This window comes from Crocodylus siamensis, chromosome 10, assembly GCF_052110815.1.
Source record: "Crocodylus siamensis isolate JL-2025a chromosome 10, ASM5211081v1, whole genome shotgun sequence".
NCBI classification, from domain to species: Eukaryota; Metazoa; Chordata; order Crocodylia; family Crocodylidae; genus Crocodylus; species Crocodylus siamensis.
Genome location: NC_143404.1, coordinates 50,873,544 through 51,160,952, shown reverse-complemented (window position 1 = coordinate 51,160,952; position 287,409 = coordinate 50,873,544). Strand labels below are relative to the sequence as shown.

General features: G+C 48.4%; 2 protein-coding genes across 9 annotated transcripts; both read left to right on the top strand.

Annotated features, from left to right (window-relative positions):
• The first annotated feature begins 84,038 nt into the window (after window positions 1-84,038).
• EPB41L1 (erythrocyte membrane protein band 4.1 like 1) lies at window positions 84,039-267,520 on the top strand. 8 transcript variants are annotated; one of them, XM_090020530.1, is made up of 27 exons: window positions 122,632-122,839; window positions 135,815-135,869; window positions 137,274-137,362; window positions 210,828-211,030; window positions 215,058-215,222; window positions 224,244-224,348; window positions 224,467-224,509; window positions 226,022-226,097; window positions 227,645-227,863; window positions 228,090-228,177; window positions 230,523-230,675; window positions 231,729-231,826; window positions 233,180-233,355; window positions 235,761-235,909; window positions 237,217-237,252; window positions 239,776-239,967; window positions 241,979-242,077; window positions 250,058-254,119; window positions 254,680-254,787; window positions 256,117-256,515; window positions 258,358-258,468; window positions 259,679-259,759; window positions 260,041-260,103; window positions 261,967-262,062; window positions 263,062-263,142; window positions 263,430-263,546; window positions 264,054-267,520. In XM_090020530.1, the coding sequence occupies exons 4-27, from the start codon at window positions 210,842-210,844 to the stop codon at window positions 264,060-264,062; spliced, it is 6,915 nt and encodes a 2,304-aa protein (XP_089876656.1). In that variant the 5' UTR covers window positions 122,632-122,839; window positions 135,815-135,869; window positions 137,274-137,362; window positions 210,828-210,841; the 3' UTR covers window positions 264,063-267,520. The 8 variants fall into 8 exon arrangements, with proteins under 8 accessions (XP_089876661.1, XP_089876656.1, XP_089876655.1 ...); XM_090020529.1 differs by lacking the exon at window positions 137,274-137,362; XM_090020535.1 differs by lacking the exons at window positions 122,632-122,839; window positions 135,815-135,869; window positions 137,274-137,362 and adding an exon at window positions 84,039-84,293.
• A 1,104-nt stretch (window positions 267,521-268,624) lies between these two features.
• On the top strand, window positions 268,625-279,189 carry AAR2 (AAR2 splicing factor). Its single transcript, XM_090020538.1, has 3 exons — window positions 268,625-269,428; window positions 271,887-272,116; window positions 277,824-279,189. Exons 1-3 carry the CDS (start codon window positions 268,687-268,689, stop codon window positions 277,989-277,991), a joined length of 1,140 nt encoding a protein of 379 aa, XP_089876664.1. The 5' UTR covers window positions 268,625-268,686; the 3' UTR covers window positions 277,992-279,189.
• The last annotated feature ends 8,220 nt before the right edge of the window (window positions 279,190-287,409 follow it).

The window sequence follows — 287,409 nt, the reverse complement described above, 5'->3', positions numbered from 1 at the left end:
CATAGTGGTAAAATGCTCTGGGAATCAGTGTTGCATGAGGTGGACTCAGAAGAAACACAGGTGCAAATCCCTCTTCCATCTGTTCAGTCTGCCTTTGTGAACTGGGTTATATTCAGTGGTTTAGTCGACATGTTCAAAAGCAATTGATCATCCCACTTGTGTCTGTAAGTGAAGGGCTAGACTTAAAAGGATAGGAACGTGGGACTGGAAGGGGCCTGATGAGTCTCTGAGTCCCATTCCCTGCACTCACAGGCTATCAGTCAAAGGAGCTTTCAAAGCACCGCTTCAAACACTCACTCACCCCAGCTATGAGGAATAATATCTGCAATGTCAAGAAAATGCTACAGGTAGAAGCCAGGGAAACAAGGACCCTGTCACTGGATTAACAGGGTAGTAGTTAATCAATATGCTGAAAGAATCTGAGGAAAAGGACCAGGTTCCGTGCTACAGAGGAAGATAACCTCCACCCCCCACCCGCCATGGTCCATATCAATCAGATCCAAGGGAAGATTCCCCCAAATCTGTCAACTGGCGTGACTCCGACTGTCAGAGGTTTGCAGACCCACACCACACATGCAGGTGCTATCTGCATGTGAAACTTGGATGGTTGCACGCATGCTACTTAGGCAGTTATTTGAATGTCCATGTGCAGTAACAGCATGGTTTTGTGATGGGGATCACAGATCTCCCTTTTAAAGAGATAGATCTACTCCTTTTAAGTCAACTGACTCCCATTGACTTCAATGGAGATGAATCTGGTCTTAAAATATCCTCTGGTGCTTTGCCTAAGAGGATAAGTTTGTAGTATTGCTGATGAACACGTTCCTTTTGCCTCACAGCTGTAGGACTTGTGTGTGCTATATGGTGGCATCTACATGCAGATTCCTTTGTATATACAATATGCACAGCATTACAGACAGAGAGGTAGGGTGAGGAGAGGGGGAAGTCATTCCAGAGACGCAGAATATTATTAACTTATCAGGGCTGCAAAGAATTGCTGCAAAATGCAATTACTTCCAAAGCTAGCTATTATTATGTAAGCAAATGGCAATTCCAAAGCTGAACTGCAAAGGAGGAAATGCAGTCCTGGCATTCAGAAAAATACATTGACCAACCCTCTGTGTTGTAATTAAAGGCTGAGAAACTAGCTGCTGTGCCTGCTATAGAAAAACTGCTCTAAGTGAAGGATTAATTTCACAATGAGAAATGGAATCAGAGAGCTCCACTACCACTGACATTATATAGACTACACTGATAAACTTGCAGGGAAAGTAATTACTCCAGCCAGCCAGCAGGCTCAGGCATCAAAGCCTCTGCTTCACTGCTGTGCTGAGACTAACCTATTTTCCATGTCTCTGCTGAATACATAGGTTTATACCAAATGTGATACACAAGTGCATGAGACACACGGCAGGTTGTCCCAGCCCCTGAGTGGATCAGTTTGTAAGGCAAAGCAACAGGTTACTGGAATACATACCTTTGAAGTAAAATATGTGCAGTCTTTTAAAACTGACCTTACTCAAATGCTTTGTCCTCATGCAGTACATCTGGAGATGCTGATGACGCAGGGTGAGGAGCCTGAATTTAAAACCTCAATCACCTTTGCATTCAGGACAGTTGGAGGTGGGGGGGGCTGGATGGTCCAAGATGGGGACCAGGTTTTGCCTTCACCTTTAGGATGTAGATCCAAAGCTGTATTTCCTGTGGAGGGCTGTCTGTACACCTCTGTGAAACCACAACTTCTGGTCTTGGTCTAGTAAGCAGGTGTTTGCATTGCATTAAACACCATCCTAACTGGGCTCATAGTTAGCACTTTCAGTAAACAGGCCACGGTTCTAACAGACTAGGTACAACGAGCTGCTGGCTTGCCTCTAGAAGTGATCTCCCTAAGCCAGGGCTCAGGTACAGAAGGGCTGTGGGGGATGCTTGTACTAATACTGCCCACTGTAGCTACTAAGACCAAGGCCAGCCATTAGCTCCAGAAGCCCTGTACAACAGTAGTAGGCAAGATTTCGGAGCAGCAGGTCAAATCAACCCAGCAGACTGAATGCTCTGACCCAGGCCACTGCCACTACCGCTGTTTGTTCCACCATCAACCACAACCCAGACAAAGCCCTTGCCCTGAGTCCACAGAGTAGATCCAATGGCTCTGCACTGGCTGCAGGGAAATGAAAATGCAGGGAAATCTCTCTGCCTTGCATGGCATGTACAGGTATGGAGGGTTTGTCAGTAAAATGAGAAACCAGACTGTTCGTTAAAGGGTTCTGGTAATTGGGAGGGGAATGTGGGGCACATGAGAATCACAAAGGTTTGGAGAAGGCAGGACAATCTGGGCAACTGGGATGAGTTTGGGCCCCACAGTCAATTCTGCAAAGCCAGGATGTGGGGAAGGGTCATGTCAGAGAGTTGCATGAAAGGCTTGTTGTCTAAATAGGCACTGTGTGTCCATAAAGTTCGTATCAGGGCTGAGAACAGACAGAGTTCAGTTTCAGGCACAATTTCACAATATTGTACAGCCCTTTCAAGGGTGGGGTCTCTGGATTCCACCTCCCAATCACCCAGGACTCCTGGATGCATCTAACCAACCTGTAAAACTGTGTGCCCATCCCGCTCCCTGCCCCAATTCAATTCACAACTATTTAGCCTGTTCTGAACTGCCATTTTTTGTTAATATATTTTATCTCAGCTACACAGAGGCAATGAGTAGTCTATAGCTCTCACTGTGACTTGCCCATGTTTTTATATTTTGCCCCCTGTAATCAATTAAATGTGGGGTTCTGCAGTCCCTCTTCTTCTCAGGGGACATGTCTTTTGTTACTATGGTCAGCTGTGTCCCTCTCCCTGGCTTTATGCAGCCTAGTCACTAGTACCTTTCCTTCCCCTTCATTCCCTGTCCCCTCCACCCGTCTCTCACCCATTGACTGCCTCAATTTACATTTTCACTGACTGGCTTTCTTGCATGCATACCGGCCTCTGGCTTCTATTCCATCCAGGAAGAGCACAGACCAACTGCAGATTCTTCCTCAGCCTGACAAAGGGTGTTTGTACCCAAAAGCTTGCAAAGAATTTTTCCAACTATTTTAGTTGGTCTAATAAAAGGTATCAGATTTACCCAAAGAACCTTTCCTTAGCATTGAAGTTACTTCAAAGACTAAAAAAAAAACCCCAAACAGATGAGTAGTTCTCTGGTCCTGTTTCTCCATCAGTAAAATGAGGGTAACCCTGCTCTCTGGAGTGTTGGAATAATATGCTCCAGCTGCTCTTTGAAGATGAAGGGCACCAGATATAAGTGTGAGGTATTATGGCATAGCCATATCTATGAGCACAGGCATTCTGGTCAGCAGTGTAGAGCTATATAGAGCTGGCCTCCTTGCCCCAGTGATTCAAAGCTTTAGATATGGTAAGTCATTTGATTTCCTGAAGTGTTTTCGTTTCTAATCTTTCCTTTGGAGTACAGGGATAATAGAGGTCAGTGTCACAGGCAGCCTTCCTGGCATTAGGTGCCTACACATAAGGGGCCTCATTCTGATCCCTATTTATACCACTGGCTTTGTGATTATTGCCTTAAATAATAACTAAAACCTTTCTTTTCAGTTATGAGAATGAGGCTGAGAAGTGGGAGCTCAGCAGGTGCGCTGGATCAAAGTGTCACCAGTGGATCCTCTCAGCCAGAGAGTTGGGGAGAGGAACACACCTCAGCTTCCAGTATCTAAAGGCAAGTCCTAATTTTTGTTGCAGCCCTTCTGTCATGTCTGATACTCACTGACAGACCTGTCCGGCACAAATTGATCTAATCCGTGGCTATATTATTGGCCTCTACTACTACATCCTGTGGCAGTGAGCACCCCAGCTGGTGAATAGACATGCCCCCAGATCCTGATTCGCACCACTTATGAATTTATAGGCAGCCACCAGGACCCCCTGAGCCTGCGCTTTTTCTAGGCTGAAGAGTCCCATGGCTCTCAGCCTCTCATTATAAGGCCTTTTCTCTTGCCCTCTGATCATGTGCGTGGCTCTCCTCTGGACTCTCTCAAGCTTCTCCACATCCTTCTTCAATTGTGGAGCCCAAAACTGGATGCAGTTCTCCAGCTGCGGCCTCACCCAGGCTGAGTACAGCGGGAAGATGACATCCTGAGATTTACTTGAGAAGCATCTATGGATGCAAGCCAGAGTTTTGTTTTCTTTACCAGCTGCAACAGTGCATTGGTGGCTCATGTTCATCTTGTGGCCAATCATGACCCCCAAGTCTCTTTCAGCTGTGCAGCTAGTTAGTGTAGCACTGCCGAGCCTATAAGCATGCTGCAGGGGTTTTTTCCCCAAGGTGGAGAACCTGGCATTTTTTGGTACTGAACATTGTGAAGAGCCAGAGGCTACTTACTCAGGGTGGCCCCCTGCCCATGTGCATGAGTCCAGCAGGAACAGCATGACCACGCTACAGTGGGAGCTCCCAATCCACCCAGGCTCAGCTTTACCACCTCGCCAGGTATATATATGGAGATATATCCAGGACAGAGCGGGAAACCAGAGCAGAGAAGAATGTAAGACGGGTGAGTAAGGCGTTAGCCATACTCTGCCTGAGACTGAAGTCCCCAGGAATGGGGCAAGAGACCGATCTGGTTTTGTGAGCTTGGTGGAGCTCTCACCAAAAGAAAAAAAAAAGAGAGAAAACAGGAGAGAGAAGAAAGTACCACGCTCTTTCTCTGCTTGTTTTTTTGGTTGATTGGCTGCCGAGGGCGGTTAATTAAGCTGGTGCAGCAGCAATTAGGTGCAGAAGTGGGAAACCCCTCCATGTGCTCCCAACCCCAGCAGCACAGTCCCCGGGGAAGCTGAGTCCAGGAAAGGAAGTTCTCCGAGCCCTGTTAGGAAGTAGGGTGCTCGATGTGGGGAAGGAAGAGGGAAATGTTTCCCCTTGCCTATTTCATGGTCCTGACCGGCTGCCACAGGTGGTCAATTAATCCAGTGCGGTGGCAATTACAAAAAGAGGAAAAAACCCCGTTTGCCTGCAACACCGGCATCCAAACACCCAGGGTGAAGATGGGCAGAGACCAAAGGGATGGCTTTGAGTCCTGATAGCCAGGAAGGGAGCTCAGTGTTGACAACAAGTTTTTTCCATTTTTTTTCTTTTTCTTTTGCTGGAACAGAACCTGGTGGCATGAGTCAGCTGTTAGTCATGGTTGGGTCGGGGAAGTCATCACCCCTCCTTTTTTTGTATTTTTTTAAATATCAAAGTTGTTGCAGGCAGAACAGAGAGAGAGAGAAGCTCACCCAGCTAGACTGGCAGAGGTCAAGACACGCAGGAAGAGGACCGGTGAATGTCAACCAGGTGCAGAGGCACGTGCCCATATCTGGTGATCACCTGACAAATGTCATCAGGTTTATATCCACTCACTTACTAAGCTTATATCCAAGTCAGTCTAGGTCACTAGCCTATTCTTAGGTGTGGATGCTATGCCCCAAAGTTTAGTGTCATTGGCAAACTTGGCCAGTGCGCTTCTGACACCGATGTCCACATTGTTGATAAAGATGTTAAAGGGAACAGGTCCAAGGACAGAGCCTTGGGGGACACCACTGGTCACATAGTGCCAAAATGATTCACTTCCATTGACTACTACTCTCTGGGTCTGACCTTGGAGCCAGTTTCCCAGCCATCAGACTGTGGTGTAGCTGAGGCCACAGTTGGCCAATTTTTCCATGAAGAGATCTTGGGACACGTTTTAAAGCCTAGATATATGATGTCAATCTCTTCTCCCTTGTCCAGGTGATATGTCACCTGGTCATAGAAGGAGATGAGATTTGTCAGACAAGACCTACCCACGACAAACCCATGCTGGCTGTCCATCAGGATGTTGCCATCAGCCAGCTTATCAAGAAGGGTCTCTTTGATAATTTTCTGCAGAATCTTACCAGGGATTGAGGTTGAGCTGATGGGCTTGTAATTCCTGGGATCCACCCTTTCTTGAAGATGGGTACCACATTGACCTTCTTGCAGTCTTCAGGTACTTCACCTGAGCGTCACAAGTTTTCAAATATTTTTGCCAATGGTTGGGCTATGAAACCTGCCAGTTCCTAGATTACTCTAGAATGTAATCTTTCAGGACTAGCTGACTTGATGTTCAGCCTCTCAAGGTATTCCTTTACAAGATCTACACTGATGCTGTGTATAAAGATACCCTCATCCTGGCCATCCCACATCATGCTAGGCAGGGTGGTCCCTTTGGGCTGATGAAAGACCAACGCAAAGTACCCATTAAACAGATTGGCTTTTTCCTGGGTGTCAACTATCAGTTGTCCCATTTGGCTCAGCAGGGGTCCAATGTTACCCTTGCTTTTTTTCCGACTCCCTACATATCTAAAAAAGGACTTTTTTATCCTTGATATGTGAAGCCAGATGGAGTTTGGTTGCAGCCTTGGCTTTCCTGATCTGTTCCCTGCAGGCATGGATCAGTGCTGAGTACTCCTCCTTGGTGGTGATTCCAGCTTTCCATCCTTTATAAGTCTCTCTTTTTAGGCAAAGGAGGTCCTCAAGTTCCCTGCTGAGCCAAGGGGGTTGCTGTGCCCTTTTATTACCCTTCCTCCGAGATGGGATGGACAACCTCTGTTGGGATCGCTCCCTTGAGAAGTAACCGCTCCTCTTGGACTCCTCTTCCTGTCGAGTCATGGTCCTCTAGGGCCTCGACAAGGAGCCTCCTGAGCTTGTCAAAGTCAGCTTTCCTAAAGTTGAGGACTTCTGTATTACTGACTGACTTGCCAGCTTTGCAATGGATAGTAAAGGTGATCACTATCACCCAGCTTTCCACTGACTCTTAGGTCACTGACTAGATCATCCCCTTTGGCCAGTACCAGGTCCAGCAACGCTTTACCTCTTGTTGGCCTATAGACTTCTTGAGTCAGATACAGCTCATCCACACACATGAGTTCCAGTATTGTGAGAGCTAATAAACAGTAAATCCCTATTGACTTTCTTTCCCCATTCATTAACTGAAAGACCACTATGGAACACATCTGGAACCTTTAAAAGGGGAATTGTTTCAAAGGGGCAGCACTTAGTACATTCTAATAGTTATGTGTGAACAAGCTGAGAATGATTCAAATATAGCAAACTCCATGTAGCTTTAACCCATGTAGCTTTAACCCTGGATGAAACAGTGTTTAAGTTAAAGCACTTGTGCCACCTTTGAAACATTCTTGGCTTATTCACACATAACTATTAGAAGTTGCAGCTGCTGTCCTTTCGAAATGATTCCAAATGTGCAAGTGTTCACACCCTAAAATATCCCCCCCAAGTTGTCTTTTCTCTAAGCTGAAAAATCCTTGCCTCCTACAGATGACGCTCTATGTCTCTGATCATCCTTGTTGCCTTCTTTGCATCTTTTCTAGTCCTACCAGATCCTTTTGGAGGTGGGGAGACCAGTACTACATGCAGAATTCAAGGTGTGGGCACACCATTGATTTATACAGCACAGTGGCATAGCAACATTTTCTGCTTTGTTTTCAATCAGCTTCTTGGTAATTCTCATCCTTTTTGCCAGCTACTCAGCGCTGGGCCTTTGTTTCAGAAAATCATTGAAGATAATGCCAAGAACTCCATCTTGAACAGTAACAGCTAATGTAGAGCCCATTATGGTCTATGTGCATCTTGAGCTATTCTTTCCCAAGTGTATCACTTTGCCTGAGATACTGAATTTCATCTGCAGTTTCATTACTCGTTTATTTGATTCACTCCACGATCATTTTGAGCATATTTCTAATTTTGACAAGTTGTGGGGACAGGATTGTGTTAACAGCCTTGAAAACCACTGCTCCAACTGCAGATTTTCCAATCATAATTGATCATCCACAGATTCCCAAGGTGTTCCGTTTCTACAGCAATACACTTCAGAGTCATTGTTAAGTCTCTTGCTGGGTATTCTCCTGTCCAGTGTTGGGGCAAGCTCCTCATACAGCTCCTTAAATATCTCTTCATGTGAAACCTGGGGGGTCACTGGTCAGTTGGTCCCATCACAACATGGTCCCATAAACCTGGGCTCATGTTCAGCAGTGGTAATCTTCATATGGATTCTGCATGTCCACCTGGTCTTGGTCATTTTGTGTTCTTGGGCTACTCCTAACCGCTGCCTCCCGCCTCTATGTTCTCCTTCCCCAAAACAAACTTTGAGACCACTGCCAGCCTCTCCTGGCCACAGTCATGAGCCTCTATAGGTGCAGACAGAAATGACACTTGTTGCATAATCAGTCCCTTGAAATCACTCTGAAGCCATGCCCAAACAGAAGAGCAGGGCTGCAGAGCCCTCCAATCACCCAACAAATTAACCTTCATTGTATGAGGATTCAAATGAAGTCACTTCTAAGTGGATCAACTTAATTCATTTCTGTCTGCTTGTGTTACAGCACGGAGCTGCAGCTGATGTCTCTGGATGGCAGGGGAAGAAGGCAGGGGAGTAAAGTCCCTTCTGGGGTTTCTCAGCCCACTGGAGTGGGGGGGAGGGTGGATTGAAACCCCTCACCTTGGGGGGATCCAATCTACCCCTCCACTCCAGTGGGGCTGAGAAAACCTCAGAAGACCTCCCTCCCCTGCCTTTTCACCCCTCCCAGCCAGAGACAACAACAGGGCTGGGAGGGTGGGGGCAGGGCCAGGGAAAGAGGTAGCTTCTCTCCCCAAGTCAGTTCCAAATTAGAGCTGATCCTCCACCCAAGAGGCAGCACCAGCCTCTTCCTTGGGGGGGACTGAGGTGGGCTAGACAGAAGACTGGGGGGGGGTGCTGTGCTATTTTTTGCCAAACATACTTGTTTTTTTAACAATACCCATTTAATGTGCTGCGCCTCTGCAGGCTGTGGGTGGGAGTGGGGTGGGCTCAGCTACACAGAGCAGGAGGCCTGTGGGGAAGCAGGGTGTTTTGGCGGCACTGGGAGGGGTGGCTACGGGCAGGGCTAAGCCAAATTCTGGGATGGCTATAGCCTCCCCCAAGCCCTCCCCCTACTCCACCTTCTGGATCCAACAGCTAAAGTCTGTTGGATCTGAGGGATCAGTCTACTCATGGTGCTTTCTATGAATCGCCATGCATTAGACCCAGGAGCTGCACTCATTGTCCATAAAGGATGCAGACAGAAGTAACAATTTTCACCTGATCTGGCCACAGCAAGCTGTCTATAGCCGTGACCAAACACAAGCACATAGCTGCAGACCACTTCAAAAATGGCCAACTGGGCAAAAATCTGAACCCTCATTGCATGAGGCTTCAGATGAAGATGTCTCAAAACAGAGCCTCTTCTATAAATTGTGTCTGCACTGACTGCCAACCTCGAGCTGTTTTCAGAATGGGAGGGAGGAAAGGGAGAGGAGGGAGTTTGATCTGGGGGTTTTCAGCCCCCACTGGAGAGTGGGACAGGAGTATTGGAGCGCTCCCCCAAGGTTGGCCAGCTGGGGAACCCCTAGAATGAGCTCCTGCTGCTCCCTTTCCCCCTCCCATTCTAAAACAGGGTAGACTAGCAGGGAAGAGGGGCTGTTGCTAGAGGAAATGCTGCAGGCTGCAGCTAGCAGATAGATTTCCTTACCCCCTGGAACCAACAGTGAACTTCTGTTTGATCAGGGGCATCACTGTACCTCAAAATGCTTCCTCAAATCATTCTCAGTTACAGTGGGGAGATGCACTTCTGTCTGCACCCAAACAGCCACATCTCTTGGGTCTGGTAATTAGCAATAGTAGAATTCAGACTTTTGGCATTTAGCAGCATACTATTATTACATCACTAGGGTGAATGCCAGGGAACAGTTTTGCAGGATGAGACCATTTCCTACCACAGTCCCAATGTGTGAACAGGCAAGCTGCCCTGATGGCTTGTGAATGCAAGCACAGAACAGTGCAGCAAATTATGGTACTCAACCTCAGGATATGACCTGCCTCGCTCTGTTGCTTGTCAGAGCCAGCCAGAATGCCAGTACAGACACAGGGTATGACTGAAGCGTGCTAACACCAACAATAACACTGCGCAGTGGCAAAGTAGGCTACCATTCACTGACAAGCACACAGTTACTTAATCTGTGGTATAACATGTAAACAAGGCTGTTGGACTTTTAATCTGTATTAGCAGGTTGAGTCTATTTTAGTAGACCAAGGTATAGCCAAGGTATAATTTGACCTGCTAAAATCCAGCCAAAGGTGCTAAACTGTGTTTCTGTTTGTAGTAGTGTCTAGTTAAAGTAGCTTGACTGATTTATTTTAGAGCTGTCTACATGGACACACCAGGGAAAGTTAACAGGTGTAAAGTTAATGGGTGTGATGCTCTTGTTCAGAAGTAAAGTGGGCCGAAAAGAGATGGCTGTATTTGTTATCCAGTACCACAAGGCTCCTTTGATCTCCTGCTTAAGGTCACCGTGAAACTGTGATTTAATCTCAAAGGTCTGATAAGACCGCAGCCCCCCATAGCCTGCAAACCCCATCTAGACACAACTCTGCTTACAAGGGCACTTGTACACATGATGACAATTTAGTCCTCACGAAACTAAACAGGTTCGTTCTATGCCCCCAAAATTGACCCGGTGTCTTTTAATTTGTTCCATCACTGTATAGAAGTGACAGCTCTAACAGATCTCAGTGCACCTTTCACAGTAAATTACTGTGGGGGCGCTGCATAGCAATCCACCCCCTTGATCTCTCTGGTAATCAGTTACAGGAGGGGGCACTGCCAAACCGTTTATCCCCGCTACAGACTGGTCAGTAATGTGTAGCTCACTGGTCGCTGACATATACAGTTCACCGAAACTGCTGTGATTTCATTAATTTAATAAATTTAATTGTGTCACTTCATTAATTTCATTACTTTTTAACACATATTTTTAAATTGCCACTGTGTGGGGTAAGGACCTGCCCCCGCCCTACAGCTGTCTGGCCTTCTGGCAGCTGGCCCCTCAGCCAGAGGCAGTGGTGGTCAGGCTCTGCCAAAAGAAGGATCGGGCCCCTTGCTGCATCTGCCTGGATGCCCCAGGGGTCCTACCTGTGCCCCTCACTCCTGAGCTATGCTGGGGTCTCAGGAAGTGGCCGCTGCCTGCACAGACACCCCCCAGCCCCGCAACATGGCCCTGCCCAGGCTACCCACCTGGCCCATGCTGCCCTGGGCTCCCAAAGGGGTGCCTTGATTGCCAGGGCACTGTTGCCCCATACTCTCCCTGCTTCATGCAAGAAATATAAAACCAATTGCCCGATTTACACTGGCTGGGAGTAGTTTCATTTCCCAGTAAAAAAAGAAATTGCAGCTGCCCGGTCCCAGCACTGCAGAGAGTGCTTCTGTTGACTTAATTTCCATTGTTTAGGGAGATGACATAGTGAAGCTGGCAGAAAAAAACTCTTCTGCTACCATTTGCCTTGTCACTAGGGGATTGTGCTGCCATTGCTCTCCTGGCATGGCTCTGGCAGCAGCAGCCCTGTAATGCAGACAAGGCTTGTGATGTTTCTTTTCAGTGTACTAGACCCCTATCAAAATAATAAACATCCCTAGCCCTTGCATATCGCTCTTCATCTGCAGTTCTCCAAGTGTTTTGCAAAGGTCAGCAGCAGTAAGCCCATTATACAGACAGATAAGAACTCTGTGCGTAGATACAGATGCCATCCCAGATTTTCTGTAGTGCGTTAGAAAGGACACATACACAGGTTCTCTCCAGGATACCTCCATTTCATCTTCACTTCTGTTTTATCTCAAATAAAAGATGGAAGCACAGACTGCTATAACCCTACTGTATGTTTTTTATTCCAAGTTCAATTTTTTCTCTGTGACACAGTCAGGAAAGAGGAGCTATTGTGTCTCTCAGAATCAATACAATTGTCCTACTAATTTAAAATCCCTTGTTGGCAAGTTGGATTAGTCAAATATTTCCCCTTAAGGGATGCTGTCAAAGCTGTTAGGCAAGCCTAAAAATAGGAGATGTCATGCATATATTGATTTGTTTACTGCATGCTGCATGCTAAGTCAGGCGCTTCATAGGCTGGTTAAGTTTGGAGATGCAAAATAATGACATGTTTAGCATCCTTTAAGAAAAGCTTTAACATGAGACAGCTGTCAAGGTGGGTAGAAATACGGGCCAAACAACCACAGCTATACCCCTTTAATCACTAGCTTGGGATATGAATCTGACAAGCTCTGAATACAGTACAAGGTGCAGCCTGCCTAGAATTACTCCCCCTGGCTTGTCAATGGGTGTCTCGTTTGATACTCCATCTTACACAGCATTAGAAAACTGACATAGTTTCATAGCCCTGCAGGGCCAGAAGCAGGTTACAGACAAGTCATGTCAGGAATTTTTTCAAGACAGCTCTTCATTTTGCTTTCCATGAATATTCTTTTACTTCTTACATTTGGACAGAATTATATGATGAATAACAGATTTGATACATTAATGGCCTGCATGATGAGATGGAGATTATCCAAGCAGCCATAGAGCAGGCAAAATCATGCAAGGGCTCATTTGTGAAATTAGCCTTTTGGAGAATAATGGCATTATTCACAGAAGAAGCCATTCACCCTTGTGCAGAGAGCCAAGGCACATATTCAGGTGTTATCTGTAAACTCCTGCAAGCCATCATATGGTGTTTAGGTAGGACTTAGGTAGTGCCTAGGGTCTGTGCCAGTCCTCTCTGCACCGGGCAAAAGGGCATTTTGGGTACATTATTCAGTAAACAAGATCTGTCCAGCTCCTTGCACCAGATAAAGGCAAAAAACAGCCATACAAATGAAGTATTTTGGAAAGTTAATTAATCTTCCCTTGAAAAAAACTACCACCCCACTATTGCCAACAGCAAGCAGTGAAAAATCATAAACCAGACTTCAGAAAAAACCATGAGCTTACATTAAAGAACATGAGATTTAAATACAAACACACACATATATATACAAATATACACACATAAACAAATACTTATATATACACACATATAATTTTGGGACTCATTTGAGGCTTAAGGTCATACCTGTCTCATGATTTCAAGCTGTTCCTTGTAACTAGGAGGGCTAAAACTTTCCACAAGGATTAGAGATTATCACTTAATCACCTGATTCCAGGAGTTGGGGCTTTAAACAATCAATCAGCTCAGAAAGACTTATAAAATTGTATGAACTGCCAACAACAGTGGCCCATAATCCCCTCCTTCCCCGGTTTCTATTTTTTTTAAATGTTAACAACTCTCCATATGAATTAGGCATGCTCATCATCATCATCATCAAACTCGAAATGAAGAGAAATGAAAATTAAATCGACCATAATTCTCCTGTTTCACTGATACTTGCATTTCTACAATGGGCACAGAGCAATCTGTGCGTGGAGAGGGTTTTCTACTCTATTTTTCCTTGCTAACCAGTTCATTAGAGAATAAGCATGAAGCTGTCTGTTCTGACTTGTCTCCAGGTCCATCAGCATTTCTATAGCATCTATTATCATAGCATCTCTGCTCAGTTATGTCACCCACAATTAAGCATATGTGTTTGCCCTGAGGGTGACATTCACCCCTCTACACCAGGGCATTTTTCTCCTGACTGACTGGTGGTCCAACTCAGCCTGCTCTGGGTCCATTTCCTTTCAAGACAGACTGTGGCTCAATAGGCTCAAGTCTGTCCTTTGCTTCACTGCATAACTGTAAAAACAACCTTGGTTTCAGACATAAATTGAAAAATCCAGCTGCTAGCAGAACTCCTAAGGTGTGCAACTGTGTTATGAACGGAAGTTGTGCCTGTTAGAGGTGCTGCTGCTTCCAGTGGCTCCCTCCTGTCTCTGACTCATCTAGATTAAGTCATGACCAGTGAGCAGTCATACATACAGTTCAGCCGGATATTCATTGCTTTGCCCACACTGGGTCAGACAGGAGGATCAGGATGCAGAGCTGGGTGCCATTAGAAGGTTGATGGCATGGGGTTGAGGCCTTGACATTTTTTTAAGGGGGAGAAAGGGATGGTATGGGCCAGGCACATTTTTGCTCTTGCACTCTTGTGTCCCTGAACACAGCACAAACAAACATCAACAAGTCATTTCCTTCCTGCCCAGAAATCCCCACCTCTGGGCCTAAGAGGTGTTGCCTCTCTGATTCCTCTCGGGATCATAATCGCAACTCCTTCTCCTGGATTCTTTATTCACCTGGATTCTTTATCCTAACCCTTGTGTCTGCACCCAAAGAAACCCCGCAGGCTACTTAGCTTAGCTCTGACCAGCCATGCTGCCTAGTGCCTCAAGTAGCAGTCCCATAAACTCCAGCTCCTTCTAGTGAGCCTTGAAGGGGGGTGCTTGGCATCCACTGGTTTAACAAGGTCTGCAATTGTCTTCGAATTTCGATACTTCTTTTCATAGCCGTTAACACCTTTCACCATAACTCTGCTGAGAACATAGCCTAGGGCTCCTCACAATCCCTATCAAGGGGCTCATATAGCAATAGCCACATCAAGCCAAAACATGAGCTCCACCAGTGGTTTCCAGTTCATGGTCTCTCTTGCCCATAGCACTGCAGGTTGCTGAAGAGAATACTGCTTCCAGCTGCCCATCTCTGCACCCTGCATTGACAGATACATTTCAGGTACACTAAGCTGGTGGACAAGGGAAATTGCTACTGCCTGGAGTGGTCAGAGGTGTGTTTTGTGGTAGATCCTAGTGTAAAAGGGACAGGGGCATGGGGTTACCATATAACTGGGTTTTCCTGGACATGTCCTCTTTTTTGGTCCCCTGTGCTGCATCTGGGAGGTTTTTTAAATGCAGGCAAAATGTCCAGGATTTCCTCCCTGGTCCATTTTCAAGATGACTGCTACAGTTCCCAGAATACCTAGCATGCATGCAATTGGGAGCTGAGTTCTCAATCAAGATCTGAGTGTTTAGTTTATCATGGAAAAACACGGAAAACGTGATACCACTTCAGCCAATGGGGACAGGGACGGGGCAGCGGCAGGGGGCGGGAGTCACCGTGATTCTCTGTGTGTGCGTGCAGATGCGGACAGCCAGGCAGGGTATGGGAGCTGCCCCGGCCAAGCACCTGGATACAAGTAGGCTGGAAGGTGTTTGGGGGACGCTGCCCAGGGTGGAGGGTGCACAGGCCTCCCCTCCCCCATCGTTCAGGCTGCGCAGTGATTGGATTTGCTCCACCACCACCTGCAGGAACCGGAGCTGCTGATGCAGCCACTGCACTCCCTCCAGCCAGGACAGGATGGGGCGGCTGGGGGGGAAGGACACCAGCAGAGCCCACAGGAGAGTGGGGAATTCGTTCTGGGACTGAGGGGCACCACCATGGGCAAGGGCAGGGGCAGGGGCAGGGCACTGGTATATCACTCAGAGCTGCTTGGTGGCACAAAGCAGTGAGGGGGGAGGAGAGGGACACAGCCACAGCTGGACCCACATCGTGTTGAGTAAAGGGGGTGGGGGAGCTTTGATTTTGTGTTAAAAATAAAAAAAGTAAAAAAATAGGTATTTCAGATTTATTTTATTACAATTGAGGCACTTGTAGGCTTCCAAATTTCTTTAAAATTGTAAATAACTCAATAAAGCATTGTGTTAAATTGACAACAATAATTCTAATATTATAAAAGCCTTAATTTGTCTGTCTGTCTGTCCACAGCACTTTATTTGCGCTGTTGTCAGCCAATCAGAGTGTGAAGATGCGTTCGAAGAGGAGGTGGTAGCATGGCAGAGCACCCCCATGATGGTGGAGACACAGGGGACGGAGTGGGGGGAGGGGTTGAGGCCCCACTGGAGGCAATGGCAGTGGAGTGGAAGGCACATTTGTTATTTACTGTAACGGTTAGAAACGCCTCCCCCACCCCCCACAATTACTTCCCAGCCCCTCCCTGCACAGGCGTCCTTTTTTTTGGAACTGGAAATATGGTAACCCCAGACAAGACTAAGATCATGCTGCAAGGGGAGGTCCTAAGGGTTGGCACTGGTGGGACTTGGAGGTGAGTGGGAAGGAATCTGAGTAGAAAAATGCTTCTATTTAACTTGAATCCCAAGAGAAACTGTAAGGGCTGGGCAGTGTGTTCCATTCAAGCCAAGGAAAGGTAAAACTGGGCTGCAACTAGGGTGACCAGCCATCCCTAATTGGGCAGAACAGTTTCCAAATGGGAACATTGAGTCCTGGAGCCCCAAGCCCACAATGGGCATCCTCCCCTGCCCACCATGAGCTCTACTCAGCTCTGCTCTGGCTGGACTTCCGGGAGGAGAGGGGGAGGGGAGGGTTTGTGTCCCGCCTTTCAATTTTGAAAAGGTGGCCACCCTAGCTACAACTAGCACTGTACGTGTAACATCAAGTAAAAAGGCCTCCAGAGAGGCCTGTGAGCTCCCCCACCTAGAAAGCTTGGTAGAGGCAGGAATTTAGAGCACCTGCTGCAGGTCCCTGGAACACAATTCATTCTGACACGAAGAGGAGAAAGCCTCATTCCAGCTCCTGGCCTCCCCCTCCCTTACTGAACAGGGGAAGCAACCTAGTGACAGAGGATGCAGAAAAGGCAGAAGTACTCAATGTCTTTTTCACCTCAGTCTTCACAGGCAAGGTCAGTTCCCAAACGACTGCACTGGGAACACAGTTTGGGTAGGAGGTGAGCAGCCAACTGTGGTGAAAGAACAGGTTAAGGATTATATAGAAAAGCTGGACATGTACAAGTCCATGAGGCCAGAAGGGATGCACCCCAGGGTGCTAAGGGAGTTGGCTGATGTTATTGCAGAGCCACTGGTCATCATTTTTGAAAACTCATGGCAATTAGGAGCGGTCTCGGATGATTGGAAAAGGGCAAACTGTGCCCATATTTACGAAAGGGAAAAGGGAAGATCCAGGGAATACAGACCAGACAGCCTCACCTCAGTGCCCAGCAAAATCATGGAGCAGATCCTCAAGGAATCCACTTCTAGGCACTTGGAGGAGGAGAAGGTGATTAGGAACAGTCAGCATGGATTCACCAAGGGAAGTCATACTTGACCAACCTGATTGCCATGTATGATGAGATGACTGGCTCTGTGGAGAAAGCAGTGGATGCAATATACCTTGACTTTAGTAAGGCTTTTGATACAGTCTCTCATAGCATTCTTGCAAGCAAGCTGAGGAAGTATGGGTTGGATGAATGGACTGTAAGGTGGATAGAAAACAGACTAGAGCATCAGGCTCAGAGGACAGTAATCAATGGCTCAATGTCTAGTTGGTAACAAGTATCAAGTGGAGAACTCCAGGGCTTGGTCCCAGGGCCAGTTTTGTTCAATGTCTTCATCAATGACATGGAAGATGGCATAGAGCGCACCCTCAGTAAGTCTGCAAATGACACTAAGCTGGGGGCAGCAATAGATATATATGCTGGAGGGTAGGGCTAAGTTTCTGAGTGACCTAGGTAAATTGGAGGACCGGGCCAAAAGAAATCTCATGAGGTTCAACAAGGACAAATGCAAAGTCCTGCACTTAGGATAGAACAATCCCATGCACTAGTATAGCCTGGGGACTGACTTGCCGGGCAGCAGCTCTGTAGAAAGGGACCTGGGCATTACAGTGGACAATAAGCTGAACATAAGCCAACAGTGTGCCCTTGTTGCCAAGAAGGCTAACAACATATTGGGCTGCATTGGTAGGTGTGTTGCCAGCCTCTATTCAGCACTGGTGAGGCTACATCTGGAGTCCTGTGTTCAGTTTTGGGCCCCCCCCCACTACAGAAGGTGTGATCAGAGGCAGCAGGGCAGGCCCTACGAGGAGAAGCTACGGGACCTGAAACTGTTCAGCCTCCACAAAAGAAGGCTGAGGGGGGATCTAGTGGCCTGTTACAAACTAGTCAGAGGGGACCAGCAGGCACTGGGGAAGTCCCTGTTCCCCCGAGCACTGCCAGGAGTGACCAGGAATAACGGTCACAAGCTGGCAGAGGGTAGATTTAGGCTAGACATCAGGAGGAGCGACTTCATGGTCAGGGTGGCTAGGATCTGGAACCAACTTCCAAGCAAAGTGGTGCTGGCCCCTACCCTGGGGGTCTTTAAAAGGAGGCTGGATGAACATCTTGCTGGGGTCGTTTGACCCCAGTACTCTTTCCTGCCATGGCAGGGTGTCAGACTCGATGATCTGCTCAGGTCCCCTCCGACCCTACAAACTATGAAACTATGAAAGGATTTGGATAAATTGGAGAGAGTCCAGTGGAGGACAATGAAAATGGTTCAGGGGCTGGGGGACATGACTTGTGAGGAGAAGCTGAGGGAAGTGGGCTTATTTAGTCTAGAGAAGAGAAGACTGAGGGGATTTAATAGCAGCCTTCAACTATCTGAAGTGGGATTCAAAAAAGGATGGAGCTACACTATGGGAGGGCAATTATTTCAGGCTGATGGCTGCTTAATGAGTTTTAGCAAGCTGTCAAGGGCTGCATAGTCCCACCCCTCCACAGGTGTCCTGTGCCCTGGTCGCTATCTTGGGATCAGAAGTCCCACCCCCTAACTCCTAACCTTTGCCACCAGAAGTCCCTCCTTTTGCCCATGGAAGTACTCCTTTCAGCAAGGGGTTTTGTCATGTTGGAACCAGAAAAATACCAAATTATATTCTAAAAACTGAACATCTACAACATTAATTAATTTGATTTAAAAAAATATTTTTGTCCTGTTTTACATGCATTTGTGTAGTGTACATAGAGGTCATTGCACAATAGCTTAAAATGAAGTCTTAGTCTTGTATATTGTGGGGCGTGGGGAGAATGGAGGGAATGAGGGGGTGGGTATAGGCTTGTGGGAGGCTGCGGGTATGTGGGTATGTGGGATGTGGGTGTGCTTGTGCGGGTGGATAGGTGTGGGGGGTGAGGGAAGGTTTGTGTGTGGATATGTGGGTCATGGGTGGGTATGGGGTTTGTGCATGGCTGTATGAGGGGGGAGGGAGGCTGGGGTGTGTGAGGTGGTGTGCTTGTGGGGGTCTGCATGTATGGCAGTGTGGGGGGCGTGGGTGCATGTGTATGGTGGGGTGTGCATATGGGATTCACCTTATGAACACACACACACATACACACAGTCTCTCTCTCTCCCTCCCTCATTGCACACACACACTCTCTCTCTGTGCCTCCCTCACTGCATACACACGCACTCACACACGCTCGCTCTCTCTTTTTCTCTCTGCCTCCCTCATTATACACACACACTCTCTCTCTCCCTCCCTCATCACTCTCTCTCTCTCCCCCACTCCCTCATTGCACCAACACATACACACACATTCTCCCACCCACCCCTGCCTTCTGCTCCTGGTCCTGGGGTACTGGGGTGGTCCAGTGATGCAGCTGGGGGCCACATGGTGCTGGAGTGGCCAGTGGGCTTCAAGGAAGCAGTGAAAGTAGTGGCAGGCAAAGGCTTCTGGTTGGAGGGTGGGGGGAGCAGGGGTGGGGCAGGGCAGGGCCAGCCTTACTCCTGGGTCCTGCCGGCTTCCCCTGGGTCCTACTGCCCCTGGATCTGGTCGTCTTTTACAGGCAGCCAGGAGCAGATAAATATTTATTTTCTAAATTTTTAGGGGCTCTGCAGGCCAGACAGAATGGCCTGATGGGCCAGATCTGGTCCATGGGCTGTATTTTGCCTGCCCCTGAGCTAGACTGTTCTCAGTGGTGGCAGATGACAGAACAATGAGCAGTGGTCTCAAGTTGCAGCAAAGGAAGTTTAGGTTAGATATTAGGAAGAAATTTCTCACTAGGAGGGTAGTAAAGCACAGGAAGAGGTTACCCAGAGAGGTGGTGGAATCTCTATCCTAGGAGGTTTTTAAGACCTGGCTAGACAAAGCTTTGGCTGGGATGAGCTAGCTGGGGGTGGTTCTACTTTGAGCAGGGGGTTGGACTAGGTGATCCTGAGGTCCCTTCCAACCCTAATTTTCTATGATTCTAACTCTTCCCCACACCTCCTTCAGTGTCACCCTGGCCCTGCTTGTCAGCTCCTCCCAAATGTCTCTGCTTTCCTCCATGCTGCTCTATCCATACAGGGTACTTGCTCTGAACTGGTGTACTTGGCCATGCCCTTTACCTCCAAATCCTTGCAAAAGCTCTCTGCAAAGCTCTCTGGAATACAGGTGTACAGGCATATCCTAATCTGTCACAACCACTATACTTATCCCTAAATGGGAACACTGACACACTGGCATCCATACTAAGGCATATACCAGGATAATTCTATTGGTAAAAATGCATCACATGCTTAATTGACAGCTCAGTAAAACTTTTCATTACAGCTCGGACTGAAATGTGGCCTAAGGAGATGTAGCATCATACCCAGCAAAGAAGGGTTTGTTTCTGCCTACATAGTTAAATCACCTCAGTGCTGTGCTTGTAAGTTCAGATACAAATGGGCTAGAGAAAGCTATTCTGATTTGCACCCTGAAGAAAATCCAACCCAGATAAGTCAGGAACTATGCATTCATTAACCTCACTTCATGGCCATGGAAAATCATGATATGCTCAGAAGCAGGTCTATACCCTTTACCCTTTCATGCCATATAATAAGGTATGGAATTATAATCAATGGGGCTTATGTTTTATAGAAAGAAATAAGCTTCCATTCCAACCAGTCCTTGTTTTCATCTCATAGGGCATGTCTACATGTTCATTAATGTGCAGTGCCTACTGCACATTAAATTTAGGACTTGCAAAAGGAAATATGAAATAAACATGCAGTAGGCTGCCTTACTGCACATTAGTGCAATTGCATGCCTTTTTGTGATGATTAATTCACAGTAGACTGTGTATTAGCCTAATAGCATAGTTTTTACCGTGAAACTGTAATGAGCAGGCAATCAGTCTACTGTGCATTCAGCATCTCATGTAGATATGCCCATTAGACCAATACCATTCTTTGCATTCAGGTATAATGCAAACTATAATGTCAAAATCCTTTTCAGTGGCAGGTTTGCTAAACTTACTATTAACTTAGAATCTACTGTAAGACAGTCACTCAGCCTGTTTCTACACAGCTGTAATAGCAAAGCCAAGCATGCTATTTATAAGGCATAATGCCATTTGATCAGTTCCAGAAGCAGCAGATAGAATCACATCTGGCTCCATTTGCAAATGATAAGTCATGTTGAGGTATGAGGTTTTTTTATATTCCTTAAAAAATGAAAGAAAAGATGATGTGATTTAAAATGTCAGGCTTTGCATAGTGTGGGCGGGATGCCTGTAATTTCTCAACCAGAGTAAAACTGTGTTATTGAGGAGATCTATTGCAGCAGACAAGCTGAAAACATGGTTTTTTAAACAACACAAGAGACGTTTACAATCTGTCACATGCATCTAATTGGCTTTTATTACATGTGCATGTTGATATGCTCCAAATATCTTTCTCATCACTCACCCTTACTGTCATAATGCTGAACTTGCAGTTCCCTGCTACTGTCCCAGTTAGAATCATAGAAAATTAGGGTTGGAAGGGACTTTAGGAAGTCAACTAGTCCAACCTAGCTGCTCAAAGAAGGAACATGCTGAACTAGATCATCCCAGCCAAAGCTTTGTCAGGCTGGGTCTTAAAAACTTCCAAGAATGGAGATTCCACCACCTCTCTGGGTAATCTGTTCTAGTGTTTTATTACCCCCCAGTGAGAAAATTTTTCGTAGTATCTAACCTAAACTTCCTTTGCTGCAACTTGAGACTATCTGCCCCCACTAAGTACAGTCTAGCTCCATCCTCTTTCGAACCCTGCTTCAGGTAGTTGAAGGCTGCTATTAAGTCCTCTCTCAGTCTTCTCTTCTCTAGACTAAATAAGCCCACTTTCCTTAGCATCTCCTCAGAAATCATGTGCCTCAGCCCCCTAACCATTTTCACTGGCCTCTTCTGGACTCTCTCCAGTTTGTCCACATCCTTTTGTAGTGTGGGGCCCCAAACTGGACACAACTCCAGATGTAGCCTTAGCAGTGCTGAATACAGGGGAATAATCATAGATGTCATAGACATCATAGACATCAGGGCTGGAAGGGACCTCGGGAGATCATCGAGTCCAGCCCCCTGCCCAAAGGGCAGGAAGTCAGCTGGGGTCATAGGATCCCAGCAAGATAAGCATCCAATTTACTCTTGAAGGAATCACTTCCCTCAATCTGCTGGCAATGCTCTTACAAATGCAGCCCAGTATGCTACTAGCCTTCTGGCAATGAGGGCACACTGTTGGCTCATATTCAGTTTATTGTCCACTGTAACCCCTTTTCTGCAGAGCTGCTGCTCAGCCAGTTGGCCCCCAGCCTGTACTGGTTCATGGGGTTGTTCCATCCTAAGTGCAGGACTTTGCACTTCTCTTTATTGAACCTCATGATATTTCAGTTTGTCCAGTCCTCCAATTTTTCAAGGTTTCTCTGAATCCTAGCCCTACCCTTCAGTGTATCTACTACTCCCCCCAGCTTCGTGTTACCTGCCAACTTGCCTAGGGTGCACTCCATTCTCATTTCCAGGTCATTTATGAAAATATTGAACAAAACTGGCCCCAGGATCAACCCCTGGGGCGCTTCATTTGATACCAGCTGCCAACTAGGTATCAACCCACTAACTACTACCCTCTGAGTCTGATGATCCAGCTGGTTTTCTATCCACACGTATTCTTAAACCACTGTTAGTACCATGCTGATTATGATTCCATGACCACCTGCCCATGTAGCAGCACTCCTGGAAACTTGCACAATGTCCAGTCTCAACAAGGAACACAAAGAGAAAGCACAGTCTTGGACTGGGACTCAGACCTGCTCTACACTACAAAGGTTTGCTAGCACAGCTGTATCACGTATGTCATTTGGCAAACATAGCTATGAAGGCAAACCCTGAACTCAGTTATGCTGACAGAAGAAGGCCTGTGTCCTTCAGGGTAGTGATATGTCTATGCCAGCAGAAAAATCCCTTTGGCCACTGTGACAGGACCACCCCCATACTGCCAACTCACCAAGATGCAGGTGGTCGGCATGGATCCAGGGGCTGGAGGGAGCCCATGCCCCTGCCAGAGGGCCACGCATAAACATGGCCAATCAGCCTGAGCCAAGGTGGCCAAGCCATAATCTGGCCAATCATTGCTGTGCTGGCTGAAATAGAAGCACTGCTTGGCTCAGGACTTGGCAGACATAACCTAGAGCCTGGGCCAGAAGGAAGAGGCAGGGAGCATGCCGGAAGTCAGGAAGTGGAGCTGCGCATCTTCCCCAATGTCAGAGCGCTTGGAAAGGAGCTGGATGTTCTCCCCACTGTAGGAGCCAAGATGGACCCAAAACTGGGGACCATAGGAACTCTTGCCCCAAGGGTACGGTGACTGAACAGGTCACATGGGAAAGGGAGAAGAGAGCTCAAAGGACCTGGCCAGAACAGCCAGAGGAGCTGCAGTGAGGCAGCTCCCCAAAGCAGTGGGACTGAAGGGAAAACCTGCAGGCTAGCAGGGGCGAGCCAGAGACCAAGCCCCATTCAAAATCCAAATGGGATGACCCAGGGCTGCAACATACCCTCCTGGGAACATAAGCAGGAGAAGCCCATGAGGGGAGCATAGAAGGCATAGGAACCCTGATCCGGAGGGTCAGAAGTGGTGCCCCAGGCACCAAACTAAATCCACACCCCAGGAAAGGAGCAGCGCTACAGGTCAAGGCATCATTGCCCCACCAGTCTGACAGGTGTGAGCTATTTCTGTTATGTCACCTGTTTTGTTTTAATTCATAGATTCACAGAAGTTTAGGGCTGGAAGGGACCTTGTAAGATCATTGGGTCCAGCCCCCCTGGTCTGGGCAGGTAAGACTGCTGGGGTCAAATAACCTCAACAAGGTGTGCATCCAGACTCCTTCTGAAGATCTCCAGGGTAGGGACCTGCACCACCCCTGGTGGAAGTCTATTCCAGAGTCTGATCATATAAACCACGAAGAAGTTTTTCCTTACATCCAGTCTGAAACTTTTTTCTAGGAGTTTATGACTGTTGCTCCTGCTTTTCCTCTGGGGCGCTTTAGTGAATAGTTGTTTGCCTAGCCCCTGATGCTCACCCCTGATATATTTGTAAGCTGACACCAAATCCCCTTGAAGTCTTCTCCTGCTCTACTCACCGATGTTGAGTAGAGCGTGAGTATAACTTCTTTAGTTTTGCTTGCAGTGCATTGGTTGATGCATGCCAGTGTATTATTTGTTCTGCTAATGGTAGCATCACACTGGTAAGTCATATTCACTTTATGGTCAGTTATGAGCCCCAGATCCCTTTTGGACATGGTGCTAGCTATCATAGCACCACTGAGCCTGTAAGTTTGTTGCCAATTTTTTCCTCCCCAGATGGAGCACTTTATACTTCTAAGTGTTGAACGGCATCTGGCTCTGGTCCGCCCATCTAACTAATCTGTTTAGGTCCTCCTGGATTGTCAGACTGCCCTGATGCATGGCCACACTTTGCCACAGCTTAGTGTCATTGGTGAATTTTGCCAGTGTGCTTTTCACCCGTACATCCAGATAACTGATAAAGATATTGAAAAGCACTGGTCCAAGTACCAAACCCTGGGGGACTCCACTAGCTACCTGCTGCCAGGTGGGAGTACAAATCTGCCTATTAGTACTCCCTGGGTCTGACGCCACAGCCAGTTTCCTACCCATTTGACCGTTGAATTGTTGAGCCCATAGTCCCCTAGTTTTACCTCGAGAGCCTCATGAGACACCAAGTCAAAGGCTTTCCGAATTATCCAAGAAAATGATGTCGACCCCATCTTCCTTATCCAGGTGGTGAGTAACCTAGTCGTAGATGGAGATGAAGTTAGTCAGACATGACCTATCTGTGACAAAACCGTGCTGGCTGTCATTCAGAATTTTACCTTCTACTAGCTTATCACATACGGACTCCTTGAGAATTTTTTTGAGGATTTTTCCTGGGATTGAGGTCAGGCTGATCAATCTATAGTTTCCTGGGTCCTCACTCTTTCCCTTCTTGAAGATGGGCACAACATTGGCCCTCTTCCAGTCTTCTGGGACCTCTCCTGAGTGCCACGTATTCTCAAAGAGGTTCACCAGTGGTCCTGCAATGACTTTGGCTAGTTCATTCAGCACTCTCAGATGGAGTTCATCCGGTCGTGCTGCCTTATAGATATCCAGCCTCTCTAGCTGTTCTTTCACCAGCTCTATATTGACTGTTGGTCGGTGATCATCCCTACTGTGACTATTCTGTGTCATATTTGCATTCAGCAGGCTATCATTCTTAGACTGGTGGAATACAGATGCGAATTACTTGTTCAGGAGTTCAGTTTTCTTCTTGGTGTCAGTGATTATATATCCAGATGTGTTGAGCAGTGGTCCCACAATTCCACTGGTTTTCCTCCTGTTACCTACATACCTATAGAAGGACTTCTTATTGTCCTTGATTTCGGTTGCTAACCTGAATTCGGTCACTGTCTTTACTTTTCTAATCTGCCCCCTACACATATGGGCCAATCTTATGTAGTTCTCCTTGGGGCCTCTTCCTAGCTTCCATCATTGGTAAGCCTCCTTTTTCTGTTTCAGAAGATCTGCGACACTTGCCTGCCTGTACACAAGAGCCATGAGCTTGGGGAATAAGCAGGAGGAACCAGTCCTCCTACTTAAAACAAATAATTATGATGTCATAGGGATAACAGAAACCTGGTAGGACTCCACCCATGACTGGACCATGGGTATAGACATCTATACCTTGTACAGGAGAGATGGAGTAGATAAAAGGGGTGGGGGTGTAGCTCTCTATGTTAAGGAAAGCTACATGTCCCTGCAAGCTGATCTTGGTGACCAAGGTGGGCAACTGGAGACCCTCTGGGTTAAAATCCATGGGGAACACAGCACAGGGGACACAATGGTAGGAATCTACTACAGACCTCCCATCCAAAGCCAAGAGCTTGACCAGGAGTTCGCCCAGGAACTGGCTGAGGCTGCATGCTCCAGAACCATGGTTGTCATGGGTGACTTCAACTACCCAGACATCTCATGGGAGGATCACTCAACAAAAGCCAAGCAGTTGCAAAGCTTCCTATCTTGTGTGGATGACCTCTACCTGACTCAAGAAGTCTATGGGCCAAGAAGAAGTAAAGTGCTGCTTGACCTGGTACTGGCTACTGGAACTGACCTAATCAGCCACCTAGCGATCAGTGGGAACCTGGGTGACAGCAACCATGAGCTGATCACCTTCACCATCTGCCATAAAGCTGGCAAGTCAGTCAGCAACACTGACTGATACTCCCAGGGGGAGGGGAATTCAGGAAGAGTGCTTGCTCCTCAAAGGAGTGATCCTCAGTGCACAAGCTAAGTCTATTCCATCTCGAAGGAAAGACAGCAAGAGGGCACAGCAGCCCCCCTGGCTCTCCAGGGATCTAGCAGACCTCCTGAGGATAAAAAGAAAGGCCTACAAAGGATGGAGAGCAGGATTCACCTCCAAGAAGGATTATTCTGTACTGGTCCAGTCCTGCAGGGAGCAAACCAGGAAAGCCAAGGCTGCAACTGAATTCCAACTAGCTTTGAGTATCAAGGACAATAAAAAGTTCTTTTTCAGATATGTGGGGAGCCAGAGGAAAAGCAAAGGCAACATTGGACCCCTGCTAAACCAGATGGGACATCTTACAACTGACGCCCAGGAAAAAGCCAACCTATTAAATGGGTACTTTGTGTCAGTTTTTTATCAGTCCCACAGGACGCCCATGCCCATTATGGGACAGGGAGATCCAGGTCAGAGAGATCCCCTGCCCTCCATCAATGCTGACCTCATGAAGGAACACCTTGAGAGGCTGGATAGCTTCAGGTCAGCTGGTCCTGACAATCTGCACCCCAGGGTACTCAAAGAGCTGGTAAGCATCATAGCCCAGCCCCTGGTATGGATCTTGGACAACTCCTGGCACTCTGGTGAAGTGCCCAAAGACTGGAAGGCCAATGTGGTGCCTATCTTCAAGAAAGGGAGGAAAGTGGATCTGGCAAACTACAGGCCCATCAGCCTGACTTCTATCTTGGGGAAGGTCTTAAAAAAGCTCATTAAAGAGGCCATCCTTAATGGTCTGGCTGACGCCAACATCCTGAGGGATAGCCAGCATGGGTTTGTTGAGGGTAGGTCTTGCTTGACCAGTCTCATTTCCTTTTACGACCAGGTGACCTGTCACCTGGACAAGGGAGAAGAGATTGATGTCATATATCCTGAATTCAAAAAAGCCTTCAGTCTGGTATCCCATGATCACCTCTTGGCAAAACTGGCCAACCGTGGCCTTGGGTCCACCACAATCTTCTGGCTGGGAAATAGGCTCTGTGGTTGGACCCAGAGGGTAGAAATAGACAGAAGTCAATAGTCATGGTGCCCTGTGACCAGCAGGGTCCCCAAAGGCTCTGTCCTTGGACCTATATTGTTCAACATCTTCATTAGTGATGTGGACACTGGAGTCAAAAGCAGACTGGCCAAGTTCACCAATGACACCAAACTCTAGGGCAAAGCATCCACATCCAAAGACTGGCCGGTGATCCAGGCTGACCTGGACAGGCTCAGCAAATGTGCGGATGAGAACCTGATGGTGTTTAACACCGAAAAATGCAAGGTTCTCCACCTTGGGAGGAAAAATCTGCAGCATCTTTATAGGCTCAGCAGTGCTACACTGGCTAGCACTATGGAAGAAAGAGACTTGGGGGTCATCATTGACCACAAGATGAACATGAGCCTGCAATGCGATGCTGTGGCTAGTAAAGCAAGCAAAACACTGCTGGCTTGCATCCATACATGCTTCTCAAGCAAATCCTGGGACGTCATTCTCCCCTTGTACTCAGTCTTGGTGAGGCTGCAGCTGGAGTAATGCATCCAATCTTGGGCCCCACAATTCAAAAAGGATGTGGAGAAGCTTGAGAGAGTCCAGAGGAGAGCCACGTGCGTGATCAGAGGTCAGGAAAACAGACTTTATGATGACAGGCTGAGAGCTATGGGTCTCTTTAGCCTGGGAAAGCACAGGCTCAGGGGTGATCTGATGGCCACCTACAAGTTTATCAGGGGTTGCTAACAGTATCTGGGAGAACGTTTGTTCACCAGAGTGCCCCAAGGGATGACGAGGTCGAACGGTTATAAACTACTGCAAGACCATTTCAGGCTGGATATAATGAAGAATTTTTTACTGTCTGAGCCCCCAAGGTCTGGAACAGTCTGCCAGCAGAGGTGGTTCAAACACCTACATTGAAAACCTTCAAGAGAAATTTGGATGCTTATCTTGCTGGAATCCTATAACCCCAGCTGACTTCCTGCCCCTTGGGCAGGGGGCTGCACTCGATGATCTTTTGAGGTCCCTTCCAGCCCTAATGTCTATGAAATCTATGAAATCACCCTTCCTTAGTACCAATTTCAGCTTCCAAGGTGGTGTACTGCTCCTTTACACATACAGCTATACCTCCACCCGTTTTCCCTATGTGATCCCTCCTCTGCAATAGAGACACACGCACGGCACATGTAGAGCTGACCCTCTCAACGTACCTAGAGAGGAAGAAAGGACCTCGTAGCCACCCAATTCATTACCCAGATGTGGCAATAACATCTGAGTGGAAAGGGGTGGAGTGAATGGGAGGAGGAGCCCCACAGAAGCTGCACTGACACAACTGCACCAAGAGAACCACTGACACAACCGCCACTGGAGAACCATTGATGCCACCTCTTTACAAGAGAAGATTTAGTCGGAAGAAACAACAAAGTCATGGAGGGAAAGAAAGGCAAGGCAAGGTGTGACTAGATGAGCAGGGCACGCTTACAAGCCATTGATGGCTGCATCATGTGTGGGCCTGTCACAGCCACCATTCACTTTGTCTCTAGTAGGGGGCTGTGCCAACACAGCTATGTCAATAGCAGTTCCATAGTACAGACAAGCCCTCAGGAAAATGAATGTTAATGCTAGGTTTACCTACAGGCATCAGGTCAGTAACCCTCTCAGGTCTCCATTTCTTCACCTACAACATGGGGAGAATAATCCTTGTTTGTCTTACAGAGTGTTATGAGGATGAATCTGTTAGCTCTGAAAGTGTCCAGACTCTTCAGGAACAGAAGCCCTTGAAGTACCTGAATTCAGAGAATTCCAGGGCTGGCCTGGAAAATGCAGGACAATCGGCTATTTCAATTTCGTGGAAGAATTCATCTGTCCTTCCTGGGGTGTACTTGGTAGCCATGTTGGTCTGAGACAAGAAGACATACAAAAAAACTAGAACTCTTGGTTCCAAAATGATACCTTTTATTAGACCAACTGGGAAATCTCAAGAAAAGTGATTTCCCAGTTGGTCTAATAAAAAGTATCATTTTGGAACCAAGAGTTCTAGTTTTTTATATGTCTTCCATCCTTCCTGGGCTCCTACCTCAAAGGTTTCCTTGCCACCAAGTCTATAAGTGCAAGCACATGTGTGTTGGCAGGCTCCTCACTTCTGTCTGAAGTTTCCATTCAAGCTGCTGCCAAGGCATGAATTCAGCTCAGGTCTATCGTCTGTTGCAGCTGTTGACATTACTGCAATGCCCCTGTCAGCACCTAGAGGCAGATGAAGTGTATGGGACAAACCCCTGCTCACAAAGGATGTGCCTTTTTTATTCCCACACCACATAATGCTGCACTGAGAGACTTTTAACAAGTTCGGCACTGAAAGCTGTCACAGGTCACAGAGCAGGACTTACAACCTAGCCTTGGACAAGGCTTTAGTGCTGGTGGTTAAAAGCGAAGTGCAGTCTGCATCTCAGTATGCCTGTCTGTACTGCAGGTGTCTGCATGTCTGCAGGCTTTGTGTAGACCACAGAGTAGGCTACACTTAGTCTCTATCTGCATGTTTCAATTTTTCCTCACTCCCCTTGGAATCCAGGATTACACATACTGTGGAGGCAGTAGGGGAGGTTGGTGGTATGAACCCAACACTGTCTCCCCATCTATATCAAAGATGGTGACAGCCTCTTAAGAATACACGACTGCAAAGGACCTTGTTTAGCTCCATCTTAAAGCCATTCAGGCCCCCACTCCTCATACTACTGGGAGACTGTTCCAGGACTTCAGTCCTCAGATGGTCAGGCACATTTCTAATACTGAGATTGATTTTATTTATGACCATTTTATCCCTGTTGGTCATGTGCCAAAATTGTCCTTTTCCTTAAGCAGTTATTTTGCCCTCCATAGTGTAAACCTCTGTGATGTATTTATGGAAAGCAATCACATCCCATCTCGGTCTTTATGGGCAATTATACACATGTTCTGGGAGGGGGGTGGGGGCACTTTAATTAAAATGGGTCTGAGAGCTGCTTTAATTAAAGCACTTGGAGCATCTCATGTATCAGCATCCCCACACTTAAAAATGGAAGCAGGGTTGCTTTAACTAGAGCTCATCAAATGAGTTTTCATTAAAGTACTCCCACCACCATTTTTCAGCATGGGAACACTGATATACAAGACGCTGGAGTCTACTGGAACACAGTAACTACCATGCTCTGGGAGACTTTGTTAATCAAGTCTGCTCTGACACGCTGTAATTACAGCACGTTGGAGCAATCTCGCTGCTCATGTATAGGCACCCTATGTTTCAAAAGCTTTTGAGATGCCTAGTTAAGGGCGTTAGCTGAATGCCGAGTGTTACTGACAGCAATCAGTTTGGCTCAGCTGATTCCTTTTGCTGTACAGGAGAGCTGTTTTTCTCAGTGCCAGGGAGTGGGGTTCATCTCCTAGGAGGGGAGGTCCTGGCCAAGGCACCTAGGATCCTACAGGACTAGGAACTTGAATGGAGTCATGAAATGAAGCCTTGACTATAGGTGCTGGAGCCAACTGAATGCCTGGAGGTTCACTTTAAAACTCATGGTCAGCCATGGGGAGGCCTTGGACCTTGGATATTTTGGGGATGGGAGGCTTGAATATGAACAAGAAGGAGCAGGCTCTTGTTCTGCATAAAGGGAGGGTGCCTAATACAAGCATTCCCAGCTTCTTGTCCTTGTCACCTAACCTAGCTGATTTTGCCACCGTATCTTTCAGAGGCTGATGTTCATGGAGACGCTGATCCCTGAACCTAGTGAGGATATTTCTGTAGCTCAAGAACAAATGCTGGCATCCAGGCCGAATTTGTGGGCAAGTGTGTTCTTCCAGTCTCCTGCTATTTTTTCAAAAATAGGTGCTATTTGATATCATAAATAATAAGATAATACAACGTGTTATAAGTCAAGATCAAAATAAAGTATTTTCCCTTGTAATGAAAAGAAGTAAATGTGTGCAGTGCGGCTTGCTGTTAGACAGCTGGCATGTTCCAGGGGTTGATTAAGTGATCCCTGTGCATGGATTGTATATCTGCATATTCTTCCTCTTGGGATCATGAGATCATTGTCATTATTATTACGTTGCCCTTGCATTGGGTATTTCCTCTGAAGATACCAAGGCTCTATGTCCATTATTTTAGGGTCTACAACACTGCAAGGTAGGCAAACATTTCTCTTTCTCTTGGTAAAGATGGGGAACTGATGCACTGAGGATCTGAGACCTTGAGTGACCTCTCTCAGATCACTCAAGGGACCAGACAGTACATGTGGGAAAAGAACCTGACAGGCTGGAGTTGCAGACCCCTGCTTCAACCACTATATATTACTGCTTTCTTTTTGTTAAAGGGAACATACAGAGGGACATGATATATGTCTGTAGAGGAAGGTGGCTGGCTCCAGTCCTTCCCAACAATGAGCAGACCTCCTTCCCTCTGTCATTGTTTCTCTTGTTTGTCTTCTAGGTTCTCTCTGTGTCCCAATTTTTCTTCTCAGCCCCTTTGACACAGAGTTTGCATCTTACATCAAGGAGGAAATTTTCATATCAAAGAGGATCCCAAGCTCCCTTGAAATGTATGACTCTGCCTAACCCTTTAAAAAGAGCTGGTAATTATAGCTTGCTTCTCCCCTGCTAGACATGTTGATTAATTCCTTCATTAAGTATTTTCCAGTCTCTGAGACAGGAAGGTGATTCTCCTTTTGATTGGAGTCATGCATAGGTTTTAACACCAAGAACCATGCCTTTGCCTCAAGACCGCTGCTCATCTGTGTCACAGGGGGAGAACCCACATCAATGGCCTGAAGAGCCCTATTGCAAGGACTGTACACAGGCTCCTCTCCGCTGGATTCTGTAGGGCAAACACCACTATTGATGTCTGTCCTTGTCCAGAGCACAGATCAACCCTCAAGGCACGGAAACATTTAACATTCTAGGAGCATCCTGGCCATCACACAAACAGGGTCAAGCCAAGTGACACACACGTGGACCTTTGCTCATTGTCCATAGTGCTCTGTTTCACTCTATAGCCCTACTGACATGTAATGAAGGATTCATTTAAGTAGTTCCCCTTTTGGTCCTGCTTCATAAAGGAAACCAGAATTTTCCCCAATCCAGCCCTAGGACCAAGCAGCTGTTGCCAGGAATTTTACTCCAATAACAGGACAGTCAGGGTATAATCCGCTGTAAATAAGGCTCTCAGTGAATATGTCTTCATGTGCAGTTGAGCAGCCCTCAAGAAAAGGATGCATTCTGTCTTGCCTTCAAGCCATCTGATCAGAAGCTGTACAGACAAGGGGCACCCTCACACCGCCCCAGTACAAGCTGGAACTGAATCACAGATCCACATGATAGGGCCACAGCAACAATATTACATTTGACTGCATACAAGTCTAGCAATATATAGCTGCTTTTGCAAGGACTCACGTGTCTTTCCCCACAATGAGTTGCTTTTTAAAATGATAATCTAACTGTTTATTTCTTGTCGGCATTAGAGCTTGTCCCCGTGATTGAATGTGTCCTTTTGACAGTCTGTTTATTGACAGCCATCCTCTCTTAATGCCTGCCTGCCTTGTTGTGATCTCTGCTTTGCTTTGCTTTGTTCGGCTAAAATTCCACTTCGTCAGGCAAGCTGTGTGTGTGTCAATTATTTTTTTTTTGACAGAGCTACTAACTGGTAAAAAAAAGGGAGTTGCTACTACATTATTGCTGCTTTCATCTAAGCTACTGTCAGCCTTTCTGTCTCTCAGTGGGCAGAATTTCCAAAGGGGAGCACCTCATAAGGCCAGGTATACTTGGGTGCTCTTATTTGGGAACATACTTGGGTACTATCATATGGCAGAATACTTACGTGTGCTCAAATCCACGTGCAGACTTTGTGACTGAGGCTGGCTGGGACTCAAGGGTACTGCAGTGCAGGGGCTGCCTGCCAGCTAGCCCTGCGCTGTAACACCCTCAGACTCCAGCCAGTCCCTCCACTGCCTGTTGCTGCCAGCAAGAACCTGGGGCTGACCCAAGTCAGCTGCTTCCAGGTGCAGCATCTTCATGTGCGCCCAGGGCAGCCCTGGCTTGAATTGCTGAGGTCCTTGGCATATGTGAAGACATTGCACGTGGCAGCAGCTGACTCTGGTGAGAGCTGTGCTGGGGTTTATTCAGGCACATTAATATCACATGCCTGTTTTACAGTGGAGGAAACTGAGGCATTGAGATGGGAGGTCACTAGTTACAAGTCACACAGAAGGGAGTCTGCGACGGCTGAGATTAGATCTAGAGCTACTAGAGCAAGGCAAAAAAAATCAGCTGTTTTTTTTTTTCATTGCAACAACTCTGTGTTGTACCCCAGTTCTGTTTGTGTTTCTTACATTCCCAATGGAAACACTAAACATGAGCGCTTGGCCTGCTGGTGGCTGTGCAGAATGTATTCTTGTTTTTCACTCCCTTTCTCTCCTCCCTGCTGGCTGACTTTCCGGATGGTTTCCTTAGTTGCAGGGTGGGGGTTTTACAAAAATGGAACATCACAGGTTGCAGAAATTCTCTCATTTCAGAAAAGGAAAATGTCTATTCTGAACAAAATTCCAAACAAATAAAGCAGCCTATGGCAGAGCAGAGGGGATCACTGGCTTCCCCACCCCAGCAGGCAAGTTATGTAGTTTTCCATGTCCTATCCCTCAACAGGAGGGTTGACCACAAGCAGAAGTGTGTTCTGTGCAAATCTACATGCATGCAAATGGGCCGGTTACACACTTTCCATAGGATGTCACACATGGAGCTGAACAAACCTTGGCAGCCCTACCTAAATCTGTCTGTCCATCTGTCTTGTCACTGTGTCTGTCTCTCCATGTGTTTGTCCTTTGTCTCTCTCTCTCTCTCTCTTGCCCCTCCCACATCCCACCTCCGTGCTGCAGTCTCTCCTTTAAAACCTGGGCTGATGGGAGCTGGCAGGACAACATTAAAAAGGGGGAGGGGGGGAAAGGAAAGAATGATTTTGTGGCCTGAAGCCAATAAACTATGTCCTAAGGCACAGCTAGCCCCAGGGTCTCGGGCAGGAACTGCCAGATTCTCTGCATGCTGCTTTTGCGAAGCTTCCTTCCTTGCTGCTCCCTGGAGAAGGCGCGTTGAAGCCTGCCCCCAGCTTTCACTCTAGTTTTGTTCTATAACACTCCTCTTCTCCCTGCATTTCACACCAGGAAGGGTAGGGGAGTGGGCGGGATTCTGTCCTAGATTTTTAAAGACTAAATCCTGGAGTTGGGGATACGGAGACACCTCTAGAAATCTGGTTCTTAATCTGGTGCATGAAGCAGTGAGAGCCAGAATTAGAGCGGATGAAATTGTTGACAATCCCCTCAGCCCCCCACCCATTTTTTGATGAAAAAAAACAATAGTTTGTGGAAGGCAAGTGTGTTTCAGTTTCAGGACTAACAAATCCCTGAAAGCCTTCATGACCGGCAACCATATGGCACAGTTGAAATGCAGTCCTTTCTGGGTTGGAAAGTGGCAAAATCCAAATGGAACACAATGTGCTCCCCGGTAGGAAACATGGGATGGATTCAGGCCAAGGCCATTTGGGCAAGCGTCTGCTCTTTTGAAAAGAGCCCTGGTCCCATTAATGTCTTCCCTGGGGTGCTAGTCCAGCAGCTCTTTTCTACTGTGTGTGTCATTATTATTATTTTATTAAAATAATAAGTACCTTTGAACTCACCAGAATAACATAAAAGCTAATATCCATCTGCAGATCTGGGGATGAAGTGCTTCTGCGAATCAGGTGCCAAAGTCCAACACTTACATTATGATGTTATCTAAGCCATGGCATTTACACACCAGAAAGAACCTCCCCAGCATTCAGAAATATTATGAGCCAAAGCTTTATTATAGCCCAGCAGTTCCCAAACTCTGACAGATTGCACAGCATCAATTTAAAACCAAACAACCTTAAGTACCACCAGCAAATTTTTCAGTTCAACCTTAAGTACCACCAGCAAATTTTTGTCATGTAATATAATTATAAAAATCCGTTAACATGTACCACTGACAGGTTGTCTGCATACCACTGGTGGTACGCATACCACAGATTGGGAACCGCTGCCTTTTACAGAGATGCAGCCGGCTCTGCAGTGTGCTTGGGACCAACTCTCAGACCTCTCTGGAGGATGTGGGTCCCTCCATAATTTGGATGCAAGCAGAATAAATCTCTCAGCCACAGTCCTGCTCTCAGATCTGTTCAGAAAGTCTGGGATCCAGATACCTATGGAGAGCACAGAGTGAGCATGGGGTTGGACTAGATGACTTCCTGAGGCCTCTTCTAGCCCTATTTTCCTATGATTCTGTGTCTGACTAAACTTCAGTGCTGCAGCTGACCTTGTTGATGGACAAGGGGAGTCTGACACACACAGTCAAGCTGAAGCATCACAAGCCTGCTCAGCGCTTGGACACACACGCTCCTAACCTGCTGAGCAGAATGAGGCCACTGTGTCCTGCAGAAACTGAGAGCAGGATTCCTCTGAAGTGGAAGATTCTCCCCTTCTGAAATCCACCCAGCTGCCTCAGGGGAAGATTGAGGTAGCTGAGCCGGAACTCACATTGAGTTGACATGATGGTTGTTGACAGGATGTGTGATAAAGGCAGATGCATCTAAACAGACTCCTGTCTAGCTGTAATATGTCTCTGTCCAGCAGCAGCAGAAAAGCGGAACCCTCTGATTAATGGCCATTCCAGATACAAGCCAATGCACAGGCAGCACAACACACATCAGCCTCAACAACCAGCTACAACCCCCCGCACTGGCACCCCGCAAAGACCCCTACTGCCTCCAGAGTTAAGGCAAGAGGAACCCTCACTGGCTTTCAGCCTGTGAAAGAGTAGAGGCCATTTGTCTTCATAAGTAACGCAGTCATGCTACAACTAACAACCTGAGCTTCCCCCATTCTTCCTGATACATCCTGGCACAGGGACCTGGGAAAGTGGCATGCTGCTCTGGCGCTGCCACAAATTGGAAGGCCTGTGGCTATGGTGCCATAGAGGGATTGGGAGGTTTGGGAGCCTGCCACCAGCTCCCTGCATACGATTTTGAGTCAGATTTCCCACAGCAACCATGAGTTCTGGGTGCCTGGGATACTGGGGACCCAGCTTGAAGTACTCTGGGGTTCGCTGTTCAGAGTTACCGAGCACCCAAATGATTATACGTGGAAGTGTGGGATGCCAAGGGGCCAGATTTTCAAAGGCATCTCTGCACTTACAGTTTCTTGAGTTCAAAGGCATTTAAACACCTTAGGCTCTTTCAAAATCACGCTAGGAATCTATCTGCATTTTGAGACACTTGATACCTTTGTAAATTTGACATTACATAGGTCACTTTGGCCACCCAAAAATAGAGACGGCCAATATCTTTGGCCTCATTTGAAAATCTGGGCCTTGGCCTCAAGTTTCTTTCTCTGCAAACTAGGGACAGTAATACCTACCTTCCGTTTTTGGAGTTGAGACTAAGATCTGGGAGCAGAATTTTCCTCCCACCAAAACTGCAAGTGCTGTGCAGTTTTGGGGTGGAAGGTGCTAGAGAAGCAGGGGAAGCTCTGTTATCATTCCCTGTCACACTGGTGTTATTCTGAGTTGGGTTGTTGTGATTTAAATGGATTGTGCCTTAATTGGAAATTTTACACAGCTGCTTCATGGCAGTATGTGCTGAGAATGCTACTATGCCCCTGAATGTAAAGAAAACTGGGAGTCTATCTGCCTGGGCTCGCAGAGCAATGCCGAGCGGCTAACCCTGCTCCATGGGCTAGCAGGGAGGGAGAGGGAAGAATTCCCTGCGTGGTCCCAGAGTCAGGCGATGAAAGGAGGCTGTGGTGGCAGCAGCTCCTACCTGTGATGGGTCAGTAGATCTCTGCCCGTCTAAGTGTAAGAGAAGGCAGCATTTGCACTCTGTACCACCACACAACAACACCACACCATGGTGCCTAAACTCCCTAAACTCTTCCTCCTGTTAGGATATATTTTAACCTCCATCTCACTGATGGTTGTGCCCTGCAGACACCTGGAAAACACCAGTGAATCCATCCAGTTTCACAGGAGACTGGACATGGGGATCTGTCACCAGTGGAGGCCTGAAGGATGGCTTGCATCTGAGCAGTTGGACTGACCCGCACTTTCGCACGGTGGCGTTAGCTGTGTTCCATGCTGGTTCCATTGCACGTCAGGTGGGAACTGGCTTACACTGGCAAGGCTTTGAATTTCTATGGCTCCCACTACCTCTGATGTGGGCACCTCCAACTGCAGCTGAGGAAATCAAGAGACTGAGGTGACACACACATGGAGCAAAAACCCAGATCTGAACCTAAGCCCTGTGCCACAAGGCTGCAAAGCTAGGGTTACCATACATCCAGGCACATCCTCTTTTGGGGTCCTCCAATCTCTGTTTGGGCAATTTTTTGAAATCTGAACAAATGTCTGGGATTGGAGGCAAGAGACATCATGTGCATCTGTGTATACACACACATGGCCGGCACGCAGCCAGGCAGGTGGTGGCAGCAGCCTTGGGAGCTGGATGCAGGTAAGTATATGGACAGTGTGGGGGTGGAGGGCCAGGGCTTGGGGACTATTGGGAGGTGGAGGGGATGAGTGTTTGTGTGTGTGGGGGGGTGCCTGCCAGCTCTGGGGAATGGTGTCTAGGCACAAGGACTGCAGCAGAGCACAGGGGCAGGGGGGAGGCACCTGACCCTCCAGCAGGGGAAGGGGGAGGATGGGCCCTTTGGGGGCAGCGGGGAGCTGCGTGGTCAGGCTAGTGACACCAGGGGCTGCTGCCTGTGCTTGTAGAAGCAGAGCACCTAGGAGACACTGCCCGTGGGGAAGGCATAGCCAGGCCACCTGGCACAGTGCAGGAGCCCCAGCTTGGGATGTGGAGTGCTGCAGACATCCCTCCTCCTCCCTACAGCTTGTGCTGGGGCTGGACTGGCTCTGCCACCACCCACACAAGTCAAAGCCGATGTAGATTTCATATATTTCATAGATTTCATAGACATTAGGGCTGGAAGGGACCTCGGGAGATCTAGTCCAGCCCCCTGCCCAAAGGGCAGGAAGTCAGCTGGGGTCATAGGATCCCAGCAAGATAAGCATCCAATTTACTCTTGAAGGTGTTCAATGTAGGCGCTTGAACCACCTCCGATGGCAGGCTGTTCCAGACCTTGGGGGCTCGGGCAGTAAAGAAATTCTTCCTTATGTCCAGCCTGAAACAGTCTTGCAGGAGTTTGTGACTGTTCAACCTAGTCATCCCTTGGGGCACTCTGGTGAACAGACGTTCCCCCAGATCCTGGTGGTCACCCCTGATAAACTTGTAGGTGGCCATCAGATCACCCCTGAGCCTGCGCTTTTCCAGGCTAAAGAGTCCCATGGCTCTCAGCCTGTCATCGTAAGATCTGTTTTCCTGACCTCTGATCATGTGCGTGGCTCTCCTCTGGACTCTCTCAAGCTTCTCCACGTCCTTTTTGAATTGTGGAGCCCAAAACTGGACGCAGTACTCCAGCTGCGGCCTCACCAAGGCCGAGTACAAGGGGAGGATGATGTCCCGGGATTTGCTCGAGAAGCATCTATGGATGCACGCCAGCATTTTGGTCGCTTTACTAGCCGCAGCATCACATTGCAGGCTCATGTTCATCTTGTGGTCAATGATGACCCCCAAGTCTCTTTCTTCTGTAGTGCTATCCAACGTAGCACTGCCGAGCCTATAAGGGTGCTGCAGGTTTTTCCTCCCAAGGTGGAGAAACTTGCATTTATCGGTGTTAAACACCATCAGGTTCTCGTCTGCCCATTTGCTGAGCTTGTCCAGGTCAGCCTGGATCACCCGCCTATCTTCTGGCGTGGATGCTTTGCCCCAAAGTTTGGTATCATCGGCGAACTTGGCCAGTCCACTCCTGACTCCAATGTCCACATCATTAATGAAGATGTTTAACAGTATGGGTCCAAGGACAGAGCCTTGAGGGACCCCACTGGTCACAGGGCACCACGATGAGTGACTGCCATCAATTACAACCCTCTGGGTCCGACCACGGAGCCAGTTTCCCAGCCAGCGGATCGTGGTGGAGCCAAGGCCACAACTGGCCAGTTTGGCCAAGAGGTGATCATGGCTTCAAAAGCTTTTTTGAAGTCAAGATATATGACATCAATCTCTTCTCCCTCCTCCAGGTGATAGGTCACCTGGTCGTAGAAGGAAATGAGATTGGTCAAACAAGACCTACCCGCAACAAACCCATGCTGGCTGTCCCTTAGAATGTTAGCCTGGGCCAGTCCCTCAAGGATGGCCTCCTTAATAAACTTTTCTAAGATCTTCCCCAGGATAGAAGTCAGGCTAATGGGCCTGTAGTTAGCCGGATCCACTCTCCTCCCTTTCTTGAATATCGGCACCACATTGGCCTTCTTCCAGTCTTCAGGCACTACACCGGAGCGCCAGGAGTTTTCAAAGATCCGTTCCAGGGGCTGGGCTATGACGCTCGCCAGCTCCTTGAGTACCCTGGGGTGCAGGTTGTCAGGGCCGGCTGACTTGAAGATATCCAGCTTCTCAAGGTGTTCCTTCACGAGGTCAGCATTTATGGAGGGTAGGGGATCCCCATCACCCGGATCTCCCTATCCCATCACGTTCTAGCCCAATTGAGAAGGGGCGGCTAGGGGTCCCCTTCAGCAGGGCTGGGGGTATCAGAGGGCTGTGGGCCAGAAGTGAGGGGCACCAGCAGGGTTGGGGGGGCTTTGGGTAGGCAATGAGGGGCACTCAGGGGGTGGGGGGCTGTGGGCTGGGAGTGCAGGCCACCGGAAGTTGTCAGGAGTGAGGGGCAGCAGCAGAAATGAGGGGCTGCAGGTTAGGACTGAGGCGCACCAGCATAGCCCAGGAGTTGTGGGACTGTGGGCATAGCCCAGGGGTTGAGGGACTGTGGGTCAGGAGTGAGGGTCGGGAGTGAGGGGCACCGGCAGGGCCAGGGATGTGGGCTGGGAGTGAGGTGTCCCCCCACCAGGTGTCCTCTTTTTTGGAACTGGAAATACAGTAACCCTATGCAAAGCCTCTCTCTTCACCCACTCTCCCCCTCCTTCAGGCTGGGTATTCAGGCTGTTGAAACTGTTCTGTTCTGCCTCACCCTTTGCTGCAGCTTGTCCTGAGCAATTAGCTGCTGCAATCCCACCAGAAGGCTTGCAGATCTCAGCATCTCATCAAAGGCCATATTGATGTTCTTCAAAGCAGCTGTCAGAAGACGAAGGAGTAAAAAAGCAAGGGTCTAACCCACGTGTCTGACAAGGCAAAAGTAAAAAATAAAATGCTAGCAATCCTTTGCAGCTCCTCACATGTGATGACACCAGGCTCCTGTTAATTGGCACAGACGCTGGTGGGCTCAGAGCCTTCCTGGTTTTCAGAGGCAGACAGATCCTTTGCACCATGGCAGCCACTTTAATCCCTGTAAACTCTTTAACAATCAGCTTTATGCAGAAGAAGTATGGAACCAATTAGGGCACTTTCCTGGGGGAGGGGGAGGCTCCAATGAGCTCAGACATTTGGGACTGAGCTCTGCAGATGCACTTTTTCCTGGCTCACCCAGCAATCTGCAAGGGGTAGAGCATTAACCCATCTTTGCTGAGTGGGTCATGTTTGCATGCCTGACTGAACACATAGGTCAGGCCAAGACCTTTCCTTGTGGCAGCTGGCTCTTGACATCTCTGTGCTTCCATTTCCCTGCTGTACACTGGAGATACCATTTCCTTCCCATCTTGCCTGCACAGCTTTCTTTGGGGCAGAACCATTCTCTGTTCTTTCACTCCCTACATAATTTGTAAAGCACCTAGCACTAGGGGGCTTGGATCTGGTTTGGGGCCTTTCAGGACTGCCGTTATATGAAGAATGAATGATTCCTGGGTTCTAGTACAGGCCCAAACCCAATACTCTTACTTCTCAACCCCAAATGGGCTCAGGTAACATGCCCTTCCTTAGCCATTCCCTAGTAGAAATGGTTCAGAACATCCACAATTCCCTCTTGTTTGTGCAGCCTGAATCCTTCCTGAAAGTCGGCAGGTGGGTGTCAGGCACACAAGGGGTTGGGTTATTTATTACTGAGCTGTGACCAACTCTGACCATTTTCTCATGAGCGTCGTGATACCTGAAATCCTTAGCTGACAGGATTGTTAAATCATCTCCTGGAGTCATGCACCCCAAACAAATCTCAGCTACCATTAAATATGCATGTGCCCAACTCCACCTTTGTGCATATAAAAGCATGATGCATGGCCCAAGCCTGCCCTGAAGGCTCAGAGACCAGAAAACAAAGGACAAGAAACCAAATGTTATCAGTCTAAGAAACAGATTCAAGCCAACCTCATGAGCTTTCAAGCCCTGAATCCTAATGTCAAATCTTGGCATTCTCAATGCTCTGATTATCCTGAGTCATTATGCACTCTGACAGCCTCATTCAAGCCCTTCCTGAACACCCCAGTACCCAAGGGACTTTAAAACCAGAAGCCATGGGCCCTCAGGCTGATCCAGACATAACGAAGTAAACAGCATACGCCATCTTCCTCCCACAGCCCTATGTGTCTGGTCCCTTCCACAGCTGTAGCATGCTGAATGCCAGGGTGGGGACTCTTTGGGGCAAGGATCATGCTGGGTCTTTATATGCTCTGCAATGTGCTTGGCACAGTTTCTGAGTACTGTATAATAACAATCCCCTGGCAGTGCTCCCAGGTAAAATGGGGACACCATTTGGCAGGGCCAGGGAGTCTGTGGTACAGACTTAGTCAGATGCATTGGGGAAGGAAGGCCATTCTTTGCACATTGAATAATCCTGGCCCAGCAGCTCCCTTTCATTCTTCTCCTTAAGCTTTTTATTCTGAGGCACTGCAGAGAGCTGTCCAGCTTTTCAGAAAGCTGCCTGGCTGGAAGTTAAAAGAAGGCCAGTCAGAGCAAGGCTGCTGGAAGTTCCCTGGCAGCTCTGTTATCTGCCTTGTGCTAATCCCTCCCAGATTCAAGAAGATAGAATGAAAATGAAGCGAGCCCCACATCTAAATGACCAGGATTTGCTTATCGCACTTTCTCCTTTCCCGGGGCTTTCATTGATTTGTTCTCTCCTCACCTGTCAAGAAAGATAGAGATAAAGCAGTGCCAGAGTGGGCAGAATGGTGTTCATCACTGCCAGCCTCATACTGCTACATAGGGACTGTTTCTGGAGATTAGATTAGGGGGCTGGGTTTCAAGAGACCCTGGCTCAGAGAGGAAGGCCAGTCTTGTGACTAAAGCGGGATTGAGCTTCAGAAATTCCAGCTCTTCCACAAACTCCTGGATGACTATAGACCAGTGGCTGTCAACCCTTTTAGGCTTGAGCCAACTTTGAATAGACTCAAGATTCCCCTCAGAAAATACCAGCTCTTAGTCTTCACTCTTGTTTTGGCTATAAAAAAATAATAGAGCAGTTTTTCAATGGCAAAGAATTCAAAAAGACCATAAATTTCTATGGATTTCTGTTGGAAATCTCTGGGTTTATCTTCTGAACCACATTTGCAAACCTAACCATGCTAACGTGTTGTGGCACCCTGGTTGAAAATCACTGCTGTAGACAAATCCCTTAACTTCCCTGTGGGTGTGTCTACATGAGATGCACAGTAAAGCATCACCATGTAACCAGTTAGATAGTACCTGTAATTACAGGTACTAGATTAACTCATGTAGATGCTGACCAGGAGCCAATTTGCTCCTGGTCAGCCACACCAGCAGGAGGCCCAGTCCTGGCACTGCTCAGCTTCCAGCTCCCCGCAGGTGTTGAGAGCCGATCAGTACAGAGACTGGGTCCCTCTCTGCCGTGCCATCCTAGCACTGCGGGACTCTCGGCTACCCACAGGACCAAGGAGCTGAGCAGAGCTGGGACTGGGGAGCTCTTGCTTTCCCACTCAGCCAGGGACTGGGTGGGAGCTGTCCCACTGGTGGAGCAGCTGGCAGCCAGGGGCAGGGATTCCTTGCCCAGCTAGAGGTTCACTGTCAGCTGCCCCACCTGGCTGGGGTCTCGCTGCCAGCTGACATACCAGCCAATCAGGGCAGGAGGCTGGAAAACAGGTGCAAGGGAGGGGGCACTTTTCCAGCTCTACAGCACAGCTACCCCCTGTTCTCCTGAGCCCAGGCCTGACCCCATTGTCTCCGCCAGCCTCGGGCTGGCACCCGGGGGAGCTAGCGCTCTCCCTGGCTGCTGTAGTGGGGCAGAGGAGGGCACAAGTGGCCCTGCTCTAAATTGCCGTTGGAAGCAAATTGGCTCCTGACAGGCAGGCGCACACTAGATGCACTCTCAAGGGAAGTGCACAGTAAAAGACTGCACAGTAAGCTTATAGCACATTAATATCATGTGTGGACACTCCCTGTGCCTTGGTTTCCTTGCTGTACACTGTGGATACTATTTCCTTTCCATTTTGCCTGCCCAGATTGTCTTTGCAGCAAAACTATTCTCTCTGCTCTCTCATTCCGTGTATGTTTATAAAAGGCCTAGCACTAGGGGGCTGCAAACTTGTTTAGAGTCTTTCAGGATTGTGGTTATATGATGAATGAATGAGTCATGGGTTATATTATCAGCTCAACCAAAGAGTATTAAAGCAGCATCATAAGCTCCCATGTTTACTTGTGGCTCAGTAATTTCATATCAAGTGTGCTCCACTGGAAACTCCAGGCTTTTATTTCCTGCAATCCCTCCTCCCCAGGTTCTACAATCCTCCCAAGTTCTCAGAATCATTTAGGTTCTTCCCTCCTTGCACATCCTGCACCAGAAGCGAAGGCTCTGTAGCATAAATTCTGCCTTTGCAGACACCTGTAAAATGGCTTTGCCTTTGGAGGGTGTGCAACAAGTGCAACTGATTGGAATTTAGTGGGTGCATCTACATGAGACACTTTACTATGAAGCAGCATAGTTTACTGCACAGTAAGCATGTGTATCTACATGCAGATGCACTCCCAGGGCTGGCGCTGGCCCTGGGAGCTCCCTGCTGGCAGGGCTGGGGAGTCTGTTCCCAACTCAGCTCCATGATTGCAGAGCTGGGTAGGTTACAGGCTGGGGAGCTTGTTCCCCACTCAGCCCCATGAGCACGAGCTGAGTGGGGAACAGGCCTCCCTGCCCCCCCAGTCTTGGAGTTGGGGCTGGAAACTGTCCCAGCCAGGGGCAGGTTTCAGCCCCATGTCTCAATCAGGCGATTGAGGCACAGAACTTGGAAAGAGTTGCAAGGGTGGGGCAGGTCCCAGTTGCTAGTTGTCCCATGGGTAGATCAGAGCTGTGACTTTCCCCTCCCCTGCAGCTCTTTCCAAGTCACCTGCCCCAATCAGGGAGCTGAGGTTTGCAGCTCCCTGCTGCCAGGGCAGAGGGACATTGTCCCTATCCCAGCAGCAGGCAGCCCTCCAGAGGCAGGGAGCAATGTCCCAGCCTTAGCCAGGGGACAGCTGTCTCCTGGCACTGTAGTCCCTGACAGCCCCTGGGTTAACCCCCCAGGGGGGGTCTCAAGCTCACTCTGCTGGCAGCAGGGAACCATTCCAGGGTTGCAGGAAGTGACAGCAGTTTGCTGCTAGGAGCAGTAAATCTGCTCCCAGTGCCTGCATGTGTAGATACCTTCCCAGGAGCATTTACTCACAAGTAGTTTGCTCAAGTCCAATGTGTATTTTGGCTGATGCAACAGAAGAAGAAGCAGAAATCAGCCAATTCTCCAAGGATGCATCTACATAAGACACTTACTGCAGAGTTGTCTAATTATCTCCACAGTAAACATCTAAGAATCTACACATGTTATTAGGAGAGATTAACTCTGCCGTAGGTTAGTACTTGTAAACACAAGTACTATCCTATGGCAGAGTTTTTTTACTCTGCAGCAGCACACTTGTAGATGCTGACAGGGCTAGCTGGGGCACGAAGGTGCTTCGGTGAGAGCACTGCCTGGTGACTAACCCCACACTGAAGCACCCTCATGCCCCAGCCAGCATCCCCTCCACCAGGAAGCTAAGCTAAATAGGAGCAGCCCTGGGCTGGCAGACTGAACCCTCCAGGCCCGTGCCAGCCAGAGCTGCCCTGACCCAGCTCAATGTGCTGCGGTTCTGGGTGCATGTTTAAATGTGGAGTCCAGGAGCAATAAACTCAGGTACAACATGCACTGGAGTTTATTGTTGCACAGTAATTGCACATGTAGATGCACCCCAAGTGGTGCTGCCTGTGTAGAGATATCAGGAGCAAACAGGAGATAAAACAAGCATGGAAGTTTGCAGATTTAGCCATAGTCCATTGGTGTAGAATGCTCCATAACAAGAAGTTGCCACTTTTCAGGACTGAACTGCATAACAACTTTCCTTGCATTGTCCTGTGCTCAGTTCATTGACATCTATGGGAGTGACTGCACTTAGTGTGGCATTTTGTTCTGAAAGTTAGCTGGATCCCTTTGCTACAATTATCCTGGCAAATCAGTTCCTCCAAACTCATCTAATCAGGTGGAACTGAACCAGGGTTACAAGGTTTTAATAGCTCTGTAGCAAGCAACACTTGCTGCCCACTTCAGCATCTGCCTAAAGAACAGAGCTGTTAAAAAATATATATCTCTATGCAACGGGTTGTGTGCTTGGCCCTCTTCCCTGAACCACTATTAGGCAAGTGAAGAATGAGTCTAGAATCCAGTGCAAATGAGACCTGTGAAACTCACGGCCTGCCACCCACTGCACTAATTATAGTCCCACGGTGGAAGCATCAGAGATTACAGCTTCTGTCTGAGGCTGGAATCCAGTGGCTGATGAATGTGGCAGTGCTTAGGTCACTCCCTGTTCTTTTTTAGGCTGTTGTTCTCTGTGAAGTGCCAGTAGCTCCATGTAGCAATAGCAGCCAGCTGCAGATTAATGCATCTGTGCTGAAAATTGCCTGCCAGTCGCCCAGGCGGAAGGTACAAAAACGTACTGTGGAGCAGCCTGGGGTCATGAAAGCAAAGAGTTGTTTTAACCCTATTGCCTTTTGCAGAAGGCTTCTTTCAAGTGGGAAAGTGTTGTCTTTGTGTCTGTATCCATCACCTCCAGCTAGAAGCACATCTCCCTTCTCACGGGGGTAGGAAACAACCACAGCATCATGTCAGAACAGAGGTGTGTGCCCAGTCTTTGCTCTATAGCCTGTAGCACTGGGTGAAAAATGCACCGTGGGAACCCAGCACCCCAGGGCACTTCCCAGACATTTGGTATAAGCTTTACTGTAAAACAAGGAAATACTGAAGCTCCTCCCCTTTCAGGTCAAAGCATCCCTACAACAGGGCTCTACCCAGCCAAAGCAAAGCCCAAACCCAGGTCTTTGCCTAAGTTCCCAAGAATAAATTCTCTGCTCAATTCCTGATCCCACCCCCACTCCTCATTCCCTAATGCACGTCCCTCTTAGAAGGCAGAGAGGAAAGTCATTTCCTCCCAGCAGCAGCAGGGCAAAGCAGCATCCCTGCAAATTGCTGAGCACACAGCTATACTCCCTCCACAAGCTGGAGGGAATGGGTCGTAGATTTAGAGCCTGGTGAGGCCACAGCGATCACCTAATCTGAACCTCCCCATAGCACAGGCCAGGAGCCTTTCCTGCGATTCCCATATCAGAACCAAGATAACTTGAGCTATTGCATATTTTAAGAATTGTTGGACTGGATTGGACCAACAGCCACTGAGTCCAGAGTTCTGCCTCTGACCGTGGCCAGAAGCAGATGCTTCAGAGAAAGGCATAGGGACACCAGAGTAGAGAGATATAGGATGACATGCTCCCTTCCCTTGGTCTCATTCCAATCCCCGGCTGTCATCAGCCCTGAACAACAGGAACCGTAATACTCATATTCTTGTCCTCACTAATTACATTTTAGCAAGTACTTGCATCAGACTGCCCAGGACCACCACACCTACACACACGGTGTTCACCATTCCTGTGAAAGATTTGTACCTTGTTTTCACTCTGAATGAGTCCAGGTTTAGCTCCCACCTGTTATAACTCAACATGGCTATTTCTGCTGGATTAAAGAGGTATCAGCCCTTCCCCAGATAGGTACTTGTGTAGACCACAACTGGGAGAAGGTTAACCGCTTCTCTGCTACTTCTCTACGCCATGTCCTGCTGCTTCATCATCTCATATCCATTCTTTAGTTTCTTCATAAGAAGTCAGGCATTTGCTGCTGAGGACACAGTTTGAGGGATTGTGAATAGGATTAAGAGCCTGAGCCAGTTAGGTTCAACTCCTCCTGATGCCACTAGTGACTGAAACTCAGTATTGTCTGACGGCTGGGTGGATGACCAACATAGGCATCCCAGCTCAACTACTAGTGGGAAGGAATTCATCATCCAACAATCGTAACTATAATGGGTAACCTTGTCATAACTTGTGGAGCTAGAAGCAGATGTGGGAAGTGGGCCTTCTTTTTGGATCTTGGCTAAAGCAGGCTGCAAAGCAGAAGGAGCAAGAATGAGTGTCATTTAGCTATTAAGAACAATTGCACTTCAATAGTTTTTCAGGAACACCGCTTAACTATGACTCACAATCCCCCTGGGAAGTAGCTGGTGGGGCCTGTATCACCTTACATGCTAATGTGGGCAGCCATGTATAGTGGGCAAATAGTGCTACCACCTATTTGCAGTTTACATAGATGCCAATAATAAAGGCCATTTGTGCCAGTCGGGGGCCAACAATTTTGGCAGGCATGGCACAAGTTAGGCCCACACCCTCCCAGAGTGCCACTCTGATCCCCTTCTCCTACCAAATCTGCTCCTGTTTTCTGCTCCCTTCCTTACCTAGTCTTGTTCTGCCACACACCACACACTGAGGCTGCCCAGGCTACTTGTGGCACAGGTGCTGGAGGTGATTTATATTATATTAACCATACTAACTGCTTTGGAGTGCCTCAGCTGTTTGCCCCTTGTTAGAGGCCAACATATTAAAGAGCAGTTTATTTAGGCACTGTAACTGCCTTGAGCGAGCCTGCCACAGCATTTATCTCTGGGTTTAACTGCTGTAAAAGGCAGGTACAAAATAGCACAATGCAGATCAGGAGTAAGCAACTTAAAGATGATTAAAGCATATACAATTCTGAGATGTACTACGTGGTGTTACTATACTCCATTGACAGTATTAACCCAACCTGCTCCCAATAGGTGATGAGGAGTGCACTAAAGAAGGGCAAAGAGGCATAGAAAAGGTAGGGTGTTCCTACAGGGTCAGTGACTCAGTCAAGATTAGGAAGAGAGTTCCTAGCTCCCAATCCTATGCTCCGGTTACAATACTTCATGTGTACTGAGCTTCACGGTCATATGTTGAACTATCTCCTTTAGCTCAGAGATAAGACACTCTATGAACTCTGAGACTAAGAAAGCAAACTTCTGGATATCTGTTGAGTTTCTTAGCACCCACACTGCTCTTGACAAAGGGGCAGTTTCCCCCTACACGTATATGTGCACCTGCGTGCACGTACACACACACCTAAACTGCATTTTGATTGGCCTAGTAATTCACAGTCATCCTTAATGGAAGTAATTAGGGAGCAAATTGTGATCTGTTATTTAGATTGATGAGACATTGTCAAAAGAAGTTAGTCTTAAATGCTGACCTACCTAGTTACCTTGACAGCCTGCCCCATATCTCAGTGCTTATCAGCAGAACTTTCTGAACATGTAGAGTCATGCTCCTGCCCTTGCTTAGAATAAATGGATTAAACTGCAGCTCACTCAAAATTTGGGCTGGGTAATGTGGCTCAAATAATGTAGGTGGGTGAAATTCTCTGGCCTGAGTGATGCAAGAGCAGCATTGCCAATTTATAAAACACGGATTCTGGTTTTTTTCTTCTTAAAGTCCAACTGCTGCATCCCTTGCAGTGTCACAATGGGAAAGGAGCAAGTTATAAAGACTCCAAATCCAAAAGGAAACTAAAAAACACCTCTGAAAATGTTCCATGATTTTAAAGCCAAGTCTGAAACTGACACATGCCAAATGGCTGGGGCCAGGTCTACACAGGAAGTCAGAGTAGATAACCACCATGCTCCCTTCCTGGCCTTAAAAATCTTAGAAACTGTGTAAGTACAAGCTGGAAGGTTCAAGGAAATTTAAGTTGAATGAACTCCCTGTAATTTCTCAGACTGCAAAACAGGTGGTTGTTTTGCACACCTAAGCCAGAGCTTACTGACCTTTAAATACCTCCCCATACCCCCTCTCCCTAGCATCTTTTGCTTGATGTCCTATACAAGATGGAAGGCATGGGTTAAAAGAAACTTGTGAAACAGAAGCCAATGGATTACCATCTGCCTGTGCTGGGACTTCCAGGCCATGAAAAACTGGGACGCACTGTCACTTTGGAAGAGTAGTAAGGGGTAGGAATTGATACATTTCTGTGAAAGAGCAACAGGGCCCACTGCAGCAAATAACTCCATAGGAAGTTTCTGGATTGGTGCTGAGAAGGCTGCTAGTTCAAATGGCTCTACTGATGCTGAAAAGGAGGGCACGTTTTCAATGCTGTGCTGTTGCCTCATGCACAGTTTCCAAATGCCATTCAAAACCAGCCTGTGCTGTCTTTGTGGTTTGGTAGGAGTCCATTTTGAACATGAGAAGCAGTGTATGCACCCTGATAACACTATGAAACTCAATAGGATTGTGCCATTTAAGAGTTAAAGCCGATACTTAGTTATATACTACTTTCTATATGAGGACAGCACAGTTAAAATGCTCTATTGCATATTCAAAGATGCGTGTCTGAGCTTCCCTCTGAACTTGCGTCAAAGGCTGTCCTCAGTTGGTCCAGCTATGAAAGTTTAACTGGGCCTCAGGCTGAGAAACCAATGGCAGATGGATGCAACTCTAGTCATATCACACTCTTATAGGCTGTAAGTCACAAACACTGGCCTATCACACTGCCCTGCTGAGCCATCTAGGTTTGGGCCAGACTTCAGACCTGGGCCTTCCATGGAGGACAAAAGAGATGTGCAGTAGCTTGTTAGTATAGATACGTGTGGTTAGAGGTGCAAATTCCAGGCAAGCCTTCAGTATGTGGGCAAATTTAAATGTTGATACCTTCTTATCTTCTCTAAGAGCTAGGTGTTGCAATGATCTTAACATGTTTGGGGCTAGAGAAACCACACGTGCTGGCACTAACTCTCATTTTCTTTCCAGCTCTAGTTGCAGTGCTCTCACAAATGCCACACACAGTCATCTTCTCTTACTGATGGTCCTGTGGCATTAGATATCTCAAAACTAGTGGTTGCTTTAGGCTCTGCATCTCACAACTGGGGGAAGGGAAGGGGACCACAGACCCTACCAAAGGGCCACCTTCCTTACACAAAATCCGGAAGATGCTGGCTTTTTTGTACCAAAAAAGGCACAGAGGCTCCAGAGGAGCTGGTTTTACAAACAGCAGTCACCCTAAATCCTGAAGAATGAGGTTGGATGTTATCCCTCCACCATCACTGAAGATTAGACTAATTGGTCTGTGATAGGTGATTGTGGTGCTCTATTCACTCTGCTGCCCTCTGCTAAGGTGAGATGCTGTCAGCACTTCTCAAAATGTCAGCTAATAACATCTTCATTAACCAGGAAGGTAGTTAGCTTGGCAAGACAGAGAAGGCTAAACATTTATGCTATTACTGCTAGTTAACCTTAGAGACCAGAGCCCGGCATTCAGGCTCATTAGTCAGGATTTACCTGCAAGAGAGACAAAGGTCCATATTCATTCCTGTGCAGTAGCAAAGCCCAGTTAGCATTTTTCTTTGTGACTCAGTTTCCCCTGTGAAGCAGGAACAATGGCTTTTTCCCTCTGTAGTAATGTGCTTTGAGATCTATGGAAGAATGGAGCCAAGGAGAAGCTTACCATTACAGGCTTACACTAGTGGAACTAAGATCCAAATCAGGCCCTCCCTTTAGCCTTCTCATTACAATTCCAGTTAATAACCACAAGATTACCCCCCTTTTCTTTTTCACTTAATATAGAGCTGGGCATTAGGTTGTTCTTTTACGGGCCTTAATTATCTGCAGATTTCCTGTTTCCCTAGCCTTGAATGTTGGAATATCTGAGAAGCATTTGACTCTTTTCCATCATTCTTAACATGTATCCCAAGTGTCGCTACTGTCAACCAAAATTTACTTTCTCAACCTGTCTCCCCATGGACTCGCTATCATCCATTGCCAATATCCTTCCATTGAAGTGCAAAGCAAGGTTCCCAGCACCTGACCTTTGCTTTAGTGTGACAGTTTCTAGACTTCAGTGAAGTCTGTCTCTTGGGATGGAGGTAAAGAGAAGCAACCAAGTCAATTTCTTTCTACACTGACACCTCCCTCTGTACCTCTCTCCTTTCCTGAGCTAGTCTGTCTTTCTGCAAGCTTACCCGTCATGAATCCCTCTCTTTGCCATACCCAGCTATTTCCTCTGTTGCCCCTAACTCAAGTCCCTGAACCCTGAATTTAAATGTGGTGGTACTTTAGCTGAGGTTGGTTGACTTGGAGGTGGTGTAAGCTCAAGCTTGAGTGAGCAGATCACAATCCCTCTGCAGTGTGGACCCAAGCCAGGACACAAAGGGCACGGCCAGATAAGAGCGTACGTGCAGGGTCTGCAGTGCCACAAACCTTGCTGCTAATTTGCAGCAATATAGGCATTCACCTTGCTGCTAATTTGCAGCACAGCAGGGTTTTTTGATGCCAAGAGATCCCATTGTCAAAAAAACCTGCACATGAAAAAAGTAGGGTGGTGCACATAGCAGCGATGTGTGCCACCTGAAGCTGGAACCTGGCCAGCCGGGACCACACTTTGGCTGCTGGCCAGGTTCCACACACTGGATCATTGCTGCTGGAGCCCCAGGAAGCCCCCAGGACCCCAGGTAAGGTTGCTGGGGCCCGTTCAGGTGCTGGCTCATGTGGACACACCCCAAAGGCCTACCAGCCCTCCAATGTCTTTCTATAATTCTATGTCTGTTTTTTATTGATACAAGTTCCCCCCACAGGTTGCTGAGAAAGAATTCATAAAGCAGCTCAGCTTGAGAACCATAGAATATGGTTCTCATAGAAGTCTTAATACTGAAATCAGCAAGTTCTGCACCAGCTTGGCCAAAGGAACTGAACATCCCAGAGTGGCTGCTCTTACTCAGTTAGTTGAACCTGAGAGGAGAAATTTGAATTAACTCTGAAATTTATCTCTGTAAAGCAAAGGGAGCAACCTCTGCTGGAGGTCTCTCCAGCAGACTTTGAATCTTCACTCTTAAACACAGCAGCATAGATCTCTAAGAACTGAGCTATAGGAAGCTAGTGGCAGTAGTAGACTCTTATCCTCCAGTAAATCACCCTCTAAAGGACAATAGCACACATCTGCACTTGCACATACACATTCCTTTCAGTACATTAGGACTGTACAAAATGGCATTGTTCCATTTCGCCTTGAGTTTCGAGGTTTCGATGGAACAGCATTTTGTATCGAATTGGATTTCGATTTGAAACAGCTGTTCAGTTTTGCTTCATTGAAACAATGAGGCTGTTTTGACTCTGTTTTGATGTTTCACTAGATCGGCCAGGAACAGGAGGTCAGCTCAGTTGGGCTGACTTCCCATCCCCAGTGCTAGATCGGGCAGGGGACGGGAAATCAGCCCAGCTGGGATGACTTCCCATCCCCAGCGCTGGATTGGGTGGGGGACACATAGTCAGCCCACCCATTCCCAGTACTAGATTGGGCTGGGGGTGGGAAGTCAGCCCAGCTGGGCTGATTCCCAGGTCCCCACCAGATCTAGTGCCAGGGATGAGAAGTCAGCCCAGCTGGACTGGCTTCCATCCCCAGCGCCATGGTTGAAACGTTTCAACTTTTGAAATGTTTCGACTAGCCTCGTTTTGTTTCGAGGCTGTTTTGAAGCCCTTTGTTTCATTTCGATTTTGCTTTTTCAACCTTGAAATGAGTTGAAAAAGTGTTGAAATGAAATGGCTGGCAAAATTTCACACAGCCCTACAGTACATTACACCCAAATTAGCCTTTTGCGTCCTCAAATTTCCTATCAGCAAACAATGATGGGAAACCTACTGTAGAAGAAGCTCTGGTAGCAGTCTATGTCTTATCCAGGTATCCTCAAACACCCCTCTGAGCCAGGTTAGAGAAGAATATGGTTAAAATACCAGTGACTATTCTATACCTTTGCTTCTACTGTTGTTTACTAGTGAAGCTACACCAGTGGTGGCAAAAGTGAAGAACTTGAGAGGAAGGGGGTTTCAGTGGCGAGAGTGCTAATCAGTAACTCAGACAACCCAGATAGAGTCCCCTTCACAACTTCAATAAGACTTCTTAGACAGCTTGACTTTGGGACAGTCAGTTAGGCCCAGACCACAAAGGTATTTTAGGTGCCTGAGTCCCATTAGACATAATGAGAGTTTGGTGTTTAAATACCTTTGTGGTATCACAAGGCCCAGTTTGTTTTGTTTGAACAGCACCCAGCACCACAAGGGCCTGGTTATATAAATAAATCCTGTAATAGAAGTAAAAATGGGTGAGACTTCAGATCATGACAGTGTGGTAGAAGTGAAAGTACTCCACCTATATATACTGCAGAGGCATAGCATGTAACATGAAACCATGTAGGCATGTAATAGGTCTGATGTCCGATCCTTGGTGACACTGAATAATCTCATTGGTATCAATGGCACTACATATACCACTGCAACAGAGATCAGAACCTGCTACTACAAAAGGTCATTCCGTGGCCCTTTCAAACACAATCCCGCACTAGTACTTGGGCATATTAATTTCTACTCCCAGGTGTCTTGTAGAAGGAAAAATGCCATCTAAATGCTAACTAACGTTTTACTTTGGGAATGCCAGCCAGCTCTATCCCAGTCCCCCATCCTTGCTTCAGCACTCAAACTGTGTCATCTCCAGGAGATTCAGTGGCAGGCTTTGTTTTTGATTAACAGTATGCTGCTCAGACAGCCCACTGTCTCTAGACAAGTTACAGTGGATTAACACTTTTGGGGATATCATACTTGAACGGGTGGTTAGAGAAGGTGAGGAGTTTGCAATATGGTATTGCTGATGGAGCACTGTATGTGTGCAAGTGAGGGGCAAAGTTATGGTGGTGTTGCAGAAGCATGCTGTGTTTTTAGCCAACAGGATAAGTACCTGGAGTGAAAGAAAATCCATCTACAGACAAATAGCTGAGATCAAAAGATAGTCTTCTTCCTATCCCACTATGCACCATTACCTCCAGAGAAATATTAGCTTTGTATGCACGTGGGCATGAGGTGCATTCTAGATATGCTCGTGGATCTAGAGCTGATAAGCAACCTCACTCACTAGTGAAGGTGATGGATAGGCAAGTTGGGTCCTGTAATTTTTCACTGTTTGAGTGAAATGCACTGAAACCTGACTTGGGTACCAATTTTCTGTGTCACTTTGTACCAGTATTCCTGGAACCATCCACATCCTTCTCCTTTCCACAAATCCTGGCACCAGACTAACTTACACCTTTACCCCTACCATTTCAAGTTAGAAGTAAACAAGCATAACTTGCTTTGACTACCCATAGGGACAGGAAAAGTGTAATACAGAGGCAGCTAATGCCTGCTATTCTGCTTTTCATAAAAATCTAATAAGTTTTGATAGGCTTCAAAATGTGTAGATAATAAGTTTCTTCATCAGCTATTTTGCCCAATTAACCTGTGCTTTTTAAAAACTGCTGTCTATTTACAAGTGTAGTAAAACATGTGTCACAGTCCAGATTAGCTCCCCACTTACCAAGTACATAGCTGGCCCCTACAAATAATTTAAAATCCAGATTCAAGACAAATCCAGAAAAGTACACAAATGCAACACATTGCTAAAGTGATCTTGCAAGGTCTCCCTGGTGGGCCCTTGCAAATGTCCTTGTGTTGGGCTATTCAAGAAAAAAAATCAGCTGGCAGTCTTCCACTTCACCTTTTCACTATGCCAATAATAGATTCTCCCTTTGATCCACAAATACCCTGTAACACACACACCATGAGGCAGCAATGGGAATAGCTGCCTGAGATCCAGCCTCAGTGTGAGGCATCACCAGCATCCTCTTTGTATACTAAATGCACACACAGCAAAACTGCATCTGCATAGTACATCACACATGCCCTGCTGTTGTCCAGGGCTAGGGATAGAAGTTACACATAAACCAGTTTAAGAGATCAGAAACTGGTTTAAACCTGTAACAGAACAGAAGCTCGGTGCACATAAACCAGTTTCAAAATGGCTGAAACTGGTTTAAGATATACCTGGTTGAATGTAGTATCAGAGTGAGTGTTGCCAGCTCTCATGATTTTTGGCATTGTTCTTAAAGTCTATGGTTCAGGAATGTGAAAAACGTAGCTCTTTCATATACAGATGGGGGCAGGACTATATATGAAAGCAGTGAGGGCTGGCTGACAAGGGGGTATGGGGAGCAAGCCCAGCTGGGGATGCAACCCAGTATGGGGGGGAGGGAGAAGGGGACTGCCCCCCCCTGCCCCAGCAAACCCCAGCTGCAGTTTGGGTCCAGGGAAGGGTGCTAAACTTACTCCTGCTGGGGTCAAGGTGGGGAGGCTAAACTTTACCCCTGGTCAAGCTTACTGCTGGCTGCAACTGTGGACTACAAATCCCAGAGGCACCTGGAAGCAGGAAGAGGACATGATGACTAACCCTGCAGAGTCCTGTTGATGTGACCCTGGACTGCAAATCCTAGAGACCTTGGGGGCAATAGGAAGAGGAAGTGAACGTACAGCCAGAGAGCTGTGCTCTTGTGCCCCCTGGTTCTGGCCTGAACCACTACAGGCATACGGCTGCATTCCCTGAATCAAAGGCAAATGTCTGTTCACTTCTGTTTCAATTTCATCTGTGGAAAACATCCCTGCTCACATCTTTACCAAGAGTCCTGAAGTTCTAAAGGTGCTGGAGTATCATGCACCTTCCCTGACCAACCAATGTTGGCAGTAACTACCTTTTCTAGACTCCATCCGGTTGCAGAACCATGGAAGTTTCCCTTTCTGTCTGTATACTTAGAGGCAATATGTGGAATATGCACCTTACCTATTGCCTCGCAGTGTATGGACTATGCACCTTACCGATTGCCTCATTACAGTTTTGGGATCCCACTACCTTGGATCCCTCTATTATGGCCAGCATAGCATGATGCACTGAGTGGCTTTGCACACCTTTATGACAACTACCTTCACTGGAAGTTACCCAACAAGAACTCGGTTGTCACAGACCACTAGCAGCTCAAGTTTGCAAGCTTCCAAAATACAATCACCAGCTACTCTTCTGTCAAGCAGCTTTCAGGTCAGCATCTCTGTGCTCAAGAGCTGATTGTCCCAGAATGCAATCCCAGCGCTTGGTGCTGAATTGCAAAGGTACTATGACTCTCCAGACAGGCTTTTCATTCTTCCTCTGCAACCCTTGAGACACATTCTTCCTTACATAGTCCCCCCTATAGCAACATCAGCCCTTTACTCTCATAGTAGTGGGGAACAGGCACAAGAAGAAGGGGTATGATGAGAAGGCAGGAGGGGACATTTCCTGTCATAAGACCCAGGTTCTGGTTGCTTTTTATTTAGCCACATTTCAACCACTTGGGATGAAATTTCCTGTGGTGGGTGTTTGCCTCAGGCTTATTTGTTTTTTTGTCTCCAGTCAAAATGATTACAGGATGAAGCAAGTGAGAGGGACAAACATCATTGTTTTACCTGTATTAAAATGCCCAGTGGCCTTTACTCTGAATTGCTCCTATATTGCCCCAGACAGTCACTGCACAGTCCTGCACCTTATGCTCTACATACTTTTCAAGGATTTGGTTTCCAGCATTTCTCCAGAACCAGGCTGCCTGCTTTGGATCTTTGCCCATACTATTTGCATTGCTTTTTACTCCCCCTCTGATTATGACAGCCAGCAGCAGACGGGGCATGCTGGAGCTCAGCTCAGGCTGGGCAGGCTCCTTGCTTTTCAAGGGAAAAAGAAAAGAGTGAATATTGTGACCCTTGCTCCTTTTGCATGCATGGCTACCAGCTGTATGCACACAGACCTAGGCTTGGGGGCACAAATTGTTTGCATTTGAACTGTAAAGGACAGAGATGGTTAATTGTGCTAAATTACTTTGGGTCTCATGAGGTCTGGAAGTAGATGGCCATGCAATAGAGCATATATCTATCATCTGTAACCCACATGCTATCAGAACCTAGTCATTAGGGGGCAAGAACTTAAGCCTTGTGAGAGTCACAGTAAGTTTGCTAATGGTTGCTAATGGCTTTACACCCCTGTGGGTGTTAATACATTCATCTTATTACAATGGGTCAAAGGGATAGGTGCTCCATCTTTGTAAAGTAGTTCTAATGGTGTATACATGATAGATAATCTGACCTCAGGCTTTGGAAAAGGAACCAATGGTGCTAAATTATAAACTCAGTGCATTAACATTCAGGTGCTCCTGGATCACTCATCTTTGCTTAAAGGGGCACTCCTAGGAGATTATGGATGTGTGGAAGTAGCATGGGCTAGTAGGTATAGGCCTAGGAGTCACAGAATCGTAGAAAAGTAGGGCTGGAAGGGACCTCCATACATCATCTACTCCACAACCCTTTGCCTGAGGCAGGATCATCCTTTATTCAAACTAGCCTATATAAATCCATAATCTAACCTCTTAGTGGAACCACTGTCAGCCCTGATACAACATCCTAATCTGCCACAAGTAAAGTAGTCAGAAGGCCAGGTTTCTAATCCTGGCTCTCCCACAGCAAGAGACAAATTATTTGGTATCTGCCTTGCCTCTTCTAGCCATGAACTCTTGGAGCAGGAATTACATTTGTACAGCACCCCAGCATATTGAAATCTACAGACACTATCAGACTAGAGGGGAAAAGGGTCAAATTCTGCTTGTTTGCACCAAATCAGTGAGAGGGGAGCTGGGCCTTGGGGGTGTAAGGGGTGATGAAATCCGATTAGAAGAAAAAAAAATTTCTGTCACTTCAAAGTCTAGCTCTGGGGGGTGAAGGAGGAACGCCAGAGCTAGGGGTAGCAGAAAAGTTCATGCAGGTTCCCAGAGCTGATATTTTCCTGATACCTCACACTGATATTACCTCATAGTCAGAGGTAACAGGGCTGTAGTTCAAGTCCTTTATTAATTAATAACCTCTAGAGTGAGAGATCATCCCCACAACCATACATCCACCTGCTGCTCTCCTGCAGCAGCACACAAGGGACCTCCTGTTACCAGTTCCTTAATGATATTAGCTCTTGGTTAGAGCCAGGCATCAGGACAGCTTGGTTCTACTTGCTGCTCTGCGATCAACATACTGCCTGACCATGGCCACATTGTGTTTGATTTCCCCTTGCTTTGATTTCCACAATAACAACACCCTACCTCACAAAAAAGTTGTGTGCATTACTTGATCAATATTCAGTCATCTCTTTGCAATCCTTAGGCTGTGCGAAACAGCACCATTCCGTTCCGCCTCGAGTTTCGACAGTTCGACAGAACAGTGTTTCGTCTCCGATTTCATTTTGAGTCGAAACAGCTGTTCTGTTCTGTTGAAACAGAAAAGCTGTTTCAACCCTGTTTCGAGTTTTGCCGGGGATGGGGAGTCAGCCCAGCTGATGTAGGGCCCCCACAATGTAGCACGGGGGACCGGGAAGCAGCCCAGTTGGGCTGCCCCCGGCACAATCTAGCACAGGGGATGGGAAGTCAGGCCAGCTCGACTGACTTCCCACCCCAGCCTATGGTCAAAACGTTTCAACTTTTGAAACGTTTTGACCAGCCTTGTTTTGTTTTGAGGCTATTTCAAGGGCCTTTGTTTTGTTCTGATTTTGCTGTTTTGACCTCAAAATTGGTCGAAACGGTGTTGGAACGAAATGGCTGGCAAAATTTTGCACAACCCTATTAGACAGGCATTACTCCACGCACCTGAAGTACAATCACCAGGGCAGAATGACCAGGTTGAGAAATGCACTGCGCTGTGTTTAAGTGGAGGAAGCTTCTACTACATCTGGCCTGCTCTTTCAGCACACAAGATGAATGGAGCTGTGCTCAGATGACATTTGTCACAGCAACAACTGCAGATGACAAGGTCTTAAGTGGGGTCCTAATCCTTCCCCTGAGCCAGGACTTAAATCCTTCTTCCCTCACAAGTCTCCCTGCTCTTACTGGGGCAAGATAAGCTTCCCCTCCTATCAGAAGGTTTGAAACTGCTCAGCCTCTTTCCCCAACCCACTCCTGCCCACACATTCAGTCACCTGCTGTAAAGAGGCAGTGACTAAAGCCACAATCTCAAATTAAACACCAAATTAAGCAGCCTCCACTTCAGCCAAACCTAGTGCTCAGCTCTGCAGAGGTCACTCACCCAACCCCTCCCTTGGCTGAAGACTCACAGCCATCACATCCCCTCGTATGAGCCACACCTGCCAGAGCTTGGACAGCAGACCCCAGATAAACCAACCCAGACATCAGCAGAACTTCCTACCACTGCAGTTGACTGACTAGGCAGATCCTGACTCCAGCCAAGCTTCTTTCTTCCCCTTCCATGGCAACAACTAACCTATATCCCCTTCCAACCAGGCATCCTTCAGCTGCACTTGCTCCTTTTTAGCCTCTCTCTGACAGCCACGGCAGGTGCAGCCACCAGGGTTCATTGTACTCCCCATAGTCATTACTCATTTGAGTCCTCATTAACCCTTTTCTCCCTGCATGGGATTTCAGCCCTATTTATATAAGACTCATAGTGAGGGACACCAGTTCTCTCACAGTTGCAGTTGCAACTAGCTTCCTATTACAACCCTGATGTTTTATTATTTTATGTACTAGAATCATAGAATCATAGAAAATTAGGGTTGGAAGGCACCTTAAGAGGTTACCTAGTCCAACCCCCTGCTCAAAGCAGGACCATCCCCAACTAGACTATTCCAGCCAGGACTTTGTCAAGCCAGGCCTTAAAAACCTCAAAGGATGAAGATTTCACCACCTCTCTAGGCAACCCATTCCAGTGCTTCACCACCCTCCTAGTTTTTCCTAATATCCATCTTTAACCTCCCTTGCTGCAACTTGAGACCATTGCTCCTTGTTCTGCTATCCATCACCAGTGAGAACAGTTTAGCTCCATCCTCTTTTGAACCAGTCTTCTGATAGTTAAAGGCTAGTGTTAAATCCCACCTAAGTTCCTCTTCCACAGACAAGTCAGCTAGCAATACAATAGTTCTTGGCTTTATGAAAGCTGACTTTCATAAGCTCAGGAGGCTTGTTCCTGAGGCCCTGAGAGGCCATGATTTCACAGGGAGGGATGTTCATGATGAGTGGTTGCTCCTTAAGAACACAATCCTAGAAGCACAAGGGGAGTCCATCCCAACCCATAGGAAAGGTGGTAAAAGGGCTCAACAACCCCCTTGGGTCAACAGGGAACTCATGGACCTCCTACGTCTAAAAAGAGAGGCTTATAAAGGATAGAAGATAGGAAACACCACTAAGGAAGAGTATTCTGCACTGGTCCACATCTGCAGGGAGCAAACTAGGAAAGCCAAGGCTGCAACTGAACTCCAACTGGCTACACAAATCAAGGACAATAAAAAGTCCTTCAGATATGTGAGGGAGTAGAAAGAAAAACAAGGGCAACCTTGGACCCCTGCTAAACCAGGTGGGGCAGCTGACTACCAACACCCAGGAAAAAGGCAATCTGCTTAATGATTATTTTGTGTTGGTGTGACAGGGTTCCTGAAGCACCCTGCTACTAGAATGAGAGAGAGAAACAAAAGAGAAAAAACTTACCTTGAGCAGCATAAGCCACAGATACAGAAAGTGCCACACTCGAAACTACTGGAGGAGTCAGCTGGGGCTGTGGCAAATCAAAGGCTGCCGCGGCAAACCCATCTGCCAGTGTTCAAACCCAGGCAAAGAAAAATGGTGTGGGAAAAGAAAAGAGAGGAAAAAAAAGAGACCATTCCAGAGAGCGAAAGGAGGAACACCTGGGTCAGACAGGCAGCGAATAGGAGTCTGCCACAACTGACACAGCTGGGGAAAGGAAGATTTAAGGGATGCTGAGAAAGCATCCGGGGGCTGGTGGAAACAAAGGAGCTGAGAAGAGGACATGAAGAGATTCAAGAGCAGAAGAGGGGAGAGGACCAACCCTGGAGCCAAAGGGAGAGGTCCAGCCTCGCAACTTACCTGGCAAGACCCAGAGAGGAATTTGATCTGGCAGAAAGACTAGATCGGCTGGTGAGTACAGGACTCGGGGGATGAAGACAACTGCTCTGGTGATCTAGGAAAAGAAGAAGACATAGACAGAATTACTCCTTGAAGAAGGGGAGAAGAAGAGAGAGCTGGCCCCAGATACAGGAGGGTAACCGAGGAACCAGAAGAGAGAGAGTGAGCTGTCTCAGGACCCATGCAGGGAAGAACAGGGCAAGCAGCCACATAGCCAAGGGTGCTTCGAACAAGGGCAGGAATATTGGTCTCCAAGGCACATAACAATACCAGCAACATCAGGTGTGGTGAGGGCAGGGGAAGGGGATGGTGGAGCCCTGCAAAGAGCCGCCAGCATCCTGAGCTGATGACCATTCTCAGTTGTCTCCCAGGAGTGTCTAGACCTATCACCCATAACATCGAAGGTGTGGCAGGTGATCTTTCCAACGACAAGACACTTTTATTTCAGTCAGGAGGTGCTGTGGCTCTGGGCAGCATGACATTGACCTCTTACAATCAGTTTTTCACCAGCCCAAAGGGACCGCCCTGCCTAACTTGATGTGGAATAACCAGGGTGAATATATGCTCACCATTGGCATGGATCTTGTGAGGGAGCATCTTGAGAGGCTGAACCCCTACAAATCAGCTGGTCTGGATAGACTGCACCCAAGCATGCTAAAGGAACTGGCAGACATCATAGCGTGGCCACTGGCAAGAATTTTTGAGAACTTGGGGCGCTCAGGCAAAGTACCTGAAGATTGGTACAATGCCAATGTGGTTCCCATCTTCAAGAAAGGGAGGAAAGAAGAACCAGGAAACTACAGGCCAATCAGTTTGACCTCAATCCCTGGGAAGATTTTGGAAAAAATTATCAAAGGAACCATTCTTGACAGGCTAACAGCAGGCAACATCCTGAGGGATAGCCAGCATGGGTTTGTTGTGGGTAGGTTTTTTTTGAACAATCTCATTTCCTTCTATGACCAGGTGACCTATCACCTGGACAAAAGGGAAGAAGTTGATGTCATATATTTGGACTTTTAAAAAGCTTTTGACCTGGTGTCCCATGCTGTCCTCATGGAAAAATTGGGCAACTGCGGCCTCAACTACTCTACAGTCCGATGGCTGGGGAACTGGCTCCAAGGTTGGACCCAGCGTGTGGTAGTTGATGGTACCAAATCAAAATGGCACTCGGTGACTAGCAGCATCCCCCAAGGCTCTGTTCTCAAACCGGTACTCTTTAATGTCTTCATAAATGATCTCGACTCTGGTGTCAGAAGTGGACTGGCCAAGGTCACTGACAACACCAAACTTTGAGGAAGAGTATCCACATTTGGGGACAGGCTGGTGATCCAGGCCGACCTCAGTCTGCTTGCAAGATGAACGGATGGAGCACGAGCTAGAGCTGAAGTGGATGGAGCTGGAGATGGTGAAGAAGGAGGCACAGAGCGAGCATAAGGCTAGAGAGGCCCAGCGCAGGAAGAGAGGGAGGCCCAGCACAAAGTAGAGGCCCAAGAGGCAAGGCTCAAGCATTAGCGTGTGTTTGAATTACTTCTAAAGCAGCATGAAACCAGAAGCTGAATTGATTCACCTCAGCTAGTGCCAGTGGCAGCACCCAAACTGAAAACCCCAACCTTTCCCCAGTTCAAAGATGGAGATGATCCAGAACTGTTTCTGGGTGATTTTGAAAAACAAGCACATCGATGGAACTTGGAAGAAGAGCAGAACGTGAGGTGCATTGCAGGGCAGGTAACTGGCACCATGTCTGCCATCCTGAACAGCCTCCCTTTGAGTCAGTAAATGACTATAATGCCTTTAAGAGGGAGTGTTTGAAAGGTATAGGTTGGGGCCAGATCATTTCTGAAAAAAGTTCCATAATAATGACCCACTGCCGGGACAATCATTAAAGGAGTTTGCAGCCCAGTTGGAGGATTTATATCTGAAATGGAAGAAGACAGCCAAAGCTTACACCATGGAGGAGGTGGATGTGGTCCCCTAGAACAATTCTACTTCAAGAGTCCCAGAGACATTAAACACCTGGTCAAAGACAGGAATCCCAAAACTGTCAGGGAGGCTGCTAGATTCAATACAGAGAGATCCAAGGTGCTCCACATCGGGGGGGAAAAACCCTCATCACACTTACAGGCTCAGCAGTGCTACACTCACTAGCACCATGACCAAAAGAGATTTGGGGATCATTACTGACCACAAGATGAACATGAGCCACCGATGCCATATTGCAACTTGCAAAGTGAACAAAACTCTGGCTTGCATCTACTGATGCATCTCTAGCAAGGCTGAGGATGTCATCCTCCCACTGTACTCTGCCTCGGTGAGGCTGCAGCTGGAGTACTGCATCCAATTCTGGGCTCCACAATTTAGGAAGGATGTGCAGAAGCTTGAAAGAGTCCAGAGGAGAGCCATGCGCGTGATCAGAGGGCAAGAGAACAGGCCTTATGAAGAAAGGATACGAGCTATGGGACTCTTCAGTCTGGAGAAGTGCAGGCTCAGGGATGACACGGTGGCAACCTATAAGTATATAAGCCGTGTGGCAGCGCACCTTTGGGTGCTTGCCACTTTAAGGAATGAGGCAGGCAGCTGGCAGGTGCTTGATTAGGGTGGCCTGGAACAGACTCCCCCCAGAGGTGGTGCAAGCACCTACTCCGGACACTTTTAAGAAACATTTGGATGCTTATCTTGCTGGGATCCTTTGATCCTAGTCAACTTCCTGCCTCTTGGGCAGGGGGCTGGATCTGATGATCTTATGAGGTTCCTTCCAGCCCTAATGTCTGAAATCTATGAAACAAAATAAACCCAGTTCCCTCAGCCTCATATGCCCCAGTCCCCATACCATTTTCATTGTCCTCTGCTGGACTCTCTCCAACTTGTCCACATCTTTTCTATAGTGCAGGTCCCAAAACTAGACATAGTACTCCAGATGTGTCCTCATCAGTGCAGAATAGAGCAAAATAATTACTTTCCTCAATCTGCTAGCAATGCTTATACTAATGCAGGCCAGTACACTGTTAGCCTTCTTGGCAACAGGGGCACACTGCTGACTCATATCCATCTTATTGTCCACTGTAACCCCCAGGTCCTTTTCTTCAGAGCTCCTGCTTAGCCAGTCAGTCCCAAGGGTGTAACGGTGCATGGGATTCTTCCGTCCTACGTGCAGGACTTTGCACTTGTCCTTGTTGAACTGCATGAGATTTCTTCTGGCCCAATCTTCCAATTTGCCTAGGTTACTCACCCACCAGTTTGGTGTCTCCCACAAACTTGCTGAGGGTGCACTCCATTCCATCTTCCAGATCGTTGATGAAGATATTGAACAAAACCAGCATCAGGAGCAACTCCTGGGGCACTCCACTTGATACTCGCTGTCAGATAGACATTGAGCCATTGATCACTACCCATTGAACCCAGCTTTCTATCCACCTCACAGTCCATTCATCCAGCCCATACTTCTTCAGCTTGCTTGCAAGAATGGTGTGGGAGATGGTATCAAAAGCCTTGCTAAGGTCAAGGTATATTACATCCACTGCTTTCCCCACATCCACGTAGCCAGTTATCTCATCACAGAAGGTAATTGGGTTGGTCAGGCATGACTTGCCTTTGGTGAGTCCATGCTGACTGTTCTCAATCACCTTCTTCTCTTCTAAGTGCTTAGAAATGGATTATTTAAGGACCTGCTCCATGTTTTTTCCAGGGGCTGAGGTAAGGCTGACTAGTCTGTAGTTCCCTAGATCCTCCTTCTTCCCTTTCTTAAAGATGGGCACTATATTTGCCCTTTTCCAATTGCCTGGGGCCTCCATGATTACCATGAGTTTTCAAAGATAATGGCCAGCGGCTCTGCAATCACATCAGCCAACTCCCTCAGCACCCTCGAATGCATTGCATCCTGTCGCATGGATTATACATGTCCAGCTCAGGGCTAAATAGTCCCTCATCTGTTCTTTCACCACTGTTCACCTCCTCCCCAAACTGTGCTGTCCAGTGCAGGAGTCTGGGAGCTGACCTTGCCTGTGAAGATGGAGGTAAAAAAGGCATTGAGTACTTCAGCCTTTTCCTTATCACTGTCACTAGGATGCCTTCGCTATTCAGTAAGGGACCCACATCTGACCTTCCTCTTGTTGCTAACATACTTGTAGAAACCCTTCTTGCTATCCTTCATGTCCCTTGCTATCTGTAACTCTAACTGCAGTTTAGCCTTGACTTCATCCCTGCATGCCCCAGCAATATTTTTATACTCCTCTCAAGTTGTTTGTCCAAGCTTGCACTTCTTGTAAGCTTCCTTTTTCATGCTTAAGCTTACAGAAGCTGGTCACCTGCCACATTACTATTCATCCTACACAATGGGATGGTTTCCTCCTGTGCCCTTAGTGAGATTTCTTTAAATTACAACCAGCTGTCCTGGACCCTTTCCCCCTCAGACTGGCTTCCCAGGGGATCCTGTCCATCAGTTCCCTGGGGGAGTCAAAGTCTGTTTTTCTGAAGTATTACAGTGATTCCCACAGGCCACACTTGAGACAAGGGCCCTTGATGTCCTGGGTATGGTACAAACATACAAGAAGAGACAATCCATGCCTCCAGCAGTTCATGAGGCAGAGGTGAAGTGACTCACCCAACAGTCACACAGCAGAGCAGTGGCGTTGCAGTGGCAGGGCCAAAACTAGATCTCTCAGCCCTATGAGCCTTTTTGCTGAATGAAAGAGATGGATGGGTGCCATCCAAAGGCAGAACTGTTCTCCTCAATTGCATTGCATTCACAGATAGGAATTCATTTCATATGTTTAGTCAAAATAGGGGAAAGAATGTTAAACAAGATGATTTGAAATGTTCCTAATCTGTCACCAAACCAATATTTTTTTTTTTTTGCTCTTCAGTATCTCACAAACAGCGTCACTTAAATGTGCCAGAGAAATCACATCTTGGAGAATGCTACTTATGAACACACTTGAAGTTACTCATCAGAGCAGAAAGGTACACTTTGTCTTTGCATAACTGTGGTCATTTGCATGGGACACACAGATCTTGCACACAGACAAAGTGAACATGAACTACTTACTTGCTCATGGGCTTGGAAGAACACTGAGAAAAACAGACTCATCTTGTGCTAATTTCAGGTTGTGCTGGCACAGCACCTGGGAGGAGCCAAAAATGTGTGGGGCAAGAGACAGAGCTTCTCATGACTCAATGCTCCCTGGTAAAGTGGATTTGATTGCTGAGTCAGGAAGCTGCCTGCTTTTGCTTATTTTTGTAGAGAAAGCAGATTTGGATACAAAGGATATGTGGAAAGAACCTGATTCATATAATCTTCTAATGGAAACAAGCTGACAAGATCATAGATACTGCCTACAAACTCACACCAAAAGGTGCAACTGTCTTTTACAAATAAAGCCAGGGCAGAGAGGTGGAACACTTGGGACAGGGCTGGGGCAGAAAAATAGGAAATGTGGAAGGAAATGCAGGAGGCTGTTAGGGGCTGGAGCTCATTTTGGAGACCCCTTCAGAGCTATCAAATGCCCAGCTCAGTCTGACTATCACAGACTGTTTGAGGGTTTCTTTTAAACTTGATAACGTCCCACAAAACTGTTGGTTACCTTACACTTAAATCTGCTGAGTGCAACTCAAACCACGACCTACCATCTTGCACATACTTAGAAATGCCCAAACATTAAACCAAGAGAAATCACAACCTAATGGTGCATAGATAATCCCAAGCCCAGCCTCCACAATCATTTTGCAAAGAAACACTGCCTGACCACTACCCAGACAACTTGGCTATGACACTATATATTGAGGTATTTTGATACAGGATGTCTTTCTATGTTTTTCAGGGAGAGAACTGAAAATGCGGAGAACTGCTTTCATACCATTTGTTCCACATACTAAGTGATAGTTTGGTATGACACTGACAACTGCTGTTTTAATGTAAAGGACACTGTTTTATGATCTTGGGTGGCAAGTGTTAGGATGCAGATATGTTTATACACTAGCCACGTGCCACAGACTTATTTTGTACACTGAGGAAACATAGCTGTGGGCAGGAGATCCAGGCAATCCTGAGTTGGCAGGACTCTCAGGATAGCAACAGGTTCAAAAGGCATTGGGATCATGGCCAGGAATATTCAGAAGGGCTCAAATGCCACAACTGCAGCCTCACCTTCTGGCATGCTCAGCATACCAAGTGATTTCATAGATTTCATAGATATTTGGGCTGGAAGGGACCCCAAAGGATCATTGAGTCTAGCCCCTTGCCCCAGGGGCAGCAAGTCAGCAGGGATCATAGGATCCCAGCAAGATAAGCATCCAAATGTGTCTTGAAGGCATTCAAAGTGGGTGCTTGAACCGCCTCTGGTGGCAGTCTATTCCAAAACTTGGGGGCTCAGACAGTGAAAAAGTTCTTCCTTATGTCCAGCCTGAATCGGTCGCGGTGGAGTCTGTGACCGTTTCATCTTGTCATCCTTAGGGATTCTTATTTTTTAATAAGTATAAAAAAGAAAACCCTAATAAACATGGTCTGGCACACAAGTGCATTGTGTAGGGCACTGAGTGCTCTGGGAAACTTGGCCCCAACTGTGGTAGCTGAGGTCTTGAAAGTCTTCGGAGATCCTTGCCTTCAGGGTTTCAAACTGGGCACCCACACAAGCCACACAACCCACACTGCTTGAAACAGACAAGCATAGGACAGATTCTGCTCCCCTTCTCCTCAAAGGGATCTGTTTATTTAAGTGATGTGTTTTATTCAACTTAATTTTGACTACGGGGAGGGTGGGGGGCAGAATCTCACTTTCGGTTAACACTGAAAATCTGTCTTCATGGCGCACGCTCAAGCCCACTGCACCCCACTGAAATGCCAGGAGCAAAACCCAGGCATCCCAATGCCCAGTCCCCTCCCACTAATCACCAGACATCACTCGCTTCCGTTTACTGGAAAGCTGCTTATAGCAGGGCTCAGTGACAGGAACCTACGAAGAGGAATGACTCATCAGATATTGTACCAAAGAGCTAATCTCTTCTGTGTGTGACTCATACTACGAGGAGGTGGGCCTGAGCTGAGGAGTTTGAGGTCTCATTCAGATCCAGATCAGAGTGCTCCAAAGCTCCAAGGGGCTCCCGCTTGGGTGTCTGGATCAGGTGTTATTGATGAGTAATAGGGTTAAAACCCTTGCTGCCAAGGTCACCTATCTGGGGAAGCCCCTATAACATGCTTAAAGATAGCCATTCCTTCCTCCTGCTCTCCTAACCTTTTTGCAGGCGTTTCCCTTTGCCTGGCGAGGGACTTCTCCCTCTCTGGAATCTGCCACTTCTTCCCTGGGCTCTCCCTCTCCATGCAGCCTCTTTACCCCTCTCCTATTCCTAGCGTACCTCCCATTCCTAGCATCCACTGCTACCATGGAAACCATTTACCCAGTCAGGAAGGGCCTGTGTGTAGCCAAGGCAGAGGCTGCCATCCAAGCTTCTCCAAAGAGCAGCAAGGAGGGGGACAGCTTCTCTCCACCCAGATGGACCCCTGGGACTGCACTCCCCACAGCCCAGCACCATACCTGCTCTTTTACAGAAAGGAGCAGGGGGGGGAAGGAAACATTTACCATTGTATTTAGGCTGCTTTACACCACTGTGAGGGTGCAGAGCAGTGGGAAATCAAGTCCTAAATATTGCTTCTGTGAGCAAATACCAAAAGTAGATAATCCATCACCAGGCTTACAATATAAATAGCCATCTCCCTGCAATTTCCTGTGCAGATGCCAACAGATGTGAGAGTGCTGTGCTTTCCTGGGTCCTTTAATCATACTTTCACCAGAGTTGCTGGAACGCATGTGTGTTGTTGTCATTAATGAATTCCTCACTCGCCGCACTGGCAGTGGGAGGACATTCGCTGTAGGTATCTATTGGGCAGGGTATAACACAGCCCAGTAAACTTCTCTTTGCCCACCGATGTCCCAAGCATAGCTAATCTTGGGTAATACTGTCTAGAAAAAAGTCCTGAAAAGATGAGCTCAACTCCAGTGCTAGGTGTGGGCAGTCCCAGCCATCACAGGGGACTACATCCACTGCGGATCTGGGAATGAGACCAGTCACAAGGGAGAAGAGTACAGTATAGGGGTAGCAGCCAGCAGGCCCTGGACTAAGAAGGGAGAGATAGCAGGATCCTCTGGAGCAGGGGTGTCCAACATCTAAGCAACGGAGAACATGCTCCCTGGGCACACACAATGCCATAAGAGCCACATGCCATGTGGCGTGCCTTCCCCCCCATCCAACAGGGGTCTCTCCACTGCACTAAACCATGCTGCCCAACCATGCCCACCCTGCATGGGGGCCCTGTCTCCACAAGCCTTGGGCTCCCAGGGGCAGGCATCAGAAACTGGGGCGGGGGGGGAGAACCCATAGACCCTGGTAGCAGCAGCAAGACAGTGATGTGGGGGGTGGTGCCAAACTAAGAGCCCAGAGACTGTCTTGCAGGCCAGATGTAGCCCTGCTGCAGAAGATGAGGCAAGAGTATCTCTGGGATGGGAGAGACGTGGAAAAGAAGCTGAAGAGATTGCACCTACTTCAGGAGGTCCTTGCAGAGCGTGTGAAGGGCAGCATCAGGCCCAGCCAACAAGGTGGGTAGGGAAAGCACAGTCCCCTTAGGGGCCCAGGAGCAAGTCCCCAGGCTTGCAGTGTTGTACCAGGGAAGAGAAATGCAGCGTTGTTGGGGGTTCCTCCTGAGCCTTCAGCTCCGAGCCCTGCAGCTTAAACCCATCTGCGATGAGGGGGTGGAGAGCATTGAGTGCTAGCAGCAAGGGCTGTCAAAAAAGCATCTTGAGTGCTGTGATGCAAGTGCAGTAGCATCAGAAAACAAAAGGGTATCGCCATCTCAAAAAGAGCAAGCGCTTGCTCCACCAGACCCATGGGGATTTCCCTCCTACACCCTGCTCCTCATAGGCATGTCCTGGCCTCCTTCCCTGAGAATGACCACCTCAGTGGGGGACGAGTGGGCAGTGAGCGCACCAGAAATGACGCAGAGCCATTCTGCTACCTAGGAGGCCCCAGAAAGGCTCCAAAGGGACCATCTTGCCTCTTGATGTCAACAGAGCAGCACAAAGGGGCTAGAATCCAGGCCTGTGCTCTTGCACAAACCCTTCCCAGGGTGCTGTTGTGGCGGCTGATTCTTTATACCAGGCTGAGACATTTCCAACAAATGGTTGCCTGCAAACACAGGAGACTAAACTCAGTGACCTGGGAGCCTTTTCCAGTTCTATGTTCCTGTTTTGTGCCTCCTGTTCCTCCCTGCCTTCTCATGGTTGGCTTGTAATTCCCCTCAGGTTTTCCTTTTGGGGTCCTCACAGGAACGCAGGGAAGTGGGCAGCCATTGTGAGGAGCATCTCTTCAGCTATCCTAGAGCTGGAGAAAAGCTCTCACCTGAGTGTGTGCATCCAGTCGACTATGTGCCACTGTTAATTGTCCCCGGGGAACCCCCCTGCATGCATGCTCTGGCGCAAGCAAATTGCCCTGGGTGGGGTAGGGGAGGCAGTGGGCAGCACCTGGGCTGGCCCTAGCAGCCTTACCTGGATCTCTGGAGCCTCCTGGGGCTGCAGCGGTGGAGATCCAGGTGCACAAAACCTAGCCAGCAGCCAGAGTGTAGCTTTGGCCCTCCAGGCTCTGGTTTCAGGTGGTGCACACGCTCCGCTTTTTTCCCCATGTTTTTTTTTCATTTTTCCAGTATCTGATTTTGCAACTGCACTGCAAACATGCAGCATGGTAAACAGATCCATATGCACCACATACATTTTGTGACGCCTTGAAAGGGTTTGAGGCACCACAAACTGCACATTCCTGCTGCTTATGTGAACACAGCCAGTGAGGGCAACTCCGCTTCCTTGAGGCAATTCTTTTACTAACCTGCAGTGTTGTCACATGCAAGTTTTAGTCAGATTGCTGGATGTGTGGGAGTTGCAGGATCAGAGCTGGGAACAGTACTTCGCCCTCCTACAACACCCTGTGTTTAAGGCTTCCCTTCTGAGCTGGAGTCACAGCCCTGGGTCCTAGCACCCCCCTTTTCACCATGAGGAACAGTCTCCTCTGCTCCTCCCAGGAAGCACATGGGGAAGGTAAAAAAAGAGCTAGGCTGCCTATGTGTGCTACATATGAAAACTGTGAAAGCTTGGACAGTGTCTCTTGCACAAAAATACAAGACAATGGGTGCGGCAAGACTAGATTGTGGTAACAAGACTGCCACAAGAAAATCAAATGCCACTGATGGCTTGCAACCCATTAGGCATCAAGACAGTGGAGCTTGCGATACCTAATAGCAGACCCATGCCATAAAATAATAAAAGTGATGGCTAAAATTTTTGGCAGAGACCTGACCTGCTCATCACGTGTGTACCTAAGAAAAGGGTAAGCCAGTAAAGGCAAGGTAACTATATGTACTTCAATTGACTTAGTAGCTAAAGAGAACAAAAGATTAAATATTCATCTCAAGAGAAAAGGTACAGGAAGGATGCCCTGTATGTGACAAATGCACCCTACCCACATAACAGGCATCCAGGTGCTACAAATGTCTCAATCATTCAATGTATGTCTGGAGTTTGGTAAACAGACCGACACCGGTACAAACTATTGCAGACTTGCCCCATTGATAAATAAACAGCCAAAAACAGGTCCTGTAACCAGTGCTTCTGTGCATCCTGTTTGTTCACTCAAGGCCCATCACATGGAATTGACCTATAATTGCAGCGGCTGCAGAGAAACACAAGTCTTCACACCTAGACAAATCCAAAAACAGGAGCATTAACAATTGTAATATGATGGTCACACTTTTGCTCCCTGTTTGTTTGGACTCTACTCAGCCAACCATCAAGGAAAAATGCTTTGAAGCTATACAGTTAAACAGTATAAAAACTAAGCAGATTTGCCATCAAGGTGTGAGCAATCCATGGAAGACCAAGAAGCCATCCTGCCACCCAGCCAACAAGTGAAGGACCTATGCTTTGAGGCTGTACAAAAAGTGCTTCCTGCCTGCACTGGGTGAAGGTCTCTTTGCAGCTAAGATAATGCAATGGAATAATAGCTTGTTTTATACTGGAAAAGAGTCTTTTTCTGTTATTTAGTTTTGTAACTTGTTAGTAGTTATTAAACCAAGCCTTTCTGCTATTCATCAGTCCTGGGTTGTGTCAATCCTCAGAGCACTAGCACTCCGCTTTCTAAGTGCAACATTGTGCTGCCTGAATTCTACACCAACTGGGTGCTGATGCAACTTGCTGTAAATTTTAAGGCACTGGACATTGCTTCTGTGTATGACTCCTCTGCTTGGGATGCCCTGTGGGTTTAGTAGCTCATGTAATGGACCTGTCTTTTGCCCATCTCCACTTCCTTTAACTACCTGGAACTTGCAAAGGTCGTGGAGGTCACAAATAGTTGATTGCACTGAGCTTACCCAGCCCCTGTACCAAGGGAAATCTTCCCTAGCCTCTGGCAGTCTCCACCTACTCAGTGCCACATAGTCTTACAGCTAAAATTAATCTGGCTGCCCAAATCACAGTGCATTCCAGATCTGGACTGGGATCCAGCTCGTGCTGCGTGGTTCATCTTGATTAGTTAGTTACTTCCCCCAGCACCTCTAGGACTAGAGATAATCCCCATCCTGGTAAGGAGGAAACCGAGGCACAGAGAGGGGCAAAGACTTGCCTAAATCATTAAAAAAAAAAAAAAGGAATCCTGCCTACCCCTCCTGCTCCAAGCAGGAGCACCAGTTACACATCATCTCTGCAAAAGCATGCTATTACATGCCTCTTAGCTTCTGTGCCACCCACATGGAGGGGATAGCAGCATAATTGTCTCAGACACATAATTGTGCCCAGTCAAGAAATCTACCTCATTCTAGTGCAGAATTAGCTTAGCAGAAGCTGAAGAGGTACTTGAAGGCACCATGCTTCCTTTCTTATGCAGAGGCATACCACTTGGGGCTCAGTCTTGCTCCCTTTGATGGCAGTTAGAGCAGGAGCTGTTCAAGGTACAAAGCAAAGGCGATAATAATCCTGACATGCAAAGCCTTGGTGACAGCTGGCTTGGTCCACAGGAGTAATGCCTGCCAAGTACTCTTCCTGCCACAGAGAAGCTTTTTACTGGTGTTTTCTTTCCTGTCAAGCCTTGTTGCTTGCTGCCAGTGGCTGGACAGCAAGCTGCCCACTAAACTGATCTATTAATGCTTCCCCTCCCCTCTTGCATCAGGAGTTTGCCAGCCCCCTGCTTGCGGTAGGCACTACCTCTTGAATGCTTCCCATAGGTATGTGCCTTCTTGACAGTCACACTTCATATATGGTGAAGGGGTTATTGAGATTTTCCCACTAAAGTGATATTTCTCCATGGAAAAGTGTTTCTGCACAGATTTGCACTGAGACAAGTTTCATTTTGTCAAACATTTCAAACTTCTGTTTGGAAAATCAACATTTTATTTGAGTCAGCTCAGCACTGAGCTGCATTTCTCTGTGGTGGTGCATTGTTTCATTGGAAGTATAATTCAGGTCTTTGTTCTCCTCTATGGGCTGGTCAGCCTGGGTGGCGACTGTGATTGATGTGGTACCTCAGGGCAGACGTAGTCTAGCCAGGAATGGGATTGATGAAGGAAGTAAATATGTTTTTAAAATATTTGTTTAACCTCCTGTATGGATAACCCATAACTCAGCAGCTTTGATTGGGGTGGGGGGGGGGGGGGGCTACCTGGGATGTCTTGTATGTATATAACAACTTCTTACAGAAGCAGGAGGACATTGGCTGCTGTGGTCCCCTTGCTTTACCTGTGGCAGGTTAGGGTGTAATGTCTTGTGCTGTGTCAGGGTTGATGGTAATTTTACTAAGAGGTTAGATTATGGATTTGTATATGGTTTGGAAGGGATGATTCTGCCTCAGACAGGGGTTTGGACTGGATGACCTATGGAGGTCCCATCCAGCCCTACTTCTCTTTGAATCTATGATTCTTTTTCATCAGATAGACATCACTGCTGAACCAGCTTCCTCTGTCAAACACCATTAAGGAAGCCAAAGCCCTCATATCAATCCTATTCCTGGCTAGACTATGTCTGCCCTGAGGCATCGCATCAGTCAGTCTGGGGTGAACACTGCTGCTGTCCAACCTTCCCCCTCCCCCTCAATTCAACAGCAGGGGAGGGGATAGGATGAGCAGCAGTGGCAATGCTCACCCAGTGGGCTCCAGAGCTGTGAGAAAACAAGGGCTCTGGGCAGACCCCATGCCAAGAGCTCACTCACAACTCAGCTAAAGGGGGTGGGGTAGGGGTGCCCCGACAGAGATTTTTTGGGCCAATACTGATAGGCGATTTTTAAGGAGGCATATCAGCCTATACAGATCCTATTTCTGCTAGGCAGACTGGTAATTTGAAGAGGAATGTCTGGCTGGTAAGTCTGTTGTGGTGGAAGGGAAGGGGGAAGGAAGGGGCATGGGGTGGGGGGCAGATTGAGGCCCCTGTAGTGAGGGAGGGACTGGGGCAGGGGCTGGGGCGGGTGCTGCCCAGCTGGGGTAGGACACAGGACAGAACTGCAGCTCATCCAGGGGACACGGGGGAGGGGTGGGGAGAGGGGGGCAACACAGCCCTGGCTCCAGTCTGCAGTGGTAGCTTCCCCACCCCACATAGATCTGGGGGCACATGCCCCCCATGCCCTCCCGGGGTGCACACAGCAGAGGGAGCTGCCCCCTTACCCCTCATGCCCCTTACCCCCTGGACAAGCTGCCCCCTTACCCCTCATTACCCCTTACCCCCTGGATGAGCTGTGGCTCCGTCCCATGCGCCACTCCACCCTGGCTGGGCAGCACCTGCCTGGCCCCAGCTCCACTCCTTCCCTCACCACAGGGGCCTCGATCTGCATGCATGGGGCTTTTATTGGCCCCATTATCGGTCTCATCAGGCAAAAAAAGCTGATTTCTGATATAGTCAATTTTCTTTTTATCAGTGCCGACCCAATATCGGATCAATGTATTGGTGCACCTCTAGGGTGGGGGATGGAACTCTGCCACTGATCCCCCTCTGGATCTGCCCCAGGAACAGCCACTTTACATTTGATTCTGACTGAGAGGAAGGACTTGGCTGAGAATCTGAAGGAAGAAAGCAATTTGGGTGAAAGGGATCATGAAATGATAGGTTTTGTGATGCTAAGGAAAGGAAGGAGCAGTAGAATAAAGACCATGAACTTCAAAAAAAAAGCAAACTTCAAACAAATTCAGGATATTGGTAAGTAAGTTCCCAGGGGAAGAACTTTAAAGGAAAAAAAGAACTGGAAGCTTTTAAAAGAATATTAAAAGCACAAAGAGTCACCTGGAGGATGAATGAGGTCCACGAGGACTAGCAAAGGGCAAATACAGCACCTATCTTTAAAAAAAAGCAAAAAGAAAGAGCTAGAGAATTATAGACCACTCAGCCTATCTTCAGTGCAACGAAAATCCTAGCATAAATTATTAAACAATCAATTTGTAAGTACCTGGAGGGTAACAAGTTAATAAGAAGGAGCCAACATGGATTCACCAAGAATAAAATATGTCAGATCAATCTAATTTCCTTCTTTAACAGGCCTAGTGGATAGTGAAAGCAATAACTATGATATCTTGCCCTTAGTAAGGCTTTTGACATGACGTTCTTGTAAGCAAACTAGGGAAATATGATCTAGATGAAATTTCTCGGGTGGAACACAACTGGTTGGAAAACTGTATTTAGATAGTAGGTATCAATAGTTTGCTGTCAGACTCAGAGGACTTATCAAGGTGGGTCTCTCAAAGCTCTGTCTTGGGTCCATTACTATTCAATATATTCATCAACAACTTGGAGGATGGAGCACAGAGTACTCTTAAAGCGTGTAGATGATACCAAGCTGAGAGAGGCTGTAAGCACTTCAGAGGATAGGACTAGAATTCAAAATGGTTGTGATAAATTGCAGAAATGGCCTTCCTTTCCTTTTTTGTGTCTTTGTGACAAGATACTTGGCAGAACTTGCAGATTTGTTTAAATCTGACAGGGCCATACTGCAAGCTCTTCCACTGCTGTGTCAAGCTTGCGACCTCTGGGCTGTCAACCATGCACCTTCTTAGCACCCATACCACCTCAGCCCCCTGGAGACGTGACCTGAAATCAATGAGATAAAATTCAGTAAAGACAACTGCCAGGTACTAATGAAGGAAAAATCAACTGCACAAATACAAAATGGGAAACAACAGTCCAGGCAGCAAGTACAAGAGAAAAAGATCAGTGGTTCTAGTGAGTCACAAACTGGAAGAGTCAAAATGAGGGGCTGCTGGGAAAACCAGTGCCACTTTGGATGGATTGATAGGAATGGCATTTATGAGACACGGGAGGAAATTGCTCTTCTCTGATTTGGGCTGGTGAGGACTCAGCTGAGCTCACATGTCTAACTTTTGTTGGGCAGTTTGAAAAGGTATAGATGTAAGGCAGTTCCTTGCCACTGTCTGCCCAGTCCAGAGCTGCTCACTGATTCAGTCATCAGCACTACAGGTCAGGGTGCTCTGCAGTGGTACAATGTGACTTTGGTAGCTGGCCTGCCATCTGAATGGCAGGAGCATGTTTGGATGCATAGTGGCACAAATCCCATAATCCCAAGCACTGTGAATTAGGGCATATGCAATGCATAATGTACAAGGAAGATGAGACAAACTCTGCAGATGAGAGGTGTGGAGACAGCACCACTCTGTATGGGGTGGAGGGGACTCTAAGGGATGAGACATACAGAGAGCTTGGGGAATGAAAATCGTTCAGACAGCCACTCCCTGTGTGGGCATGGGGTCAGGGACAAGAGGGGCAGAAAAAGCCCTCTCCAGGGATGGAAGCAACTGTGCTATGATGGCAGCCCCTTTCAATACAAAGCCCACAATACAGTGCCCATGCACCATCCCAGGCCCACTCCTGAGAAGGATTTGCTTCCCCTGTTTGCCATGAGAAGGTTTTGCCCAATGACTAATGGGCAAGTCCTCTTTAAGGGACAAAGCCAACTGCACTGTCAACCAAACCAAACAGCTCTCCAGACCTTCCAGTCTTCCCCAGCCACCCAACCTCACCATCAGCCTCTTTTCTTTGTTCTCTCATTGCCTTTTCCTTCCTCACCTATCTCTCTGTCCCCCTTCTTCACATCTTCTCTATCTTTATCTCTCCCCTTCCCTACCCTCCCATTCCCTCTCTTCTATCCCTTATCCTTTCTCTACTGTACAATCACTGACTCTTTTCCTCAGTCCCTTCCCCCATTTGTGCAGCAGTGAGACATTTCCATTTGAATTGCTTTTCTGACTCCCATTAGGAAACAAGTCCAACAGGCCACTGTGTCCTCAACCTGGCCCTGCATTCATTAGCATCCGATGAGCTGAGCGGCACTGGCTGTTCCCATAAACCCACTCAGTATGCATGATGGCACAGGCCCCCAGGGGCCCCTCACTGCCACTGGCTGGCATTTGTTGTAATGACAGTGCACCGCTCCTGAGTTCCGTCCTCAGAGAGGAAGCGAGAGCTGCTCTGGGCTTGGAGACAGAGATTGGAGGCTTCCTGTTTGGGAACATTGTGCCCCGTAGTTCCTGGTTTCTCAGTAATGCACTTTAAAGGGTATTAAGCACTGGTGCTTGGTGCCAGGTCACAGCCCTGCAGACTGACACCCCTTTTTCATTCTCCACACTGGCAGTATTCAGGCAAACTGTGCCACCTCCTTCTCCCCACACCCTATCTTGCTTCACATGCTGCTCTGCCAATATATTTCAACTTGGGCAGGCAGGGGCTTCTCAGAGGAAGGATTGCCCAGTGGTTAGGCCCAGGACTCACCCCAGGACTGAAAAGACCAGGCTTCAATTCCCTTCTCTGTCACTTGCTTTCCCTGTGACCTTGCTCACTCTGTTTCTCTGTGCCACAATTACTTTTCTGCTCAGAGGAGAGCCTTGTAAGGAAAAAAGTCTTAAACCAGGAGTGTCAAGCTTGATTCCTGTGGGCCAGATCTAGCCTGTGGGGGGCTCCCACAGGAGCCAGGGGTGAAGCAAGCAAGGTATTCCTGAATTCCTAGGTAGGAAGTACCAACAGAGATGCATGTTAGTGGTAGGGGCTGAGTAATAGCTACCTTAACCCCTGTGCTGCCTGTCACCCTGTCATCACATCCAGAACACAAGGAGTGGTGAGTTCAACACCCCTGCCTTAAATAGTGTGAGATGTTTCCTCAGTTTCCATGCTATATATAATAAATACATTATACATATTTTAGTCCTCTAAAGTATTCAGTCTCCTTGGTCCATCCAGTTCTTGAGCTCCATGCTGAGCCTGAGTCCAAGGTCCCAGGTTGGCCTGTGGTCTGTGCTGCTGATGACTGCCCACCCTTCAGATCAGTTTTTGGCTGTACTGACATTTACCTCCTGATGATTGAGGTTAGATGGTCTTTCAGCAGATTCTATGATTGCATATTAGTGTAAGTCTCCTGCCCTGCAGCCTGGATCAGCTCTGTAAAACATAAGTAGGCTCCTGCCCTGCAACCCCTGTTCACTGTGCCTGACCCAATTACAACTAATCAAGGCCAGCTGACCCTCAGCTCCTTTCTTCTGGTTCTGGGCAGGGGCAATACGTAGGGGGTGCACACAGGTGCACGTGCACCTCCTGTGCGTGGCAGTGCACCCCTGGCAGAAAGGCACTGCTGGCACCGTCTACGGGTGGTCTATGATCACTCCTGGCCACCACTGGTGGCAGCGCCCATAGGTGGTTGCTGACCCATGTTCGGGCTTGCCATCCCCACCCTCACCCTCACCCCACCACTGCTGACAGTGCTACTGGCATCTGCAGGAGCTCCCCACTCACTGCCGCCAGGCTCCTGCGCCTGCCACCACCGGCGCAGTCGTGCACCCCCAGCTGCCAGGGGCATGCGCCATTCATGGTTCTGGGGCTGCTTTCAAGGAACTCCTCCAGCACTTGAACTTTGTTGCTCAGTCTACTAGTCTCTAGTTGTCAAGATGTTCTAGCAACATCTCTCGCTTTCCTGGTTCCTGACCTTGCTTTTGGCTTGTTCCTCGCTTTTGGCTTTGGATTTCCCTGCAGATCTGTTTCCTGGCTCCTGACCCTGGTTTGGCTTTGTTCTTGGACCTCACCCCATGGATTGTCCCTTGGATTTGGTAACCAGCTTCTGATTCCTGGATCCTGACCTTGGCTTGGCATTCGGCTCCAGACTTGTGGTTTCTGACCCCTGTAATCCCCAGTCCCACACCTGGCCCTATCCATTAGGGCAGGTGGCCTGATAGACCATAACAATTAGAGGGCTAGAAGCAAGCCCTAAGTTTATTTCCTATGACAGAAACTCAGCTGATGCCAGCTGCCTGCCTGAATGTACCAAGCTGTTACTGAGAGAAGACCCCAGCACGGCATATTCTTGATGTGGAGATCCAGCTCCAGAATTCCCATCCCACAGCAGTCTAGCAAAACTCCAGCTCCTTTGCCCAAGGCTCACTTCTTCTCCCAAGCTTTCCCTCATGGCTGGTGGCTCAGTGGGGGGAGTTTCGTTTGCAACATACAGGAAGGGATTTTGCTGGCTTTTGCTCACTTGTGAATGTAGTAATGAATCATGTGATGGCTGGATGCAAGCCTGCCCATGGGCAGTGTCCAAACTAACACATACACAATCCTCCTGTTCCACTGGATGGTTAGTCAGTCACTTAGAAGTGGGCTCTGTACCCAGGTGGCATAAGTAAGGTGGAGCAATCAGGGCAGCTGCCTCAGGCATTGACTTGTGGGCTTGATGGTAGGGAGGGGCAGGAAAAAACCAGCTGCTTCCACAGTTCTGCCAGCAGTGGCAACAGCAACAGGAAGTCACTCATGCCTCTGTCTGTGGCAGCTGCCCCGGGTGCCTAGCCATGTTATTATGTGTGTCGGCTAGGGACAGACATTCAAAAAGCCTGAGCCTGAATTGATCCAATTTTTGCAGGTTAGTCTAACCTGGCTAGGCTGAATCACTTTGTAACTGTACAGATATCCCAGACATGCAGGCACATACCTGCAGTGGCTCAGGCTAGAAGCCGGGGATGCGCTACAGCAGCTCTCCCTTCACTTTAACAGCACTGAGTTGAGGGGGATGTGAGGGGATCCCCTGCTCCTTGAATGATAACATTTATCAGTTCTGTTATCAGCATTTATCACCCCATCAGAAAACAAACAGCCTCTCTCATTAGTTCAAACTCTTCTTAAAGAAAGAGGGACATTACCAGCTGAGCTTTGATTAGCTCCAAAAAGCCCTAACCTGACACTGTCGTCTGCCACAGCAGGGACCCTAGCCCGCATGTGGTCTGCTAGCTAATGCTGCATGTCTGTGTAAGGCAGAGGGGACCAGGGGTCCCTGCTCTGCAGGGAGTGGGGAGGGGAAGGGGAAAGCAGGCAGACTTGCTGTGTCTGCAAGTCTCTACTGAAACTTTAGCCAGCGAGCAGAGGGGAGGGGCCAGCCCTGCAGTGCAGGTAAGAGCCCCACCCAGCCCAGAGAGCATGCTGGGATGCTGGGGGAGTCTGATTTAGCTTAAACCAGCAAGGGGTCTGGGACAGACATTGCATAAACTGCTTTGACCCAAATCAGTTAAATCTGATACTGCATTCAACCAGGTTTATCTCAAACCAGTTTCAGCTATTTTCAAACTGGTTTATGTGCACTGAACATCTGTTCTGTTACAGGTTTAAACCAGTTTCTGATCACTTAAACTGGTTTATGTGTAATGTCTCTCCCTAGCCTGTACCCAACCACTAACTCCAGTTCCCTACCCTTCCTAGAGCTTTTTGACACCCAGTCCCATCCCCACATAAAGGGATGAAAAAGACTTAGAGGGCTAATATGAATAAGAAATCCATTTGTAATGAGTTTCCTTATCAACTGTAGGATCCTAGCGGATCTTGAGACCAATACATCTGGAAGGGTTGAAGAACTCCAGCTTGACTAGCCTAACCAGTTCAAGTGGATTGCCTCAGCATTTGACTTAGTTTATGAGCACCCCACTGAAGTTTTTCAGGCCCCTTCCATATTTATGCATATGTTTTTATACTGTCCTCTATCCCTTGTAGGGGGTGATTCTTCCCTGCACTAGTGCAGAGCTTGTTCTTTGCACAGTTCTAAACCAAGAGCAGCCCTATTTGGTTCTTGTTCGGCTGGGAGAAGTAGACTTTATACATCCTTTAGAAATACACAGAATTACAGATTTTGACAGTGACTAGGGTCAAAAAGAGATAACTGTGTGTTCTTTTCTGTGCACATCATCTTCCACTGGAACATCGTGTTGAGGCTCTTTTGCTTGTTCTGAAACAAAATATTTTAGAGTATTTCATTCAATCAAAAAAATCAAGTTTCATCTTGGTTCAGGGCAATGACGTTTCAAAATGTCAGAATTTTCTCTGGCATGGAGGTCATCTCTACTGACTACTAACAACCCTTAATGGATACTAACAAACCTGGACATAGTAAAGTAGCCGAAGTGGAAATGGCCAATGTAGACTAGAACAGCCCAACTCTCTAGGTACATGCCATGGGCCATAGAGCCTGTACTGATATATTTACATTGGTCTTTGTACCTCCTGTAGCCACACACACCTATGCCCATACCCTGGAGGTCAGAGACACTGCTGAACTCAGAACCCTAGTTGTACATCCCTGTGTGAATAGTTGAGTCATATCAGCTCACAAGTCTTCATGAAACAATGAAAACACCTCATCCCTTCTGACACACTCAAAATCCTCCCTAACACTGAGCCTGTCAAAGCACCTTCCATATATCCCTCCTGGTTGTGACTTTCAGGGCTGTACCTAGTTAACCTCCATCTGCGACAGACTACCAGGGCAGTATACCCACAGGAGCACTCTCAGCCAGAGGAGAGGCGCTGATGGATTTGCAAACATCTGGCTTGCATTAAAAACAGGGAGGCTGCCAAAGCTGCCAGTCTGCTCAGGCAGCTTGGAGTCTGTATGGAGGAGTTTCCATTCAGTCTGTCTGCAGTACTTCTCCTTCTGAAATCCTTCCCTCCCAGCCTTCTTCTAGGGGGCTGTGAAGACATAAGCTGCCTTCTAGGAATTTTTATCTGTAATATTATTATGTGTCTTGATCAGTGCCTCAGTCCTAGGCTGGAATCCCATTGTACCAGGTGCTGCACAAATAGAGAGTAGAAGTGTGATGATAAGGCATCCCTTGTAGTACTCCTGCCATAACTGCTGGCCCTGCCTTGGCCCCTCCTAGCCAAGCTAATGTCTCTAGGGATGCCCACCTGCTCCCCTTATATCACCTCTTCCTGCTATGCAGATGACAACAGGCATTTGCTGCTCTTATTCAGAAATATTAACAATCCAGGCAGTGCTGATGGAGCTTCATAAATAAGCATAATTCCCCTGCCTTCTATCCCACACTCCCTGGTGGAAGAAAATTTTGAGTGTTTTATCTCAGAATTTCCCTCACCCTCATTCCTCAGTTGCATCTGAATGATCCAATACCCAGCCCTAGCACAGTCCTTTCCTCTTTTTCAGAGCATCTCCGAAGACACTGCCCTTCCTCCGCAAGCCGCTGACCTGGGAACTGCTATAGGAACACATGTTGCTTGACAGGTCTATTTCCAATTCCTCTGCCCTTTGGTGCTGCTCCAGTGTTTGTTCTTTCCAGCAGGCATTCATTTAACTACCTAGTGAAAGAGTCTGCCTATCTCAACAGTCTTGTTTCAATGTGGGATTTCTTGAATCAGCATCACTACCCCACCACAGTTGCATTAGAAGAAAGAAGCCAGTACATAGGTGTGAAGTCTTGTACTCTAGACAAGCCATAATATGCAACATGTTTTTTCTGCCTGCAACAGCCTCAGTGCAGTGAGCACAGGAGCCTGCCAAGCCAAACATCCCAGTGGCCCAGCACACGAGGCAATTAGGACCACTTCTTCTAATGAGGCTCCTCTCCATGCTTGTGACTCCCCATGGGGAATAGCCCTGTGTATTATAAATGGATTTGCCTGCACCAGTTAAAGCAACCCAGCTGTGAGTATGTTTATTGGAAGCTGTGGGGTTTGATTGCTGAAGACAAATAGATTATCCAAGGATGGCAGAGCTGCTTTTTCTCTTCCTCTTGATATAGGTCTCAGCCCTAAATTGTTGCAAGGCTCAGTGCTAAATCCTAGCCCAACAGGAAGAGCAGCTGCCCTGGGGGGGTCAGTGTATCCTGTCTGGATTTTTCTGTATGCCCTGCATCCCTGGGGAAGGAGACATTCCAGTTCCCGGACGAAGCCTAAATCCCTTGGTTACTTTTCTAATGCTGCTGCCATGACTGGGCTGCGTCATCACTCTGTGACCACAAGGCCCAGGAGCCTGGCTCTGACATCATTCCAGGAGAGACTGGGAAGGTTGTATAAAAGCAATAGGAGTCACAAGGCCTTTGTGTGCATATTGGGGGTGGCGACAGTGTAGGTGAACACAGCTGCTAGCTTCTCCCCGCACCCACTGCTGTCTCCTCGCTCAGCTCATTTGGGTGCTCAGCCTTGCATGGCTCTGAAGCTCACCCTTATAATCTATCGGTCCTCCCTGCCTAATTAAGATTTATTATCTCCCCAGCATGACACACACACACACACACACACAAATAGCTTCCAGTCTCACAGTACTCTTTCCTCCCTACTCATGTATATTAATCATTAACTTTCAGGAGTTTTCTCCTGGTAAACAGGGTGTCATGTGACTTTTCCTTTACCTTCTCAATGCCTTGTTAGGCCCACCTGTTTTCAATCGACTTTTCCTGGCAACAGTGTGGAAACTGTGTCAACTTTGCAGATGTGTTCGGGCAGTTGGAGGCTGAGTAGAAGCCAGATAACACTATGCTGAGAGTGTCAGAGTTCATGTCGTAAGTCTGAACAAGGACTGTGTGCTCCACCGTTACAGAGAGAAGCCTGTGCAGATGCAGATGGTTGTCTCTTCTTCACACCCTATGATTGCCAATCTACTGCTGTGGTTCTTTTCCTGTGGTACAAGTCTTAAATACAGAAGCAATGTGGGTAAGTGGCTAATGCATTGTACTGGAGCTCAGGAAAACTGGGTTGTATCCCTAGATGTCACTGCCCTGCTGAGCAAGTTGCTTCATAATAAAAGAGAGCTGTAGTGGGTGCCCTAACCTCAGTATGTAGGTGTATACAGAAGTATCCTTGCAGCCCTGTTAAGAGTCTTTTTAAGAATGTGTAACTGGTTCACATCCAGTTCTGCCCCTGGGTTTATAAAGGTAGTAAGCCAGTTCAGGCATGGCTGTCAGAGTAAAGAGCTCCCTGGTCTGGCCTGGTGAAGAAAACTGGGAGTGATGGGGGTAGTACTGGACAGTACACAGTGGGAGATGAGGAAAGGCTGGTGAAGGCAACTGCTGACTGGAGACTGTGGCTGGGCGGTCTAAAGATGTTGGTATGATGTGGCTGTGAGTCCCAAGATAGGGACAGAGCTGGAGATGCACTTACAAAGTGTTTGGGGTAGCGCAGTGCTCAGCTGTGAGAGGATCATGACTTAGATGACAATCTTCACAGCTATTGAAGTTTCTGGACTGGGACATGGTGGTGTGAGGTGGGCCTGATCTGAAATGGTGGACACTGATGTTGCTAACTAATGGGCTGTATGAGGTGAAGTAGTGCGTGCCCCAGTAACATCCACTACAAGAGGAGAATTGAGGGTTATGTCCAGGGAAAGGGGATGGGCACATGAGAGCACCCCACTCCTGTCCTGACAAGGTGTCCATCTCCTTTGTAAAGTGCTTTGAGCTCTGCTGACTAGAAGAGCTAGAAATGGTTATTATTACTGATTCCTCCTCAGTGCAGGACACTGAGGCTGTGAGCAAAAATCTTTCTCTGGCAACATGGAGTGGGTCTACCTCACAAGTGATCTTTAAGGGTTTCAAATAGTGACTGATGCCCTAAGCTCCTGCACTCTATGCGTCACCTCCCGGTTGGCCCTAGTGCATTACTGTTGCCCATTTTCCATTCATGAATGGAAAGTCTAACTGTCGACACTGTGAGGACTGCATAGAAGTCAAGGCAGCTTCATATGGTTTCCAGGATGTGCTGGTAAGGGGTGGCTTTGTGGTCCAGGGGGCAGCGTGCATCCTTGCGAGACTTGGGTTCTTGTTCAGGCTTTCCTGTGTGATATTGAAAACTCTCCCCCTGTGCTTTTTTTCCTGTCTGCAAAATGAGGATGATATCTCCTTGTATTGAAAACCTTAAATGTCTGAAATGAGTTCTACAAATCCATGTGAGCATGTGGGACCCTGGAAAATTACAGCTGGGTAGTTCCCTTTTCTTTTCTGACTTCTAAATTTGTGTGTGTGTGTGAGATAAACCTGAGCCCCATGCTCTTTCCAGATGCCACTAGAAGAGCATCTCTTCCATCTGCATCTCTTAAGGTATCTAAAGAGATAAATCCCTTAGCTGTGTCATGAATGGTGCATTAATTTATCAAAAGAGAGAGTTTTGGCAGCATTGTTTGCTTTTCACTATATGCTGTTAAAACACCCTTGGTATTTATTGCCACTTGTACTACTATATAAATAGACCAATAATCATTTTCCCTTTGTTCAAGAGCTCCTCATCCATTCAGCCAAGGAGGTGAATAATTTTTTTTGACAGGTATGTTAAAATATCAATAGATTTCCATTCTCCTCACCATTAAGAGAAAGCAAGCTGGTGAAAAGGTTTTGCGCTTGGGTTGGTAAATTTTCATGGCAATTTAGCAAGGCTGGTTTAAAGCCATTTTCTAGACCAATTTCCGTTCCTTTGCACTGACATGAAGCTGCAGTGTTTGGTTGTAGGGAGATATTTACTTGTTAGACAAAGCTTTGCAAAGTAATAAAATCAAACAAAGAAACACCACTGTTGGGTTTTGTTGTTTTTAAAAAAACAAAAACAAACCTTAATTTTGGGCCTAACTTCTTTCTGTAATAGAAATAGTCTCGTATGACTTGGAAACATCCCACAAGCTACAGATTTAGCCTTGGTAGACGCACAAGATTGCATAGCTATATGGCTAACAACAGCAACAGAAGGGTTAATAAAAACATACATTTTGGCAGACATATTAAATCTCATACTTCAGGTCTTAAATTGATATGGGGCAGATTATCCCACAACTGCCTGACACAGAATATCTTGCCTCTTCTAAGGCATCAGATTCTGGTCATTGTAGAAGCCAAGACACTGGGCTAGATGGACCTGCCAGACCAGATCAGCTCTACAGCTCAAGTTCCAGAAGGACTGTTTTCTGTGTTTCTTATTTTGATAAGTATTTATGGATTAAGCCAGCTCCCAAGTTCTAAACTTAGCACTTGATCCCAAAGATCATTTGCTACAGTGGGATCAACTAGGCCATAATAACACTCACGTCCAAGCACGGTTATTACATGCAGATTTGGACCGCCTTACCATGTATAGCACAGTATATAAACAGTAATAGCATAAATTGTACAAAGTAACAGTATGTGTGGTACAGTGACAGTGTAATTGTAGCTGTTGTACATGAGTTTGCATTTCAGAGGGACGGAGAGAGATTCTGCCTGCTTATTTTTGTGCAGTTTTTCCTGTGCATTCCCCAGAGAAGTGGTGAGAGCTTTCTAGTATGCTGACAGCACAGTCCTTGACATTAACATGGCTTGCAGGCTGTTTTCCATATCACCCACCATTAACCTTTCTTCTCTGCCCAAATAAATTAACATTTGTAGTTGGCTTGTGGAGCCTGTGAATGCACCCCATCTGCACTGACTGATGGCCCCCAAAGTAGGGGAACCAGGTGACACAGTTGAGGAGTGGGCATTTGCCTGGTTTGTTTTTTGTTTCACCTAAAAACTGGTGATTTGTCAAGGATTGCTCCATGTTACAAGTCTGAGGAGACCTTGGATTCAAACCCTAGTGCTCACAAAGATGTCTCTGGCTCTGGGCAACTGTGACTAGATTTCAGAAGCCCTTTCAGGTGACACTTCCTCCTGTGCGGTTCACACTCAGGTGAGCAGCCTGGCCATCGACGTGACTGTGTGGTAAACTGAGCTTGTTCATTGTACAGTCAGTCCTCGACTTACAATGTTTCAAGTTACAATGTTTTGCACTTACAATGTTTATAAATTGACACCCTGTTTCAACTTTATGATGTCAGTTTCGACTTTACGACGCTTGTTCCAATGTGATGCCATGCTAGCGAACAAGTTTGCTGCATCACTCATCTCCCTGGAGAACATCTGCCCAAACTTCTTTGGACGCTTTCTTTAAGAAGGTAGACAGAACTCCAGAAAACCCTGCAGCCAGGACTCCTGAGAAGACTCCAGCCAAGAGCCCTTCAAAAAGTCCAGAAAAGTCACATCAAAGAAGTCCTTCCAAATCAATATGATTGCTATTTACAGTATAAATACATTAATCTAGCTATATTACTCATCTATACTTGATCAAGTACAAAATTCTGGGGTATTTTTTAGTGAAAACAGGATATTGGGCCTTGGTTCAGGAACGAATCCCACATTTATAACATTGTTTCTGATGAGAAAACTGGTTCTGAGTTACAGTGTTTCGACTTATGACACAATTGGTTCCTGAAAACCATGTCTTAAGTCAGAGGACTGCTTGTACTCAGGTAAACTCTAATTGGTGATTTTGATTGGTGCTTATGGATTCACTTGAGCAAAGCTAGCTATGGGGTTTCTGCTGCTAGAGGCAAACAGGAAATTGCTTCCTTGACAGAAGCAGGTTTTTGAGCAAGGGACCTGGACGACGACCTGCCTGCCAGGAAATCCATGCAGCAGGTCCCTGAGGGTAGAGTCCCTTACTAGTTATTTAAAACCAAAAATAATAGAAATTATTTGTGTGCTACCAGTGGTGGGTCATTGACATAATGGTCTTGATTGTCTTTGATACAATAGATCAGGGTGTTCAGCTGGCCAGAAACCATGCCCTCCTTTCCCTCCCCCGCCTCATTGGTGATCTGGTGTCCCTCCAGATGGGGGAGGCACCAGTCACTCATGAGCTTTCATGAACCCAAGTTCACTTCATCAGATGCTGTCAGGTTTGCCAAACTATTCTGAGAGGGGGCTGTGGAACCTCTGGTAATGATGCCCTATAGGGATAGAGGAGGCCCGCTTCAAGAGTGAGGCTGCTAACCTGTAACTTAGGAACTGGCCTTAAAGGAGTTGCCCAGGTCTCACTGGAAGCATCCCATCTCACCTTAAATCAGCTTGGGCATCCAAGTGTGATCCCATTCTACTTTGAATCCTTAAATAAACATTATCACAAAAGTGGATGGTTGGGTCTTAGCCTGTGACTCCATTTTAAGGCTGGAGTTACAGAAGTAAACTTATAGAAGGCTTGTCAGGGACTCCAGAAGGATGGAATAGGATTGCACTTATGCATGTAAGTCCATTTAAACACCTAGTAAGAAGAATAAGACCTTGTCTTAACTCCTTCTGTGCTGTGGTGCCTATCTTCAAGAAAAGAAGGAAAGTAGAACCAGCTAACTACAGGCCCATCAGCCTGACTTCTATCCCAGGGAAGGTCTTAGAAAAGTTTATTAAAGAGGCCACCCTTAATGGACTGGCTGACGCCAACATCCTAAGCCAGCATGGGTTTGTTGTGGGTAGGTCTTGCTTGATCAATCTCATCTCCTTCTACGACCAGGTGACCTATCACCTGGACAAGGGAGAAGAGATTGATGTCCTATATCTTGACTTCAAAAAAGCCTTCGATCTGGTATCCCATGATCACCTCTTGGCGAAACTGGCCAATTGTGGCCTTGGGTCCACCATGATCCACTGGCTGGGAAATTGGCTCCGTGGTCAAACCCAGAGGGTAGTAATCGATGGCAGTCACTCATCATGGTGTCCTGTGACCAGTGGGGTCCCCCAAGGCTCTGTCCTTGGACCCATATTGTTCAACATCTTCATTAATGATATGGACATTGGAGTCAGGAGCAGACTGGTCAAGTTCGCTGATGACACCAAACTTTGGGGCAAAGCATCCACGCCAGAAGACAGGCCGGTGATCCAGGCTGACCTGGACAGGATCAGCAAATGGGTGGATGAGAACCTGATGGTGTTTAACACCAAAAAATGCAAGGTCTCCACCTTGGGGGGGGGGGGCAGGGGGGGGAAGCTGCAGCATCCTTATAGGCTCGGCAGTGCTACACTGGCTAGTACTATGGAAGAAAGAGACTTGGGGATCATCATTGACCACAAGATGAACATGAGCCTGCAATATGATGCTGCAGCTAATAAAGCAACCAAAATGCTGGCTTGCATCCATAGATGCTTCTCAAGCAAATCCCAGGATGTCCTTTTCCCCCTGTACTCAGCCTTGGTGAGGCCACAGCTGAAGTACCGCATCCAGTTTTGGGCTCCACAATTCAAAAAGGATGTGGAGAAGCTTGAGAGAGTCCAGAGAACAGCCACACATGTGATCAGAGGTCAGGAAAGCAGACTTTATGACGACAGGCTGACAGCCATGGGGCTCTTTAGCCTGGAAAAGCACAAGCTCAGGGATGATCTGATGGCCACCTATAAGTTTATCAGGGGTGACCACCAGGATCTGGGGGCACATTTGTTCACCAGAGTGCCCCAAGGGATTTCATAGATATCAGGGCTGGAAGGGACCTCGAGAGATCATCGAGTCCAGCCCCCTGCCCAAAGGGCAGGAAGTCAGCTGGGGTCATAGGATCCCAGCAAGATAAGCATCCAATTTACTCTTGAAGGTGTTCAATGTAGGTGCTTGAACCACCTCCGCTGGCAGACTGTTCCAGACCTTGGGGGCTCGGACAGTAAAGAAATTCTTCCTTATGTTCAGCCTGAAGCGGTCTTGCAGGAGTTTGTGACCGTTCGACCTAGTCATCCCTTGGGGCGCTCTGGTGAACAAACGTTCCCCCAGATCCTGATGACGAGGTTGAACAGTCATAAACTACTACAAGACCATTTCAGGCTGGACATAAGGAAGAATTTCTTTACTGTCCAAGCCCCCAAGGTCTGGAACAGCCTGCCACTGGAGGTGGTTCAAGTACCTACATTGAATACCTTCAAGAGCAAATTGGATGCTTATCTTCCTGGGATCCTATGACCCCAACTGACTTCCTGCCCTTCAGGTGGGGGGCTGGACTCAATGATCTTCCAAGGTCTCTTCCAGCCCTAATGTCTATGAAATCTATGAAACTGTTAAAAGGGAATGGGGATAATTGTGCTGCCATTCCTGTTGTGGGGAGGAGGATAAATAAGTGCTCAGATGAAATAAGGTACCCAAGGTACACAAGAGTAGCCAAGGACCAGAGGCAGTGTCTCCTGTGGGGAGTGTCTTGAGGTTCCTCTGAATGAAACTGCCTGAGCAAAAAAACTCACAAAAGCCTCACTAATCAACAAACACCAAGTGGTACATAACCCTGCTTTAAGAATAGATGCAAAACCTGTCAACATATCTCCTCTGCAACCACAATCAACACTACACTCCCCACAATGAAATCATCAGAATCTTTGCATCCCACACATGCCTATCATAGCATGTAGTACTCCTCACTAAGTGCCCTCATGGAAATCCTTTGGGAAAAACTAAATAATCACTGCACTCCAGCATGAACAATCACAGAAAAAAAGATAAAAGCCAGATACCCAACCACCTGTGGGAGATTTTCCCACTTTTCACAGAACAGTCACTCTATCACTGACTTCACAGTTCTTGTATTCAAGGAAAATCTGAAAAACACCTTCAGAAGACTGGTCTGGGAGCAAAAATCTGTTAACTTTACTGGACACTAAACACCATGGACTAAACATAGAGGACAATTTAATGACTTGTTATAATCTAACTCAGATGTGGGCAAAATATGGCCCGCGGGCCATATCCGGCCCACATGGCCATTCTATCCAGCCTGCGGGGCCCCTAAAAAAATTTTAAGAATTAAAATTGGTTCCTGTAAAAAATTACCGGAACCATGGGCAGTAGGACCCAGGGGAATCCTTAGCAGGCTCCTGCAACAGCAGGGTCAGCCCTGCCCTGCCCCCAGCAGGGGCTTCTGGCCTGGGACCACATGGCTGCCTGGCACAGGAAGCTCAGGTAAGGCAGGGAAGGGCAGGGCAGGAACTGGTGCAGAGCATGGGGAAAAGTGGCCTCTCCCCCACCCTGTGGCCTGCACTCCCTGCTGCAGTGGCTCACAGCTTGCTCAGGACTGTCCTGAGCAGGCACAGGCATTCCCACATGGGCTGCAAGCGGCTGCAGCACAGGGTGCTGGTCATGGGGCAGGCAAGGGACCGCTTTTCCCCTGCACTCAGCACCAGTTTTTAACCCGGCCCCACGCTGGTTCCGGGTTCGCCTGTTGGGGCTGTGCCACGGCTGCAGCAGCTGCAGCCCCCCTGCTTGCCACACTGGGCAGTGGTTTCTGCTGCTGCCCATCTGGAGCTTGCGCCATGGTAGGCTGCGTTGAGGCTGCCACCGCCGCCTCTGTGCTGCCCAGCATGTGAGCTCCAGGCAGGCAGCAGCAGCAAACACTGTCTGGCACAGGAAGCAGGGGGACCACAGCTGCTGCTGGTGCAGCACAGCCCCAACGGGTGAGCCCAGAGCCGGTGCAGGGCCCAGGCTGGCAGTGGGGGCAGGTTACAAGCTGGTGTTGAGCATCGGGGTGGGGGAAGCGGCCCCACCCCGTGCCTGGCACCCCATGCTGCAGCTGCTTGCAGCCCACATGGGGCTGCCTGTGCCTGCTCAGAACAGCCCTGCACAGGCTGCAAATGGCTGCAGCAGGGAGCATGGGCCACGGGGCAGGCGAGGAGCCACTTTTCCCTGTGCTCCACACCAGCTCCTTCCCTGCTGGCGAGCAGGGGGTCAGGACTGTGCACTGCCCCCAGCCTGTACCATGGGGCTGAGGGGCACTGGAAGTGAGTGGGGACGGGAGCAAGGGACCCGCACCGGTGTCCCAGGGCCAGCACCAGCAGGGCCAGTGCAGGGCAGCAGGCATACAGGGTCCCAGCCAGCAGGGGCTCCATGGAGCCAGGCCAGCTCCCCCCGTCGCTGCTGGTGCAGCCCAGCTTGGCTCCGCAGACCCCTGCCAGCCTGCGTCCTGCTCTGAGCCCACTGGTGCTGGCCCTGAGTCATTGTTCCCAAAACATTGGGACATTGTTCCCAAGATGGTGACCAGGGGGCGGGGCACGGCACCTGTCAAGGCCCCGCGGGCCGCCACCCATGCGGCCCTCGACAGCTAGCCAAAACTGGGTAAGCGGCCCTCCGCCCAAAATAATTGCCTGCCCCTGATCTAACTGGTGTCACTTCTAACCCCTAAGTACTCCACAGGTAATAAAGATCCTTTCCCCCCTTCTGAATAGTCTTGTTCTTTCACATAGTTTGAATAGCTATTCAGTTAAACTTCTCTTGCTTTGAAGCTACTTCTGATAACTTCTTTGCTCCTGTTTTACAGCCCTTTTCTACTCACTGCCTGTTTTATTTTGCCTAATGGCTTGTGTTAACTCCATGTCTTATCTGATATCTAGCTTAGGCTGTACTTACTCAGACCTGAAAAAAGGCACTTGTGCTTGAAAGCTTGTCTAACAGTTCTCCCAACTATGCAGTTGGTCCAATAGAAGATACTAAAAAAACCCTTGCTTCTGAGCAAAAGAACATACAGTTTTTTTTAACTCACGGGCTGTAATGGACTTGTATGGCTGGTACAGGCCCCTACAGGGGGTGAAGGGTCCTTTTGTATAAGTAATAGGAACTGCTAGGACTTCTGGTCCATGAGGGGACATTTTTATGAAGGCTTTCATTGTGGGTAGCTCAGTACCAAGTTCATGACTGAGCCCTGAATCCTTACAATGTGCAATAAAGAGTTCATCATGCTGGGCACGGAGTTCCTTTGACAACAATTCTCCACTACTCTGAGTTGGCTCTGCCAAAAACACAAACCTCTCACAAGGTTATGCCTATTAATCCTAATGAAAAACTGACCCCTCCTCATAGTCCCAACCTTCCACTCCAACCTCTTCCTGAGTCCAGCTCCCAGTCCAGCTGCCCTTCTAGTCTCTTGTCCTTGCCTCCATTCCAAACCTGCTTCCTTTCGCCCCTGGTTTTTGGCCCCATCACCTTGACTATCCCTTTCTAAAATAAGTTAAGTATGCTCTCTTCACTCTGTGAGCAAGGTGGTGGTCTCCCTTACCACTCTTTTGCTCTGCTCAGGTATATGTGCGGAGATCCTGCTTACATGTGTCCTCCAGAACTCTCGACATTTGTATGTACTTTTAGGGCATTTGTTCCTGGGGCCTGATCCTGACTATTTGGGAGCAACACTAATTGATACCCAATACAGCTGGCCTGAAGCCTGCTTTTGATCCCTCCTGAGTGAGCTCCCAGCTTCTGTGTTTCCATTAGAGGAAGAGAGCATGCAGGGGACACAGGGAGGAGGACTGCAGCAGTGGCACCTGACTAAAGAGCAGACAGAATTAAATGTCTTTGCCTGCTTTTCATTTCTGGCTCAGAACATTCATGGTGCAATTGCATTAAAGCCTTCTCCTCTTCCACGAGTGAGCTCTGGAGGGAGGGCTTTGTGTGACAGCAGGAAGCCTATTCAACCTCACGACCTTCTGTCACCTCCTTCCTTGCCTTTATTAACACCCTGCTGGGAATGAGTTTCCAGAGCACATCTGCACATGGCTGCAAGTCTGCGCTCTTAATGACTAGACCTATTTCTAGCCAGGGAGAAAGGGTACTTTAATGAGGGGCTGAAAGTTACAGGAGACAAAGAGTTACTCAAATGCTGCTGATAGGCAGCAATTTTTTTGGAAAATTAATCCCAGATTGCAAGTGGGCTCTTTCTCCAAGGGCAGGGATCAGAAACATCACAGAGCTAGGAGCCAAGTCCTGCACCAGCTGACAATTGGGTTTCTTCTGTGACCAACCCCCTTCTTTCCCTCATTGCCCTCCACCTACCTCTGTAAGCCCCTCTGAGAATATGGCAAAAATATGCAGAGCTGTTGCTTCAGCCTTATTAGTCTTCCCAGCCCAATACAAAAGATGCCTGGAATATTTATAAGGAAAGAAACTGGGCCTGGCTTGGTGCCCAGAGCACTGGCTGGCACTGCTTCATGTCTGCCCCACTGTATGCTATCTATCTTGTTACTAGCATGGCTTCTGGTGCTCTAGCTTCCTCCAACGTCATTGATCTCTCAGCAGGTGCCTATGCCACATCCATACCCATGTGTGTAAGTAATTAATTAATTTAACTTCACAGAATACCCGTGTGGTGTGGCAGTATCATCCTCATTTTGCAGGTAATGATTGACATACCAGAACTAGGGCTAGATTTCAAAACAGATCAGAATCCAAAATTAGGACTAGATTCTCAAGATCACATCTTCCAATTAGGTACCAATGCAAGAGAGGCAGGAGAAAATGTTTGGATGCTGGGGGCTGAGCTGCTGGGAAAATCTAGTCCCATGTAAGTCATAGAGGCATCTGAGGTAAAGCTGGGAACTGAACCACTTAGGGGCTTGGGTGCAATAACATTCAATTCCAGTGCCTTGGAAAAGCCTTGCCTGTCATCCTGCCCAGGCTTGGAGCTAGAAGTCAACTGCAGGGATAGGGCACAGTGTGACTCTTCATTAGCTTGCTGTCAAGGAGGTGCATTTCCAGTATCCTGGCAACCCCAGCAGGGCAGCAACATTACAGAATATCTCATTTTAAGCAAAACACCTGGGCTAGATCCTGTGCCTCTCCATGAGCTTCCTGTTCAGTATTGCACATCCCAGCTCTTACAGGCATTGACAGGAGTAGAGGGTGCACACCACTTGGCCAGATCAGGTCTTTTATTTTCCAAATGCAATTCACAGTTCTGTGTGTGATGAGACATAATGATGAGGGATCCTCCTTCCAGGAGCTGCCAAGACCCCTGGGCTGAGCAAATTGGCTGCTGAATTCTTTTAAGTTCTCTGTGTTGATAATAAACCCATCCAGCAGCCCCTCCTTCACAAAGATCAGGACAGTGCTGCGCTGTCTGCCTTTCTTGCGGCCTTGGCTGTCCGCCTTGGGGAGATGTCATATGAGATGCTGCTTTGATGGGCGTAATGAGTCCAGGGAGAAAGGAGTAGGAGGAGGAAGTTAAGAACAAAAAAGGATTTGTTTCTGCAGCTCCAACATCTTCAGTGAATGTTTATGCTGACTTGGCACCCCAGGTCTCAGACTAGTGTTCCAGAGGAGAAAGACCCTCCTCTGAGTGCTCCTAGTGCATAAGGGAAGGGGTGTACAGACCCTGCATATCAGGGAGGAGACCCTGCATATCAGCTTGCTGTCCTTGAGCAGAGAACCTGATCTCCCTCTGGTGACTCCCCTTTGCAGAGATTGAGAAGGAATCCAGTTTGACAAGTGAAGCTCTGGACATTGATAATAAGGGAACACTGTGGAATTACTTCCTCCTGGAGCTTTGGATAAATCAGGGACCCTGACCCCTTTTCCTTCCTGAACTCTGCCCAGTTCAGTCCAGTTCTCTGATAGCTTCTTGTAATGCCTTAGAAGTGGCAGTGACTGCTGCCATGCTGTGCTGCTGCTGTCCTGGGAAAATGGTGACGGTCAAATCTCAGCCTGCTTACAACCAGAACCTTGGACTGGATCCAGATCCCATGGAGTTTGGCTGGCCCCTGCCCCTCCAGAGGGGAGCTGGCTGCTGTGCATAGGTTGAGCCCTAGATTCCTATAATGTTGGGTAGGGGTAAATCCCAGACCAGCCTTCCCCGATAGACCTGCAAGACAAAGGCAAGTCTCTTGATGGAGCAGAATGGCAAAGCACTCTCTGCTGTATGTCTGAGCTCAAATAGAAGTGGTTCTGAGCTCAAATAAGAGGGGAGAGGGATTGCTCATGGATGATTCTTGTGGCCCAGGGAGATAATTCCTGACTGGATTTCTGTGGCAGTTTCAAATTAATTCAGTCTGGCTTCTGGCTTGCTCCCCAAGCTGCTCCTTCAAGATCCTGCATAGCTATAATCGGCAGTTAAGACGGCAGGCCTATCACTAGGGGTTTAGCAGCTAATCCCCTTGGGCCCGGCAGAAGAGCCCACTTTAATCTAGCTATATTGGCTCAGGCTTTTCTTATTAACTTCCCTTGTGCTGCTTGCTAGCATCTGCCAACAGCCAAACCAATGGCAAAGGGCTCTCCTTTCCAAGGAGAGTGCAGTCACAGACTGGGGAAGGGGAAGAGACCTGGCCCAGGGTATCCATGAGGTTCTGGGCCAGCAGGGCCTCCTCCAAGTCCAAGGACAGCATTTGGGGCAGTCTTAAGAGGCCGAGTCCTTGGCTGTGTTCAGTTTTGGTAGGATCTTTCCAGATGCAGGCCCCATGTTGTACAGCTAAAATAACCGGTCATGGTTGGGCTGAGATGCATCAGCTGTGGGGGAGTGCAAGAACTTAGGCGTGGAAAAAGGGGACTTTTATAACTAAGGACCTACTGAGATTGTGATTTTGTGAACTCCACAAAATCCATCAGGAAAAAAGAAGAAACCTCACTGAAAATAAAGTGCCAGCTGTCCTCAGGGTGCTGCGACAGCCCACCAGGGCAGAGAAGGGGACTGCTGGCTTGAAGGGCTGCTGGCAAGGTGGCGGCCACCCCCACATCTCACTGCTGATTGGCTGTCATTTGGCCCCACCCTTCTCCAATTGGCAGTGAGGGGTGGGGCCACATGATGGCCAACCCTTACAGCCAATCAGCAGTGAGGAATGGGGCCCGCCAGGACCTCTTGGCCAATCAGAGGCATGAGGTAGCGTGCTATATTCTGCCCATGAAATGGCTGTAGGGCCTGTGATTTTTGCGGGCAGCCATAGCAAATTCAGTGGGTCCCTATTTATAACTGGAAGGAGAGCTGATCCTGATGGGTGATGTTTTAGAGGCAGATAATTTAGCTTGCATTCCCTCTGCCCTTTCTGCATGTGGTGGGCCAGGACTTGGGCTCTTGGTGCAGTAATTACTACCCTATGGAAGAGGCAATGTATGGTGAAACAGGAGAGCGTGAGAGCACAAGAACGACCCCCAAGTCAAAGTCTTTTGACACAAAATCTCCAAACAAAGAGGTCAGATCAGATTTGAATGATATGTGCCAGCACCTACTTGCATTTGAGGAAGTCAAGTGGATTTCTGGCTGAAGCATGGGATGTAATAGCAGTACAATCTCCAGCTGTCAAGATAAGGATAGATGCATCTGTGCATGGATAGATAGCATCTCCCTGCTGAGGAAGACTATACCAAGGGTGAGCAAAATATGGGCTACAGGCCAGATCCAGCCCACTAGGCCATTCTATTCAGCCCATAGAGCCCCTAAAAATTTAGAAAATATTTATCTGCTCCTGGCTGCCTGTCAGAGATGACAGAAGTCAGGGGCAGTAGGACCCAGGGGGAGTCAGCAGCAGGATGCAGCAGGCCAGCCCCAGCCCACCCCACCCCCAGCCACTTCCCTGCCTTCCTGTTCCCTCACCATGTGGTTCCCAGTTGCATTGCCAAACTGTGGGAACACAGCGCCCACGCCAGTACTCGAGTGTGTGTGTGTGTGTGTGTGTGTGTGTGTGTGTGTGTGTGTGTGTGTGTGTGTGTGTGTGTGTGGGGCGAGTCCCACACCCCACCATACACATGCACCCACATCCCTCCCTCACACTGCCATACATGCAGACCCCCACACCCACAACCCAGGCACCCTCCACCCATGCACAAACCCCGTTCCCACACAACTTGCCCCACACCCCCCATACCTACAGCCCCCCCACAAACCTATACCCACCTACCCCCACAATATACAAGAGTGAGACTTCATTTTAAGCTGTTATATACAATCACCTCTATGTACACTACACAAACATGTAAACAAAAATATTTTTTAAATCAAATTAATGAATGTTTTAGATGTTTGCTTTTTAGAATATAATTTGGTACTTTTCTGGTTCCAAGATGGCAAAAACCCCTTGCTGAAAGGAGTACCTTCAGGGGGCAAGGGAAGGACTTCTGGTAACAAAGGTCAGGGGTTGGGAGGCAGGACTTCCAAGCACAGGATGGTGACCAGGGGGTGGGGCACCTGTCAAGAGGTAGAGATACCCATGTGGCCTTCAACAGCTTGCCAAAACTCAGCGAGTAGCCCTGAGTAGCCCTTCACCTGAAATAACTGCCCCACCCTGGTCTACGCCTTCCCTTGGGGCATGTAGTGCTGCCCATCATTGGAGACAGGAAACTACATTAGATGGGCCTTGGGTTTGACCCAGGTTCGTAATGTCTTCCTTTTTAAATTGGTATTTGCATGTTTTTCTACCTAGTGTAGTGCAATGAGGTGTAGAGAAAATTAAGGTAGCTCTGCAGGAGCTATGACAGGTACCAGAAGGAGTGCAGTCATGCTAGTGCAGAGCTCCATGCTGTGAAGTTTCTGATACCAGAGCCAGTTTCTGTTGTGCTACCTATGCATCTGCTCTGTTGCCATCTGCTGAGTAGAGTATGGAATCCTGTGATGCCATCTCCCTGGAGGGGATTAACTTGCCTTTCTGCTTTTCCTCAATCCTTGTTGCCTCCCACATCCCACACTGTACTATCTTTAATTGGAGTGAGGAGGGGCTCCTTCTATCTGACACCAGGCAGCTGCCAATCAAGTGTGCGATCTAATCAACAGCTTTCTCCCAGCACACCTCCATACCCTGTCTCATCCGGCAACTCCTGAGCCCCTTGTTGTTTTCTAGGCAGAGATGCTGACCTGCCCCGATAACTCTAATACCACCTGTTCACCCTTGTCATCAGTGGCAACATGTAGGGGGTATGTGTGCATCCCTTGAGAGTGCTGGTGCACCCCCTGACTGGCTGTGCTCACCACTTCGACGATGGGCACGGGGCACTGGCGGGAGTGCTGGTGGCCCTCCTGCAAGTGCCAGCTGATCTCTGCAGCCGCTTCTGGGAGCGGCTGCAAAGAGATGGGCCCTCCAGGCAGCAAGACACCCCTCCCCACCCCCACCAGTGAGATTGGCCATGGGGGACCCCGCCCAAGTCAATGGGATTGGTCACAGGGGGAGCCTAAGGTGGCACCAGTCACCCATGGTTGTCATGGACTAATATTCCAGCAGAGTTGAGATGAGCTTCGCATAAACAGTCTTTCCCCTTCCCTGGCTATCAAAGGGCACCTCCCTTGGACAGTGTAACAAGCTGCTAATGAAAGGCACTGTATCTTATTGTGACAAGAGGCCTTCCTCCCTGGGTCAAAGACAGGTGGACTTCACCTTCTTTTTATGCTTTTTCTTTCTCCTTTAGAACAGGATGCAACACAGTAGCACCTGGACATCATAACACTGAAACATGTGGAGCATGGCTTAGTGGCCGCTGGAATAGGATGATGGAGACCTGGGTTCTTTTCCTACTTCTGCCACAGGTCTATTAGGAGACCTGTGCCCTTCTATTCCCCAATCTGTAAAGTGGGGATGGTGATAGCAACCTCCTTGTGAAATGCATTGAAATCTACAGATTAAAGTGGCTTGCTATGATTTATCTTCAAAACACGTGCAGCATGGATACCAGAAGGGTAAGCTTCCTCAGGCCACACTGACCGTACCCCTCAGTCCTGACATGAGAGAGACCCTAATCTGGGTATAGAGGTCTCCAAACTTTCCTCAAATCAACAGTTCCTTTCATGGCAGATTATTTTAGGTTAGAATTTAAGCCTACCCTGTATGGTGACAAGGGAAGATGAGAACTAGAGAATCCCACCACTTATCTAGATCCAAGCGTCTCAATAAAAAACTGTTGCAATACCATTGTGTTTCTTCTGGGCTATGAAAGCCTTAACAAGTCTTTCCTGTAACAACCAGAACAGGCTGTTTCTACTACCACAGAAATGGTCTGAAACTCCTCAGCTCATTGCAAAGTGATCACTGAGCCACTACTAGTGGATCAGTTCAGTCCTGTTTTCTCCTCACCAGCAGAGCTGGCTGTTAGCCAAGGCCTAGAGTCACATTCAGATATGTCACAGTCATCACATGGAGGCTGGGTGCCCTTATCACAAACATCAATCACAGCTTAGTTTGTTCCTATCAAATGTGCTGGTCATTACCAGACAAGTCAGATCTAATATGTGAAACTGCTTCAAGAAGAGTCCTTCCAAGGTGAATGGAAAGAATGAGCCTTTCATGACTGCCAGTTACCATCTCTCTGTGCTGCCTTTGTCCACTGAAATCAGTAGAATGCACTAGCCACAGAAGCAAAGATGGCAGTGAGCACTGTGTCAGTCCTAGTGCTGTTAGGGGCCCTAGCAGGCAGCCCAGCCAGGACTGATTGCACTGTTGTCTAAATCTGCCACAGGCTCTGCCTGGCAGCCTCACACTAGCTGATAAGCCAGCTGGCCATTTGTAATGCCTCCTGATTGGCTGCTGGAGAGCAGCGTCCCTATTTAAATCTGCCTGTGGCAGCAGACTGCAGGTCAGCCAGCGATTGTGTTTGAAGGTGTGTTGTTGTAGCAGAGCACCAGCGTGCTGCTTGCTACTTAAGGGCTGTTGCAGGCTCTGAGAGGGCCTGAGGTATGAGCACTAGGGAACCATTTTAAGGGGGAAGGTGGGTGGCAGAGCACCTTTGGTGTCTGCCACTTTAAGGAGAAGAGCAGGCAGCAGACAGGTGCAGGCCAGCTCTGATGAGGTGGCCATTTTAAGATCCTGCCTCTGCTGAGGCAGCAGTTCACTGCCAGCAGCCAAGGGAGCAATAGCACCCGGCTGCACTGCTGCCCAAGGAATATCTTGGAGGTAAGGGCAGGAGCTATGAGACTGGCAGGAGGCTCCTGGTCCTCGGCATGACCTAAAACTGCACCTTGCTGGGGAAGGTTGGCCTAGTGGGACTCCCTGTGGTAAGGGAGTCCCGCAAGAAGTGCCAGGCCAGTTACTTTCCTGGTGAAAAGCCGGTAGGGTGCCTTAACCCCATCCCCACCATTCTGGTGGGTTATAACATCAGAAAGGAGTAGGGCCAGGCACACCCATGGGAGGGACACCTGTGCCCAGAGTGAGTAGTGGGGCCAGGCATTTTGTGACAAAAGGAGACAACTCCCTGACCTGGTCACATGTCCGACCCACTCCTTTGTCATTGGGCAACCACCCACCTCTTACTCCTGCCGCACCTTGTTGTTCAACAAGTGGGAGGCTGCCTTTCATACACCCTGGTGTCTAGAGCTATAAAACACACTCCTACCTCCCCTTTACATGTTCCCATGCCTTGCAGATGACATGCACATAAGTGATATTCCCTCACGCCACAACTGGTGCTCCCAGCTCTCACAGGGGCTTTCCCTCCCTCCCTGGAACAGTAGGTCATTGTGCTTTCCTCAATATAGTTTTTGACCTACACTCAGTCCCCCCTCAGCAGAGGACTTACCTGGGTCAGGATTCACCCCTAGTTTCTTGATTGAGGCCCCTATTTGGCCTCAGGCCCAACTATAGTCTTAAGTATCCTAAAACATACCTTGGCCTACTCCCCTCTCCTGGGGTCTCATCATCCTCTCTACAACTGATTACACAGGGGGGCTGGCCCTTGAGCTGTCTTTCAGGCCTACTCAAGTCAGCCCTACTCAACACACCCCTGGACTGTCCTTCAGGCCTACTCAGCCCCATCATGCACAGTACTTAGGCCAGCTCTCCTGTTCAACCCTACTCTGTGCAGGCCCCACAATTCTGCCCCCTCCCAGGGCAACAATATTCTGCCAGGCACAGGATCAAACACACCCTTTTAGACTCAGGTGCTGCCTTGGAGTTCATGGCCCTATTCCACCCTCCTCCCAGGGCTGGGGTCTCACACCACCTGGGACTCAGGTGCTGCTCCTTCAGCATGCCTGGCCCCCAGTCTCCTCCCTCTCTCTCTCCCAGTAACCCACCCAAAGGTGGGGGCAGGGGTTTAGGTGCCCCAACCCACCTTCCACCAGGGTGGTAACTGGCCTGGCATTTCCTGGGGGCCACCACAACACCAGGAGCCATCACAGACCACCCATCAGGTGCAGGGTGCAGTTTTAGGTCATCCCCAGGACCAACCACCTCCTACCCTTACCTTCTGACGTTCCTGCTGCAGCTCAGGCAGGTGATGTTTCCATTTCAGCTGGCAGTAGCAAACTGAAGCGTTTATATACCTAGTTCTCAAAATAGCTGCCTCCATCAGGCACCTGCTGGCTGCCTGACTCAGCCCTTAAAGTGACAGACACCCTAAAAGGTGTGCTGTCACACATGCCCATGCGTGGCACCTGAGCCTGTATGGGTGTAAGACCCCGGAGCATAGTGGGTCCAGGCACACTCATGGGTGACACATGAGCCCATAAGGGTGTAAGGCCCTGGAGCACTAGTGAGAGAGAGAGAGGTAAGCGTATGGAGCCCCAGTGAGCAAGGGGCAGTGAGATCCAGGTAAGCCTTCAGGCACTGAGGCTGCAAATGGGCCTGAGGCTGAGTGAGGCAGCTCAGAGGGAGCTGCAAAGAGAAGGGGCAAGTCACTGGCCCAGTTACGAAGCCGTGGGTTGTGTTACCCGGTGAGGGGCCAGGGATGGAGTTAGCTCGCTGTTGGACAAATTCCCTGGCCGCCATGCAGATGAGGGTCACAGGAGAGGCCCAAAAGGCTGTGCCAGGGCTCAATCTGTTAATCAGTCAGTCAATCTTCTAACAGGTCCACAATTCCAGTTCTATATCCAGCTGTTATCAGGATCCTGCACCTTTAAGAACACATGGCCCCTGAATTCTCATCTCTTCCTCAGCCTCCTGAAGCTCACTTGGATGCTCTGACCCAAGTGAGGGAATAGACTTCTGCTTCCACCCAGGTGTGCTCCACCAGCCTCTCACAGTTTCATAGTTAGTAGGGTCAGAAGGGACCTGAGCAGATCATCAAGTCTGACCCCCTGCCATGGCAGAAAAGAGTACTGGGGTCAAACGACCCCAGCAAGGTGTTCATCTAACCTCCTCTTAAAGACCCCCCAGGGTAGGAGCCAGCACCACTTCTCTTGGAAGTTGGTTCCAGATCCTAGTCTCCCTGACACTGAAGTAGCGCCTCCTGATGTCTAGTCTGAATCTACCCTCTGCCAGCTTGTGACCGTTATTTCTTGTCACTCCTGGGAGTGCTCGGGGGAACAGGGACTCCCCCAATGCCTGCTGGTCCCCTCTGACTAGTTTATAATGGCCACTAGATCCCCCCTCAGCCTTCTCTTGTGGATTCAGATTCAGGTCCCATAGCCTCTCCTCGTAGGGCCTGCCCTGCTGCCCCCAGGCATGTGAGTGGCCCTCCTCTGGACCCTCTCCATGTTGTCCACATCCCTCTTGAAGTGCGGCGCCCAGAACTGGACGCAGTACTCCAACTGCGGCCTGACCAGTGCCACACAGAGGGGGAGGATCACCTCCTTGGACCTGCTTGAGATGCATCTGTGGATGCATAACAAGGTGCAGTTGGCCTTCCTGACTGTATCCCCACGCTCTCAGGCCATGTTCATTTTGGCATCAATAATGACTCTGAGATCCTTTTTTGCCTCTGCACTGACAAGGGAGTTCCCCAGCCTGTGGGTATGGTGCTGGTTCTTCCTCCCCAGGTGCAGTACCTTGCACTTGTCAGTGTTGAAACCCAGCCTGTTCTCATCTGCCCACCCCTGTAACCTGTCTAGTCCGATTGCAGCCTATTTCTCCCATCTAGCGTGCCCACTTCCCCTCCACATCTTAGTGTCGTCTGCAAATCTGAACAAGGTGCTTTTTACCCCCTTGTCCAAGTCGCTAATGAAGATGTTGAACAGTGTGAGCCCGAGGACCGAGCCCTGGGGTACCCCACTGCCCGCATCCCTCCAGGTCGAATAAGACCTGTCCACCACCACTCTCTGGGTGCAGCCCTCCAGCCAGCTAGCGACCCATCTGACTGTGTAAGTGTCGACGCCACAGTCTCCTGGTTTTTTAATGAGAATGGGATGAGAGACAGTGTCGAAGGCCTTCCTAAAGTCCAGAAAGACTAGGTCCACTGCTACGTCTGTGTGTAAGGATTTTGTGACCTGGTCATAGAAGGCCACCAGGTTGGTCTGACAGGACCTGCCGCTAATGATCCCGTGTTGGCTGCCCCGAAGCATAATCTCCCCTGCTGGCCCCTTGTGAACACGCACCAGGATAATTCTCTCAAAAAGCTTACCCAGGATTGAGGTAACACTAACTGGCCTATAGTTTCCTGGGTCCTCCTTCCTCCTTTTTTTGAAAATGGGAACCCATTGGCCCTCTTCCAGTCCTCTGGCACCACACCAGAGCACCATGAGTGCTCGTAAACCCATGCCAGGGGTCCCGCAATGACCTCTGCTAGTTCCCTCAGCACTCTGGGGTGGAGATCGTCCGGACCAGCTGATTTAAATATGTCCAGTCCCTCCAGAAGTTCCCTCACTGACCCTAGGCCTGGGTGTGCCTCCCCTGGGGCCTCTCCAACACCCCCAGGTCCCTAAACACCCCAGATTCCCAGATCAGGACCTCCTCCAACCCCTAGACCTAATGTCTAATCCTCTGAAATTAAAGGCCTCCATTGAAACATGTATGCCCTCTGGCCACAACAAACTCTGAGCCTGTCAGCTCCCTGCCATGCCTCTTCTTGCCTGGAGGCCTATTCTTTTTGCTGGCCAGGTTTCAACAGCTCTTGGGTCTCCCAGCTTGCCCATAGCCAGGCACCCTGCACCAGCAGTCCCATGGCAGCACTCCTTCCCCTTTAGCCAGTTTGTTGTGGCCAGAGGGCATACATGTTTCATTGCCAGACTGAGTGACCTAGCTCAGGTCCTGGCTTATATCTCATCCCAGCCTTGCCCCCTTCTGATCAGGTAACTGGTTGGCCCTGGTCCTGGCCCTGCCCCTGGCCCTGGCCCTGCCGGTCTCCCTGGCAACTCACACCTGTGATTGCAGCAGAGCCCTTATTGCTCTTCTGCAGCACAACCTAGGCCCTGCTAGCCAGGGCTTCCCTGCATCTACTTCCCACCCTGATGTAACTGGGTAGTCCAGCCCCTGTTTCACCAGTGAATATTAAATACAGGGTACAACACACCACTTCTGGGAGAAGGGCTGGAAAGCACATTAGACAGTGTCTAGGTCAGGGGTAAGCAATTATTTGGGCTGGAGGGCAACTGTGGCAGTTTTGGTGAGGCACCCCTGCACTCCCCCCGGCAACTAAAACTGCCACAGTGGCTCTCCAACTCTTAACGGCACTTACGTACAGAGCTTCTTAAAAACTGTGTTTATGTACCAAGCTTCTTAAAAAGTGTTAATGTGCATATCTAAGGCTCCCTGAGATGAGACAAAATGTAATAGCAATGTACTGAAAAATGCCCATTATTTAATGGCTGTGCTGCTGGTTCTGCTGTGTTATCATAGAAGCCTAAGAATAAAATGGACCAACCTGTCCCCTAGGCAGCTAAATGCTCAGCTAAGCCCTGTTAGCAGACTCTGAAGCTCTCAACTAAATGAACTGATGAAGGCTGTTGCCCATGGGATCCTGAATGAACTTGTACTGTGGACATCGTCTCAGGGTGTGAGCCCTGAACCTGCAACATTGTGGGTGTAGATTTCTGTGATAGAGACAGATACTCTGTCTTCTGTGGACAAGGCTGGGCCAATTTCTGTTCAAAGGCCTCCTGTAGGAAGGCCCTGTCAGTGTGCATCAAGCAGAGGGACCGCTTCTAAGAAGAGAGAGAGCCCTTAACAGCCGATGCACCCTTTGGCCCTCTCTAAATGGGAGTCTGTTCAGGTTGTGTGATGGTGGCCTTCACAAGGATGGAGAAGTTCATTAGGAGCTAGATGTGAAACAGTGAGCCCGTTTTTCACTGACTGCTCAATAGCCAGCAGTGGGTAACATTTTTTAGTCCCTATTAGTGTGAGTTGGAACAGATACAGAGTAGCCAGAGTAGGCACTGTTATATAATCCTAGTTTTCTGTGAGGCTGGCAGTTCCTTGCTCTTGCTGGGCTATCCCAGCATAAACTGAGCTGATGATGCTGGTGAAGTCTGGCTCAGTTTCCCAACCAGTGTGCCATCAGAAATGATCAGGTGTGCCGCGGAATTTTGCCATGGCGATGAGCTACAATGAGCTCATAAGTATGAGGTGTGGGGAATACCTTAACAGGTATGCCGCAGAAAAATGTTATTAATGTAAGTGTGCCTTGGGCTGGAAAAGGTTGGGAAACACTGGCCTGGCTGATGGGAGACAAGGAAGGTATAATTCATACTATGGGTATTGCACCTAAGTGCTCAGCAGGGCCAGGGGGTGATTTACAGGGCTGGAGGTGGCTGTGTGTCACAGCTTGGCCAATTTTCCCTCTTGCTGGTATTTCTCCTGATTCTGCCCACCCTCCTCACCTGGACCTGCCAGAAGCATGGAATGCTACTGCCAACCTCTCCTCTGCCTCCAGCTCACCCTCTGCATCTAATCTTCCCAGGCTGACTAGCAGCTGTGAGCACTGTGGGCCAAGCTGGGCTCTGTTATGGAGCTAGATGCTAAACATTCCTTGGTGTTCTGCTCCCCTCTCTGCCCAGGCACCCTCAGTGGAGAGGGCAGTCATTGAAACATAGAGAATTAGGATTGGAAGGGACCTTAGGAGGTCATCTAGTCCAACCCTCTGCTCAAAGCAGGACCATCCCCAACTAGATCATTCCAGCCAGGCCTTAAAAACTTCCAAGGATGGAGATTCCACCACCTCTCTAGGTAACCTGTTCCAGTGCTTCACCGCCCTCCTAGTGAGAGAGGGTTTTTTTCTTAATATCCACCTTAAACCTCCCTTGCTGCAACTTGAGACCATTGCTGCTTGTTCTGTCATCTGTCACCACTGAAAACAGTCTAGCTCCAACCTCTCTGGAACCACTGTTCAGGTAATTAAAAGTTGCTATCCTCTCCGTCTTCTCTTCTGCAGACTAAATAAACCCACTTTCCTCAGCCTCTCCTCAAAAGTTATATGTCCCAGGCTCCCAGCCCCTGAACAATGTTCATTGTCCTTCAGTGGACTCTCTCCATCTTGTCCACATCCTTTCTATAGTGGGGGGGCCCAAAACTAGACACAGTACTCCAGATGCAGCCTCATCAGTGCAGAATAGAGGGGAATGATTACTTTCCTCAACTGCTAGCAGGGCTCCTACAAATGAAGGCCAGTACACTGTTAGCCTTCTTGGCAACAAGGGCACACTGCAGACTCATATCCATCTTATTGTCCACTGTAACCCCCAAGTCCTTTTCTGCAGAGCTGCTGCTTAGCCAGACAGTCCCCAGGCTGTAGCGGTTTAAGGGATTCTTCCCTCCTACGTGCAGACCTTTGCACTTGTCCTTACTGAACCTCACAAGATTTCTTTTGGCCCTATCCTCCAATTTGTCTAGGTCACTCTGAATCCCAGCCCTTCCCTCCAGCATATCTACTACAACTACACACACCAGCTTGGTGTAATCTGTGAACTTGCAGAGGGTGCAATCCATCCCATCTTCCAGATTGTTAATGAAGATACTGAACAAAACTGGACAAAACTGGCCCCAGGACCGACCCCTGGGGAACTCCACTTGATACCAGCTGGCAGCTAGACATTGAGCTATTATTACTACCCATTGACCCTGACAATCCAGCTAGCTTTCTATCCACCTTACAGTCCATTCATCTAGCCCATACTTCCTCTGCTTGCTTGTAAGAATGGTGTGGGAGATGGTATCAAAAGCCTTGATAAAGTAAAGGTATATTATGTCCACTGCTTTCCCTGCATTCACAGAGCCAGTTATCTCATTATAGAAGGCAATCAGGTTGGTCAGGCATGACTTGCCCTTGGTGAATCCATGCTGACTGTTCCTAATCACCTTTTCCCCCAAGTGCTTAGAAATAGATTCCTTGAGGATCTGCTCCATGATTTTTTCAGGGACTGAAGTGGGGCTGACTGTAGTTCCCTGGATCCTCCTTCTTCCCTTTCTTAAGGATGGGCACTATATTTTCCCTTTTCTAATCATCCTGGACCTCCTCCGATCACCACAAGTTTTCAAAGATAATGGCCAGCAGTTCTGCAATCATATCAACCAACTCCCTCCCTCGGCACCCGCAGATGTACTGCATCTGGCCCCATGGACTTGTACATGTCCGGCTTTTCTAAATAGTCCCTAACCTATTCTTTTGCCTATGTCTACTGTTCACCTCGTCCCCAGACTGTGCTACCCGGTGCAGCAGTCTGGGAGCTGACCTTGCCTGTGAAGACTGAGGTAAAAAAGGCATTAAGTATTTCAGTCTTTTCTTCATCATCTGTCACTAGGTTGGCTCCCCCATTCAGTAAGGGACCCATACTGTCCCTGACCTTCCTCTTGTTCATAGAATCATAGAATCAATGAGTCAGAAGGTACCTAGACAGATCACCAAGTCCGACCCCTTGCCATGGGCAGGAAGGAGCACTGGGGGAGGCAGGGGTCATAAGACCCCAGCCAGGTGCCTATCCAGTCTCCTCTTGAAGATCTCCAGGGAAGGTGAGAGCACCACCTCTCTGGGAAGCCTATTCCAGGCTCTGGCCACCCTTACAGTGAAGTAATTCTTAATATCTAACCTAAACCTATTCTCCCTCAGCTTGTGGCCATTGTTCCTGGTGACCCCAAGGGGGCCCTGGTGAACAGACTTTCCCTGAGTCCCTGCTGGTGGCCCCTGATAAGGTTGTAGGCAGCCACAAGATCCCCACCTCAGTCTCCTCTTGTGGAGATTGAACAGATTCAGGTCCCTCAGCCTCTCCTCATAGGGCTGGCCACGGAGGCCCCCAACAATACGAGTGGCCTCCTCTGGACCCTCTCCAAGTTCTCCACGTCCCTCTTGAAGTGCAGCGCCCAGACCTGGACACAGTACTCCAGCTGCGGCCTGACCAGCGCCGCATAGAGGGGGAGCAAGACCTCTCTGGACCTGTTAGTGATGCCCCTGTTGATGTATGATGGGTGCCGTTGGCTCTGCCTATTGCTTCATCGCATTGGCGACTCATATTCATCCTGGAGTCAATCCTGACTCCAAGATCCCTCTCTGCCTCTGTGCTGCCGAGAGGGTCAGCCCCTAACCTATACCCATAATGCTCGTTCCCTCTCCCCAGGTGCAGCACCCTGCACTTGTCCTTGTTGAACCGCATCCTGTTCAGCTCTGCCCACTTCTCCAACCTATCCAGGTCTGCCTGGATGTGATCCCTGCCTGCCGGTGTATTCACTTTACCCCACAGTTTGGTATCATCAGCGAACTTGAGCAGGGTTCTCTCCACACCCTCATCCAGGTCGCTAATGAAGATGTTGAACAGCACCAGCCCAAGGACCAAGCCCTGGGGGACTCCACTGCCCACACCCTTCCAGGTTGACATTGACCCATCCACCACCACCCTCTGGGTGCGCCCCTGGAGCCAGTTTGCCACCCATGTGACCGTGCATTCATCGATGCCGCAGTCCCTCAGCTTGCCCACCAGAATTGGGTGGGACACTGTGTCGAAGGCCTTCTGGAAGTCCAAGAAGACGACATTGACTTCCTGCTTCACATCTAAGCTCTTTGTTACCTCGTCATAGAAAGAGACCAGGTTAGGCAGGAAGGATCGGCCTGGCACGAACCCATGCTGGTTACCCCTCAACATCACTTCCCCTGCAGGGCTCTCACAAATGTGGCCCTTGATAATTTTTTCAAAGACCTTCCCCAGGATAGAAGTGAGGCTGACTGGCCTGTAGTTGCCAGGCTCATCCTTCCTCCCCTTCTTGAAAATAGAGACCACATTGGCCCTTTTCCAGTCCTCAGGGACTTGGCCCGAGCACCAGGAGTCCTCAAACAGCTGTGCCAATGGCTCCGCAATGACACCAGCCAGTTCCCTCAGCACCCGCGGATGAAGGTCACCCGGGCCCGCCAACTTGGACACATCTAAGCCCCCCAGGTAATCCTTAACTAGGCCTGAACTAACAGTCGGGGAACTCGCATCCTTCCTGGGCCTCTCTACGCTATCACCCGAGAGCACGCCATTGTCAGCAGACAGGAACACGGAGGCAAAGAACTTGTTGAAGAGTTCTGCCTTCTCTTGCGCGCCTGTCGCCAACTGCCCTGCCCTGCCCTGCCCTGCCCTGCCCTGCCCCATAGGGGTCCAGTGTTACCCCGAGACCTCTTCTTGCTACCTGTATACTTGAAGAAGGACTTTTGTTATCCTTAATCCAGAAGCTAATCTAAGACCCAGTGCTGCTTTAGCCTCCCTTACCAAATCCCTAAAAGCTCGGGTCAGGGATGTGTACTCCTCCTTTGTCCCTGCCCCCTGCTTCCACCACCAGTACGCCTTTTTCTTTGCCCTCAGGCCAGCCTGGATATCCACGCTCAGCCATGAAGGCTTCTTGAACCCTTTTCCCGCCTTCCTGCACAGAGAAATTGCATCCTGCTGTGCCCCAACGATAGCATCCTTGAGGAAGGGACCACCTTTCCTGGACCCCCACATTAGCTACCCCCTGGGCTCTGAGTGCCTCCCTGACTACTACCCCTGAGCACATCCAAGTTGGCTTTCCTAAAGTCAAGCATTTGCGCTGTGCTAGTTACCCTCCCCACCTTTCTCTGAATAGCAAACTGGATCATTTCATGATCACTGTCCCCTAGCCTCCCTTGTACTAGCACCTCCCCCACCAGGTCGTCCCCAGAGGCTAACACCAGATCCACTATGGTGTTACCCCTAGTGGGGATGAGTACCTCCTGCACGAGGTGTAGGTCCTGTACGCACATCAGGAACCTCCGTGAGTGGCTAGACCTGGCCGACTGCTCCTCCCAGTTGATGTCAGGGTCATTCATATCCCCCATGACCACAACATCCTTTGCACACACGGCCTCCCCCAGCTGCCTGGAGAATCCTAGATCCAGCTCTTCCTCCTGATGTGGTGGCCTGTAGTAAACCCCTACCACCAGATCCCTCTCCCCCCACCCTCCTTGAAGTTTGACCCACAGGGTCTCAGTTAAGCCTTCCTCTGGTCCCATTTGGAAGGTAGAACTGGTATACTGTTCCCTACCATAGAGCACAACCCGCCCACCTTTTTTCCCCTTCCTATCTCTTCTAAACAACCTATAGCCCTCTATGTCTAATGCCCAGTCAAATGTTTCATCCCACCATGTCTCCACTAGGACAACCAGGTCAATTTTACTACTTGCAACATACTTGTAGAAACTCTTCATATTACCCTTCACATCCCTTGCTAGCTGTAATTCCAATTGTGCTTTGGCCTTCCTGACTTCAACCCTGCATGCCCAAGCAATATTTTTATACTCCTCACAAGTTGTCTGCCCAAGCTTCCACTTCTTGTAACCTTCCTTTTTGTGTTTAAGAGTGACTGATGGAGGATGTGCAGGTCTCCTGTGCTGTTGGCAAGGTTAGTTAGAGGGCAGTGCCTCTAGGAACAAAGACAAGGCAGGAGGATGGCAGGGTCCTGGGGCCCTGTGCAACCAGGTTGTGTGCTGGGGGAACTGGATGTATCCTGTTCACACTCAGGCAGCCCTTCCTGTTTCTTTCCTCTTTACAGATGAAAGCAACACACCTTTTCCCCAGTCATCTGGCTTTTTGTGATTCTGCATCTGCTTCTCCCCAGCTCTCACCAGGGCTGTAGACATCAAAGCAACAGTAGCCATCTTGCCTACACTGCCCTCCTGTGTGTAGGTCCATGAAGGTGAAGCATTTCACTGCTGGAGTGACTGGGGCAGGCTAAACTAGCTCAAAATAAATCCTCACCCCATCCCTAGTATCCCTCCCCACAAAAGAAAACTTCCAGCTGTGTCAGATGTAATCCTATCTAGATAATCTGCCTACCTTATACTTACACCTCTGACCTCTTCAACACTAAGGATGTAATTGACTTAGCATCTATCCCGTAAGAGATGATGATTCTCTGTGTTCCTCTTTTGAGAACTAAGTGGCTCTGCTGAAAAGTGTGCTGGTGAGGTTTATTTGACTGTCCAGCTGCTGGCAGCAGATGTGGATCACCTCCATATACAGTAGCCCATTGTCCAGCTGCTAGGAACAGTGCCTGGAAAGAGCCCTTCTCAAGGTTATTTAATTCTTCCGCTTTCAAGGTTACAAGAGTTGCCTCATGTAGAGGTACAGATAAATCCTAAGACTCCTGTCCCAGTGTGAGTATTCCTGGTTTGACTTAAAATAAATGGAGTTAAGCTCAGTTGGAGTGTCTTTGTCTCAGCACCCCCCTGCTCAACACTGTTTCCTTCTGAGTGGACTGAGGCCCTGACCTGGGATAGAGGCTCAGACAAGATACACAGGCCTGTGCAATCAAGACTTCATTCTGAGTATCACCAACTGCCAGCCTTCAAAACTACTGAGTCAAGCCCCAAATAACCATGAGGTTGACTTAAAATCATGCAGTTTGTTACCAGCAGTGCACATTGGGTTCGAAAGGATTCACTTTCCTAGTAATGGAGCTACAAGAAAACCTGCCTCATAGGGAGACTAAGGAAGTTCAATGTGCTTATTTTATCCTAGAGACTGTTTTATAAATCCCAGCATAGGGAGATGATTTCTGAGAGCAGAGGACTCTATAAACTAACCAACAAATGTATAACAAGGTGTGGGGGCTGGCCACTGATGCTAGACAAATTCAGGTTGGAAATCATGCACAGCTCTCTTACAGTGTAGGTAATTACTTTAATATAAGGATGTAGTGGATTCTTCATCACTCACTGTCTTTAAATCAAGATTGACTCTTTCTGAAAGCTGTTTTAATTTCAGGAGAACTTATTGAGCATGATGTAGGAACCACTTAGTGGGAGTCTCTGACCTATGTTATGCAGGAGGTCAGATAAGTTGATCATTGTGGTCTCATGTGGCCTTAATCTATTCTGTTTACTGGAGATTCCTACACCATGCTTGAATCTACAAGTTCTTTTTATTTGCTTCCATATTTTGGAGACCTGAGGTTTTCCAGCTTTTCTCTGCACTCAGGAAGGTTAGGAAAATCTTTTTTTTTTAATGAAAATTGAGTTTCTCATATATTGAATCCAGGAGCTGGGGCTTCAGAAAAAATAGCCAAGGTTCCTGAGATCTGGGAAAGATGGTGGTGGAGTTGCATCCAAAACCCCATTTTCACTGTCCTCTCCCCCTCCATCATTCCAAATAGGAAAATTCTTACCAATTCCAACCTATATGCTCTGGTAAGTTATAGCTCTGGAAGCAACAGGCAACAAAACAGTACAAGGTCAATTTCTCAAGCAAAAAATACCCTTTTCTGTCACCACAGTTTCATAAATCAGCATTCTTGCCAGCACCCTCCTCTGCTATCTCCCAAGGCAAAGCCTCTTAGGACAAAGTTCAACTTGACTGTATGCAAAAAAAAAAAAAAATAGCATCCCTGGTAAGTGGGGCAGCTGAAGATGATAGCCATTTCAAAGGAGGCTTCCTGGGCAGGCACTAGTGTAGTGGTCTGAACAGATTAACCTTTTCTGGCCTAAAGCATGTTTGCTGACCTTAACTCCATGGTGCTTTCATTTCAATGAGGAAAGTGGGAAAGTTTCTGTTCCCTATTTATTCATTAGAGCTTAGCTCTCTCACTTTCTTCCTCTCTAGTGCCAGAGACTGACGTTGGGTGGATCGCGGCTGTCACTAACTGTGAACCACTGCTGATGTCAGACCCTTGTTTCACTTGGTCCATGGTATTCCCAAATTGGTCTTTAATTAAACTGTCAGAATCTTACCTGTAGTGACCATGAGTTAGAAGCACTCAAGGCTGCCTCTCCTGACACTCAAGAAATGCCTTCCCTAGCATGGTAAAAATGGGAAGATAAGTAAGCTAAGGCAATGCTGCTACTCTGTGCCCGATGCCCACTGTTACAGTTTGGAAAAGAACTAAGGTTCAGGTACGGAAAGGTAACTCCAATGGGAATTAGGTACCTTTGAGGATTTCATAGATTTCATAGATTTCATAGACATTAGGGCTGGAAGGGACCTCGGGAGATCATCGAGTCCAGCCCCCTGCCCAAAGGGCAGGAAGTCAGCTGGGGTCATAGGATCCCAACAAGATAAGCATCCAATTTCCTCTTGAAGGTGTTCAATGTAGGTGCTTGAACCACCTCCGCTGGCAGACTGTTCCAGACCTTGGGGGCTCGGACAGTAAAGAAATTCTTCCTTATGTCCAGCCTGAAACGGTCTTGCAGGAGTTTGTGACCGTTCAACCTCGTCATCCCTTGGGGCGCTCTGGTGAACAAATGTTCCCCCAGATCCTGGTGGTCACTCCTGATAAACTTATAGGTGGCCATCAGATCACCCCTGAGCCTGCGCTTTTCCAGGCTGAAGAGTCCCATGGCTCTCAGCCTGTCATCGTAAGATCTGTTTTCCTGACCTCTGATCATGCGCGTGGCTCTCCTCTGGACTCTCTCAAGCTTCTCCACATCCTTTTTGAATTGTGGAGCCCAAAACTGGACGCAGTACTCCAGCTGAGGCCTCACCAAGGCCGAGTACAAGGGGAGAATGACATCCCGGGATTTGCTCGAGAAGCATCTATGGATGCACGCCAGCATTTTGGTCGCTTTACTAGCCGCAGCATCGCATTGCAGGCTCATGTTCATCTTGTGGTCAATGATGACCCCCAAGTCTTTTTCTTCTGTGGTGCTAACCAACGTAGCACTGCCGAGCCTATAAGGGTGCTGCAGGTTTTTCCTCCCAAGGTGGAGAACCTTGCATTTTTCGGGGTTAAACACCATGAGGTTCTCGTCTGCCCATTTGCTGAGCTTGTCCAGGTCAGCCTGGATCACCCGCCTATCTTCTGGCATGGATGCTTTGCCCCAAAGTTTGGTGTCATCGGTGAACTTGGCCAGTCCACTCCTAACTCCAATGTCCACATCGTTAATGAAGATGTTGAACAGTATGGGTCCTAGGACAGAGCCTTGAGGGACCCCACTGGTCACAGGGCACCATGATGAGTGACTGCCATCAATCACAACCCTCTGGGTCTGACCACGAAGCCAATTTCCCAGCCAGCGGATAGTGGTGGAGCCAAGGCCACAACCGGCCAGTTTGGCCAAGAGGTGATCATGGGATACCAGCTGAAAAGCTTTTTTGAAGTCAAGATATATGACATCAACCTCTTCTCCCTTGTCCAGGTGATAGGTCACCTGGTCATAGAAGGAAATGAGATTGGTCAAACAAGACCTACCTGCAACAAAGCCGTGCTGGCTATCCCTTAGAATGTTAGCCTGGGCCAGTCCCTCAAGGATGGCCTCCTTAATAAACTTTTCTAAGATCTTCCCCAGGATAGAAGTCAGGCTAATGGGATCTGAGACTCAGCTTCCAAGAATATTCAGTCCCAGTGTTGGGTTTGGTCTTTTAGCTTTAGGAGCAAGATTGGTGACCCCAGCAACCCCACCCCTCTCCCAAGCTTTGAATCATGCCACTGACACTCCATGTTGTGTTGTCTTGTGAATCACTGGAGAAGGAAACAACTGTTTCCTTTGGCAGCTGTTTTGTTTATAATTCTCATGCAGGGCATTGAGCCCATGTCCCCAGCTAGTCACCAACTGAAACCTCCTACATCTCAGAGAGATTTCCTAAATCAAAGCAACTCCCAGTTTAGGAACATGGGACTTGAAAGGGCCCTCTGTGCCAGCGAGTCCAATCCCCAGCACTCCCAGACAATCCTTAACTGACAGAATCTCCAAATTCACCACTTCAAATTTTCATCCATAAATACAAGGAACAGTGTCTGGACACCAAGAATGCACCACAGATGAAACTAGAGGAGACATGGGCACTGCCAACACCCTGCCACTGCAACAACAGGGATGTTGTTACTGGTAACAAAGTCCCCAAGACAGATCCTGTTTTACCTGGACTCTGTCTCAAAGGGTTGGTCTGAGTAGCTTTCTTGCTCAGTTATAATCTCATTGCTAATTTGATAGGTTACTGGAAGCAACTCAGTTCTCTGCCTTGTTTCTCAGGTTCTCCTTCTGTAAAATGAGCTGATAATATTCCACTTCCTTGCACAGGGGCTCTGAGCCTGCAGCACTGAGGAAGGATTTGGAAGAGGAATGTGCTGCTGAGTGTTATCAATTCACTTTTCACTTCCTGCTGGACTTGACATTCCTTTGCCTGAGCAGGCTGACACCTTCTTTTCCCTACCATACCCCATGCTGGGACATGCTTGACCTTGAGAGGACCCCCTAGGGAATAGGCCTGTAACTGTAAGTACAGTGATACAGATCATTCATGCTAACGGTTAATTTAAAAAACTCCAAATAGAGCCTCAGTGTCCCCAATTTTTCATGTGTGATAGAGATAAGTGACACAAGTGAGATCCCATCAGAGTTGTACATGGGGAGGGGCTGGGAGCATTTGGATTCTTGAATTAAGGACATGACGCATTGGGGAGCACAAATGAGAGTTGATGCTGGAATGAGGAAAGCAACTGCTGCCTCCCTCCATCCCCAGAGTGACTAAAAGTACAAGATACTAGGGTGAAGTGAAAGGCTTGATCCACAGCCCACAAAAATTAAACTCCCACTGACTCTAGCAGGCTTGGCTCAGACTCCAAATGCCCACAGGGAGACTCTCTCTTGTTGCTCTTAAGCACCAGATTTAGCTTTTGTGACAGTAAGGCTCTGAAAAGCCCATGAGCAACAGAAATGCAGTTCTGAGTGGTTTAAAATTCCCCTTGGAGCAGGCTTGTGCCCAGACATAAATGTTTCCCTCCCTATTTGTATCCCAGACAATGAGAGCAGGGAGGTGAAATCAACTTTACCAACACCTGATGGGTCTGTGGCATTGCCCAGAGGGAGCCAAATATAGAGAGCAAATGAAAAGAAATTAGGGAAAGGAGAAATTTGTCATCTTCTTCCCTAGGTCTTGACCCTCTGGTTACAGAGTCCAGCACTCTGCTACATACAGTGGAGTTCATCCCATGCCAAGGGTGATGGGGAATCAGAGCCATGCAGTGAGTGCCTCGCTGCTCCCAGCTGGCAGCAGGCTCACTGAGTTACACAAAGGGGCTTTTCATGCCCTGCATAAACAAGCAAGAGGCATGAAAGGCTGTTATCACAAAGCATCAACTCTCCCAACAGCTAAGGCCAGGGTTCCCAAAATAACTGCCTGCTATAAACCTACAGAGTGAAATGTCAAAGGCCACGCTTTATCTATCCCCTGTATGGGCTGAGATGTAGTAACGAGATGGAGAGCAGCTGTCTGAGAAAGCATGGTTTGCTGGCTAGCTGATGTTCACGATTAAAGGCTTTTGGGTGCTCTGAAATATTTTGCTAATTTCTGTGAGCCATTGTCCTGCAGCCAGCATTAGTACAGTATGTTTTTGGAGCACCCCCCGCAGCTGCGTGAAGCTGAAGCTGAAGCTGTATTGGCTATAAGCACCTCACCTCTGCATTGTCACCTACTGGAAGAGGCTGAGAGCTCTCCTACTGCTCCATGCTCTGCCAGCTGTATAATAGGAGCAATGCAACTTCTCCCTTCCCCAGTGTGTCCTGAGGATAACCGTGGTGCTCGATAACTGCGCTAATGTGTGGTAGTGTTACAAACTTCTAGCTAGAAGGGAAGCCACTTGCCAAAGGCTCAAGTCTAGCTGGGGACTGAACACCTCCAACTTCCCCTGAGATAAGTAGGGGCAGCTGGGATTCAGCCAAGTGGATTGTGAATTCTTTTCATCTTCACCTGTACAAGTCATTTGAGATATGTGGAACAGGATTCTCAGTGAGTGTAAATCAGCAGCAGACTGCAGTGGAGGAAATTTGTAGCAGAAACACTGGGGAGGTGGCACGTTGTTTAAGTGTTCATCAGACTAACATGACTGAGGCATGCCAGTGGCCTATAATCAACGGTACACCAGGCAGTGATGAGGATAGCATTATACCCAGCTGCCTTGGACTCCCCAGCCAAAATGAGTAGGTACCTGTTTACAGCTGGGTCACCCAGGCAAGACATTTGGCAAGGGTCTAGAGCAGTCTTGTACTTACACTTGGGGATCAATAGCAACTACACCCCACTGACCTGCTGACTTAAATGAAATCATGACAGCTCTGATTTATGCCACCTGAGACCTGCATGCCTGATGTGTGTGCTCACACTGGAACTCAGCAGAATGAAACCACGGGTCAAATTTACTCCATCCTTGGGTTTTGTCAGATTTGGTTAAATAACTTCTTATAATAATAACTAATCAGTAGGGCTGTGTCTGCCTAATGGGAGTATTATAAGGACTAATTAGTGAAGGTTTGCATAGTGATAGGAAGCTAGTAAGTGCTAGGGGTTATTGTTTTTAGCGGGGAAATTAGTGATGATAATAAGACAGGAAGAAGTGAATGAAAGTCAGTGCACTATGAGGGGAAGCAGTTATCTTTGATCTCTGCTAAACCGCGGCTCTGATCCATGCCCAGGGACTGCACAAGCTTAATGAGAAAAGGGAAAATAATTACAGTAACATGAGCCTCAAGAAAACAAGGACATTAATGGAACCCACAACTCGATTCCCCGCCTACGCTGGCATAAATCAGGACTAATTCCACTGGTGTCAAAGACATTGTGTTGGTCTAAGGGAGAGAAACAGCAGTGCTACAGAGCTTAGTTTTAAATACTTAACTGCAGATTTGCCTGTTCATGTGTCAGGCGCCCGTGCTGGTATGGATGACCCAGGACAAGTCCACAGACTCCTTTCCTGTGTACAAGGCAGGGCAAGACAATGGAGCAGACAGACTTCCACTCTGACAGATAAGTTAGAGTAGGTGCTTCAGGGACTGCTGCTTTCCTGGCTCTATCCACCTCTGCTCTGCTTCAATGTGGTTGGGGCTCTGGTGCTTTAACGATGCAGCAGAGGAAGGGGGCAGCTAGTCAAAGAGTATAAGCAGAACCTCTTGGAACTTACAGACCCTGGTGCCCACCAAAGGCAAGGGGCAAGATCTCAGTGACCAGATCTGCCTTGTTCCAGACAGCATACAGGGAGGGGGTAGAGGATGCATTTGCATTTCTCTCTGGTGCTGTTCTCCTGGTCAGTTAGGAAAACCAAACTCCCAGGAGGGGTTTAGTTGGGGTTTCTTTTTGTGCTTCTACCAGTGGTGCGAACATCTGGCCTGTCAGCTGCTGTTGTGAGACCTTCATGTGCCATCCCAGCAAAGGTCTCCCAATCCAACTGCACTGGCTGTTAGTTGAATTACTCTCCCCTGTGGCTTGGGTGATGATAAAGTACCACTAGGGAGCCAAGAAAGAGTGGCTAGGAACAGAGGAGATTCATGGCTACATGCTGGTCCCTGGTTTTGGTCACATCTATTTTGATGACAAGTCAAGTTTTATGTCTTTTCAAAATTGTATATATTTTTGATGAATAAGTGAAACCCACCAAATTCCAGTGGACTTGGATTTCAGGTTTTAATTTAAAAAAATAGAAAATTTTAGAGTTTTTAAAACATTTTTTTGCAGAACTGGATCATTTCCCCACCATTTCTGTGACATTTCATATGACTGCCCTATTCTGACTAGCTTCATAGCTGGCTGTCTCAATTGCTTTCCTTGGTAAGGATGCTTGAAAGCTGTCTTGATTTTTATGGAATAACTAGCTGAGGTTTCATCATATGATGAAGTATAATCAATAAATCATGTGCCAGCTGGAGTTATTTTTAAAGTTTTCCCCAGATTTCAGACTACTAGAGCTAAGTGTGTGAGTGGTTGGACCTTTCCATAAGTTAAGAGCTTTTCTTCTCAACTCCATGTTTAACTACAGAAAATACAACTTCTTCTGTCCCCAGTGAAAGAAAAAAAAGGGATTGAAAGGAACAATGGAGAAACTCCATTTGCTCAGTTCTACACACTGCTGCCTATCGCTTTAGTAGAGATCCACATTTGGGTCCGTTCTAGGAAGCCATAAGCAAGAAATCTGCATTCATCATTGAGATGGGTCATCCAAAGATTGATCTAAAGAGAGAGAGAGGTAGTTAGCCCTGTTAGTCTGAAGTAAGGCAGAAAGAAGCCAGGGTAGATTTGCACCTTATCGGCTAACTAAATCAGAGAGGCATCTACTTTTCTAGTGGCAGCTTGCTTCATCCCTTCATAGCATCTGATGAAGCCATCCACTGCTTATGAAAGTGCATGCGTCTCTGATTTAGTTAGTCTATAGGGTGTAAATCTACCCTGCCTTCTGCTTGATCTGAAAACCCCAAACCACCTCTACCATGTACAATTTCTAAGCTGCTCTTTGGTGTGTGAAACATCCCAATCAGTTCAGTAGAAAAAACATACTTTTTCTATTAGACAGCCTAAAAGAGAGGAATGCAATTGTAGGGGTAATGTTCCTTTTGAGAACTTATGTGTGAATGCAGCTATGATATTGTGTGTTTACAGCATGAAGACATTCTTTACAAGGTCAGCAGAGTGTGGCATACAAATGACTTCACTCATCATTGAATTGCAGCCTTCCCTGGGGTGAAACACAGGAACTATTTAACAGTGTGCACTACACTACACAACCACTCCGGACTGGAAGCAAAGAATCTATCCATCTGTGACTGCAGAGGGAATCGGAGTAGCAAGCTGCAATGTCTTTTATTTGTAAATGAAGGTCCTCTGTCCAGCTTGGCTCCAGTGCAGAGTCTGACTTTCTGCTGTTAAAGAGGCAGGGCTCGACTAAGTTTGTACAGCTCGGCAGGAGATTAGAGCCCTCAATCCTTTTGGCTTCTGCTCCCTGGATCTATCCACTAGACTGCACAGCTTTTGTTTTGCTCCTAGAACTGCCTTGTTTGTAAAGAAAAAGCTTCAATGTGACTAAGACAGGGAAGCATTTGTACAGCAGTAAGTAAATGCAGTTTGGTTGAACATGTACTGGGGACTCCACAGTGGTGAAGACAGATGCAGTTTTCTACCTTTGGCTAAATGGAAGATTTCCTAAGGTTTGCACATGTGAAGCCCCTGGGGGAAGCTGAGCAGTGCTGTGTGGAAATCTTAGGCCCAGTTTGTAGCACCAAAAATTGTAAGACCCAACCAGGGCTTAGCCTAGTCATGATGGTGCATGCTCCAGTAATGCACCCAGGTGCTACTGGCAGGGGGTGCAGCCTGTAAAAAAGATGTGTAGAGGTGACTCTTCTGATTTGATGGCATTCAGTGCCATGGTAGCAACTTGTCAAAAGCCTAAGACCAACCCCTGATTTACATATACATGGACAGATATTTGAACTGCAGTACAATCTGGCAACATTTTTTGTTCTTTCTTCTTTGAGTTCACCAGCAATAAAATGCTGCAACTGATCACTTTTTTCCTTACTTGAAAGATATATAGGAAGGGCAGCTTATTAGGCTGACCCCTCCTGAAACTCACTTTACCAGTTCCTTTATTTTTAAATCTTCTAAAGATCATTATGGTAACCAATGACAGATACAATGCCCGATAATAGAACAACACAGCTGAACCATATAAGGAAATCCAGTAACTTAACAGGCTCTGCCTAGTCCTGCATTCAGCTAGAACTGACTGCATTAAGGGAACAATAGGCCCTTAAGATCAGCCCTTGGTACAAAAGCAAGACTAACCCCAAGCTCTCAATGATTATTGACAGAAACAAGGGAAAAGGCATAACCTCATGGCATGGGAGATCTTGTGTTTCTCTCAGGCGTCTGCTGGGTGAAGCTAGCTACATTTGTTCTGTGCTTTGTCTTCAAAGAGCTTAGCCCTTTCTTGCCTGTCTATGAATACAGCAGTTTCCCTACTTGCATTATCTTTGCTGCTGCAGGTTTTTTGCACTGTGGCAGCACCTTAGGGACCTGGTCCATGACTAGGGAGGGCTGCTTTGTGCTGCACAACCACCGAGCAAAATGACAGCCCCTTACCCCAAAAGAGCATTCATGAGACAGCTGCTTTCTGCCAGTGTACCGGAACCTCTGGCCTGTCCTGCGGGACGCTGCCATGCAGGCTGGGGATTGGGTTACCTGACTCTCACGGAAAGTGCAAGACCGCTCCCGCACTGGCGAATGCGAGCCGCCTCCTCTCCACACTTCTCCCAGGCCCCCGTGAAACGGAGCTAAGTTAAACCCTTGGGTCAACTGGGCTTGGCGCGGCCTGACGCCCTCCTGGGCAGGAGGATGGACGTGGAGCGGCGCTCGGGGAAGGCTGGCAAGAAGCGGGGACATGGGTGTCGCGTGGGGGCAAAGGTGCCCTACAGCAGCCCGTGTCGCTGCTGCTGGCTCTGGCGCCCGGCGCCCCGCTCCTGCAAACCCGCAGCCGTGGGGGCGCAGCTCGGCTCTGCTGCCTGCCAGCCCGGGGGCTGCTCCCCCTCCGGCCTCCCAGCCCGACACGCGGGTGAGCGGCGGCTCCGCCGGGGCCGGGGCCGGGCCCCGATGCGCGGCAGTGGCGGCGCCGGACTGCGGAGGACGCGGCAGACGCCCCCTGCCGCCCGCGCCGGGGGAGGGAGGGGGGAGGGGCGGCCGGGCCGGGGGAGGCGCCGGCGGGCAGGGGCGGCGGCACTAGGCGGCGATCGCGGCGCCGCTCTGCGGAGGCTGCTCCCGCGCCCGCCGCTCATTCCGCCCCCGGCTCCGCGGCTGCAGCTGCCTCGCGCGTCCCGTCCCGTCCCGTCCCGTCCCGTCCCCGGTTCCTCCTCGCCGGCTGCCGGGCGGGGACGCGGCTCTGCGCCTGCCTGCCCGGCCCCATCGCCCGCAGGTGAGCGCCGGCCCGGGGAGCTCGGTTGTCACGCCCGGGAGTGGGGGGCTCGCGCCCAGGTGCTCCGGGGTGGCCGCCCCGCCCCGCCGCTGCTCGGTCCCCGCGGCGCGGAGGACAGGCTTTGTGCGAGGCGGAGGGTGCCCCAGCTCGCTGCAGCCGGGAGGAGCCGGGCAGGGGAGCGGCAGAGGCCGGAGCCGCGGGAAAGTTTCCGGGAAGGGCCAGATGGGCTCTACCTGCTTTGGGCAGAGCAGGGCGCAGGGAGCTGCCGGGAGCGCGGCGCGGCGCCGTGCCGGGCACCCCCAGGGCAGGAGCCCGGGACCTGTTGCCTGTCAGGGAGCCGGGGGGGCACCGCCACGCCCAGCTGGATCTCGGGTGCCTGTCTCGGACCCCCTGGGATCCTTCCGGCACCTCCCCAGTTAGTTTCCTGTAACCTCTCCCTGTAAACAGCGGTTTATTTACCTAAAGCTTTGGGCGGGGCGTGTGCGTGCCAGCAGGTGGGTGTGGATCCGTGCCCAGCAAACCGCGCTCTCCCTCTTCCCTTGTGTTGGCAGTGGGCACACCTGCGTGCTCCCGTAGGCGTTCCTGACTCCAGCAGGGGCAGACTTGGGCCTGAGGTGATCCAGGCTTTGTTATGGCTTTGTTATGATGTGCTGCGCCCACCCTGGTTGTTTTCCACCCGGTGCTGGGGATCTGGTGCGTGTTAAGACGTGGGTGTCCACAGCGGTGCTCAAAAGCGGGTCAGGACTCTGTTGCCTCGCCCCTGGCAGCTGAGGAGTTAAACGGGCAACGGGAAATGGGGGTGAAAATCCCTATGATCCCAGGTCCCTCTGCCACAAGCGATCCTGGTCACCTAAAGGGTTCAGGATGCAAAGCAGAATAAGGAATTCCAGGGGGAAAATCCAGCCACAGGAATTCCCCTTAATTCGAAGCTGCTGTTGTGCCCTTAATAGCAGTTAATCACAGGTCCGTTGATTTTGGGAGGATAATTTACATTAGCAGAGAGCGTGCAGGGAGCCAGGAACAACTTGGAATGGGTCCCCGCATATTTCTGTGATTATTTTTGGAATCTCATCATATGGTAGGAGGTAGGCTTTGGTGGTATAATGAAGCTCAGCATTTGCTTAATTGGCCAATTCCACGGGAGGCTGTGCAAAGGTATGGGACCCCCTTCCTTGAACTTAAGTGTGATTGCAAAACGGATTATTTCCCTTCGGGGCTCCGCCATGGCATTATTCGCCTCTTGCATTGCTACTGATCTCCCTCGCATATCACATCCTGGGCTCTTCTCCGAACAAAGAAAAGACGGAATGTGGTGTTCGACAGGTCCACTAAATCTGGGAAGGGGGAGAGATGGCAAGGTCCTAGTCTGAAATGTCCTCAGAGGCGTGGCTTCCCTTGCTTCCCTGGGGATGTCTTTTCAAGTTCCAATTGATTTTGCTGTCATGAAGTTTTCCCTGGCCTGTGGTATAAACGGTCCTTTCCTTTTTTCTTCGCGCTCTCCCATTGGGCTTGTTTGATATTTTTCTTTTTCTGAGCTATACAGATAAAGTAACCATATTACTGCTCCCAGTTATGTCCCGCTGGGCCATCCAGAATGATTCCTCTTCCAGGTAGTCCTTTACCTTCTGTAAGGAAGCTCTGAGAGAGGGTGTTTCCCAGCCTGCTCTCTATCCACAAGCCTCATCCCCTCCCCCCACTGGTGATGATGCTTATAGGCTGGATTGAACACAGACCTGTTTCTTTGTGCTTTACCTTGCTGCAGCCCACTGGAGACCTCTGTACCCATCAGACCACATTTGCTCTTGCAATATGGACTGCCTACAGCCCAGGCTACAACTGTGCCAGCAGGGAGTTGCTTTCGCAGCTTTGTTTGCTGCTCCTTTGTCTCCTTCAAACAAGTTAAGGTTTAGCAATGTGATCTGGGGAGAGGCTGCAAGACAGCCAGCATGGGGTAATTCCTCTATACTCGGAAGGCATTTTTGCAGCTTCAGTCTCTTGGGTTGCTGGACTGGAGCCTATTGTTTGTTTATGTAGGCAACTCCTTGGTATTGGAGCCCATACTTTTGAATTGGACCCATGCTTTGCAGACTCCACTGAATGCTGCCTTCAGCCCTGGCAGGAGGAACAGGGATTGCACTGAGCTGTTGGTGCCAGCTATTGATTGTCAGGGCGTACGCCAGATCTACAACTGACATTCCTATGCCCAGACCCGCCACCACTCCCTCTCTCCCCTGCGTACGCACACGCACTTACACCTGCATGCATGGGACTGCCACATGCTGAGTATCACAGGATCTTGTGCATGGCCTGGCTCTGATTCTAGTCCCGATGGGCATACAGGCTGCATGCAACATTACAAACACCTCCTCCCTTATCTCCCCCTCAACTAGGCCACTTATCTTTGTGCCTAGCACAGGCTTCCCCTGTGTCCTTTTGCCACTGGAGTCCTCAATGGTTGTGAAGTATTTATGTCTCTTCTATTTACAATCAATGCGTTGTGTTTATTGCTTTAACAGCAACTTCAGGTGGTAATGGAGGCATTAAATCAGACATTCCTATAAACAGTGAAGCTCTGCTTGTGATCATTAGGAGTGTGCTGGGAGCACATACATCTCGGGAAGCTAGTCTGACATGGCTCCTCTGCAGGCTCTGTGTGCTGTCAGGCTTGTTGGGGTGAATGGATGGCACGCTTGGCCTTGGTGGAGGTCCAAGTGATGCTGTCTCTTGGCATGTCATTTGGATGATGATGATGATGATACTATAGTTGGAGCCAGCCAGAAAGTTTTGGTCAAACCTTTCTATTACTGGTTGGAAAAATGCTGATTTGGCCACGCAACACATTTTGGGTGAATGATCTGGGGTGTGAGGACGCTTCTAGGAAAGGTTTCACAGAGCCAGGAAGGCATTTTTGGTTCAGATGGGCAAGAGAGAGTGACCCAGTAGCTTGGTGGCCACAGTAGTGACCTGGCTGGTGGAGGATGAAGGTTCCAATCCCTCTTCCACCTGATTGAGACAAATGCCTTGTATATTGGACTCCCCCATCCTGACGCTGCTGCCTGACCACAAGAATAGGGGCCAACTTGAGGATGAGTGTCATTTCACTGTTTGCTTTTTTTTTTCCTTTTTATTTTTTTTTTTTGGCGGGGGGATATTTAAGTGGTCTTGTCCTGAGGTAGAAAGGGAAAACCTGAGATCATGAAAACTTTCACAGGGCTGGAAGGCTGTGTCCCCTCTGATGGCCTGAGTGCCCAGTTAAGGGAAAATCTGTTTCTTTCTGTGGTAATAGCCTTTATATCCTGGGGTTGAGACATTAGCAACAATAAGGATTATCTAGTCCCCTGGAAATTGAAATGCTACTCTTGTCTTCCCAAACACTCTTTATCTTGCTGTACTGCTGCCAAAAGGTTTTGTCCTATCAGAGGGAGATTTTTCAAGGTACACAGGACTGTTAAGTTCCTGACTGTTGGTTGCATCTTTGAAAATCTTCCTCTGCAAACGAATTATTGGGAAGATAGTGAGGATGGCCTTTGTGTTAGAGTTCTCAGAAGAGGGGAGATTGTTCAATTTCCAGTTCTGCTACAGCCTTCCTGTGAGAGCCAAGGCAAATCATTTAATCATTGTATGAATTGGTTTCTGCATTTGTAAAATCATGTAATGTTTCCCCATCTCCCAGAGGTGTTGTGAAGACAGTCTCCTTGTCTGAGGGTCTCGGATGGTAGCAAAGCAGGACACGAAGAGTTTGGATGGAAATAATGTAATTTTAAATGGGGGTTTCAGTTTTAAGGCAAGAACTTAGCAAGGATGGCATCTACCACAGCACATTAAATTCTGACACAGTGCCTGTCATGTTGAGCTCCACGCCTGCTCCAAAGTCAGCTGCATTGTTCTGAGAGCAGCAGCGAAAGCACAGAGACGTGAAGCCCCGCTGTATCAGAGGCACCCGCGTGAGTACACACATACATGCAATTATAAATACACTGTTCTAACACAGCGTCTAAAAATGCGCTCGCATTGATAGTGTGACAGCTTTGGCTGAACAGCCCATTGTTCTCATTAAAGCAGTCAGATGCCTTTCTGAGTCAGCGGGTTTTCATTGTAGTCATGGTGGAAAAAAGAAGCATCAGATTTTTTGTTGGAGTGGGGGGGAATCCTACATGTCTGCAGTGCTAGGAAGCAGTGGCAAGGCATGTCATCCTATGAACGTGCTGGCACTTAGGGAGGGGTTGGTGAAAGTCGCCCCAGTGGGAATAGGAGGGGAGAGCAGGGGATTCCACCTCTGTAATGAAGCCCTAGTGTTCTACAGTCCTGATCCACAGCACCAGTCACTGCTGCTTTAATTTTGAGTTAGAAGCTGCTGTGTTGCCGGAGACCTGAATGCAGGAGTAAAATGGTAAAAGGGTGGCTAAAGAGCTGGCTCAGCCTGGGTCGCCACAGGGTTGGTCTCATCAGTGGAATATCTGTTTGGGCATGGAGTGTGCTACCAGGGGCTCTTCTCCAGAGGGTTGGCAATGGATACCTTGTCTGAGAGGTAGATGCACCCAACTTTCACTCGTCCAATGGGAGCTAAACACTCCGAGACCACAAAAATGCCATGGAAGAGGAACGTTTGGGCCAGGCTGTTGTCCCACTGGGCCCAGAGCCAAGTCATAGGGGCCTTATGCTAATCACGGAGTGTGGTGACCAGTGAGGTGAGTACATGCCTGAGAGCCAGTAATGCTGGGGTGCTGAGGATGAGTCAGGAGTTCTGTGCCTCAGTTTTCTACTGTATAAAATGGGGATAAGTATAGAGTGACCATAAGGAAATCTGGGACATTTGGGACAATGTCTCTCCCTTCCCCCTGCCCACTCGTCTCTGAAGTCAGCAGTGCTGCTGTAGGCAGAGGTGGAGTCTGAGTGGCATGGTTCACTAGGCAGGCAGCAGTGGTGCCTGCCTACCCATCTTCCTGGTGCACTGCATACCTCTGCTTATCTGCTGGACAGCCCTGCACCTGGGACACACTCGTTTTAATATTCATCAACTGGCCAAGAACTGCTGGTGAAATCCAGGACTGTCCTGAGCAAATTGGGACTTATGTTTACCCTAGGTAAGTAGGATTAACTTATCCATGGAAAATGTTGTGTTTGTACTCAAGGTTAGTGCCAGAGCAGTTAGAGTCAATCAGCCTGAGCCTTGAAACAGGAGCAGAACATGTGTAGTAGCGACCAGAGAGGAGTTCACTCTTATTTTGCTATGTTATTCTGCTGATGTTTTCAGTCTTACCACTTGCTCTGTATAACCCTCACCTTGGAGCCTCCTGTCCTTCTGGCCATTGGATTTACTCTGGGAAGTGTCCATGCTGATGACTGGTTCTGCAGCTGGCTTGGTCCCTATATCTGCTTGAGGGTCCTGGGTTGGAAATGGACTCCAGATTCCTTGCATGGCAGTACAGAGCACTGGATAAAGGGATCAGGTTGACCCTGCTATGTTAAAAGTGCAAGACCTATTACTACAAAACTTCAACTTAGCAAATTCTGGCAGGTTGGCGGTTTTACTAGGGCACTTGGCCTTTGGCTAAGATGATGTGTGGTATCAGTTTAACGTCTGATCCTTCCTTTCATAAATGCTGCATGCACCTGGAAGCTGGGGGGGGGGCAAAGCGAGCTCCCGCAGGCGGCCATGGCATTGTTGGGGGTAGGGGGGGTGGCAACAACCAGCAACCGCCCTTTTGCAGGGGGTGCACTGCCATGTTCGAGGTGCACGTGCACCCACATACACCCCCTACACATTGCCCAATGCTTCTTTTCATGGCCCAGGCTCCTGCTGTGGGATGTACAAGGGCTGTCTCATGATTTAGTAGGTCATTGTCATCTCTTAGTGCCCTTTACAGTGTGTTCCCTTAGATCCATGGTTCTCAACCTTTTTAGACCCCAGGCACCCCTTGTTAGGTTCAAGGCTCCCCTCAGAAAATGCTAACTTTTAGTTTGCACTGTTTCTTTGCCTACAGAAAAATACTGGAGCAATTCTTCTATTGCAGAGGGCTCAGACATACACATTCTGCCCAGCTGTGGGCTAACACTATGGATTCCTAGCTGACACCTTTGGGTTTGTCTTGTGAATAGTTTTTGCATGCCTAACAGTGCTAACATTGCATAGTTCCCCACAGCACCCTTGAAAGGATCTCAAGGCACCCCAGGGTACTGCAGCACCCTGGTTGAGAATCAATGCACTGGACACATGGGAGACTGAAAGCAGCTGCATGTGGGATTGGAGGCCAGGTCAAAGCTGGGACCAAAAGCTACACAAAAGTGGGTCCCAGATTGGGTCTCTGAGGAAGTGTACCCAAGTCTGATTTTTCCCCCTATATCTCCTCTCCTTCTGCCCTGATACTGGTTAGCAGAAGCATCTGGGAGGTGTGTACTTTTAGTGAGTATCAGAAGAAAAATGCACAGGGTGGAGTCGTCATTTCTTGCTGCACAAAGGGAATGCTGTGGGCTCCCCCCTTTCTTTTAGAATTTTATACAAATAGGGAGCAATCAAACAGGATCTGAAGGTTTGTTAGGCATTGACCACACGCTTGACCCCCTCCCCCTTCTCCCTTCCCACCCCATTTTGCTGTGTGTGTCTGTCGCTGCCATGGCACTTATCAGAGGATATTTTTAGATTTGATTCTTTTTTGCATTCAGGGTCTGGAAGGGAAAGCGCGCCTCGATGGGGTGAACGAGCCATTTCATAAAGCGTTTCATTACAGGAAGAAAAGCCAGCAACCTGATTGTACATTTTTAATGACGTTGCCCTTTGTAATTGCCTAATCTTGTTTGTTGCTGTTAGTGCCAGCCGAAAGCATTATTGGCTTAGACAGAGGCAGCCAGGTGTGCACCTGTCAGGGCTGCCATTGGTAGGGATGTATCTAAAGCAGAAATGATGGGGCAGTGGAGAGAAGCCAGGGCTGGGGAGGGGGAGGACAGGCTGTCTGTATTAGTCTTGCTTTTCTTTCACATATCAGAGAGGATTGTGGTGCCATTATCTAGATGGGGGTGAGCAGGAAAGGGCTAGAATACCGAAAGCCTCTTGCCGATTATTCTAATGATTTGGTTGGGGAAGCAGCACCCGAATGAACAATGGAAGCAATTAAATGTTCTAATTAGATGCACTATTGATCTGGCACCATTTTTGTTGGCAGAAGCTTCTGTTGATATTGGATAGCATGGCACATGATCAGCAGTTGGGTCTCTTAGTTTCCCAGCAGGTGGCACCCTGCCAGTGACTAGGGGATGGGGGATGGAGGTCTTGGAGTGGGAGGGTTGTACTTGCAGCATACTAGTATAACTGGGTGCACAACTGGCAGCAAGGGGATGGAGTTAAGAACAGCAAGTTTGGGGCTGAATGTCGTGGCTGGGGAGATCCCAGATTGGAAGGTGCATTGGGCTGTGGAATCACCTATTGTGGAAAGTTGGGAAGACTCATCTCTGGACCTTTTAAAAAAGTAGACTGAACAGGGCAATTGTAAACACACCGTAGGGCTCAGTTCTGCTCTAGCTGTTGGTTGCAAGTGTGTCTGGGAGAGAGAATCTGTTGCTTCTCTCCTATTTCCAACTTATGTTGGGCCATTAGTCCCAAAGAATCAAAAAGCTCTTTCAGATACTTTGGCCCAAGTTCAACCCTGTTGTAATACATCTGGAGCTGGATATGAATCTGGCAGTTTATAATACATCTGTACAGGTAACCCCCACTTAACGCTGTTTCACTTAGTGCTATTTCACTATAACACTCATTTGAAATTGGTACCTGATTTCACTTAGCACTCAAGTGAGTTTCGTTATACTGCTCACAGTTGCCATCTTGGGTCATTAAAAACAATTGACTTGGTGGTGGAGTGCAGTGTTTTTCAGCAGAGTCATGTAGCAGGAGTGGTGAGGAACAGTGTGTCCAGTTGAACCTGCTGGGAGAGTTTTAGGTTGGCAGCATGTTGCTGGCTGGGACTGTAGCTAACAACATTACTTTGGTGGCAGCTGCCACAGCCTTCTGAGAGCCCACCGGGAGGTCTGGACTGCAGTTCCACCTTTCATCTGGACAATGCTGCCTCTAGCAACAGCTCACACAAGCACCTAACCAGGGTACTGGCTCCCCCCTGGCCTTGAGAGCTGCCTACTGGAGTGCCAGCACTGCCTGTGGCACCTTCCCTTGCCCTGGCGCTGTCCCATGTGAGCACAGATGGGGGCTGTTCCATCCCAGCATACCGGAGCTGACATGTCTGCAGCCTTGGTGGTGTGGCAGTAGTGCTGTAGACCTCTCTCGAGGCATGGCTTGTGCTCAGGTGAGCTGGCCCCAGGGCTGCCCTCCTGCTTAGCCTTGGCCCAGCCAATAAGCATCAACCCCTCTGTGATGTGCTGGCTTTGTTCAGTCAGGAAGGGGCTTTTTCTCAACCTCAGTGGCTGCCTGCAGCAGGCTGGTTGTTTACTAAGATGCTGTGGCTCTATGTGAGTGCTGAGGTAAGTAGCCCTCTGCTGAGGGAGGGCGGTGCTCTGTAGGTTTGTAGGCCCTTGTCTCGGGCTGAGGCCCCAGCATGGTGCAGAGAAAGAGCTGAATGGGAAGGAGGCTGCTGCTGCTAAACCAATCTCTCTAGCAACGCTGCCTCTGCTTGCTAGCAGCGGTCTTCCAGGAAGTTGCTTGGCAGCAGTGATAGCAGACAGGGAACCTGCAAGGTTTGGGGGGGGGGGGGGGGGGTTGGTCTCCAGATGGCTAAATTCCCAGGCCAGGTAATTCAGTATGACCTTAATTGATACAGCGACTCCTTCCAGAGGATCTCAGAGTGCTTCCCCAACTCTTTATGCACAGGGATTGCTGAAATGGAGCCAGCCCCAGCAGCACAGACAGGAAGGGAAAGCAATTTCTGTGTCTAATTGAAAGCATGGAGGAGCTTTGGTTGGCAGAATGGAGTTACCCATATTGCAACCTAGGCAGGGCACCCTGTGAGCACCCTGTCTTGCGTGGGGAAAGAAGCCATATGCCCTGCCTGACATGCCTTAATGCAGGGGCAGACAAAGTCCAGCCCATCAGCTGGATTGGGCTTGAGGTGAACTCTGTTTCCCAACCACCCATGCCTGTGTTGCTGCTGCTGGTTTCCATGGAAACTCCAGTGGGAGTGGCACCCTGACAGCAGGGCCAGGGTTTCCATGGAGACTAGCCCCAGCAGTGCTGGCAGGGCATGCAGCTGGGTGGGGAGCTGCTCTGGGCCTGGGATCTCGTGGCAGTGACAGCGTGGTCCAGAAAGGGGGCACAGCTTTGATCTGCTGCCTGCATACTCTGGGTAGAGGCACGCAGGCAGCAGATCGTGGCTCTGCCCTGCCTTCAGATCATACTCTCACCGTTGCAAGATCCCAGCTCCAGCCCCCAACCACTTACACCGGCCATTCTCCATGGAAACCCTGGCCCTACACCGTCATGGCGCCACCAATGCTGCAGTCTCCATGGAAACTGGCCTCAGCAATGCAGGCAGGGGCTGCTGGGAAATGGAGTCTGGCCACTGGCCAGATCTGCCATTTTGCGGACCCCTGTTTTAATGTGTGTGCAGTCCCAGAGAGTCAGTGCTGCCCCTTGGACCTGGCCACATCCAAGCCACCGTCTGCCCAATGTGTGTCCCTGCCTGTGGTATCTAAGTGTGGTGACACCCTTTGTTTTGGGTCTGCTAAGCCTGAGCAATCTCAGTGCCTTGGTGAGGCTGAGTTTTGGGAGGCTGCCTCCCATGCGGGAGGGCTCTGTTCCTTGCAGGCGAGGCTGTCCTGCTCCTTGAAGGATGAATGAAAAACCCCTCTGTGTGCTTTGCTTGTCCACTGGTGAGCCACTGATATTGCAGGTTGTGAGTGCTGGGATCCTGTGTGCTTATGTCTTGTTGCATGCACAAGGGAGCAGAGCGAGGGAAGGCAGCACACTGAAACGCATGCTTATTAGGTCAGCTTAGCTGCTGGCAGTTGGAGGCAGCAAAGAAAGTTGGCCCCTTAGGACTGGGCTCAGCATGTGCTCTGGTCCCTGGGGTTTGCAGGAGGGAATGAGCTGTTGTGCTGGGGTGTTTTTGCTTGGAGGTGAAGGGGGTACTTTAGCAGGTTTGTTGTCTTCAGTCCAGGCACTTATGCTGAGAGAGAGCAGAGCCATCTTTCTGGGCTGCATGGAGGGTTTCCAGAGGTTGAGTGGGCTGGTATGAGGAAGAGTGGGATCTGCAAGTGCCAGCCTGGTACTGGAGCAGGGGAGCAGAGAGGTAGTGAAGCTCTTGCGACATTCTGGCACAAGTGCTGCTGGGGCAGCCCACTTGGTACCTCATTTATATCAGTGGGTATTGTCTATGCACAGCAGCAGAGAAGCAGTCAGGGTCGTCTTATTCAGAAACATCACAGTGAGGGGAGAGGAAGTGCCTGGTGGCTCAGGGGACTAGCACGTTGATCTTTCCATGGGAGCCCTGAGTTCAAATTCTATGCAGATGCTAAGCACAAATGAGCTGGAGCTCTTGGCCTGATCTGTTAGACGTGATCACAGCTGGCAGGTTGTGCTCACAGAGGCAGCTTGGTTTGCATGCTGGATAAAGTCAATGTTGTTAGTCCCACAACTTTATAAGCAGTAATTTACAGATTATCACTGGCTCTTACAAATCATCATTGGCACTTAGAAAATGATAGGTGGGCTCTGGATGGTTGCAGAGGGAGTAACTGCATGGCAATCCTGGCGAGTTGTTACTCGTAGGGAGCAAACAGTCTGGAATCATGCATGTGCTTGGGCTTCTGAAGGCATGTAGGTCCTGTGGTAGTGCGTGTCTCTGAATCTGTACCAAGCCTTTTTGGATACTTAACTCTCAAGTTGCAGCTGCATTGGTGATGCCTGTAATATAGGTAGGACTTAAGTACATTTAACACCTTGTTGCCCACCTGTGCTCTAGACTAGCACAGCTAGATGGCACAGCAGTAACAACTCCCAAGCCTTGTCTACTTTGACTACCCCTCAGTCCCCAGACTTTAGATCCACAGCAGTGTGGTTCCTCTGGGATCGTGATTTCACTGGAGTTTCAACAGCAAAGAACTGAAGAAAGATGATAATCAAACCCCAGGTTTAGAGTTCTTGTTTGTGTTCCCTTCCTGCTCAGATCTTTCTCCAGTAAATTCTTATGGGGCTGGTGCTTTCCCTCCTTTGTCCTTTCCTAAAGGTTAGTGGCTTTCTCTGAAATGTTGCATAAAAGTGGCTGAGATTTTTTACAGCTCCTTTTATTTCTAGAGCTTCTTCCATGCAAACCCCATGCTCTTTCCTAGCGCATGGAAGGAAACAGGCCCTACTTTGTGTGGCTTAGACAAAACAGAATCTGCTGGTTTGCAGCTCTGTGACAATAGGAGTACCTCAGCCCAGCTCTTTATTTGGCTTTGGTATTTGATTATGATCGTAATCTTTGCCTTCTGGCTGGGGGACTCTTAACACATGCAAAGGACTGTGATGATCTGGCACCATGAAGGTCACCTATGTTTGTGTTGCAGAACTGGTTGCACTCCATTTGCTGGTGGTGATGGCATGTAATCGTGACGTATGGATGAGAGAGTGAGGCTAATCTCTGTTACTTAGTATGCAGTTTGTAGAGAGGAAAAGATCCAGGCCTTGCATAGCCTACTGGATTAGAAACATACTCATAGCACAGCAACCTAATTATTGCACATGGATGTTGGCATGTAGATATTGCGGGGACTCTGCAGTAACTGCACATCTTGTCACTGGGTTACTGCCTACTCAGCCTGTATTGCAATGGAAGAAAGACCGCATGTGGTGTTCTACTTTGCTGCTTCCTGAATAAGACCACTATTTTGAGCCAAACTCTGCTCTCAGTTACTCTGTACCGTGAATGTTAAACTGTTTTAATTCTGACTTGGAATGTGGATGAATGGCTTTGTCAAATCTAGTTAAACCCTGGAGTTAGGGAGATTTAGATTCTTAAAGGGACCGCCATTTTTGCCTGCACTCTTGCTCTTGGGCTCTGTGTGTGTTACTGGCACTTTGCATGGGCAGCTCATCCTACCTGATTTGCATCATCAGTCGTAAATGGACCAGCCCACAGATTTTGCCTGTGTGCATTTTGGAGGTCTGTCTGAAAATTAACTCGTGAGGTAAAAGGTATTTTTCTGCGGCAGAATTGGGAGTTCTCCCTGCTGTCCTGTGGCCTTCTCAGGAGGAATCCGATATTTTGTTTATTTTGCTATACATGTATAAACAACATGTGGAACAAATGCAATCAGTGAAATGGATGCAGCTCTTCCTCAGGTCTTGTGGGCTTTTCTTTCCTCCAGTAAATGGTAATTTCTGTTTCAAAAGGTGGCCGTGCATAAAATCAAATGTTGTATCTGCTAGTTCTTTGTCTTGGCGCATTTTACACCTAACCTGCTCCATTTACAAGTAACAAGCCAACCCTACCGGATTCCTCCAAAATCTGAGAATCAAGCTTGGTTCATGCCTCATCACTTGAAACAAACTTTCTGAAGACAAAATGTTGCCCTCAGTGATACCCGGGCAACTAACTCTATTGTCTTCAGCAGCATAGTACAGGTGAAGTAGGGGGGATTTAGACAATGGCGTAGCACAGATGGCCACGAAATTAGAACTTGGTTAGCAGGTGACTGTGTAAGCCTCAAGGGTATCCATTTCATTCCCTCTGAGCTGTGTTGGTTCTGCAGGGCTGCTGGCAGTAAATACTTTTTATCGTTCAAATTAGCAGATCTGGCTTAGAATTTATACAGAGCCTGCTGACTTGGAAGGTACTGTTCTCTCCTAGGCCTGTTCCAGGTTAGGGTTGTGTGTCAGGTAATCTGTTATATACATTTTTAAGAGCAAATTCTTATGGAACTAAATACAATATTAGGAGTCTGGCCATCCTGGGTTGAAATGAGTGATGCTTGCGTACTGTCATGCCCTGTAGTTGTGATCATTTTGTGGGGGGAAGACATTGAAAAAGTCATTCAATCTTTGTCTTACAGGTTTTGAACAGTACCTGAACAGAAGTAAGAGTCAAGAACTGTCTTTGGAGACAGGGTGAGTCTCTCCTTTGAATTAGCAAGCTTTTATTTCTGGTTAGAAAGCAGAGTAATGTAGATGTTTGTGTTTTTGGACACAAGTGGTTTCTCTGCAGTATAAAGGGGCCCAATTTTGACTGGGACCTTTAGGTGTTACCAGATAAGGACTTTACCCCAGAAAGATCTGCTGGAAGGCTTGGAAATGAATGCTCCTATTAACATGCAGAACTACTCAACTAGTGCTTGTGTTTTTATATGGTGGCTTTTATATTTATTTAGGCACTTGGAAAGTGGCTGAGTCAATGGAAAGACTTCCGACAACTGTCTGAACCTTTGCATGCTGATGAAGCTGTTCTTGAATCCATGCATTTAGAAACTGTCAGCAATTCACACAACTCAGTGCAAAACTTTGTATGAAGTAAAATTTGGGGAAGACCAAATATTTGCAAAATAGCAAAAACATGGCCTTAAATTCTGTGAAATGAAGCATGTTTTGACATTTTAGCTGCTTGGGATATGTGTTCCCTGATTTTAGAATCGAGTTATGCATGGTTGGTTTACATTTCAGAGTGACTTAGGAAAACTAAAGGACTGGGCCAAAAGAAATCTCATGCAGTTCAACAAGGACAAGTGCAAAGTCCTGCACTTAGGGTGGAACAATCCCATGCACCAGAACAGGCTGGGGGCTGACTGGCTGGGCAGCAGCTCTGCAGAAAAGGACCCAGGGGTTACAGTGGACAATAAGCTGAACATGAGCCAACAGTGTGCCCTTGTTGTAAAGAAGGCTAACGACAAATAGGGTTTCATCAGTAGGAGTGTGCCAGCAGGTCAAGGGAAGTGATTATTCCCCTCTATTCAGCACTGGTGAAACCACATCTGGAGTACTGTGTTCAGTTTTGGGCCCCCCACTTCAGAAGGGATATGGACAAATTGGAGAGAGTCCAATGGAGGGCAACAAAAATGGGTTGGGGGCTGGGGAACATGACTTACATGGAACGACTGAGGGAAATAGGCTTGTTTAGTCTAGAGAAGAGAAGACAGAGAGGATTTAATAGCAGCTTTCAGTTATCTGAAGGGTTAGAAAGAGGAGTGAACTAGCCTGTTCTCAGTGGTGGCAGATGACAGAACAAGGAGCAATGGTCTCAAGTTGCAGCAAGGGAAGTTTAGGTTGGATATTAGGAAAAAAAACTTCTCACTAGGAGGGTAGTAAACACTGGAACAGGTTACTCAGAGAGGTTGTGGAATCTCCATGCTTGGAAGTTTTTTAAGACCTGGAAAGCGTGGCTGGGATGATCTATTTGGGACTTCGGACTAGATGACTTCCTGAGGTCGCTTCCAACCCTAATTTTCTATGATTCTCTGATTTATTCATCACTGGATTGGGAAAAGATATTAACCAGAAATCCTTTTTATTAAATCTCAGGGTTGCCCAAGGTATTCAAGTGTCTGACCTCCCAGAGCTTTCTTTAGGTGGCTGGCAGTTGATGGGGTTTGTGTGTCGCTGTTGGATGGGTGAGCAGTTGTTTATTCTGTTTAAGTGCAATGAATCTGTTGTTCTGTGCACACACACCGATATAACAAAGGGACTTGATGAGTATTTCTATCAGCCACCATTTTTGCCAACACCAAGCTGAGTGGAACTCTGCAGATGCTTTGCAGGATAGCATAAGGATTCAGAAGGATCCTGACAGCCTAGAAAAATGATTAAAAATTAATTGAATGAAAATCAGTAAAGACAGATGCAAATACCTGCACTTAGGTTGGAACAATTGTATGCACAAATGCATATTGTGGCATTACTGGCTAGGCTGCAGTACTTCAGAAAAGGACTTTGGGGTTATAGTGAACTACAGGCTGAATATGAGTCCACAGCGTGTTGTTGCAGGTTTAAAAAAACAGAAAAGCTAATATTAGGCTGGGTAACATTGACAGGAGTATTGCCTGCAAGTAAAGTGAAGTGATTCTTCCACTCTATTCATCACTTGTGAGCTCTCACCTGTAGTAGTGTGTCCAGTTTTGGGTAAGAAGGACATAGATGAACTAGAAAGAGTGTAGCAGAGAGCAGTAAACATTATTAGCAGTCTGAGAAACATGATTTGCAAGGAGTGTTTAGAAGAACTAGGATTAGGCTGGAGAAGAGAAGACTGAGGGGGGGGGTTTGATAAGACTTGAAATAATTTAAGGGGGCAGTATAGGTGATGGTATAAACTATTCTTTGTGACTGCAGGGGACAGGACAAAGAGTAAGGGCCTTACATTGCAAGAAGGGAGATTTAGGCTGGATATTAGGAAGAAATTTTTACCTGTGAGGGTGGTTAAGTCTTGGAGCAGATTACTGTGAGCTGCTGTGGAATCTCTGTTTCTTGGAAGTTTTTAAGAGCAAGTTAGATCAAACTTGGATGAGATGGTTTAAGCAGGGATGATCCTGCCTTGTGGGGGGAGCTGGACTAAATCTCCAGAAGTCCTGTTCTGCCCTTCTCTCCTATGATTCTCTGACTGTGGCAGTATTACCTGTGAGGTACAGCCTTGACTAAGACTTGGAGACCTGAGTTATAGTTTCACCTAAGCTTGCTGGGTAACCATGAGGCAGCCATTCATCTTGCTGTAAGAATAGTAAAAATGATGCAGACCTCCCTTTATGAAGGCGATGTGTGATCTGCTGATTGTTAATCTGGGGCTCACTGTACTTGTTACAATCCTACAAATGGCACTGTAGTTTGGGCTGTGCAGGGAGATGAGCAGGAGAGGGCACGTACCACACCAGCTACCACTCCCAGCCTATGATGACTTACCTATCCCCCAGAGAAGAAAGCTCTTCAGAATGCTTCTTGGTTCCAACTTGCTCTATAGCAGCATTTCTCAACCTGTGGGTCACAACCCCAAAATAGGTTACAAGAATATATGAAAGGATTGCAAACAAACTTTTAAAATGGATTCTCCTTTAAAGAAAAAAAACATGGGAAACTGTGGTTTTCCCTTGCAGGCTGACAGAGTTCCTGCGAGGGGCTGCTTGGGGGCCCCCCCCGCCCCACACACTGGAGCCTGGGGTTGGGGGGCAGTGGGTCAGGAGTGAAGGGCACTGGGTTGGACTGGCCTTCAGTGTTTACAAATGGGTCCTGGTACATAAAAGGTTGAGAACCACTGCTTTATTGCACATCATGATGTTAGCATTTTTTTCCCACCATGCTGCTAGACCTCTTCATCCTATTCCTGCACCTCCCCTACCATGATAGTCCTGGGCCTATTGTATGTGCTCCATGGGTCACAATCCTGCTCTGCTGCTCCCCTGGCTATTCAGTTTTCAGCCTGTCTTGAGCTGAGCTGCATGCTACAGAATCATGCCACAGCTGCTATGTACTAAGTGATGCTTTCCTAGCTCACCTTCCCTGGGGCCTCGAGGCAAAGTTTGAACTCTGCTCTCCTGAGAGAAAGGACCAGTTCCCTACACATGGGGCCAATGATGCAGTGTTGTCAGACTGGATGATTTCTGTAATGATGACAAAGGCGGAAAATCCTTGTGTTTGAGAGGGGCTGTAAAATTGGCCACTGTCATTGATTAAAAATAAAATGCAGGCGTGTGCCTCAGGGTTGTGGATTTTCTATCTCTGACTGGGGCAGCTTGTAAATTTTTATGAGCAGTTTCTAATGGATAATTCCAAGGGCCTGCCCTATTGGAGGGCTCTGGCTAGGTCTCCCTTGTTTCCATAGAGGTTTACAATGCTGTTTGTATGCAGACTGGCTGACTTAGGTAGTAGTAGTTTGCTCTGGGGGCCAACCAAAAGGCAGGAGGAAGGGATGAATGGGAAATGAAAGGAAGGGCCACAATGAGTCTGCCTTCCAGTATACTAGGTGGGTAGCCTGGCTTACTGGGGACAGGGCTAGGAGTCTAGGCCCAAGCTTCTGTTCCCGGTTTTCCTACTGACTCACCTTGTGCCCTTGAGTCCCTGCCCTGTGTGCTGCATTTAGCCTCTCTGTTAGTGTCTGTACACCTCTGGATTAAAAGTGTTATGCTGAAAGGCCCCACTTTGAACTTGAACAGGTTATAGCTGATGGGATCAATGGACGCTGTGTTTTTTTACCCAGGAATAGGTGATGTGCCATGATCAAGGCTTTGTGGAAAGCTGTCACCCCCCTCAAAGTGGGATCAGGCGTTTGCAAGCCTTTGAAAATTTTCACCTGCTTTCTTTAATGAACTTTTGAAATTCTCTTTTATGTTTCTTTCTCTTCTGTCCCCTCCATCCTTATTTAACCAAGGGGGACTCTCTGAAAAGGTACTTGTACTTTGCACTGGCAGAGGAAAGGAGGAACCCAGAAAGATACAATGCAGAGAGAGAACAGACACACTCAGGGATCAGAGCCCCTCTCCCTCTCTCTGCTAGTCTGGCTCAGCTCCACCAGTGTTTGCAAGATTGGGATAGATATGCTGCCTGCTACCACCTTCATGGAAGTCGCACCTGCTCTGAGCAGGATTAGATCATGTGTAATTCCCAACCCCAAAGGCCAGTCCACGCTGGAATCTCTATGCTACTTAATATTGGTAAAATGAGCCACAGCTGAGACTAGTGGGGCTTTCCCTCACACTGTAGGTGAGGCATGTGTGTCTCCTTACCTGGTCCTCTCCTCTTTCTGCCTTTTTTGGTTCCTATCTCTCCCCAGGATGAGCCAGAGGGGGTTTGTGGTGTCCTGTAGAGAGTACTGTCTTCCCTCAGCCGTCTCCTTCTCAGGGTGAGTGCTTCTTTACCTCCCTGGTGCATGCGCCCCACTCCCTCCCTCCGCATGTCTCATACCTGTTCGGCACAGTGCATATTTACATATCTTGCTGACAAGTTCCAGAGTGCCCTGCTGCCTCCTCTTCCCTGATTTCATTGTATTTCTAAGCCGGACTGTGCTTTAGGAAGGCTACAAGGGAAGCTACTCTGGGTGGAATAGTAAATATCAGCCGGAACGAGGAGAGACTTTGATCAGCTCTCGGGTGTCTGAGCAGAGCACTGAGACCCTCTGATCCTTAACTCCTCTCGCAGCAGACTGAGGAAGCTATCAAGGGTGGAATATGGGCAGCTTAGTAGTGCTTATGTATGTGTGTCTGCACACCCACGCGTGCACTCGGAGGATGTACTAGGAATGGAAGTGTACGTGTTGTTATGCATTGCAGGGGTCCAAATCCTGTACTCGGGATGACCCACCCTGAGCACACTTGAATCCCATGTTTACAAATTCATGGGCAAACCATCGTGTGGACAAGGAGATGATGGAGGGACAGGTGACAGACAGCTTCCTCTTCCTGTGAGGGGCACAAACAGCTCCGAGAGTTAGAGTCTTGGTCGCCCTATAAGAGGAGGGTGTTGGAGTATGGAGAACAGCCCGATTTCCGAGTGGGTTGGGAGGAGGTCTGGGATGTAGAGAATGGCAGTAGCTTGTGGGTGTTAGGTTCTGTCTGTGCTGGCTTTGCCCCTACATCTAAAACCATAATAGAGCACAGAACAGGCCTGTGTAAAGTATAGTTCCCCTCACCTAAAGTCTGACTTGTTCCAGCAGGCTGAAGCATGCAGTCTTTTCTCTTCCCATCTCAGATTCCCCACTTTGGAAGTTAGTTACAGCATGCTGCTTTGTGGAAGGTGAAACTATTCCATGGGTAAATCTGGGCTCCTTGGATGAAAACCATGGTATGTATTCGTGATCCAAAGCTGGATTTGGCCTACTGGTGCCCCATGGGCAGAAGGGCACTTAAACTAAAGATACCCGTGGCCCAGTGTTTTCCTTTTTATGGAACACTAATATTAAAATAATAATCGAGCAGTACTCTGTAGTTGTAGAGAGACTGAGCAGATACCTTTTTCCTGATATGTAATGTTTCGTTGCTGCATGATTTCAGCATGAAAGCTAGACGTTATTTATAGATGCAAGCAAATAAATGTTAAATCAACCTGGTCACATCTGTTCATCCCTTGTGTCCAGCCTTGGCTTCTGTCTGCCTCTTCAGCATTGGGTGCTAGCAGGGAATATTCTAAAGCCAAATTGCCTCTTCTCTCCCCTGGAGCAAGTGAATAAGAGCCAGAAGGGAGCGGAGCCATTGCATTGAGGGACATGTTGCAGAGTGTGCTGCGCTGGAGCTACTCTCCTTTGTGTCTGACTGAGAGATGCTTCTCCAAGGCACTCTGGTACCTGGTGTTCTTGCCTTCACAGTCTGCCAGTCGAAACCTTCCATGTGGAGGGGAGAGATGCCAGGGAGGGTGAGCTTGCTGTATTGGTGTGGCTGGACCAAAAGTTTGTGTTGTGATTCCCCAACCGCCCTGCATCTCTGTCTGCAGGCAGGATGTGACCCATAGCTATCATTCTTCATTATCACATGCTTTAGCCTTCCAGGGCTTTGGCTGGAAATACATAAACAAAAGACTTCTGCCTCATGGAGCATGTGCTTCAGAGGCCTGTTCTACAAAGCCTTAAACAGCTTAGGGCCGGGGTGTCCAACCTTTTGAATGTGGGACCGGATCATGAACTTCTTATCACTCAGTGGGCTGGCAAGCCATATTCATATTTTATCACCCTGCCATATGTTGGACAAGCCTGAAATAAGGCAAAGCTGTCATAAACACCCATCTGTGCTCAGCTAGTGACAAACTACAGCAAATGATGTCCTGGACCAGCCATCCCAACAGCTGGGCCCCCCTTCTGCCTACTACGACCACCATTTGAAGGTGGGCCCAGAAGATATTTGACAGCCATGTTAAAATATATGACCAAACCGATGTAGCCAGTGCTCTCACACAGGCCAAGGGGCTGCCTGTGCTACTGCTTCCCCAGGCCTTGTCCACACCAGCAACACCGCTGCCCAAAGTCTTGGCAGTGCTCGGGCAGACGTGGCTGGGGCCCAGCCAACGCATGAGACGGGGGACGGCAGAACTGCGGGAGTGAAGCTGGTTCCCAGGGCAGGGTCTCAGGCCTGGTCTGCCCAGGGCAGCTCCTTGCAGGGGAAGGCCTTGGGGGAACACGAGCCGGTCCGCTCCTCCACGCTTCCCCACGGCGAAGGTAAATAGCCTCCGGGAGGGCGCAGGCAGCCATCGCGGCAGGAGAGCAGCTCCTGGCCCAGCCATAGGGAGCAACAATCCCCCCTCCCTGCCCGGGCCACCCCGAGCAGCACAGCCCCATGAGCCAGCGCTGCCCGAGGGGGGCCGGAGCGAGGTGGCCTCAGCGATGTGAGTGTGGGGCCCAACAGACAGTGGCTCCTGCCGTCTTGCCCTGTGGAGGTCACACCAGGACCCTGCGTGCCAAGGCCCACCCCCCCGGGGCTGCGCTGCCGACTGCCTGTGCCAGGCACTGCGCCCCGTTCCCACCCCACAGCCGCTGAGCCTGGCGGGTCCTGGGAGGCAGGCGGGACACCGAAGGCAAGGGGCCAAGCCAGAGACAACTAAAAGCGGGCGCTGTCTTCAGCTCGTCCCATCAGGCGCAGCTGGGGCAGTGGTGGGATCTGGCTCATGTGACATGGGAGGTCATGCGAGCCCAGCCCCGCGGGGGTGAGCAGCTCCTCTCCCCTCCTCCACCTGTCTGTCCCGAGCGAGGGACCTCGGGCCGCAGAAAATGGTTTGGCGGACCGCATGGCAGCCTGCGGGCCATATGTTGGACAAACCTGGCTTAGGGAGTCACTATGCCACATTTAGTAGGGCAACTTATATTAGTGCAGTAGGGAGAAGTGCTGTTGGCAGGATCACGCCACAGCTTAGCAGTCACATGTATAGTAAACCCAGTGCATTTTAACCCTTGTGTTATTTATAGCCAGTTTTTCCATTGCTCAGCACCTGATGGCACCACAGTAGCTGGGGGGAGGTTTCTCATACGATTCAGTGGCTCAGAATTAGCCCCTCACACCGTGCTCTCTAGCTGATGAGGCTGGTGGCCCTTACAACTGGGGCAAGCAGGCTGTTCCCAAGTAGGGCATCCATTTTGTTTTCCACTCAATAAGCTGCTTTCTTATGGCCAGTTCCAAGTGTCAATGGGATGACGACTTAAACACAGGTATGTTAAAAGGAACTCGCTCATCATTGTGTCTGCTTGTGGCACAGAGCCCCAGGGGCCAGACTCGAGTCTGGGCAGGTTCAAGGCCTTTCTGTTTATCTGTTGTCAGGGTCCCTTACTGTGGGGAAGCGTGTGTGTATACATATGGGGGGGGGGGGACATGTGTGCGCACGTGCGTGCATGCATGCACATGCACCTGGGTGTTACTGATTGGGGCAGATGCAGATTTGTGTGTTTAGAAAGCACCTCAGTTCTTCTGTAAGGAGCAGAATGGTGCGTCTATCTTGGCATGTTTATCATAGTGCGGACAAGCCTGTTATCACTCTCTGGGTTTGTTCTACAGTTCTGTGCAACCGATAGATTATTCTATCTCATGAACATTGTGTAGGGCATGCTGTTGCTTACCTATGTATCAAACGGCAGAGAGATAAAGGGAAGGACTGAGTCTCCTTGGGAGAATCTCTCTAAGGAGATGGCTGCGCTCAGGATGCTGCCTTGAGGGTTACCCCAGACAGGATTTTAACCTCGGAAGACGGTGCTTATGCTTGTAGGCTGCCAGGTCTCTGCATGGGGTATTGGCTGGCTGTGGTCTGTGGGATGTTTTGGGTCTGTCCGACACGGACTAGCTGTGACACGTGGCTGTCTTCAGTGCAGAGCCAAATCCCTTTAAGATGTGCTCCCTGCTCCCCCTGCTTCCTCCCCAGAAGGAACTGGGCACCTCCCACACTTCCAAACTGGGTTCCCTTCCTGCGCTTTTCTTGCTGCAGCACCCATTAGTCTTCCCTCCTGTATAACCTGCCTTGGCTTACATTCCCAAATTGCTTTGTCCTTAAAGGCATTTTTTCACACTGGTGGTCTGTGGAGTGGTAAATGGTCACAGTGCTGACTTCCTTCTCTCCAGATGCTTCATTGCTTCATCCCTTGTAAGACAGCTAAACCCACATTACATATTTTCCCAATCTTAACTTTTTCCATGCTAGCTGTTCTGTGGTTGCCACAGAGGCATCATCTGACTCCAGATGGGGGAGAGGAGTCGGCCTAGGCAGTTGCCAAGAGGGAGAGAGAACATTTTCCACCTATGCATGGCCCAGACCATAAAAGAGTTGCAGTTCTTTGTTCCCTGTTCTGACAAGCAGCCCTGACATCCTGCCTGTCACATGTTCTACAGTGAGCCTTGCTCCCAACCAGCTGCCATATTCCCTGCCCTGAGGCTTTGTTTGCCACTGTGGGACCTTGCTTCAAGCCTCCTGGAATGCTCTCAGCAGAAAAAATAGCTAGCTGTGATAGAAGCAGAAGGATAAGGATGATCCAGGGGTGAGGGCATCTGCCTGGGACTTGGGAGACATGTCTTCAGTTTCCTGCTCCTTCTTAGACTAGGTTTGCCTTGGGTAAGTCCTATCTTTTCTGTGCCTCACTTTTTTCATTTGTAAAATGGGGGTAGAAGGGCTTCCTTACCTCAGAGGGGCGTTGTGAGGTTAAGTACACTGAAGACTGTGAGGCACTCAATCCTGTGGTACTGGAGGCCAAATCGGTACCTAGTAAATGCTCATGTTTCTTGCTATGCTTTAGTTAGTCCCAAGAAAGCTCTCTCTGCTGAAGTTTGGCTTTTTGTGGTCTTTTGATACAATGGGAGGAGGGTGCTACTCCAGTGTCATGGCCCAATTTCAGGTCATGTGATTGGTCTCTACATCCTTCTTTGGTTTTGGTGCTCGTCACTTTTGCCCACCTACCTTACTGTATGTCAGTGGCTGGACAGCTGCTCTTCTCTACCACAAACGTGTCTGCATATAATTGGGGTTTGCAGTGATTCCTGTCTGTAGTTCATAAAATGCTTGGAAGTGATGAGTATTGTTTAACAAATAATGAAAAAGTATTACTAGCTCCTCTCCCTGAAACCCTTGGTCTAACACTGGGTTGCTCACCAGCTCCTTCCTTCCCCTATCAGTGATAGCCAGTGGTGTACTGATGGGGTGGGGGGGAGCATGGCCCCCAGGCGCTGGAATGTCTCTTCCTCCAGCAGTTGTTGTTAGTTTGGTTCTTGCCCAAACACTGGCCAGAAATGCTAGCCACATCACTCCCTTGTGTGCTGTTGACATCAGAAACGAACTGTGGCCAAATGCAGGCTAACTAGATTTCAGTCTTTGCTTGTATAAACATCGGCCCTTGTCCAGTCGGGCATATGACCGCAGCCTAGTGTACTCCATACAGGCCCTATCCTATTGCTCTCTTCCTAGAAATGCTGCCTTGCTCTCCAGGGAAGAACAGCTCACAGCCACACCTACCGTACCAGACTAGGAGGGAGATATTGAAGCTGCTTACTCTTTCTACCTGCAGCAGAATGAGGAGCCCAAAGCAGATGACTGGTGTGGTGGTGCAGTAGGCACAGCGGAGGTCTCTGACCCATCCTGGCAGGCTTGTGGGGTTAGAGCGTTGGCTACAAAGGACCAGCTCATGGGATCATAATGAATTCTAATTTATTGTATGGGATGTGAAGTGGCCAATAAAATCTTAAATGCAAACTTTGAGTTGTGAGGGGTGATGGTCAACTTAGCATGCATGCACATACTCATTCAAACCCATGTCATTTAAACCCATGTAGTATAGTGTGATGGGCGTGCAATTATTTTTGACGGAGGATGGCTTACTGAGTTTTGGCAAGCCATTGAGGGCCTCATGACAGCTGCCCAGGGGCAGATATATATTAATTTTCTAAATTTTGTAGGGGCCCTGTGGGCCAGATGGAAGAGGCCTGCCAGGCCATTCTAGCCTGTGGGCTGCATTTTGCCCACTCCTGGTATGGTAGCTGCTGTAATGATTGCGAGAGTACTGGTGTCAGTATATCTACCAATCCGAGGCCCTGGGGTCTGCTGTTGATGATCAGCTTCCTTCAAGGCGATGTCATCTCCAGAAAAGTGCTGCCTGTGTGTCCTCCTGTCTCGGTAGGTCAGGTGCTGGATGAGAGGGTACCACTGAGGGTCATGCTTCACTTCCTTTTATCCCTTTCTGGCAGACTTATGTGATTTCCCCCAGCATTATCTTTGCTGCCCAGTCTGGAAGTCGCAGTCCCATGTGGATCTTGAGTAGTGCTTAACATCTGTTGGTCACAGGGGTCTTGGCTATCTGGTAGTGCAGTTTCAAGAGTCAGTTTTTGATTTTTGATTGATTAACAATGGTATTGTTAAGGGTTGCAGGAATTTTCAATAGGGTGGGTGCTCAGTCCCAGGAATCAGTTCCTTGGCTTGATTAGCCTAAAATGGCTTGTAGAATAGAGTTTTGTAATGGAAAGTTCCTTTTGCTGGGCTATTGTCATTTAATTACCTACTCGTCACCATGCATACTTGCATTCACTCAGGGACCAGCCCATTATAGCATATTTTATCACTTTACAATTACGATTTCATTGCGGTTTTTAACAATGTAACAATTTGACAGGGAGTACATTCTTAAGGGTTTAAAAGTATAAAATCTAAAATACAAAATGCAATGTTAAAGATGAGACAGATAAAATATAAAAATGCACTTGGAAAAATATATAAAAATGCAATGCAAGGTAGTGAGGATCAAAGGCTACTGGGGACAGTGAGTTAGGTTAGCAACAGGATATATTTACAGTCTTTGAAGTGGATATTTCAGTTCATTTGTTTTCTTTACTGACACTGAGCTTAATTGATACGTAGATGTAGTTTATAGGTTTCTCCTACAGAAAGCCACTTCAGCTTTCTGGATTGCTCTGAGCCTTGCCACACCCATGCAATGAGTGTGCTAGGTCTCTGCCTATACTTGGATGGAAAAAGAAATGCACAAAAAGGGGATGGGGGTGCAAGCAAGAAGGGGCTTCTGTTATATCAACATCCAGAAGGGAAATGTATAAAGGGAGCTTTCTGCTACAAGAGCTGTCTGCTTCCCTGCTGCCTCTCTGGGGAATGGCTGGCTGAGCCCTCCACAAGGAGGACATACCATCCTGGCATCCCATTCGCAGCTGCCTAAAACAAAACTGCTTCAGCTGACCAAACAAAAAAACCTCTTTGGGTTTATTGAAAACATTCACTTGCCTGCTAAACAGGCAGCGGCTGGCTTCTGAATGAGGCATTTTTTTCTCAGGAAAAAAAAAATGAAAAATTCAGAGCAGCTATAATGATCATAGCCTATAGCTAGCTATGTGTACTGCCATGACTGGAGGGGGTAAGCAGGGATCCTCTGTAAGATGTGGTGTTGAGAATGTTTCTAATGGCACTCTAATTATGAACATAGCACCTTCCCTATTTGATTATTTATGTTTTCCCTCAGCCATCTCTTTTGGTCTGTTTATTTTCGTATCTTAATGTGTAAGCTTTTAGGTTAGGGGCTTGTTCAGCACCTGACCTGTCCAGGTGCTCCAGGAAAAAAGAACCCAGATCTCCTGGGTCCCAGTCTAGTGCCTCATCAGTGGGACCATCCCAAAACAGATTAAAAATCCCCCAAACCCCAGCAACTGTTTGAGGGTCAAGGTCTGTGATTTCTGTTCCCCTTCTCCCCCTAGTCTTTGAGTTATGATCCCCATTCCAGGCAGAGTCTCTCTGTGGTAAGTGAATTTCTGTGGGACTTGCAGCCCCATTTGAAAGTGCTCTACACCCTAAATGGCTTGCAACCCTAGTTTGGGAACCAGCCATAGAGACAAAATATGTACTGTCATGTACCTGCATATTTCCTCCGCTAAGATTTTTCACTGACATACCTAGTGCCTGGTTCTTATCTACCTCACTAGAAAACACTTGCAGGAGAGCCATTGCCCTGCCCAGTCCTTGATCCTCTCCTGGTGGAGTTGGCCCAGGGCACTGTGCTAATCAGACTTGTTTGTAAGGTGCACTGAGCTCTTCAGTGACCATCTTCTTGTATCAGCTGAAAGGTAGCAGAGCAGTCCCCTCACTGCAGCCGAGCCCAGCACTACACTGAGGTGTTAGGTCAGAGCTGAGTCATCACACTGTGTTACCAATCACATAGCGCCACTGCTGCTCCTTGTGATACTGATGTTGTCTTACAGTTAGGGACTAACTCAGCCCTGTCCTGCTTAGCTTGTAAGGTCTGGCAGAACTGCAGTATGAGTGGTGATGTGGTGACTGACTTAGAATGGAGGTAATTGCATTTGACTTTTTATTGCAAGCAAATCAAATGAGACTGATAGCTTTGCTTGGGACCAGATGCCGTGTTTGCTTCCATCCTGGCCTGGCCTTAGAATTGTCAGTGTCCCTCTGTCCTGACCCAGAGCCCCTCCTGCAGCTCTAGCCTGGAGCAACTTGCTTTTTATTTGCAGCTCCCTCTGCTGCTTTTGGCTCTCATGAGCAAATTGTGATCTGGCTATTTATTGTCTAAGGTCTAGGAGAAGGAACCACCCAGTTCCATCAGGTACTGCATGCCCCCATTCAGGAAATGGGGCAAGTGTGCCCAACTTACTATTCCATTTATCTTGATGCTTTTAATGCCTTTAGCACCCTAGTACAGGGGCAGGCAATTATTTTGTGTAGAGGGCTGCTTACTGAGTTTTGGCAAGCCATTGAGGGCTGCATGACAGGCAGCCCAGGGCCGATTAATATTAATTTTCTAAATTTTTTAGGAGCCCCACAGGCCAGATAGAATGGCCTGGTGGGCCGCATCCAGCCCCTGGGCCGCATTTTGCCCACCCCTGCCCTAGAGACACCTGGGTTAAATTGATCTCTTCTGGATGTTTGCACTTGGAAAGATTTGGGTCTGCAATGTATTTCCATTTCTGCCCCTTCGCATGTAAGTTTTATGCACTGTTGTGTATGCAACAAGTACTACTGCTGTCTCCAACCCTATCTTGTGTGCTGGCATCCTAAGAGTGCAAGGAATTGCTGTGTTCCTTTTGAAGATGTAATGTCTATTAAGAACCTTTCCACTTTCATGGCTGGGCAGCTGCTTGTGTGAAATGAGTTTGTGTGGTCTCAGCCTCGTAGAGAGGTGCCATGCCAGCTTGATTGGCAGCCTTCACAGAGAGGCAAGTACCGGAACAGACTCCAGGGGTAGATCCCTTCCTCTCAGCGCTAGGTAGTTTTGCAGGCACACACTCAACGGAAAAGCTATGGCCTTTGATGTGTATGATTTGGAGTCCATGTGCCCTCTGTCCCCTTAGAGCAAGAGTTGCAGTGGCTGGGCAGGTATAGCAGCCCTCATGGGTGGTAAATGGAACTGAAAATCAAGATGAATGAGGCTGAGGTGGAAATCTGGGCAGCTACGGGAACCCCATCATTTGTGCCCAGCCCCTGCAAAGCTCTGGAGGCTGCCTGCATTGCCCTTGAAACAGGACCTCGTATGGGAGCATGGGATTGATCGTTACAGGTCGACTGAATTCTGTGGCACTGAGACAGTTTACACCAACAGGGAGCCAGGCTGTGAGGATCCTCTCTGGCCCCCCCTGAGTCTCTCATTCTCCTTCATATCTCTGCTGCTTTGCTTTTCTGACCTGCAGGCTTCTGCTTTCCCTTTTTTCTCCCTCTTCCCTTTTTTTGGCTGCTGAGGTTAACTTGGGCATTTTCCCGTCCTCAACAGATGAAAGGCCCGGCTGATAAAAGCGTCACAGCAAGAAATGAGCAGGCTTCAATGGGGTTTGTGCTCTTCATCAGCCAGCAGTGCTTGTTCCAATGCTTTCGGCCCGTCTGCCTCTCAGTGAAGATGTGTGCCAGAGAGAACAAGCAGGGGATGATACCATGAGGCTGAGGCCTTGTCATCTGCATCATCCACAGGAGCACTGGCACCTGGCAGAGGGGTGCTGAGAGTTCCTCTGGCTGTATTCATACAGGTGGCTTCTACCTGCCTGTTCCCCCTCTGATGCACAAAATGGGGGTTTTACTGTGAGTGAGAGCAAAATTGGGTTAGGTCTAGGCATCCTGTGCCAGTGCCTGAGCACATGCAGTGAAATCCCAGTCCAGGAAGTGAAATGCCTCTTCATCACTGATGTTGTTCTGCGTATTGTGGCAGCACCAGCAGCCCAGACCTTGGACCAAGACGTAATTATGCCAGTGCTGTACTGTTGCCCATATCAGCTGCTTGTTCTATGTCCTTTAGCCTCTGAAATTAAGCAGTAACGCTGGGGCACAGCAATCCTGGCCTGTCACATTTAGTACCATGGGGCATGCTGCTTCACTGGGAGGAGTTGTCAGAGCCCTGTGGAAGGATCCCATAAGCAAGGGGTGGCATACAGAGAGAGTAGCTTGAGACCGTCTGTCAGAGATGCCCGTGTCAGAGAAGAAGCAAAGAACTGCTCAGCCAGTGTACTCTGCTGGGCACACTTGTGTTACTTCCACCAACCAGTGCAGGCTGATGGGAGACTTCCTGAGGCAGCCAGAGACAGTGCAGTGCTCAGCTTGACCCAGAGCTACTCCTGTTGTCCTTCCCTGTTAAAACCTCAGAGGGCTCATACCCTTCTCTGGCTTTCAGGTACGCCCTTCTTCCCAGTCTCAATCTCCTCAGCCCTTTTGCTGAGTGGAGGAAACCCCTTCCTCTAATTCTCCCCAGGCCTGGGATGGGGGACTGCAGCTTCTCTCCAAAAGCAGAGACATGACCATTCTTCTTTCTTGCCAGGGGATTGTGTATTAATCATGAGCTTCAAATGAAAAGGGTATGAAAGAAGGGACTGTCATAATCCTGTTTTAGATTCTGTGGTTTATTTTGCACAAGACCTCCTGACTGTTAGTAAGAAGGTACCGTTATCTGTTACCTAGGTAACCAAGACTTTCTGTCGATTAGGGAAGACTTGATTGGCTTTGCAGCTGTTCTTTTTATGAATTAAAGTCCCACCCCTTTGCTTTTGCCAGTGTGATGTCAAGAAATACAATGTCCTGGGCTATTGTTGGCAAAAGACAGCGCCAGGCATGCAAGGGCACAAACATACTTGACAGGTTTGTCATCTTCTAGCCAAGGATCTCAACACAGTTGCATGTGTGTTAATGATTGACACACATGTCAGATAGATCTTGTTCATGCTAGCTAGTCCACAAGCTTCAGCAAGAGTTTCCGCTACTTCTATATCAGCCAGCAAGACTGATGGGAGGCTAAATGCATACAAACATGTTCAGAAAGGCTGATCTCTGCATCAGTGCTGCAGAATTCGTTCAGAGGCCCCAAGCCATAGGGTTTCAAAACCAGCTTTAGCCCCAGGGTCTGTGTGCTTCAGACAGCTGCATTCTTTGGTGGCAGGTAAGGCAGGAAGGACAGCCATGTGACTACAGGACAGGATGGAGCATCCCTCTCTCCTGGTGCCTCAGTTTCTCCATCTGTAAAATAAACATAGTGCAAAATTGCTCTTCTGAAAAATTTGGGCCTGCATTCACTTAGATCCTGGAAGATACCTACTTTAAGGCTGGCAAGGTTCTTCGGGTAGATATGATATCTTTTATTAGACCAACTGGGTAGTTGGGAAAAAGTTCTTAGCAAGCTTTCGGGTGCATTCTGCTTTCGTCAGGCATAGGGAGTCTCTGCTCGCTGTATTTTTAGTCTGCGAGTTCTGATGACAGCTGTAAAACACTCCAGCTATGATTTCTCAGCTCTTTTGCTTGCCAAAGCCTCTTTCATGTCAGTAAGCAAGGCTTAGTTTTCTCGCACTGTATTGGGCCACAGTAAAGGCTGCATAGATACATGGCTTCCTTAATGGGCCCTATTTCTGTCTTATTAGGTTATGGCTGAGATCTCCATTCTGAATACTACTGCTGTTGCTCTTTTTCATTTGAGTGCAGCTTTCTCACAATTGATGTGCTTCGTAATGCTTTCCAGAGGTTTGTTTTGTCAACACATTGTTCTTTGGCCACCCCTCAGTGATCACTGTCATTTATAAGAGGTGGCTGGCTGGTGTGCTCCGCCATTGCTCTGAGCATCTTGGCACCCTGCTGAGAGCACTCAGGCGTTGCTCTCATGCTTTCCATAATGGCTTCCTTGCTCACTATGTGGGTGAGTGCAGCTACCTGCCTGGAATCCTTTCTTCACTTCCTCTGGCCTGGTGTATGTGAGTGTAGCCGCTCTGTTAGCCAAACTGGTTTTCCGTGGGGCTTAAAACCAGTTCAGACTAATTTAGTTCAGTCAACAGAGAATCAAGGCATGAAACTATGTAAACCTTAAGCTCTCCTACAGCCTTCAACTCCACCTACTTACTCACGTGGCAGTGCAGAACTGCCTCATCTTCACTTGGATTTCACCTCGTCTTAGAGATTAATGCCCAGTTTGAAGATGCTGCTGGGGATCTGGCTGGGCTAGGGCTGCGGCTGTAGCTGCAGCAGCAGAGCAGGTAAAAGTGCCTTTCTACAGATCCGCAGGCATGCTGAATTCCTGGCAAAGGCTGCCCCTGTTAACAGGTACCTGCTCATTTGGGCTGAGGAATTAAAGGTATTTGGATATGAGAGCAACATGGGATAGTGTCTCATGTGCTGTTGGCTACAGAAACTGGTGTGCCTTAACTGTGCTAGCCTGATGAGCCAAGTAGGCTGTGGTGGACCTTTGAACCTTTTCCTTTTTGATTGGTACCAGATGGTCTCCTTCAGGTTGGATTCAGCCTTGGTTTGGTGCTAGCCCAGAATTTGAATCCCTCTCAGCCAAGCTGTTGAGATCCAATTAGCATGAAGTGGACAATGTGCACAGTGGAGCCTCTCTGCTCCTATCTACACTAGAGAAAAATCTGTAACTGATTGTAGTTAGCATACATTGTTGGCTGTGGGTGAGTAAGGGGAGGAAGGCAGTAATCTCTTCTGTTCTGGGACTGGGTTTCCCTGATATTTCTACCTCTGGAGTAAGTGATGGGGAAGGAAGGAGGTGGCATTTAAACACATGGTTGCTTCTAGTTTTTTTTTTGGGGTGCGGTGGCATGCTTCCCTTTTCTTTTTGTATTCTCCTGAGTCTTTGGAATTCCTCTCCACTGCCCCTGGAGGAGAATTTGGAGAAGCAACAAAAAAGATTGCAGGCTTGATTTTTTTTTTTTTTTTTTGAAAGAGCAAAATGCATACATATCCTTTGGGAACTTGATGGGCTTCAGGTGCACAGGAAAGAAGTCATTAAGATGGTCTGAAGGGGTATCGTGGAATGAGGGAAGGAGAGTGAGTAATGTAATCTGCATGTTAGAAAATAAACCACACAGGAAGGTCGTATTGCGGTGAGACATAGCGTCTTAAGGAAAATGAGGTGGGCACCGTGATTTGGGACCTTTGAAATTAGAACAATGCCCTGGAGAATATCTCTCATCTGGAGCATCTCATTTCTGCATTGTGATCTAGCCTGCCTCACTGACTATTGTGCAGGGTTCTGAGAAGTTAGGCTCTGGCTCTGGTTCTTTATGCTGTCATTACAGCTCCTTTTTGGCATTTGGTACGTAAAGAAAATGCTCTTTACATCCTAAATGTTTTTGCTGATGATAACAGTCTCAGCACCTTCCTCAGAATAATAAAGGGATAAAAGTTGCTCTTAAGACCAAGGGAACCCTGGCAATGATGATTCATTCTCAAGTGATGCTGAAAAGGAAGCCTGTGCACTATCGCTACTCCATGCTTCCGATTCTCTTCCTACTTACAGTTCTTACTCCCATACAAAGCCACTGACTTAAGTGGAGTTGCATGTGATGGTCACATGCTTTAGTGAGGTCAGAGTCTCCACTGGCATATAGGAGGCACATGGAGATGGGAATAGGAAGGGTTAACCGTTATGCCACTCACCATGGCTTGGCAGCCTTCAGAGGCATCAGATATGTTTCAGGGATCTCTAGACGCATGTTGTGGATCAGGATACAAATTGCTTCCTTCCTATGTTGCTGAGTATTCAAGTAGCTAGTTCCTGTGCAGGATAAGGTGGTGATGGTGGTTGAAGGCATCACAGTAGGGTACTGGGAGGCTCCTGGGGTGTCAGTTGCTGGTGCCTTTTTACTTTTAAGGTTCCAGTTCAGCCCTAGTAGGTAGTGATTTGTGGTACCATTCTAAATCTGCTAAGTGGCCTGTCTGTAGAAATACCTGAAATCTCAGCTTTCATTTAAAAACACTTTAAAATCCTCATGCACAAGGGGAAAGTATGTAAAAATGAATGGAATGTAAACCAACGTGGAGATGTTTTTGCTAAGACTCTGTCAACCTGAAAGCAGAGCTGAGAGAGCTGTGAACTGCACAATTTGCAATGGAGTAGTACTATTACCTCTGAAACTTATTAATGATCCTAAAAATGTCTGGCTGTCTTGCTACTGACTGATAAATAAGAAGAACCAGCCCCATCCTGTGGCTTTCTTGGAGCCTTCTTTCTTCCCAGCTGCCAGAAGCCACCAGCTTCTGTACAAGTTGTATAGGAGAAGTTATCCAAACAAAACTTCCCTGGACTAATAGAGGTGCTGTTGAACATGATTGCACATTCATAAGACTGTGATAGCACCATGGCATTTTATTAAATCTTATTAGATCAGAAAATGTAGCTTCAAAATAAACTTAATGGTTCTGCTTTGCAAATGAAACTTTCTTCTTTTCTTTGGCCAAACACAGTTTTAGTATTTTAATATCCTTTAAAAAATTAAGTTTCCATTCACAATTTAGACAAAAATGAACTTTCCTCCTCTTTAGAAAATAATGATGGAAAGAAAATCAAATCCATTTTTCAGCCAACTTTAGACAGAAGCCCTGGATCTGGGGGATTCGGATTGTATGTTGATAGACATGTTAGTCCAATGATAGTTATGAGTTGGGGTTAGTGGCTGAGCTGTATGTGAGAAGCTTGCACAGCACATGCCAACTCAGGTTCCTGTTAGCATCACTGGGGCCTTGCTTTCTTTAGCACTGAAATCCATTCCGATGATAAAATACTGACTGCAAAATATTTGCAATTTTATACCTAGAAATTGCTAAAAACACTGGATTCTATTTAACAAGGGCCCATCACAAAATATTATTTCACTGATTTCTTAAAAAAGAAACATTTTTAACACTAATCAAATGAAAAAGATTTGCTCTGCCCTTTTCTAACTTTTGGAGAGCTGTCTGTGCAAATGACAGGCGGCCCCTCTAGTTTTCCTGTCAGTGGTGAGGACAGTTTGGGGAATGCAAGCAGGTTTAATTTCCAGGCTAGATTTGCCACGATTACCATAGCAATTTGCTTTTCCCTTTCCAGCTAGCTAATTGGTCTTCTTCCTGAGGTGGGCTGAAATACAACACAAATTGCTGCCACCGGAAAAAAAAAAGAAAAAAAGAAAAAGAAAAATGCTTAAATCACTTTTGCTAACCTAATTCAATCTCTGGCTTATTTAACTTATTGATCTTTTGCTTTTCTCTGCTGTTGCCATGATTCATTTTAATACTGTCCCTTCCCCGTCACTAAGGAATTTTGAGTAGGTTGGAGGAATTGCCCCAAGACATAGATCCTTTATCAACTGGAAAATAACAAGGCAGAGACCTATAATTTGCTCTTTAAGAAAAAATGCCCAGATCTTTTCCATGAAAAGGGCAGAGAATGATTGTGGAAAGAATTTCCATGGAAAATGTAGACTTTTTGCCACTGCTGAGATCACTGCCAGTTAACACTTCACTGGGACTATAGAATATAGGGTAGCAAATGGTTGATTTTTTTTTTTTTTTTTAAGAACAATAAAGAAAGCAGAAAGCATGACTGTGGCATGGTGGAGAAATAAGAAAATACAGCAGGTGAGAGGAGAGAAGTGATAAATCTCAGAGTGTAATGGGGGATATGTGGACTTGACAGCTGCTGGATAAAGAATAGTTTTGCTCTTCAAGGTGGAAACCACTTGCACTTGCAGTCAGCTGGATTTGTTGGGGTTCATCAAGCTGTGCTGTTTGCCTGTAAGAGAAGGGCTTTCTAGGGAGCTTTGTAGAAAGGGAGAGAGGTTTCGGACACAAGCAACTTGCCTTGCATCTGGAGTGGCCTGGTGCCTACATTTGCGTATGGTGAAAGCAGATTAGATCCTGTGGTGACAAGGGGGTGCTTTCAGGACACTGATCTATGGGCTGGTAAGTTTTTATTGGCAGCCACAGATGCAAATGGTCCAAGATGTGCTAAGACTGGATTCATTCTTCTTCAGGCCAGCAGCCTTCTGTGCCATTGTTTCATTGAGGTGACATGAAAGGCTAAGAGCAGCTTGAAGCTAACCAGAGACTCGTGCGGCTTCAGCCCTTGGTTTAAGCTCCCCTGATGAGTGCTGGCCCTTTAAATTCATGTTCTGCTCATGGGCTGGGGGTGCGGCTGTTTGGAGGCATGGAGAAGCAGAGCCGGGCAGCACTGTGGCAAGAGAGGATGTGGCTCCCATCGGAGATAAAAGCCAGGGAAGGTGCAGAGGCCGAGGTAAATATCCTTTGGGAAGGCTGGTTGCTAAGCAACTGGCGAAGGTAGAGATTGCTTGTTGTGGAAGGCAGTAGCCTCTCAAATGCTGTTTAGATACCCTGAGCAGTGCCTCTTTCTGCTAAGTAAATTCCCTGAATTCTGTTGATATTTTTTTGCTGGGGCCTGTGGGTGCAGCTGCTTTTGTTTGCTGGTGGAAGGGCAAAATGCACCACAGCTCAATCCTAGAGGGTCCCGGCCGCAGGACGGAAATCGGCTCCCCCCTCTCCCATATGCTGAGCAAATCCTGAGTGGCACTCCTGTTGCCAGCTCGTTCCCAGGACAGCGGGCTGCCTTTCCCACAGGGCTCTAGATGCCCCATTTGAGGGCAAAGAGCAGGATGGGGGGGCCCATCTGGGGACTGCTGAGAGATTGGTGAAAAAGCTTGTTGAAACCAGTTTGAGTGTCCTCCCCCTGAATAGCCATATCGTGGCATATAGATCTTTGGCATCTCCTACCCCCTTGGCAGGAAGAGAGCTGGGGTTCCCCTCGCATGGCAATCCCACCCCCCTCCCTCCTCCCAAACAGGCTGCCTGCTGCAGGGGTTCTTTGGCCAACATCCAGATCTGTAATGCAGTTCAGGCAGTCCCATCTGTACAAGGCAGCCTAGCCCGAGGTGCGGTCAGGGACGGTCTGCATTCCAGCTCAGTCTCCTGACGTGACCATTTTCCTAGAGTAGCTGCAGAACTTCTGTTTCTCTTTTTGCCCATCTTGCATCTCGGTGAAATGTGTGTTGCAAGATGGCTTCTGGAAGATTAATTCCAAAGAACCAGAGGGACAAAGGCAGGTGAATATTGGGGGAAAGTGGGATGATCATAAGGGGCCCTCTTTGGAAGTACAGAACCTCCAAACGTTCTCGTCTCTTTCCTGGGGAGAGCAGCAGGAGCACTTGGGATGTTTGAGAGGAACTATGAGGGACCTTAAGCTCGTTCTTACGCATCTGCTGCGGTGTACTGTAGTGTATGGTCATGGGAAGAGGTGGGATTTTTAGAGGCTGTGTGAATTCCCAAGGTGGGTGGGAAGAGGTCATGGTTGTGAGCCATGAGGCTTTTCCAGCATCTTCACTTGGCTCAGACAGCTTGCTGCTCCTTCAGCTAGTGGCTGGGCTGCAGCTGCAAGGGGTGCTCTTGAGTTATGATGAGCAGAAACTAGAAAAAAAGGGGTGGGGATAAGATATGGGAAACCCCCCAATGGTGATGATAATGGGGCGTACCGTGGGGGTGGTTTTGGTCCCAGCTACATAGGCAGGGGTTGGAGAGCAGAAGTGGGTCCTAGTAAAGGGAAGTTTGGGAATCTCTGAGCTAGGGGATGTGAAGGGATGAAATGGATTGCCCTGTCATTGCTGCATGGCAGGTGTCGGGGGTCGCTCTCAATACTGAAGGCAATGTGCTATATGATAACACTTACCTTCTTTGTGTCTCCCTTTCCCTATAATCACCTTCCCCGTTCCTTGATTCCCATCTGGTATTTTGCCAGGTTGGTGTTTGTAAAGAGCTTTGAGAGAGTCTGGTGAGAGAAGCAGAAAACGTTGTGTGGAGTTACTCTGTTCTGTTCTTAGAAATTCCAAGGTTCAAGCTTGCAAGTGTCTGCTCTGGGGTGGCAGCACCAGCAGCATTAGCTGTACCCTTGAGTGCGACACATCTATGCAGTGAACAGTTCCAGTGAACTGTGACTCCTAACATAGCTGCATGCTGAATGCTAAGCAGCCTCTCCTCCTGTTCCTGAGGTCACTGCCTGGAACCAGCCCTGCTCCCTTGGTTACATGCATTGATTTTTTTGTTGGAAATATTGGAGGCGCTGCCTGTACTGTCCAGTGGCATAAGAACTCCTGTCCCTTGGCTTCTAGCTGTCTTTGAATTCCGCTGACAGCAATGAAAACATCGCTTTTAAAAAGTATGTGCTTGCCTGCAACAGGCACACTCCTGGCTGCTCAGGGCTGCCTGACATGACAGAGGTGGTGAGCTGTACAACATTTCTCTTTGCAAGAAGAAGCCTTAGTAAACTTTCAAGCACTGTGTGTTCAGAAAGTGTAGAGGGAGGGATGCAGGCAACCAGAGGAGAAAATCCTATTAAAGGTTTGTTTATGAGGCAGTTAAAGCACAGGACCAAAGAGGGAAGAGCCCAGACTCTCATTTTGTCTCTGCCCCAGGCTGAGGGCAGATTGCGTCCCCTCTCATTCTACGATTAGCTACTCAAATGTTTTACTGGTAGGTGTCAGTCTTTTTGCTGGCACCTTAGTATAAAAGTCCTAATGTAGCAGCAGTTTTGCCAGCACATATGCCTTTTACTGTTACAGCTATAGCTGCTCTTGTACAGGAGGGGGAATAGTGCCATAAAGCCCATTTATACTATGTAGCTGCATTCCAGCTACACAGGATTTGTACTGCTTCCACTATGCTGGTACATGGTAGATAGGCCCTGAGTCTCTTCTGTTCCCAGAGACACTGACTTGCCAGATGAAAAGGGCAATCATCACTAGTGCATCCTCGGATCCTAGTGTGGGCAGGCTGCTGGGAAAGGTTCGAAAGCTCTGGAATATTTTTTGTAGTGGTAGATTTCTATGGGCCAGCATGGAGCAGGGCTGCTGAAAGTGCTCTTTGTTGAAAGTGTCAGTGCATTTGAGAGGGCAGCGGTGCCTGTGCCTTTAAGCGGTTGCTTCTCCGTAGTCCCATGACAGAGAGGCATTTCTACTTGTGATAACAAGCTGCTGTCAGCTGGGGTCAGAGGGGATGAAGGAGCCGAAGCATGAAGAAGTCAGGTTTAAATTAGAATGCCTTTGAATAATGACTAGCCTCTTGCTAGAAGCTGCTAGTAGCTGCACTGTGGATTGTATAGGTGCTTCTTAGGTAATGCATTGGAAATAGATTGACACCACTCAACTCTTAGCTAAATCTTTACATCACTAGCTCTCAAAATGTTTTGCTAAAGAAATTGTTAGCAGTGCTCTTACAGATGGGGAAATTGAGGTAAAGGCCAGGAGGCCCATGTATGGGTTTAAACCCAGGTACGTGGAATAGGTGTTTTTGGAAGCCTGCAGAGAATTTGGACTTGGTGATTCACTTTCCCCTGCTCTGCTAGACAGTTTGGTCATTATGGGATGGAGACTTCCATGGCTGGTACTGATGGGAAAGCTGCTTGGGACTTGTCACCAAGAGAAAGCTGAGCTGCCTTTTGTGCCCCTTCATGGCGAGTCTCACCTATTAAGGCTGAGGCATGTGGGGACCTGAATCGGAAGCAGGAGCTGCCATTGTTTTTGCTGGGCCTGTTCTGTAGACAGACCTTTAATCTTCATGGCTACAAAGCTGCACGGAAGCTGCACAAACGTTGTAATAAGAAAACAGCATGACGCAGTGAATTTTGTGCTGGCAGAAAGGACCAGATGGACCAACAGCCCTAGCGAGTGCAGTCCTGTAGCTAACAATAGAACAGGCAAAGCGCAGTCTATGCAGTTCACACTCCCCCTTTGCTGGCTCAGCAATATTATGGTTATTGCCATTGTACCTAGAAGCCTCTGAAGAACTTGTGGCCCCATTGTGCAAGCCACAAGCCAAATACAGACCATCGCTGCCTGGAGTGGGAGGGGGAGCAGAGGTCCAACAAAGTGGATTGATTTTTGCCTGAGGTGTTGCAGTTGGCTGGCGGCAATGCCCCGAACCTGTGTAACCTGCTTTTCCATTTTCCTGTTTAAATTCTCTCCTGCTCTCTAATCTTAAGAACCATACATCTGCTACACAGTTGAATTGTGCTCTGTACCTATGACCTACCAGTCGAGGGACTCTTCATTTACATGTTAATGAAGTTCTGTGGAAGGTATTACTTAGTCTCTCTAGACTTACCAGGAAAAGTAACTGCAATTTATTCATGAAGGTTTATTTATTCATCTGGAAGATGTCACCCGGCAGGATAAAAGTGTTGGTAGCTAAACAGCCTGTTTAAAATGGCCCTAAGCTGCTGGGGTCTTGGGGGATGACTGATTGCTATAATCATATGTCACTCTCTATGAAATGCCAGGAAGGAGGAGATATTATTTTTGCATATTGACTAACTAGGAAGAGAGGAAGATTGTTGTCAGATGCTCATCACCAGGGTTTTTAAAAATCAGTGCTGAAAGTTTGGCTCTTTATTCAGGCGAAGTTCATATTTAGATGATCAAATAAGTGGCCTCTTTCTCCCCCCCCCCCCCCAAAGAAAAAAAAAATAATGTGCAGAGCATGCAGCAGAGATCCTGGGTTTTTGTACTTGTCTTGCTGATGTTAGACGATTTTTCGTTTTAGTGGGGTAAGAGTGTAACTGACTACATAGGACAAACAGTAGAATTGTACAAAACATAAAATACTATCAGTTCTACCAAGGAAGCAAACCAATACAGTGAATACATTTTCCTTTCTAATTTTTTCTCCCCTGAATGACCAGAGAGGGTCAACTCTTATCTAAAATGGGGCAGATATTTTTTAGGCACAAATGCAATTTTAAATGGACTGTTTCTCTCAAAATTATTCTAGTGTGAGGTGACATGCTCATATCCCCCATCTCAGTTGTTTATACTCAACAACCTTTTGCTTTCCTCTTTTGCCATTAAGGTAATCGTTACAATCCTTGGACCAAATATTCTTTGCCACAATTCCATTGACTTTGGTAGAATCACATCAGAGATGAATTTTTATTTAATCTCAGTGGAATGGGCACTGATTCCTTTATTTCTTTATATCAGTGGTGCAGGCTGGCACCATCTGAAGGATTTGTCTTTGCCTTTCCTAGAGAGGCAGAGAAAGAGGAATGAGGTAGCTGATGTGTAGAAGAGAAAGATGTGAGAGAGGATACCATCTGCTTCTGGAACAGATCCACAGATAGACCAGAGGGTGCTACTGCTGGACATAGGAAGGCCAGATGTCCTAGAGTCACCCAGCCCCACAAATCAGAGTACCCAACAGGTTTGGAATTGTGTGCAAGCGCATATAGTATGTTGAGGAGGGGGGTTTCCTTCCTTTCAGTCAGGTGTGTTCATGCTTCAGGGTCAGATGTCTGCTAGCAGTATGGCTCTCACATGATGAGTAAGCAGATGTCCAGGCTCTCGGCAACTTCTGACCTAATATAAATACATAATTGCCTAGACACCAGTGCATCATGTGTCAAGGAATTCTGATCTTATTACATCAGAGCAGCCCTGCCCAGTTATGCAGAAAGGTTAAAACACTGTGGTCCTAACATGTGCTTTCTGACCCCTCTCAGTCCCAGGGATGGTGGGACTGTTCAGCATTTTCTCCCTGACAACCTCCAATCAGGAGCAGGTAGATCATGCCCACAAGGCCACGTGATAAATTCATGGCATTGATCTTGTAGCTTGTGGCACTTGTGGGATGAGTCTGGGCTGAAGATCTTGGCCCACTGTCTTTCCCCAGCATCTCCCCCCTCCTGTTTGCCTTTAGGCTCCTTTTATTTTGTTGTTCATTTTTCAAGATGAGGGTCACAACTGACCCATCTGTGCTTCCTGCATAGTTCCCCTGCCACCACTCTGGGACCACCCCTCTGTCACATATCAAATGGTGCCCTCTGGGGTTCGTTGATGGGACAGCAGTCTCCAGTCCAAAAACCCTGTGACAGCCTTCTTGTTCATGACAACCACTGACTTCCTTTTCGGAAGGAAGAAGGAACCTCAGGAATGGACACTGCTCTCAACAACAGCGCCGTTCTCTAAGCAGGGCAAGTTCTCTGCTCTACGGGGAGCTGTGTGCATGTCCCCAGTGCCTAATTATCTAGTTAATGCTCTTGAAACTCTTACTTGGGTCACACCTCTCTGTCCCCTTCAGGGTGAGAACCGACCTTTGGCCGCACTTACTGATGCTCTGCAAGCCAATGGAGGACTGAGTTCTTCTAGCTGTTACCTGAACCATCCATCCCCACTGCTGCTGACTTAGTCAGGACTTCCTGGCTCAGCTTGGTGGGATTAAGCTTCTTTGAAATAGCTCCCAGCTCAACCTAGGTGGTCTTTCATTGAAACTTGTCCCCTAAAGCTTTTGGCTCCATCCTGCCATTAATGCCCTTTCTCCACCCCAAACCAAGCTCCTTGTGGCAGCGTCTTCTCTGTTGCTTTTCACAGAGCCAACTGGTTGGCTAAGTCATCCTGGTGACCTCCAGCCAAACTGTCCTTCTGGAGTGACAGCTGCCTTTACAATCAAAGTCAAGTCCACATAGCAGTCAGCCTCATGTCTTTAATTGGATGTGTTTCTTGTTGGCCCTGGTGAAGGTCTGGTGATTTGTTACTCAGTCTCCTGTGGGCTCTCAATAAGAGGTAGCATTTAGTTGCCTTAGAGCAGTGTGGGGGTTGGAAAGACTCTCTCTCCCCAGGGACTGAGCAATGTTGCATCTTTGATGCTCTTCACCTCTCTGTTGGCACAAGAGCAGGGGACTGATCTCCAATTCCCAGTTCCCAGTTATGGCGGGAGACTGTGCTGACATTCTCATGTTCTTGCTTATCTTCTTATGTTCCTGAGCTGAGTTAATGAGTCCCACTTCCTCTGTGTCCATATCCAGAATCCATATTGCCTCCTATGGCTTTACACTTCCTTCTAAGCTGCTGGGATAAAGGGAGAGCAGGTCATTCTTGGTGACATGCCATATCTGTGTCTTGATCTATGTTGTTCACACTGTCTTAATGCCAGCATCTTCACAAATGTTTCCTCTAAGCCCCCTCAAAGTAAGCAAGGGAAAATGGACTTGGAAGTATGTTCAGAAATGGATGGGAAGCCGGCTGCTGTGAATAGACAGGTGCAGGAAGAGATATTGGGCAGTAAGATGGATAGGTAGTTAGATGGTTGGAGCTGATGCAAGGGGCTCAGTCAGGGGACAGATGGTGAGATGGTTATACTGTTCTCTGGTAGTTCTCAAATGTTTAGACAGAGGTGCACTGAAGGATGGATAGTTCCTATAGAAGAATGGATAGATGATTGATAAATACATTGCTGGTCCTGAATCCCAGCTGCTCCACACCTTGTGTCATTGTTCTTGCTGTGCAAAATAGAGGTTACACGATCTGATGTTATGGTCCAGAGATGTTTTACCCAGCACATGCCAGGCATAAACAGGCACCACGAGAATTATAGGGCCTCAGGGTACTTAAGGGATGAAAAGAAAAGACTGAAAGGAAACCGCTTTACAGGAGATAGCTGGAGTTCTGGACTGAGACAGACAGTGGCCGTCTGGGTGAATAGACGGAGAGATCTGTAGCTGTTGAATCAACCATGGACTTGAAAGATGGCAACTGATGAAGATGTAGACAGAAGGAAATGGGAGATGGTTGGAGAGACGGTTAAGGGCACAGATTGTTCCACAGAGGGATTGAGGCATAGCTGTGACAAGCCATAGCCACTTCTGAGACTGACTGTGCAGTAAACAGTGTTGCCTAGCAGAGAAGCTAGGCAGTGCTGCACTACAGACTAACAGATGCATTACAGGGTGAACAACCTGATGGCCTGGTCTGTTTCACGGGTACTGGACCTATGGTTTCTACTCACACGCATCACTGTGGGACCTCATGAAAGGCTCTTGTGAAAACAACATATCTGACAACTGCACTCCCTTGGCTGAGGTCAGGCAGTGTGGGATGCTAGGCAAAGTGCAAGGGGTCTGGGATCCAGCTGCCCCTTAGTAAGCCTGGTGCTCAAGAACAGGGTCCTCTTTGCGGGGAGGCGTTCTTACCTAGAGAAGTCATGTCATACTTTTGCAGTCTCTGTCAGTCCTGAGCTGTAGCTATACAGGTGCTGGTGCAAAGCTGGCCAACCACATATGACACCTGCTGGTGCCTCTGATGAAGGGGCTCTTCCAACCCTTCAAAGCTGAATTTCCCTGGTCCCTGCAAATAAATCAGTTGGGTACTGATTGCTAGATGGATACAGTAACCTTACATCTTGGGTGCAAAGGCTGGCAGCATAGAACAAAGACATACTATGAAAGCCATGAGATGCTGGCTGAAGAAGCTGTGGGAATCATTGATTTAGCACCAACAGCATCGTCTATAACCTAACTTCTGTGACTCAGCATTTTGGACATTAATGATTCACAGCAATGCCAATGAGACAGCACGGGATTGGTGTGGGACTGAAATTAACCTCTCAGAGAGGGACAATCTGTCTTCTCCTTATCCTGCTCCTTCAGCAGATCAAAGCATTGCAGAGATGTACGGCAACAGTTGGGCAATGAATTGAGGGGGGGCAGGGGATCAGAAATAGGTATGCTCTGCCCACAAAATGAGTTTGACCCATCCTAAACTCCACCTACAGAGGATGATAATATATGCTCTGTCGCGCTCCTGGGATTTAGTTCCTTGGTGTGGATGTCACCTGAAGGCAGAGTGTTTGGGGCCCCAAATTGGTATGCTGGCCTGGGACCAGGGAAACCACCACTTTGTGCTCACCTGCTTTGCCATAGACTTCCTCTTTCTGTGTGAATTTGGGCAGGTGATTCAGTGTCTCAATTCATTATCTATTTTCTGGGGATAATAGCATTTTCCTGCTTCACTGGGGTGTGGCTTAGATAAGTGCATTGGAGATTAAGTGCTCAGATACCAGATGAATGGAGCTGGGTAAGGGCATAAGGATTTCTTTTCTGTTTTTTTTCCCTTTTTCTTTCTTTTTTTTTTTTTTTAAATGAAAGCTGAGACTTGGCAGCAAAAGACAGTTGGGAATGTGGGGGACACCTTTCGTTGCCATCTACCACGTAGTCCAAGTTCTGGCGGTGTTGGATGCAGTAGTTTGGACAAATCTGGGTGGAAGGATAACAGGCTGAATTAATTCCTGGAGGAGTTAGTGTCATTTGCTACGATGGCTGAGCTGTTTGCATTCCAATCTCGTGTTTTCAGACACTCTGAACTTTATGAAGAAATACCTCTTTATACAGAAATTTCCCATGCTTATCTTCAGCACAGAGGTGAACTTTGCATGTGCCTGAAAGTTGACATAAATCCACTCGGCTGTTTTCCAGTTACACAAGCGTGCAGAAAAGGTGAGTGTTTTATACTTCAAGAAAATTAGTTGGGCAGTTTTCTGCTGCTTTCTCCCGGCTTAGTCAGCTCTGAGCCAGCTGGGATTTCAGTTGTCAGAAATGCCACATACTGGATCCTCAGCAGTGGGTTGTGCCTTGGACCATCTGAAAGAACTGATTAACTCAGCCATTGAAATTTCAAAGTGACGTGTATATGACAGCCGCTATCTTGGCCAGTGCATTGAGAATTGATCGAGAGCTCAAAGCACGCACTGCTGCAGTTTGTCCAGGATAAACATGCAGTAGTTATGGCCATGACAGACCCTGAGGCCTGTCATATCCTCTGAGGAATGGACACTTATGGGGACCTGTAATGCATACACCAGTGGGACTCGCTGTTTCAAAGGTCAGGAGCTCCAGAGCATATGATCTCTCTGACAGTTTAAGCAGTTAGGATGAAATTCATTACTTGTGCCTAGGATAAGGATGGTTCAGCCCTGCCAGAGCCCCTGCACTAGCCTTCTTCAGTGGGGCAGAGTTGATACCTGACAAGGAACAGAGTGGCCCCTTGCCCAAGCATGTGCTGGTGTTTGGGAGCATGGAGCTCTGTGCTGTGAAACAAACACAAGGATGCCCATTATCTATTTCTACAGCCCCCTCAGCACAATATTGGCATATTCTTTGAAGCCAGCAGGAGGCCTCCCATTGGCTCTGATGGCAGGCGTGCAACTCTCTGATAAGGAGGTGTCCATTGCATGTGAAAGCCTGTTTGATTGAGGTTTGTAAAGTGCTGTGTTATTGTAATGCCAGGTTTGGCAACCTGTAGCCCATAGATAAGTTCTGGGCTACCAAAGCAGTTTGGTGACCCAGAAACATTGGGGGCAGACAGACAGTGCTGGGTTGGAAGTGGGCAGTCCACCATCAGACCTACCTCCCATAATTTGTCCAGCGACTCTTAAAAGCCTACCAACACCTATAAAGCGTTAGTTACCATGCAACATTGTTTGTATAAACCTGGTCTTTCCATTTTCATATTGGTATTGGGTCTAGTTCTGTCCTCTGTTTATGCACTAGGGTTGCATGAAGTGAAGGGCAAATTTTGACCTGGTGTGTTTATTTCAACAAGCGGTCTTTCTTTGTTGCTCAATGGCTGCAACAGGGTACCAGGGACAGGACTCCTGTGTTTTATGCCTGTCTCTCTTGCTAATTGGTGCTGGGCCTTCATCATCTTTCTGGTCCCAGCTTTCCTGTCTGTTCAAACACTTCAGAGCATGGAAATTTCCAAATTATATTTCTTCTCCGTACCAGATGTAACTTGGCCACACAGCACATACATATTAGAGCAACAATTTAATTTATCACAATCCAAGTCACTGCAGTCCTGTAGAGGGGCCAGTGTAACAGTAGTTTTGGGAACCATACCTTTGGATTGCTGGCTTTAGGTGTGTGTGACTATTCAGTCATGGTGCTGCATTAATACAGTTTTACTTTTTGTCCTGAATACAAAGCAGGCACATATATAGTAGTTAGAGAAAGACAGATAACAGCACAGGCAGTGCTAATTGGCCTACAAAGACAAGCAGGGGACAGATAAAGGGTAAAAAGCAAGAGAGAAATGGAGTAAAACTGTCTTGAAGAAAGATTTAGGCTGTATCTATTCTGGGTTGGTCAGGGGTTGCACCACTTAGTCCTGATCAACACAGCTGGTATAGATATTGCTGTATCAGTAAAAAGCAATCTTCCTTAGGAATAGGTTCATGGGGTAGATGCACACCAGCACTGTGATACGTTGGGGTTAGATGGGCTAGTATAGAGGTGTTCAATCTCACATTCGTCCGTGTTGTTTGGCCTGTGGATGTGCGTCCATGTTGTTTGGCTACAGCCCACCCTCACTGGGGCTTTGAGCAGTAGACTTGCGTGAGCAGCCAGGCCCGTTCTTCACTGGCATCCTGACGCTTCCTGCTGGGCAAGGGACTGGATAAGCTGCACTGAACTCCAGTTTTTTCTCCCCCTTGGGGCTGCATTTTTAAAAAGGTGAGTTCACCTGCTGCAGAAGGCTGGGCAGGCACATACATGTGCAGTGGTGAGCAACTGGAATATCTCTTTAAACAGAGAGAGAGAACATGAGTCCCAGGACCTGAAGAATATGAAAAACAACCAGGATCTGAAGTCTTCATGTAAATTGGTTCAGGTGAAAGAAACAGGCCAGGGATCAAGTGAGGACCTCTTGGTAAAGCCCATGGACTGGCAGCTCCCCCAACTGCACTTATTGATGACACCCTTTCTGCTGGTGGGCTCTCCATTGCTCCTGTCCACAGTGTTCTTGGACTCTTGGGCAAGGCATCTCTTGTTTGAGGCGTTCTGGGAGTTTGGCCAGAAAGCTTCACTCAAGTGACTTCTCTGTAGTCAGGCACTGAACACTTTGCCTTCTCCTTGCTGCTTGAGACAAGGTATTGGGGATGGATCCCAGACTTCTGCTTCAGGCCTGCTGGCTGCACTGCCAAGGAGATGCCTGTGGCTGTGTTTTCTCCTCTTAAGAGGTCAGGCTTGATGGGGCAGGCCAGAGGCAGCACAGCTCCTTGTTTGTTTGAAGCCGGGTACCTTGGGGTCTCAACCATGTTTATGCTGGAAGGGCTCCTGCTGGAGTGAAATGATTTCAGGTAACTGCAGGCAGTGGTTAGTAATGACTCTGCTGACTCGTCCCAATGAATTATCTTGCTGTTGAATGTGTCCCAGGCCTGAGTCAATCAATGTGTCCCAGGCCCTCACTCACTCCATTGGGCTTTGGGACAGGCCTTGTATGCAAAGCAAGGACCTTAGGGAATCCTCAGCATTGGGATGCCATCCAACAACAACTGGAAAAGATGAGAACTGTGAAGCTTTGCAGCCATAAATTCTTGAGAAATTCTGGGAAATTTCCCATCTTTCATGCTCTGCAAACAAACGAGAGGTCTGGCTGTGGAGTGGGCATCTGGGCTCTGCCCTGGCCAAGAATATGTGGGCACCAGGTCTTTAGAGATTCAGTAGAGGAGATTCTGTCCTTCCTGTGCCCAGGTTGTACCAGGGCACTTGTGGCTTTGTGTGCCAACATGGCAGTCTGTAACGTGTAGGTTGGCTAGGGAATGGCTGCATTTTTCTGCTGCCCATGTGGCTTCCATATGGTGGTAGGTGGTTGAAAGTGAGCAGGCTGGGTCAGGCCTTCAGTTTCCCAGGACTGTATCAAAAGCAGATTTCTCCCCTGGGTAATTCCTATCAGAAGGGGTTAGCACAGGCCCCACGTGCTGTGGAAGTCGAGCTTATATTCTTGACAGACAGCAGCTGTAAATCTCCACCTTCTGCTTTTCACTTCAGAGTCTACCCTCACTGTTGATGGGAGCTTTGTGAGCTAGTTCCTCTTGGTTCTTTTGTCTCTCTTTTTTTTCCCCCAGTCCCCCACTATCTTTTTTCTCTCTCATCCCCTTCCGTTCCATCTTATTCTGGCTTCCACTTCCTTTCCTCCTTTATTTGCATATATTTAACCTTCTCTTGTCTTATCATGTACTTGGCCTATATTCCTCTGGGGTCCCAGAGCTGCACTTTAAAAGAAGATAACTCTCCAGTGAAGTTGTAGGACAGGCTTTTTCTATGCATGATAAGGGCCTTTTCTGAGGACCTCAGCCCCTCTCAGAGCAGTAAATGGGCTGCAATTTGCCCTATCAGAGGAGTTTCTCTTTATTGGCTGGTCAGTCTCCCAGTGCCACCCACCCAGACCCTCAAAGAACCAAGATCTCCAGGCTCTAGAAATCTGGACAAGTTGTCAAACCCATTATATGGGAAGAGCCAGCAGCAGGGTCAGGAACAGCCCTTTTTTCTCCAGTCCAAGATGTAGCTGGCAGATCCGCCATCCCCCATCTATATTCATAGATTTGTAGATTGTAAGGGGCTGAAAGGGACTTCACAAGATCATCGGGTCCAGCACTTTGCACTAGGCAGGAAAGACGATAAGGGTCGGGTGACCCCAGCAAGGCGACCTTCCACAGTCTCCTCTTGAAGATTTCCAGGGTAGGTGATTGCACCACCTCTGGATGGAGTTTATTCCACAGTCTGGACACCCTAACTCTGAAGAAGTTTTTCCTAATGTTAAGCCTGAAACTGTCTTCCAGGAGTTTGTGGGCATTACTCCTGGTTTTCCCCAAGGCTGCTATGGTGAACACTTGTTTGCTGAGCCCTTGACGTATGCCCTTGATGTAGTGGTAAGCTGCTACCAGGTCCCCTCTGTCTTCTCTTTTTCAGGCTGAAGAGGCCCGAGTCCTTCAGCCTTTCCTTGTATGGCTTGCCTTGTAAGTCTCTGAGCATACAGGTGGCTCTTCTCTGGACTCTCTCAAGCTTTTCCACATCCTTGTTGAAGTGCAGCCCCCAGAACTGGATGCAGTACTCCAGCTGAAGTCTTACCAATGCTGAGTAAAGTGGAAGAATCACTTCCTTGGTTTTGCTGGAGATGCATGAGTTGATGCATGCCAGAGTAGTGTTTGCCCTGCTGGCTACACACTGCTGGCTCATGTTCATACTAAGGTCTATTATTACCCTTAGGTCCCATTCAATCGTGGTGCTAGTTGGTTTCGTGCCATCGAGCTTGTAAGTATGTTGGGGATTGTTCATCCCCAGATGGAGCACTTTACACTTCTCAATGTTGAACTTAATTTGATTCTGATCTGCCCAACTTGGCAGCCTGTCTAGGTCTGCCTATATCTGCAGCCTGTCTCACAGGCGGCTGGTTTGGGGGGTATATGCCCCCCTGAGATTGGCCTCCAAAAGTAGGGCAGTTTTTTTTGCTGTGTGGGCTGGCAACATGTTGGAGGGGGTGGTCACTAACTAAGCCCAGGGTACAGAAATATAGGAGTGGATATGAGGCTTTTGGTCTGTCCCTGGGCTTGCCCACAAATTGTGCCTCCCCAACTCAGGAGGCACCAGTCACCCTTGACCTATCTTTAAGTGTGACCACGATCCCCCATAACTTGGTGTTGTCTTTAAACTTGGCCAGTGAGCTCTTCCACACGACATCCAGATTATTGACAAAGATGTTGAAAAGCATTGGACCAAGCACGGACCCCTGAGGGAGACCACTGGCCACTTCTCGCCAGGACAACACGGATCCATTCATTAGAACTTTCTGGGTCTGACCCCGCAGCCAGCTTTGTACTCGCTTGTCATGCAGTTAAGCCCACAATCCTCTAATTTCCCCATGAAAACTTCATGGGATATCAGATCAGAGGCCTTTTGGAAGTCTCGTTTACAATGACGACCTCCTCTCCCTTATCCAGGTGGCAAGTTACTTGATCATAGAAGGAAATGAGATTGGTAAAACAAGACCTGCCCATGACAAAGCCATGCTGGCTGTCATTCAGAATCCTACTTTCTGTGAGTGTATCACTTGTAGACTCCGATGAAGTTTTCCAGGATTTTCCCTGAGAAAGAAGTTAGCCTAATTGGCCAGTAGTTGCCCGGGTCCTCTCTCCTCCCGTTTTTGAAGATGGGCACAACATTGGCCTTCTTTCAGTCTTTAAGGACCTCCCCTGAGCGCCATGAGTCTTGGAAGAGTTTTGCCAGAGGTCCTGCAATGACTTTGGCCAGCTCCTTCAGCACTTTTGGATGAAGTTCTTCCAGTCCTGCTGACTTGTAAATGTATATTTTTTGTAAGTGGTCATGCACCAGCTCAACATCAACAGTATGAAAGCAGTCATTCCCACCATGCCCATTCCAAATTTTATCTAGTATGATTTCCCTGTTAGTTTGGTGAAATACCAAAGCAAAGTAGTCATTCAGAAGTTCAGTTTTCTTCTGAGTGTCAGATCAGTGGAAACCAACTTTTTTGGCATGTCACAAATTATCTCTGCACCCTTCCCAAGTGCCACTCCAGTTCCTTCCTCTGCCCTGATTAGCTGCTCTGCTTTCTGTTCCCTGCCTTTATGCCCCCTGTCTGATCTGCTGCTCTGCTTTCTGCTCCCTGCAGTATCTGCAACTGTGCTGTCTGTCCCCTCTCTGTTGTACCACGTGTCCGTGCCACTTATGGCATATGCTGCAGGTTGGTCCTCAGCACTGGCCCTCCACTAGTAAAGGCATTCTCAGCCTGCAACTATAACTAGAGGGATTTTGACTATATACAGATGGATGAACCTTTGGGACAAGTCCCCTGAGATTCTTCTTTGCACCGCTCCTAGGTCTTCATTACCAGCCTTCCCTACCAGCTGTCCCCTGACAGAGTACCTTTACACCCTGCCTGCAAGATGCAAAGGATTGTGATTGCAGTGAAGAGACAGCTGGAAAACACCAGACCCTTTGGACTCAGCCAAGTTCCACTTGGAAAGCTGTTGTGTGAAGAGATGCTGGCCCCAAGAGCCTGGGAGTTCAACCCAGCTCTCCCACAATGAATTTGGCTCTGCTAGTTATTAACAGATAGGACCCTACATCATTCACAGTCAGCAAGCAAGATACTGGGCCCTGGGAACTAAGCCTAGCTCTGCTGCATAGCAGCACAGTTTGCCACGAGGCCACAGGGGAGGCTGGCACTTCCACAGTGATGTTATTGTTTCCATCTTCTGAGTGCAAGTTCCTCACAATAAAGAAAGCAAATCTGAAAAGCGGGTCAGATCGAAAAGAACAGGGTTCTGAACCCCAAACTCTGCCTACATCACTATCTTCCAGCACTCGGAAATCACAAATTGGGAATCGGGATTGGTTTAAAAGCACTGAGTTTTAAACTGAAGCAGTGAGTGCTAGGCTTGTTTCACTTCCATAGTACATACCTATAGGATTTGGAAAATTAGGCTCTTCCTTGTGCCATGAGGGCTAGCAGCTTGCTTAAAAACAAAATGCTGGAGCTTTAAGAGAGAACCTATATATTATGTAGTAGTAGTAATAGTAGGTGGTGTCTGTCTTAAGATATGAGATTCACAATAAATTTATAGGGTTGGATACTCTGATCCCTGCAGTGCCCAGGTCAGTGTTACAGATGGTAATGCTCTCGCCTACTCTCTTCCTGACTGCCATAGCCATGCAAGCTGACAGGTTTCTGAGCTGAGCATCGTGGTTTGGCAGGATGTAACGGGAAAAGCAGCTACCCCAGCAGGACAACATATGGGCCAGGAGCGCTGAACATAGACCCACTGAGACATGGGAATAGGTTGGAGAAGTCATTATGGTGGCTTTTGTTTTTTAACAATGCATGATGGACTGTTGCAATAGGACATATGCATCTCGGCTGTGGGATCTGGGACTCTTCAGCCTCCCCAGGGCAACATCATCCCATCAGAAGCACTAACTCCCTACATGCCTGTGCAGGGCTGGCTGGCATTAGTGTAGTGAAATGGCAGCTCTCTGGAGCAGAATTTGAACCCAGCTCAGCTGAAGCCAAGGCTCTACTGCACTAACCCACTGCGCTGTCAGGGAGATCCAGGCTCTGAAGTGCCTAAATGGGGGTGAAAATAAGTAAGAGCATTAGTGCAGGACTTTTCCCTCTTTGTATGTCCTGTAGGATAGACTGATGCTATTGCACTGCAGTGCTCATGCTGTTATGCAGGGTGAGTGATACAGCGCCTCATGCAGGTGAATGTACAGGCAGGCTGCATTTAGCCCTGCAAATCCGGCAGTCTTGACCCATTAGTAGCAGTAGGGCTACTAGTCCATACCACAGCACTCAGGGAAGAGCTGAGAAAAAGAGCCAGCTGGACCTTGGGCCACCTGTGCTCCTGCCCCAGGTAATGATGGGGCAGAGGGGAAGGCCATTCTGGAGCTGACTGTCAGAGAGGCTGGTGTGCATCTGAAGCCCTTGAGGAGGTGCTGCCTGTACCCAGTGTTGGTATGTAAGGAACTGACTGGGAAGCACAAAGCAGACTTTCTGCCTGTTGAAAATTGCAGAGCATGAAGAGGGTGCATTTCCCTTGAAGACGTATCCCACTCAGAGTGCAGGTACCTGTCCCACATGTGTGGCAGTCCTCCCATAGGCTTTGTTTTCTCTGTGGTTACTTTGCATAGCCCTGCTGTTTGCTCAAGCATTTTTCACTCATTTTGCTCCTGCCTGCCCAAATGGGAGAATGCTGGGAAACAACCCACTGAATCGAAGCTGTTCCTCTTATATATTCAAGCCAGCTCCAGGCCAGGCTTTAAAGTGGCAGAGCATTTTTTATTTTTGTTACCACCGAGCCAGCGTTTCAACACCAGGCTTCCTGTTCCCTTTCCTCCTGGCTGTTGCCATTGCATAACAGATGGATTTCAACCTGGGAGGAGTATCAAAAGGGCTAGGCCAGAGAGGAATTGATCCTTTGCTTGCCATCCCTGCCTGCCCCAGATTAATGGCTCATTTACTTTCTGTGGCTTTTCAATTGCCTTTAAATAAGGGGTTGGCAATTATTTCAGCTGGAGGGCCATTTAAGGAGTTTTGGTGAGCTCTCGGGGGCCACACACACACAGTCTTTCAGAAGAAATTATGTTAAATTATGAATAAAAAAAAAAAAGCTTTATGTTAAGAATCAAACGTTTACTATAACATATCTTAATTTTATTTCAAAAGATATTTTTTCCTTGATTTACGGGTTTTTTTGAGTAGCACATACAGAGGCAACTGCATATAACTCAAAATAAAGTCTTACTCTTGTATATTGTGTGTGAGGGGGTAGGCTGCCCACACACTAAGTCCCAGGAGCTGACTGGGGGTGGGGGAAAGGGAGGATTGGGGGAAGTGGCTGATCAATGGTGTGGTGGGAGGGGGCCATGGGCACCGACTCAGGGGGGCACTGGCTGGGCCCTTCAGAGTTTTTATTATGTGACATGAACACTCAAAATCAATGCTGTAGCAAGGGTGGGCAGGGAGCAGTTGCCACCACTCTGCGTTGCTGCTACCAGCTTCACGTCTGGCCACTTGCCACCCCCGGCCACCATCGGCTTTTTCATGTCAGGGGGCCCCAAAACTATGTCTTGCAGGGGGCCCCCTGAAATTGTAGGCCAACCCTGCTTTAAGTATTGCTATGAGAAGGACCTGGGGGGGCGGGGGGGTTGAATGCAAGTATTGGCCCCCAGGTACCGGAGACCCACGGCAGGTCACTGCTTGTGGGGCAGGGGGTGCATGCAGCAGAGCTCATCCAGGTGGTGTGGATACAGATATGGTCCACCCCCCGCAGCTGCCCCTGCAGTGTTCTGCATGAGGCTGAGCCCCACCCAGGGCTCAGTGCCCCATGCTGTGCCCCTGCCCCCAGTCAGCACGCACAGCTTCTCAGCTGGGGTCTTTCTGGTGTGGGTGCAACTACCTGGGTACTGCTTGGCTCCTCCAACAGCTTACTGCCTCCAATGGCTTCTTCTCTTCCTGGCCCTGTTGCACTGCTCCAGGTAGGGGGGGGGGATGGGGAAGCTGCAGGCAGGCAGCTCCTCCCCCAGCACACAAGGCTCTGCTCTAAGATGATTATTTTGGGCAATTATTTTGGGCGGGGGGCAGCTTAACAATTTTGGTGAGCTGTTGGGGGCTGCGTAGGTAACCTTGACAGTTGCCCTGCCCCCTAGTCTCCAGATTGGGACTGGAAGTCCTGGCCCCTAGCCCCATACCTTTAACACCAGAAGTCCTGTTCCTTGCCCCCCAGAAATACTGTTTCTGGGAGGGTGGTTGCCATCTTAGAACCAGAAAAAAACAAATCACATGCTGGAAGTCAAACACCTACTGTATTTTAATTTTATTATAAAAAATATTTGTCATGATTTGATAGTGTATTGTATATAGAAGGGATTGCATAATAACTCAGAAATAGTCTCACTCTTATATTGTGTGAGGTGTGTATATGATAGGGTGTGGGGGGGCACAGGGTATATTGGGTGTGTGTATATGTCAGTGGGGGTAGTGTGTGAGGTTTGTGGGGTGCAGGGACCCCCCACGCTCCCCCACATGGCACATGGTCCCCGCTACCAGCAGCAGTGGGGGGGGGGGGGGCTCAGGGAGCTTGTGCTTGGCACAGGCACTGGTGCCCAGTGGGGCACATCTCTGGGCAGCGCTGCACACGGGAATGAGGAGCACAACCTGCCTAGCCACTTGTATCACGGGGGCTCTGTGCTGCGTGCCTGCAGCTCCCACCCTCGCACAGGGAAGCCCCGCACTGGACTCTGCAGGGAAGCAGGGGACAAGTTTCCTTCCACTCGGGATGGAGTCCAGGAACCTGTGCAGCATGGAAGGCAGTGGGCTCCAGCATGGGGCTTTCCCTGACGTGAGTGTGAGAGCTGCAGGCACGCCGTGGTAGAGGTGGCATCAGGAGCAACCCACAGCTGGGAACCACGGGGCCCGGGCTGTCTCCTGCTGTGTTCTGTGATCCCGACATTGCAGCCAGGAACCAAGCGGCGTGGCGCAGCAGGGTCGGGCACCTTCTGGCAGTGTGCTGTTCCTGGCTGCACCACCAGAACTGCAGAACGCAGCAGGAGCCAGGCAAGTCCTACAATTCCCAGTTGGCTCCTGCTGCCACTGGCCCTGACCCCTGGGGCCCCATGCTCCTACCTGCTGTCACATCCTGCCTCCACCCCCACACCTACCCTCACTGCCTTCCCCTGCTGCTTTCCCTTCCCTCCCCACCCACAGCTCCAGGACCATGCAGTTCCAGCTGCAGAAGCACCATGCGATTGCCAGCTGAGGCCAGCTGGCTTTTGCTGTGCTGGTGATCCTCCTCACCCTCTGCCAGTTCTTACCTGAATTTCCCTCTCTGGTGGAGGGAACAGTCCTAGGCTTCTAGGCCAGAAGCTTCTGCTAAGGCAGAAGCTTTGGGCTGGGGGGGGCAGGGTTGGGGGAGGGGCTGTGGGACCAGGGCTGGTGGACCTTGCTACTGCTGCCACTGGGCCCTGCTGCTGCTGCTGGCTCCTGTTATTTTTGACAGGCAGCCAGGGGCAGATAAAAAATTCTAAAATTTAATAAATAGGAGCCCTGTGGGCTGGACAGAATGGCCTGGCCGTCCAGATCTGGCCCATGGTCTGTATTTTGCCTACCCCTGGCTTAGAGGTTACTCAACAAGGGAACTAAAAAGGAGGAGGAATTGAGTTGTCTGCTCCCTGTTGTTAGATTTTGCAGAAGCACTTAGCATCTCCCAATATTTGCCCATGAGCAGGGAGGCCCTTACTGAGAAAGAACTTGAACCCAGTTCTCCTGAGTCCCTGCTCAGTGCCTGAGCTAGTTCCACTATTTGTTTGACAGCTACCAAAGCCAGCCATGTTTAAGCAGTCAGCTGTGTGGCCTCACAGCTCACACCCTGTACATAAGCATGGAGACGTGACAGTAGGGTGATGCTAAGCTATTCCCTTTACCCTCCTGGATTTCCAATTATGTGACAATTGCCCAGTAGAGTCAGCTGACTTGCAAAAACAGCCATGTGCATCTGGGTAGGTGGCAGGTCAGTGAGGCAGGGTGGCATTTCAGGGGATTGTGGAGGATCCATTGTTCCTAGCAGATGAACCCTCCTGGAGGATTGAAGCTTTAACAGCTATGGACTAGGGTGTGGAGCTGCCTGTAGCTCTCTGAACTGAACAGGAGGTCTTCAGGGCAGAATGTGCCAGTTAGTGGCATCCTTGCCTCCTTCCCCACCCTAATCAGCATCTACACAAGTAACAGCTGTATCTATTTTCTGGGCCAATCGTGTGCCTCTTGCCTTGTTCCGTCTTTGTTTTTAGTAGTACTCCTTTTGTCATCCACCACCCAATAGGTAACCTCTTCATTGGCGCTGCATGGGCAGATAGTGCAGGGAAGGAAGTAGGGTGAAGCTCTGCCATGCCTGCAGGTACCCAGAGATAAATGGCATGCCAGCTCTCCTCCACCCAAAGTAAGTTGGAAACTTGAATGTGGCAAAACCAGGCCTGATCAAATAATAGCAAGATTTTTTTCCTCGCAAAAATCTCCCTACTTTTTGTCATTTTCCTCAAACTTTATTTTATCTTTGAATTTTTGGAGAGGAGTGGGGGGAGTCAAAGAAATTTTAGTTTTACAATGGAAGTGCCCAAGGTTTACAAGGAAAAGGCCTGTTTTAAAATAAAAATCTGTTTGCAGAAAATCCATTTTCACTGAAAGATGGTTTGAGGGAAATATTGTGATCAGTTCAACTCGGGAGGCCATTGCTGAATTCAGTGACAATGCTAATTCTGAAGATGTGCTAAAATTAGGGGTGTACCAATAGAGATTTTTAGGGCTGATACCAATAGCCAATTTTTAAGGAGGCATATTAGCCGATACTGATCCAATTTCCAGTGTGCAGCTTGGCAGCTTGAAGAGCAGCATCCAGCTGGTAAGTCTGTTGTGGTGGAAGGGGAAGTGGAGGGAAGAGGTGTGGGGGTGCAGATCAAGGCCCCTCCAGTGAGGGAGGGAGTGGGGCTGTGGCCTCGATCTGCCCTCCCCCACACCCCTTCCCTCGTCCCTTCCCTTCCACCATAACAGACTTACCAGCTAGACACTGCTCTTCAAGCTGCCAGGCTGTGTATCAGTAATTGGATCAGGAGCAAGGGCAGGCTGCCACTGTGGGCTGGGTCCAGAGCTGCGCTGAGCTTTTCCCAGCGTGGGCTGGGCTGCACTTGCGGCAGCCAGGGATGGCTCTGGGTGGGGGTTTATGGGGGGTTTATCTTATGCTGAATTCCCCAAAAATTCTGATCTCCGGGGCAGAAAGCATATGGCTTCCTTTTTACCTCTCCACACAGCTTGCTTCTTATTTGCCTACCATCTGCTGTAATGACCAAGGAACCTACTGTGTTCCTGGGAGGTAAAGTATTGACATCAGAGCTGCTAGGGTTGAAACCTGCTCCTGCTGAACCAAGGGCCAATGTGTTACTAGAGTTAAACACAAACTAAAACCCAATTTCATCTGAGACCCCTCCTGAGATATTAAGATACATCCCACGTAGGTCAGGAGGAGCTGGCTCCATTTCAGAGCATCTGAGTCATTGAAAAAGCACTTCTGGTTGCAGTGGAGAATACAAATGATGGACTCCTGTGTAGGTTATGATTGCAAGGACACAAAATTATGCTGCAGTTCAACCAGATAAACAGAGTTGCAAGGGCAGTGAGCCCAACCAGCTAGTCAACTTGTTCCCAGGAGCATGAAGATGAGGCTTCACTGGGCAGCTCTTTGTGTGGGATGTGACTTCACCCATTATCAGTCTGCACGGAGCTCCATATTGTTCTATTCATCACCCAGTCCAAGAAGGGCTGTAGCTAGATCAGTGCTTGAGGTGGCTTTGTTCTTAATCCAGGTCTAATGGCTTGGGCTGGCAGACCAAGAGTGTTTCCTTGGCATTCCATACTTCATTGCTGGGTGCCCTACTGGCACCCAGCAGTGAAGTTGGCATGTGGGCAAAGAGAGAGTAAGTGGTGTTCTAGGCAGCAAGGAAGATTGCCTTCCCTCACCTGGGCCTGCATGAGTTATTGAGTTATGCAGGGGTTTAGCTAATGGAACCCATAAGATGTGCTCCATCATGGCATTAAGCTACACCAAGATGCTGGCGTGGTAGAGTGAAACCTGTTTGCACAGAAACTGGGCAAAGCAGTATATTTCCTTGTACTTCCCTGAAATTTGCACTGAGATGTTACAGGAGCCCTTTCAGAGAAAGAGAAAATGCATTGCAAATGATAAATGCCAGGAGGAAAGAGCAAAATGTGCTTGATGCCTGAACCCCCTGTGGACAGATCTATGTATAAGGAAGTAAAAACACCAACAACTCAATCAGGCATATTTATCTAATGGGTCTCCCCACTTCAGCCACTGGCCTTTTCCTGCCCCCTCCCATCTCTGCCCTTCTCCTCCTCCCCTGCCCCCATGGAATGCCCTCTTACAGCCGTGTGCCCTCACTGCAGATCCCCACTCTTCATTAAAAGGCTTCCCAAAATTAGGTTTCTCCACCTAGCTCTGCACTCACCAGACAAGAAGAGCTCTATCTGCCTGCAGCTGTTACTCCTCTCTCCTGCAGCTCCTTGACCTGGTGCAACGAGGGGCTATGGCAATCTCATTTTCATAGAATCATAGGAAATTAGGGTTGGAAGGCACCTCAGATCATGTAGTCCAACTTTCTGCTAAAAGTGGGACCAGCTGTAACTAGATCATTCCAGCTGGGGCTTTGTCAAGCCAGGACTTAAAAACTTCCAAGGATGGAGATTCCACCACCTGTCTAGGTAACCTGTTCCAGTGCTTCACCACCCTCCTAGTGACAGAGTTTTTCCTAATATCCAACCTAAACCTCCTTTGCTGGAACTTGAGACCATTGTTCCTTGTTCTGTCATCTGCCACCACTGAGAGCAGTCCAGCTCCATCTTCTTTGGAACCCCCCTTCAGGTAGTTGAAGGCTACTATCAAGTCTTCTCTTCAGCAGACTAAATAAGCCCAGTTCCCTCACCTCTCCTCAGAAGTCATGTGCCCCAATCCCATGGTCTTTACAAACAAGGCTCAGGGAGAGCAAGCCTATTCAAAGTAACGTCTGGTGGGTGCAGCAAGGTGCGTGTTGGACATATTTTCAGCTGTGTTTGGGCTGGACTGGGACATTTACCTGTGACTGCACAGAAGGCTGAAAGGAATTCACCCCCGACAAGCAGGGATGTTCCTGATGGCCTTCCTGCGGCGAATGCCTGCAGCTGGCGCCTACTGCCGAGGCTCCACAAATACAGGACTCGCAGCTAAGATGTTTATAACTTTGTAGGTTATTACACAACCAGCTCCATAAAAATCCCCGGGGCTGGGTAAATAGGGGTTCTTCTCTGTCAGACTGTTGCTGTGGGGAATGGGATAGGGGCACTGGCTGTGAGTGAATTTCCAGCCTCTCCCAGCAGGAGGAGTTGAAGGAGGTGGTGTGGGAGTGGTGGCTTTGGGGACCCTCAGTTCTGCTATTTCCAGCCCTTCCTTGGCAGAAGCCACTCAGCAGTGATGCTGAGCTAGCTCAGTCCCAGTCTCTGATCAGGGGTGGCTTTGGGAGATGCAGCAGGAATGAATGCTGCAGTCTGGGACTGTAGCCCTGAGGCCCCTGCAGTGCTCACACAACAGCTGACTTTCCAGCAGCAGACTCTGCTTCGTTTTTTTTTCTTCTCCTTTCTGCTGCTTTCTCTTTGGAAAAGTTCCATTTTCCACTCTTCCTCTCCTTATTCCCCCCTGAGCCTCCCCATCGCAAACAGCAGTTGAGAGGTCAGGCAGCTCTGGCCTGGGAATCTTAACTGCATCTGTCAGATGCTGTTCCTTCCCAGACAGCTTGTGGGTGATGGATCTTGCAGACTACTGAGTCATTGGGAAGCACGCTGACTCAGGCTCTCCTCCAGCCTCTACCCTCCTTGGATGCCGCTTTTGTAATTAGAAGAATCGGGACCCAAGCACTGTTCCCTGTGCACTGTCACCATTCCCTCTTCCCTGTTTCCCAGTCTCCTTCAGTCCTATCATCCCTGCTGAGGCACCCTTCCTCCCACCCCTGCCCCTTGTAACGCTCCTGTAGGTGCTCAAATTTGGGGGCTGAAATGAGGAGCCTCCATGTCATCTTTGCTTTGCCTGGAATTTGTCATTGCAGAGCTGCTTGCATCCTACCTGCACTCAGCCCTTGCAAGCTGTCCTTTTTAGAGGGGAAAGGAGAAAGTATAAGATTTCCCCTGACTTCTGCACCCACTGGAAAACCTCTACCAGCCCCTTGCTCCCCAGGGATGACCTGAACACAGCTGCCATCCCCCACCCCCTCTAATGGGTAACTGCTGCCCACACAGCTCTGAGGAAAAGTCCACCAGGCTAAGTTCACCAATTCTCAGTACACCAGGCCAACAAGCTTTGCCCTTGCTTCCCACACACACTCCAGCTTCCTAGCTGCTGCCCCTATTCATCTTCAAAGGAGCAGTGCTGGAAGGCAAACCCAGAGCATGCAAACGGCACCTGATCCCGTGCAATGCTGACTGCCCCTAGAGTCACCAATCTAGATCAAGATGTGCTATGCTACTAGACCCTTATTTTCCCCTGCCTCAGCTCTCTGCACTGTCAGTTAGTGATGGGAGACCCACCACTATACAGCCACATGAATGCAACTTCCCTTCTCACCTTGCTGTGAAGGTGGGTCATTGGCATGGGGGAAACTGAGGCAGCAAAAGGCAGGGGGCTTTCCTCAATGTCCTGCAACGGGTAGGTGGCAAAACTCGAAACAGAAGCAGGGAAAGCCACCTCCCCTCACCCTGCACTCCAGCTCCAGGTTTTGATTGGGATGTGTCGTGGATACTGGTGACCTGGGACAAGGTGCTGTGCACTGCAGCACATAGCTGCACAGGTGCATCACTGCATCCAGTAGCACTGCATGGGGGATCTCTGGGATTGGATAGAAGTAACATGCCAGCTGACCTGTTCGCTCCCAAATGTGCTTTGGAGGAACTGAGGGAGGTGAGCTGGGGGTGGGGGTGTTTACAACAGGGTGAATTAAGTGTCTCCCATCATGTGTCAGATGCAATCCCAGCCCGGGCAGTAGATGCAGGGCCTTTTGTCTGCCTCCAGCGGGCTCTTCCCTCCTCAGTTTCTCTCTGATAGTTGTTTATTTGGCCTCTTACCTTCTTTCCTGCTCTGATTTGGGTCATTCACTCTCATTCCTCTTCTGAATTTGTCTGCCTTTCCCCTATTTCTTTTCCTTGCCTCTGTCTCTCCCTCTCCCTTCCCTTTGTCCCCTTGCATCTGACCTTTACTATCCTACTCTCAGTTTTAATCCAACTCTCCTGGTTCTCCAGCTGTGAGCAAGCTGTGTGGGCTCTTATTGTCTCTTGGCATGAAGGGGTTCATTCTTCCTTTGCTGCTCTTACCCTGCCTGTGAGGCCAAAGGTCCCAGGCTGGCAGCAGGGTGCTATTTGGACTGCTGGGTACTAGACTCAGCAGGGCCACTATCACAATGGTTGGATGAGGCCTCGAAGTCGCATTGGCCTTGCGGCCTTGGGACATGGTGACATCAGATTTATCTTCACCAGGTCAGTGCTTTAATAGGAGACCTTGCAGATATGGTGGGGCTGGTGTGCCAGTAGGTGGCACTCTTCTTGCTGTACCAGTGCCCTGGTATGGAATGGGAGATGGCTGCTGGATGTAGTCTCTCACAGAGATGTCTCAGGTAGCTGTGTCAGTCCCTATATAATTAAGGTGGTTGAGTCCCATTTCTCATCTCTCTCCTCATTCCCCACTACATGTAGGCACATTCACATTCTTCAGTATGATCAAGCCAGGGCATCTGGCACATCCTAAGGGAGAGCAGAATCATTTTGGGAAGCTTGGTTCTCAAACAAATGAGCTGTTCTGTACCTCTCTAGGCACTTCCTCCCCTGCCTGGGCTTAGCCCATTGACTGCATTACAGGAACTGAAGGGACAAGGCAGCTTCCAAGGCTGAAAATACTGCTCCTTTTTTGGCTCCTTGTGTTTCCAGGCCTTTAAATCCTTCCTGAGCTGATGTTGGTGCCACGAAGTCCAGGGGCACCATCCCAGTGGGCAGCACTGGTCAACTCCAGTATAAGCACGACTTTTGGAAAGTGGGAGTCCACCATTCCGGGGGTGCAAGGCCTGGGCCAAGCCCAAGCTGGAGGCTTTGCCTAGTTACTTACGCTTCGTGTTCACTTTGTGTCCCTTTCTTGCTGCTGAGTCATGGTACTGGTTTTCAGTTGGACAGAAACCAAATTCCTGACTACTTGTGATCATTAAAAATCCTAGGGCTCTTTCTTAGGAACATTAGCTCCAGTGCCTTGGCACATTTGAGTCTGGCTGTCTATAGTCTACAAAAGTAAAATCCTTTCTCAGCCTTCAGTTGGAGACAGCATTCTCCTTTTCTTTCCTCCCTAAACTGTGTGGCAATGCTGCGTAGCTGCTAAAGTAGCTGCATGTCACTTGAGCTATCCCTGCATCTACTGGCTACCCTACTCTTTGGGATGAACGATACATTGCAGATGTAAAGTCAGTACCATTTTCATTGTCTCATGATGATGGCAGTGTGCAGGATTCCACCACAAGAATGAAATTAATTCCCGTCAGCAGTGTGTAATGCCAGGCTGGGATGAGCTGTGGCTCAGTTCAACACGGTACTCGCCAGGGAGGGGTAATGAAAGCCAGGGCTCTGCTGACAGCACATGAAATGGCACTCGCTGTGCCTGCAGACTGCAGTGCTACCAGATGCATAGGAATTCCTGATGACTAAGCAAGGCTTTGAGGAGTGTGTTTGCCATATGTTTGTTCTACTGGAGAATGGCCTTTGGGAGCCAGAGGTCATGGAATCCCCTTTGGGATTTGCAGGAAAGGCATTGCAGGCTTCACAGCCATGTTGCTACACTGATCAGGAGGTGCAAAGTCAATCTAATGGTGGAGATGGGCTAGACATTGAAAGGAGTTAAGGTGGAACTCATTTCAGCAGCCCCTTTTATATAGTAGAGGCAGATGGCCTATGTAGTGCGTGTCTGTTTATAATAGAGAGCTTCACATCCCCATAGGCTCTAGATCACCATGTAGCATTTGCAGCCCTCCTAGAGTTATGGTTACATGTGTGGATTGTGCATAGTTCACAGATGCGGGGGTGATAAATCGACCTGCTGCAGAGCCATGTGATTTAGCACTGTTCACGCACCTTTGACCACATCCAACCACTCAGCTGATTCACCCATCCCCACAGAGATCACTTCTGACACTCCCGCCTTTTACATAACTGCAGACGGCTGCCACTTGACAAATAAATCTTAACCAGGAAGCTCTTCCTGCTGCTACATACTCTCCCCATAAAAAATGAACATGGGGCTCAGGATGACCTGTGAAGTGGTATTTGGTTCCCTTTCTGCTAGGTTGGAAGCAGAGGGAGATGTGGGATCTCAGTAGAGCACAGAGCGCCTGGGTCAGGCCCTAGAGCATTGTGGGTTTTTGGATCGGTAAAACCTGGCACTGATGTGTCTGGGAGGGCTTTCTGAGCTAATTGTTAATGATTTCTAGATTGTCAGTATTGTGATTGCTCTCTCCCTCGGAGCCTGCCTGATTGGATTCAGTTAAGAACCAAGTCTTCCATGGACGGCAGCTGGAGCTACACAGTGACAAAACTGGGGCCATGGGTCACTTGGTTTTACAGGCAAAGGAACATCTGAAACAGACCTGGTAATAAATATTCAGAGACTCTCAGGCCTTTCGAAGGAGCCCACTCAGAGAGTGGTGGTGGATGGGTCATTTTCGGCCTGAAGGGATGTGGGCAGTGGGGTCCTGCAGGGCTTGGTCCTCGGGCCCGCACTGTTCAACATATTCATCAGTGACTTGGACGAGGGGGTAAAAAGCACCCTGTTCAAATTTGCTGATGACATTAAGGTGTGGGGGGATGTGGGCACGCTAGAATGGAGGAGTAGGCTGCAATCAGACTTAGACAGGTTACAGGGGTGGGTGGATGAGAATAGGATGGGATTCAACACCGACAAGTGCAAGGTGATGCACCTGGGGAGGAACAACTGGCACCATACCTACAGGTTGGGGAACTCCCTTCTTGTCGGTACAGAGGCAGAAAAGGGTCTTGGAGGTATCATTGACTCCAGGATGAACATGGGCCAGCAGTGTGGGAATGCAGTCAGGAAGGCCAACCACACCTTGTCATGCATCCACAGATGCATCTTAAGCAGGTCCAAGGAGGTGATCCTCCCCCTCTATGCAGCACTGGTCAGGCCACAGCTTCACGGTCAGGGCAGCTAGGATCTGGAACCGACTTCCAAGAGAAGTGGTGCAGGCTCCTACCCTGGGGGGTCTTTAAGAGGAGGCTAGATGTACACCTTGCTGGGGTCGTTTGACCCCAGTACTCTTTCCTGCCGTGGCAGGGGGTCAGACTAGATGATCTACTCGGGTCCCTTCCAACCCTAGAAACTATGAAATGACAATGTTTTAGGCATTTTCATCATTTCCCATTATAGCCTTTGGGCGAAACGTCAAAACAAATCAAAACAGCAAAATAATTTTGATGAAACAAAACAGGATAGTGCTTCAAAACTAAATGAAATGACAAAACGAAACACTGTCCCTTTGAAACAGCAAAACGGACATCAAAACGAAACTCTGGTGTTTTGCATAGGCGTAGTGGCTATCTCAGCCAGGTGCTGGTAAAGCCCTTACCTCAGACCCTGCTTTCACCTTTTCTCTCTTCACATTGGACACATGTCACTGCTGATCTGCCAGGTGACAGCTGACTCCTTCCAGATGGCCACAGAAGGGAGATACTCTACGGTGCAATATTGGTAAAGCACAATTCTGGGACTTCCTTGTATGTTTCCAGCCATTAATTCAATGGCATACGGTGATTTTGCTTTTACACAACAGACTGTCTCATAAATCTTATTTACCGGGGGGGAATTGACTGTTGTAAGCTACAGCTGAAATGTAAATGAGCCTTGGGTGGGGTCCAACGTTGCCACAACAGCTTAGGGCAGGAATAGAGGGGTAGTAGGCACCTCTACACGAGACGCTTACGGTGTGGTAGCCTAATAACACTGTGCAGTACGTGCTGCTCAAAAAACATGCTGATAAGCTATTGCACAGTGTTATTAGGCTACTGCATAGTAACCGTCACAAAAAAACCATCTGCCGGCACTACTGCACAGTAAATGTAGTTACTGTGCATTTAGTTTGTACTTTCTTAATGAAGTATTAAACTAAATGCGTGGTAACTACTGGGCATTAATGAACATGTAGATGCACCCACTGTGTAACTGAACCTCTCTGGTGGGTTTCTAGATTACTAGCTTGTAATTGCTGCATTAGGTTAAGGTTGTGGCATTGGGGCAGGAGAAGTGTCCTGATGCGCTGGGCCCTGGAGTCCTTCTCAACCCAAAGTAGTCAGAGATGATGACTTGGAAGTTGTGTCAGATGTACTGTTCCTGTTTTACTGTTCCTGTTTAACGTGGTTTGCTGCACCCCTTCCACGAGGCATTAACATTCCAGCTGTAGCTCTGCTAGGGAGCAGTTTTGGAGCTGTTAGTTCTACAGCGGGAGGTACATCCCACTATACACAAACCTGCAGGGAGGGTGGAAGCATAGGTTGTACTTCTCTGAGCCAACTTGCACCTTGAGGCTTTCTAGTGGAAGACTGTGAGCCAGCCTCTGCTCTCCTCCAGCCTGGTGCGCATCCACAGCTCCTCCACCAGCCTTGGTGTTGTTGTTCCAGATTCTCCCCAGGGCACGAGAGCAGGATCTGTCCCTCAACCTCAAGTGCTTTGTCAGTTGGGGGCCTGCTTTCAGCAGCATCATTTTCACTGAATTTCCAGCCCTTACCCAGGAGCCTTGCGCTGGCCTATTCCAGCAGCTATTATTTAAGAAGTAATTACACAGCAACTGGGAAATAATCTCATTGTCAAATTAATTAAGTTACGTACCAGCCATGTGTTCTGGTGATGTTGCAGGCCATCCACATGTGGGTACTGTATAAGGAAGAGCCACCTGCCCTGCTACCTCCAACCTGCCAGAGACCCAAGCTCTGATGGATGTGGTTCCCCTGTCTGTGAAACCCTTTGGGACGGAGGCATGCTCTTGCTGCATGTTAACCTGCACAGGTCCAGGGGTTAGAGAACTAGATTGGGAGTTATTTCTCTCCCTAGTTCTGCCACTAAGTGACCTTGGGCATCTCGCTCAGGACTGGAGCCCATCACCTTCCCTCATGTTTATTAGTACCATGCTGATTCCAGTGAATGGGTTTCTGGACTAAGACATTCCTTGGAAAGGATGGGAGGGAGGTAAGAGTGGACAGGGGTGTCAAATATAAGGTTTGCAAGCTGGATCCAGCCCACAATCCCCTACCACCTGGCTTCTGGTGTTGCTCCTGAGACTGATCAGCACCTGTGGCTCAAAGCCAGTCCATGAGCCAGATCTAGCCCATGGGCACTTTCCCTTCCCCTCCCATTCCTTGTCCCCCAACATATCTGATCTGGCAGCTGCTGCAGCCAGTCTGGGACTCATGCTGTATGTGGCATAGAACCTGAAGTGGCCAGAACAGGTGCTGCATGCAGCGCAGTCGGGCTATAGTGGCAGCCACACTTTGCGATGGCCACCCCAGCCAGATTACACCATGTGCAGACCTGCTTTGGGACACAGGCTGCACATATTGCCTGTTCCAGCTAGTCCTGGACCAGTGCTGCATGTAGCACTCGCAGGCACTGCAAGCAGTGTGGGTCCTGGAATGACTGAAGCTCTGGCTGGACTGCATCTCATGTGGTACCTGTTTCAGCTGGTCTAGGATCTGCACTGCACATAGCCTGACTCCCAGACCAGCTGGAGTGGTTGCCAGATCCAGTATGCTGGGGAAGGATGCATGGGAGGGTGGAAGAAAAGGAGTCCATGAATAGGATCTGGCCTGCAGACTGGCCCCATGCTGCTCATTCAGCCTACAAGGACAGATGAGTTTGACTCCCCTGTCTTAGCATGAGTGAAAATCTGGCCTTTGGCCTGTAGCTCTCAGGGATGCTCAGCATCTCTGTTCCAGGAGGAATTATGGGCACTAGCGTCCCTCAAGTCTTTCATTTATAAAACATGGATAATGTTGATGTTGCATTGGAAAGAGCTTTGAGAGCCTCAGTTCCAGTAGCCACATACAGGATAAGTGTCTGCACTTGAGACTTTTGGCCCCAACACCGGATTAGCTATGAGCTATTTCTTATAGCATGGTTCATCCCACCAAGAAAAGACAGTCTAAAAGAGGATGTGTACTCTAAGATGATGTGTAAGAGCTACTGTGCTCTATCTGAGACATGGCTGCATTTCAGTAGGGGAAAATGAAAATACGTAAAGCACCTTAGGCAGAATGTTTCAGCTCCAAGAGTGCGTAATGATGCTGGAGCCTTCTAGATCAAATGCACATTGGGTGTTGGAGTTGTTTGTTTCAGATTTTGATGGGACTATTGAGAAGTCCTAATTTAAATAGGGACGGAGTTTATCAAGGTGCCTGACAGTCCTTTGGCTGGAAATCAGGGCTGGGGCTCTGCAGCAAAGTATCCTTTTCTTTCTATCCCCCTCCTCATCCCTCCCTCGGATTTGAAGCGAGGAAGGATATAGAAGACTCATGCTCAGCTCTTGTTCCCTGATGACTGACCTGTAATGAGTCAGATGTTTGCAGCCAAGGGGGAGGAAAGTGCAAGTGAAGGGATGTAGAGGGGCTAGTGACCCAGCCCAGCCTCAGCAGGTATATATAGTATTGATCAGCTAGGCTGGAGGGCTGTCTGAGGAGCGTGAGACCCAGGAGAGAAGGGAACTTGCCACTAGGGGGGTTCTTGTGATGAGCCTGGTCTGGGAGTGTGGGAAAGGAGCCCAGTTTGCTGCTCTGTGCAGCGAGGTCTGCTGTGACTGCAGTATGCATCAATCAATGCGCGGGGGTGTTAAAGTTAGAGAAGAGGCTGCTCTGCAGAAAGCAGTGCGTTGTACACACAGCATCAGTCCAGTGGAGAGCAGCCGTGCTGCAGTCATGGGATGGAGAGCGCTCGCAAAGGTAGGAGCTGCCTGGCAAAGGGGTTGGGGACAGGCAAATGCTGGAAGCATGGAAACAGCACAGATTCCCCAGCAGTTTGCTGCTCACGTCTGTCTGCATCGCAGCAAGACTGACTCCATCCTCCCTAAACTATCCCCAGCAGAGATGCAGTGTATGGGATGAAGCCCACAGCCACCAATGTAAGGCAGTGGCAGCTGGAGCCTGGAATGTGGTATGGCTCCCACAGCCAGTGCTGCAGAGGGGTAGAGCCATCTTTCCAGCGGGAGGCTAGTTTTAATGGGTGTGCTGCTTCCAGAGGTAGCTCTGCTCCTGCTAGTCCCTGGGAAGCAGAGGCTGGGAGTGCATTTATGATCATACTGCCGAGCTAGCTAGCTGGAATGAATTTGCCTTGCCGCAGGACCCACTGCAGCCAAATGCCTTACAAGAGGGGTCTTGCCCCCCCCGATAAAAGCAACTCACTCAAGCTGCCGGGCTGTGTCTAGCTAGGCTTGCTTGGCCAAGTTGTTTCTGAGCGTTTGCTCCAAGCCACTGTGCCACAGAACTGAGTAGTTTTATGTTGTCAGCTCTGCATCTGGTGTTAACAATGGGGTATGACCTACAGCTAAGCAACTGCGGGGTATTGGGATATCAAGACGCTTTGGCTGGACAAGTGGGACTCTCCACCCGTGGGACTCTCCTATGTGTTCAGGTCCCCTCATATACATCTTCCAAGGCCCTGTGCTGCCAGTTGGGGAGGGCTGGCATGAGTGGCTGTCTCTGGAGCTCCTCAACGGCTCTCCTGGGGCAGCTGGAGGGTGACACTGTGCTGCTGCCCTGATTCTTCTAGGAACAGAGCCTGCCTTTGCCCAGCTCTGCTTCTGCCCTAAACACAGAACTGCTCAGCTATTACCACTGCCAGGCAGGCCAGCGATAACCTTGCAAACTCATTGTCAGCTCTTAAAGAGCCAGTTCCTGCTGTGAGAAGCTGAAGGTTGTTTCCGAGAGAGTATGAAGCCACTGCACCTTTTAACTGCTTAATTTCTCTGTGCCCACGGTGCTGCTGGAGGAGGAAAGGTATGTCAGGATGTGCGGGCACATCTGCCAGATGGGCACTCAGCTGGGATATGACTGGTCCAGGCTGCACTGGTGTGCCCAAATAAGCTAGCAGTACTGCTGGGGTATTAAAGGTGGACCCATCCAGCTGCAAATCTGATGTACCCTGCTCTGAGAGGCAGCTAGAGTGTTTGGGAGCAGCCAGATGCTCATAAGAGGTAGGAAGAAGAGAGGGGCACAGATTGGTCCTTGTGCAGTTGCAGAACCCTCAGCCACATGAGACCTGTGAGGGGATGCCCAGGACCCAACCCTAGGGCTGGTCAAAAGGGGCTTGTGTTCAGACTCCCAGTCACAGGAACAGATTCCTGGGATGAGGATTGGGGAGGGGAGGATCAAAGAGCTGAGAGAAAACAGAGCAGTTGATATTGCATGTGTTTGGAGGAGAGGGAGCCTAGAGGAAGGGGAAAATGCTTCAAAAGTGGAGAGAGGAAACCTCAGTAATACTTCCCAGTGCAGTCCTTATTGTATCGTGGGAGAGGAGTGGGCAGCACAGGCCAGCCTGCAACTGGCCTCCCATAGTGTGAATGCCTAATATCCTGCAGATAGGCACAATGAAAGAGATGCAGCTGGGAGATGGGCAAGAAATAGTAAAGGACAATCACAGGGAAGGAAAGACTGATGGAGAAAATGAACGGGGGAGAGCCTGGTGGGGCAGCCAGAGGAAGATGAAATGTAGCCAGGAGAAGACAGCAGCAGATTTAAAAATAGACTCAGATAAGAGTGAATGAATGAAATTGGGCCGGTAAAAATAGAAAGATGGACTCGGATAAGAAATTGTGTCATGAATGAAGAGAAGGAAGGGTTCTGAGGGGAAAAGAGACATCAGACAATCAGAATGTGTGAGGGAAGCTGTGAGATTTGTGTGGGAGATGCTGGGGGTTGAAAGCCTGGCAAACGTGAATGCAGACACCAGCGAGAAAAGGGAGAGTGAAGGGGACCAAAGTAAAGAGGAAAAGAAAACAAAGGAGGTAGACAAAAGTTAAGGATTACCATAGGAACTGCTAGCATTGCCTGTCATTCAGTTTTCCGTGACCCTTTCTATTAAAAGAGCCTGTGATTTCAGCTGCTTATGACTTTGCCAACTGACTTGAACCATTTGGGCTGAAATTTTCCGTGCTGGGTGACTGCCTCAGATTTCTGTTATTGAGCTTCAGTAGAAGTGGTCTACCTGCTTCCAAAAGCAACTTTACGGGGAAAATACATTCTTTTGCCATTTTCAAATAATAAAAAGCCTTAATTGAGCAGCCCAAATACTCTAAGCCTGGGAGCCAGGGCCTGAATTTTCTAGGGATGTGTATTTTGCCAATCCCATAAAAGTGTACCCAAATTTGGTCAAGACAGAGGCTTTTGATAATCTCAGTTTGCATGTACTCTATAGAGACTTGCTAGAGTTCAAAAGCTAATTTCTCCAAGGATTCCTTTGCTCTAAGCATGCTCCTTTCTGAAGTTGCAAGGATAGAGCAGGATTCTCCCAGCTGCCACAGACCGCTCTGGTGCTGGACGTGGGAACTGAGATCAAGGGAACTCTCCCTTCTGTGCCTTCTCTGCTGGCATTGAGGGAGCATGAATAAGTAGGCTGAATAAAATGCAGCTGGGATAAGAGCTGGGAGAAAGGGAAAGAAGTAGGGAAGGAGGGAAGACTGGGATAAGGAGCTTGCAGGAGGGGACTGTATGCTGTAGGGATAACAGGAGCAGGGAGAATGGAGATTTGGGGATTGGGTGGAGGATATAGATTGGACAAGGACTGTGAGGGTGAAGACTAGGACTGACTGGGCAAGAAGAATATGCTGAAAGCAAATGTAGAAGGGCAAGACTGAGACTGGACAGGAGTTGGAGGTCTGGGATTTATTGGGCAAGGAGACTGAGACTCAGGGTGCTAGATGGGGCAGGAGAGGGACAGAAGCAGAACCATATATGTCTTCTCCAAGGCAGGCAAGGCACACTCCCCTCCAGGGCTTGGAAGTTTCCCTGAGCTTCACCACTGCTCTGCTTAATGTGTCATTCTTCTTCTATAGTGTCGTCTACACAGAGGATGACAATCTACTACTGCTGTTAATTATCCATTAGCTCAAGCAGGAGATCTGTGCATTAGATCTGAAGCAGTCATTTTTAGCCAGGGTGCTGCACCATTCACAAAATAAACCCAGAGATTTCAAAAAGGAATCCATAGTGTCAAAAACATTTGGACCTGATGAGGTTTTTGTGAGCTCTTTGCAACAGAAGAATTGCTATGGTGTTTTTCCATAGTCAAAGACAAGTGATAGCAAAGAGCTGGCATTTTCTGCAGGGTGCCCTGAATCTAACTTACTGTTGCCTGTGTAACTTTAGTACAACACCCTTGTAAATATGGCTGTGTAACTTTAATACAATAGCCTGTATAACCTTAACATAACACCCTTGTAAATATGGCTGATGATAGATACAGTGTTTAATTCTGTGATCATGCACTATCTTTTCCAGCAGACCCCTGTTTCATTCTGTGCACTGGGTGGGCCTACTCTGCAGATGAATCAGCACTGTGCCTTGAAGGAGGCTGTTGTCTGTAGGCCTCCCAGGCTTGTTTGTTGCAGAGCCTGAAAGATTTGTTGTGGATGATGTCAAAGCTGCAGGAAGAGAAAGGAGGGTCATCAGTGAAGGCAGTCGGATGCTTCCCTGGTGAATTGGATTCTGTCCCAGCTTTGGCACTGATAGTCTTTGGAAACAAATATTAATCCACAGAGTAAATTAAATGAGTTGGATCTTCCACAGGTGTCAACTCGTTTTATCAGTTATGAATTGGATAAAGGCAGTGGAGCTGTACCAGTCACCCAGTTTGCAGAGCAGGTCAGGTTGCCCACAGCAAACTTTTCAGACCTGTGTGCTCCTCATTTGTTGACAGCCTGAGATGAGAATGGAGGTTACCACTGCTAACATTAATGGGAGCTGTGCCCTGCATGCAGAAGTGCCATGGACAGTGCTAAATATTCTGAGGAATCAGGTCCCAGGTTTTAGATTCGGCACCCCAAACAAGCAGATACATCTGGGGGGAGTAGTACATACACTGGAGAGTAAGGCTAGGATTCAGAGTGACCGGGACAAATTGGAGGATTGGACCAGCATAAATCTCATGAGGTTCAGCAGGGACAAGTGCAAAGTCCTGTACTTAGGATGGAGCAGTCCAATGGGGGCAACAGCTTGGGCATTGGAACAGGCTGGGGGCTGACCAACTGGGCAGCAGCTCTGCAGAAAAGGACCTGGGGGTTACAGTGGACAATAAACTGAACATGAACCAACAGTGTGCCCTTCAGCATACTGGGCTGAATTGTTAGGCGTGCTGCCGGCTGGTCAGGGGAAGTGATTATTCCCCTCTATTCAGCACTGGTGAGACCACATCTGGAGTACTGTGTTCAGTTTTGAGCCCTCCCACTACAGAAAGGATGCAGACAAATTAGAGAGAGTCCAGTGGAAGAAAACGAAAATGGTTTGGGGGCTGGGGCACCTGACTTCTGAGAGGCTGAGGGAACTGGGCTTATTTAGTCTAGAGAGGAGAAGACTGGGATGAGATTTGATAGAAGCCTTCAACTACCTGAGGAGGGGTGTTGAAAGAGGATGGAGCTCATAGGTGGAGGGAGAAAATATTATTATTTTGGGGAGGGGAGTGAAGCATGTGCATACGCACACCCCCTCCCTCCCTCCCTCCACAGGGCAGAGGCAGGCTGCCACTGCAGGCTGGGCTCTATGCCCTGCTGCCAGTGCCTTGGGAGCCATGTGATGCCATGTGCCTGCAACCCCTGGACTGTGCCATGTCCCCTGCCTGCCTAGCGGGGTCTGGCACATGGCATTGTGCAACTCTCACAGCAGTAGCAAAGGCAGTGGGGTGCAGAGTCCCAGCCTGCAGTGGCAGCCTGCCTCTGCCCCCCACAAAAATCCAGGCAGCGCATACCACCTACACCTCCCCCAGGGTGCATGCAGTGGCAGGAGAGCCCCCCTGTGGCCCTGGATAAGCTGCCCGGGGCTCCGACAGCCCCGCAACTGACCTGGGGGCCCCATTCACCCCAGCCCTGCCTCTGCCCCACTCCCTCCCTCACTGTGGGGGCCTCAATCTGCCAGCCCTCTGCCCCCTTCCCCTTCACAGACGGAGACTTGCCTGTCGTGCTGGGCAGTGATCGACATGCTGGGCTGGGAGTGTCTGAGTCTGCTCACCTCCCCAGCCCCCCTCTCCCTGCTGCAGCTGCCCAGAGCCCATGTCTGGGCTGCTTTGCAGCCCTACCTACTACCCCATGTTTGAGGGGTACTAAACCCCATTAACCCCAGCCTTCTGCTGCCTATGATGGAGCTAAACTGTTCTCAATGGTGACAGATGACAGAACAAGGAGCAATGGTCTCAAGTTGCAGCAAGGGAAATTTAGGTTAGATATTAGGAAAAACTTTCTCACTAGGAGGGTAGTAAAACACTGAAACAGGTTACAAAGAGAGGTAGTGGAATTTCCATCCTTGGAAGTTTTTAAGACCTGGCTAGACATAGCCTTGGCTGGGATGATCTGGTTGGGGATGGTCCTGCTTTGAGCAGGGGTTGGACTACATGACCTTCTGAGGCCCCTTCCAGCCCTAATTATCTATGATTGTATGATTTGCCCGTAATCCATCTGTGCCTCAGTTTCCCTCAGTTTCATACCATAAGGTTAATGCCCACTCATCTCACAAGGAGCCGTCGATCAAGGCTTCTGATACTTTAGTGATGAGTGCTGTGGAAAAGTCCCTGAGGAAGAGTGATTCTGTCTTCAGAGCAGGGGTTGAAAAAGTGCAGTAGCTGAAACCTGGGGCTGCACATCACATGCAGTAAAACTTAACATGAGCAAAGCATATTTTCTGCACCAAATGGGGCAGGGGTCCTATAGGAAAACCCACAAGTAGTCTTGTCATTCAAGTCTGTATCATCGTTCTTCTGTGCAAGGGGCCCAACAGACAGCCTTATATCCTAGTTTCCTACAGCTTCTTCTATCCTGGGACCTTCTCTGTACTATTCACAATGCTGCCAACTCTCATAATTTTATCATGACATGAGTCTCATGACATAATACATTCCATTTAAAGTGCCAGCTCCTGGAGTCATGATTATGTGAGGATTATTTTCATTTAAAGACATTTCTAACCTGTGGCTGCAGAAGAAAGCTGGAAAACATGGCTCAGGAGCAGCTGGAAGGCTTAGAATCTAGAAAACTAATAAAAAACCCCCAAGCATTATTTAATAATATTCTCATGGTTTTTAAGCCCATTGCCTGATTTTTAGGATCCTGCCTTATGTTTCAGTTACCCTGTATTGGCTGTACTTCATTCACATCTCCTTTTGTCTCTCAGAGCCTTTCCCATGTAGTTGGTGCATTAACTATAGCAGAAATAATCCACCTTGGAAGCACCTGCTTCTTCCTTCCTTCCTGCATCAAGGCATGATGAATTTGCCCTGTTCCTTGTTATTACCGATGAGCTGAACCAAGCCAAGCTGTAGCAGTGCCATCTGGGGAGCCAGGGCCACTGCCAAAATGACTTGCATAATAAAGGGGCCTGAGCTTCCTGGGAAAGAACAGTTTTGGGGAAAGCAGGGGGTTAAACACCTGCAGGGCTCTGATAAGGCTGATGGGCTGCAGGTATCAGAGGAACAGGGGATCAGGAAGGCTGGAAGCATAAGTAGAATGCAGAGGAGGATGGCAGAGGAGGAGTAGTACAGATAGGAATATGCAAGAAATTTGAGCCCTCCAGGGATGCAAGATGCCTTCAATGACTAGGTCCCCAGGTGGTAAAGCTCCACTGGCTGCACAGAGAGAACTGCTCCTGTCTTTGGGCTGCAGGCCTTGTTAGGGGCTGAAGGTGCCCATGAAGGGGTGAGTGGTAGGCTTGTGCACTGGGGTCTGGAATGGACACTCATAACTGTTGTAGGGAGCAGAAGTTGGACCCCAGTGCCTGAGGGAGTCAGTTCAGCTGCATTTTTGAGGTCTGTAGTGCCAAGTGCAAAGGTTGTGGAGGAGCAGTAGCAGTGTGTATGTATGCAGAGCCCTTTCTGTGAGCCTGGTACCTGTTGCTGGAACTCCTGCCTTTGTGTGCAGTGAACTTCCCCTCCCTCCCAGTGGGCACACCTGCAACCTGTTCAGCAAAAGGATGATTCAGTCCCATGTGTTGGTGCCTATGCCTGGCTCCGAGACCTTCCTGTTTGGGATTGACACCTCACAGTTTAGCGGTAGAATAGAGGAGGAGGCAGTTCCCCTTAGTTGTTTCAGAGGATAATGCACCTTCCTGGAGAGAGAGCACCACACTGGGGCCAAGCCACTGAAGTCAGCAGTGTCAGTAATAGTTATTCATTTGCATGGTGCCCAGTAGCCTCAGTTGTGAGCAGGACTGTATGAATACAGAGAGGAGAGATGATCCCTGCCATGGATGTACAGAGTGTGAATGAAATCAGTCTCTGGTCCTTGCTGCTTGTGAAGCAGTTTCCAGGGATAGGCTGAGGCCCATGCAGGTGGCTGGACTGTAGCAGGCTCTTTGTGCTTACTGCCCTTATGGCTGTGCTCACTCTTGGCTTTGTGCAATCTCTATTCAGTGCAAGGGCAGCCAGAGGAGGAGGAAGGGACAGTGAGCCCTTGATCGCCTTCAGCCCGATTGCTGGCTCCCTGGGGTTGGCAGCTAGCAGCATGCTTGGGCCTGAATGTAGCCCTTGTAGCTGGGCCCTGGAGCAGAATTGTGCCAGCGTGAGTTCCAGACAGTACTTGCCACAGCTCAATACTTCATTGCAAAGACAGCTAATAGCCCTGCACACATCTGCAGGCCTCAGCTGGAAAAGCTCCACACAGCAGGGCTGGCACCCGCCATGGTGTCCTCTGCCAGCACTGAGGTTAGTGACTTCTTAGCTGGCCCCGCAGATCCCCTCCTTCCCTTCTCCGTACCCTGGCTTCACCTTTCTGCTCTGTATTTCCAGCTTACCAGATATTCCCATGTGCTCCCTTTTTAGCACTAGCTTCTCAGGCAGAGGCTATAGGGTCATCCTGGGAGCCTTCTGGCTGAGTACTATGGGAAGAAGAGGCTGTATCAGGCTGGGCAGCATTTTGCTAGGGCTGGTTGCTGCTCTTAGCATGGCAGCCAGCACCAACACAACAGTACTTGTACAGAGTGAGCAGCTTTTTTCAAACTCCACATCCTCCTGCCCTGCACACCTGGAAACTCCAGAATGCAGCCGCCATAGGGATGGGATGGCAGTGACTGACTCTTGGGGAGTCTTGTCATGGTGCAAAGGGCAGATAAACACCTATCTCTCATAAAAACGCAATAGGAATTGGACACCAGACTCCCCATGGCACTTTTAGAAATCTCAGCCAGGGCCCAGAGGAGTCCAGGACAGTTTGGCTTAGGACCTCAGAGCAAACCCCAGCTCTACCAAAAACTCCTTGGGGTCTACAGCAGACAGGGAGGTTTTGGGACATGGTGTCCTCGCTGTATGCCTCTGATCTCACCCTGGTAACTGCCTGTGAGCAGCACCTCAGTACTGATAAATGCCATTCAGTGCAGCTACCTAGGGAAAAGGAGGAGCTGCCCTGTCCCTTGTGGAATCAGACCTGGCAGTTCCCAAGAGTTTATCTGGGTGCTTGTGTCTCTGACACAACCCTACTAATGTGCTGTCAGTCCGGGCCTGTCTCCACACCCCCTCCTGGACAGAAGCCCTGGGTACTGGACTGGTGCTGAGGATCTGGCTGGGGCATTTCTGCAACCTGGCTACCCTGTCAGATGAAGTGAGGGCAACCTTGGGGCTGCTCTGACTTGAACTGACTTAGTCCCCTGTGGCTCAGGGCTTTGGAGAGCAGCAGTGCCCCCCAGCTTGAGCTCAGCATCAATGCTTGGATGAACTAGGGCCCAAGTCTTCTCAACTTCCCTGTAGTGACCCCTGCTTTGCATTGACGTAGTGCAAAACAGGATCAGTTTCCATAGGCTGGGGTCCAGGGCAAAGGAACTGGGGAGGCAACAGCTGCTGGAGATGCCACTAGAGGCTGAGGAAGTCATTAGAGAGTCATGAATAATGGTTACAGACTTATCAGCTGTGACACTTTCCCTGTGATATTTCTCACTCCCAACCTGCTACAGTCTTGTGATCTCCCCAGCATAAATCGGATGATTCTCATCCCATCCAATGAGGCCATGGCTGTCACCAGCCAGATGTAACTTATCACATGGAGAGGGGAAGATGGCTGCTGTGAATGGCTCCACTCCCACAGAGGCTGGTGGAAATCAGGAGCACTCGTTGAGTGATATTGCTACAAAACTGGAGGGAGAGGGGCACTGAGTTTGAGAGGAAGAGTGAGGGTCAGGTTTTGATAGAGCCAGGATCTAAATGGATCTTGTGGGGAAGGAAGTGGCACACAGGTCTTTCGCAGCTGGCAGAGGTCTGGTTAGTTGGGACAGCTTGGGGTCCTATTGGCTCAGATGCCCTAGGACGCATGCAGAGCAGCCCCATTCCTATGTGGACTGTTAGGAGCAGGAGTGGCAGCACACAGAAGGCCTGAATGCCTCTCAAGGCCTTGTCCTTCAGCAGAACAGATGCTCTGGTTCATGGGCAGGACATTTATACTTCCCTGTGGATTAGTCTGGCAAAGCTGTTAAAGACTCATGACATACAGAACCAGCCTTGCTTTTCCAGGGAGCAGCTCCCTGCATCTCCTGTCATCTCCATGGCTTGGCTGTCAACAGGCGGTGGGGCCCACAGGAGGAAGAGACTTCCTTTCACAGGCTTATTCTGTCTTGCCGCAGGGTATCGTGTGTGCTCACGTCTTGTGCTGAACCTGTGCTTTGGTACCACTGGTGCTCCCAGTGAAATACAGCCATGGCCTTTGTTCGCATGCATGAATGCTGTGGTGATTTCCTGTGTGAGATTAAGCCAGGAAGATTGCTCCCTTCCCAGGACTGTCTTGCCTGCTTTTTAGCCTCCAGGGGCATGTCTTGCTCCATTCTCCTCTGTGGTTTGCTGGCTCAGCGCCCAGCTGCTCAGAGGGGCCTCAGTGAGGAACTCCTGTCTGCAGCAAGCTGTGTGCTTCCCTAGAGCCAGGTTTCCCAGCCTAGGGCACAGCAGGGTGGGACGAGGCCGAGGAGGAAGTGAAGGTAGGGTTGCCAACCCTCCTGGATTGAACAGAAGTCTACTGGAATCTGCACTGGTCTCCCGCTGACTATTAAAAGCAGTCTGGAAGATTGATATTGTGAACAGGTTGAACAGTACAATTAATGGCTAGAGGTGCACCGATACATCAGTCCCATATCGGATTGGCACCGATATAAAGAAAACAGTATCAGCAATTTGGCTTTTTCTGGCTGATGTGGCCAGTAATGTTACCGATAAATACCCTGTGCAGGCACACAGCCGCAGCACAGTACGGAGCCAGCCAAGAGCGCAGCACAGCAGCATGGAGAGCAGCCAGGTCCAGCTGGTAAGTCTGTTGTGAGGAAAGGGGCATGGAGCGGGGGAGCAGATTGAGGCCCCAGTAGTGAGGGAGCAGGGCAGGCGCAGGCGCTGCACAGCTGGTGGGGTGCAGGATGGAGCTGTGAGTGGCTCTTCCAGGGGGCATAGGGAGGGGATGGTGGCTCCCGCTGCTGCAGACACCCCAGGAGGGTATGGGGGCATGTGCTCCCAGATCCGTGCATAGGGCAAGGGCAGGCTGCCGCTGTGGACTGGGGCAGAGTGACGCCAGGCTCTTCCTGACAAAGGGTTGGACCAGGCTGCTCTCATGGCAGGTGGTGGCAGTGCTGGGAGGGGGGCTATGGCAAATTTTGTGATGGCTGCAGCCCCCCCACCATAGCCCTCTTCCCAGCACTGTCACTGCCCACCCCAAGTGCAGACCCAGCCCAACCCCTCTGCCAGGAAGGGCCTGGTGCTGCCCCATCCCGCAGCAGCAGCCTGCCCTCACCGTGCACGCAGATCTGGGGGCACGTGTCCCCATGCCCTCCCAGAGTGTGTGTAGCAGTGGGACCTGCCTCACCCCCTCCCAGTCATGGCTGCCCTGTGCCCCACCCCAGCTGTGCAGTGCCTGCCCCACTCCCTCCCTCAATGTAGGGGCCTCAATCTGCCCCCCCATGCCCACCTGTTTGGAAACAAATTGTGTGATAGTGTGGTGCAAAAGGTGGCCCATGGTACAGTGACTCCAAGGGACCCTTTTTGGGTGACAGGAAGCTACTTGGTAGAAGGAATTAGGCAGCCAAGGGAAGGGAGGAATATCTGGAGCAGGAAAAAGATGAGACATGGAAAGAGGTGGCACGTGGAGCAGGGATAAACATACAAACCTTGAGGACTCTTCACACTAGCCTGAGCTTTCACAGCACAGCCAGGCCCTGTACTATGGGAACCTTGCTCCCATCCTCTGTCATCATCCAATCTCTACCGTCCTCCACTGGCTCCAGATTAACTCTGCTAGGTTTGCACAAGTGAAAGGACATGGCTCGTGCCCCTGGCGGGTGGGGGGGGCACAGCTGCGCCAGGAGCGTGGTGACGGTAAGTGGGGAAACTCCCACAGACCCCACTGGCCGCAGGGGGTGGGGGGAGTGGCGAGCACTGTTTGCTTTAAAGAAGCTTCTGGCTGCTTTGGCCCATGTCCATGCAGCTCTCCCTAGTGTGGTCAGGGTTCTTAGCAGCAATGGCCCTTCTGCCCCTCATTTTTTACTTTGCCGTATGTCTTCCTCATCAGCCAGGGTCACTGCTGGATTCTCCCTACTTTCCCAGGCACCTGATGGAAGTAGGGCTTTGGTAGGGCATCTGGTATTGTAGCATAGCACTGGAGGGGACGAGAGACAAACCCCAAAACATTCATGCTCAGGTCGGTGCAGGTTCCCCTGCAACTGCCCATGGGGAGGAGGGTTTGTGTGTTTATGGCTGGGACTGGAGAAGCTTCGCCTTCTAGGAGCTGAGGTAAAAAAGGATAACAGAGGAATAGGAGAGAGAGGAAAAGTAGAGATGTGGTTATACAGCCGGGGGTGCTAGGGAGGGGCATGGGAATAAGCATATGTTCTGCCAATTGCCTGCATCTGTGGTTAGCATCGTGGCCTCTGCAGCATTATAAACCAGCTTGCACCTCTGCTTTTTCTGTCTGTGCTGTTTGTTAGGGAGACAGCCTGGTCTAGTGAGTGGGGCACTGACCAGAGGGGCACGAGAACTGGGTTCTAGCCTCGGATGTGATGTGCGACCTTAGGGGAGTTGCTTCTCTTCTGTTTGCCCTTTTGGATAGGGCAGGGCAGGGTGGGACATTAGAGACTCACTGGTCTTTGCGGTGGAGAGTCTCTGACTATGTGTGTATCCAGTGCCCCAGCACTCCAGGGCCTTGCTCTTGGTTGGGGTTTTGAGATGATGCCGTAACAAAGCTAGTCAGAATGGGAGCCGTGTGCAGTTTCAGCGCCCCTGGTAGCTGTGATCCTCCTTTACCCCCCTCGGAGCTGAGTAAGCTTCTTCTGAGCCTGTGTTTGCATCTTGCTGCCTTCTGCCAGGCACTGGCGCCTCCATCGCAGATGCACTCTGTATTTTGTGGGTTGAGCCTGGAGCGACGGGAGCTGATAAAAGCCAGACACTCATCATTTATGAATAGCGCTGATGAGGGGCAGGGGAGAAGATGCAGGGTTTTGGAGGCTGCTGTGGCAGCTGAGCGTGGTGCTGGGGGGCACAGAGTGGGTAACGCAGGAGGGGAGGTACATGTCTCTGGCAGGCAGATGGGGCAAGGGCAGGGTTGTCTCTTCCATCCTTAGGGGGCATGGGACAGTGGCTCAGAGGCATTGAGAGCTGTAGAGAGGTTCTCCCCTGAAGAGAGAGAAACACTCCTGGCTTCCCATGATGGGCAGCTCTGGGGAGCCCATCTCTAGCAGCCTGGGGGACTGAGAGGGGCAGGCCTGCTGCGGTGCTGCATGATTTTCACCAGAGGGATTCCCCAGCCTGCACAGCGCATGCTTCCACCACCATCCTCCTTCCCCTGCCCCAGCCATTTTTCACATCAGTAGCTGCCTCTCCTGGTTTCTGACAGCAGCAGGCTGGGGCAGGTGGTGAGAGGGCAGCCTGGGCTGCAGCGTGGGGGGGGAGCAGGGGGTGAGGATCTTTATTTTTGGAGGGTGTTTTTATCCCTCCTGTAATTCCTGCTGAGGCTTAGCTCTCAGCTTCACCACTGCTTCTGTGTGGCCCCCTGTGCTGATTCCCCCTGAGAGAAGTCAGAATTGGGGTAGATGTGATCTACCTCATGAAAACTTCCCCACGGTTACTCGCTAACAGGGTCACCTGCCAGGCAGTGCTAGGTTTGGGGTAGCCGTGGGCCAGTGCCCTATTACTGTATTTTGTAGCAAAATCTGGCAGAAACAGACTCTGAAAAATCGCCCAGGTCACTCAGGTGAGGGTGAAGGAAGGTTATGAGGGAAGTGTGTGCGTGCGTGCGCGTGCAAGGGAAAGACAACGCGGGCGGAGTAGTGTTCTGAGTTTACTCGGTAGAAATAGTTGCAATGCTTGTCATTTCTGAAGGCTCTGACAGGCCGTGCCTGGGGCAATGAGCTCTCCGAGCTTCCCTTTGTGGCAGGCCTGGTCTCTGAAGGAAATTATTCCCATTGGCATGGAAAGCACACCAATGAGCTTGCAGCCCTGCAGTATGACTGGGTGTGGACTAGGTGCGTGCTCTGATCTGGCACCTGGCTGCAGGGCTTCTATATTGCTAGACCAGAAATAAACTCCTCTCCCTGTCAACCCATCAGCGTGGAGTTAGAAGGCGCAGAATGAACAGCCCAGAGGAGATTTTTAAATTTAGAGAAATATTTCAGCTCTCCTCCTGCCAGTACTGCCACTGCCTTTGGGAATGCCAGGTCAAGGAGAGCTCTCGTGTGTAGGACCTCTCCCTCCCAACAGGAGGTGCCAGTTCAGGTGCACCAGCTATAGGGGTGCCAGTAGTTAGCCAGACAGAAGGCCATGGGGCGGGGGTGAGAGGAAGGAAGAGTATCACAGTATTGTCAGAAATGTTGCCTGGGGGCAGGTAACCGCTAGCCCAGGGTCACAGCCTCCAGGAGGATGACTTTATGTTCCACATAGAGCTGAGTCGCTTAAGCTGGCCATGTGATACACATTCAAGTTAACCCTTCTCACTGGGGTTGGGCAGGGCTTCCTTGACTAAATGTTTTATATTGAAAATGCTGATTTGTAAAAACTGAAACTTTTTTTTTGCGGGAAATGAGTTTCCTGTTGGGGGAGCAGGGGCGGGGGAAAGGGGACTAAAAAAAAATCCATGTGCAACTGCTTGAGTGAAAATGTTTATATTTTTGCCATTCCAAGTGGCTTTTCATTCAGACATTTAAGCTAATGCATAGTAAAATAAAAAAAAGTTGTTAAAAACAAGAATGGTCAAAATTGGAACAAAACATTTTGAAATGATCAAAACCAGCTGTCCTGATTGTCCCAAACTGGTGTTCTGGCTGATGTTTCTTCAGATCTTGAAGATTGGTGCAGTTTTGGCTTTTCGTGATGATTTAAACAGGGAATATTTTTTTAAATCTGTAAACTTTTCCCAGTTTAGGAAAACCATTTGGCACCCAGTTCTGCAATAGGCTTCCCTGCCCCCCGTGTGTTTTCTAAGAGACAGCACCATACACATTTATTCAGGTGCTTACAGGAGACAGATCATTCATAACAGCAAGATAAGCCACACCCAGGCTGTGCACTGCCACACTTTCCACGCTGCCTGCTCATTACTGAGCAGCTGCTTCAGAAATGCCTCAGAGAGCTTTTCTAGTTTCTTTTGCAACTGTGTCATAGATCTCTGCAGATGAGACCAAGGGCCATAACCACAAAGTGCCCAGACATGTGAGAGAGACTATCTAGACCTAATAATATAAAAAGAAAAAACTATTCTTCAGTGGCACCATTTTAAAGGGTGCTGTCTCAGGGGTTTTCACACCTGTCAGTGTTTGATATTGAGGCACGTGGATATTTGGGGAGGATAATAATAAGAGTCTCTTGAACTGAGACATACACGGGGGGGGCGGTTTGAAAAGCCAAAGTGGGAACTATAATAAAGATTTTGTAGTAAAGATTTTGCTAAAAAACCCCCTAAGGACTGTTCTTCCTATGGAGGGAGTGCCGTCGCTGGTGCGTGCTTGTTGGGGGGGCGTATGTGATGACAGGTCCACTTGTGTGCACGTTTGCTTAGGTGCCAATGAGCTTTGCCTCACAGAAAGTAGTAGGTGTGTCAGACTGTCAGGGCCTCACTGTTGGCCTCCCAGAAGATGAGCGGTGACAACTCTATTAAAAGGGATTTCTCTCATTTGAACTTTGATGTTGAAAGCCCCAGGCCGCCCTGCCTGCTTGCGAGCTGCACAAGCTGTGTCGGGGGCAAGGGTGGAGAGGGAGTGTGTGCAGGGTCAAGACTGGAGGGGGAGGCGGACTGGAGAAAAGCAGAATCAGAAAAGTGGCGAGAAATGTGAGAGAGCGGATGGAAGGATAGTGGAGGGGGGCGGCTGGGGGTGGAATTCAGCAGGAGACAGATTGCCAGAGAAGGTGAGAGACAGACCGGAGGGCGGGGGGTGGGAGCGCTGTGCCATACGTTCCAGAAGAGTATTTGCAAAACTGGAGCCTTCTAGCAGCAGCGGCAGTGTCACCTTACTGGGCAGAGACTGAACAAAGCACAGAGCTGGGGACCTGGGGCAGCATGGCAGAGTCTGGTTTAGCTCAGCTGGTCGACCCCGACAGCCAGGAGGTGTCAGTGAGGAGGTCCTATCATTTTTGTCCTTCCCTTCCACTCTTCTTCTCCTTTCCCTTGGTCTGGGGAGAGCGGGGGTGACTCTGTAGCTATGGTTTCAGATCTTGCCTTTGTGCTGGGATCAGTTTGAAGGTGGAATACAGGAAGTGCAGCACCCTCATGTGTCTCCTGGGCCTGATCCACACGCAAGCACCTTTGTGATGGCTGGGCATGAGGATCGAGGAGCTGGGACAGCTCTGGCTATGAGACTGTGGGCAGCACTGCGGGATCTTCCCCACTGAGCTCTGCTGCCATGCTGTCTCCTTCGTCTGCCTCATGTTCTGCCCCCAAATGTGTATGCTGACATGCTTTATCCCCAACCATCCCCTGAGCCCTACCTAGTTCAGCAAACACAGTCCTCCTTTTCCCTCTGCTCCCTCTGCTGTCCTGGGTCTCTTCTGAGATGACACAACCTTCTGTGGCAGTAGGAGTGACAGGTGGGAGGGAACATGCTTGTTAGCAGTCTTAGACCACTCAGTCCATGTTACGTGGGTCACCAAGGCTTCAGTAGTAAAAGCCCAAGATGTGGTCTCAGGCAGCCCTTCTGAGTAGTTTGTCTTTGAGGCTTCATGTGGAAGTAGACCCAAGTGAGGGGGGGGAGTTCTACCTGCACTTGCTGGGAGTGGAGTTCCAGCTCCTGCCTGGAACACCTCACCCTCTTCCTTAGACCCTGGCTGCACTAAGCCTCTTGTGTGGGCATGATTTGCCCCAGTGCAGCTATGCCAGTGGCTGAAGTCCCAGTATAGACAAAGCCCCAGTGTCTCTAAGCTGGTGTGTTCTACAGAGCCAATTGAATCATAGAAGTCGGGTCGGAAGGGACCTTGTAGATCTTCAAGTCCAACCTCCTGCCAGGGCAGGAGAAAAAAACTGGGCTCAAATGATCCCAGCTAGGTAGGCATCAAGCCTCCTCTTAAAGACCCCCAGGGTAGAAGCCAGCACCACTTCCCTTGGAAGTTGGTTTCAGACCCTAGCTGCCCTGACCATGAAGTACTTCTTACGGATGTCTAATCTAAACCTACTCCAATAACTTGTGGCCGTTATTTCTTGTTACGCCAGGGGGCACTAGGGGAAACAAGGTCTCTCCCAAACCCTTCTGGTCCCCCCTAGTGAGTTTACAGACAGTCACCAGGTCCCCCCTCAGCCTTCTCTTGTGAAGGCTGAACAAGTTCAGGTCCCACAGTCTCTCATTGTAGGGTCTGCCCTGTTGTCCCCGGATCATGCGGGTGGCCCCTGGTGGCCCTTCTCTGGACCCTCTCAATGTTGTCCACATCTCTCCTGAAGTGGGGCGCACAGAACTGGACACAGTACTCCAGCTGTGGCCTGACCAGTGTTGCATAGAGGGGGAGGATCACTTCCTTGTCCCTGCCAGAGATGCACCTGTGGATGCACAACAAGGTCCGGTTAGCCCTGCCAACCGTGACCTCGCATTGTCGGCCCATGTTCATCTTGGAGTCAGTAACGACTCCAAGATCCCTTTCTGCCTCTGTGCTCTCAAGAAGGGAGTTTCCCATCCTATAAGTGTGCTGCTGGTTACTGCTGTTCAAGTGCAGCACCCTGCACTTGTCAGTGTTGAAGCGCATCCTGGTTTTGCTAGCCCACCCCTGTAACCTATCCAAGTCTTGCTGCAGGCTTTCCCTCCCTACTAGCGTGCTCACCTCACCCCAAATTTTGGCATCATCAGCGAATTTAAACAGGGTGCTTTTCACCCCGTTGTCCAAATCGCTGATAAAGAGATCGAACAGCGCAGGCCCAAGGACCGAGCCCTGGGGGACTTCGCCGCCCACTTCTCCCCAGGTCGACTAAGACCCATCCACCACTACCCTCTGAATATGACCCTTCAGCCAATCTGCAATCCATCTGATGGTGTAGGCCTCAGTGCCACAGTCGCCCAATTTTTTAATGAGGATGGGGTGGGAGATAATGTCAAAGGCCTTGCTGAAGTCCAGAAAGATTACATCCACAGCAGCATCTGCATCCAAGGCTTTTGTGACCTGATCTTAAAAGGCAATCAGGTTGGTCTGACATGACCTGCCCCTAATGAAACCCTGCTGGTTGCCCTTGAGCATCATCTCTGAGGCCAGCCCATTGCAGATGTGCTCCATGATGATTAGTTTGATCCTGAGCTGGCCCAGGAAGTACCATCTGCTACATCCTATATTTATTTCAGGGAAGTATTTGGGACTAGCTGAAGATGAGATGGGTTTGCATGTCACTATGCCAGTTAACCCAGCAGATGTGTGAAGTGTAGCTGGGCCCTGGGAAGAGCCATGGGAGTTCATAGCAGCAGGGAATGGTCAGGAAGATTTTTACCCAAATAATTTGTGGCACAAGGAGGATATGTCACCCTCAGTTTACAACTTTGGTGTCTCCAGATGGGCAGCCCACAACTGGGACATCCCAAAACAGCCTTTGCAAGTGTTTGTTCTAGTGGATCCAGCCTCTAGCAAGAAAAGATGAGTGTGGGTACTGGCACGTCCTCCAGTGTGTGTCAGTGCATTTTCTTTTTCCAGCTGAGCCTCTTTACCATCTCTGAGCAGCAACCCATTCCCTCTAAGGAAGGAAATCTCTAAGCGTGATTCTGGACACCCCACCCATCTTGGCAGGCAAACAGGTGCCCCTGTACGTGAATCTGAGTGCAATGTAACACACATGGCCTGAGGACATTGAATCAATGTTTTATGGCTCAGTCTCTGGTCTTCTAGTGCTGTTGGTGGCCTGATGCTATTGGAAAAAGCAGTCAGAACTCAGCTTTTGTTTTTAATTATTGAGACGTTTCGATGTGGTTCCCACCTGGGGACAGCCCTTGAAAGCCACAGTCTATCTGCACAGCCACAGCTGCAGAGTTCAGTGCAGAGTGGAACAGGGTGAGACACCACCTGACACGGACAAACCCTACTTCAGGGAAAGAGGGACATGCAGTTGTCATGAGCCTTTCTCTGCAGACGCAGAGCACACCAAGCAGCCTGCTCCTTCCCTGAATGCACAGGCACCTCTCACTGGCGCTAAAGAGGATGTCCCACTGTAAGCACTCATGGTAGATCCCTTGTCTTCTTGGAAGGCCTTGCACTTACTTACTCTCTGTCTATCTTGCTGTGCATTTGTCCCTGGTTTGTGCTGATTCCTGCATCTGAGCTTGGCATGGAGTTAGGAATGCGGTGGAGTAGGTGGAATCCAGAAAGAGTGCTACAGATTCAAATACAGGTATTGCCCCACCTGTGCTCCAGGTGAATACTCACTTTGCCCTAAAAGTGGAGGTGTACAAGCAGCCAGTGGCATCTTTGGGAGACAGGATCCTGAATTCAGGGGCACAAGTAACAATCTCCCATTTCTTGTCCTCGTAGGAGGATGATAGAGGATGAGTTCTGGTACTCAGTGCCCTGCTATGCATAGCTGCCCTTAGCACTCCCCAGTAAGTCCACAGTCCCCCTGCAGTGCCACCTGCTGCTTTCATAAGCTGCCCACATACAGATGTGCCCAGAGCTTTCACACTGACTTTTCTCAGGCTTATGGGCAGCAGCTTTCGGTTGGTTACGCCCCATGTGTATTATGAATACAGCCTTGGTGCATGTGGTCTAACACAAGGTGTTGCATCATGTCACCTGGCCAGTTGCTTTCTGATTTATATCAGTTTCTGGTTTTCCATCTGCCCCCTGGCAGTCTGTGGACATTTTGTTGTTGGTTGTAATAAGACCCTGTGCCTCAGCCTATGCATCCGTAAATGCTACATAATTGAGCAAAAAGCATGTTGAGAGTGAAAAGCATTGCTTCTCACTTGTGCTGGACTTGCCAGCTCTGCTCTTTTGCACACTTTTCTCCTACATTCTGCACGATTACCCAGCACTCTTCATGAAAAAGTCAATAGCATACAGGAAATTGCAAAACATGAGGATCACAAAGGAAGTCTTGGAGTTTTAAAACGCAGATGTTTTTCCCTGCATTATTGTGCACACCTGAGATTACTACAACAGCTTTTAAACCAAATCCCTTTTCAGCATCCAAGCAATTTGCTTCCTTTCTGAGCTTTGTTCAGCTTTGTTTATGGAAATCCACCAGCCATCTTCATGGTAGCTTGAAGGCAGTTGCTCTGCAACTAGCCCAGTGAAGCTGGGTTTGAATCCAAAGCACTTGGTTTTGATGATATTAAAAAAGGATCAAGCTCTCTGCATGTATTTATAACAGTACTAGCAGCCAGCACCTTCAGCCTAAATATCCAGATGAGTCCTCATAATCCAGCAGCACTAGCGGGCAGCACGTTTCTAGACAAACTGTCCAAATCTTCTATTTCACAAACTGGGCCTGGCTGGAAGCCACAGGGTTTGTGGAAACTTACTGCCATAAAGAAGCTTCCTAAGGCTGTCGTGGCAGCAGGTCTCAGCTCAGTGAGATGGCTGGTCGGATGCCTTGGCCCATTTGGGTCTTGTTCGTTCCTTGGGTCAGTCACACGTAAAAGGCAGCAAACAAGGAAGCAGTAGCTGGTTCATACGCAGGTAGTGGCTGGCCTGTGGAATTCAGAGCGACAAGAGCATGTAACCGGAACCAGGCCTGGGCGGTTTTCTGATCCTTGATAACACATGTAACTGCACAAGCTAGACTGGTGATTTGGTGAATCAAATCTCATGCTTGAGGACACAAACTGATCACTGGGGCAGGGCTCACCAGCGCTGCACAGCCAGCCAGCCAGCTGGGTTCTGCAAGGCCTCTGCCTCTGTCTCTACACACTGGGCACAGGCACCTCAGATGGGGCCCACTTAGATGGACCCGTTCCCTTATGCCTCCTGCATGGTGACCTCTATGTAACAACCGGATGTTTCATTTCATGAAGGAGCTAGGAATGATGCGGAGACCGGGTCAGAGCTGTGAAGCTGAAGGAACTTATTGCTGCTTCTTGTCTCAGAGTAACAGTCAGAGTCCTGGGTAGTACAGCAGACCTGCTTGTAGGCACCTAGCCCTGGCTTCCCAGTACCTGCAGGAGAGAGTTCAGAATTCAGTTATGTCCAAGATCAGCTTCTAAATGGAGGTGGGAAGCTCTCTGCAGCCTTAGGTAGCAAGCGGTGGTGTGATGTGTAGTCACCAGTCTGCACTGTCAGCTAATTGGGCTATAGTTACAGCTAAGACAGTGATTTCTCCTGTGGAGAGGCTGGGTATGGTGGGGCTGTGCTCCTTGCTTGCTGTTGAGCCACCTGGGCAGCAAGGTTGATCACTGTGCAACATGTCATCACTTTCGGAAGCCTTTGGCATGGATGTTAACAAATGTTAATTCTCTGGTATGAAATGGCACCAGGCAGGCAAGTCCCCTAAGACTGGGGAGGTTGTTTCAAAAACCAGGGTGGTAGTTAATTCTCTTTCATCCTTTGTCTTTGCTTATGCAAATACAGAATAAATAGTAACCATGACAACAGAGACTGGCCCAGATTCTGAGGTGAAGAATGCCCAAGAGGAAACTCCACAGCAACAGCTGGAGGCTGCAGCAAGTGGGCCGACCCCAGTGACCACCAGCCCTGGACCAACAGCTAACAGCCAGGAAGCTGAGGCCAACGAAAAGCCCAGAGCCCACTCAGACTCCAGAAATGCAGAGCCGGTGAGTGGACAGTGGGCCACGTAGTCACTACTAGATGCTGTGACCCAGGCAGTCAAAAGTTGGGGATAGCTGGAAAGTGTCTGCTCTACAGGTGGCAGGTGTCCTCAGAAAAACTCAGCTTTTGATGGCCATTCCCAACTAACTGAGGTGAATGGAGCTCCCTTCTTCCTGCTAGAAGCGATAGGTCTATCCAGATCAGGACTGGGCCTCCTTGGTAGAGCAGTATGGGAAATTTGTCTATGCTGCACCTATTGTGCCTCTGGCAATTGCCTGGCACATTTTTCCAGTGCTGAATTCATTATGCCGATATAAACAGTGCCCCTGGACACTGCAATAAGCCAGACTCACTGGGCCAAAATGGGCTGGTGCCACTAGTCGCCTAGGCTTTACACTACCTGGATGACACTGAGGGTATGAATGGTGGCATTATTAGCTTAGCAGAAGCCAGCTGCTCCATTTACCACCAGCTAGAGACCTGCTGAATGCAGCCAACAGCTGCACATGGAGCCAGCCCCCCAGTACCTCAGCTCTGCAGCCTCTTGTCCTTCTCCCGGTGCTCAAAACCTGTATTGGCCCAGAGGTGACCACCCACCCTGTCACTTCCACACCCTGCTGAGGGTTTGAGGTCTGGAAGCTGATCTATGCTAGATGCTAGCAGACTTGATTCAGTGTACTGGCCTGTGTGCTGCGGTGTTTGCAGGGAGTACAGACTTGCCTGCTGCGTGGCCTTGTCTGCCAATAATTGGACAAGCCCCTGGGATGGCCCAGCTGTGCCCAGCCTCCCTTGGACACTCCTTTGAAAACTCAGTTTGCCTCTTGCTCCTTTCCCCATAGCCACATCTGTCCTGCCCTCCCTGGCCAGAGCTCACAACGGCCAGCACAAATGGAACACCTGAGGCCTGATCCTTCCCAGCAGTAGGGCAGATGTTTGTAAGCAGAAGCCCGAAGGAGAGAATAGCACTGCTAAGCAGCTGCCCAAGTCACTACCCTCCAGCAACAGGGTCAAGGACAGCAAAGGAAGCAAGTAGCTAAATTTCTCCATGAGCTGAAACGCTCTGGCAGAAATAAGAGGAGCCTAGTGGCAGGTAACACTAGTGGCTAGTGCAGGGGCAGACAATTATTTCAGGTAGAGGGCTGCTTACTGAGTTTTGGCAAGCCATTGAGGGCCGCCTGACAGGTGACCGGGGGCAGATAAATATTAATTTTCTAAATTTTTTAGGGGCCCCAGGGGCCAGATAGAATGGTTTGATGGGCCACATCCAGCCCATGGGTCACATTTTGCCCACCCCTGGGCTAGTGGTTATCCCAGAGGCTGCTATAACTTAAGTTTCTGCAAAAGTCCTTTGTTTTTCAGGCCCATCCTAGCAACTGCAGTGTGGAGGGGAAAGGAGTGGACAGTATGGGGCCAGCAGTGCCAGCCTTGTGCATCCTGCAGGATACTCCTTTGCTGGCAGAATCCTCAGGATCTCCTGTAGAGCAGCTTTCTGGCTGCTGTGAGTTGTGTGAGTAAGGATCTGGCCCCACATAGGCTCAGGTACCCTTGCTCTTCCCACAGACTCCAGGAGAAGGGGCTTCTCTAGAAAGAGTTTATTGCTGAAAACAGGTTTTCAAGACTTTTTCACCTGATGAAGCCAGTTCAGCCAGTGCAGAGGGAGCTCCATGTTACCTCCCTCACTCCCTGGTTGTCTTGTTTCTAGACTGGTGTTTCTCAACCTTGTTAAACTTAAGGCTGCCCTCAGAAAATGTGAGCTCTTCTCTTTCACTCTTTCTTGACCACCAAAAAATACTAGAGCAATTCTTCTGTTGCAAAGAACTCAGAAAGACTCCAGCAAGTCAGAATGCTTTTGACACTATGGATGCCTATTTTAAATATCTGGGTTTATTTTGTGAATCGTATTTCCACACTTAACAGTGTGTGTTGTCTGGCAGCCTTAAAAGGATCTCACGTTTTCCTAGTTGAGAATCACCATTCTCGATAAATCCCTGGCCCAGATCACCAGGTTGGCATGGCATAGGAGCTGCCTGCCACAGTATCAGAGCAGACCAGCCAAAACCTGCAGGCACAGCCCTGACCCTGACCCACTCTGCATCTGCTCTGGACCACCCACCCATGAAGAGCAGCAGCAGTGACCAGGCAAAAGTTGCTGCTTAGCACTGGAGAAATGTGGTTCCTCCCCCTCACCGCTGCTGGGCCCTTCTTGCTGCAGCCACCCAGAGCCCATGTCTGGGCTGCCTTGTGGCTCCTCTCTCTTGCCATCACCACCCCCTCTGGACCACTCAGTGGGGCAGCAGTGGCAGTGCAGAGGAGCCACAGGGCAGTCCGGGTGGGGGCTCCAGACAGCTGCATCAAGAAGGGCCCAGTAGCAGCGAGGGGGAGGTGCCGCTTTTCCCCAGTGCCAAGTAGCAGCTTCTGCCTGGCTACTGCTGCGCTTGCTGCTGCTGCTGCTGCTGCTGCTGCTTAGCATAGGTAGGCGAGTCTGGAGCAGGCACAGGGTGGGTTGGGGCTGTGTGCATGGTTTCTGGCTGGTCCAGAGCTTGTCTGCTCCTCTGGGTCAAGTTTGGAGGGGGCACAGAGTGGGCAGGGGTTGGGGCTGTGTACAAAGGTCCCTGCCTGTACCACAGGGCTGGGCCAGCAGCGATGGCAGCTGCAAGGAGCCATCGCTGCCTAGAAAGGAAGTCCAGCTGTGGAGCTGCCCCAGCCCTGTTGTATGCCTGGGGGGTGGCAGGATGTGCTACGGGCCAGATGGTGCCTGGGCCAGGCAGGACCAAGGGACCTGCTGCAAGGCGAATAAACCCTGTGCAGGCTGGATGCAGCCTGTGGGCTATATTTTGCCCACCCCTGATCTAGGTCCTCTCCTAGAGAAAACTCAAGAGATACAGCATAGGAAGCAGTGGTAAATACATTCCCTCACTACCTTTTCAGCATGTCTTGTCCCAGACTTGGAGGATAGAAGAAAACATCCCTTAGGCACATAGAGAAATAAGATATCTAAGCCATCGCAAGCGGACTGAGACACTCAGAACCTCTGCCTCTCGGCAGGGCTGATTGGAGTGAGCCTGAAGTTCTGACCAAAGGTGACATACTGCTCCTGGTGCTCAGTTTCCTGGAGCTGTACTGGGGTATTAGACACATACCTAGAGGCTGCAAAATTCACCAAGCTCCCATTCCACCCTTTAACAAAGCGTGAACACCAGGCTCCAAGAAGTACCAGGCCAAATGTCCCTTTGTGCAATGATGTGGGCAAATGCCTGATGTAGACCTGACTGGAGATGTGAGCTTCATGTTCTTCAGTCCAGTCCAGGTCCTGTAGGTGCCTGTGCCAAAGCTACACAGCTGCTCTTTCTTGGTGCACCCAGGAAGCTGTGAATGTGACAGGACCATGCTGGCAAACAGATCCCATGTCCAGCAGAGCTATGCTTCCCTCCAGGCAGAGGTTTTCATGTGCAGCCCAGTGTGTTGATTTGAGAGCCAGGCTGTCCATGTCTGTCAGTGTTGTGGCTAGAAAAAGGCAACATGTTGTTAGGCGAGCGAGTTAGTCACTCAGTGCCAATGGAGTGAAGGTGACATCTTGGTTTCACTTTCATCAGACAATCCAGAGCAACTCACCAAACTTCTCAGAGTTACTGTGGCTGATGCTGTCTTAGCTATCTGATCCCCCTCCATGGTCTGCAGCCCAACCTTGATTTCTGATACTCTGGGATGGATAGACCAACCCAATGAAAGCACCCTGCCCCAGCTTCCAACCCTGCTCTGGCAGGAGACTCCTCTAGCATTACTATTGCTCCACATGTCGAAAGGGGCAGGAAGGAAGGTCAGGGATGCTCTCTACAGCTCCCACTTCACTGAGGGTTCAGAAGACTCTGCAGTTCACAGCAGTGAACCCCTTCTTGTCATTCCCTCAGTGTGCTGTGTCCTGATACATCCCCCAAGCCCAGCATCTCCCTGATGGTTATATAGGCTGAGCCTGCCAATGGTCAGGGCCCCAAATGAGTGCAAAGTAACAGTGTTGATTTTCTCACTCTCCAGGGTGCAGAAATGGAAGAAAAGGACTACAGTGAAACAGATGGGATATCAGAGAAAACAACGCCCAGCAAGACCCAGAAGTCTCCACAGAAAATCACCAAGAAGGCCAAGAGTGCCCTCTGCAGAGTGACCCTGCTTGATGCCTCGGAGTACGAGTGCGAAGTGGAGGTGAGCAATATGGATGGGTCTGTCTGTCACTCCATCACTCCTTGCTGGGCTTGATTCTGATTGTCTTGTCCCCTTTCTCAGCCCCTGGCTTTCTAGCATGAGGCCAAGCTATTTTGCTCCGGAGAAGTGACTTTGGCAGCAGCAGCTGGAGAAGGTTCTGCCACCGCTTCCCTCATGCTGTGTGGGGGCTGCCCAGAGTGGGAAGTCAGCCACCTGCTCTCAGCAGGCAACTGGCAGGATCCAGGCCATACCCCTCACTGTTCAGCGGAGGTTTTTGGAGCAAGAGGTCTAAACAGGCCCTGACTCTGGGCCACCCTCAGACTGCAGGAGATGCCTGCTGAGCTACATTTTGTGTGTGTTTCTGAGGGGCAAGGGTGGCAGAAAGGGGCCTTTTGCTTCTCACAGCCACCTTGTGTCATCGCTGACATGTCAGCTGCACAGTCTAACAGCCTCATATTGCTCCTGACAGGCATTCTCGTGCCTGTCATGGTTGGCATGAAACAGAAACAAGGAATGGACCCAGGAGAGAAGAGCAGTGAAACACAGACGTGTACTCCCACGCATGGGCATGTGCATTGGTAGACAGACATACACATTACTTTGCAGAGACTTCCCCATATACTACCTGACTGCAGTGAGATGATGACACTTAGGAGTCTTGGGCTCTGTTTTAGGCTTTCAGGGACACAGACTGTTCTTCCTCTTCTTCTGAAGCTTCATGGCCACCAAACCTGCCTCTGTCTCTTTCTCTATTAAGTTTTTTCTTCTCCAAGCCAGTCCTAGTCTCTACGCTTTGGATTTCCCATCTCAGCCCCAGTCTCCTTGCCCATCCAGTTCCAGTTTCTCTCTTCCCAGCTCCTCATGCAGTCTGTCTCTTTTTCTCAGCCTTCAGTTTTGCCTTTTATTACTAGTTCCTCTGTCTCCCTCCCTGGATTTCTTGTCCAGTCTGTGTTCTGCCCCATTCCCTCAGTTCCTTTTCCAACTAGCCCAGATCTTTTGCAGCATACTGGGCTGCATTAGTAGAAGTGTTGCCAGCAGATCGAGGGAAGTAATTATTCTGCTCTACTATGCACTGGTGAGGCCACATCTGGAGTACTGTGTCCAGTTTTGGGCCCCCTACTATAGAAATGATGTGGACAAGCTGGAGAGAGTCCAGCAGAGAGCAGTGAAAATGGTTCAGGAGCTAGGGGCACATGACTTATGAGGAGAAGCTGAGGGAACTCAGCTTATTTAGTCTACAGAAGAGAAGACTCAGGGGGGATTTGATTGCAGCCTTCAACTACCTGAAAGGTGGTTACAAAGAGGATGGAGCTAGACTGTTCTCAGTGGTGGCAGATGACAAACAAGGAGCAATGGTCTCAAGTTGCAGCAAGGGTGGTTTAGGTTGGATATTAGGAAAAACTTTCTCACTAGGAGGGTGGTGAAACTGGAACGGGTTACCTAGAGAGGTGGTAGGATCTCCATCCTTCAGGTTTTAAGGCCCACCTTGATAAAGCTTTGACTGGAATGATCTAGTTGGGAATGGTCCTGCTTTGAGCAAGGGGTTGGACTAGATTATCTCCCAAGGTCCCTTCCAATTCTAATTTTCTATGATTCTATGATCTTTCTTCACACTTTAGCCCTTCATTGGCTCTGTCATAGAATCATAGGAAAGTAGGGCTAGAAACAACCTCCCCCTTCTCCCCCTTCCCAGCCAAGTATCTGTCCAACCTGCTCTTGGAAATTTCCAAGGATAGTGATTCCACAGCTTCTAGGTAGCCTGTTCCAATGCTAAACTACCCTCATGGTCAGAAATTCCTCTTAATCTCCTTTTCTGCAGCTTGAGGTCATTGTTCCTAATTCTGTCCTGTCAAAGAGAAAAAATCATCTCCATTCTCTCTATAATTGCCCTTTAGGTTTTGAAGGCTGTTATCAAATCCCCCCTCAGTCTTCTCTTTTCCATACTAAATAACCTTAGCTCATTCAGCCTTTCCTCATAAGTCAGTGAGACCTGGCCTTTCCCCTCGCATCCTTTCTGTCTACTAGCCCTTAGCTCCTATCTGTTTCCCAGCCAATCTATCTTCTTTCCAATTTCAACTCCTCCCTACCTACAGTTATGAAGCTCCAGGAAGCATATAGAACATCTGGTAACTGCGGTTTTCCAAGGCTTATATTTTGGCCAGATTTGGATAGACTTTCACAGAGATGGCAAAAGACATGTGGGTAATACAAAAGCAACCCTGCCACCCTTGCCAGATTTCACTTCCTGCTTTGATTAAAAAAATGGCAGCAGTATGATTTCTGCAAGGACAGGTCACCAGAGTTTATCTTGAAAAAAAACAGCTTATTTTTCTCTAACCTTGTTCTCTGAAATAACAGAACCATTTTGACTACAACTTTCCAACAACTCCAGGCTGAGGCAGGCACCTGCGATATAAAATTTGAGCCCAAACAGTTCAAATTCGGCAGTTATAAGCAATGGAAAAGAGGGTCTTCTAACAAGAAGTGTCAGGACACCTTAGTAATGAGCAGTGCCACCATCTCTACCTAAAAGTAGAAGGATGTTACATATTCATACATGTATACTTTGTTGGGGTTGTTTGTAGCCGTGTTGGTCTAAGGACATAGGCAAACAAGGTTCTTTGGATAAGTGTGATATCTTTTATTAGACCAATCAAATTTAGTTGGTCTAATAAAAGATATCATATTTACCCAAAGAACCTTGTCTGTTTACTTAGTGACACACAAAGGGACATGTACTCTCATGTGTGTACAGTCCTACACTCTGAGATGTAAAGATGCACAGCTGTACAGCCAGAAGGGTGTGTAAGTGTACAGATAGGCAAATGCATAGAGACTCACACACTATGTTTCAGAAACAAATTCAGAGACCTACATAGAGAGAGACACATTTATACCCATGTACACATAGATACACACAGGTGTTGAAGGATGCTCTGAAGAACTATATATGTTGTTATCACAGCCCCATCCTGTGATTTCCCCATCTCCAGTGCATAGCTCACCCTTGCAGTAAGCCAGGTAGGGCGAGAGGTGTTTCCGTTGGTTAGGTCATGTGGGCAGGCATATGGGCAGCTGTGGGCACTGTGTGTAATAATGACAGCATGTATGCCTTTACACACACACAGGTGCACATATCCACATGCACACACATAAGGATGGGCCCAGAAGACAAGCCTGACTCGTGAGTTTGTGTGGGCTGCCTGCTATTTGTATGTCACAGTGAGAAAAAAGTCTAGGCATGTGTGTGTGCATGCGTGCATGTGTGTGTGAACACACTTAACTGTGACAACAGCTGGCATCATTAAGGGAGCTGATTGCAGTGTGCAGAGCTGTGATTAGCCCATCACAGATAAGAGATCATAGAGAGAACCACAGCAGGAGGTGCAGCTTCCAGCTCCTGCAAGTACCCCTGAGCTCAGGAGCGTTGCCACTCAGCCTCTTTGCAGATGTTACTGTGTGGGGTTGCAGCATGGGTCATTCTCCTGCTGAGTCTTCCTCCTTTATGGCCCAACTGCCTCCTCTGCCTGTTCGGGGGTGAGAGAGCTGTCTTACCCAGCAGACTGGCAGAACCTGCTAAATTAGAGGAGGTTTTTGTTGGGTCTGCCCAGTGGCATCCACAGCACACTCTGTACCCAGGAGCCTAGCACTTCTGATATCCCATGAGCTTTTGGCATATGGACTCACTGGTTCTAGTGCTGCTGTCTGCAGAGCATTTCTTGGTGGTTTATGGCGAGCTGGCTTGTTTCCAGTTGCTCCATCATGCTCAGAGATGGTCGAATGCACTAAATGTCTTTTTCTGTCTGAACTATGGCTGGGATTACCACGGGGGCATGGCAGGGTGGGAGGGGTTTGAATTAGAGGATGTGGGTGCCTACAGTAGCAGGGCCTGGGCTCACAGACCCAGGAGATCCCTTCCAGGCCTGGGTCCCTGTGCAGCATAGTCAAGAGGAGAAGAGCCCCCGTGATCACAAATGGCAGGAGTGACAGAATCATGTGGTTTCAATGAGGGTGAAATGGGGAGGGGACAAAGGGTGGGGCACACACATTCATTGAGGGGAATGGCAGAGTTGTTGCAGATGGGAGGGCAGCATCACAAAGCAATTTCCCTATTAAGATGTGGTCCCTACAACAACAAACTGGCACCCACTTGGTCCCTAGCGTAGAGAGTATTAACCCCCAAGTACTGAACAGATGGTGGGGTGAAGTACAGAGAGGGAAAGTGACTGTCAGGGCCACGTGGAGAATCAGTGTCAGAACTGGGACCAGATCTCAGGAGCCACTGGTAGAAGTGACCAGAAACCAGTGGGTTTTTCTATGAAAAGTTTCAAGAGATTAAATTTTTTCTTGAAAGATCTATTATTTTTTTAAATTACAAATGTCAATTTGGGATAAAAATCAGGTTTGGTTGAATTGAAATTGCAGGTTTTCAATTTTATATATGTTTTGCTGGTTTGTTCTGCCCTCATCAGGAAAAAAAGGGACAAATAATAAATGAAAGAAAGGACCCCCCAGAATGGTATAACCCTCCTTTTCCCCATTTTGAATAAAGATAATAAACTAAAAATAATCTGTTTAATTTGGCTGAGCTGGAAAAACCAAAGCATTTCCAACAAGACCAACTTTTCAGAGGAAAACTTTAAATTTTCAAATATCAATTTCCACTTGGACTCACCAGTTCTGCCATCCCAGGGCACTGTACTCTCACCAGCACATCATTAGGCTACAGGTGGCCCTGTCAGATTCCAATGAATTTGGAATGGCAAATTTTGCTAAATACTTTGTCACAAAGAGACTGAAAAGGAAAGAAGGTAAAGGCACAATGGGTTCGAATGTGCAACCCGCACAAGTGTGCCTCCTGCTATGCCAAACATGCATGGCAGGGTGTGCAATTGTGGAATCGTGCATTAGATCTCATTGAGACTTATTGCCCTACACCAGCTTCCACAGCTGCAAGCCCTGCAACTGATGCACTACCCCTGCTGTGATCCTGCAGGTGACATTGGCTGCAGGGCTCACAACAGGGCCAGCACCAGGAATTGTACTGCCACCACAAGCTATGTTGGCTGTAGAGCTTGCATCAGGGGCAGTGTTCCCGGTGCTTCCCCCACCGCAAACCCCTCAGCCAGCGTCAACTTCAGGGCTTGCAGCAGGAAAAATATTGCTGCCGCTGCAAGCCCCAGAGCTTCTGAGGCTGACAGAGGCAGTGTTCTCCCTGCTGCTCTGCCCCTCCCTCTGCGAGCCCCACAGCCATTGACCCTGCCTTTGCTGCATCATCCAGTGAGGCTCACAGGGGCACAGCGTTCTCTTTGCTGCAAGCCCTGTAGCTGACGAGGCTCACAGGAGGGGCAACACCAGGAGCACTGCCACCACTACAAGCCTTGTCAGCTGTGGGGCTGGCAGTGGGTGCTGCACCCCTGTGGCCCCATGTTCAGTTAATGGTCTGCTTAGAACAAGCTACAAAGTTATTCCACATTTTTTGTGGAATAACTTTGTAGTTGATTGCTTGTTTTATCCCCCATTAACTATCTGAATGTGTAGCTAGATCACAGCTTAAGGGAGGAGTGGGCAAAATATGGCCCATGAGCCAGATCCACCCTGCCAAGGGATTTTATCCAGCCCAAAACAGGTCCCTCAGCCCCAACAAGCCCAGGAGTTGGGGACAGCCTAAGCCATGGCGAATGCAGCCAGTCCTACTGCCCCCAGGTATGCAGCAGGGCTCAGCTGTGTGGTGCAGTGTCCAGACTCAACTTCCCAACAGCCCCAGTGACAGTGGCTCTCTCTGGCTGTTGCTGCCAGTGTTGCTGCTGCTGCTGGCCCTAGCCCTGCAGCCCAAACACCCTGGCCTGCCCATCCTGCACCCACCGCCAGGAGCTCCTGTTGGAGTGGGTGGGCAAGCAGGGTGTCCATGGAGACTGGCCCCACAGGCAGGGTGCACTCAGCTGAGCAGATGGGAGAGGGACATGGATGAGCAGGGAGTAGTGTCCAGGAGTGGGACAAGTGGCTGGGGCCAGGATTGGGACCGTGGGGAAATGACCATGCAGGGCTGTGTGGGGAATGGATCACAGCTCTGCCCCAGCCCCATACTGTCACCACTGTGCAGTCCCAGCCTGTCATGCTCCTGGACACTACTCCCCAACTGCCCGCAGCCCCATCCTAGCTGAGTGCCCCCTGCCCGTGGGGGTCTCACGCTGGTCTCCATGGAGACTCTGCCTGGCACCCCCAGACTGGTCTAATAATTGACCACTTGGGGAGTTTTGGTGGGCTGTTGCGGGGGCGAGGGTGTTCTGAGCCAGGACTGCGGGGTGTAGGGGAGGAAAGGGAGGGCTGACCCAGCTCACCAAAACTCCTTAACTGGCCATCCAGCCTAAATAATTGCATGATTAACATGCAGTATGTGGAGGGGACCTTAGTGCCCTATGCTCACCAGGGAGGTTTACACTTGCCCCTGAGAAGTGAGCAGCTGGATTTTTTTAATCTTGGTTGCATGTGAAAGTGAACTAGAAGTTTAATAAATGGAGCGGACATCAGTCCAGTCTCAGGCTGTAAGTCTCAGAAGTCTTATTTGCTGAGTATTAATGAATGTAAGACCGTGGCCTCAAGTTTTTCATAGATGAATGGGAATATAAAGTCCTCCAGTGCAGCTGGTGTGAGGACAAAGGTCTGGACCTAGGACTGAGTCACTGAAGTTTATCCCTTTGTTCTCAGCACTCCAGGAGCTCCATACTTAATCTGTCACTTTTAACAATGCCATTTGTTACAAAAAGCTTTACTTCACTGCAGAACAACTGATTGTCACAAAGATGAAAGTGCTCATAAGCAAGTAATAGCTTGGATCACAATTGCAACTGTAATGATCTTGTGAAGTTGCAAAGATGAACCTTTCTGAGCCCTGACACAGCATGTGGATTTATTAATTCTTCCTAGAATTCTGTGATTAATATTTACCTGACAGCAACCATGCATGGACATGCAAACAAATATCTGCATCCTACCCAGCACACATGCTGTGACTTGCTGTTTCTTTATCAGAATGCTACTCCCACGTATAGTGTAAGGAGCAGCAACTTAGTGGCCTGGCACCCTCTTGTCTTTTGTTGCTGGTACGGTTTTTGTTTATAGAACAAGCTGCTATCACTAACAAACTCCAACTTTGAAAAACTCCATTTGTAGCCAAGTCAAGTTAAAGTCCAGCATTGTTGCCATGTTCCAATCACCATATCAATCAGTGAGGAGCCTCCACCAAGGAAAAGGTGTTTTTTTGGTATATTTTTGCCTTAGTTGACTGGACTGCAATGTATAAAATAGCTGGCATTAAAGACACCCCTTGCTTCAACAAACTGTGATATGTAAAATGCCTAGCTCAAAAAAAATTGAGAAAGGAAGAGGAGCCCAGAGATGAGGACTACAACTAGCAGAGGAATGAAAAAAGTTCCCGTAGCAGGAAAAGTCTAAGCCTTCTATTCAGAGAGAAGGCATGTTGGAGAGGATATGATATATATACAATAATGGATGGTTTTGGAGAAGGGACATCAGAAGCTCCCATTTACTAAATCTGATACAGAAGGGCTAGGAGACTAAAATTAAAGGACGCCACACAGAAGAGATCAAAGGAGTTCTTTCTTTTCTCCATGTAATTACGCTGTAGAACTCACTGCTGTAAGCTAGCAGGAAGGCAGATTCTTGGTACGATTTGAATGGGGGTTGAATATTTAGTGGAATAATGAGAACATCCATTTATATCATTAAAAAGGATAAAAATAAGGTGATAGGGATTAAAAACCTTTCTGCCCCAGGGCAACAGCTAGGTTTTGACCGGCAGGGTCAGAAAGGAACTCCTGTCTGGCAATTCCAAAATTGTAGACTTTGAGGTTTTGTGAACTTTCCTGCTAAATGTCTGGTACTGATCAAAGACAGGTTTCTGGGCTAACTGTATCTCTGGTCTAGTTTGGTACCACAACTTCTTAGGAACTGGGAGGTATGACAGGATCATCTTGATCCCTGCTGCATCTCATCTTTGAGTACCAAATGCTCATGCTGTCCTGTAACAGGGTACTAGGGGTCTTTTTACCTGCTGCATTTGCAGGTATTAGAGTCCTGGACATTGCTGCTGATGGTATTCATTGCTGCAGACACATGAGCTCCACCATGGATCTGAGTGAGCTAGTTTGGCTCTCTAGGAAGAGGGCATTAGAGCACTAAGGCAGAAGGGTATTCCTGAAGGAATACCCCAACTGCAGCAGGTGAGGCAGGGAACTCTGGCTGAGGCTTTAGCTGTGTCAGGATTTCTAAGATCCCAGTAAGGTAGAGCCCACAAAGTGCTGAGTGTAGACGCTGTCCCAGTGAATCCTACTGCACTGTCTGGGAGGCACTGTGCATTTCTATGGCAAGAGATACATGCCTGCAGCCACATCAGTGGTTCTCAACTATCATCTATGTCAGACTCAAGGCACCCATCCCTAACTCTTCAGAATATAGCAACACCTGATTTAAACTTATTTGACTGATTTCATGCATTTTTGAGACAGGAATTCTGTTGCGAAGACCTCAAAAAGACTATGGCAGGTCAGAATGTTTTTTACACTATGGATTTCTGCTTGAAATCTCTGGGTTTATCTTTTGAATCATGTGTAGGCGTTTACACACCTAACAGTGCTGATATTGCACAACACCCTATGGCACCCTTAAAAGCTTCTTAGGGCACCCCATTAGAATCACTGTACCACACCCACAAAGAATCCAATATCAGCCTCCTCCCCAGCTCTCCTTGATCTCTCTAGGATGGCTGGTGCCCAGGGGACACAAGAGCAGACAATTGTGTCTTGGCGCTGTGACTGTGCTCTGTTCCTGTGGGTTGCAAGCATGTGGTAGAGACTTGCATCCTGCGGGCATGTGGGTGAAGCTTTTACATTCTACTGGGCAGCTGCAATGTGACAGGCCTGGGAACAGGGAGGAGAAAGACACCCAGGTGCTCTGGCTGTAACTTGCGCTTACGCCCCTACCCGTTTGTATCTCTTGCAGAAGCATGCCCGGGGTCAGGTGCTCTTCGATATGGTGTGTGAGCACCTCAACCTGCTGGAGAAGGATTACTTTGGCCTGACATTCTGTGACTCAGACAGCCAGAAGGTAAGTCCAGAGAGCACGTCCCTGGGTGCAGCCCTCTTGCTAAACCTTCTGCAAGCCCACCACCCTCTGCCAGCAGCTGCTATGATTGCCCCTGACACTCTGTGCCTTACTGTTTCAGAACTGGCTGGACCCCTCCAAGGAAATCAAGAAGCAGATCCGCAGTAAGTGGCCCATGTGGGTCCAGAGCATTTCGGTCACTCCTTGCATCAAACTTTCCAAAAAACTCAGGCCCAGCCAAGGTTGAATCCCCGTTTGAGTTAACAAGGTGGTAACTGCACTGCTTTGGTGCAGCTTCCCTAGAAAGAAAAGAGAGGAACGGCAGAGTCTGTAGCAGAAATAAGACCCAAGATTCTGGTTGTGAGAGGTACCAAGCACTTGGGAATCCAGCTGAGTTAGAGGTGAATTACAGATGCTGCTCAACGCTTCCAAAGATCAGGCCACTGTTGTAGCAGAGAAAAGCTGGAGAATGGCAGGGATGGATGGCATGCTCAGTGCTCTATGTTCCACTGGGAGATGGGGCATGCTGACATACAGAGCAGTGCCATGTAGCAGCTGCCCCATGAATGCCAGGTTCCTTACACCTTTCTGTTTGCAGTTGGCTGGGAAATTTCTGCTTTTCCTTAAGCCTTCTGATAGCACACTGCTGGGCCTCCCTGAGTAACTCTTCTGCTGACACCAGTGTCAGTCATGGATGACTTTCATGAAATCAGTGGAATGATGCTGGTGTGAGGAGAAGGAGAATTGCTCCACCCCTCCCCATCATCTGCCTGCCTTGGAGTCTTGCCTTGGGAGGCAGTGGCATCAGTGGAGAGGGTGAGGTCTGCTCTTTGCCAAGGGGACCCAGCTGCCTTCTGCCAGTGAGGTTTGCAAACCCTGGGGGCCAGTCCATGACCTTGGCTGCTAAATTCCCAGGTGGGAGGATGTGCCACATAATGCCACAAGTCATTACAATGACCACAGTCTGGTGGGGGCTGCAGAATACCTCTGGCCAGGCAAGAATCCCTACTCTTTCCATCGCAGTAAATACTTTCAGCACTGTTATATATAGAGGTAGGAAACGCTCAGCATCCAGTCTGGCTGAGTCAGACGTCCAGCCTGCCGTCCGTGTGGCAGTTCCACAGAGAGAGAGCTTCCTTCCTTGCTCTGGGAATGGGGAGGGGCTGGGCTGCATGGAGAAGACTGCTCACTGTGGGTTCCAGTCCTGGCCAGCTGGAGGAGGATTGCCCTGGCTGGCTGTGTGCAGGTGTCCCTTGGCACAGGGCTCAGGGGAAGGGTAGCTGGGCTGTGCAGAGGCATTGTGGGCAGGATCTCTCCCACCACAGACCCCAGGTAACCTTGCTGGGAAATACAGGGCTTGTTGCCATGGCAACAGGAAGATGTCGAGTTTCTGCTCTGAGCAGAGGAGGAGATGGAGCTGGTGTCCACGATCTCCACCTGCTGGGTCAGCTGGGAGGCATCCTCCACAAAGCCACACACACCTCAGTGCTCAGCCCCAGGGATTGCCTCTTTCCTGCTCCAGAGATACTGGGCATCAAGGTAGGGTGGAATGCAGCCCTGGACAAGGACACCTGAGCAGCAAGGGTTAGGCACACATTGAGTCTGTGGTAGGTGCTGGGGGGACTGTGTCCTGGCCAGGCACATGTCCTCTTCATCCTGTTTCTTCCTTTTTGTAGGTGGCCCCTGGAACTTTGCTTTCACTGTTAAGTTCTACCCCCCCGACCCTGCCCAGCTCACTGAGGACATCACAAGGTGAGGCACCAAGGGACAGTCAGTGTATTATAGTGCTCATTTTGGGAAAGAGATAGCAGGTGGCCAGGGAGCCAGGGGTCGTGTGGATGGGGCCACGTGTGTTTGTGCATGTGTGTGAGAAACTTCCCTGAGAGCCAAGGTGTGTTCATAGTGTGTATCCATACTTGAGGATGTCTCTGTGTGTTGGGGTGACCCTGTGTAGGGGATGTGACCATCCTGCTTGTCACATGGGTTGGGTTAGTGTCAGGGAGGGGAATAGCTCAGTCTGTGGGGTGAGTGGGAGTGCGGGACATGACTGTGTGCTTGCACCTACATTTGCAGGGGAGGCTGGTTCAGTGTGTCCAGGCTGTGACCATGTGATGCCCCATTTGTTCCTGTGACAGGGGATTATGGAGGTGCTCGGTGGGCAGATCTGACCCGAGTGCAGGGTTGTAGGGCCTTGTTGGGTGACCTGCCAGGTGGGGTGGTCCTGTTTGACTGTAGGTATGGGATCCATCCTGCTTGCAGGGCCAGGATGTTATTCTCCCACCCTCTCTGTTACTTTGGTGGGTTTGAACTGCACATTCTGTGACTCAGACAGCCAGAAGGTAAGTCCAGGGAGCACATGGGGTGGGTAAAATATGGTCCGCAGCCCAGATCCAACCTGCAAAGGGATTTTATCCAGCCCATGGCAGGTCCTTTGGTCCCACCTGGTCCAGGCACAGGGGGCAGCCCAGGCCAAGGTATGTGCAGCTGGTTGCTTCACCCCTAGCATGCAGTGGGACTGGGACAGTGCAACATGGCAGCTGAACTCAGTTTTCCAGCAGTTCACTGGCAGTGGCTCACATCCCAGCCTTGGGGATGTAGGTCTGCCACTGTCAGTGTTGCCACCAACCCCGGTCCCACTGCCCAGGCACCCCAGTCCATCTGCCCTGCACCACAGAGACAGGCCCCGGGCCCCTGCAGACAGGACGCATTCAGTTGGGTGGATGGGATGGGGCTGTGGGCAAGTGGGAAGTAGTGTCTGGAAGTGGGACAGGTGGATAGGGCTTGGATCAGGATCGAGGGGTGATGAGAGTGCAGGGCCATGTGAGCAGATCATGGCTCTGCCTTGGGCCTGGCCCTGCATTGTTACTGCCCTGCGATCCCAGCCCATCATGCTCCTGGAAACAGGTCCCCCATCACCTGCAGCCCCATCCCATCCACCCAACCAAGCATGCCCTGCCTGCAGGGGTCCCAGGCCAGTCTCCATGGAGCCCCTGCCAACTCACTCTGTCTGGCACCCCTGGACTGGTCTAGTAATCTACCACTTAGGGAGTTTTGGTGAGCTGTTCCGGTCCGGGAGGATGGGAGGGGTTCTGACCCAGCATGACCTGAGAGGATAGAAGTGTTGACCTGGCCCGCAACAGATCGCCAAAACTTCCTAAATGGCCTTCCAGCCCAAATAATTGACCGTGCCTGCCCTAATATTTGCCTGGAGGGCTCATTGGCCTGCTTCTTCCTGGGGAGAATTTGACTGCGTTCTTGTCCCTACTCCTACCACCTGACCCCTGCTTCTCTCCCCTCAGGTACTACCTATGTCTGCAGCTGCGAGCTGACATCATCACAGGGCGCCTGCCATGTTCCTTCGTCACACATGCCCTGCTGGGCTCCTATGCCGTGCAGGCAGAGCTAGGAGACTATGACTCTGAAGAACATGTGGGCAATTATGTCAGTGAGCTCCGCTTCGCACCCAACCAAACCAAGGAGCTGGAGGAACGGATCATGGAGCTGCACAAGACCTACAGGTGAGCTTCTCTGCAGTCCTGGTGCTGCACTTACTTCCCCAGGCTGGGATGTGAGTGGCTGAGACCTGCATGCAGCTGCTTGTACAGCAACTGAAGGGGCCCTGCTGATAACATCCCATGTTCAGCTCCCTGGGCAGGCATCTGGTCCCCCACACAGTACAGCAGTGGGGAGGGAAGGGTGGGATGTTCCTTATTAGTCTTTTGTTACTCCCTATCTCCTCTGCAGGGGCATGACACCTGGTGAAGCAGAGATTCACTTCCTGGAGAATGCAAAGAAGCTCTCTATGTACGGTGTTGACCTACATCATGCCAAGGTACTGGGTCCCATGGACCTGGAGTGGAGACTGAGACCAGGAAATGTTCTTGGACCCTCTTGGCCTCTCTCTGCTCCCCCCTAACTTCGTGTCTCTCCCTTCGTCCCTCTCAGAAGTTCTTTATCAGTTTGGCCTCTCCCCTTCAGCCTACAGCAGCCTCTGTCTATCATGATGCTTCATGGGTCCTCCTATATGCTTTGATGCTGTTCATGTGATTTCCTGCCTTCCAGTTGCAGCATCCCAGTGTTTAACATTCTTAGGGAGTAGCAGCACTGAAAACTTCCAAGCTGGAACTGGAAACTTCTGTGTGCTCATTTGGGGCCTCCTTGCTCTGATATCTGGGACCAAAGGGCACCCAGGAAATGTGGCCAGTGCAGAAGGATGACCAGTATGCAGCAGCCTGGTCTGCAGATCTGAGCATGTATACAGGCTGCATCTACACTAGAGGCAGACTGCGTAGTAGCGTTGCATGGCAGGAAGCATGATGCGAATCTACTGCACAGTAGTCTCAGGCTAGTGCTCACTTAGCATCACAAAAAGGCCATTTGGCAACAGTACTGCACAGTAACTGGTTATTGCACAGTCATTTAGTACTTGTTTATACAGCAGCTCATGTATATGGCCATAGTGCTCCCACTCCCCTGCCCTGCAGCCCACCCACCCTAGTCTCTGAGCCATCACAGCAGCTGTCTGCTGCCCCCTAGTGCTTGAGTCTGCAGAACAAACTGACAGGTCTCGGGTGCACTTGAAGATGGTCTGAGCTGCTTTCTGTGGTGTGTTATATGCAGTAAGCTTATCCTATATCCAGTTGCCAGGCCTTTGCAACAACAAGCCTGGGAAGTCCTGCTCAAAGGAAGCCAGAATGGTCATTGTTGTGCCTAGGGTCACAGGCCAGGTTGGCAGCAGGTGGAAGCTGTCATAAGGTGAGATTCCCTTTGGGAGATTGTCAAAATGCACAAGTGGGTCTTAGCCTGGTTCTCAGTCCACAGGTATCCACATGGCACTTGGCATTAGCCATCTCATCAGTGGAGGCCAGAGTGATTAGGCCTCGAAAACCGAACTCACTCCCTTGCAGACCATGCACAGAGTCATTCCAGAGCAGGCTGGAGCCTGCAGGCAGGGCAGTGTGGCGGTAACTTGCACTTGCTCTGATTGTGCTGCCTCTGTCCTCTGTGCAGACAGGCAGCTTCAGTTCCCAGGTCACTTTAGAGTCTGAGACTTGGGCCTGGGCTACAGTAATGTATTTTGCTAGCAAAACCTTCCTCCTCAGCACTGCCTCACAGACCCCTTGACTTCAACTGGCAGGGACAAATCAGCTCCGTGAGCAGCACCAGTACCCTAGCAGTGCTGTTTCACTGGCACAATGTTTGTGTGCACCTAGCAGTTTCCAGATTGGAATAAGCACCCCTCCAGGAACACTTGAATTCGACTCCCCAGGAGGTCACAGTGACTGGAAGTCCCATTCCTCATTTGTAATCCCAAGTATTATATGAAAATATCTCTTTCCCTGCCTCCTGTTCAAGCACAAGCCTGGCTTTAGCTCCAGCTGCAGCTCCAGCGTGGTCTGGGGCTGCTGTGTGGTCTGCAACAGAGGTCCTCGATTCCCTCAAGCTGCAGGGGAAGAATGTGTGCACGTGGTCACGGCATTCCCACAGTGATAAAGATGTGTATACAATATGCAGAGCCCTTGCGGAACCTGCCTATGGCAGAACCCAGAACCAATGATAGCCAGAGGGGAAGAAGCTGTCAGGCCTCCCAGAAGACAAAGGAGCCCTGCTCCCAGGCTAGAGTACCACTAGGACCTTCCCCTCTTATAATAGGCTACTGCTAGGTGAAGCCAGAATCCTACTTCCACCAGGAAAATGACAGTAAGCAGCATGTAGTTACCTAATACAAACTAGTCTTTAAGATCTTTTAAGTCTCTTAGGTGTCTCTAGCGGAGCTGAAGTGATCCTGTCAGCCCATGCCACTCTGGGCCACAGCTGGATTAGAAAACTGAATCACCATTGTGATGGGCCCCTGAGTCTCTCAGACCCAAACTGCAGCCCCGGCATTTCCCAAAGCCTCTAACCCCGTCCTGCACTAGGGCATCTGTCTCCCTCTAGCCTCTTTCCTGAGAAGAAAGCATGGCAAAGCCATGCGTCTCCACTGGGATACAGAAGGCAGCAGGGAATACAGCTCTGGGGTTTTACTGTTGGCTGTAGATACAAACTACCAGTCAGACAAGAGCCTGGAAAGGCTGGTACCAGATGTCCTGCTAGCCCACACTCAGAGGCTTTTGCTGGAGAGCTGATGACCTGCCAAACACTAACCCTCCTCTGTTTTTCCTTCCCCTCTGGCCTCAGGATTCAGAGGGCATTGACATCATGCTGGGCGTCTGTGCCAATGGACTCCTGATCTACAGAGACAGGCTGCGGATAAATCGCTTTGCCTGGCCCAAGATACTCAAGATTTCCTACAAAAGGAGCAACTTCTACATCAAAATCCGCCCTGGCGAGGTGGGTTTCTCTCAGAAGAGTCTGTGAGGGATGGATGTGGGGGGAATTCCCCTGTTCCCTCTGGTGATATCAGGAAGTCTCTCTCACAAGAGGGCACATGTGATAGCCAGGTCTGTTAGTGCTTGTACAACAGTAGCACTGGGTGGCCCCAACCATGACCTATTCCTGTGGTACTCACTACTTCACACCCAGAGACAGTCCCTATCCAGGGAACTGACAGTTTAGGTACTTGAGACAGACAAACAAAAAGCAGCAGCGTCCTTGTTTTACAGATAATGGGCTCTTATCTTGAGCAGATCTTTTACTTCTTGTGTCCTCTTACTTCCACTGAAAAACTGATCTACATCACAGCATCTAGTAGGGGCAGAGGGCACATACACATGCCACCTTTCCCCACATGCCTCTTAGCTGAAGCTTGATGTGGTTGGAAGTTGTAGCAGGCTATAAACAGAAGATACTCCAACAGAGGTTTTTTCTTTCTCTTTGTGTGTTTTATATTTCATTAAGAACATGATGACCAATGGAATTTTTACACTTTCTTGTTTTTTTCATTTTTGACCAAAATTTTCAAATTTAAGTATTAAAATGAAATCAAACAATTGACTTACATGGAGAAAACACCTGTTTTCCCCTTTTCCAGAAGGTATGGAAAGGGGGGAGCATGTTTCAAAAAGTGAAGGGTTCTGAGAAATTTCTGCCTAAACAAAACAGAAAAGTTTTGAGTTTTCTTTAAATTTCATGAGAAAATTTCTCTTGCTTTGAAAGGGCATTTACTGTTGAGGAAAACTTTTCAACCAAACAATGTCAGCTAGCTGCTGTGTGAACTTTGACCCTGCCTATGACTAGAGAAGCTGCTGGAACCAGGTCTGAACAGAATATCTCCAGGGCCAGTTTGGCAAGTGTTTATGGCATAGCTTGTTTGTTGCTCTCAGTCCAGGAGGTAACCCTCAGAGGGAAGGCAGGCCCCATGTCAAGCCTCACCCAGAGCTGAGCAGTAAGTCACTGCAAAAGCAGGAACCATAGCAATAACACTGTGTCTGTGTCTCTTTCCAGTATGAGCAGTTTGAGAGCACCATTGGCTTCAAGCTCCCCAACCACCGCTCTGCTAAGAGGCTCTGGAAGGTCTGCATTGAGCACCACACCTTCTTCAGGTGAGGAGATAGAGGATGAAGGTCTGTACAACAACCACCCAGCATGGGGCAGGGCTCAGGACAGTGAGGAAGTGCTTCTAATCCCTGCCTTCCTGGTGCCCTTTTCTTGGCTAAACCTTCTTCATTAGTGCCCCCACTGTGAGGTCTGTGCAGGCTACAGATGGATGGGAGGCCATTTCCCTAACACTTGTTTTGGGCAGCTATGGTGCTTCCTTCAGTACCTCTTACCCCAGATCCCCTTCTGCCCCACATGGGGAGGGACCATTACCCTTTTACCCCTCCAGCCCCATCTGTTTCACACTGGGAGGGGCCATCTTCATCACTTACCCTCCCCCACCCACAATTCCTTCTGCCCCATACAGGAAGGAAACTGGTCTTCATCTCTCTCCACTCTCATTCCTTGGTTATTTTACCCCCACTCTAGTCCTGTTCTGAGCTCTGTGTCCCCCTGTACTCAGCATTGCACTGCAGGGAGTAGGTGAGGCATTTACTTGTGAGGTAGAGTGTGGGCTGGGGAAGGAGAATCTGTATCAATGAGATCCCTGTGCTGCATTTCCCTGGCCTCAGGGCACACAGGTCTCTGCTTTAATCTCTATCTGAAATGCTTCCTGAGCTGATGAGCCTATGTTAAATACATTAAGACACACTTCACCATCCTTTGCCCTGCTCCACTTTCCATGATGTCCTTTTCTTTCAAGTTTTCACTTAAAAAAGCCACCATGGCAACTCCCAAGGCTTATTTATTTAAAATGACAATGGAAAAAATCCCTGATTATGACTGCCTCTCGGTATTAGTGTGATCCTGCCTGGCCCCACACGATGCAAACATATCTGACCCCGGGCCATCCAGGCAGAGCTTTCTGGAACTCAGGGAGTACTAGATGTTAAAAACTCTGAAAACGTACAGGTTGGGTTTTTCCCTCAATTATGATGAACACTTGAGAACAGTGAATCTGCTCCCTCACACATACAAAGGGCAGAAGCAGCCACGGAGGTGGAGACAAAGAGAGCAGCCAGAAGGGAAATGGCTGGAGGTTTCTACTTCTGTAGTAAGACAGCCCCATCCTGAAAGCAGTGCTGAGGAAGGGGTTGGAGGGAGTGATGTTCTCTATCCAAGCTCTGCCCACTATCTTAAAGCTTCTTGCACCACCTCCAAGCTCAGTCCACAACTACCATTCACATCTACACACTGAGACTAGGTGACACTTCTGCCGAAGTGATCTCTAAGTCAAACAAGGAGATGATCAGCATTAGACTTTGGAGTGAACAACCCCCTGTTGTAGGTACTGGTTATATAGTGTTTTGTGGTGCCTCTGGGCCTTTCCAGTTACGTTCTGTTTTCCTCCTTCCCAGGCTGGTGTCCCCAGAGCCTCCCCCAAAAGGCTTCCTGGTGATGGGCTCCAAGTTTCGCTACAGCGGGCGGACACAGGCGCAGACCCGCCAGGCCAGCGCCCTCATTGATCGGCCTGCTCCCTTCTTTGAGCGCTCCTCCAGCAAACGGTACACCATGTCTCGCAGCCTCGATGGAGGTACGCCCCAAATTGGGGAGGGGGAGGGAGATTGGTTTCCTGGCGGGAGCAGGGAGGATGTGCTTAGACAAAGGGGCTGCATGTGGCAGGTTGGCTTTGGCACAGTGAGCTCATTGCCATCTTCCTGCTTTGACTTACCCAGGGGAAATAGCCCATGCATGTTACCAGAAAAGAGCTGTTGCACCAGGGCTGCTAAGGGGATTCTTCACTCTGTGCTAAGGATGCTTGAGTGAGTCTGCCCTGGGAATGGTTTTAGCAAGGCCACGTGATGGAGTTGAGTTGTCAGGGGATGTCTGCACAGCAAAGCCAAGGTGTGACCATGGCATGGGGAGGTGCATCCCCACTAGCTTCAGTCTACCCCACACAGGCAACAACAGTGAAAATATGACAAGACAAGCTTCACCACACTTGAACAGCCAGAGACAAGCCCTCTGTGGACTGTCAGAATGTGTTTAGGTGGCCAGGCTGTGCTGAAGTCCAAGCTGCTGTGTCTTAGCCACTGTTGTTCCCCAGGTTAGCTAGATAAAGTTGATACAGTTGTGTCTACCCCTGCTACACACACCTACATTCACTTGGCTGCACAGAGATACTCTGAATGCACAGCAAGTGTCTACCTAGGAACAGCTGTTCTCCCTGGCTGGATGACACACCTTCTGTGAAAGGCAGGCCTTCAGCCTCCATTGCTGATATGCATATCAGGTAGAATGCTGCCTGCAAATCCTTTGGAGAGCCCTCAGATACCCTGCTATGGCCTCTTCTCGCAGGACCTGGGGCTTGCAAGGAACTTCAGCCTCAAGAAGGCAGCAAAGAGAGAGGGAATGCCTCTCATGCCTGCCTCTCCTGCTAACCTTCCTTGGCCCAGTTGGCCATCTACATTGGTACTTTATGCTGCTGCATGAGCTCCAGGGGATTCTTAGGGCCTGCACAATGGAGAGAATGAGGAACTCCCCAGCAGATGTGCATGCAGAAGGATGAATTTAGGGTCTAAACAGCCTTGTCCTCCTGGTCTCCTGAGTGCTCCTCCCAGGCTTCAGCTTACTCAGGGCATTGCACACTGCTTCTGAAGCAGGGTAGAGAATGGCTCCTGTTGGTCTTGGATGACATGCTAAGGATAGCGTGGCTCTAGCAGAAGCTGCTAAAAAGGGGAATCAGATCCACATTTGTCCATGGAACTGTTCTCAGTGGAGGTCACTGTTAAGGAACTTCAGGAACAGGCAGGACAGCCTATGAGACCTGCGCAGAGAGAAATGTCCCAGACCCTGCTCTAACTGGGGAGTTGGGGCAGGAGCTCTCTGCACCAGGAGAGTTCCCTGTCCAGGCCGAGGCTGGCTGGGGCCTGCCCTAGAACAGGACAGGTTGTAGTCAGCTTCAGGCTGCACGGGAAAGCCCCACAAAGCACAGGGCATGTCCCCATGTGCAAAGTGTGGGAGAGCTCTGCAGCAGCACATCAGGACCCCTCCAATGTGTACAGGGCCAAGAGACAGCTGTCTCCTGGCCCTGTGCTCCCTATGAGCTCGTCAGCTAGCACCCAGGAGGAGTCTGGAGTTCCCCCTTGGTGCTGCGGGGCGGGGGGCAGATCAGAGTAGGAGCAGCCCTCTACAGGCTACTTCCATTGGGAGCAAATCTGCTCCCAAAAGGGCGCATGTGTAGGCTTGCTCCACAGGTAGGCTCACTGCACAGTAACCTACTTCAAATTAATAGCATATGTACACATGCTCACTGTGTGTGAGTATACCTGGGGAAGTGCATTCAGTTCTCCCAGCAGCAAGACAGCAGCACATTAGAAAGAAATGAGGGTAAATACACAGTGATGAGGTAGCTGGGAAGATTGTGCTCAGGGAAAGCCATGGGCTGGGGTCCCTGCTACTCTGCAGTGACCTCCCTGCATGTTGGGTGTGACACTCCACAGCTAGATCTGTTAATGCCCACTTTGCACCTTTTTTGTACTGATGCAGATGATGATGACACAAGGTGAAGGTTTGTGTAACAGGTAATACAAACCTTTGTATTACCAAAGTAGACCCAGTCTGACTCAGTGAAGTAAGGATTAAGGCCTTGGCTAGACTTGGCAGGAAAGTGCTTTCAGCTGCTGAACAAGCTCCCCTTGGTGGCAGACCTTGTTTAATGGGATGAAGCTAACTCCCTTACTCCTCCAGGCGAGGTCAAAGGGGTGGAGGAACAACAGGTTGCAGGAAGGCAGAGGAAGGCCAGACCTCAGGGCACTAAATGCTGTCAGGCCTATGAAGTGGCCACCCAAAGGAAAGGGACGAGTCTGTTGTTTGGAACTTCTCAGATGAGACTGTTTCTAGGCTTACAAGAATGTCTGCAAGGAACCAGCTTGTGCTGGCTGGAAGGTGGGAGTGTTTCTTCTCTAATGCCTGATCTGTCTCCTGTACACTGGACAGAATTCTCACGCCCAGCCTCTGTCAGCGAAAACCACGACGCAGGGGTGGAGTCTGAGAAGCGGGACGAGGACAGTGAGCACAGTGGGAGGAGAAGGTCTGAGGCCGAGGATGAGGAGGTGACAACCCCAACGAAAATCAAGGAGCTGAAGGTACAGGACTTGCTGGACAGAACTTTGGGGAGTCAATAGTGGAGCCATTTATAGGCTGGCTTGGAGGAGTGTTCTTGCTGTGGATTAGCCAGGGCAATCCCTTGACTGATCCTGGGGAGAGGAGGCATCCCAGGATGCCAGAGACAAAACTTCAAGTGCTCTGAAGCTTCAGAGGGAGGACTGTGATCCGGAAGGGCTGCCTCTGGAGTGGGCCCCTGGAATCTGTCCCCCCACTGCAGCAGTGCAACTTCTGGCAGGGAGCTCTGGTGATAGCACTGTTAGTGACATCCCTGCTCCTGCCAGCTCCCACTTGGCCCCAAGGTATCAATGAAACCATATTCACTGGGAGGGAGGGAATGGGAACGTGGTGGGTTGCTCAATTCTGCACTCTGCTAATACACCTGGGGCCTGCCTGTGAGATGACTCAGTACCTGTGGCCAGGCAGGGGATGCCCCCTGGAATTCCCAGGGAAGTGGCCAAAGCTCAAGGGTGACTGTGGAAAAGGAGAACCAGGCCTAGTGTCTCCAGTATAGCTCTGCTGGTCTCATGCTGCACTGCCAGTCTGGGCTTGGGAGCAGCTAAAAGGGTACACTGCACTGCAGTTCTCTGTAGGGAAAATCAAAGCTTTTCAGATCATGCTGCTGAGCAAAAGACTTTCTGGTGCAGAAGGTGGCAGCAAAGCTATGATCTCCCCAGCTAGCCTGTGCTGGAAGTGTTAACAGCCCTTGTGGTGGAGTCAGCGACTGCTGTCCTTTCTCCTGTACCATGCTTCTTCCCCACACATGGAGGAAACCGTCAGACATAGACATGACCCAGAAAGACCCAGTCACAGAAGAGGCACATGTGCAAATATGTTCACACAAACATACATGGACACCTATGCCCATTCACATGAGCACACAGCCACACATGTGCATGTGCATGTCCCTCCACTGACACTGTTCTGTTGGCACCAGCTGGCTCTTAGCCCAAACATCCTCTGCTCTCTATTTCCAGTTCTCTGGGACCGGGTCCTTTTTCCCTTCTTTCTCTTCTCCCAGCCCAGTGGGCCAAGGAGGTGGTCTTTTGAAGTTCCACATCAGATTATGTCTAAGAGTCTAGCAGCACCAAGTGCATGCTGCTACAAGAGTGCTCACACTGCTGGAGCTGCCATCTCTAGGCCATGCTGGTATGTGTAGGGCCTGCTCCCATTACTGATATCATGCCTGGCCTGACCCAGGCTTCTGTATTAAACTGAAATGTAATGTGTGTGCTGAGTTCTCTGGACTGACCCTGCTGGTTACGTTGAATCCTCTCTTTGCTGCCAGCCGGAGCAAGAAACCACCCCCAGGCACAAGCAAGAGGTATTCTTTCTCTGGAGCATCTTACCCTCCATTGGTGCATCATATTCTTCATCTTATTTAAAACTACAAGCACCACCATATTGTGTGTTACCCTATTTACTGGAATACAAGATGCACCAGGTGTCAGTGGGGAGCCTGCCCCACTGGTGACTCATTAGATAAACCCACTAAGTCATCTAACAGGGGCTTTCCCCAAAGTACAAGCAGCATCTTTTATCCCACTAAGTAAGGCAGTTGTCATCACCCTGTGTGTGTGAGCAAGAGCCCTCCCCAGGTGTGGCAGCCAGGTCACTATGCTGAGGCACTGACCCAAGGGGATGTCCTGGCTGCTGCTCTCCTCTTTGTCTTCTCTTGTTTCTTCTCAATTCCTACCTTCATCCCTCTGACTGTGAGTCTCTCAGACAAGGCACAGATCACATGGAAATTGAAGTATGCATCCCCCAAGCAAGCCTGCAAATCACACTGGGGGTTGCATTCCTGCACCAGCCGATGCAGACTAACTGGCAATTGCTCCCGCTCCTTGACTTGCTTAAACTAAAACCCTGTGTACAAGTGGAGCTGTCTCCAGTGTTTCTCTCTTTCAAGATAGCTGTGGTGAAATGGCTTGTGCAGAGGCCGGGGAGCCTGGAGCTGCTGCGTTCGGAGCCTGCTCTGATACTCTCTTGCTGCCTGGCCTTTGGCAGTTCACTTCAGTGCCCATTTCACCAATCTGTAAGATGGGGATGGCCATATTTACCTACCTGCTGACAGAGGATGGAGGGGGAGGGGGTTGTAAAGCTCTGTGAAGATGGAGCTTGCTGAGTAGGACTCACTTTGTCACTTTCTACTCCAAAACACAGGCTGTTGTTGCCTTCTCTTCACCAGGGGTCTGCAAAGTAATTTTCCATTGGAACAAAGTTCCCTAGGGATATGGAGGGTTCTGTCACTGGCAGGATTAAATCAAGCCCTCATATCTTTTTAAAAGATGATCCAAATTAACCAGAGGTGCAGAAACTACTGGGTGGGGTTCTCTGTCTTGTATCAGGCACAGGATCTGACCATCCGATCACACTTGCCCCTTTGGCCTCAGAGCCTCTGGCTGATGCAAACCCCATTGAAGTCTCAATTAAGCTGCCCACGGATCTCAGAGGGTTTCAGAGCAGGCCCTAGAATCACAGCTCAAGCTTGTAGTGGACACAAGCCCAGGCCCAGTCAGGTGCTTCTGCTGCCACTGAGAAAAAGCTTGGTAGATGGCCTGTTTTTTTGCTAGCATGCCTGCCAGTACTATCCCACACAAGAAGGGCAAACTCACTTGGTCAGTGATTGCTGTCCAGCTGGTTTCTTTCCCCACACTCATCCAGGTGTCTTGTTCTGTTCCCTCCACTGTCTGTCTTATTGCTCATTCCACCCTGCATGCTCCATGTACCATTCTTTACCACTGTCATGTGCTCCCTAGCAACCATTTGAGCTAGTGATGGGCAAACCTCATAGCAGATGGGTCAGAAGTGTCAACAAAGTTTTTGATTCTTATCCCAAACTTCTCTAAGGCTCCTGGCCCTGCACAGACTTTTCCAAGGTCTCTGAGATCTATTTTCTTGCATGGAACCCAGAAATGGACACAGGGTTGTAAGAGGTAAAAGTAATGGGAAGAAAGATGCTTATCTAAGCCTACTTGAACCTCAAAACAGGTTTGAGTTAGGGGCAAAGATTGTGGGTTGGTTCTTGTTCATTTTGAACTGGTTTGCTCATCCCTAGTATCTCTCAATGCCATGAACACCTTAAAAGGGACTTGGGAGTGGGGGGGAAGATGGGTTCTGAATCAGACCCTAAACCTAGACTGTGAGCCATTGCCTTTATAGTGGACCAAACAAACACCCTGCCTCTGAACAGTTTGGGCTGGGTCAAGAACAGGTGTGGACTCAAATTTTGCATCTTTGGTCCCTCTAAGGCTTACTGCCTGGTCACAGAAATCAGGTTCCATGGAAAACTGACATGCCAGTTTAACTTATCTAGCTAATCCCAGTTGGCCACCTTGTACTTTAAACAAAAACAAGTCAGTTGATCTCCTGGCCTGCTAACTCATGGGGCTACTTGGCTCCTTTTGGCCCTGCATTAGAAACCAACAGGGGCTGGTAGAATATAATAAAGACAAGGGAATGGTGGAATTTTCCATAGGGAACAAAAGTAAATCCCCCTTGGAGTCCACTCTTTCAGTAGAATTGAGGACCACTTCAGTTCTGCCTCTCCCTGGTTAGTTGTAGTTTGGTTTAAGAACTACAACTAAAGGCTACAAAAGGGACCTGGTTTTACACTAACAAGTGACAAGATGTAGGTATAAATTCTTGTTGCTTGCTGCTTTACTCTGTAGCTGTCATTATTGAATTACAGAACCAGGGGTTTCTCATGCAGTGAGGCCTGAGAACCCAAATTCAGGCTCAACATAAAGCAGGCCCTCCCCAGCTCCTGAGCTATGCCCCACACCCCACTCCAGCCCTATTCTCTGATCCATGCCTAGCTGGTTACTGTCTTCTCTCCCTCCTAAAGTTTTTAGACAAACCAGAAGATGTTTTACTAAAGCACCAGGCCAGCATCAATGAGCTGAAAAGGACACTGAAGGAACCCAACAGCAAGCTGGTTCACAGGGACCGGGACAGGAGGCTGACTTCATCACCAGCCTCTTCCTCACCCAAGCACGATGACGAGTCACCAAAGGGGACCCCAGAGAAGGCCAGCGAGGTTTGTTCTATTGTCTCTTTTATCAGGGGGGCTCCCTGCAGATTTGTGCCTACACAGCTGGGGAATGCAAGCACCTCTGCTCTCCAGTCTCAGTGAGCAGAAAAGGCCAGAGAGGAGCACCTGTGACAGCCCCTCTGGAGTGCTGTCTGGTTTCAAACTCCTTTGCAGCCAGGCATTGTTAACCACAGGTAGCTCCCCATGCTGTGGTGGGGATTTAAGTCTACCCTCTTCTTGTACATATACTGTCTTCCCCTGTGCTCTTTGCCTAGGGAACTGGGCAAATGACTTCCCTGCTCTTGCCAAGAGGTGGATCCCACAGCCCAGTTCCTTGTAAAGTTACTGCTTGATCCAGGAACACCCAGCAGGTTCTTGCCACTTTCCTGTGTCATGATGGCTCCTCTGCTAGCTCTGGGGACACCTGGGGGAGAAGATACCTTTACACACTGAGTTTGCACCCTCTAGAGCAGAAGCTGAGGTGGTGGGTAGACTGGGTCTCAAGGGTGCCATGCTTATTGGCTGATTGTCCATTCTGTCTGCAGGGAAGCTCAGGGGATGGGTCTATAATGAACAAATGCACATGGCATTAAGTAAAGAGGGTAGCAAGCACTGCCTTGCAAAACTACACCCCCCCCCTCCAGTAGTGATGGGTAGTTAAAATTAATGAGCTTTGCTCTCTGTGGAGTGGCCCTGCAGGATGTTGAGTCAGATGAAAACTGGACTGGACACCAAGGTATGGAGAAGCAGCTTGGAGCAGAGTGGGCTGGGAAAGGATTCAGAGGCGCTTGCAAGGTTTCAGCCAAGATGAGGGTAGACAGCTGGAGTTGTCTTGGCTGGGTCTGTAAATAATAAGGGCTCACCTGCTGTTACCTTTGAGCATTGATTTCCTTGGTGCCTGGTGGCTAGCAGAAGACAAAAGAAGTATGAGAGCTGCAAAAGACTTTCTCTTCCTCTTCTGGCTGTAGCTGTTGAGCCCACTTTATCTTGTGCTGTGTACCAGGCTGTTATCTGTGCAGCATCAGGCACCCTGTTCAAGCTGGATAAACAATTTGGTATGGCCATGGATTGGGCTGGTTTTGGTCTAGACACGACAAAGTTCTCTGAGTGAGTACATTGGACAAGCCCCATAGTGTGGTAGCCAGAACCATGAGACCAGTCCAGTGTTGCATCTCAGCTGATGGAGACTTTGGAGCAGTAGCAGGGAAAGGAACATGGACTTCATCCCTGGCAGTGGTGTTTATAGAGGCTGAGATGCCTCTGACCTGTGCTAGTGATCTCAAGCTGGCAAAGGAAGGTTTTGGCAGTGAATGGATTGGCTCATAGTGAGGTAAGAGAATGCTGACACCAGGGGGGAGATACCTGCAGAAGGTACTGGGAAAGGTGGCTGAGGGAAGTTAAGGAGAAAACATTTGCCATTGGTAGAGATTTAATTGCACATAGATGGACCCCTCTGATGCTGCTGGATAGGCATAGGACTGAGATCAGTGTGTCTGGGCTTGTATGTGGGAAAGCAGCAGTGTTTGTGTTATCAGGGCCCTGTGCAGAAGTTCACTTTGGGGCCCCCTACTACTAAACAGTCACACTGAAATATAACAGGGGTCTCTGCCTTGGAGGTCAAGAGCAGGGAGGGTATTGCATTGTTTACACTGTCTTAACAGGGCCCCTGGTGCAGGGCACAGAGCTGAGCAGAGAGGATAGGCCGGCACATGGGTTCTGCAGGCAGTGGTACACGGAAAATGAATGCAGAGAACAAAAGGAGGGGTTTTTGTTAAACCTGTGTTTAAACAAATATATAAAGCACCAAGCTCTGGCTTGAGACTGCAGCTGAAATAGTCATGACCTTCATTCATTCACTCACTTATTCATTTGTTCATTCTCGTTCTTTCTTCTCTCTCTCTCTCTCCCTCCCCACCCCACACTCTCTCTCTCTCTCTCTCTCTCTCTGTCTTTCTCTCTATGTGTCTTTCTCTCTCCCTTTTTGCCTTTGGTACTTGGGTTTCTCCTGCTGAAGCAGAGGATGGAAGAAGATATCCTAGAAGAGTTTTCACCTGAGCATGGAGCTGCCTTAACCATGGAGTCTTTCACACAGAAAAGCCTTGTCTCTTCTCCTGAGGTTATTACCATTCCATTTCTCTCTTTCTCTCTGCCCTTTGTCTCTGTTTGTAATCTACCTAAGGGCTTGTGGAAAAATTTCCTGCCACTGCTCCATAAATATAGTTGGGCCTAAGTAAACTGCTAATGGGGCATAATATGAACTGGTTCCGTACAGAGCGTTCCCATTCTAACCCAGTGAGAAGGAGAAGGGGATTAAAGGGATAGATAGTCTCTGCATTTATCTCTAAAACTGACTTATTGATGACTATGGATTTGGTGACTTCTTCACTTGAAGGGTAGGAATATTATCCAGTCAAGTGTATTGATCAGAGACCTAACAGTGATGCTAAGTAATTCTTCCATCATATCTCCATGAGCTATAGTTGTGGATTAGATAAACTAGGCAAGGCTGAAACTAATTTGTCCATGGATCAGAACTCTTCAGGCAATCCAGGTTTAACAGGAGGTGGGAAAGGTAGTTCATTCAAATGATGATTCTCTTGATGTGAAGACTGACCCAGGAGGGTTTTAGGTGATGTTTTGCAGATGCGTTGTCTTTGGAGATGTAAATCTGAGGTCCAGGCCACATATTGTCCCTAACAATCTTTTCTTAAAAAGGGAGGAGTTCATTCTGACATGCTGGCCAAAGTCCAGGGTGAGCAGTTATGGTCTATTGTGCCTACCTACACCTCCCCTGCATCTGCACTTGACTGTGATAAACTTCTCCAACTCCTGTCCAAATTGCTAGTTTAGTTTGTGTTTTCATGTGGTTTCAGATAACTGCTTCCCTGCTGTGTGGGGAGGACTACAGTCCAAGGATGTGTGAACTATTGGTTCGACTGATGTAACTTCAGCTCTTACTCAGTCCTTACACAGGCAAAACTTCCACTGAAGTCAAGTGAGTTTGCCTGGGCAAAGCCAGAGCGTGGACTCCATGTTTGGTCCCCCCTTCTGAATTCTTACTGTCAAAGGGCACTAGAGCAGTGCCATCAGTTGCCTAGGGTCCTCAGAGTTTATATACCTAATTTTTAAGTGCTTAGATACACTGGTGATGAGCATGAAATAGACTAGAATAAAATACAAAATAACTACCATTCTGCCTGCCTAATCTGGCTGAGGTACTTAAAAGGCTTCTCAATACTGTACTATCTCAAGACCTCACACACTTCAGTGCGTTCATCATCACATTCTCCCTATATGATAGGACACTGCTTTTAGCTGTATGTTGCTCCCTGGTTTCCTGTCATCTGTCAACTTTAAATGGAATAGCTGTCACACAGCACTTGAAAATCAGGCCGTGGATGTTTCATGTTGGACATCCTCAGACTGAGGTTTCCTTGGTAAATGGGCACTGTAGAAACATCTGGATTATACATGTATACCCCACCTCAAGTAGAATCCATTAATTCTTGAGCACCTAACCATCTTGGAGGGAAAGAAGGCAATTGAGCAATATTGGTTTTTAGCTGTTGTGTTTCTTATTTTCTACCAACATGTTCTTCTGGAGGGGCCGGGGGATAATTACAATGGAGCCTTCCTCCAGGCAGAAGAAGACTAGGCCAGAACACAGTTCCTTTAATCTGGTTTTGCTCTGGTGTGGGTAAGGCACAATCATGCTGAAACATGGGGTTTTTGCCACCTAGACAGATCCAAAGTGGTACTGACTTAGATGTTCCAGTTCAGCCCACCATATAAGGAAAGATGTGAAATTAAGCTCATTTTTGCTCAGAGCCATGACTGGGTGGGGGAATGAGGTGGCCTTTAAACCCCTATTAAGATATGGCTGTATGCCAGTTCACCGTGGGAGGCTGTCCCTCACCCCAGGCACCTCCACAGTTTGAGTTTATTTTCAAACCCAGTCGCATCTTAGTACAATGGTAGCATGCTGTAGATCCACGCCTCACCTAGTTGTAAGCACAGTCTAAGAGGCCTTTTGAAAACATAGGCCTGTGAAATGGCTGACTGGTGGACTGTGTAGAAGGCAGTGCCCAGCTGTTAGAACATGGTGGACCAGTCAATGGACAGGACACCTGATTCTCCACTACCTCACTCCAGTCCGATATCCAGCATAAAACTGGGGTAACATGGGCCCAGAATCTTTAGCGTTTGAGTTGGGTTGCACTGCAGTAGTCTGGGAGCAGACTCCCCCATGTCTGCAGTTTATTCCTTTGCCTATCAGTGTTTTGGAAGGTTATTTTTAAATGCTTCAACTCTTGTTAGCATTGTACATGTCCAAAATACCAATGGAACTCAGACCCAAAACCTCAGTCTGAGCTCAAAGTAATTAGCCTCGGGGGAAAAGGGATGATGATAAAAGAACCCAAATGCATTTAACCTTGCCATCCTGTACCCTAATTGTTGGTGGCATTTGGGGAATTTGAAATGCCTGACTGTCAAAACAAACTGATTTCAAGTTATATTTGGCATTTCAAGTGTGTGCAGCTACTGGTTGAGGGTTTGATGTGTGGCTGCTGTGGTTTTGTCCTTATGCCACCCATGTGCTTGAAGAAAATATGACATCCTCTGTTTTGGAGCATATGGAAGGATGGAAAAGGAGGTCCCCAGTATATCACCACCCAGGGAACCAGAAATGCACATCTGCTTTGTGTAGCCAGATATTATTTAACACCTATGGTTTTAAAACCAGTTGAAATTAGATTTCTAATCCTAGTCCCCTTTCACAGGAAGTGATTCCTGGTGGTAACTCTGTTCAAAGGGACTGTCTCTGGGGCTCCAATATGACTTTCTCTGTGAATGAATGAATGAATTCCAGCAGTGGTTCACTGTTATTCTTCTAGCCAGCTCCTCAGAGCTATGCAGGTGAACACCAAGAAGGACTTCTGGCTACTGTACCAGGAGCAGTTCCTCCCTTTCATTCCCCCTCTGCTGGCTCCACAGCAATGAGGAGGCCAAGAAGCTTTGCCATATATTCGGTTTCTACCATTTAGAATTTACCAACAGCTCTGACTACAGGTCCTTTGCTTATGTCTGTGCCACCCACAATTCCAGGGTGGTTTCCCGTTCAGGGACTAGCCAAGCCCAGGCCCAGACAAGACCAGGTGGGTTCAGTCTGACATGGTCAGTCCTAAAGGCTCAACTTAATTTCTCTGGAAAATTGACCATTCTAGCAGCACCTTTGGTTGAACCCTATTTCTTCTGTTTGTACCTAGCATGCTCCATCCAGACTCCTTCTTGCCAGCCTTTCTGTGAATGCCCCTCTGTGCTCCCTATACTCACAAACAAGTCCTCTTCCAAGGCCTCCAGAAAGTTCCCTGTTTTGTTAGACATGGTATCAAACTACCTGTATGACACATCCCACGACTCTCCCATGCTAACTAGTGGGGAAGTGTAACTGATGTTCTAGCACCATGGGCCTGTGATGGCATTTTGTTGCCTAAACCAAAACCAGGGGGTCTTGAAATTCACTTCAAACTGGTTGGCTTTTCCAATGGAATGGATCAGCTTACAGTAGTGAGGCAGTCCCCTGGAAAAAGAAGCTGAATTTAGAGATAAGTCTTAGGCTCTTAGCCCCTCCCTTACTGGTCAAGAGATTTGTAGAAGCATATAATCAATCTGTATTAACACTGGGGTGCCTGATAGGGCTCTCCAGAAGGCAAATGGATCTTTTTTGTAGGTATTTTCTCCAGAATATGCATGCAGAGCTTGGACTCTGAACACTTCCTTAAACTGTTCTGTTCCTCACGATCAGACCAGTACATTTTCTTTGCTCAGTGAAGACTGGACAGAAGGTATCCTTTAAAAGATCCCTGTTTCAGCTGTCATTAGAAAGAGAATGTGCTTTATTCAGAGAAGGGGGCTTTCGTGGGTGCCACACTTCTATTCCTAGCTACCTCAGGTTTGGTTTACTTAGGACCAGACATAGCAGTGAAAGCCACAGGAAAGGATACTAATATGCTTCCCAGAGAAGGGAGTGGTGCTGTAAAACTGAAATTACTGTGGGCATCCTCTACATATTAGAAAGTTTTCCCAAGCCTTGGGCTGAAGGGAATTTCTGGTGAATCAAGTTCCTTACGAACTCACTGGGATTCACAGTAGGACCAGAACAGATACTGATTTTATGATAATACTGCTTGCATGGCCTATGGAAACCAGTGACTTATGCAGGACCTTACTACAGTCTGTTGTTACACCTGTCATGATTTCTATAAACCTGTCTGGGCCAGAGGGAGACCAAAGGGCTGGCCACTGTGGAAGAAATCTGTTTCTGAGGCAGGCCTGAAGACAATTGTGTTTTGGGGGAACATTCAGCATATGGATAATCCTTGAAACTTGTATCAGGGTGGGTAAGAATGTGGCTCAGGGGTGCAACCTCTCTCTAAATAGGCTTTAAGTTTTGATTCAGAGCAAACCTTCTGTTAAGCAGATGGTCCTCACTCAGATGCCATGAGCTTTGGGTAACCCTCCTTGTGGACCTCAGGAGGAAGTCTGTTTAAAGTATCTAACCCTTATGCTCCTGTTTCTGGAGCCAGCTGGTTCTGCGTGTTAGGTTATTGGGATGGAAGCCCCCTGTCCAGTTTGCCATCAGGACAGTTACCCTATGCAGAATGCCATGTTTCATACATAAGTACCCTGGAACATTCACAGGGCCCAAGCAATTGCCCGTTCCTTATGCCTTTCTATACCCAGGGGAGTTGAGAGATTGAGAAGAGCTGGGACATTCTTGCTGTCAAAACAAGAGGCTGGCCTTTCTGAAAGTCTGCTCATTTTTTTTTCAGGCCACAGAAGGGCCGTAAGAATAAACAGCCCATGTTGTTACAAGGGGAGACTTGTTGGTGAGCAGTAGGACTCTGCAGATGCTCTGGCCTGCAGTTTGGAGAGACTGGATGTGCTACTGATCCATATTACACAAAGACTGGCTGTGGCTGCTCAGATAAGGAGTAGACAACATCTCTCACCCTTTAATGTCTCAACAGTGGATGAAGTCCAGTTGTAACTCCTGCATGTTTCACTGCTAGTCCATTATATTGCCACCTCTAATGGGATTGCCTATCTTGCCTGACTCCTGGAATGGACATTTGAAGGAGGAGATCTGGTTCATAGAAAATTCTGGGAGAAAAGCTTGGGCCTGATCTCCTGCTCTTTAAAACTTACTCACCTTAGTAGCAAGCTTCCCTGAGAAGGAAGTGCTAGATTGGGCTCTTCATGCTGCAGGGGTCTTGAGCTGACTGCAGTGGTATGCAGACACTCTGTTGCTCTGTTGGTCACTTCTGCTTATTCAGATATGAAGGGAGCAGAGTGGCATCTTGCCAGAGATCAGCGTTGTCCCACAGTTAACTGACAAGGCACAGGTCATTGCTGTTATTGAGTCCCTGGGCTTGCACCAGTGAAACAGCTTCAGCAATCCACATTCTGCTGAGAGCCTAGCACCACCAGGCAGTTTAGCACCCAAAGTGGGTAGTGGATGGTGAAGAGATATGCTGAATCAAGGTACACCAGAGACAGGTGGCTCTTGCAGTGAGGCCTGGCCCTCACTTACAGCTGTCCTCCTCTGACAGAATCCCCAAAGCAGGGGATTTGGGGCAAGAATGGCCTGCTTTTGGGGGCAGATTCCCCAGGGCCCAGTGGCCAGAACAAGTACAAATACAGCAGGGAGTCAAGCTCTCTTTGTCTGTCCAACCCTTCAGGCCCTCTCCCTGCTTGCCCAAGAGAGGACTTGGGAACTTTGGCCTTGGGTGCTCAGGTGTGCAAAATTTCACTGATCATTTTGAGGATCCCAGTTTTAGCAGTCCTCTCTTTTCTTCTCTCTCAGCCCCTCTGGTCCTTCCTGTCTCTGCCCTATGTTGTTATCCCTCATTTTCTTCCTTTCTCCCCCTTTTTTGTTTTCTCTTCCTTTGCCAGTTTTTCTTGCTCCCTGTCTTTCCCCTGCTTTCCCTGCTCTGCAGTTAGCACTGAAGGAATTTGTCTCCAGTTTCTGATAATAAGTGATGACTTCATCAACTATAAGCATCCAACAGTAACACAACCTCTTCTGCCAGTAAGTGACCACTGGAACTCAGGGCCTTACTGAAGGCAGAAATTCCTCTTTTTGCCCAATCCTTTTTGCACTCGAAGGGGAAACAGTGACACCAACTACAGATTTGTGCTGTTGAAATGTTCTCTTTCATGTTGCAGAAAATCTATCCCACAGTACAGCGTCTTCAGTGATAACAGTGCAGCATCCAATCTCTGTACACTGCTCCTTGCCATATAGGAATTCAACCTGCAGACTGCCTCACAGTTCCCTGTGCTGGGCATACCCTGAAGTATAATCTACATCTTAGTACAGTGTCCTTGCCTTCTACCACAGCCTACTATAGCAAGCCAGTTACATCTAAATCAGAACAATGCAAGCCCCCCATACAGGACTTAATCTCTTCTCTGTTGTTTCTTTGCAATACACTGTCTCCCCCTTGTGCTCTGTGTATCAGTATTCTAGTATCATCAGGGACAATCTATTGAGCCTGATCTCTAAATAAACTTACCCTGAGGTCTTGGCTGCTCTGTGTGAGCAGCACAATCCCGTGACATAAAAGCTGGAGTTCAGCTTGATGTTCTTGTTGAAGAAAATTCTTATCCTGCTGTTGTTGTCTGTTCTTGGATTCCACTGAATGTTAGCAGTGCTCTGTGCTTAGAGCGTATAAAATGTTTGGATGTCCAATGGGATGAAAGTGTAAATATAATGATTGTATCTTCGTAATTAGTTTAATCATTAGTAAGCTGCCAGCATCCTTCACCATGCAGTAGCAGATCTCTGAAGCCTAGATATACTGTGTTGTGTCAAATGCTTTTGGTGTCCCTGATACAAAATGCCATATAATGTATCTTCTTGTACTGCCTTTACTTAATCCTTGCTGTAGAGCTTGTAGCTAGGTCAGCTGTGGTGTCCAGTAGTCCTGCTTTTCTAGGTTACATTTTTTGATCATTCACTTCTGACTTGCTTGGTTTCAGTTTTGCTAGAAACTGAATTAAGTTGTTGTCTCCGATAGGCTCTGTGTGAAAAGCTGGGAAGCCAAGGGAGACAATAACTGCATTCCACAATCAGGTGACTGACTTTGTCAGGCATGTCTAGGAAATGATGGTACTTATGTCTAGTTTGGGATATAACTGGCAGCTAGCTGGTTGATATACTCTATCACAAGGCAAAAAGGGCTCTACAGACAGATAAATTCATTTTAAACAAACACGGTGCTTCCTAACAAAAATCTATGGAGAAAGTCAGGGATGGAGGCTGAAGCCAGGGGTTTCTAGCACAGTAAAAAACATTGTTTCTGTGGATAAAGGCCTCTTTCCAATTCTCTTTTAAAAATCTTTACAAAGCTTTGATGTTCTTTGGAACCAATCCATGTTATACAATGTTGCTTGATTGAGTCTTTCCTTTAATGGGAAGTTAGATCCTTTTATTACTTACCCCATCAACATACATGGGTGAAGCAAAAAGAAAATCTGGTCAAAAATGGGAAATTATTTCCCTAAATTTTTTCAAGAAAAAAATATTTCTATTTTAATTGACATTCAGAATTTCAACAAACACATCCAACTTCTTCAAATTCACATTATGTCAGCAGCTGGTTGGAAAACATGATCATTTAATGATTTTTTTTTGTTGAAAACATTGACCCGTTTTTCAGCAAAAATTCAGATTTTGAAAATTATCCAACTGGCTGTAGCCAAGAGTAGATTTTGGTCCCAACTATTCAAAAACATCTAGGACCCCAGTCCTGTAAAAGACTAGCACTTTCTAGTTCCATGAGTATCTACACTAAACTCACAGAATTGGGTCCCATAGGTTTTTAATACCTGCTCTCAAATGAATGAGTTGCTAACTCCTTCACACACATGTCTTCCCCAACTGTTGCATGAATAGTGATGGTTAGTCAATACCATGTAAATGCCAAGATTCTTACTGTGTATCAACCTTCTTTTACTTAACAAAACAGTGATAAGTTGCTAAGGTAAAGTATGTTTGATGCTAACTCTTCTTGCTCCAATTGCAATGCAGGGTTCAGAGCATTGGGTATTTATAGAGAGAGAAACTTCTAGGCTGGAAGAGCTAGATCTAAAGGAAGCTGTTGGAAGCAAGAAGGAAGAAGCAGGTACTTCAGAGGAGAAAGTGAGTGAGAGCTTACCAAAATTGGACATTGCAGTAGGACAAGCCAAAGAACCTTCAGTACAGACGGAACCAGCAAGCATGGAACTAGACACCAGTACAAGAGGCAAAATGATTGCTAGTCCAGAAGATTTTGAGTCTGTGTGGGACGATGAAATATATGAAAAAGAAACTAGAGAAGAACCCATTTGGGAGGCTGAAAGTTTGCCAGCTGAGAAGGAAGAGAAGAAGCCCAAAGAGGGAAAAGAAGAGGTGACCACAAAAGAGCTGAAGCAGCCAGATGGCCATTTAGAAGATCTCATCAAGCAAAGCCAAAAACCTGAAGATTCCAAACCTGATGAAGGACAAAGGTCTGAGTTTGCTAGAACAGAACTACCGAATGAAAAAAGGAAGAAATCTATGGAGGAACCTGGGTCTATTTCACCAGCCTCACATAAGGAGGAGTCCAAAATACTTACCTCTGAGGGCATTAAAGCCAAAGTGGAGCTTAGTGATGACAAGACAGAGTCTTCTCCTGCACAAAGGATCATCTACTTAGGGTGTATAGAAGGAGATGAGAAGGAGAGTACAATCCATCTCAGAACAAAAAAGAAAGGAAAGCCTCCTTCTGATGAAAAAGAGGGCATGGAAATCAAAGCAGACATTTCTAGTGCCAAAGGAAAGAGCCCAGAGCTTGAGCCAGCATCTGCCTCAGCAGTTACAGAAGGAAAGGACAAATCTCACCCTATTACCCCAGCAGATGACCAAGGAAAGCCAGAGACCAATGAACCAGTGACAGAATCAGACCAGCATGAGACAGGTCTAAAACGTCATGATGGTGCACAGCTGGAAGGATGTTTTAACCTAGAGGAGCAGGCAGGTTCACCAGGACAAGTGGAAAAGAAGTCTCCTGAGCCAACAGACAATGAATTGAAAGGTAACAGTGAATCCAGTGCAGGCTCTATAGTGGTGGAATCGAAGGCATGGGACCACCAAAGGCCAACCCCAGAATTAAAGTTTGGTTCACCATCCAGTGAAGGCAGAGAGTCTGAGATCTCCCAGCAACATGAAGAAAAGGACAGTGCAACACAGTGCTTTATCATGGGAGAAAGCCTGAAAGGGCCAGAAAAGCAGGATAGAGGTGGCCTGATGTTGAAAGGGGAAGTGATTTGCATAAACTCAGGAATTGAAGTAGAAACAGGTGAGCTAGATGAATCAGAAACATCCAAAATGGTTCTTCAGATGGAAGCTATTGAAATTAAAGTGACCCCTGTGGAGGTCCCAGAGCAGGCCCTTCCCAGTGCCGCAGAACTGGAGGACCAAGAAGCAAGGGCCCTCACTGCAGAAGAGCCGCCTCAAGACACAGGCCCTGTGGTGGGAGAACTGCCCCAAGACAAAAGCTCCGTAGCAGAAGTTCTAACCCATGACAGAGGCCCTATGGTGCAAAAGCCATTCCAAGACAAAAGCCCAGTGGCCACAGAGCTGCCTCAAGTAAAATGTCCCCAGGCGGGAGAGCTGCCTCAAGACAAAGGCCCCCAGGCAGGGGAGCTGCCTGAAGACAAAAGCCCAATGGCAGGAGAGCCACCAAAAGACAAAAGCCCCGTGGCAGGAGAACCACCTCATGACAAAGGGCCCCAGGAGGGAGAACCGCCTGAAGACAAAGGGCCCATGGCAGGAGAACCACCTCAAGATAAAAGTCCCGTGGCAGGAGAACTGCCTCAAGACGAAGGGCCCATGGTAGAAGAACCGGCTCAAGACAAAAGCCCCATGGCAGGAGAACCACCTCACGACAAAGGGCCCGTGGTAGAAGAACCACCTGAAGGCAAAGGGCCCACGGCAGGAGAACCGCCTCAAGACGGAGGGCCCGTGGCAGGAGAACCGCCTCAAGACAAAGGGCCCGTGGCCAGAGAACCACCTCAAGACAAAAGCCCCATGGCAGGAGAACCACCTCACGACAAAGGGCCCGTGGCCGGAGAACCGCCTCAAGACAAAGGGCCCGTGGCCAGAGAACCACCTCAAGACAAAAGCCCCATGGCAGGAGAACCACCTCACGACAAAGGGCCCATGGCCGGAGAACCGCCTCAAGGCAAAGGGCCCGTGGCCAGAGAACCACCTCACGACAAAAGCCCCGTGGCCGGAGAACCACCTCACGACAAAGGGCCCGTGGCCGGAGAACTGCCTCAAGGCAAAGGGCCCGTGGCCGGAGAACCACCTCACGACAAAAGCCCCGTGGCCGGAGAACCACCTCACGACAAAGGGCCCGTGGCCGGAGAACCGCCTCAAGGCAAAGGGCCCGTGGCCGGAGAACCACCTCACGACAAAAGCCCCGTGGCCGGAGAACCGCCTCACGACAAAGGGCCCGTGGCCGGAGAACCGCCTCAAGGCAAAGGGCCTGTGGCCGGAGAACCACCTCACGACAAAAGCCCCGTGGCCGGAGAACCGCCTCACGACAAAGGGCCCGTGGCCGGAGAACCGCCTCAAGGCAAAGGGCCTGTGGCCGGAGAACCACCTCACGACAAAAGCCCCGTGGCCGGAGAACCGCCTCACGACAAAGGGCCCGTGGCCGGAGAACCGCCTCAAGGCAAAGGGCCCGTGGCCGGAGAACCGCCTCGAGACAAAAGTCCTGTGGCCGGAGAACCGCCTCGAGACAAAGCCCCCCAGGCAGGAGAGCCGCCTCAACACAGAGGCCCCCAGGTGGGAGAGCCTCCCCAAGACAAATGCCCTCAGGTTGGAGAGCTGCCTCAGATCGAAGGCCCCATGCCAGGAGAGCCACCTCAAGACAAAACTCCCATGGCTGGAGAGCTGTCCCAGAGCAAAGGCCCTGTGGCAGAACTGCCCAAGCCACCTCAGGACAAAGGCCCCATGGCAGGAGAACCACCTCAAGATATAGGCCCCGAGGAAGGAGAGGCACTTCAAGACAAAAGCCCCCAGGTGGCAGAGCCACCCCAAAGTAAAAGCCTTATGGTAGGAGACTTGCCCCAGAACAAAGACCCCATGGCAGGAGAGCTGCCTCAAGACAAAGGGCCCCAGGTGGAAGAGCCTCCTCAAGACAAAATCCTCATGGCAGGAGAAAAACCTCAAGTCAAAGGCTTGGTAATAGGAAAACTGCCCCAAGACAAATGCCCCATGGCTGAAGAGGTGCCCCAAAGCAAAGGTCCCATGGCAAGAGAACCACCCGAGCCCCCTCAGGACAAAGGCCCCATGGCAGCAGAAATGCCTCAATTCATAGGCCCCAGGGTGAGAGAACTGTCCCCTGGGAATGGTCCTGCTCCAGGACAGGCAACCCAAGTTAAAACATCCTTGGAAGAAACGGACACTGTTCCTGCCCACCCTCACCCACTGCAGGGAAATGAAGTATTGTCCTGGCCTGTTCGTTCTACAGCTGAAGTTGGCAAAGACCCACAAACTACCAGTGGGAAACAGAAACCTGAGTCTGGGTCTGTGAAGTCTATGGTCAGGGCTGTGGAAGCCATGAGTCAAGAAGAAGTGCCCGTGGAGCTGGCTTTGCCTGAACTCCCAGCTGGCTGGCATACCTCATTGGGCAGGGGCAGCGAGACATATGAGCAGACGTCGGTGGCTTCTAAAATTAAGATGTTTGAGCAAGGTGAAGCTTGCGGCTCAGACTTTGGTGAGCGAAGGGCAGCCCAAGCAGGACTACAAGCCCGTGCTCCTGAAACTGAGCCACTATCAGGAATAGCCCGTGATCAGCTGGTGCTGCCTCATTACCTGGAGTCAGACGTGGGGCTTTCTCCATCTCCCACATTCTCAGGCACCTCAGATGATAGAGCCATACACCTTGGGGAAGTGTCCAGTGTGGGAGCCTTAGCTGTCATACAAGATGCAGCCAGCAGAGATCCCTCCCAGCCTCCATCCTCAAAGGAAGACATTTCCATTGACTCAGAGCATGAAGGGGAAGATGATACTGGACTCGCTTCCCCCGATTCCGGCTGTGAACTCACACTGGCAGAAGCTGTGGTAACTTCTCCGATGAACTGTCCCGATGGAAAGTTCATACGCATGTTGTGTGGCTCTTTATTATCATGTTAAATGGCACCTCACACATCCATTGACTGAGAGCGGTCGCTTTGCATTCCCTGTCCTTTATGTATGTGTATGTGGTCTGGCTCATTTGCTGATTGCAGACCTGCTGGCCAGTCGGTTCATCAGCTTTTGTTTTGTGAATTCCTGACAAGTTTGGCCACCTGGAGAATGGCAGCTGCTAACGTGAAACTGGGCACACAAGCTTCATGCCCTGGAGCAAGAAGGGGCTGGGAGGGTGGACCAGAGAGCTTTGTATCTGCCACACTCACACACACACATAGCAGCAACATTCCCACGCTTCCAGCTTGACCCTTGCATTTCTTAATTTGATATCCCTTCTTGCTTGGCTTGTCAGCCCCACGCCCTCCTCCCCTGTCTTCGGCAAGCTGGTGGCTGGATAATGAAATAGCTTTCTACCGCACTTATAAGACACTAGAGCAGTTCCTTGTAGAGTTATTTCTGCTCCTTAAGACTAACCCTTTTCTCTAATCCAGAGCAAATCTCAGGAACCATCTTGGGAAGAAAAGGATTTATCTGGCCCATCTATAAAAGCCACCCCGAGAGAAGAGAGTTTAAAGACTGCTGTTCCAGTGGTCTCCCAGGTCTCAGTGCTGTTTTACTAACTGCTTCTTACCCCAGTATGAAAGCCCACCTTAACCAGCTGAGAACTGTATGCTTTTGACTCCTTTCCCCATTACAGAGCTGCTATATATATAGATATATATATACACATACATATATATGCTCCTCTTGAGTTTGTTTGAAACCCTGTTTCTCATACCTCTCAACCTACCAGTAACACAGACAAAAAAGTACCCAAGTTGGGGCCAGGTTGAGGGATATGTCTGCACATGTAGGCCCAGTCTGCCACCCGCCTGAAGTCACTGGGAGCCTTTCCTTTGAAGTCACTGGGAGCCTTTCCTTTGACATCAGGGGGCTTTGGGTCTTTAAAGAGGGTTGAAAGCTTCTCCTTAATCACTGTGTAAAATGAAACAAAAGAGTAATTCAAGTTTTCTGATGGCTGAATGGCAAGCAGGGTCAGAGTGAATTTACCCTCTGTTGGGAGAGGTGAGAGGTATGTATATAAAGAGGAGCTAGGAGAGGGAGGGTGTCCCTTTGCTCTGATCTTGTTGTCAATTACACTGATTAAACAAGCAATATGTTCATCTGTGATGGGTCCTTTCTGAATGTGAAGTGACCTTTGGGGAAGTGTTACATAGTCTGAAATGGTTTCTACGCAAGCACTCCCTTCAGCTCAGGCCCTGCGGGCAGAGGTCCTGGCCATCCCGCTTGTGGGGCAGCCATGAGCTTGCACTGACCCTTGCTTTCATATATCCGATAAAAATGAGCACATAAAAACAAGAGCAGTGCCCAAACCCAAATGAGCGTAAAACTCCTGTTGGGGTGATTTCGGTGAAATTGACAAGCTCCTTTGCTTCTCCTTGAATGTATGCAGCTGATGGGGCCTTTTTCTTTTCTTGCGTTCTGACTCTTAGCCTCTCCTCTTTTCCCTTCTTTGTTTGTTTTTGTGCCAAACTTTACTGATGTCTGATGGGGCTAGACTCTGAGCCATTTATACGTATATCGAAACATACCTGTTGTTTTGTACACATCTGCTTCCGTCAGGCTCAGTGATGCGCCCCTGGACGTGTTGGAGCATTTCTATTTGATCAGTCCTTTTTTTAATATTGATTTTTTTAATTGCTTTTTGCAAATCAAACTGAACTATTCCCTCTGCAAACTTGCTGCTGTCAAAAAGGTTTCAGTTTCCATGTTTGAGTTGTGTTTCAATCCCACGCTGTGACGTTTCCCCAGCCACCTCTTTCCTCCCCTTCCCCTACTTCCTCCTCTCTCCTCTTGGCAAAGCCAGCTCTGTTGTCCTGTTTGGTACTTACAGTCTTAGCTTTTCTCCGTCATTGTGTCTCATTCAGAGAGCAGGATTGAGGGAGGGTGCAGACGAGAAAGCTAAGCCGCCTCGGCACAAGGCTCCTGAAAGTGACACCGGGGATGAGGAGCAGGACCAGGAGAAGGATTCAGTCTTCTTGAAGGACAACCATCTGGCTATCGAGCGTAAGTGCTCAAGCATTACGGTCAGCTCAACATCCAGTCTGGAAGCAGAGGTGGACTTTACAGTTATCAGTGACTTCCATGGCACCGCCTTTGAAGACATCTCCAGGAGTCTGCCTGAGCTTGATAGAGATAAGAGTGAGACAGAAGCTGAAGGTTCGATTTCCTCTCAGGATGCTGACAAAACAGCTCCTGGCCAGGAAGAAAGTGCCAAGGAAGGGGAGAAGGTCTTCTACCATGTGTCAGAAGTGTCCCATTTTGAGGTACAGAAGGAAGCCATACCATCAAGATTTGTTTGTGTCCTCATCTCACCATGTTCTCTGTCTTGGTATCTGGCATTGCTTGATCAGCATGCCCTTCACGTGTCTGTTTGGAAAAGCATGCCAGCTTTTAAACAACCCTGGGATCCTTTCAAGTGGCTTTGTTTTGCCCTAATGAATGTTGTCATCTGTTTTGCATGGCTGTTTTCATCTCCTCTGGGTGCATGATTCTGTAGTGCAAGTGTTTGTATATCTTCTAACCAAAAAAGTTGTCATCATCATCATCATCATCTTCCTGTAATCCACTGCGTTTGGGTGGCAACTCCAACACTTTTACCATAGAAGGATATATGATGGGTGGGTGTCTCTCTTAACCAAAAGCTGTGCCCCTTTTTGTTGCATGAGTTCAACAAATAGCATGCATGTTGAGACATGTACGGCGAACTAACCTGTGATCATGAAGGTGAGGGGGGAGCCACTTACCCAAAGGCTGGTGGGATAGGCCCCAGAGATGTCTGGTGGTTCCTGTTGTGCAAGTACTTCCATTATCACCAGGCTCAACAAATTGCAGATGGAGTGGCCACAGGAACAAAAGTTGACCAGTTTCTGTAGTGAAAAGGGGTAGAGGCAGGATCCCAGGAGGTGAACCCTGTAGATCTGGAACAGGGTTCAGCTCCTCAGTCCCTCACCATGGAGTTGCATCTCCCTTCAGTGGTGTCTCTTTGATTGGACTGTATGTCCCAGCACTTGGAGCCAAAGCATCAGATTCCCTGCTTTTGACATTAGGGCAATTGCACCCAGATACTAGTGCCTGGCCCTTCACTGGAGTCCTCATTTTCATGCCCCAGGTGGTTGTGTAACTCCCAGGTAGCCTAGTAAATCCTCTGCCTGAAGATAAGTTAACCCCATGCAGCTCTGCACTGGCCATTAGGGAGAATTAGAAAGTCATATGCTCATAGGAAAGTAAGGCTGAAAGGGACCTCATGAAATCACTTGGTCCAACCACCTGCTCAAGGCAGGATCATCTTGTCTTCTATAACTCCATCAGGGGAAGAATTCAAGAAAGTTAATCCACTTCTTCTGAGGCATTCTGGGGGTTTTGAGTTGAAGCCTGGGGTTGTAGTGTCCTTTACCCACAGGAACCTTGGGAAGAACACATTGTGGAAGCTGAAGCTTAAAATTCATCCACTACCACCCTGGCATAGAGCCCAGCAAAAGCTCCTGGTAGGGGTGAGTCTGCAGTTGGGGAGTTGGCTGCAAGCTCCCTTCTGCACTAATGGAGTGCAGAGTCCAGCTCAGTCTGTGAAGTGAGGAAGGTGCACGCGCCCGGCAGCTGGGTGTGTATTGGGTCAGTCCATCCCTCTTGCAGCTTTCATCAGCAGGGCTCTTAGGGAACTCCACCTGCCTTTCTCCAGTGGTAACCTGGAGTGTGGGCAGGTACTGGCAATAATATTTCTGTCCCTCAGTCAGCAGGAACAGCTGTTTGAGATTGGGATGCACTTGACTAGATATGTCAGGGAGCTTGCATAGTAGCTGGCAGCACTGCAGGTGACTTCAGCCCAGGCTCTTAGCATGCCAGTTTGGAAGAGCGGTGTGGCTCTCTAAGAGAGTGACTTCACAAAGGCTCCCCATGCTAACTAGTGTTTCACTTCTGGCTTACTCACACCCACAGTAGTTCCTGGCAGGTGTTTTTGTGCCCATGGACTTAGGGGGAGGAGACTCACGTAGGCTACAGTCCATGCCTCACTGATGTTGTAATTTTAATCAAGTCTGAGGAACCAACACACTTCCATCCTGTTAAAAGAAAGCCCCACCTGTTGCTGAATTGCTGTGTTTTTTCCCCAGTCAACAGTCTTGAAAACAGAAGCTGTGGCTGTCAGCCCTGCATCTGGTGTGAAGAAGGCAGAACCAGAGACTTCTGTGCAACAGAGGGTCACATCAGTGGAAACAATACAGGTAACTTGCTCCTTTGTGCTAACCAGGGTTTACTCTATGATTCAGTGATGCTGGGTGAAAAGAACGTGAAGGCAGGCTGTGCCCTACCAAGTGCTCTGTGAAGCCTCAGCAAGTCCCAGCAAAGCTCCCAGAAAATCCCAGACTGCTGGGCAAACAAAACCTAGTCCTCCCCTAGCCCCACCCCTTGGGGATTGGAGCCCCTTCGCACAAATAGGATTATAGTAAAGTAGGGTTGGAAGGGACGTCACAGTGTCTTCTAGTCCAGCCCCTCTGCTCAAGGCAGGATCATCCCTGACTAAACCATCCCAGCCAAGTGTCCATGCAACATGCTCTTGAAAATTTCCAAGGATGGAAAGGCCACAGCCTGTTTCAATGCCCAACCACCTTCATAGTAAGAAAATTCCTCCTAATCTTCAGCCTAAATTTCCTCTTGCAGCTTGAGGCCATTGCTCCTACATTTGTCCCCTGTAGCCACAGCGAAAAGTCCATTTCAATTCTCTAAAAATTGCCCTTCATATATTTGAAGACTTTTATCACATCTACTCTCAGTCTTCTCTTTTCCAAACTAAATACCCCAAGGTCTTTTAGCCTTTCCACATTCTCAGGCCCCTATTCATTTTTGTTGCTCTTTGCTGGACTTTTTCTAATCTGTTCAAATTCCACCTCTAAAGTCAACTCAGGGTTTCAAAATGTACTGTTCACTTATGTCAGTTTTTAAAATCCTTTGTAAATTCTGGGTTTTCATATCTAGAGGCATCACAACAAGGTCCCATTTGCTCAAGGCCATTAAAGAGCCCATAGCACTTTTCACAAGCATAGTAGTGTCCACATACCATTCCACTGGAGCCCTGCCCCAACTCCTCTACTCCAACATGCATCATTTGGATACAGGGTTCATTCACTGCCTCTCCTGAGCTGCTGAGCACTTCTCCATGACTGCAGATGAGAGGGGCTTGTGGCTGCAGGACAGAGGGGGCTGTGATTTGGAAGCTCATTCATAGGGCACCATGACTCTGACCTTGTATCTGGGACCATAAGAACTTTCTGCAGCTTCCTTACCCCATTAGCAGAAGTGTCACTGTGCATCACTGCTCCAAGAAACCAGCTTTCCATCAGCAAGTATAAAAAGCAAATTGCTATCCTTGCTGACTGCAGCTCATTTGTCAGCTAAATCCTCACAGATTTACCAGATTTCTCCTTCTCTTGGCAGGCTGAAGGAGGCATCACAGGAGGAAAAGAGACAATAGCCACTTCCCACACTGTCACCACAGAAACCATATCAACAACCTCAGTAAGCATGTAGCTCCAGGAAGGTGGCATGTAATGTAGTTCTCCCCTTTTTAGATTGCCAGATGATGGGGGAAAGGAGCAGCCCCAAGGAGAACTGAGGCTTGGAGGGTGGGTTCTGTCCCACTGGGGTCAGCAGATGGATGGGAGTGCCCTCTGGCCACTAGAAGTTGACAGTATCTAACACCTGGCTTTTCACTGGTACTCCCTGCTCAGAGGGAGTTGCCTTTTCATCCTTCCTGCTGTGTGTCTGCCAGTGCTTCAGTGTAAGGGTTGTTCTTTCAGGATCTAAGCACCAAGCTGGGGAAGGGAACTGGCCCCACAACAGAACTTCGTTCCATATCTCCGGTGAGTTGAAAATGTGCTGCTAATTTCCAGGTTCCTTTGCTAAAGAGAGGTCCACAGAACATGGCAGCAGGCTGGACTGGCTGTTAAATGGTAGCACCAGAGGCTAGCAATTTGCTCTGAGTTAAGGCTGCTTCAGTACTTCCCTCATTACCTTTCCTGGAAGCAGGCACTGTTCTGCATTTCTGCCATCAGCATGGGCAGCACCAGCTCCATAGGCTGAGTGATTCCTATAGCTGAGGACAGGGAGAATGGGTTGGTAATCCCACCTGTATGTAAGGAGCAGAGACCAAGATGGAACCTGGAATCTGGTGCTTTTGGCTTCTCTGCTCTCCCAAACCAACACACAAAACATTAACTGGAGCTGGACAGATTTCTGAAGGACTGATAGGCCCAGCAGGGTCTACTGACAACATGCAGGGGTTGACAGGGGAGAGGTCACTCTTAACTTTCTCTGTTTCTTCCTATAAAGCACCCACTACTTATCATTTGGAGGCAGGAGATGATCTACATGACCTTTGGTCTTACCTGCTATAGCAGTTCTCATGTTCTTACGGTGCCCTGAGCTGAAACTTAGGTTGACTGAGATCCTATTGACCCCTGGAAGTTTTGTGTGAGCAGCAGCCTCTGGGGATTGGTCTCATGTCTTGAAGGTCTTGAAGCACAAAAGGGCAGAATTCTATTTAACTTTGCAGGCCCAAATAGCAGCCGTTCAGCCATTTTTAGCACTTGTGCACAGTTTGCAGGGTGGATGCGTAACTATCCCCACAGCCACTGAGCATGTGCAGTATGCACTAGATAACGCAGACAGGTACACAGCTGTGCCTGCATGTATGCTGGGTGACCATATGTCATATAATTCTATACAACAAAGATCCAGACTAGTTGGTAAATACCAGAGGAGGATAATGTCTGACCTGTGATGTTGGCATTTGAACACTGGGCTGGGACATCAAACTGATACAGGTTCAAACCTTTCCTGGGTGAGGGGGACCTAGAACCTGCATCTCTCACTTCCTGGGTGAGTGTCCTAACTGCTCAGTGACTAAAACTAAAATGTATGTGGTCCTGCACCTCCAAGTGGCAGAAGTGTAGATTTCATAAATGCCAATATGCAGATAGGTAACTGCTGTTTGGGGCCTTCCTGCAAAACAAGATTCTGCCCTTAAGGGGCTAAGGCTATGATTCAATAAAAATCATGCACCAAATACAGAATTCTCTTCCCTGGGTTAATCCCAATGTCTACAGACATCAGTGGAAGTTGAGGATGATCAGCAATTCACAGGAAGTACTCAGCACCTCACAGGGCAGTGCTTTCTTCTTAGTTGCTTTCCCATTTGGTTACGCTGTCTGGAGTGAGGCCCACTGGAGAGGTCACCTCACAGGACCTGTGCCCCAAGGAAGTGTGAATACTTGGGGGGCAGATGGAAGGGGCACCCTGGCCTTCCCTTCACTTCTGCTTCTGGCCTTGACTGTTCTGATTAGGGCAGACATGGGTCGTCTGCTGCTCAGCTTCAAATAGCCATAAAGTTGTAAAATGAAAGGCCTTGGCTAGCACTGCTTCTCCGTGTTGGAAGGTCAGTGAGAAGCAGAAAGGGCACAATGGCAAGGGAAATGAGTCCCACCTTCCAGTCTCTGTAGCATGACATCATATGAGGTCACAATACTGGCCTCAGAACAGGCAAGGAAAAGAGAATGTGACAGAAGGAATGAAGAAATATGGGATGGTTGTATGATGTATCCTTAGGTCCAAAGCTTAAAGTCCAAGGTTCCATACTGATAGCAAGCTAGAGGGAAGTGGCAGTCCTCACACAGGCCCAATGTTCTCCGTCCTGTTGACATGGATGTTCTTTGCATATTGTGTAGATCACCAGCACCACTGCTGGAAAAGAAGGTCTTACCAGCATATTCGGTGCTACGGCAGAAACCCTCTCGACTTCCACCACTACCCATGTTACGAAGGTAAGAAGGTGAAGCCTGGAATGGGTCACGACTTAGCAGCTTCTGGATAGAATGTGGATATCTAAAGAAAGCAACAAGGCTGAGGGGAGAAAGAAATTACACTGCAGATCATATGAGGGGAAATGATACCGCTGTCTAAACTAGCTGTAGCCAGGAAGTGCATTGTCCCATTGTGCTATTTACATAGTGATTGTCCAAGAACCATTTACCATGTCAAGTTAATGGGCCAAACTCATCCCAGGTGTAATGCAGATTTAATGAGGTGCATCAGCAGTGTAGATTTGAGCCAATATATCTCTTGCTTGCTTTTTTTCTTTTACTGTGTTCTGCATTTAAGAAGGGAAGGGAATTTACCGTGTGTGTCATATATGTAAATACATCAGGGCCAAGCTGTGGTTGCTATTGAAGGGAGGGGGGATTTTTATAATCCAAGCCATAAGGAAAAGGACACGTTTTCAGTAGGGTGGAATTCTTATAGTGCTTGGCAAGGGCCTGATGCTGCTCCTACTGAAGCCTCCCCCCAGCTTTTATTGGATCAGTTAAAGGCAGTGCCCAGCATTTTTTAATATCTCACCCAACCTATCCAATGCCAAACAGGTGCCATTTGGACATCAGTTGACAAGTGGAGAGAGGCCATTTCTGCATCAAAATGTCTTTCTGAGAGCACCTCCCGTCCCCCTCCCATCTCCAGGCGTGGAGTGAGAGCTGGTCAGCTCTTCTTTGCCTTTTGGGCAGTGCATGGGGAGGGAGGGAACTGCAGATCCTGTTGTTAATCCCAGGGAGGAATCAACATCAGCAACTTGAACTACGCCTTCATGTGAATGAGACTAGCTGAGTTTGTAGAGTGATACTGTGAAGTGTTCCCTTTGTCCACCTCCTACCAAGCAATCAGGTCACCATGTTCTCCACCCACAAAGGCCACAGTAGTTTTTTAAGGCAAGTGCTTATAAAGTTCCTAATCCAGCCTCTGACTTCATCCCGTTCCCTTTTGCATTGCAGACTGTGAAAGGAGGGTTTTCAGAAACCAGAATAGAGAAGCGGATCATTATTACGGGAGATGAAGATGTGGATCAAGACCAGGTAAGAAGCTGCCTGTGTGAAAATAGTCAGTAGTTCTGGGGGCTGTCACATGACAGTTTTTGTCAGTATTCATTTTCTACTGTGATATGAAAGCTAGTCCATCCACAGTCCAGCAATCCCTGGGAGCAGTTGCCTTCCTGAATAAATCTTTTAATCCAGGGCGTGAGAGGGAGGGTCATTTGAGGTGAGAGGCCTTTATGGGCAGAGCAGGCTCTGCTACTGTTAAATACTAGCGAAAGCCTTAAATGAATTAGTGGCAAATGTTTTATTGTTATTCTGATTCACAGGCATTAGCTTTGGCAATTAAAGAGGCCAAACTGCAGCACCCTGACATGCTGGTAACCAAAGCTGTGGTATATAGAGAAACAGAGCCTTCACCAGAGGAAAGGGACAAGAAGCCTCAGGTACGTACAGAAGTTCAAAGGTAAAGCGCCTATCACATGGTCACACACACACATGCACACACACAACAGGCCAGCACTTCTGACCTGGTTGCTGCCAAGTCCTGCAGAATTCCCCCAACAGCGGGGAAGCCCTGTCTCCAAATTTACCTACTTCAGAAACATTGCTGATATCCAGGCTTCATGGACTAGATAGAGTTACTTGGCTGGCTGAATCCAGCCCGTGGGCCATAGGTTGCCAGCCTCTGTTCTAATCTTGCCTCCTGCATAACACAGAACAGACAGAGTCACTCAGTAATTTCAATGACACCTTGCAGAACCAGGCTTTTACATCAGTTGAATTCAGTTGTGGGGTACCAGTGGAATGGATAATGAGATATGGCCCTGTATGTTTCGAGCAACTTTGTTTAGTGTTTTAATATAAGCAAGAACCTTTTAATAGACCAGTAAATTATATTGACCAAATAAGAAAGGAAATACTCCATGATCATTTACATCTGCTTTGTACAGGAATCTTGACCTCCATGTTCACCGACACTGGCATCTCTATTCAGACAAAGCTGGAGAACAATGAAGAAGGGGCCTTCATGCTGGATTTGTCAACAAGACATAGACATCCTGGCTACAACCTTAATGGCGAGAGACAAAAATTAAAAAAAAAAAAAAGGAATAGCGAATATATATTATATATATATAAATATATATATACACACACACAAGAAACAAAACGCATCCTTGCACTGCTGCTATATGCTGGAGATGAATTCCAAACAGCAACATCAATAACAGCAAAACCAACCGCCTCTTTTAGCCTTTGCGGAGAAAGTGATGAATTTGACTGGACTGATAAGAAAAATCATGATAATAATCTTATTAATACAACAAACCGCCATTTTGCATGTTCCACTTAAAGGATACACAAATCATGGGGTCATTTGTTGCACACTGAATGGAAAGGAAAGATGCTTTGCAACAAAGCAAAAAACAAACAAACAAACAAAAGAAACCAAGCAGAAACAAAACTATTCCCCACCTAAGGAAAGAAGAGAGAGAACCATTGAACTGTTTTGATTCTTTCATGATTATTTTTTGCATTTAGGATGTGTGGCAACCATCTCTCTTCCCCATTCCATGCTGGTTCTATTGCATCATTTTTCAGTTGTTATGCTCCTCCCCAACCTCCCTTCCCTTTCCTCTGTCCCTTTATCCAAGCTCTTGTTCCGAAGGTATTTAAGAATGGATCTAATTTGAAACAAAACAAAAACAAATATATGTATATGGTTTTTCATTTATAAAGATGCAGCCTGTAAGGGTTTCATATGGATGTGCTTTTAAGTTATGTATATTATATATAACAAGTGGGGTGGGGAACTGAGGGGTGGGAAACAATATTAAAATAATTAAACAGTGCTGGTAAATATGATGATGACATTTTTTAAGTTATACTTATTTGATTGACTGTGGTTGATGTATTACAAGAATCTTAGATCACACTGACATCCTGCAGGAAGAGGATGGGGAACATTTCATTAACCACTGCTCGCTGGGGGGTGGAGAGGAATGTTGCGTTTGTCACCGAGTGATCAGCTCTGTGACAGGAGGAATTGATGTAGTGATACAGTATGTGTTTGTAATTGGTTGGTTGGTGACAAAGGAGTTCTTGGTAATGTGAAGGAGCGAGGGCCTGGGGAAGAAGGAATGGACAGTTATAACCACAGCCCAGTTAGCATCACCAAAATACACCAGTCAGCAATGTCTCACCAGCCCCCCCCAACACAAAGATGCTTCCCACCTTTAGGAGTCCTGACCCCCCCTTCCCCCCCACCCCCAGATCCGGAGTCCACACAGCAGTAGAGAGATCCAGTCACACTCCTCAGCGATGTCTTCAAAACCCGGACCAAAGTCTGAGTTACAGATCCATTCCCATACCCCAAACCTACTGAACCAGGACACTTGCATAGCTGCATTTCTGAACCCTGCTCTTGATCTAGCTCACGTGAAGTTGAAGTGGTGTGTTTCAGATAAGCAAGAAGGTATTTCTGCTCTGCTTGGCTTTGAAGCAGGCTGCACACCTGGTTTCTGCTAGGGTGACCACAGGCGGTATGACAGCTCTCAAGAGGGGAGCTGATACACAGCAATCTCCATCCTTTACCAGCTTGGTACTGTTCTACCACAGTCTTGCCTAGAATATACTCCTATCTGCTGGCAGTTGAGAAGGTGACTGTGTGATACAAAGATGTGTGAGTGCAGAGCTTAGATTAGCAAGGCTGAGTAGCCTTGTCCAGTCAGCCAGCACTGAGAGGCAGTTGCTGATGATGCACCAGTGTCCAGTGAGGCTGCTTTCCTCTCTACCGGTCAGACTTTTGCACCTAGATGAAGGTTTCCATTACTGGTACACTTGGAATGGGGATTATGGGCACCAGCTCAAGCCTCATATACTGTCAACCAGGCAGTTAGGGCAAACTCAGAACCAAAAAAAACAACAAAACAAAAAAAATCAACTGATTTCCAGAGAAATTGTCCCAAGCTCCTCAAGTTACAAAGGGCCCATAAACATTGCACCATTTTTGCCTTTTTTCACCTACCACAAACATATAGATACCTTACACCAGATAGAAAACTCTTCTGAGTGATTCTTGTGATGAGATCAGAGGGTTGTATTGAAAAGGGACCAGTAGAATAGTTAGGATTAAGTGGATGTACCCATCTGATCAACTTGCTGCCGCAGCAGAGAACTTCAGCCCTCTGGTGGATCTTGGTCCTTCCATTTGCCTTCACTATGTCTCCACAAAGTCTGTTCTCCTTTTTGGCACATCAGTTTCTTCCATAAGCATTAATGGCATGAGCACAGCCTCCCTGATAAAATAACTGACTCCTTTGCTTCTGCCAGCAAAGATTGTGTCAGATTTCCAGTGAATCCAAATGTGTATTTTTTCTCTCAGGATTCTCCACCTTATCACCAGATGCTGCTTTAGGGTCTGTGCCCACCAACATCAAAAAGAGACTGAGCCTTTGCACAGCAACCCATATGTGAACTAGCTAAATAAAGCACTTATGCTTTTGGGAAGAGAAGCCAAACTCCAGGAGATCTGTTCCTAGAGCTGTGCAAAATATTAGGCATGTTTCTCCCATTGGCATGCTGGGGTAAGTGTCCCAGTGCACTAGTTTTTTTCAAGACATCCTGCATTTCAAACCAAAGAGCTGCTGGTGCAAACTTGAGACCACTGACTTTTAAATAAGAGGCTACTTTGAAACTCTTTGTGCCTGATTCTGGTTTCTTTCATGATGGTTTAAAATTTGGAGTAACTTCATGAACATCAGTGGAGTTACACTGCTGTAAAACCTAAGTAGGAGAATTGCACTCAGCCCCCTACATGTTCAGATTTAAAAAACTGGATCCAGTTTTCTGGATTCCTCAACCCAACATATTTGATGGGTGACAAGGAAAAAAGCTGGGCGGGGGGGAGGGAGGAAAGTGGAGTCTTTTGCTCACCTGGCAAAGTGTGGATTTTATATATACAGAATATTTATTCTTTGTGATCATATTTGAAGCCAGGTGCCCCTTGAAAGTTTTGGCTTTCTTCTGCCTTGTTCATCACTGTTGCTGATATTTAAGATAGCTGTGATCACTCTTTTTCTTTCATTTGGGGGCCTTTCCATCGAAGGAGGTGGGAGACGCTAGTGCCTGTTCACACCTAGTCCCACAAGTTCATTCCAGAATTGGCCTGCAATTGCATGAGTACTAATAATAATAATATTTATTTTTATTTGAAAAGCACCTTACCAACCAACTGCAATGCTCTGCCATTCCTTCACTAACTCCCCTTTCCTCTTCCCTGGTTCCTCTTCTCTCCTCCATTCCCTTCAATCATATCCCTTTTCAGTGCTTGGTGATGTATGCGTGTGTGCTCACTGTTCTTGTATTCAATAAAAGTGAAATAAATGTGTTTGATGCTGAACCAGCTTGTGACCTGAAGCTGACTTTTCTCTGAGCAAAGCAGTGGCAGTTAGGAGCCTTAGGAGCAGAGACTCCTCAGGGTGACAGTATGCCTGGAGGCAGCTGGGTCTCCCACAGCTGGCTGTGACGAGGATGCTGAGCAAGGACCGTGCGTTGTGGGTTGGGCAGAGCTGCCCAGGTGATCATCCAGGAGCCTTCCTAGTGCAGAGATCCAGTTGAGAAGAGGAAGGATGGGGACTAATGCTGTCCTGCCAAACTTCACCCATGAAATATGTTTCACAGATTCATAGACTACTTTCCACCCTTGCCAGTCACCAAAAGGGAACCCTGCTCACAGCACTCTAAATGTTCAGGGCATGAAAGTAGGGTGCTGTCCTGGTGTCACTGCATTGCTGGGACCTACTCTTGAATACGTGTGTGGGTCCTGTTAGGTGTTTGGGGGCTTGGGTTCTTTCTGACTGGGGGAATCTTCAAATGTCTGTCATTTGTGGCACTGAAATGATGTGGGGATAAAGGCAGGCTGGGAGGCAGAGCTTGGATGGGAAGTACTGGGGAACTTGAAGAGGAGGAAGAGTCTGCCATGAACTGCCATCCACGTGGGTGTCCCTGAAGGGTTTCTTTGTGGGAGAAGGGCAAGTGTTGTCCCTAATGCTCCCCTGGCCGAGGACAGAGACATGATGGGAAACCCTAAGAGGATTTATAACCCAGGCAAAGCTACATCATCAGTTATAAACCACAATCACGTTGAAGCATTATTGTGGAGACAGCTGCATGTTTTTGAGGGAAAGCAATTCCCACAAATAGGCAGTCAGTGGCCCATGAAACGAGCGGGGGGTCCCACGCTGGCTTCTAGGGGACGGGTGCACTGAGCCCTTGCAATTCGCCCGGGGCTGACAGCTTCGTTACCGCAGCGGGGGGGCGGCGCAGAGCAACACGGACTCGCCCTTTCAGTCCCATCTCTCCGGGGCGTCGTGGACAACGTTGCCGGCGCGCCCGACAGCGAGAGGCCCGGGGCCGCCACCGTGACCCCGGGAGCACAAGCCGGACCAGACCCTTCGCGCGCGGCCGCAGGAGCCGCCCGGTGTTTTCGCGACGGACCGCCGGAAGTCGCCGGCTCGGGGCGGGCGGGCCCGGCGGAAGCCGGGGGCTCGTGTGGCGCTCGCTTCCGTGCGTGCGGGGCCGGCCATGGAGGCGGAGGAGGCGCGGCGGCTGTTCGCGGAGGGCGCGGCCGTGGTGGTGCTGGGGGTGCCCGAGGGGACGCAGCTCGGCGTGGACTACAAGACGTGGAGCGTGGGGCCCCGCTTCCGCGGCATCAAGATGATCCCCCCGGGCGTCCACTTCTTCCACTACAGCTCCGTGGACCGCCGCGACCCCGGCGCCTCGGGGCCGCGCACCGGCTTCTTCCTCAGCCTGCGGCGCCGCGACCTGCGCGTGCTGCGCTGGGACCCGGCCGCCGAGCAGGTCGACCTGAGCCCGGCGCCCGCGGAGCAGAGCGAGGCGATCCGGGCCAACCTGCTGGAGATGGACCCGTTCCTGGGCCCGTACCCCTACGACACGCTCAAGAAGTGGGTGTCGCTCAGTAGCTGCATCAGCGAGGCGGTGATGCAGACGCTGCAGCCCGAGAGCGGCCAGGTCTGCGCCTTCTCCGAGGTGCTGCCGGTGCTGGCGGGGACGCACACCAAGGACCGGGCTGAGCAGAACCGGCCCCCCTACGACACCGAGTGCAAGAGCTACGCCGAGGGCCTGGCCCGGCTGCCCAAGATGAAGCCCAAAGCGGGCACTGAGATTCGGTTCACGGAGGTGCCAACACAGATGTACCCCGACGGCGCGACCCCTGAGGAAATCACCAGGCACAACATGGATCTCAGCTACGCTCTGGAAACCGTCATAAACAAGCGATACTCCAGCAAGCCTGAGGATGTGCTGGGTGGGTGAGAAAGTTTCCCGTAACTAACTCCTTGCCAGCATGAGCAGCGAGGGGGATGTCCGCCCCTACCTGTTGTGCCAGGAACTCGGCCTTTGGCTTTGTAGGGGAATCGCTGGGCCCAGGGGCTGGCACTGTTTGAAGCAGTGGCAGCACGCTGGGTCAGTCCCCTGTCCCTGCTGCTCTGATCCCCTCCTTCCTCTGTGCCCCCATGCGCTTATTGGGTGCCACTGAAAGCCATGAAAAATGCCAACGAGGAGCCGGCAGACGAGGTTCTGTGGGTGAATGTGATATCTTTTATTAGACCAACTTAAATAGTCGGAAAAAATTGTATTAGCAAGCTTTTGGGTTTAAAAACCCTTTGTCAGGCTGAGGAAGCATCTGCAGTTTGCCTGCACTCTTCCTGAATGGGAGGAATACTAAAGAGGCCAGAGGCTGGTCTGCAGGCAAGTCAGCGAAGATGTAAATTGAGGAGTCAGTGGGTGAGAGACGGGCTGGGTTTTGGTGGGGGGATGAATGTAGCAGGTAAATAGTGGAGAGGTATCTGGGGAATCAGTTGTCAGGCAAGTTATAGTGCATCATAACTCCAATGTCTGTATTTAGTCTGTGCATTTTGTACCCAGGAGGTTCATGAAGTGAAGTTCACAGGCTCATCTGTGAAGTGTTTTGTAAATTCCCTTTGAGGATTAGAACTGAGAATTAGGAGGAGGAGCTGCAAATTCAGCAGTTAGGGCATGGAGCAGGAGGTTATAAGCAACTGCCTGAATGTGGCCTCTTTAAATCACCACTTTAATGCAGTCCATTTGCATCTGCATAGTAGCTTGAATATGGTAGCTTTTCATCTCTTGTGTTCAAACAGCAGAGGCTGAAAGACTTGGGAATAAGTGATGCTTGTGCACTGCTGGTGACCTCTTCTGGTAGGATTTGGGGGTTGTGCAGAAAGCTTTGAGTAAATACTGTGCAGAACAATGTAACATATATTATTTAGTGACACATTAGAAATTACCAGCTGGCGTCCCTCAGTGGCAGTGCTTTAATTACCTGCTAATTCCAGCGGAAACAATGATAAATCCTTGTTGTATCAGACGTTGTTTGAATATTCTTTCCTTGGTGGCATTGTATGAGGACTGAAACCAAGCAGGGACAGCACTGTTATCCTTAGGATAAATCCCTAGATGATGAAATATGAATTTTCATTTCTACCTAGGAGAACTTTTACTATCTTTGCAATCTCCTATGCCTGGCAAAAGGAAGCCTGTGCCCAGAAGCTTGCAAATAAAGATTTTTTTTTTTTGGTAAATATCTAGTTGTTCAAATAAAAGATACCACCTCTGCCACAAATTTTGATTCCTTTTGCCTCTAGACCAATATGGCTACACCTGGATACCTCCCTAGATGGTTGATATTTTGTATCAACATTTCTTGTTTCTTCTTTTTCCTGTTAATTTTTTCCCTTATGAATCGTATTGTGGAATGTTCTAGGACAGGGGTTGCCAATCTGTAGCCCGTGGCTGTGGCGGAGGAACAGCTCTGCTCGCACAGCACTGCAGTTGGGCACTGGGGACTCTGGTGGAGGGGGAGCTTTCCCTGTGCCACAGCAGGATGGCAGGGAGAAGTGGTAGATACAGCCAGGTCCTAGTGCCAGCCTAGCTTAGCCCTGAACTGGGTCACTCTGGCTCTTTGCCAGAAAATGTTGGCAACTCCTAAAATAAAAAGTAGTTTACTTGCAAGTTAATTGCTTCTCTTAAAGCACTGAAAAGTGTTAGATGTTGATACTTCTCACAAATAAGATGAGTCTAAACATCGGGCAATTCTGAATTCTGATCAGGAGCAGTACGCAGTATACTACTCACATGTTAGTTATGCTGTACATATTAGTTATAGTTTTCTTGTTTTGATTGTCTGGTTCATCTGGCAGTACCCGCACCATATTGTAGTTACAGTAGCAGCCTCGTTTGCCCTGTTGCCCTCCTTTGGAAGCACAGGCTTTGGAAAGCCAAGAAGAGAATAGGGATCACAGGACTATGTGATGCCTCCATTTTTGTAGCGTGATAATTGTAGGTAACAGTGTTTCATAACAATACAGACAATACTATATCCAAGTGTCTGGAAGTCACTTCATAGCAATGTTACTCTCTGATTCTATCTGATTATAAAGTGGCTCTCCAAGATTAACGACTGTGCTAAACATGTCCTTTTCTGATTGCAGTATGTCTGTTCCCTAGTCGCATAACAAAGGAGTGGGAAGCAATCAAGGCTGAAGGACTGACAATTGTTACTGTAGCGCAACCATTGAGAACAGAAGAATCTCTTTGTGTGCTGGAAAAAGGCCAACCTTACTAGTCCATGGACTAGTGCACAAATCTGCATAGCTGTCAAGGGTTGCGTGTGCCTCTTTCACTTTGATTCACTGACTAAAGTCCTTTTCTGTCTCTTTTTTTCCTCGGTGGGGCGTTTCCAGGTGAATTGCAGTTTGCTTTCATCTGTTTCCTGATTGGGAACGTGTATGATGCATTTGAGCACTGGAAAAAGCTCCTGAATCTCTTGTGCAGGTCAGAAGATGCCATAGGGAAGTATCAAGTTCTCTACACCAGCCTCATTTCTGTCCTGTACCACCAGCTTAGTGAAATCCCACCTGACTTCTTTGTGGACATAGTTTCCCAGGACAACTTTTTAACTAGCACTCTACAGGTAAGTCCACCCTCTGCAGAAAAGCAGTAGTATGAAAAAATCTCATGAGAATGAGGATGGAAACATAACATGGGATGAAATTCAGATGAGGCTAGGGATGTAGATTGAGGTGGGATTCACTGCCTTCTACTTCATATGAAATGGTATGCATGAATGTCTGGGGGCACACCTACACTGAAGTTCAAGGGGTTTCCTTCATCCAGCACTAGGTACTTGAACTTCCCTTTCCCATCTCTGCTTTACCTCAAAGCCTACAATTAAGGTTTCCACGCTTCTTGTACCTTCGTCCAAAAACACTCCAGAGTGGGATATGCTAGAAGTAAGGCTGGTTTTCCTTCAGCTCTGAAGTTTAGAAGGGGTTTAGGTGTCAGCTGGACTACCATCCAGTGTTAAATAGGGATTTCCGGTACAGACTCTTGGGTTTGGGCTTCAAGGTGGCTCTAAAGTTGACCGTAACTACCAGTTTGGACACAGTCATAGATTCTCAATTAATTGCCTGTGTGCTATTTCTGCACTCGCCCCACTTACACCTCATTCGGCCCTTTGGGATTTTACAGTCCTCTAATTTAAAAGGCTTATTACAAGGTGCCATGTCATATTAGGGCTCTTGGCCTTATGAGTGTGAAGTAAACATTCTGTGGCAGTGCAGCATATCCATTTTAGAGGTTAGTGCAGTATAACTCAGTTAGTTTAATTTCACAAGTGCAGTTTCTTAAAAGAGGGAAAGTCTTACTAGCATTGCAGAGACAGGTAGATTTGAACAAGGGCAATTTAGTTCATTATAAAGAAGGTCAGCTTTTGTGATAGGTAAAAGCCTGATGATACTAATTTTGATCATCTTAGATGGCAGGATGATATTGTATGTGAGGAAGTTGGAATGAAACCTTGTATGAGCTTAGAGCACTGGCAGTTACAAATAGGACCCTTCCTCACCCCCTTGGCATGAAATGAAGCTCAAAATAATTTGTTTCACTAGAATCCAATGATTTGTCTTCTGGGGATTTAAAAATGCTGCAGATTACATGTCAGAGTGGGTTCATGTTTCCACTCTTGTATCTGTAATCTGTGGCTTCAAAATAATTCAGTAACTTTCCTGGGTATAAAATTGAGGAGGATTTTGCTTTCAGTGCAGAACTTTCCTCAGGAGGCCCCTAACATATCCAGTCAGTTATGTATCTGCCTTGCAACACTTCAGTCTTGACTGTATCTCCTCAGGCAACTAATAAAAATGTCACAGAATCATAGGGGCTGGAAGGGACCCTGAAAGATCATCAGGTCCAGCCCCCTGTATGAGCAGGAAAGACATCTGGGATCAGATGACTCCAGCCAGGTGATTGTCCAGTCTTCTCTTGAAGACCTCTGAGGTAGATGATTGCACCACCTCTGGTGGGAGCTTGTTCCATAGTCTGGACACCCTAGTTGTAAAGAAGTTTTTCCTAACGTTCAGCCTGAAACTATCTTCCAGGAGTTTGTGGCTGTTGTTTTCCCCCAGGGCGCCCTGGTGAACTGTTGTTCACTGAGCCCCTGCTGTACGCCTCTGATATAGCGGTAAACCGCAATCAAGTCCCCTCTCAGCCTTCTTTTCTTTAGGCTGAAGAGGCCTCTCATATGGCTTGCTGTGCTAGTCTCTGATCATGCAGGTGGCCCTTCTCTGGACCTTCTCACTCCTGACCCATAGCCCTTCTCTGGACCCGTCTTGGGCAACAGTATCAAAAGCCTTGTTGAAGTCAGGGTGTATTACATCTACTACCCTTCCCCATCCATGAAGCCTATCACCTTGCCTTAGAAGGCAGTCTCATTGGTCAAGCATGACCGCTGTGGACAAATCCATGTTAACTGTTCCAGATTACCAGGGATCTGGGTTTTCCATTTGCTGTGGACAAACCTGGATTCTCTCTTTTACAGGAGAAAAAGGTAGAAAACTGTGGGTTTTCCCTTGCAGGCTGGCAGAATTCCAGCCTGCAAAAGGCTGCTTGAGGCTAGGGGGAGCAGGAGGAAGCTGATCACAGGCCAGGGGTACCACATGCATGTGTGCATGCACATGTGCCTGTGGCAGCCAGGCAGCATGATGGAGAGCAGCTCCCGCAACTCCCTGCAGGTAAGTCTGTGATGGGGTGGAGTATAGGCAATGCATCCGGGGGGTGGGGGGGCATGAGGAGGGGCACATACCCCTCTAGGTTTCTGAGCCCACAACACGCACATGGCCCAGCAAGCAAGACTTAGAGCAGGAGGGCAGAGCGGGGCAGTGAGACTTGTTGCTGCCACTTCCAGGACCCCTGCACCCGTCATGCCACCAGCAGCATGAGGAGTAATGGAATGGGGGCAGGGAGTGGTGCTACAGTGAGAGGAGGTGAGGGCAGCATAGCTACCACCCCGCCCCCAGCCTGTTACCCCTTGTGTTACTAGTGGCACAGCAACAAGTCTCGCTGCTCCGCCCTCCCATGCCTAGTCCCACCTCCTGGGCTATGGAGGCCCCCAGGGGAAGGCAGTAGGGCAGGGAGCCCCATAGCAGGCAGCCTGCAACCCCCCACGTCCCCATGGGCTCCACTCTGGACATGCTGCCTGCAGGCAGGAAGAGGCCCAGGCTCCACACTCCTCCCTGTGCTCCAGCTGCAGCAGCTGCTGCCTCCAGCACATGGCAGCTGGTGCTTCAGCGCTGCCAACCAGCTGCAGCTGGCACCTGCAGGGCAGGGAGTGGGCAGGATGCAGCCACCAGGTCCCATAGCGTTGGCAGGTGGGGATGGGCAGGGTGGCAGGAGGCTGTGGGATGGGAATGAGGGGCCCTGGCGGGGACAAGAGGGCTGCAGGTCAGGGGCATAAGCAAGGCTGGTGGGGCTTGGGACTGAGGGGCACTGGCATATCAGGACTGTTCAGCACCACAGAGCAGTGGGAGGACAGCTGCAGCTGGATCCACATACTGATGAGTGATGGGGCAGGGTTAGCTCTGATTTTCTGTGATAAAAAACCCCAAAATCAAATACCAAAATATATTGGTATTTAGAATTTATTTTATTATAATGATTGAGGCACTGGTAGGCTTCCAAATTGCTTTAAAATTATAAATATATCAGTTGAACACAATGTTTTATTGATATATTTACAAATTTTTGTGAACTGAAAAAATTCAGATCAGGTCCATCACAATGGTTCAGTGATTCTGTCAAGACACTTACTTTTGGTATGGAAACTTTTACTCAAGCATTTATTGCAGAGTTTAAGTAGATAACAGTGATATTAAGAGAGAACTCAGCTTGGTCCTTTTCAGACCCTAGCCTGAGTTTGCAGGATCATCAATTTAAAAAAAAGTTTTGACTTGTAAAGTAATATATTGGAGTTGAAAGTTACTGAGAGGGATAACTGTAAATCCCAGTGACCTTATTTTTAGTTCTTTTTAACACTAGTCTCACTTCTTATAGGAGATTTCTGTTAATGTTTCTATGTAAAGAAGTATTTTTAAGTCATTTGAGGAGGCTACCTGCAGAAGTTGAAAGTTTTTAAGAGCAGGTTAAACAGGTGCTTGACAGGGATGATGCTGCCTTGAGGAGAGGGCTGGTCTCGATGACCTCCTGAGGTCTCTTCTTGATCTACTTTTCTGTTATTCTATAGAGGCAGTTTTACAGTAGACTGAGCACGGAAGAAGAAAATAGCTATGTACAAAACTGAACTTTAGCCATTTGTTTTCTGAATTGTATCCTGCTATTGAAAGGTCTCCCTTGAATAAGAGATTTCTTTTTCCCAAAGGGGTTTTCCCTGCAACTTAATCCTGTAATGACATTTTCTTTGGGTTAGACAAGTACTGTTCAACTTCTTGGTGGCTGGCTGCACCATCAGGGGCCATAGCTCCCACTCACCTCCCTGACTGCAGACTCCTCTATTGCTGCATGGGCAGATGGCACCCCCCACCCTTCCTTGAACACAGGTGGGCAGCTCCCTGCCCCCTCACCAATATACTGTTCTGTGTTCAGATGGAAGGGTGCTTCCCCCCACTTGCTTGGCTGCAGGCTTTCCCACTTCACAACACTGCAGGCTGTGCTGAGCTGTGCCACCCACCCTACCTTTGTCCCCTGAGCCGGGGGCAGGTAGTGAAAGCCAGAGAAGGGAGGGGGAGCCAGAGTGATGAAGGAAGTAGTGGCCAGGTGATCCTCCATGGCTGCAATTTAACCCCCTGTGGTCTGCCAGGTGGACATTCTTGGCTTATAACATCAGCCTTTTGCTGTAGAAGCGAATTCTGGGTCACAAATTCAGCATGGTGGTAGAATTGAGCAGGAGAGCTGGGCTGTGTTTGAAAGGCCTGATCAATCAGACACGGGTGCCATAACTACCTGAAGTGCTAAAGGAAAACTGTGAATGTGTGAGAAGTTAATGATTTGTGTGAGACTATTAAAAAACTTCCTCCCTAAAGGTTATTCCTGTTTGATGCTATCTATGCTCAAGGTTCTTGAGGGGAATGACTGTTGTACATGATTAGAAATTTGATTTCCAAACAGGGGACCCCCTCCAATTCTCTAGCTTCCAAGGCAGTTCCTTGGGTGAGAACTCTGGCTATCCGTGGAGATGTTGGTTCCCAACATTTCTGTGATTTAATCCAATGCTACAACATTGAAAAATACTAGTATACTCCTCTCGTTGAGCCTTGTACATAAGGAGCATGGTCAGGCCCCTCACCCTGTTCACTGGAATTAGAAGTCACACTTGGAGACATGTGCTGTGAGTTGTTAGTCTTGCAGCAGGTAGTTCTTACTTGGGGTTGTCTCATCTGCGTGCTGTAGCTGAAGTTTATTTTTTTTAGGTATTTGTTACAGTAAGAAACTAAATATGGTGCCCAGTAGGACATGCCAGGTGGCACACACTCTCTCCACCCACCCCCCCAAAAAAAAGAGAAAAAGAAAACTGTCCTTATCCTCTTGTATAGCAATCTCATGGCCAGACCAGTGACCAGTTGCCCTAAGGGAACCTTATTTTTATAGGTGTTTATGTTTGATTCTCTGATGTAAAGTAGGAGAGATATTACACATCTCTCTGCTGCCCAGCCCCTTAGCTATAAACCATGGCATGAAAAGTGCTTGGTCTCAAGTGAATATATGAGAATTTGATTTTGTCTTATAAGAAAGAAACAGGGACATAAGGCTTGAAGGTTCACAGTTCTGACTTTTTCAATGGTGCACATTCCTTCAGGCCAGCAACTATTTCTCATGGCTGCTGTCTGATTTCTGAGATTGAATTTCAACATCTAGTTACTGAGCCAGCAGTTTCTTCCACTGCTATTTTTTTGTGACTGAGATTATCAAAAGCATCATAGTAAGTCACATAAGAGCACAAATCCCATTTGCTTGCTATAGGAATGCAGGGCCCAAGCCAGGTAAACACTTGTGAAAATCCCACCATGCATGTTTAATAACTTCCCTACCTTTATTTGAATCCATGCTCCTCACTCTCATTCCTCTGCTTTTTAAGATTTTAAAACTGTGACCATGATTCAGTTTTATCAGCCCTGATAGGTCTAATGGGGATGGTAGAGTAAAGGCAGAGTATTCCTTCAGGCTGTGGCCGAAGATGAAAATGGTAGGACCTGCTTGTAACTCCAAGGCCGTTTGGAAACAACTCAAAGTTCTTCTCAGGCCAGCCTCACTGGGTTCAGTCAAGGCAGGAAAAATGTGCAGTTTTTGCCCCTTCTGTGAATTTGCTGACATCTAATCTGTTATTTTAGGTCTTCTTTTCGTACACCTGCAGCACTGCAATGGACAGGACACTAAGGAAAAAGGCAGAAAAATTTAAGGCCCACCTAACTAAGAAGTTCAAATGGGACTTTGATGCAGAGCCTGATGACTGCGCCCCAGTGGTAGTGGAACTGCCGGAAGGAACATTATTGGAATGAGCAAAATCTCTCTTACAACCAAGCATTTCCCCTTTTCCTCATCCCTCTTTCCAAACTTGCCAATTTCTGAGAAATCTGCATCTCATTCTGTGAAACGCACCTCACAGTCTTCAGCCAATTCCTCCTCTCACCATAGACGTGTATCTGGGATGCCTAGAGACGATGCATATTTGCTCTCCAGGGCATAGCTTCCCCCTATGGATTTCCTCATGGTTCCAGGAGCTGCTGAAACAGAGAATATCCATGCAGTGCAATGCATCTTGGTAACTTCTTGAGTATTCTAATGATGTACATTTACCTAGTTCTTCTGCAGCAACTCCTTTCATGAAGTCAACCAGGTTGTCGTATGACCACAGAAAACTCCATGTGGAAATATCTGTATTTAAGAATCTGGAGCTTGTGTTTCGGTTTGACACCTTTAGAATTAGGGGGGGTGGAACTGACCTGTGATCACTACATCCTTCTCCTGCCTATCCCAAAGTTAGAAATCAAGGAATTATTTTCTGATCGTCAGGGCTATAACTGTAACCATTGAGAAACAGTGTGCAGGATTATAATGCTTCTTATTTTATTTTTGCAGAAGCGTGTTGTAACAAAAGAAACATGACCTGTATTAAAATGCTTCCATTCCACACTTCTAATACTAATATATCCTGTTCCTCCAGTGTAATTGGTATCTTTATCCAGGTATTGCCAGCTTTATACAATGTAGAGAGTCTGAGCCTGTCTAGCCTGATGTGAGAGAATCTTTACAGCTTAGTAACCAGAAATTGATTGGAAACCACCTGGTAGCCAAAGCAAAAAGGTAGTCATGGGAAGGTCAGATATTCATCAGTGTTCTTGTGGTTTATGGCATTGTTGCAAATCTTCATGTAAAATTTCTTTGCTGTTAATTGGTAACCATCTCATGTGGGAACTCTGGAGTTCATTCAGAGCAATGAAAATGCTGTAAAATAACCTGAAATCTGTTAGCTGCCTCCATGCCTTGTTGCCCTGTAATATGTACTCTGGATTGTAATATTGAGTTGATTTTTTTTTTCCACATGAGAATCCCTACTGTGTAGGGATTTAGTAGTCATTCAACTTGCTCATTTCTTGCTAGATTATTAGCCTCCTTCAGGAATTCGTTGTGTGTCTAACAAGATAACTTGCTTGTTAGTCTTTTTCACAGGTCAAAATAAATCTTCCTTTTTTTTAGAAAAACAGCGTTTTGTGTGTGAATTATTTCTGCCAAGGCATAAGGTAGTATGTTACTGTTCAGTGCCTGTCAGTTCTGTCAATTATTTTACTCGTCACCTTGGAACAAACAAAATATCAATGATTGTGTCTCATTCAAGGACAGCTCATACTGAGGAGGTATATAAGCATGGTGCAATGCAACAAAAAGCCTGTTGTCTAAAAGTGGGTATGTGATACAGTACTGGAAGATGGCATAGAGTGCACCCTCAACAAGTTTGCAGATGACACAATGCTTGGTAGTAGATACACTGGAAGGTAGGGGTAGGATTCAAAATGACCTAGACCAATTGGAGGATTGGACCAAAAGGAATCTCATTAGCTTCAACTAGGACAAGTGCAAAGTCCTGCACTTAGGACTGAACAATCCCATGCACCAGTACAGGCTGGGGGCTGACTGGCTGGATAGCAGCATTGCAGAAAAGGACCTGGGGGTTACAGTGGACAGTAAGCTGAACATGAGCCAACAGTGTGCCCTTCTTGCAAAGAAGGCTAACAACATACTGGGCTGTACTGGTAGATGTATTGCCAATAGGTCAAGGGAAGCGATTATTCCCCTCTATTCAGCACTGATGAGGCCAGGATGATCTGTTTGGGGCTAGTCCTGCTTTGAGGATGTTGGACTAGATGACCTCCTGAGGTCTCTTCCAACCCTAACTTTCTATACTTCTATGATACTCTCAAATAATGAGGGACCTAGCCATCTTGCTCGGCAGGCCTTTTCTTTACTCTTATTTGTCTAGTGGTTTTTTTTCTGTCTAGTTTAAATGGTCAAGTAATGAAGCTCCCACAAGAGCTTTCATCAGACATTACTTTGTTTTGTTTAGACAGACTTGATAGTGTTTAATTACCAAGCAGAAGGACCAGTAGCTGTTCTGGCTACTTTGGGACCTTGCAAGGCCCCATTCCCTTTTTACCCTTAAGTGAGAGGGAGTAAGAACCCTTCCCTGGCAGATTTCCTAACTGAGGAATACTGAGCAGGGTGGTTATATCGTGTACTATGGTCTCCATCTTTTCAGTACTCCTGCATTTATTTGCTAGCACTGTTAGTTTTGATGTGATGTTATGCTACATGCTAGAAATAAGTTTGGGTTTTTTTAATCTTTATCCTCAGGTCAACAACTTTTCAGCTAGCAACATAGAAAGCAAAATGTCAGTGCTCCCTGTCCCATGGGTGTTTGTTTCTAAGATGGATAAATTGTGCATTGGTAGCAGCCCTGCTCCCAGATCACTGCATGCACATTATGAGAAACTAATGATGTGTAGCATATGTTGTGTTGATTGCTGAATCACTTGCAAATTAGGGTTGTGACTAACAGTATTTTGTGTGTTGAACTGTGAGTAGAATACCTGGAAAGCTGCTTTCCTCTTTGTGGAGCACCATTCTGCAGACCAAGGTACTTGACTCAATTTGGTATATTTGGTTGCTATGAGTTGCTGTCACTCACAGGGAATTGGGGCACATTCCTGAATGGGGTGGGGAAGAGGTGGGGGCTGTTACTACTGTGTAGCAAACCCTGCTGGTCTGTCAGTGTCCACTGGAAGATGTGTATGTACAATGCAGAACTTGTAAGTGTATGTTCAAGAGCAAGTAGTTCTGCACTATCTTTCACTAGTCACCACTGTTAGACTGTTTGCTGGACCAACCTCTTCTGTGTTCAGTGACTATCCCTTAACTCTGAAAAGCCCACCTACTGTAACGGTCTAAAACTGTAAAGAGTTCTCTCTGCCTTCCTCCACTCTGCAAATTTAAAAATATAAATCAAGCTAATTTAGGTTCATGAAAACAGAGAATGTCTCTCTCTCTCTGTTGTAGCACCCATGCACATTCCAGATGGAGGAAGGAGGAAAAAATAATTTTCCTTTCACCTGTCACTCTCAAGTCAATCTGTTTTTTTAAACAGGTAAATCTGGATAGAAGCACAAATTGCACATTTTGCTCTGTCTGAGCATGTAGCTTCCCTTATGATTCCACCCCCTTTCCATCTGCCTGAAACATAAAGTCCATTTCTGTCTCTCTGTTTTCAGGTGGGCTAATGCCAGTTGCTTAATTTCAGCAGTGATGAGTAATGATCCCTCCATCTAGCCTGTCTGTCCAAGTTGTCTTATGAGGCAGCTTCCATTCTGCATAGCATTTATTACTTGCATTATAGTAGTGCCTGAAGACCTTGAATGGCATTGGGATCCTATTATGAACATACCTACACAAAGTAACTTTCTGTTGCACAGATCTTCTAATCTAAAAAGTGGGAGAAGGATTTAAAAAAAATACTTAGAAAGTATTTTGGCTTAGAAGCTTCTCAAAGACAAAATGGCAGTAGCATCTCATTGCTATTTTTTTGCCTTTGAAAATGCTGTCTTCTGTACTGTAGCCTTTACATTGCCTCTTAGATGATGGTCATGTTGCCTCTGGTTGCTATTATACATCTATCTCCATGTGCCTTTTTTAGTGAATTCTTCCCTTATATCAGTGCTTGCAGTAAACACTGACTGGTTCTGTCCAGCAGATCCTTTGGAAGGGAGGTTAGCACACAGCTTGGAGAAACTGGAGTGGGGAGTCCTAACACTTTTTCTGAAAGAGGAAACAAAGGTTTCCATTGCACCCTAGCATGCCAGCTTATCTAGCTGCAAAGGTACCTACAGCATGAAGTTTAACCTGTTCACCTGTTGCTTTACAATGTGTGTGAAGTGGATGGGGGCTCCTGCGTGAAGTGATCTGGTAGAATTTCAAAGCTAGTTTTGTTCTCCCTTGAGAGATGCTCAGTGTACCTTCTTACCCCTCCCTCCCCACCACTTGCACACTATTACTGTCTTCTGCCTCTGACAGAAGAGAACTAGAGTTTGACTGCACTAGTCCTGCTGTTGCTGCTCAACCCCACTGAGGAATTTATGGTACAAATTATACTGTGGAATTGGAGCATGTTTTGGGGAAGGCTCACTAATAGCCTGATCATTCAGCAGCCTCTGATTAACAGATGGTTTCATGGACCCTTCAGAGGCCCCTGCAAGATAAAAGCACCTTAGGGGCCTCATTAAGAGCTAGTAAAGGAGCCACACAGCAACCACCAAAACTCCAAAAGCGTTGGAGTAATCAATACCAAAAGTCCATGCATCTCTCTCCAGAGCTTATGCTTTGGACTCAGCTATTTAACATGGTATCTTCTCTACCCGCTGTGGGTGTGCTTAGCTTGCTTGAAGGGTTTTACATCTACATGAGGAGAAAAGCTGCCACTAAGACTCAGCTGCTGCAGAAATAGGTTGCACTGCTGAAGCTTTGCCAGTGAGGTGCTGGGTTGTGCCTTGCTTCCAAATCGCTTATCTCCTATTTGTAGTGGTGTTCCTCAACCTTGGTTTGGAGGATTTTGTGATTCCCCAGGGACTGGAAACAAAGAGGCTATGCTTGCATCCCTCACAGCATCTTTGCGAGCTGAATTGACCACTGGCAAGTCTCAGATTGGCAGAACCAGAGCGGGTGGAGATGATGCAAGGCAAACTCTGATACAGGGTTAATTTCTAAGCTGTGACTGAACCTCACTGCCACTGTGCAAGCTATTTCAATAGCTCTATTAAAAATGGTAATTCTGTGGCAGCAGTCTAAAACCACTTCCTGAAACAGTAGGACCCCGGGTTCCATTCACAGATCCGCTTTTGATGTGGTCCATACATTTAAGCAAGAGCAGTGAAATCATCTATCACATCATTACAAAACTCAAACTTTTAAGAGCAGAGATGGATGTCAGGATACGTCCCCTAGAGGAGGAGTCTGTGTTCATATAGTGTAATCATGAACAGAACAGGGAGAACTCCTGGGGACTCGTATTGATCCCTTTGTAACCCATGGGGTTTAAAGTCCCTTTTTTCTTTCCTATGCAAGAACAGGTAGAAGTAAAAGACATACCCTGAAGCCCTGAGGGGGAAGTAGGGGGGAAGAGTGGAGGATATAGCCATCTCCAGTATCCAGTCGGGGGGTATGATGACCAGCTAGTACCACCTTTTCTCTGAGACAGCTTGGTGTAAAAAGCAGTGTTGCCATGTCTACTTATAATAAGTGGAATTGGCTTGCTTTTTTAAAAAGTTGCTTTAAATTTTTTGAGAGCTGTGGGTTGATAAGCCTCTTTGAAACAGGTTGGGCTTATTTTTAAATGCAGTGCACCCTTTTTTTTCTCAAGACTTGGTAATGCTGGTGAAAGGAGCATTTAATTCCAAGGGTTGCTTGTAAGTCAGAACTAGTCTAAGCCTGGGTGACTGATTGAAACCAGCCAGCAAGAAAAACATTGATTAGACTCTGATGTTTCATTGCTACAATGTCATTATTTTTCTGAAGAAAGGTGCAGCCACACAGATGTGTTTATAAAGTTTGAGTTGAGCTCAGAAATTGAAGATTATTTCCCCCAAAATTCAGAGCATATCTTTAAAGGGCAGTATGTTTAGCTCATTCAGACTTGAGAGAGTCTGAATGAACCAGCATCTTTTCTTAGATAATTTGAGTAGATGATGGCAAGTTTAGGACTCAATATAAATGATCAAGTTAATTTCTAAATGGGTGATTTTTAAACTTATTTAGATCATGTTTTTTAAGAATACGATCTAAATAGGCACCAATTTTAAGATCTGAGAAAAGATCGTAAAAGTTCTCCTGGGTAGAAATGAAAGTTCATATTTCATAGGATTTCACAGAGGAGTCAATAGATGAAAAACTCCTCTGGGCAATCAGTTCATAGCTGGTATGAATTTAGTCATTTATTGATAAGTTTTGCCTTGGAGAAGGGACAGGGCGGTATACTACCCCCCCCTTATTATAAAAACAGTTAATTTTTGGTGACAGCAGAGCATCCAATATTGCCAGCCACGTGGGCAACTCTAGGTGCAAGGTACCAGGAATGCTCTGGAACTGGAAACTGTTGCCATACCCTACCATTCGTTTGTTCTTTTTGTATTAGCTTTGAGCCCTGAATCGGCAAAGTCTGCTGCTTAATTTTAGTCCCTCTCAGCAGTCCCATTGAAGTCAATGAGCCCGAACCATGGCTGGTGTAGCTCCCTTGATTTCAATACTAGTGCATGGTTCAGTACAGGGCCTGGTAAAACTTCTCGTAATGTGCAGACTTCAGCATGTGCACAGGCCTTGCAATGCCTTGATAGACACTGTATGTCTTGCTGAAGAAGTGAACTTGATAGAGGCTTTGGTTTCTGGAAAGGATTTGGCAGGGAAGAGAGAAGCTGCCAGCAGGCAAAGGCAAGGACTCCGAAGAGAAAAGATGTTTTATACATTCGAAATGCCATATTGTCAAGTCTGTGCAGCTCTCCCATTTCTGCACTAAGCAAACTCCATTTGTGTAGCAATGTGTACTTTGTTTTCATTAATAGCCACTTTACAATATTAAAAAAGCAACACTTAAGAAGCTGTTGATCGTCAATGTGAGCCTTACAAACTTTTAAAAAAGACTTTCAATTTATAATCCAGTGGGGACCTGTTAGACACATTATACAGCCATGGTATACGCTCAGTTGGGACCTTTAATAGTTTTATTTCATTAGTAGGCGTCCTTTGGGGAGGGCTCCTCACATACATCGTAGATAGAAGTTCACGCTGAGTAGATGCATTTTGTTTAACAGGCGTATTCTCTTAACAAGACCTAATAACTGTTGTGATCTAATGTTCCTTACGGGGCTTTCATTCACTTTACTCCTTGGTAAAAGCAGGCGGGTCGAGAGCTCCTGTGTTAGCAGCATGATGTTTCGCTTTTCTTATTATCCACTGTCTCTACAAGGAATACTTTTAGACTTAAAAAGAAATGACTGGACAAACAAATCAGTGACAACTTTTTTATTTGGCAAAATGCTGATTCCTGCTCCTTATGATTTCCAACAGAGGTGCCAAAAGCATGCTTCTGTTATCTTCTTGCTGTAATCCAGTTCTGTCCTAATGTGACTAATTGCATTCTCCCTTCTTTAAACTCCAACATCCAAAGGAAACTCTTTTCCACTTTTAGCTCTAAATTATTGTGTGTATTGCAAGGGGATGGGGAGGGGGCACAGTAGCAGCACTGTACAGCTGTTATCTGTCTGGAGACTGATGTGATTCCATCTCTGGCTAGTCTGTCTAATTGACTTGTATTCACACTTGCTTTTTATAACCTTGGAGATTATGGGCCACATCATTACCTGGAGTAAAAAGGCATGGAATTAAGATATGCCAATTTACACCAGCAGAGGAGCTGACCCAGTCCCTCTCTGTACAAGCATCCTCTCTAATTGCAGCCCAATTTGAGGAATAAGGTTGGGAATCTTTCTTCTCAGCTGACTGGGCACAATAACACAGCACAAGGCACCTAGGGCCTAGTGAGATAGTCCTGGAGGAGCCCAGAATGCAGTTAAATGCGTAGAGCCCAGATGCCATTCCCCGTTGGAGTGACCCAGGTCCCGGAGACGGTGGAGCTCAGCGTGGGCCTCAAGCCAATGTCCTCTCACATTCTTCCCCTTATGAGGATTTTACTCTGCTATTTTGTACACAGGTATTTTCCCTCATCGTGCTCTATCATGTCTTTCAGAGCCCCCTCAGGCAGCCGCACAGGAGAGAGCCATTTTTCCCCTTGGCTCTAGCTGTAGGAGTTTGCATGTGGCAGGTTATTGCGTGGCATGCTGACCAGTCAATGCATATTCAAGCCTTCCTGCTTGGAGCCTGGATTTAGCAACAAATGTTTTCAACCTCAGAACTGCTAAACATTACGGTTCTCATGTCCACAAACATGTTAAGCGTTTCAGAAAGGAGACTAGAGAGGCCTCCCGGCCCGTGGGTAAGCTAATGTATCAGGACTGGGGGAGAACTGTTCCAGGCTCTGCCAGTGACCTGCTTAATGACCTTGTGCAAGTTATTTCCTTGTGCTGTTGCCTCTCTTCCCACCCTCACAGTGTCCTAACTAACTACGTAATCCCCAGGGCAGGGAGTGTGTGCCACTGAGTTTGCACAGTGCCTGATTACTGGGGTCCTGATCTGGGCTGGAGCTTGTGGGTGGGATGCATGCCGCAGCCCGATAATAGTCGGCCGGATCTGAGAGAAGGTTCTAGAGATTTCTGGGCTAGATCATGGAGAAGGTTTATTTAAGCAGCTGTTTAGCAACAAAGGGATAGTTACAAATAACAATAAAACACTAAATGTTACTGTGACATACAGTAACACCACAAACATAAACATATATCAGTGGCATTTATCGACCAGAGCCGGTTGCCGAGCACGTGCACTTTCTGTCCAATTAGGCTGTGTTAGCCTCTCACAAGTCAGGCGTCCCCAAGTTTGTGAGCTGACTCTGGCGGGTGAGGCGTGTTCCAGTGCGATCCTCATCGCAACCTCAGCCTCTGACTGATCAAGTCGATCAGTTGATTCGGTCCCAGTGTCGGTCTCGAACGTCTCCACCACTGTTTGGGCGCGCTGAGACTTTATACTGTTAGCCGACCCTGGTAGCCACTCACAATCTTAGGTTTTGAATCATGCCCTTATTTGGAAGATGCCATCCCTTATGGATACAAGCGCACACCATCGCTTAGGAGAAAGTGCATAGTCGTTTACCTGCAAGACTGAGCTATGGAAATTCCCGTGGGAATTCCCCCACAGATGCACACAGTAATGTAGAGGTTCCCGCCTTCAAGAGCTTACAACTAAGGATGTAGGTGAGGCCTTCCTTGTCCGACTCTCTCAGATGCAATGCATGGAGACACAGTTTACATATATGAGGGTGTGATTTCTTACAGGCTTGTGATAAACTTGATGATTCAGAACAAACCTAGAGGGGTTTTTCATATCCCCCTAGCTTCCAAAACCCACATGGACTCATTGTGGAGCAGAGTAAAGTCAACTACTGAATTTGAAATCCTTACCTCTTAATGACTAGACTTGTGTGTGCACCTCTGTATATAGTAATATTAAAACCTAGCCACGTATATTTCTATTTCAGTAAAGGTGAAAGCCTGCTAAGCTTTGTAGCTGATACCACAGGGATACAGGTTTAGAAAGAATGGGGACGAGATGCTCTTCCAGCCCTACTCATCTTACCCCACCTTCCATGCTGCCCTATATGCTTGGGATGCAAATGGAGGAAAGGAGGCGAAAAAGAGAGGTCTAGGGCTAGTGTCACTGCAATGTCAAAGAGCCGAGAGTGTGATGCAGTCAGCGGGAGGGATGTGGTAG

What these genes read in the sequence shown, in the direction of transcription:
- EPB41L1 (XM_090020535.1), top strand. Translation starts at nt 210,842, where the DNA reads ATGACAACAGAGACTGGCCCAGATTCTGAGGTGAAGAATGCCCAAGAG. An exon ending in GAGCTGCACAAGACCTACAG is followed by an intron (nt 227,864 to 228,089) that starts GTGAGCTTCTCT and finishes TCTCCTCTGCAG; the next exon opens with GGGCATGACACCTGGTGAAG. An exon ending in CTGTTCCAGTGGTCTCCCAG is followed by an intron (nt 254,788 to 256,116) that starts GTCTCAGTGCTG and finishes TGTCTCATTCAG; the next exon opens with AGAGCAGGATTGAGGGAGGG.
- AAR2 (XM_090020538.1), top strand. Translation starts at nt 268,687, where the DNA reads ATGGAGGCGGAGGAGGCGCGGCGGCTGTTCGCGGAGGGCGCGGCCGTG. An exon ending in CAAGCCTGAGGATGTGCTGG is followed by an intron (nt 269,429 to 271,886) that starts GTGGGTGAGAAA and finishes GGGCGTTTCCAG; the next exon opens with GTGAATTGCAGTTTGCTTTC. An exon ending in TTTTAACTAGCACTCTACAG is followed by an intron (nt 272,117 to 277,823) that starts GTAAGTCCACCC and finishes CTGTTATTTTAG; the next exon opens with GTCTTCTTTTCGTACACCTG.